A 283994-nucleotide genomic window follows, 5' to 3' on the forward strand; every position below is an offset into this window, starting at 1 on the left:
CAGCTTCCTTTTCCTGAAGATAAGGTAGGATCTTTCCTTGATAACATGTAATTGCAGTACCTGCTTTATTTTTCACATTTTCTGTATCAAAATGCAGCAAAAGGAACCTACCGTGGAATTATTTCCCGGTAATAATATAATGATATTTCTTTCCTGGAAGGTTTAGCATCCAAGAACTGACCAGGCTTCACATTACTTTGTTGTCCAGATTATAGTTCAGAGTACAATGATTTTAAATCTAGCATTCATAATTAAATTCATCCAGTTATATTAGTTACAGTCGTTTTGCTAAATCAGTCATTCCTAGTCAGCTTGCAATTCCTATGTTTCTAACTAGAGAATTGGTTCCAATCCAGGATCCACATGTGTTTTAACATCAGAAAATGGGGCAGTTTATGACAAGGTGCTGCTCCTTGACAAGGAAGCTGCAGAAATTTCCACTTCAAGCTAGTCATCTTTCTCAAAAGGGCATTAAGAGGCATCTGTCTTAGTGCTGCATAACTGTTTCAAAACAAACTATCCAAAGGAAAAAAAAAAATCAGATGCAAACTGATGCCAGATAGTACCCTCAAATGATAACTGATCTAATACTTTATCATGACTGAGCCACAGAAATGAAATTATTTCATGTAGTGAACAGAATAAAAAAATAATGTGCAAAAGACTCCTCAAATTTAGAAAGAGCTCTTCTGCTTGCATATCATTTTATACATCTTTCTCATAACTCCAAGACGCCAGGGGGATTTGTTATAGCCTCATTGGGATTCTAGTTTTATTAAACCATTGAATTAACTAGATTCATCCATGCATGCGGTTTATCCACCTGTGAGAAATTTGAGTAATACTTTTCATAGAATATACAAGACCAGATTTTCAGTCAACCTCCAGCCTGGCCTTTATGTTTGTCCTTGCAAATGCAAAGTTACAGATGTAAATATTAAGACATAACCAATCAATTTATTCCTAAGAAAAACTGTAACTTTAATTATTTATGGATGCAAACATTTACCCACAAAAATGCAGATCTGGCGCTATAAATCTGATACTTTTTATGAACCAACTTAATAACTTTTCCCACCATCATACAGTATCAGAAAGAGTATAGAAGAAGTATATGCAAAACGACAAGCAGAACATCAGCATTTTGCACCATATGGTGCATTTCATTTAATGAAATGAAAGTTCATCAGCAGTACAGTATATTCACCAAGACACCATTTTTGCCACAGTATGCAATAGATAAAATGCCAGTACAAAGCGTGTGTTTCCCTCCATTGGTTTTCTGGCCATCTATAGAGACCCAAACATACACATGATGAAATACTGCTCAAGAAATTTTACACATAGAAGACTAATGTTATGCAATCTGTAGACCTAAACAGATTGTAAAGGCTTCAGGGATGAATTTCTGCCTACACTGGTAGCTAATACTCATTTCTGAGAAAGATAAAGATTACATCATGGGAGTGCACTGAATCAGTGTTTCCCTGAAGTCAGTGGAACCAAAGAGACAGCCTGCTTCCAGAAAGCAGAACAGGATGGTGTTAGTCCTGCATCTGTCAGGCAGGGGTGTCGTGGCTTAACCCCAGCTGGCAGCTAAGCCCCACACAGCTGCTCAATTACTCCTCCTCGAGGTGGAATGAGGGAGAGAATCAGAAGGGTAAAATTGAGAAAACTCGTGGGTTGAGATCAAGACAGTTTAATAAGTAAAGCAAAAGCCACACACACAAGCAAATCAAAAAAAAGAAGTAATTCACCACTTCCCATCAGCAGGCAGGTGCTCAGACATCTCCAGGAAAGCGTAACGGTGACTTGGGAAGATAAATGCCACCACTCCAAACGTCCCCCCCTTCCCTTTTCTTCCCCCAGCTTTATACACTGAGCATGATGCCGTATGGTGTGGGATATCCCTGGGGTCAGCTGTCCTGGCTGTGTCCCCTCCCAACTCCTTCTGCACCTCCAGCCCACTCACAGGTGGGGTGAGGTGAGAGGCAGAAAAGGCCTTTACACACAGTAAGCACTGCTCAGCAATAATGAAAACATCCCTGTATTATCAACATTGTTTTCAGCATAAATCCAACACACAGCCCATACTAGCTGCTATGAAGAAAATATCCCAACCAAAACCAGCACAAGGGGCAACCACATCTCACCCTGGGACATACCTAGGCATCACTCTCCCATCAAAACTTTTGCATGTGGGTTTACAGATGTGCACACTCTAATTACAGTTGCTAAAACACCTGCTGCTTGCACAATGCTGCTGAATGGAGTTGCTGTACACATATTCAAGTGTGCTGTTGTCACTGGAAATATAATTTTTGTACTAGGAGTGAACCATTGTTGAGAAATTGAAGTAATAACAGTGTATTGGAAAAGAGGGTCAGGACTGGGTTTTGGGGATATTGCCTGTTTGTTTTGAGAAAATGAGACTGGGTTTGGATGAGATTTTCTGTTTCTCACATAGTGCAATTTTCACTTGAGTACTTTGTGCAGGTCTTTGTGATGTCTGAAAAACAAATTACTAATAAATTAATTCTGATATTTATACATCTGAACAAGACCTCAAGAATAATGACATCGGTTCAATCCTATATACTGGGCAGTCTTTACAGTTCATGACTGTAACATAGGGTCAAGACACAGTACTCTTCTTCAAAGGGGAGAAATATTAGAGGCATTGATAGGGGTGAAAAGGACTTAAGAAGTCCTACATACGAGTGTAAAAACTTAAATATATATATGCACACACATACTGACACTGAAGCCAAAATCTCCCCAACATGGATGCCTTAGCATTCTGAATAGAAACTGCCTGATTTTCACAAGTACTCCATTTTCACAACTCCTAGAGGTTGGCCCTTACTGGTATTACAGCAAATGTGCAGTGAAGTGGGGCTCTTCTCTGTTTTAATGGAAGAGTAAATGAAAGTCTTTCTACATCATACTGTAATTTGCAAAGCAACATATATCACCATCTATGAAATCAGTGCAATCTCCAATATATAGAAGAGTTACGCAAAGTGCAATAGTCTTCAAACACTAAGTTACAAAAAAGAGAAAAAGTCACATTCTATTATATCGGAACGCTCTAAATATAATTAAAAATCTGGTTTTATGTATCACTAACCTAATCCAAGTGATGGAATTTACAGAACCCACAGGTGCAATCTGAAGACAGGACTCAGAAAGGAGTTTAAGCTTAAATTTTCTCCAGAAGAAATATTGCAGGTTCACAAGCCACATCTAATAGAGAACTGAACTCCAGATCTAGGCTGCAGTGATGGTGCTGGAAGTGCTACGATCACTCTCAATCTAACAGACATGCTTAATTGTTAAGTTTGTAAGTATCTCTATAAATTCAACAAGCTTTGAGAAATCAGATTATTGGCCAACAAACTCTGAGTCTCTAAAATGATCACAGTGAGGCTTTTTAAATTCTGTCAAGTTGTCTTCAGTTCTCTAGTCACATGTGTTCCAAAATACCATTTCTATGACCACTGGTCACTCCGAAAATCATTTTATAACCTTAAAATGAAGTCACCAATTTTACACAATCTGTAATCAGACACTTACAACAATACCATAGTAGTTCTCTATTTTTAGACTGTAATATTAATGAGTGTCAAAAAAAATTGACATGACTATGATTCAGCAGCAATTCAAGATTTATTAATGGTGTGACACGGATCAAAAGGTTGAATTTCAGCAGCACTTAACAACTGACCAATTTAATGATTAACAAGGTGATTTGGTAGAATACACTATAATTAAAACAGCAACTTAATTACAAATTTGAGAATTACAAGATTCACAATAACTTACTAGAAGGTAACCTAAACCAAAGTGTATATTAGTATAAACACAAAACGTACACACACAGAAACAGGCAGAAATATTTGATCCAGTAAAATATGTAGATGCCCACATTCATGAAGGTAAATGTGGACATTCAAACACATAGATAGGCAGAGAAATGGATGGGAGAGACCAGCTTATAGTTATAATTTTCCTCCTCTTGAGTTTAGAGTAAATACAATGCATCGGCATTCCTCAATGGGCAATAATTGAGCCTCAGGAAGTCTGACATTGCCCTGGCCCTTCCACATGCTGTCAGCAGATGGTCTTTAAACCTCAAGGAGTTTATGCCTGGGAGGCATCTCCACCCAGGGGAGATGCTGGTCACAGCCTGCTGTGATCCAGGAGAGCTCAAAGGGTCTCACTTAGGGTTGCTATTTATAGGGTCTGAGATAACTGACTTTCATCAGGCACTTTTCCGTATCAGCCCACCTCAGATGACAAAATATTCTGGTACTTTCCACCAGTTGAGCAGGCCCAGAACTTGCTAGATTTTGAAGTTCTGATATCATCCCCTTTGGGCCACGATCCAGGTACAGATGTACTAGGTTGTCAGGAGGTGATTGATTGTCATTACTGTTCCCAAGTGACAGGGGAGACATGAGCCAGGTGCATTAAGGGGGTGCCTTAACACTCTGGTCTGCTGCCTTTTGCTGGTCTTAGGTTGGTACTGGCCCAGGGAGGGGGAAATCACACCAAGCACCGAGCATCCCAGGAGGTGAGGGGAGTTGCGTCACCACAATCAGATAATAGAGGGGAAAGGTTAACATTGTCCTGTACACAGAATCATAGAATCATTTAGGTTGGAAAAGACCCTTAAGATCATCAAGTCCAACCGTTAACCTAGCACTGCCAAGTCCGCCATTAAACTATGACCCTAAGCGCCATGTCTACCTGTCTTACATATTTTTGTTCTTCCTTAATGCAGAGGTAAATCACAGCTCAAGTCATAACACAAGGGATATTTTCTTTCATTCATTCCCTCTATTTTCAGTAGAATCCAAACCTAGTTCCCTCATTTATTCTACAGAAATTTTAGTATTTTCCAGTTGTTCAACGTATTGCCCAAACAAAAATATTTCTTAGCTATGTTCCAGAAGGTAACATTAGCAGACCTTAAAATTAAAGAAATAATATCTTTACATCAATCTCTTCAAAGCAAAGTTGACAAAAATTAGTATAAAATCCTTACAAACCATTTTGCTGCATACCACTATGGACAGTACCTTAGCACACGTTTTCTATTTAACAAGTCTAAAAGGGGTTATTTACCCACTTGTGATAACACAAACCAATTTACATACAGTCAATTGATAACCCATGAACGTCAAAGGGATTTCTGTGTGATCCCAAGAGAAGAAAAATGTTCATGCATGGTTCATAAAAGTGGTTCACAGGTACTAAATGCTAGATCTAAAGTTAATTATTGTATTGCAGCAGGGTAGATCTGGAAGACAATAATGCCTGTAATATAAAGATCAGTACAAATCTAAAAAAAAAAAAAAAAAAAAAAAAAGGAATAATTCTGCAAGTTCTTCAATTTCTGATTTGGCTCCATAGCATGAACAGATTTTTTTTTTTTTAGAGAGTTTTCTGGTTGGGATATCAGTTGTTTTGAGATTAATGCATTCTCTACTTTCAGAAGTACAACACCACTCCTCCACAAAACTATCTAAAACACATTATGAGATGTACACTCATTCAGGCCCTTCCTCTGCCAGTTTGTGCAAGCCATACTTGAAGCACCCTGATTTTAAGAGGCCTCAATCTAGCTGATGCTTTCACACCTCTCAATGTCTGTTTTCAGTGTTACCTGAACATGTAAATGAAACTATTTCAATCCTTGTATATCTACAGGGAACATGGTTCACTTTGCACCTGCAAATAACTGCAAATGCAAAATTAGTGGCTGACATCTATAATTGTTTGTAACTGACAGTACCAAGAGATCTCTTTCAAAGGCTTGAGCACTCTTGGACTAGGTTCTGTAAACATGTTAAATGAAAAGATGTATGTTGAATGAAGAGATGTATTTGCTTACTGTAACTAAATAAAACACAAGGCAAAATCATTCATACAAGAATCTTGTGATACACAAAATGTCAAAGCACTTCCATTTATCACAATTGAGATACTTCAAAAACCCTCAAAGAAGAGACAATAGGCTAGATTGTTATTCTCTATGACCTTTAAATGCTCAGATTCTTTGAACAGAAATTCTGTATCATTTATCTTTTAGTAGAGATGAGGAAACTGTGACCCAGAGAAGCAAATGGAGTTGCCCAAAACAACCCAAAAAACAACTGGCAAAAGCAGGGAACAAGTTCAACACACTCAAGCTCCACATCATATTGAATATGAATAAAGCATTACACTACAAGAGTATTGAAAACTTAGTAGCTTTCGTTCTAATTACCACTATATATAGCATTAGTATGTATATAACATGTACTATCATTATGCATAACATATAATTATTTACAAAATATTACTTCACACCTCCTCATTTTAGAATGGGAATCAAACCAACACGTGATCTCACAAGCAATGTGCAGGACAAATGGATGTATCCCAAATGGTGTGAAATTATTCCTTGCCTGAGCAGGTAACTGTGACACTTTATTAAGAGTTATGAACACCGAGGTCATAAAGAAGTTAGTTTTTCTATACTGTTTTTTTAATAAGAATTAATAACATATAGTGGATGATAAATTAAATACAGCAATCATGTTTTTAACTATCATGATACCTCATAAATTATTTCCTAAAGCTTAATAGAAGTCATTTTAATGGCAGGAGAATATAATGTATTTAGAGAAATGCACTAATAAATTTGAAACTCAAACACTAAAACAACAGTTTATTATTTACTTTTTGCTAGTTTTACTGACCTTACGGACAGTAAGTCTATTAAACTCTTCTTGCAAAACAGGCCTGCTGAATACATGCCCAGCTTAACGCTGGCACATATGCCAAAAAACAGTAAGCTAAAATATAATACCAATCACATTTCTAAGTTGAGATTTGCTCACCTAATAGAGCTAAAAAGCATTCACAGGAAATGGGATTCGAATAATAAAATGAAATCTTCAGCTTCATAGTGTAGAAACTTACAAGGTTAAATACAGAAATGAAGGTTGGAGTCCACACTGCAGGAGCAGAGGTTACTGAAAAGAAAATGTAGACCAGCAAGAACAAGAGAAAGCATAAGTAACAATTCTGTTCTCGCTACCAGTCAGACACAAATCTTACCTCAGTCCCAAACAGAAGTATATGTGAAAAGCATTGGAATCCAAAGGGAAACAAAGAAAAAAAAATTCCGCTTTTCTCCAGAATTATAATATTTGGGGGAAACCCAACACTGGGAGAGTAAAAAGAGAAAGAATGTAAGTTGCTTCCAGACTAAAAACATACTAGGATCTCAAGGAAAAAGCCAATCTAGATACTACATAAATACCCATAAATTCATACATACAGCATTTAGCATTGTAATCTCTGATTTGGAACCTGCAGGACTTGTGCCTCAAACAAAGGACAAACAGGACACTCTCTGCTTAAGGATTTCACCTGTTTAGGTAAAACACTGCTCACTTATCTGCCAGAAGAGCCTAGGCCTGTCAGCACCACCTCTGCTTTGTTTTTGGCTCCAGCTGTGATTTGGCAGCACTACCCTGGACATCTAGTCCAGATGTTCATGAAGCAGCTGCCTTTCAACACTTTTTGAGAAACCACATCACAGGCCTCCACCAGGCCAAAGCAGAGCAAGCTCAGTGCAGGAAGAACCCCATTACTAAGATCTGTGTGAGGCCAGCAGTTACATTTGCTCTTCACTACTCACCTCCTAAATCATTAAACATAATTCTTATAAGGAGATAGAAAATGAAATGTGTTCAGAAGAGGACATCTTCCCTCCAGGCCTGCTATTGGCATCTGCTGTCACTATGTTCAACAGGGGACTGAACTACTCTCTGAATGGCTACACTGGCTCATTCAGTGCATTTCTTGTTAACATCTCTTACCTCTAATTACTGTTGCTTGGTAGGACGGGACAACTGGCATGTAGAGCACTCCAGTAATTGCATTTATTATACTGCTTTCTTTTGCCATCCTACAGCTTCCTTTCTTCCCTCATGTCAGAGTTTTTTCTATGTCCTCATAAAATATATTTAATACTTTGCTCTAGAGATCTCCCACAGGCAAAAAGTAGGTGGATTGGTACTTATGAATTAGTCTTGGCAGTGCTCTTTTGCCTCCCTAGATCTGGTAGCGAGTCACAACTACTTTTACAATTCTCTCATTGAGTAGGATGTAAGGAACGATGACTAAACTATGTAGATTTAGTGGTGAACAATTTTTTGACAGGTTTCTCATTTACTGACAATATCTAGCATCTGAGTATCTCCCAGACTTTACTGAGGTTAGCCTCATGACACTACTGCAAAGCAGGGAGGCATGCTATTTCCATTTTATTCATGGAGACTGAAGCTTGAAGATGCTGAGACTTACAAAGTCAATTACAAAAAGAGAGATTAATTCTGACACCTCATCCACCGCATTAAGTACCAAGACCTACAGTTCCCTACTCCATCCAAATTACACAAATTTGAAGTTAAATAGTCTTCCATCTGCATGTATTTGCCACCCACTTACTTCAAATATCTTATGCAAGTCTATTTTACATTACACCTCCCAAAACATTGTCTTTGCCTACCATGCTTGGAGTTTCAATGTTGTGATATGTAACTCACACATTTGATTTTGCTGTTTTGGGTTTTTCTCTTTTGCACTTCAGTCTAAGGCTAGAAGGAAACCACAACTACTGTTTTTTTAAGGGATGTTATATATGAGTCAAAGTAATTGGAAGCATCTAAACAGTCTGAGAAATTAAATGACATGCATACAGGGAAGAAAAAAAAAATAAAAAAGATTAAAACAGTAAAGACCTCTTCCAAAAGAAAGAGATAGCTATGGGGCTTTTTTTCCTCCTGCTTGTCTGATTTTCTTTATTGGATGTATTAAAGCTCATATAATAATAATATTATGACTTTACAAATTAGTATATAATATCTCTTAGAGCTTGAAATACCTATAGCTTAGGCATTTAATTTCTTCCATAAATGTCTAGATACTGACACAATTAGGTTTTGATACATAGATATTTCTGCTTACTGGAAATCTGGTAGCAAAAAGACTACATTTTGAATGGGCTCATAAATATATATTGAATTTAATTTTTTAATACACAAAATCCATTTTCTTATTGTTTGGTTGGTTTGGTGGCTGCTTGAGAGAAATATTTTCTATAAATATTTTTGTTTTGTACAACTAATTAGTCCATAAATCAATACATTGTAATATGGCAGAGATTACCCTCAAGCCAGTAGAGAGCAACTGATTGAATGTACTTACCTTCTTCATAATTCATCTGTCTCTAATGTCTCTGCATTTTCTTCTGCTGCTTTCAAACACTGTCGTGCCACTTTTTTCTCTCTTCCCATTCTTCAAATATATACACCAGTTTAACCAATAAGCATACTTTCTATTAAACACCAGATTTTTCCTGTATTTTGAGCAAGTGCAATGGGCTGATGAAGCACATAAATAAACAATAACAAGATAATCATAGATTAATCAGTTTGATTCTGTAGTAGGAAATTTTACGTGCTTTCCTTTTTCACATTATTTATTAGGGCCGTTTACTGATATTAAATAGGTGCCAACTCTCATGCAAAAACATGCCTCTGAAAGAGGGGAGAGGAAAACTACCAATGTAAGGTTCCTGTAACAGATGTCAGACTAAGAAGTCAGTTCAGGATGGTAACCATATTTTAAAAAAAAAAAAAAAAAAAAAAAAAAAAGCATAAGCACATGCAGAACTAGGAGCATGTATGTTAATAATACTGAAGCCCCCTTTTTTCTTCCTAATCTATAGCCTACTTTATTTTCCTCAAATTGCTTCGATGGATAAGAAGAGGTAAAATTGTTCTGAGGCACTATCACTTGTGACTTGCATGCTATTAGTCATCCAAACCTCCACAACTTTAACAAAACCAACTAAAAGAAACCCCAAACACTGGAGCATAGCTTTGTCATTTTTGCTGACTTAAGTTCCTGAGTGGTAATTCTTGTGTGGCAACTAGTTGGCAGTCTTAGTACAGCTGCTAATGGAGATGTGCACACTGATTAACAAAAGCTATCAGTGGTTTTTCCCTACGTGTCAATCTTAGCAAAGGAAGCCAAGCGGAAGTGGAAAGAAGATGAGCTAGCCTTGCGTCTCTCAAAACCAGACCTCAGAGAAAAAAGAAATAGATTGACAAAACAGTATTAGAAAACATAGAATTACATGTATCTGATGCCTCTATTCTGTGGACAATTAAGATTCACCCACCGAGGACTGACCAGTTTGTATTCTTTAATGACCTGCTCCAGAATCCACTAAATGCAAAGGAAAGCCTCACCTTGATTTCAACAAAACAGACTCAGGTTTTACATTCAATTGAAAAATAATTTCAGGAAAGGAAAAAGTAATCCCTTAGGCATTATCTCTCTGATCCTACTATAATCTGAAACATTTGTACAGTTCCATGTACTATTTCTTGTGCATTATTCTATTGCAGCACTTAAATTATTCTCATTTGAATGTTTCCACAGACACAGCAGTTCTGGTGACAAATGTCTTAATTTTAAAAGCTGGTCTGCATGGCAGACACCATTCCTATCCAACAGAGAAAGGAACTCCCTAGCTGAAGCTGTTTTCACCAACAGTTTGTTTGCCAGCAGCATGTTTTCCTGTTTAATCCGTGTTAACATTTTGTTCAGAGTTATCCTAACTGGCATGTATCCTATCTGATAAACATCTCCTCTTTTCCCTCACGGAAACATTATTTATTTATGACATTATTGTTACAGACAACTAAACAGCCAAGAGGGAAACACATTTGCTTTTCTACAAATACCTGCACATGCTGTTAAACCTGCATCATTTTTCTCATAGATACATCTAAAACTTGGTAAAAGGCTTCCTAGCATGTCTTTGGTATCCACTGAGAACAAGGAACAAGGACAGACACATGCAGCAGTACAAAATCAGCAAGGGTTCAGGAAAACAGGAGGAAAATAATGACATTTCAGGTTGTTAGTCATATAAATGAAACTTTCTCCTATCTGGCCCAATTTGTCATGACTCCACGACTAAATGAACTAAACAGACCCGGTATAAAATGACTCAAATTAAGAGCTGCTTTCATTCATGTTCTCTGTATCTTTGCCAGTGTAGGAACTAGCTATGTATGACCAGGAAACCAGTACCCAAACATACATACAGTGAGCTAACATCAAATAATCTGTGTTGGAGCTCACAGTGCCCCCCAGGCTGCTTCATGACTGAGGCTGAATTAAGGAAGAGGAAATAATATAAATCCAAATTACCACAGTGCTTGAGAAGCAAATACCCTCAAAATCCCCATCACTTCACCAGTTACATTCACCTTGGATCCTTGGTGACAGAAACACATATCCATTTACAAAAGGACTAAGACCTACATCAGTTTCATGGATGACACTGAAAGTCATAACGACAATTTACGTCAATTTAAGTCACTACTCTGCACCAGATTGCCAGTGCCAATCTCCCACATCTTTGAAGATCACGTTCCATCCAGGGCCTGTACTTTTGCTAACAAATAAAGATCTTAGTGTGTCTACCTGCAGGTTTCACACCATTCTTTCTGTCTTTGTCTCAAAGTGCAAGCTTCTTTAGCACATACACATCTTCAAAGTATGTGACGCAGCTCAAGACATAGCACATATCCTTAATTATTATGAGCTGATGTATTCTTGAATCTTCTCACACTGGGCTCAAAATTTTTCAGATACAGAAAGGATAGTCTCTGAAAAAAGGCTGAAGTCAAAGGAGCAAAGAGCCAAAACTGGAAGAAATGGACAAAGGCAACTTTTAAAGATGGACTCAACTGTAGGTCTGTTATTTAAGTAATACATACATACATGCATTGGAATTATGTAGGTTGATATACATATCTGTTCATGTGCTTATGGTATTCGCTAAACAAAGATGTTATATGGCCTTCCAAACATTTCAATTCTGTTACATAGGAACGTGTTCGCATATTATGTAAACATACACAAGTAATAACTGTGTTTGAGTATCTACCCACCTGCTCATTTGCAAATTACTTTCTAAGTTAAATCAACCTTACCCTCTGTATTTTTCTTCAGTTAAAGGACGTTTTCTGCCCATTATCTGCTTCTTAGTATAGATTTAGAAACCTTCTGGAGTCCCTTGTCAACAGTATCTGTTTCACTAATACGGTCCTTTGCAGCAAAAAAGCAATGCACCATGGGAGTATTAAATACAAGAGTCACCAAGTACTCTTTTCCATCCAAAATGATAGTTGCAGCATATAAAGGCATGACGGCAGCACGTGTAAGATGAAATTCTGTGCAAAACCTGAGCACATACCCGTGGTCTGTGAGTTTTATGAAATGTCTCTGTCACTCTGAGCCTGTGCCTTGATGTAGTTACTCATGTTAATTAAAACAGAGAAAGAAAGGGGTGCCAATCTGTGCCAATCAAAGCTGCTCTCCTCACGGCCTAAGCTCGTGTAGTGTAGAGGAACCAATACATCACCTCTCAGCCAGGGACTGCAGGGATCACCCCCAGCAGCGTGGGATGAGGGGGAGGGAGGCAGCGAGAGAGAACACACAGAAGAAGGTGGGGAAAGGGTCAGTAATGTGGACAGCAGAAATAACGGTTATTGGCAGGTCAAGGGGGGAAATGGGTATACTTTTCAAAAACATCACAAGCATCATTGACTAATATAGAAATTTTTTAGTTTAGCCCTAATTAAAAGTTTCTGCAGCACAATACTACTCCTGAGAGCAGGTTAGGTTGCTGATTAGCAAGTCCTCCTCTTTAATGTTTCTCTGCTAAATTAGAAGTGCCATGGAGCAGGTCTTACAAAACCAAAAATAACCCAAAGAACTGTCCCCAGCCCACACAATCTTCAAAAACTTATCTTGTTTCTGATACACCTTAGAACTTTCTAAGCTTCTTACAACAATGTTGAGCAAGTGGGGGTGAAGGAGGGAGGGAGTGTTTATAAAGCCTTAGAACCATACGTTGGTTGTATTTTCAGACTCATTATTCACTTCCTCCAGTCCCATCTGAAGTTGCTGGGGCCACTGACTCAGAGAACAACAGGTCAAACTCAAAATCCTTGCATTCAGTACACAGAACTCAGCACTATGCAGGTTTTCCGCCTAGTTGTGACTTAGCACAACACAGGATGGGCTGAGAGTTTTAAATCATTCTAAGGAAAGCAAGTATCAAAGTCTTTGGGCTTTAGAAAGAACTGATTGACTGGCTTCTTTAGATGCCTTAAAAAGCCAAGATTTAATCATTATCTTCACCATTATTTTTATTTATATATATCCACACACGGATATATAAATACATATGCATACATAGAGACGCATGGTACTCTAACTCCCGAGTATTGCTCCTCACTCAGATTAGCCTGACATCTTGTGGCTATAAAGAACATAACACTCGGTTTAACCAAACATCTGAAGACCATTCGGATGCACATAAGCATACTAATGCCTGTGTAGTTTATGCAAACACAAAACAGCTCTTGAGCAACGCAAGACAATTATTTCATTTAATTAGATGTGACGTGGTGTAAACATCGTCTTCCGATAAGACAAGCTGGCACAGAACTGTAAAGGCAAACCACAGTTACAAATAATGCAGACTGGACTACAGCAGATAATATTTTGCTCAAAACTATATACCTATCTAATCTGAAATAAGAATTGCCAGGATATCTGCAGTTGTTCTGATATCGCCATGCTAAATATTACTTTGATTTTTGTCACAAGAACCAAACCAAGAGCCGAACATTAGTGCAACAGACTACATGGGGAAAAGAAATGTCTTCTCAGACAGGAAGATAACTAACAAAGAGTGGTTTTGCCTATACACACAGGCAGAGCATGGGTACATGCGTGGCAGGGGAAAGGGGAAACATCCATCCTATGAAGAGCAGTTGCTTTTTCTTTTCCTAAAAAAGTTGGTCTATTGATTCATTTTCAAGAAAAATAACTTGAATCTCAGAAGAAAAAGATTCTTCCTCCTAGAAGGATTTGCTGCACTGTCTGAAGAGGTTTGACACTCACCTCCTGTTCTCCTTTTTGGCATAGAGGAGAACAATCAAGCAAAACACAGAGAAAATAATTTGTGCAGTTTGATTAGTTTTCACACCAGATGTTCCCACATATATTCACATCTCCCCAACTCTCTTTCTCCAGCCAAGTGTGTGTGCAGCTGGTAATTCTGTAGTCAACACCAAAGCTATTTAACAGCACTATTAGCTGGGGGGGGCTAGATGATGTATCCCACCACTCTTCTCTGGGGGCCTGCTCCTGTTCCCATTAAAGTTAAGGCATCATCACACTTGTTGTCTTCAAAGAGAGACAGGAAACATTGCTGGAAAAAATTTTACTGCTTTGTTACATAACTGCACTTTCATCTCTTCCCAACTATGATTTCCATTTTATTTTCTTGCTGGTAGAGTAAGGCACTGCAGCCATTCACTGACCAGCTCTGGGTTTTCATTCTTTGTGAATTCCAATGGCAAACAATCTTTAAAAAAATGACAACCGGTAAGAACTGTTGCTTGTTTGTTAATTAAGTTTTAATGACCACAGATTTCAAGAAAAGGCAACTACAAAATTGCATCTCATTAATGTACCAGTGACTGAATAAACCCCAAAGACAGACATCAGTGTTCCTTGATGAAAACAAATCATGGGTTCAGGCAAACTCCCCCAGGGCAAGGACTGCCTGGAAAGTCAGGCCCCCCAGCTTTCAAATGGACACTGTACCAGAAACTCTAAATTCCTAAATCATCTCCTGTTCATAAAAAAAAAAAAAAAAACAAAAAAAAACACAAACCGAAAAACAAACCAAAAACCAGTTCTTAATATTGGCAGAAATCCTGCATAACCTTGGAGCTTCGAGGTTTGTTCTAATTGCTCTGGTTGCAAGTGAGAGGTTTACTGTAAGACGTAGAAAGGAAAAATATCTTTATATCTTCATATACCTTCATATCTTATTAGAAGAAAATTATAAAGTTGTGTACATTTGCATTTCTAGGAACTCAGCATCTGTGCAAATTTTGTAGCCAGTCTGTCTTCACAACTTCTGTGTCTTGTTGCAGAAGACACACATGTGGGATTATTCCATAAAGGATTTATGCTTTCTTGATGCAAATTAAAGGTGATCTGAGGTGGAAACATGCTGGTGGAAGAATTGCCGTAACAGCTGGGAAGAAATTATCCTGTATACCCACAGTGCTGTCCATGGGGATTTTTTGCTACTAGGTTCTCAGTGTGTGCATCTGAGGACCAGTCTTTTCCATGTGGATGATCACTTGGAAAATAATGTTAGAGATGACCGAAGGGCTGGATTATCAGCTGAAAGCTGTTATTCTCCAAAAGGGCCATTTTAAACGTTTAGGTATCAGGTTAGCTAGATTACCTAAAAGCATAAGTAAGATACACTGCTTTTAGAAGGCAAGTGATTGCGGGAACTGGTCAGTAAGTGATTTGCGAAGGAGGAATGGTCTGTACCTATCCCTGAAGTCCCTCTAAAGGGACAAGATGTAGTACTGCACTATACCCGCACAGCAGGATTGAGTGAGAGCTGACAACATACTCTTAAAGGACAGCATGGGTTCGGCAGGTACTACTGGGAAGTAGGAAGGTACATAAAAATAGGACACACTGATAAAGTAGTCAGAGGGGTCTGGGATATGCTTCCCTCAAGCAGCATAGGGAGATGCAGAAAGGAAGATTAGCAAACCCAACCCTCTCATCCTGAAAGGGACAAGCCAATAAGCAGAGGATCTCTTCAGAACAAAGGTGGCAGTGGGCATCATACAGGTCTCCTGAAGCCTTAAAGGGAAGTTATAAGTACAATCTGCTCAGATAATTAGATGTAAATGGTCATACTGTTCATTGCTGGTTTGGACTTTAAATGTCACAATGTTTAAACACTCTCCTGTGGTGACTGCTACTACAGTATAGAAGTCTTGTGTAAAACCAGGAAGAAAATGGAAAGGACCCATGAAGTAAAATAATCCGTTGTTTTCCTTCTTGTTGAATGAGGTGAAGGAAGGCAAAGCAGCACAGAATTAAAGGCAAATTGCATGGCTAACAATGTCTGTATACTAATCACTGAAACTAGAATTTAGTGTGTGAAATCCCATTCCCTGACTTTTCTGAGTTCTGCCACTGACTTCAATGCAGCCTCAACTTTGTCCTGAAAATGTATCAAGTCAAATGCTGTGAGAAAATGGAGGCTTGCCAGCATGTTAATACGTGAGGAACACTGCATAACCTCAGTCTTAAAATAAATAAAAGTCTTTGCCATGAGAATTTTTCTCTTCATAGGGAAATAAAATGTATTTGCATCATACCAGCACAGTAGCTTAATTCCCCTCCCTCATACACAGTTGATGAAAACTCCCACTCTTCTTGTTATAATAGATACAACACCTGGGCCTATTTCAGCTGTATTATGGAACCTGATTTTTAAAGTTCCAAAGATGCAGATATGACATGGGATTCCCAAATGCATCTGAATACTCTAAAACGTCGCCCCCAGGTCCACTGGCAATGAAACAAGACACAGAATGTTTTATTATGTTCCAAAACATCCTTGAGAGGTAACAAGTGAAAGAAAACATAACATGAGCATGATAGTAGGGTCTAGCAAAGCAAAGGATATTTTGCACAAGCGGAAACAGTGCAAGAAAATATCATTGGGTCCTTTCCTCCCAGTAATCAGAAAGCTTCGTCATCAAAAATGCTTAGAGACACTGTATGGCAACCAAATGCTCCCCCTTGCATTCTCCTCAGCAAGCTCATTTCAGTTGCAGTTATAAAACATGAACATAAAAAGACTTCAATGAACCCAGGAGAGAGCAGATGTTAATTATAGCAAAATTGTTATCAAAGCCAGACTGAAATTGTTTCAGTTTGGTTTTGCATGATTAGTTCGGCAGCACTCCTAAATAGTGTAAACTCCAGCATGTGCAAACTCTGACCACTTGACAAAGATGTATGTGGACTTGCCCATCCTATGTAACTGAATGTCACCCACGTAGTTATTAGCAATTGCCCTTAAGCTAATGCATCATATGTCTTTTTAACAAGAGTAATGGCTGGGTTCTGACAAAGAATAATTGCCATTTCAATTGAAAATGTTAAAAGATAACCAAAAATCAAACATGGAATTACTAGTGAAAAATGTAGGAGAGATGACAGAAGCATATAACTTCACTGGAATTATCACTAGCTTGACTGACCTTAATTTAGTTCTAATAAGCATTCAATACAGTACCAGCCACAAGCTATACAGTGTACCAAAATGAGGATGGCCATGTCCTCCAGGGCCAGCTGCTGTGCTCCTCCAGCACACCCTTTCTGGGAAGTAACGAAGAGGGCTGAACAGTAAGTGCTGCAACTATCTCCTTCCAAACCTCAGACTTCTGCAGTATGTCGTTGTCTCACTTTCAGTAATTGAAATTAAGCTCTCTAAATATTCCTATCAATTACTTTTTGATTTACTGCCTTCCATGGCATTTTCCTCTTTCATTTATTGGTGTACTTGACTTTTATTTCCTACAGGGACATTGCATGCTAGAATTATATGTCATTCTTTTAAAATGTCTCTTTCCTTCCAGTACAAGTTTAGACTGTACCATGTAGGGTGTCCCTGAACTTATCTCTTCTTTCCCCAGTCCTAGCAGAGATCTCTGCCTCTACAGCTAGCAGTTTTTCCACCACAGCAATGATTAAAATATTGATCAAAAGCTTACCCTGAATCCTGTCTCTATAGGACTGCACTACGCATAACAAGTTAACAGACTTAACATCTTCCAGCATGCATTTAAAACATAGTAGTGTCTGATTTCCTGCATTCAAATGCACTGGTTGTAGTTCTTGTCTCCCTCTGAGGTATAATGGATACAAATGATAAGCAGACTTTGCCCATGTATCTATACCACCGGGCAATCCACACTTTGGGATTGTTTTTTTTTATGCTAGCCACCAATCACTGCCAAACACATCAGAAGATCCTTGTGCCAGCTGTGGGGGGAAATGGATGACAGAAATACCATTAGAGCAGCTCGACACAACCCACTGACTTATGCTTCACTTTGCTGATCAACTGTTACTTGTTTTGCAGTAGCTGGAAACTTAGGTGTTTTTCTAAAGTGAATTCAAAATATCTGTTTGCATTCTACCCAGATTTCAAAATACTCTGCCATTCAAGCCCACTGCTTTGTCATTGTTACTGACATAGATCGGGTTCTCTGCACACACGCAGCCCTCGCCAATATCACACTTTTCTTCAGCAATAGAACTCTCAAATTCTCTAAATCAATCAATTTCCAACATCATTATGAAGAGGGAGACCTTAAAAAAGAAAAAGCCTTTGGGGTACTAATCTCTTCACTACAAGTATCTACTTTTCCCATGTATAAACACTGCAGAATATATCCTTAAGCCTAAGTATGATGTTACTTGTTCGTAAAGTACCAGAAACTAATAAGAAAACCACGCCTACACTGTTTTGATAATTCACAAGGCCAAAGCAAGAGACAGGGTGGGAATTTTCTGAAATTTTAATTAAACCTAAGAGAATCAATAAAACCATTTATTGAGTTCTAGCACCTGTTTTTAGGCAATAATATCATCATGCTACTGCTTGTTTAGTTTTAATAGAAACTACATGATCTGTTCAGCTGCGCAAAGACTATTGATTTGTATGTAGAACCAGGCAAAAGTACTGGCTGATTACAAGGGATTCACAGTTACCATGAATAGTGTCTGTAAACAGTCACCCAACTCCAGTGTAACATACCAGCATGCCTCAGAGAAAGCAAGCTAAACAAACCAACAGTTCATATAGCACATAGGAACCACTAAACCACCTTCCTTGTCAGGTAAGAAACTTTCCAAGTCTGACAATATAAATAACACAAGAGAACACATGCTTTTCAACAGCTCCTAAGAGGAAGATTAGGGAAAGGGAAATAAGAGAAGAAGAAAATAAAAGAAATTCAATAAACATCATCACTTACCATTCAGGCACCTTTCTGCTATATAGTCCTTTCTGTATACCTACTAAGAATTCTTAGCTACAAGCAGAATTCTAAAAATATGAAAACACTTATCTAACCACTAACCAGTGAGCACTCACTGGTTCAAGGCACTTCAGGGAGCAGCACTCAGTAGTCAGCAGTTTTAAGCCACTGGAAGAAAGTAAGTCTGCCCTTGACCATTTCTGCCCATACTAGAGGAAGGAAACATAAGTCTATGCAAGTGGCATCTTCGTCACACCCATTACCTGGAGAGTTTATAACTTTTTTCTATAGGATTTAAACAGATTATCTTAGAATCCTTGTTGACCATTTCTTCAATACCCATAAATTACAAATTCCCAGCAATATCTATCGTGTCTTTAAAAATGAACATCATCTTATCTGAAACTACACTGCGGTATCGTAAGCTTCCATTCAATTCAGCAAATTGCCTGAGCACCTGTAGATTTCTATTGCCATGTTCCATACTTCTGTTCACCTAGTTAGTGCATAACGTTTCTACAAATAGACCTACAGCTCTTTAGTACTGGTAACTGCATGTTTTTCATTAGTATGTTTGAATTGAGATGTAAACTTAATCTGAACCTCCAGAATTTGTTACATGTAGGACAGTTGTTGACCATCTTTTATCATTATGGAAGTAGACAGATAGGAAGGAGGTTGCTTCTTTTTAATTCCTAACACTAACATGTTTAGTAACAATGACATTAGTTTCTCAGTCTCAAGAATTCAAGAACAGACAATAGTCTCTTTTCAGCTAATAGGGCTTTGTTGTCCTTTAGGTAAAGTATAACTGAATCCAACAAAAGTGAAAATACATAGGTTTCTTCTGCATTTACCGTTGCAATCAGAAACCCCAAGCAAGTAATATGGAACAGGAAGGATGCAGTCATAATTAATGCTCCTCAAACTTTCATCAGCACATTCTTCATCCTAAAGAGTTTTGTCAGAAATATCAGGTATCCAAATTCCAAAAAGCTGTTCTCAAAGCATTTCCTTTAAAGGGCGACAGAGCTGGGTAAAAGCAATAGATCTTGATTTTTGGTCTACTTTATTTCTGACACTCTAGGATTACTGTAGCTTTTAGGCTCAGGCTTAGGAATGCTTAGCTCCCACTGCAGTATTTGAAGTTGAGGCCTCTGTGCAACTCTGGGGTTATGGCTTTAACCTCAGCTTTCATACATGTGATACAAGGATGCTGACGTGGTCCTCCCTATGCACTGCAGACCAGTTTGCTTGAGATGCATCTGGAATATCATTTTCTGGGCAGTTATTTTATGTGATTGCCAGAGAACTATGACTTACTCTGTGATGGCCTCGGGCACAATCACTGCTAAAACTCATGCAATTGAATAATTCTCAAGAGCACACATCTTGAATGATCCATACAGCTTCAGTTTGCACCAGCCTGTGTCCTTTTGACAATAAAAGGTCCACCGTTACAACTGAACTTATCAGTTCTGGTCAAGTTTGAGCTGCTTCTGGCATGGTTGGCTATATTCTACATTCCTATGGTGTCTGCTTCAGATATTTTTTTCATCTTAGAAGCTTAAAAGAAAATATAATATGATCCTACTATTATGCTAGAAAGTGTAATAGTGAATTCTGATCTGGAAAGTAACCCACTACATTTAAAGGATATTTCAGTTTAGAGTTTGCCACCCCTCCCTATAACAAGCTATTTTGTTGCACAATCACAACAGATCACTTAAGTAGAAAAACTGTACAAACTATTTTGAAATAAGATCTCTAGAAAGTTCCACTGCTCAACAGAATATTGTTAAAATGAATTTCAGTTCCCTCTTACAACAAACTTCCTCTCAGCCTTACAAGAAGCCAAACCCAGAGTCTCCTATAAACTCTTACATAAGAAAATGCCACCACTGAGTAGGTGATACGGTGATTTTTTGGGGTTCTGTTCTGACCAAAGCATTCAATACAAAATGTTAATATTTTTCCAAATAAATAAATGAAAAATACAACATCTACAAGAAACGCTCACTTTTAAATAAACAGGAAATGTTGATTATACTTGATTAAGTCTGTGTTTTGCCACTAAATTTACTACCTGTATTCCATAGCGTTTTGATATACACACACCATGCTCTGTTACTGGGCTGGAAAGTGTTCTGGGCTGCTTTAATATGTATACTTCAACAAGTTGAAGTTAATGCTCTACTAGGCATTTTTCACACTGACTATATGAAAAAATACATTAAATGCTTCTTGCACTGGTAAGTATAATAAGAAACTACTGCCCAAGGCAAAGTACTCCTTGTGAAAACCTAACTCAGGCTGGCAAAAGGCCTCTCTGGGTATTGCTTCCTAAAACAGGGATGAGGGGTCGACTGAAGTGTTCTTTTGTTCATGTTAGAGGAGCGGGAGAGGAAGAAAGGAAACAAAAAAGCCAAAGAAACCAGGGAAGCAATATACAAGCAGAGAAAAAAGCCACTAATGAGATTAAAAGGGTGGGGATTTTTAACAAAGTATTCACTAGAAATCTCAATCTCTGGAAAGAAAACTGATTCTTGGTCTGGAAAAGAGAAAAAAATTGAAATTATTTTTAAGTATATTGGCTGCACCGATTAAATACATCGTTATTGCCCCCAATTTCTTCTAAAAGCAGCAAGATTCTAAATACTGCCTAATCACACAGACCACAAAGAATATTTTGTATGCACATCTGAATGCATACAGATGCACTGTTATCATATAGATATAGCTGTAACTTCAAGTGTCTAGATAATGTAGTTTTTAGAATTTATTAAAGAATTAATACATCAGTAGAGCAAATCCTGACATTTTGCCAACTCTTTGAAGGCAGAGGAGAGCCACATAAGGAACCATTAATATTGGCTCCAAGGCAAGTAGCCACAAGAAGAGGTTCCAGCACCTCCATGTCAAAGTTCAGGCTGATGTGTAGTGAATCACGCATATGCTCCAAACACTAGTCACATTAACAGGTTCTGGATTTTGAACCCAGTTGCATTTTGTGAGTGGAGACAGGCCAAGCTCCAGTGACACAGGGAAGAATGAACAGTGTCACATCACACACCAATTGTTCTCCAGGCACATTCTGTTATGTCACAGGTTAATTATTGTTACTTCATGCAGCCACACATCACACAGTCTATTAATTATTACTTAATGTCACTACACTACTAAATGGTTTGATGAATTCTATTAGTAATTAGAACTGCTCGTGCAGTGACATTCAAATAAACCTTTTCTCTTCATAGTGCATTCCTGATGAAGATCCAGAAAGAGAAAATACCTAGGTTTATTAGTCTTACTGACTAGATGCATTTTATTTGGACTACAGCTGTTTTCTGTGCTTGTTAATTTATTTCACTGATAACTACAAAATACTCGTGACGATCCAAAAATTGAGACTAAATTTAGCTGTGTGTAAAACAAACCATTGCATCTCTTTATATATGTTTAAAACAGAGAAAAAGGATGTCATGCCAAAAGCTGACACTTATTTGTTATTAATCTAAAAAAAGTCAAACAGAAAAAAAACAGATAGAATAAGTCTTAGCCCTAGTATTGAAACATTTGACATTGAAAAAGATTGCAGTCAAGCTGATAGCTTGTTTGGCACTTTTTTTTTTTTACAGACCTATTTTAATATTACAGTACTTTTGCAAATTCTGCATCAAAACTAAACGAACTGGGTTTGTTTTATAAAAAAAATACTTTCGGATGATTTGAGGGAAGGATGATTGAAGTCATCTCTTTCTCGGATCTTTCATTTTCCATCTGTTTGGAACTGAGTAGAAAGACATGGTACCTGAGCTGCCTTCCTTGTTAACCTTCCCCGAAATCAATGCATATTTAAGAAAAGTTTCGATTTTGACACACTGCATATGTTGCAGCAGTATGTTCTATCAAAAACAAACTTATAAACCGTTATAATGCTGTTTAGCTCATGCTTCCCACTGTGAACCAACTCTTAAAACTGTGGTTTTACACCATTTTTACACTACTCTGAGATAAACAAGAGCCAACTGCATCTCCTGAAGAAACTTTTAATTTGTAAACATTCAAACTGCTTGCATATTCAGCAGCCTGCTAGCTCGATGTTTACCTTACTACCTTTTGTATATCTTTCCCTCTCTACATCCGTGTAACATTTCTATGGGATTTTGGCAAACACCAGCAGTTGATTGAAGCACTGCATAGCTGAAAGACAATTACAGAAAGGCAGTACAGCAGGAGCTCCAAAAGAACATGTGGTATGTAACTTGGGCATCTTTAACTAAACTATCCTTCACATATATTTAGCTAACTGTATCTCAAAAACCTCCAGTGTTGGAGATTCCACAATTTCCCCAGACAATCTTGCATTTGTAATTTGGTTTAAACAACTCCACTTTCTTCATGCCTCTTTGTTAGTCTCTTCAGGAATATTTTCAATGAGACTGTATCTTACACAGAATTTAGTGCCCAAAGCTGGACAAACTACTTCAGCTGAAGCCTTACAATGAATTAAATAACTTCACATTTTATAGATGATGTTCCCATTACTATACACCAAGACATTATTTAGCTTCATCACACTAAAATCCTGTTAATTTCTGTTCTGTCCATGACTTCCTTTTACTTTTCTCCCTCCATCCTTTAATACAGTACTGCTGCTTAGCCAGAAGTTGCCCAGTCTTAACTGGTGTAGACAATTCTTTCCACCTGAAAACTGCTTCACAGATATTCTTATTTAATTGCATCCTCTTTTCTTAATTACCAATTTGTCAGTGTCTGAATGAGTTAAAATCCTGTCCTCCAGCCCACTCGCAGCCCATGCTTGCATGACATCACTGAAAATATTCTGAATATATTTTCTAGACAAGAAAAAGTAGCATTTGTGAAGAATTTATTGGGGAAGGTCACATTTGAAATAGACATCCCTGAGCACAGTATAAAACTGAACTCCCTGAAAACAGACTTGAGACCCTCAGATTTGCAAGTGAAGAAAGTGCAATCAGGGAATCATTGCTTTAGAAGCTTGTTTTTTCCAAAGCCATGAGGCTCTTTGGGGTAGTAGGCAGTATTTTCTGTAGAAATGTTTTGTACACTTATACAAGTGTTTACTAGCATGTCCCAGAAGATACAAAATAAAAAGGTCTTATTGTATAAATCTGGAGTTGTAATCAGACTTTGGTGACAGGAAGACTAAAGCCTGAATTCCCATGTTCTGGAGGACATAGGTTAAAAGGTATGTTTCCCCAAAGCGTGAATAAAAGTTGTCTTTGCAAGTCAGTGACATACTGATTTGAAGAACAATCTGCTTTTTAATCTTCTAACGCCTGACCACCTGATCCCACTGGATATGCTTATATTGCTACACAATTGTGAAAACAATAAATCTCTCTTTTTAAAATAAAATATGAATAGACCACCTTGCATCCTCTACTTGGAATTGTTCTTGGGAATAGAGCAGCTGATATAATAGGTAATGAAGCCTGATCCTGTCCTTCCCTCAACAATAAAAATTAGTATTACCAAAAAAAATATCGGGCATGATTGCTTTTATGATCTGCCTGTATTTCTCTTCTCTCCACATTAATATTCCTGACAATTTACATATTTATGGGATTAAGCACATTGACTTGTAGACTACACCGCAGTTGAATTTCATAAGTCTTTATGATTTTGGGGAGTTAAAAAAAAAAAAAAAAAAGAATGAAAACAAGCCTCTTGTTCAGTGTGTACTGCTTTCAATTGTTCTTTCAATCCAAACACTCAAATTAGATGACACCAAAGAGTCACACCCAAACATTACGGTACACACAGTTCCATGGAATTCAATCTTTCATCCATCACAAAGACAAAACAGTCTAAGTGTAATGAAGTTATATTCAGAGACACATCAAATTGAGAGAATAAAACTGACCTACAAATTCCTCTGAGGTAAGCGTTCCCCTCTCTTACATTAAAACAAAAAGTTTTCTGTATCATCCTTGTAGCCATTCTGAGTCTATCTTAGGCAGTAGGGAAGCAAAGGAGAAAAAGCTCCCAAGCCGCTGTGTTCACACTGTATTTAACTAGCGTTTTGAAGGGGAAAGGAAAACAAACTCAGGATTCAAAAAACAAAATATCTATGACAAGAGGTAGGAAAGGTGTTTTGTACATCACCTGGTAACTTAGTAGGGTGGGGGCCTCCTGGCACATTCCACATTATTAACAGCTTACAAGCTACATGGACACTGACTGTAAAACTACCAGAGAAAAAGGTTCCTTCAATTATACATATTTCGATTAGCCTTACATGAGTAATTATAATCCTAGGAACAATATTGCATCTCCCTGAGGAAGCCTCTTAATTGCTCTGGGAAGAAATACAACTAATTGAAGACAGATTTACAGAATTATCTGGTAAGACTGGGACCAAGTCCAACGGTCCTTGATCCCTCTACCACATTAGCAAAGTTTCCCCATACAGAAGCAGTAGAGAATTTCTGTTTCCAATCCAATGCTATCAATAGACATTTAATATTTCGGGCAATCATTCAGAAAAGTTACCACACACCAGGTTGCTTCTAACACATATGGTATCAAGCTTTTACTTCTTGTTCTCTGATCTTTTCTATTTCTGTTCTTCCTAAAGCCAGATATTATGCTATTAATATGAAAACACAGTTCTGAAAGAAGCAAACCAGCCTCATGACCCTTGGCAAACAGCCACCTCCAAACCTGCCATTTGATGTAACTATGAGTTTACTTAAGGTCATATTGCAACACTTTAAAATGAACTCATATGTTTTGTGAAAAGCACATTACCTGGTAAAAAAGTGTAACCCAGAAAGTCACCATAACGATAATATTTCAGGCAGCTTATTAAATAAAATCTAACTTCACAGTCATGTAAGCAGCAGAGATCCTTATAATGAATGGGCCAGAATACACTGCAGCAGATCAGGAATTATAAAACTAAATTAGAAACTCAAATCTCATTTGCTATAAAAACAAACAGCACTCTGTTCTTGAAAAGGAAATTGCTGAGATAATGCAATGAATCACCCTTCTGCAGTCAGTTTCTGATGCTAAATCCTTTCTATAGTTCTATTAGCTAATTATACATGTATCATACATTTCAGCATTTTGTGAAAAATTAGGTATCATTAACATCTCATCTCACAGCTTTATGAACTTAAATTACTCAAAACTACCCTTCCTCCATATAGCGGACATCTAGGTAAGCGCTAAAATTCCATGGCATGTTTCAAGAAAGGCTAAGGAATGTATTGACTCCTGTATCTTAAATGAACACATTCCAAGATTCAAAGTTGCATGCCAGCGATGACCCTACCTGAATTTGATGAGAACAGCTACAATTGTGGCTTGCTGAAGCACGGTGCATTACATATACACACAGCATCTCTGCTGGTCGTTTTACCTTTATGCCTGCTGTACTGGGTCTGACCAAGATGGCATTAACTTTCTTCATACCAGCTCTTACAGTGCTGTATTTTAGATCTGCAATTGAAACACTGCTGACAACACACTGATGTTTTAGCTATTGCTGAACAGTGTTGCATTGCATCAAGGTCTTCTGTGTTTCTTACTTCTTGCCCTCCCTCCCCAGGGAATAGAATCTGGGAGAAGACACAACCAGGTAGATGACCCAAACTAACAAAAGAGATATTCCATGTCTTATAACATCATGCTCAGCAATAAAATGGAGAGGAGAGTGCTTCCTCTGTCACTCAAATGGAGTAAGCAAGTGCTCTCTGAACAGAAGAACTTAAGTTTCAGATAAAATAGTAATGTAAGGTTCTCAGCAGCTCTGTTCGTAGCAAAGAGAAAAGAGTTCATTTACTGTAGTGTTAATACAGTTGGTGACAGTGCTAATGCATAAATTATATTTGCTGTTGCAGCTCGTTTTCCAAAGTGTTGGCAATATTTATCATGAAATAGAAACAAACATTTTTGCAATGAACATAAAAGTCAACAGAACAAAACCTGGATCTGAGGCTGGGTATTTTGTATAAACAGGCCCCACTTTTTTATAGACAGCACCTCTCTCTCCCGTTTATGAGCTGCTAAAACCTTGAGAATGACCTTTTCTTCTCCTTTGTACAGAATCTAGAGTTTGCCTGTGAGGCAAAGGAGAAAGATATCCTGGTTGGCATAATTTTCGCTGTTCAAGTTAGATTGGTTTTTTTCAAGCTGAGATTTTCAAATAAGCTTCCAAACCTCACAACTGAAAAAATTATGCAGAACACAGTCACAAGTGGTTCTTACACCCTAATTACAGCACACTCGATTTCTCACCCATCAGAAGACACACATCTCTTCTCGCATATAAGGGGAAGGAGAACGTCTGTGACTGAGTGTGATATTGTTAACAAGAAAATTTAATTGAGAAACATTTTTGCATCTTGTGTTAGGTGTGACTCTTAGTTATGTGATATGTTCATGGGTGACAGGAAAATTATGCCTTTTATCTGTAGAGATGTGTAAATGCCTCATTAAGTTTAATAATTATCTATTACAAGGGCAGTTCCACAAGAAGATATCTGCTACTGAAAAACAGAAGGGACACAATGAAACAACACTGCAATTATATCATCACTGACCTTGCTGAATTAATTCAACTGTCCAGAAATATTTTATAAACATATTAATAATGAATGTTATACTGTAAAAAAAATCCATGAATGAGTTACACCATGAAAAGGTTATCAAATAGTCCATGAAATTCAACACAGACTATATTTTCAGATTTGAGCTCAATTAACTGGAATTTGTATGTTAATTCACATATGACAGAGGGAGAAAACAGAAGGTGGAAGAGAAAGGACATTGATATGAAACATGACACATAAAAGGAGACTTTTTAAGAACAACTTTTCCATCAAAAAAACTACAAGTATCATCTTTGACAGACAAAAATCAATAGCATATGACTGATTCCCAAATGTTCTCTATAGCTAAAAAACAAAGCAAAAAACCCCACCACCTTCCTGGATGTGGCAGAAGGCAAATTATCCCAACAGTAAAAAGCTCTCAAGGAAGCTATACTGTCCCACTTATATTGACAGCTCAGTTTTACAGCTAAACAAGGATTATACACTTTTGGTAAACCAAAACAGAACATTATCAGCTTCTGTTCACAGTAAGAAGGTGGTTAAACAAACAAAGTACAACCTTCATACTAGCCAACTAAGCATTTTGACACATACCATTAAACAAAAAATTATCAGTTTATTATATTTAACATATTTACAAAATAGTACAAATTAAAGTACTGTAACTCCATTATTGCATGACAACAAAAACTCCATACAGGCAAAAGCAGCACATGAAAGAGACACTCCAGCATATTTTGGAAGTCTTTGGTACTCAAAATATAGTTTAAGATGCAGCATTAACTCAATCAATACAGGGCGTTCAACACAGACAATGATATGTAGATTTATGCCACCAAAGTAAGTTCAGCTATGGCTTTCATTCTTCTCAAAGGCTGATTACTAGACTCAGGAATTGCTTAAAAGCTTTACAGCAACTTTAGGATGGAGAAACTACTCAAAATTATTCTAAAAGCAAGCTGTTGAAAATGACTGGTATATTTCTCTACTCATATTGAATTAAACTGCCTCTTCTCACAACTATATGACAACAAAGCACTAAACACTTCATAGGCCTAGAGCCTATTCCTCTACCCCTTGAGCAGGCAAAACTGTGAAAGAATCGACTTTGTCTACTTAAGGAATATAGGATCAAGCTCTGAAAAGACAATAAAACTGCATGGCAAAACATGATTAAAGACAGTATAGTCTACACTGCTGTACACGTCATTTACAAAATATGTTTTATGGATAATCTACATACTTACAAATGCTCTCAATTGTTCCATCAAGTAACATACTCAACACAATCACAGTTCACTGATTTTGAGGTAAATCCTTGAAAAGTTAAGAGCATCAGCAGAGATTCATCTGCAAGGCTGAATCTCACAAGTGGAAGAATTTCCAATTAGATAATCCTCTCTTTCACCTGGTCTCAAAGCAGTGTATGCTAGGGGTAAGATGGGTAAGATGGTTGCAGAGACAAAGCAAATTACTGTAAACCCTCTGTGCTGTGCTTGGTTCTTCCTGACGGGCAGAAGGAGGCCAGAGAGAAGCAAAGAACACTGGGGACAGCTAAAAAGAATCCGAAATACATACTAGCAGATTGTATTCTGTGGATAAACAGTGGATATTGTGTTGCTTGTAGAGTGGGAAAAACTGCACTGGTAAATTGTGCAGTGTCTATGCACACTAATTGCAAAATGCCTATGTGAAAAAAGGACAGGGAAAAGCAAAGGAGAGGATGTGGGACAGGATAAATTAACTTTTCTTGATTGGTCAGTATTACTGTAGAAAGAAAATGCATTTAAGAGCTTTATTTTCTCAGTTTTCAAGACAGATTAGCCACTATCTAAATATTCAAAACTGCACATCTGAAGACATCACCCACATTTATTTTCACCTATAACTACAGCACTTCTGACCTTCCATAAATACATTAAAACACTGCCTCACCAAGGGGTGCACACCACTTCACAAGGCCTGATATTTCAAGCTAGATAACCTAGCCACATTTTTCCTTGGAGTTGTTCATAGCACTGCAACAAGACCACTCACTGAACTGCTGTTAGCATCTCAGGGAACAAGAGAGGAAAGGGCATGAAGTCTGCAAGTTCCCTTTGTATTACCTCATAAGATAACAAAAGGTGGTAAAAAGTCCTGTTTAACTAGGAAAGACAGTTTAGAGCTGGAAGCACCAAACTTCATCTAAATCAATCGAGATGTTAAAGTTTTGTTCTTGAAAAGTGACATCATCTTGCATTAGTATACTCTCCTACAGAATAAATCTACAATACTTATTTAATGTTAACCCTGAAAATTTTAAAACTCATCTTGTCCTGACTATCCTCAGTTGCACTTTTATGGTCAGCTGCCTAAATTAAAAAACTTCACACAGAAGGACTTGCAATGAGAAAGAAAGGATCCCACAATTTCACTTTGTGGACTCTTTTTCAAGCAATACCACATCACTAGACCTTTTTTAAATGTTGTCTTTAAACAAATTGTTAGAAGACTTAGGCAGGACCTCAAAGTAGTCAGTTAACTAATTATATACGCATGAATGCTACTCATGTTTACTACATATTTCCTTCAGAAAGTTTTTGTGAGTGTAAAACTGTTTGTAAGGTGATAAGTAGTTTGATGTTTCAAGACAAGTCTACTAACTATACTTTATGCCCACTGGAATGACTGAACTCTCTTTTCTGCATGCCATGATAAGGAATAACAAGCCTTCATTCTCCTTGTACCATCACAGATGTTAGCTAGAAGAAAAGAGACATTAAATATTCAACCATAGCTAGTATTCATGGTGTAGTACAGGGTGAAATGAAAAGGAGCATAAAGAAATTTGTTTTCCAGAGTTCTTCTGGGAAGGTGAAGGTTGGACTTTGTACTGATCCCCAGTGATGGCAAACTGGCAGGTTGTTTCTTGCACAGCTCTGGGCAAGATAATAATCTGTCAGCACAAACTTCTGTATAAATCCCAACATTAAGACTGAAAGGTTCAGAGAGACAAAAATGCTGCTGTTTAAATACTTAAGAAGACCAATAACACTTTGAAGATATTAAATGTTTACAATTCCTGAAATTGCTGGTCAGCAGAGGAAAGGTTTTAATTCATTCGTCCTCTTCAACATAAGTTGATGGAAACCAGCCCACCTAAAAAGGGGAAAAGCAGAACAAAATAATATATGAGATGCACAGGTTTTTTTAAAAGTCTGAACTAGGCAAAACAAGGATGGGTCTGTTCATTAAGTGTAAGATTACAAAAATAAACTTGACTGATCTGCCACAGTTAGGGTAAGTACCCAAAATAAAAGAGTAACTTTCAGATATGACAATTTGGAGACCAAACCCCTCCCCACCCCCTCAAAAAGAAAAGAAAAAAAGCCCCACACAAACAAACAAAAAACCCACAAAACAAAGCAAACTTTTGCCCAAACTGGAAGTCTAAGCATTCAGAAAAAAAGTCTAGAAATGCCAAGAGCAGAAGTAGGTTTACTATTGGCAGGATGCTGCTATTTTATGAATGAGCAGTTAAATATTTAACAGGCTTCAGTCAGGTCCAGGGCATCCTCTTACAAAGGAAATAGTGACCGATTTGATTGCATTATATGGAGTTAAATTCCCCTGCCACCAACAGGAGTTTTAAATAAGACAGAACTGAAAGACAAAGTCCAGTGTTTCACACTTCATAAGTTATAATGCTATCTCCATTCTGAAGTTAATGATGTGTCAAATAAGGATTATATAAGACATACAGGGAAGCAATGCCATATATTTCTTATTATCTGTTCACTTTAGGTTTTTCACTCAGACTTTTTTATATCTAAGTCAATTTAACACTCAAAGACCTCAAAACCAAACCTAAAGCATGATTGGAAGGAGTAACTGCATAAATTTTGTTTTAAACTACCTTGCCAAAATATCTCCAGAAGTGAGTTTATGATCTCAAGTCCAGGCAGGGAAAGCTATCAGAAAGAATGCTAGCATATAACAGGGGCATCCTTCAAGATGTAGCTAGGTGCATTAGAACAAGATGCTCAATTTTCTTCAGATGACCATTTCACTTAAAGATCATAACCAGGCTCATGTACATTAAAAAAAAAAAATTCTCCAAACTGCATAAAGCAGTAGATCTGAACATCTACTTCAATCAGACTTGCAACTTCCATATGCAGCTTCTAGCCAATCTACTTTTTTCCACCTCACATTCCTTGACCCTGCATTTCAGCTCTTTAGACATGGAAACAGCAGCCTCAAATACTTCTGACTAATTTGCATTAAAAAGCAATGTACTAAGACTGAAACAATATAGCTTTTATAGGTCAAAACGGAAATTTACTTCCACGCCAGTCCGAGAGTACTACATTTTTAGAGATCAAAGAACAGCCTCCTATAAAAAAAGGTGGCTGATTCCATTGCATTGTAGGCTGTCAATGTAGAAAGGTGTGGAAATCATTCAGTGTTAAACAGACTTCCACAGCACCAGCAACCTGAGCTTTTGACCCCAAATACATGTGTGCAACATAGTTCAAGGAAGTTCAGCTGTAGCTGTACTATTAATCCTGGTTATTTTCCAACCATATAATCTTGCCCGAATATTCAGCCTGGTAGGTCACATTAAATAACCAATTAATTCAGATGCTGGGAAAGCTGCCTGGCAAGAGTTCTGCCTGGCTCCTATGAAACACAGATGAGAGAGAACATGTTGTAACTTGTGAATTTAAATATACAAAGAAGGTTCATGATGTAGGAACACTTTTTTTATTTCCTTTCACAAAATCACTGTCAGTAAAGGCAGAAATGATACAAAGGAAAAAAAACAAACCAACCTTACCCTTCCATTTACTTCACCTCTCCACCAGCCATTCGCACTCATCTTTGTATAAATTTTTACAACATCCCCTTTCAATAAGGACAGCTCTCTCATGTCTCTTGCACAGAAGTCATACCTGGCTATAGCAATGCCTATCACCTTCGGGCTTAGCACTGAAATGAAACAAGACATTGACAGTATTAAGGTTTGTTAATTCAAGGCTACCACTGTACTGTACTTACAGTACTGTAAAATAGAAAACAATGATTTCACAACAACATACACTGGCATTCATTTTATGCAAATATGAAAGCACCTGCACTATACAGATCAAGAAGGTTTAAACACAGGTGAACGGTGTAAAAGTTGAAAGGATTTTATGTGATTTTTTTTTAAAGTTTTTTATTTTTAGAAAAAAGTCAAACTAGATGAACAGTAAATAAAATATCTCCCACCCCAAAACTGCTAAATAAATTTGAAATTATTGTATTTTTTTGCATCACAGTAAAACTTGCTGCCAGTTACACGCATCAACATATTTTACAGGTCACTAGTTTCTTTCCAAAAGAATTATTAGCATTTACAGTTGATTTAACTTTAAACTTCTAATGAAGCAAAACAAACAGAATAAGGTGCTGTTCTTTCAAAAACAACTCCCAAGTTAAATATTAATGCACTTAAAATTGGAAGCTAACATCAGCATGAGCAAAAAAGTAAAGAGTTTCCACAGGAAATTTGTATGGATCATTTGTTACAATCTTCATGAACATCAGCTGATGTAAATCTACTCTTTTCAGGAGTTTATTCTATAAATCACCAATTAATTTGTTCTATAAAACTTTTCAGGAAGAAAAAAAATCCTTACATATTTTCTCCTAAATTTCAATGAAATTAGTACTTAAAATTTTTAATCTACGTCAATATGTGAGCATTTTGCCAATGTAAAGCCCAGACATTTTAAGCAGTAAAAAGCTGTGAAATATTTTTTAAAAGCAAATGTGAAAAAAAGCCTCATTTTAAAAAGTAATCCCATCCTCCCAAATAAATTTAGAGGAAGTTATGTTTTCAACCCTGATGCAGAATGTCCAAACTTGCAAAAGAAATCCTCGACTCTTCCAATGAAAGAAAAGCAGGCATGGCACCTAAGAGATAAAGGCCTTTGACTTGGGCAGTTTAGAAAAAACATCTACTATTCTACTGCATTTTGTAGTTGGATTAATTTAGCCGAAACATTCTTTTTTTATTTTTTCCACTAGTACCATTTTTTTCCTATGCAAGTCACTGTAGATAGGAGTTCACAAGCACAAGCAAGCTTCCTCCTGAAAAAATTTCAGAAGAATTCATCAAATTATCATAATGGATGACTTGACATAATGTATATATAATCATCTTTTTTCTCAGAACCCTTTCCAATTTTTTAGAAATCATCTTTAGGAAATACCATTAAGATTCTAGTTTTAGCAATACCTGCAATGATGTAATGCTGCAAGTTCATAGCTAGTTGCCTTTAATTTAAATCAGGAACAAAAAACATGACAAATGAGCACGAAAATCTTGACACTTTCAACTCTGCTTGTATTTAAGATTTCTTCTAACCCCACTGGGGACACTTCACAAAAACAGAGGCTTTCGCAAAAGAGTATTAAATATATGAAAATCACTATATATTCAAATATTTATAGCTTACAGAGACAATACAAACAATTTCTTTTAAAATAACAGCAGATACGTTCAAAATATTACATAGATCACAAAAATGGAATGCCTAAACAACTGTTTTGGCAACAGACTATGGCCTCTTATATCATGCCATCAAAGTTAATCCAATGTTTCAGACTGCTTATGTAGAGTATACTTATCAGATACTCGTTACAGGATGTACAGGATACCATATAAAAGAGAATCAGTATCTCAATTTATTGCTTAGATTTACAATATAAATATGTTGTAAAAAAAAAAAAATGGGTGATATATTAAGTATATGAAAGTTCAAACATACTTTTTTCCCCTCTAAGCAAGTCAGATGTAGACGCTACTTGTTTAGATCTTGACATGAATGCTATGTCCTATACCTTATCAGCATTGCAGTAATCAATTTTACAGGGAAAGAGCACATCATGGGCAGCAATTGTTTTGGAGAAAGAAAAAAAAAAAAGAGCAGTTATTGATTGTAAGGTCAGTAACCATTTATAGGTGTGCAGCAATATTACTTGCAGATTTGGGGAAGCATCGGAGGATGAAAGGAGTAATTCTGGGGAGCAGGGTATCATTTCAGACTCTAGAAAGGAGATAAAGGGGCAAGGAAGATTACAGGAGGCAAAGATGAAGAAATTTGGGAAAACATGGAAGAAAAGGACTAAGGAGGGAAGAAATGCATGCAAGAATAATAAAGATGGAAAATACTGAGGAAAAGTAGGATAGAAAAAGAAAGGAAGGCAGATCTGGGGGAAAGGCTGACTTCTAACTCTTTTTCAAGTTGTGGAGCCAAAGAGGAAAAGGAGAAAGCAGCAAGAGAAATCAAAACCATGTATCCCCAAAAGTCTTGAGACAGAAAGTAGAATTTAGATTAATTTAGAATCTAACATCCATATTTTCAAATAAAAGTGATGTTCTACAATAGGAAATAGATAAAAGGAAGCCAGATGAGTGGTGGAATAAAGGAAAACGAGTGCTTATTTTGGAAAAAATATTGACCATATCTCTCTTGTAACATTGTCACAAAAAAAGCTTGAGCAAACACTATCAGCCCTGAATTCCCAATCAGAGCTTGCCCAGAATAAACGAAACTTGAGGGGAGACAGTCAGCATGTGGAAAGGACATCTGTAAAGATGGGAGAGAGGAGAAACACTGAGTGAAGGACAGAGAGAGGATAGCTACAGGGAAAATGAGGAAGGAGGGAGAGAATGGGATTAATAGCAGAGACTGATGAAAAGAAAGTGCCCAGCATGAGAATGTGAATGAGAAATTAAAGAGGGAGGGAAAGGAAAAAGTGAGAAAAAAGAAGCTATTGACAAAGTAGTAATAAATAAACCTTGTGTATTAGGAGGGAGCTACTCAGAGGATTAACAGGAAATAGAGTGAGGAATCTGAGGGAGATTAATAAAAGGTACACATGTGAATGAGAAAAATATGCTTTTGTTTAACCTAGCCCTTCCTTCTGTAAACAGAAGTAAAAGAAAAGACAGGGAACTACAGTCAGCTTTGATTCACGCTAGAGTATGTTGTAAAAGTTTCTCACTGACAGTGAGACAGATGTGCTGCAAATGAATTTTAATATGTTTGGGCCACTTATGAAGGAACTGGGGTGCATACAAAAGAGGTTCTGTGTAATCACAGCACATTGGGTCTAGCTCATGTTTCTGTCTGTGCTTAAATTCCACAAGGGTCAATGTTATCATTATAAAAGCTGTGGTTGTTTCTCTCTCCTTGTGGTATGGCCTTCACATAATCCTGCAGCCATATCCCCGCAGGGCTGCTCTTGTGTATTACTTTCCATGCTCCTTCAAACAATGTACATTTACTTGCACTGTTTAACCAAACCTCAGTTCTATTATACAAGCATGGGCAGCACCTCCAGTAGTGCTCAGTAGTCTGCTTAACCCTTCTCCTGTGTTACGAACTTCCATATCAGCAGAACTAAGCCAGCTCTGAGGATCCTTTAGAAAAATAAATACTTGTAATATTATGAAATAAGTTATTTGTTCATTTAATGTAAGCAAACTCTTTGGCTTTTTTAAAAAAGATGGTTTTACTAAGAACTTACGAAGTAATGTAGCCTATCAGAATATGAAATCCAAAAAAAAGGTAGATAAATTAAGAACTGCTCATCAATATTTTCCTTTAATATTTTGTACTTGTATAAAGAAATACTTTACACATCATATTGTGATATGCAAGGCATTGAATTCTTATTTATTGTTAGAGTTACTTAAGAATTTTCTGATAAAGCAGTTTGTCTAGGGAAAAAAGGAATATAATTATAATTTGTTGAAATCAATATGGGGATATGTGAGAATGTGTGATTGGCTTAAAGTAACCCTGAGTCTTGATTACTGTTCTATCATTGTAGGTCACTTCACAATTTTGTTTTCATGGAACAGATACCAGTTTCAGTAAGAATGGACTTTATGATCAAGTACTGTGTATTTGAATGAAAGAGGTCATCTTCTATCCTTGCCCAAAAGGACAGAGGCTCCCAGTATTTATCTACAATAAAAGGCCAAAACCTAACTCCTTTGTGTTCTCCGATACAAATGAGATGAGTGCTTCAGACATTCCAGCTGAATGGCTATACCAGAATGGCTTTCTATTCAGAAACCTCTATTCAAGGTCCTTTCCAACCTAGATGATTCTGTGAATTTGTGTGATTCTGTTAAACACTCTCAGCACAAGTAAGCACACTATCCATTCTACTACTGAACTGCCATCTACATCCTTTTCCTCTCTAGAAATTATGCAAAGACTTAAGAATCCACCTCAGAGTACTAAGCAATCTGGATGACCTCTGTGGGGCAGCTGTAAAACATACTGCCTACGCAGATCTCCTGGTCAGACCTTGGTTATGGTTATGTCTGTGTTCATGCAGGCTAGGCACCTCCCTTTCCCTAGTGCAAAAGCCAGCCTCAATCCTGATTTGCACAACCTAGGCCAAGTCCTCCACCTCCTGTACACAGAGGTGTGTCAGTGTAAGATGAGTGAACACCATGTTCTCAACAGTAAGGACCATATAGAAATAGCTGCTAAAGTCATTTACCTTCCTAATAGGAAAATTCTTCTTGATTTGTCCCACAGTGCAGTTTATCTCTTTGAAGACTAGGTCTCAGAGACCAGAGCAAGTCATAGCCATAATAATGCACTAATTGAGACTACCACTGCTACTACTACAAGCATTTTATGCAGTCTCTTAGTTTAAAATGTTTGCATCTATTAAAGCCAGAGAAGGTTAAATGAGAATAAAGAAAATAACATTTAGAAAGCAGATGGGTAAAATTAATTAACAATGTTAATGCAGAATTTAAAGAAAGCATTTTCTACAAAAAACCTACTGTATTCTAAGATGCTGCTGCAGTATGGTTTGCTGCAGGGATGGGACGAATATATTATTTATCAACAAGCAGTGAAATTTTCAGGTTTGTACATTCAAATAAATGCATTAGATATACAGATCTCATAAATGTCAACTACATAGCAAATTAATGGTCAAGTCATCGACTGAATCTGCTGTGACTATTGACCTTTGCAACACCTATTCAACTACTTATTATAATATAGTTTTCAAAAATTAAGAGTTTTATTTTTATTATACTCCAAGAATAACATGTCATAACTCAAGTTTTTCCAGTCAGAGAAGAACTGAAGTATTAGATTCGTCCCTTCCCTCACTTGCTGCACACAGAAACAACAGAAGCAAATTTAGAAGAAATATAAAAGCAGTAAAGCAGTACCTGACCAGAAAGGAGTGGAGGAAGGGGGAACAAAGCTGTAGTCTGGAGGAGTTACAAAAGAAAACCCACAGAACAAAGAAGGGGCTTAGAGAAAGAAAGAGAAAAAGAGAAAAGCAAAAAAACATTGAAATATTGGCACAAGATTAAATAATAGTTTTTTAACTATATAATTCATTGATAATAAGGAAACTAAGGTTCCCTACTAAGGATGTCTGGAAGGAAATTGACTATAATAACTAGAAAATTTGAATCTATGATTTAATTTTTAACAATTGCATTTTTCAAAGAGAAAAGTAGAAAGACGACACCCATTCAGGGTTTCACAGAAGCAAATTAAAACTGTAGACTCTTGCAATTTTTTTCAGATTTAACAGAAATTTTGTGTGCCCCACTTCTAACTGTACAAAAGCAGGATGTCATGCATACATAAGACGACTAGTCACACGCCTTAAATTAGGAATATATTCTAAGTACCAGTTGAAATGGGGTCTCATAGTATGCATGGGAAAAAGCATGCGTTTTGCCCTGATAATCATTAACATCAGTAGGAATTCCACAGCTAAACTACATCCTCTAAGGTCCAAACAGTATTGCTCATCTTTGCAGTTTTCCCTAACTTAAGAGAAAACCCTTGAGCGAGAAAAAAAAAGCCTGAACTTGGCCTAGGCAGAACTAGCACATCATCCTAGTCCCTGTAACAGCTTCCTCAGGTAAAAGGTTAGAGGTGCATTTGCTCTACTGCCAACAAACCTAGGGTCAACATATTTTTAAATACAAAATTACATGAAATGAACTAAAATGACTTCAAATGGAACTCATTTGTTGACATGTTCTCACATTTTGTTTCTCTTTTGAAGAGGCAATGAAGATAAACAGTGTACAAAGTCTATTAAAGCCAGGATCTTTGCTCCCAGCTGTAATTTGGAAAGGGGATTCCATCCTTAACTTGATAAATTATAATGTAGCCTCTAAATTATGCATAACAATATCTATAATTACTGACCAAGAAAACGTAGCAGGGTTATATTGATCACATACAGCTGCATCCCTGAAGTTATTTCTTATGACTACACATGAAACAAAATCATTTTGCTTCAAAATGATTATTTGCAGGAATGTCAACTAGAACTATTTTATGCACAGAATGAACAAAGAATCCATGGTGGATGTAGCGATACAGTTTTGTACATCTTACCTGGATAAGGATAGACATATATGTGACAATGAAACTACCAGCATAAATAAAATAAACAAGACCGATACTGTATTTTAATGTTATAAATTATGGGTTATTTGTTAAAAAAAACCACAAACTAACAGCAGTTTAGGTTAGTATCTCAAAGTAATACAAAAAACCCCCATACTCCAGGGCCTCTTGCACACTAGGAAACTCCCTTCTGATCCTTCACAGTGATTATCCTTTCTCGACCTCTAACACTATATCTGAGAATGCATGAGGTTACCTCTGTTACACTGAAGCTAGTAACCATAGATTGCAGCTCTATGTGGAAATACATTACACCAACTAAAAGGGCAACTTGACTGAAGCAGTGTGATCATTCTGAGACACAAATAACTGCCTTTTTTTCTACAGAAGTACAACAATAGTGTGCCAAAGTAGCATGCAGGAATAATGACAGGTTAGGTGCTGTATAGTGAGTGGTTGGTCCTTTCCTGTCCATGCATTATCTTAATTTTTTGATAATTTTTCTGTCCAGTATAACTGGAGGTTTGTTTTTACACATGAAATTCGGGACCACTCAACCTGTGTTGGCAAGGAGATTCCACCAGATTTGCACAGATAACTAGCCTATTTTTAAATGTCACCTATAAGGGTTTTGGTGTTGGCTTTTAAGGAGAAAGGCTAGGTTCTTCTGTTTCCTTAAGGGCTGGGATGACACTTACTTATTTTACTTTATCAACAGATACTTTTACACAGTTAATAATGCATTAAACAGTAGAAGGACATTACCTAATGTACCTACTTCTAGACTACAGGTGATGAAGAACATCATTTGGCTTCATGATTTAGGTTACATTAAAATCTAAATTTAATAAAGACTCAGATTTCTCAATATGATTGTGCTCTTCAACAGATTGGAATAAAGTACAAAAACTATTCTGTAAAGAATGTCAAATTTTCTTCCATTTTTGCCTTTATTTCATTAAATGGTCGATCACCCCTCTAATCTAATGTAAGAATTATTGGGTTTTTGTGTAGCAAACCTAAATTTGATCATAGTATGTCTAGAAAAGACTAGGACTGAAAAATTAAGAAGAAATAATGTACCATTTCCAAAAAAATCTTTCTAATTAACTTGAATTTCTATATTGAAAAAAGTAAATGTCTGGCAGCTTTTACAACCACATTAAAAGTGTACAGTAAATATCAGAACAGAGTGGGTGACTTCTGCAACACCGGAAGACTACAAAGTAAAGTTCCAATTAAAGTGGAAAGGAAGCCAAATTAACTATCTCCATAAAATGAAGATTTTTGTTCTAAACATCTAGCAGAAGCAAGAATCAAATTTCCTGAAAATAGAAGTTATAAGGCAATTTATTATGATTCATATCAGAAATTACATGTAAAATTAAATGCAACTTGATTTTCTTTCCTTCGATGGGTAAATGAACACATGACAATTACCAAAATTAATATAAACCTTTCTCACATTGTTCTAGAAAGTGAAGTTAATTTGGTATTGCCATTCAAATTCACAGCAGCTCTAAGACTTTGGCAGCAGAAAATGATACAACACTGTGAGTCTACCATGGTTCAACTCATGTTTTCTAGAAACACTTTTCCCACTTATCTGTCAATTATATAGGCTAAAGATCAGCTGTTTTGAATAAGAAGCTGATGTCTTTTCAAAAGCTGGCCTCATCAAAAAATCCAGATACCGTCATGTGACCAGTATAGTGCAAAATACTGAGCCGAAACCCAAAATCTCCTGAAAATCAGCTTCAAACTCCCAAAGTCCATTGCATTTGCTAGCTTCAGCCCCGTGCCTGTTAAGATATGGGGAATGTGACACTGAGTAGTTGCACGACTGAAAAAAAAAAAAAAAAAATGGGAAAGTGCCCTTCTCTCTTCAGCTGACTTGTCTGGCTTCCTTTCAACAGCTGTTTTCCTGCACTCAGATTAAGTGGGAAGAGGTCAAACAAACATCTGTGTGGCAGTTCTCAGTAAGGGCTTTGAAGTAAATGTCCAACTGCTGCCCCATGTCTTATTTGCTTCCTCTGCTAAATAAAACTGCAGCCTAACATTTTCCAACTTCTTTCCAAATTCAGCTGAGCAGGGTTCACACAGACTAGATACATAATTATTCTAACATCAACTTGTTAAAAACTAACAGGGTAGCTTTACAACTGAGTGTCATGACTCACAGATGAGTTTTTTGGAAATTTTGCTTAGAACAGAAATTTTGCTTAAAAACAAAACAAAACATTAATTCCACACTCATGGGGACATACTAGCACCTTAAAAGAAAACTGTCAAATCCATTACATGAAAGTGTCATCCAGAGTCAATCTAGGTAAGAATTGTGGAAATCTATTAGACTTTATATGAGGAGTCTGAAAATTGAGAGGGTTTTTGATCAGTTTGGCTTAAGATAAAAACTGCCAGTTGCCACCAGCATAGTTTGTAACATTAAATGGCTAATGTTTACTGTAGCAGAGATGCACTTTCTTATCCCCTTGACTAAAATGATAGCATTCCACAATCATTTCTCTTGCTCTTCCATACACTACCTAAAAGATCTTATTAAAGAGACCATTTCTTTTGTATGTGGACTGAAGGTGATGAGGATGTTCCATAAGTCTTGTATCCTGTAAAGCATGAAAAGATTGAGCTAATGCTCTTACAGACTAATAAACTGGTGGACAGCATAGATACATTCTAACTGGCCTAAGAAAAGAAAACAAATTGATTCTACTCACATTCAGTAATAATAAAAACAAATGCAAAGTGAATTAAGCAGGGCATATCCTCTCAACAATTATAGCCTTAATGCTGTGAGGAGGCAAAGGATGAGAAAAGCACAAGAGATGACAAGAGAAAGAGAGAAGCAAAGGGAGATCACAAGCTGAAGGGAGAAAAAAGGACAGGACAGACAAATTCACCAAGAATGGAGCTGTACTGAGATACAGCATAGCAGAGAGACAACTGACAGAAGGGAAGTGGTGAAAGAAAACAGAAATGGAAGGAATAAAGAGAAATTGGGAGATAGAGACAGAATAAACAAAATGCACAGACACACTGTTTTGTTACAATCATCTGTTTTAAATTACTTTCAGTTTAATTAGGAGAGACAGAAAGTCTCAAAAGTTATAGAAATGTTACGGAATAGTGGCAAGCAAGTAAACAAAAGCTCACAAACAGCAAACGAAAGTAACACAGCCAGCTTCATAATCACAAAGACTAGACTGGACTCTATGGTCTTTCACAGCAGTCTTCATACTGTTAAAATGCCCATTAATTTTTATTTTCCTTTTATTATCTGTTGTAATATAAAAATATAGCCACTGTCTGCAGAACTGCAAATCTAATATTTGCTCTTTGACAGAAACATTATATACTTTCCAGAGGCCAGCCATGTGGTTGTTTTTATCATTAACATTGAACGTGTACGTGTCCTAAAAATCATGCTACCTTTCACTTCAGTTATAATAGGCTAAATAAAGGATACCACATGCATTGCAAATCTCAGTTTATTTCTAAACTTCACAACTTTTTAACTGCTATTTATATTGCACAGTAGTTCATTAATGTTCAGAAGCTCAGAGGCCTGTAATAAACACCTAAGGTTAAAAGGCAGGCATAAAAATAATTATGATACTGTAAATCTAATGGGGTTTTTTGAGAAATATATGTGGTATTACTGAGATGCTACTTCATATGGCTACACTACAAGACTGATTTATTTAAATCCCTTTTTAAGGATTAGAAATTGTCACAGATATTATTAACACTTGTAGCTGCATGTATGCAAATGTCTGAAAAAACTAGGCAGGATACAGTTTAATCTCTCCCCAGCATGCCTAATAGATTTTTGAATATCAGGGAGATTTTAAGTTTGGCAGCAAGACTAACTTGCTAGACGTGTTTATAAACCTCCTGGCAGATCTGAATCTGCTTAGCTTCAAAAAATCCTAGCTAAAAGCATTACCATATTAATTGGTTATATGTCAAAAATGGAAAATGAAGACCTTCAAAGTACTTCATCCTTTTAATATTTATATGACAGAAAATAATATACAAAAATTTATAATACTCACAGTTGCCACCTGTTCTGTTACTCCTTTGTCCTACCGAGTTTTCAGATTCTTTGTATGGAAATTGAAGAGTAGTATCCAAACTTCGAAAACCTTCTTTGAGAGAGTGGTGCTTGTAGTATTCTACGAGTTCCTTTCAGAAAGGAAAAATACTATGTCACTAGAAATTGAAATCACATCCTTTTCAACATTCTGGTTACAGTCAATGACAGTTCTATCATACAAGTAACATTTTATAATACAACATCCCACAGTACATGTTTATTTTTTTAAAAATCAAGTATCTTAAATATTGACTGCTTTTACACTGCCACATAACTGGTTTGGGGGTTTTTTGGTCTTGTTGGGGTTTTTTTTTAAGAAAAACATTATTGTCAGAGTCAACACTTCTGGCTCCTTTAAGCCAGACTAAGCATGTATTTGTTTTTCTGAAGTCAGGCAGAAGGCAAGGTCAGCTGCTTGTTCAGTATATAACAGTAACTGTCTCTGTTTTGTAAAATATCTTTTGCAATGATAAGTGATATTTATCCACAAATGTATTTGTAAGTACACAGGTCTGAAATAAGCAAAGCATAAGGCTTGCATATGCATGTATGTCAACAGTAACTTAATGAGAAGATACACAGATCATGTTAAACTTTCAAGGCCCTGCCATTAAAACTGGGGGGGTGTGGGGGGTGGTGGTGTGTTGGTTGGTTGGGGTTTTTTTCCAGATAGCGCACACTGACTGAAAACTCCAGCATTTCACATTCTTCTTGGGCCCTATCCAAAAATTTGTCTCTGTGTGTATATGTGTGCATATATAAACACACATATGCACACAACATATACACATACAAATTTTTTATATATATATGCACAAATTTTATCTATAGGTATGCACATACACACAGATATATGGAAATTTTTTTAAATGGCTCAAATAGTTTATGTAGCCAAGGAGATAAGTTACTTTGGTTTCTATTCCAAAGAAGGCAACACCCATCAAAATACTGACAGCTCGTGTTATTCCTTTGCAATCTTCAACCACTGCCATTGTCTCTTACATTTGAATTGGCCCTACAACAGCCTACATCAGTGATATATGAATTCCAGCCAAACAAAAGGACCCTCAAATTATTTAGTCCAAATCTAGTGCATAAACCATAAACTCTTGATAATAGTCTGAAGATTATCTTCTGAACTCTGAAGCACTTGAGTCCCCACACAGTGAGCTGTAAAATCTACACCTGCTTTTAACAGTTCATAATCACAGACATGCCAAGCCCTCCAAGTAAGCAGAAAGGCCAGGACACTAAGAACTGTTCAGGCTTTGTTGTCCCATACCAGCACAGCATGCAAGCTACAATGTCAGCAACAACATTTTCTGTCTGTATCACTGCGTACCCAGACATCCAAATTACCAAGGCTGCAGAGAGGATGATTTGCAAGTACAAAGCATTCAAAATAGGATTTCTGGATAAATGGAAAAATAACTAGTATGAAACTTCTGTTACCTTTTTGCACCACTTAAATCCACTAGAATTATGCTGTTTGGTAAAGATAGTAAGAATTTCAATTGTACAGACTTCACTTGTTAGCAAAAATAAGTAAAATGGCTCCAAACTGAGAAAAAAAATTACTTTGGGTCACAAAGTTCCAGTTGCTTTTAAAAGCTTAGTTTTCAATACCATTCTTCCATGAAAACAGTCGACAAACAAGCTTCTAAAACATTCATTGTATAAATCACAGTAGCAAGCTTACAAAGTAAGGTATAAGTAGACCCTGCCAGTGTGGATGGGGGTCCTTAGGAGTCTGACACCATGATTCACATCAGCAGCACAGCTGACCTTTCACTCCACCTTGGCATGCTTAACACACTCAGCACATTTTAATTACTCTTGTAAAAGTTTTTCAAATGTACTATGAAAACTATGTACAAGAGCTGTTCTACTTTTGCCACCTCCAAAGTAGTACAGAACACTGTGTCACTGCAGATCACTACTTTAGGTTGCCATGGCTGCTGCCTTTGTCTCTCTTCTGCTCTCAGTTCTATGCAGACTACTTTTGTTCTTCTCTTCTTCCAGACACTGTTACTTTTTCTCTTGCATCTACCCAGAACAAAGCAGTTGTTCCACAGCATATGCAAAGAGTACTTACACTACCACTTGTCTATTTAACTCTCAAGGGCAGACTTCATAATATCCTAAAACTTGAGTTGTGAAATGAGTTTTTCCTAACTGAACATTAGCAAGGCTGAACAGGTAGCGATGAGGCCTTTACACTAGAAATTTCCTTTGTCCTCTCAATTCTTTGACACAATGCATATGCTTTTTTGTTTCTTTTTCATCCAAGTTTGTGTCCTGTACTTATACCTCTGATCATTCAGCTCTATTTTGAAACCTCCATCAGTGCATTAAACTGCATTACTGTCATATGCAAGTATCTGGCAGGATGCAACTCCAGCTCACGTGCTTTGTCAAGATCCTGAGAGTGCTCACATGTTTTCATCAGTTTCCAGAGAATCATTTGTAGTGTTTGCAGATTAAGTAGAGACCTCCTTCATGTATTTGAGGAATGCCATGATTTCTGTTGCTACCACTGAAAAGATCTCAGGGTCCCCATCCCTAACATTAAACACTTCAACTGTTTTTCAAGCGTCAAATGAAGACTGAGTGCAGAAACAGCTTGGCAGATTCATCAGTAAATGTATGTTCTTCCCATTCCAATGAGCACTTATTTCAAATAGGGTCAGGCAAAGCATAGATTTCTGCTTGATTCTTTTACCACTTGCAGGATGTTCTTGCTTTACAGAGTATCAGTGGATAAATTAAAATAATTTCTAAGACTTCCTGGTTTTAAAGCTTCTCTCCCTACACTTGTTTTGCATTGTCCATTTTTATTTATCATTTTAGAGTACCTGGATATGCATGCAGGAAGGCTGCAGCATAAGTTTTAATCCAACTGATTGCACTCAAGATATTAAATGAGCTTCCTTTCCTTCCTTTATGCTTATCCTTTAAGCATTAAAAAAATGCTTAAGCAGTAAAATTTTACAAATGCACTAAGGTAATTTATTCAGACACCTTGTATTTGTCAGTCTTGTCTGAACAAAATGAGCTATCAAGAAATTCTTTAAAATTAAAGTTAAAAAAAAATTTCTTCCTATCACAAGATGACTCAGACATAACACTGAAAACTCACTTATTTCTGGGAATAAACAATGCCTGTAGTTGGAGTGAAAATTAACGAGACCACCTATGTTTTGTGTGTTACTACTACAGCTTGCTAGAGTGGTTCGCTGACACACTGTAAACTCGAAGTACCCACACAATAGTTTTAATTTAGACTAGTCAACATTGACTCCAGATTACTATTATTCCAACAAGGATTCCTGGTGTACCAGGACGACCAGCCTCTCCCAAGTTTTTCTAGGCTGATACACCTGCACCTTATAATCTTCTCCCTCTGAATTTATACATCAATACACATCATTATGTACAGCACTATAGGTGTACATGAGCTGGGCTGGGAAAGAACCTTCACCTAGCTACTTTTAGGGATTAATACTATACAGAGAAAGATTTCCAAAGACATCAAATTCTCCTTTCAAAATTCAGCCTAACTCTGTAGTGGGCTGATGCATGGGATTCAAATTCATCCCCTCTTCCACATCACTGCAAGGGACACAGTCCATTCATAAATGTAAATATGAAGTTTTAACCTCATAAATGTTAAAAATTACCATATTAGGAGGTATGGACACAATTCAGATCTCTCACTCACAGCCTCCTGTAATTTCACAAATCAAAGTAGCTCTGACTAAAAGTAACAGCTATACAGAAAAATCGCTCATTGTTAAAAACACAATCAATGCTTACCATTAAATTTTTAAATTTTCTGTTTTCTGCAATGTGGAAAAAGCCATCTCTTGTTAAGATCTTGATGTGTTTCACTTCATTATTGTACCTGTGGGCAATGAATAACTTATGAATATAAATGTGTTTCTAATCAGATGCAATCAATAATTACCTGAGGGCATGCCCCAATAACAACATATGAATAAATTCTTAAGACAGAATGTATATCTGTGCCAAACTAAAGTTGACATCTAATTAACCAAACATATTTATGAAAGTACAGCTGAGAAGGTGATCTGTATTTGCAAAAAAAGTCACAACTAACTGCTCACTTTAACTTGGAAATGTATTTCTTCCTTTTATATTCATGTTGATAAACAACATGAAATCAAACAAGACCCTCAAAATAGTTTGCATCCACAAAATTTATGAACCCACATTTGGTGAAATGTCTGAGATGCAAAGGTCTTTGACAAGTTCTCACTGAAGGCAAACATTCTTATTCACTTCAGAGAAGCAGATTACATTATACTGCAAACGCTTGCTTACTAAACCATATACTAGGCCATAGTTTCTGTAGACCTGTTTGCTATAGCAGCACTATAAAAACCATTGCTACCTTCCTACCATAAATCATGGGTATTTTTGTCAGCAACTTCAGTTTCCTACACTGACTCTCTTAAAGGCTGCATGTGATTGTCACGAACTGCTCATAAACAAGAAACTGTTCATACACTCAAACAACTCGAGTGGGACGCCCTGTGGGCGGGAAGCAGAGTGAGCCCTGCGGAGGTGGGGCGGTGGGCTGGTTCTCTCTCCCTCCCTCCTGTTGTTGCCCAGAGACAGAACTTGCCTAACTGCGCAGGGACAAGACAGAGAAAATGAGAACCACCTTCTGGAACAACCTATTGCACATGTGTAAGAAAGATATATAAAGGCAATACCCCATGTGTGTCTTTGTCGACCCACAACCTATGGACCACACTGGCTACTCTGCAACACTGTGGGATCCAAGGGTGGTGATTCTCTTTTTCCTATCCTCTCCTCCTCTCTCTTCTGTTTCCTCTTTTTGCTCTCTTTCTTTTACATATATTCACGTGTATAAGTTTTGTAGGAGTTGAATTGGGATCCGTTGTTCATTGACGGGTTATTAGGAAAATAGTCCTATTGCCAAAGTGTCTTTATTCGTTCTCCTAAGGGTTATCAGTTGATTGTTGCCAAGTTGTCTCCATTCACTTACTAAAGCGGTCAAAGTCACCAGCACAATTGTTCCTCTGAGTCATTGTGGTGACTCGGCCCACCCTGCGGCTCTGCCGAGCAGAGACCAGCTCTTCCACCAGCACACAGGCTCTCGGGAATTCAAGAATCACCCTCCCACTATGTGGGACAAGACATGATTATATAAACCGAAACAGGTTTTTATTTTCCTTATTCATTTCAAGTATTATCTAGACATAAATGGGAACAGGAAAATTTTCTGTAGGAGATATTATTCCACTTACTTAATACTAATTGCATATTCTCCTGACTCTTTGGTCCTGTGCCGCACCAGGTAAGTGCTATTTACTCTGTTAATAAGTTCACTCTCTGCTTGCAGTCTTTCCATTGCTCCTGCAAACCTGTAACAGAGAACAATAAAAATTTCCTATTATTTTTCGCAAAGCTACAAAGAAAGGTCTATCAAATATGCAATGCAGCATCCCAATATTGTGTATATGATGGGGACCTAAAAATACGTCAGTTACAACTGAATACCACTTCCAGATCTTTGAGTGAAGAATAAAGCATGAAGAAATTCCATGCAGAGGCGGGGATGGAAATTCTTGATTAGAAAAGTACTTGTGCACATGTTGAATGCCTATTAGGAAAAGTACTCAAGACTGAGCATTAGCTGAATAACTACTGGCTTGAAGAGCTCATAAAACTACATGTGTTTCTGAATCATGTGTTGCAAGTGAGACAATAAAACAGTGGTCCAGAACCTTTGAACTTCCCTGAGTTCTAGGGGGATTCATCTTAACAGAGTGGAGAAACAGCCACTGGTAGTACATTAGGTCAAAAAAAGACCTATACAAGAAGTTGGTATTTATACAAACACACTATTTTATTCGGTTTTATAATTATTCATAACTTCTAAAGGCTGAAGTGTAATAGGTAGACTAATCATCTTCAAGAAAAAGAAAAACAAAACAAAACAACAAACAGCCTAATATGTCCAGATTTGAAAGATCTGATGCTAAGAGTTGAAAACTAAGGCAAGTCACTGATGCCTGACTGCATAAGCAGATTTGTGCCCTTCTGCGCTGGTTTGGGTGGAATTTCATAGGATGCTGTCAGCAGACATTTATTTGCAAAACAAGAAGTTAAACTGTTAATTGAGGAAAGTGACCTAACTTCCAAGGAAATTGTGCTTATTTTAACATTTTAAAAAGTAGTCTAAAGGCAGTCAACATCAGAGACCACTACTGTGTAAGATTTCATACTAATCACTACCAATTAGAATGGAACTTTAAATAAAAAATAGTTACTTTAAAAAACACACCAGGGGACATACATTTGAAGTTTATCACAGAATACATGACTTTTTACAGCAAGTTTCAGCCTAAAGTAGTTTTGCAGTTAACTATTACAAATCCTTAGAAGATAAAGATATGCTTTCTTCTAACAAAGTTACAGATAAATGTTAGAATTTGATTTAGAATATCAGTTTTAAATAGTAAACATTCTATTTGGCTTGTTACAAAAAATCAGTATTTGTTTGGATCTGATTCTGATTTCACTTTTGGCAACCTAGAGGAAATCAGAACTCACATCTAAATGACAAAGCATAAAACCAGTGAAAGAACAAAAGTGATGGTTATTCTATTCTCTCGAAATCATCATGTCTTTTCAAGAAGTGAGCTGAATTCCAGCAGAGTTCACACGCTTACATAAGCACCAGACCAGCAGTGGTTGTAGTTTTGATACACTGTCTTTTTATATCTCTAGTGTCTTTTTTATTTTTTAAGGAAATGTAGAATTATTCACAAGACAAGATGTATTTAATATTATTCTTTGTCTTTAGTCACTTAACACATAAGATCATGCATGCTTCATGTTACACTCATCTCTTATTATTCTATTTCAGACCTCTAGAATTAAGCTGCACAGCTACAGACTTGTAAACAAAAAGTCAAAATCATTAAGCCACTATATCAGAAATGCTTTTAGATAATGCAGTGTGTTGATTTCCAAAACCGTTACAGCATGCCTTCTTCTGAAGCCTAGAAAGGTTAAACCAATATAAATTAAATTGTAATGAACACAGTTGTCTTTCTATGACTGCTTCTTTCAAAAAGATTCTTGTAAGACTAGACAGAGACTCACCACAGTTGTGCAGAGTAGTCTACTGGTTTAGGAACCTAGGACATGGAAAGATACAAGAGAATGAGGTCAAGATTTTTTACTAATCAACACAAATTAGGTAGCATTGATCTAATTGTCATCCAAATGAAACAAGTTAAAAGAAACAGATGATCTAATTAAGTCTACAAGTCTGTTTTCTTTTGAAGGAAGTTATAATAAAGGATAAATATTCCGTACCATTCTGAAAGTAGTACTGCTTTGGTGCTGTGACATATGTTTTTTACTTAATAGAACTGTGTCCTGGTTCAGCTAGGATAGGGTTAAGTTTCCCCAGCAGAGAGAGAGGGGGAAGGGATCTCCAGCCAGGTTATTCATACCATGCTGATGTCAGGTCCAGGGGCAGGAACTTTTTTCCTTGGTGGCTTTTGGTGGCAGGAAGCACACGGCAGGTTTGTTCCGTGACCATTGCGGTATTTCTTTGTATATCTTTTGTCTTATTCACTGTTATTGCTGTTTATTGTTGTTATCATTGCTACTGTTGTTGTTCAGATTGTTTATCACACTGTTGTATGAAATTTCTTCTTATTTTAACCCGGGGTTTGTGCCTCACTTCCAGCCTGACTGGCTGAGGGTGGGGAGGGGCAACGGCAACGTGGTCTCCAGTCCCGGCAGGGCTTAAACCAGCACAAACTGTTAAAGCTTTTCTGACAGTGCCTACATTCAAATTTCATAAATGAACTAGCCCAATATGACATACTGTTGAAAAACATCAGTACAATTAAAAATGTGCAATAAATTTAAAATGTGGAATAAATTAAAATGTGGAATAAATTTACAGTAATGTATAAAATTAACTTCATGTTTTCAGGATTGTATGACCTTAGAAAGACTGTCTACTAGGAAATACAGTATAAAATCTTCTGAGAGTGTTGAGGATAATCCATAGATTGTGTGGTATGACATCATTCACCCCTTTGTATTTGACTTGGTTAACTCTTGTAATGAATTTTAACAAGTATAGAATTTGATTCTCAAATTCAATTTAAAAAATTAAGGAAGTTACAATCAGTTTGCAAAATTGATGTTATATGTATATATAAACATATGCACAGATAATATTTATACATGCACAAGGTGCACCGTGTAACAATCCCCATGAAAACCAGCATTTCATCTTGACCATCTCCCACTGGCATAGGATACTTCAGTATTATCCTACTTTTCTTAAACAACGTGTGAAACTTGCAAAGTGCTGAAAAATTTTAGTGGAAGCTTAGCATACATCTTTCATACTTTTAAGCTATATCATATATTCTTAGATTACTGAATGATTATTTTTTTCCTTCCAGTAAAACCAAACAATGTTTTACTCTTTTCTGAAATTTAACAGGGAAAAAATTACAGTAAAGTTCTTCTCACATTTTTTTATTCATGATATATGGAATGTCTTCAACAGAGACTTCCAAACACAGATCTGCTCGGGAAGATATTACTATACAGGCCTACAAACAACATCAGTTACGGTTCCCACTAACTTGACATCAAGTATCAAACTCTGACCTCTATCAAGTCTCTAGATCTGATCTTGAAATAAACTCCAGTAATGGGACAAGCCTTGCCTCCCAAAAAAACCAAACAAACAAAAACCACAAGAAAACCAACACAAAGCCCCCACCTCCCTGCATACTTAATCACAGTATTCTGCAGCTAAATTTGCAAGAGTCAAGTAATGCAAAATTTTTGTGTTAACATGTCCAAAATGCTACAGTATATTTCAGCAATATTGCTGAGGTACCAACAGGCAGCTTTTGAATGGAAAAAGCAGAATAGGAATCTATAATGCGATTACTGAACCAGGATATTGTTAACTAAATGCCAGCAGACAGCTGAGTTGAGGGAATGTACAGGGGAATATGATTTTTACAACCACTTGTGTGGGTAACATATCTTGCAACCTCCTCAAAAAAGCATGGTTACCAGAATGTAAAATTACTAAATTATTGAAACAAGTAAGAATTGTTATAATTTCACCATTTTAAGGCTCTTCATGGTAAGAAGCCTCAACACTTGTTATATAGTGCACTTACTCCAAACACCTCACTTAAAACACTGGCTAAGTATATTCTTAGTTAACTTCTTTACTGAAAACGCTTTCAAAAAAACTTAATTAGGAATTAAATTAGTATTTCTCCTAACTTCTCTTTCTCCACAGAAGTAAACAAAACTGCTCAGGTTTTTGTGATAGGATTGGATTTTGGCTAACTTTAAATTTACTTAGAATGTAACTTATGTTTCTGTACTGTTTTTATTTCCATGAACCAAAATTTGCAGAGTTCCCAAAGCTCTGCTTACTGCCTTTGACATAACACTCACTCAAACTAAATACATAACCATTTACTCAAATGCTGCTCAACACAAGATTTTTTATGATAAATTTCTGATTTTTATGGGACAGCTCAAAACCCACATTTTTTCTAAATAACAAAGCAGACACTAGTGTGGAACACATTAAAGTTCTCTGTGATAAAACTAAAGTCACATGTTCTGCTTGCAAAACAGTAAATCTATCCAGATGTTAAAACAGTCATTAAATTAATCTAGTTCTTGAGACAGAAAAAAGGAAACATGCATTACTCCCAAACAGTATTTTTAGTGCCAGTGGTATGCAAACCCCTTTGAAGTGTAGGGGGCCTAACACAGCCAGATACTACCACAGGCAGCAGCAGTGGCTCTTCACATACCTGCAGCTACTGATATTGCTACTTGGGCACCTCTGTTTGTAATGGTGAGACTTGGAAAAAAGTTATCAGATTATGAATATGCTGACAAAGAATTCCTATGAGACAGTTCAAGGCCAGCTAGGCACTTACAGAGTCTTTCCATGTTGTGAGATGTTTCAGTAATACATTTCATATACAGAAGAACTGACCTTTAATGATTTTACTATACTCTATAGGACTAATTCAATAACATGCATTCTAACAGCAGCAGGAAAAGAAAGAATAGTTAAAAAAATAATCTTAATTTGTCAAGTAGTCCTACTATGTCAGAAAGGATATAAAAATTCAGACAGTTTATGTCCATTCTTCAGAATAGTTAAACAATAGATGAGCAGTCCTTTTCATTAATTTTGAATGGACAGATATGTATATAACGAGTGTTGTGCACTGTCATGAAACAGAGTAAAATCAAACGTTATTCCAGAAGCTCCTGGTTCATACTGTGCTATGTATCCAATGCATCAATAGAAATGTGAAAACTAGAGGAAATCTAGGAAGAACCAGATAGTACTCATATGGTGCAGAAAATGTCTACAGACTATACTACTTACTACAAAGAGGAAAAAATTGTTTATAGGTACATCTGTGAGAAGTCTGGAGTAGAGATATTCTGAAGCTCAGCAGTTTTTCATTCAATATTCATTCCTAAACTCTTTTGATGTATGTATTTTATGCTGTTTCTGGGCATTTTTATATCAGCTGGTTGTAAAGACTGTTAGACTTAATAATCACAGTAAAAGTTATACCATGTTTAAAAACTGACAGATGTTTCAGTATATTTAACAACATCATTTATCATAATAAGATGTTTGTATTTCATCCTTCCAAGTTAACAGTGGTGAAGCATCAATTTATCTTTTTGTTCTGATCATGACACCAGTTGGTAACATTTCATGAATAATATTTATTCATTCTGTAACACTGCATTATTTTCAATATTCCTCTAACCAGTATATTTTAAGTTTAGCAGAAAGCTTTATCACTAGAAAGGAATCTTCACAACACCCCAGCAGCATTTTTCCTAATGTTGGATATCCCACTTCCTCTGCTTTAAAGTATAGTGGTCGTTCCTGAACTGCTGCTACAGTTGCTGTCAATGACACTACGCAACGACTGGGTGGCTCCAAGAACCTAACACCAATAGACAACAGGTACTGCCTGTGTCCAGGACAGTGACACTACAGCATGAGAAATCCACAACTCTTAAAACAAATAAGGGGTGGAGGGAAGAAAGCTAAGTTCACGTAACATTTTCATCTTTATTCCAGATCTGTTCTCTCACCCAACCTAAAATACCTTGTGCCTACAAATATAGTGTACTAAGGATGACTCAAGATATCTTAATGTATTTATAGTCTTTATGATCACACATATATTTGTTTTAGAAACTAAGGCACAATATAAGCCTTAAAGGCATACCAAAATGCAGCCACTAACAGCTGATTCCACCTACTTACAAACTATTTAAGTGGCATATCTTGATTGCTGTAGTGAAAGCAATTCTATTAATAAGTCAAACTGTTGTGAATCAAGTTAAAGGTAGTTAAAGCTGTCTTAAATCAAAGTAAGGAATATGATTCATCACTGGTTTTATAGGTTTACATCAATTAATCTCAGAGACATGCAGTGATCCGATGCACAGTGTTACAAAAGGTTGGGAATGAAGGAGCAAGCGTACATTATATTAAGGCATCATCACATCTGTAAACAAAACTCTTGAGTACATATTATAAAATATTTTTTCTTACTGTTGTACTGAACTTTTCTAGACTGAGAACATTCTTGTGTGAAATAAAGGTAGGTAAAAACCTACAGAGAGAAGAAATTTATCAAGTAGCCTGAATGCAAGGTTTTATATTAGCTTTATGCATTTTTAAACTACTTACTGTGTAATCCCTCTCTCTAACTCAAAGTGACTGAAGAACAGATTAGAACCACAGCATTCTCACCTTACTGCTGGTGAAGGAAGGTAGTGCACTTTCCCATAAAACTTGTTTGTTCTATACTCTGGAAACTCTTCAGACAGTTCAATTTATTAATACTCCCAAAGTTAAATCTGCCTCCCAGACATGTTTTCTTGACATGTCCTATTTACAGCTGATAACCAAAAGCATTAGAATGCTATATTTTAAGCAATATTGAACATACCATGAAAACACAAAGGAACTAGAAACAGTATGATTTTCATAAGGTAAGATTAATAAAGCAGTGGTATGAACTAGACAGTTTTCCTGTAATATGACAAACAGAATTAAACAATTGTACTCACACACGGGCTAGGCTTTACTGCATCACTTGGGAAGAATCCAAGCTCTCCTGTTGTTAGATTTCTGCCCTAGAAAAAAAACCCAAAATTTTCCATTTTTGCAACATAATGGGGATTAATAGTAAATAATAATACATACATTGTTCTAAATCTTTGTGCAAGTATATCAAAGAGTCTTTAAAATAAAATGCTGTTCTAAAGTGTTAGTCAACAGTTGTGCGGGTTGTGTTGTTTTGTTGTGGGTTTTTTTCTTTAATTTATACAACTAAGAAATAATTATAGCCAATACACCTGGGAGCTCTGAGAGATGAGATGCAAGAAGGGGGTTGTTCAGAGCCTGGGTTGTGATTCCCAGTTCTGTCAATGTCTGCCAGTGTCTGATATTTTCATTAACGTTAATTATGTCCTTTTAAGTTACTTCCTCCTCAGCTGGCATCACTCTAGTGAGAGCTGACACACTGCAACATTACAGATCCCCAAAATGACTACAGCACCATGCAGCAGCAGCTGCAGCACCTGAGTAATCACTCTAATTCCAGTGGGAACTTAGGGCTAACAATCAGCCAATGTGGACAGAAAGTTCTACAGTCAAGGTTTCCATAAATTATGCAAATTATTTGAAATAGGATGGACACGAGAATACTAACAGAATTACAGATTAACTCTCTATGATATCTTCACATGTTGTAGATGCAACTGGGGGACCCGCTGCAGAAAAGCATCCAGCACATCCTAAACTGAGCCTTTTATGCAACACAACTGCTGCCCCAAAGATGCAGGGCCACCAATTTACTCTGGGTCAGAAGTGACCTGATGATGACAGAGGCATGCTTCAGCAGCTCACAATTCACCACCAGGCTCTCCTGAAGAAACACCTCCTCAGCCAGACAGAACAGCAAAATAAAAACACCTTTCTAGCCCCAGTAAGCTGTGACCATGCCGACCACATTTTCCAGAGCAGAACAGACCACATAGATAAAAATTTCTAAATACAGATACGCAAAATGAAGGCATCAAAATGTATATTTTGGCAAACAAATGTTTTCATTTAACAGAATTTTAAGAGTCCATCAATGTCTAACTTCCATCAAATTTAATACAGACTGTAAGCATAATACACTATCAGCACTTGGCAATGAGAGTAAGCATCAGTACTTCACAAGCATTGTAATCTTGAAAATTACACTTTTTTTTATTTTTGATAGCATACCTGCAACATAAAAAATTCAAAGGGGAAAAAATGCTTCAGAAACAGACATAGAATTTCTTCAGAGATTTAGTTAATTTGGTTTCTGTTATACCAAATGTGTAATTGTACCCTAATACCACCACATAAAACAGAATTCAAGGATTTCAAACAGTCTAGAGCTGAATGTAAACGCGAGAAATAACAAGGGTTTATGAAAAAATGAAAACATTCTTTGATTGTGATATCCCAAGCACAATAAATGAGTGCATCATTTTCCTAAGGTGATCATTATGCAGTTTATCACATACAGATCATAACCCCAGTAACTGCCATCTTTACCAAATATACAGAGAAGTGCAGAGGAGTTAGAGAGAAAAGCCATTAAGCAGTATTTAAACTACAATATGCTGAATAGCGATGGTATTAAAAAAAGAATTATGTGCAAACAAGTAACAATCTTACAAATCTGAACCTGTGTTCAGCACAGCTTCCTTGCTCTCTTTGCCACTATCTGCTTGAATACAGGTTACCCTTTGCATCCATATATTCTATTTATTCCCAAAACATTAATCCCTCTGAAGTACAGACTTCATCTACAAGCAGAGCTCTGACACAGTTTCCCATCTAAGTAATACTTATGATACTCATCTTACCTGAATAACAAGTGGTATCACTCAGAAAGACCAGCCACTGAATAAAATACATTAATGAGAAAAAGCATTTTGAAGGAACATAACTGAACATTAGTTTTGTATGTGCCCACACACCATTGTTATTCACAAGAAATATTTATATGAAGTGAAAGAAGCTGAACAAGATGACACATCATGCAACATACGTCCACAACATCTAGAAAGAAGCCAAGATGAAAATTTGATGAGCTCAGGGACAGACTCCTGTGTTACCTTCTGAAAGTGCAAAAAGGGACATAATTTCAAATGTTCAGTAGCATTTCATAATGTTTATAGTGCTTTCTCCTGCAAGTCAGAAATACAATCTGGATACTTATAGGATTATCTCTTACTCTTCTTCCAGAAATGTATTTTCATGAACCAAAATCCAGAATGAAAGCTAGCTTTGATTTGCAGACATTTAAACAATTCTATCTGCATTGAATTATACCAAACTGAGCTGTTCCATCTCTAATAAAAATTAAAAAAATAAAGCCATATTACAGCCACTGAAGAAACTGTAGCATATACAGAAAGATCAGACCATGAGACAATGTGATGTAGAGCCAACATTACACTACCTGGCTTAGAAACTGCTAGCAGTACACAGTGATATGAATCTCAGCTTAAAAACCCAGCGGAGCAGCAAAGATCATGAGATTAGTTGTGGTCAGTACTAGTTAAATCATTATCACAATGCAGACATTATAATGTATATGCATTGCCAATAAGGAAACTGAACTGCAATCCACAGACTTTCATTTTAATATTCTGTAGGTAAGAAGTCAATGGCACTTGCAGCAAAAAATGAACCATCTGGAGGACACTGAACTTTCATTGAAATGAAGTGGTGAGAAATGTTGTCACCAGTGGACAGACTTAGAAGAGAGGTACAGCATTAAGCAATACTCTTTGCCCAAGCAACAATCCTACAACAATCCCTTAGATGTCATCACTTGCTGGAAGATCCTTTTCGGCACAGATGTGTCGCTTTGCTGGGCTAGGAGAGGCTACAAGACAAGTATGCATGCTATGAACAGTAGACCAAAACCAAAGCAAAAGCAGCAGTAGAGAAGTCACACGGACACACTTTCATCACACAAAATATACCCAAGTACTGTGACCAGTGCAAAACTTTGCATTTTCAGGAATACTATGAATGTAACAAGCACTAAGACAAACCAAGAAAGGCTTTGTCTTCTGAAGACAAGCTTCACATGCGGTAACCGCAGATGGCTTTGTTAGTTAAATAAAAGCAAATCCTTAAACAGAACAGGGTTTGATTTATTATACATTGCTGAAGGGAAACCGTTCACTTTAAAATGCTCTGTCAATAATGAGCTCATATGAATAATTTGATAATGTCCTTAGAAATCCATGTTATCCTATACTTTAGAAATCCTAGCTAAATTCATCAAGGCTTGGTGCCATCCATACAAAAAACCATGACCTGTTGTTAGGTGATTATTTCAAAATTTAAGATCTATCCATCAACTCATTAAAAGCAAAATTATTATGCCACCATACTTCACTTCTACTAATCATTTCTTTCTACCTTATGTTTCCTGCTTGCTAACTGCTTATTGTTTGATGAGCAAGCATTTCCCTTGAACACTGCCCTATAATGCCTTACGGTCATTATAAAAGAAGAAGCTTTTATAATGGACAGAACTAGTTTTAAAATACGTATTATGTATATACTATTACATTGTATTTCTAAATCATTGTATTATATATTAAAATATATATTATATGTATGTGTGTATACATATTCATATATATTTAAGGGCCAATTAAGCCCTTCAGTCCATTTCTTTCAATGACAGTCTCAGCAAGACTAGAAGCTGATTCAGAAATTTGTACCTGTTTTAACAAAGGAGACTTTCTGAAATCACTTGACACATTTGCTCTAAATTTCCAGACTGCTGCCTCCTATTTAGCTATGCAATGCCCATTAACTTCATTGGGCATGCACAGAACTAGAACTCCAGGACAGCTAAAATTTATAAATTATCATGACCTTCATCCATTTTCATTTTGTTTACTGCAAAATGTGGTAAAAAGAGGAAGGAGGCAGATGAAAAATTACAAACCAAATTACGAACCAAAAGGAAAAAAAGGCACTTTTACACTGCTGTCTCTCCAATGTTTCAATTTTATATCATATTTACAATATACTTAATACCTTTTGGCTGTTTACATCAAAACCATTAACTACTGAAGCATAAGAATGAACATCTGTAATGGCTATTACTTGATATGGGTTTAATCTGCATCAAAGAAAATCTGGTTTGGAAAAAGGAAAGAATCAGTCCAGGAAATATCTGTATTCTTCTGGCGTATCTGAGAAACATAATTGCCTGAGGATGGCAGGTAATTGCAATGCAAACCTGTGAAACTAGAATTACATTATATCTTATGGTAGGCATTGCGGCACCCCTGAAAGCCTACCCTCAGGTTAAGCAGGTACCAATTTACTCAAACCAAACTCAGAAGAGGAGAGAAATATTCACATCTATAATAAAAATCTGACTAAATCAAAGCTGCACTACTACTGCTGAAACAACCAGCAGTGCTCTGGTTAAGGTAGCTGACATTTCCATTTAAAAAAACAAGTTTTCTCCTTTCTGCACCCCCAGCCTCTCTTCCTTTTCTTATTTCATTCTGCAAGTGATGTTAGATGAGCACCAGCTAGGCAAGCAGCATGGGTCTTCTAGTCCTGCACCTTGACTGCGGAAAGAATAGTAGGCATGCACAAGGGGATGCATGAGTATCAGCATAAGACTATCCTTCGCTTTATATGCAACCAGGTGGTTACTGGGGAGAGTAAAATAACTTGTGACAGTATCAAACCCCCTATATATTACACATTCTCTTTGATGAAAGCTTAGGTATTGGATGATACCAGTGAAGCAGAAAGCAAATTCACACAATTCAGAAATGCTTATCCCAGCCATCTTACTGTCTTCTGCGATTGCTCAGTTTGCCAACCAGAAAGCATTTGCCATTTCATAAAGAAAAAAACCCATACTTCTGTTTTCCAGACTGCATAACAGGTAGATTCGTATGTGTGTATTGTCTTGAATTACTACAGAACTTACCACAACAATTGCTATACGACCATTCAAATATTAACTTAATAGAATTTTAACATCTATCAAAACACATTTGACTGCACTTAAGCTATGGCTTAAGCATTGCTTAGTGACTTGTAGGGTTTATGTGATGTACCATAAAGAATGAAAAAATTATATTTAAACCACACTCTTCTGTATTATAAGCACTTGAATTTTTTAAACTGAGCAATGGTCAACTTAAAAATCCACATTCTAATATTAGTCTTGTAGGTCAGCTGTAAATTACTCTAAAGCACCTCGAATAAAACTTACAGATTTTAATATGAATTGTATTTGCAGGTTTTTTCCTTAATATGCATTTTAAAATGCAGATGTCATTACAAGACTCACAAAAAATCTGTATTAAGCAGTCTGTGCCAAGACAGCTTGCGAGAAAAAAAAATTTCCTGAATGATGCTAATGGAGATGACAATTTCCATTAAGATTCAAATCTATTACGAAGGCTGGGGAAAAAGCCTCACACACTTCCCAGTTTTTGCTAGTTAAACACAATGAGATTCTATCTAAATTCTTCAGCATGATAGGTATGAATAACATCTAAGACAAATTCCAGTAGATTGAGTTGATGAATATATATGAACATGGCAACAGAATCAGTTCCACCAGATGCCAATAATTCTGGGTTGTACTAATTGTATTAGTCAGATGATTACCTTCCATCCAGTCCCAAATCAAGAGCGTGCTTCAAGCACTTCTCTGGATCAGAACGCAAAACCTTGCAGAACCAAGCCCTACATATAAAGGTATATAGGCCAAAACCTGCCAACCAACGTTTGAATCTATTTTTAGTGATGTGAAATATATATGGTCTGCTAAATAATAGGTTTGGGGAGGACTGGTTTGTTTGTTTGGGTTTGGTTTGGGGAGGTGGTTACGGTTATTTACACATTTTTAAATTGATAAAGCATTTCTATTTTTTATGACTTCCCCAGGTTAAATGTTGTTCATCATGATGCAGTGACATTGGAACAGAGTTCACTGATTGAGTCCTGAAGAGTTTGGAGAAGATTCAATCCTAACTGAAGCCAGAAAATAAAAAAAACCCATATGACCTAAATCATACAACAGGCAAAACAGTTTTTATAATTATAATGATCAACTTATAGCCAAAAAAAAAAAAAAAAAAAAAGGAAAAAAAAATCATTAAGACAAACACAGGAACAACAATTCAAGGCAGTGACGGATGCCTCCCAGTTGTTGTTCTATTAATATCCTGAAAGTTCTTCTATTTAACTCTATTTCCATTTATCCAATAATATCAGCAGTACACAGGATTCTAGTAAGAACAATTAACAATCAAGAAAAATGAGACATCCTTTAATGCATTTATCTTAAAGTGAATGCAAGACAGCATTTTCAATCTGTTTATAGCTCTCAATTTCAGTAACAGTGGTGATGTGAATCACATGATACTGAGTTTTGCCATCAATAGAATATACTTTTTTCATGTACATAAAAAAACTGTGCTTAACTGACTAGAGAGGTCATCAAGAAGTTTAGGAGAGGTTTTGCAGAGGTCTTTCTCTCCCCTATAAATCTAGTATTTGTAACTGGGTTTTGCCAGTATAGCTTTCAGTTCTGCTATGTTAGAGAAGCAGTGACTGAAAATTCACAGGACTTTTTATTAAACTCACTGTTTATGTGCCAGACGCTCTCTTAAGTCTTTACAATTTCACTAGAAGGATTGTTATCAATGCTATGTTCTTGCAGATTTATTCACCAGGACTTTAACGCTGCAAGAATGAAACTTTACGCAACATAGAAACTACTGGCAATTTAAAAGTAAAAACGGTTGTATTAGACATTTATTTTGGGTAAAACACAAAGATATTCTTTTGTTGTTGAAAAAGTAAAAAAGTTACAGAGTAATATATTGATAAGAATTTAGTATCTGGAACTAATGGAATATAGCCATTTGCTAAATGATACAATACCTGCCAAAATAAGCTATGTGCATCTCCTCTAATTAGTTCAATAGTGTCCCCAATCTGGATGTGCAATGGTGGACCATCTTGAGCCGCTGGCTGTGGTATCCCATTGTAGTTTCGAATTACTTGCATTTTTGGTAAACCTGAACAAATAAACAAAATGTAAGTCAGCATATATTTTTAGTTAATGAGAATTTATAAAACCTGAAGACCACAAAAGCAATCAAATAGACACTGTCTTTAATACGCACCTAAGGCACTAAGGCAGTGCCTTAGTATTGTACCATGTACAACCTAATACGAAATAACTATTTTGAAATAACATCTTTGTTCTCCCTTCTTCTTGGGGTAGAGTGGATTTCATGTCTATGGAGGTTCTTTCCTCTACACATGAACTCCTGGTTCTGCATTAAGGTTCAAACATTAATGCTATCTTTGTAGTCCAAGGCAAAAATTGTGATGAACTAGTATTAAAGACTCAATATGGATAATCTCATCGGTTTTCTATCAGTAAAGCCTACTGCTGATGTGAACGTGTCCAAAAGAATAAGGATGACAATGAAGTCTTGCAGGCTTCTTGTAAGACTTTTTCTCCTTTTTTTTCTTTTTTTTTTTTTTTTTTGGTGGGGGGGGGAGAGTGTTTTTAAAATTTTCATGTTTACACAATATTTTTAGATACACATAGCAAAGCCTGGATCAATTTAAGGTTTCATTTTCAAGACAAGAACTCCAGCTGCAAACCAGTCCTTCCATGTCAACACTGGGTGCATCTAAACAGCTGATTTTTAGTATTTTTTTTTAAGGGAGCAATCCACTTTTTCAGATACAGAATATTCCCCCAAAGATTAGTCTGTCTGTACAAAGAATTAAATCACTGTTTATAACTACAGTTCAAGAGCCCTCCATAAGCATGTATCAAATGGAGGGCAGAAAACTGTGGGTACTGTAACTCCATGTTCTTATAACTGTAATGGTATTTTAAAAAACAACAACAACAAAAAAAACCACTTAAAGCATTATGGACAGCGAGTGTATTGCACTAAAAGAGCATGCTGTGATATTACAAGAATATTTGAAATCAAGTGAAATACCACCCACTCTATATACAAACATAGTAAAGACTTAAAAAGTTTTAGAAAAGCATTTTTTCCACTTTTTATACTGCCAAGGAAAGCTTCACTTTAACAGAAGCAATCTTTTTTTATTTACTCTCCCTCTATCTTTAAATAAAAGTTTATATAATAATTTCCCTGGTTTTGACTGCACATGGGATGTTAAAAAAACGCTGCAATTAAGGGGGCATATGCATTTATAAACTTAACCAGAAAGTTTTGGGTTAAGTAAGATTCTGTAAGAATGTATATTAATGAATACGAATAGAAGTGAAAGCATGCAAAGTCAAGGTTGCTGGGCTGCTGTACTTAACCAGTTTCTTGCCGGAGAGTCATAATTAATTCTAACAAGAAAGGATCAGCAACCCTACAAAGGACCTATTTCTATTACAAGATCACTACTGTAATTTAAGTGGCAAGAAATACAAATATCTATGACCTCCTCTAAACTGTATGAAACATGAGATTACCTTCAATAATTACTACTCTCTGTATTTAAGAATCCAAAGTGCTGATGAAACACTGAGCAAAGTAACACCAGCTCTTACGTTACTCAACCCAAATGACACCCTAACTTTTACTATTTCTTCAAGTTATCTGGCATACTTAAAATGAGCACCTAATTATTAGTAAGCCATTATTCCACTTAGGTAAATACTAGACTTTGCTTTATTTCTCAGCTGAAGGCTGTCATGCTTTCAAATACTGATTCAATATCAACAAATGTTGCATCTATGGTGTGGCAAATAGAAGGAATGCTGCATATAGTATCTCCTCAAAGCTGACAACTTTGTCCTAATGCAAAGGAACTCCCTCATCACAACATAAATGATAGTTCTGCATATGTGGTAAACTGTAAGCATACGCTCATCTTGGAGACATACCTGGAAGTCAAAACAAATGCACAAAAAATTATTCATGTTATGAAATCTTGTATCGTGTGATTTAGTTTATCACATTTCTAGTGTGTTGATATAATATACTTAAAACACCACTTTTGTTTTGACTGCATCAGAACATAATCAAGAAATCTCATGCACTTTTCAGTACAAGTCCTGGGTTATTTTAAAGATTCTGTACTGCTGAAAATATTAATTACAAACATGTGTAAAATGACTTCGTATTTATTTTTTACTGGTAATTATGATTATTGGCATCTCTGAAAACCAGGCCAAGAGAATATTGGGGGGGGGGGGGGGGGGGGAAGAAAAAAAAAAAAAAAAATCACACTGTGTCAACTAGCAGAATTATTCAAAAGGTAATACAGAATTTATCATATTAAAACATCATGCCTAGAATACTTGCATATAATTCAGTAAGCTTAATTCTGTAAAATCCTACAGTAATTTTGATTATAAAACTCCCTTGGCAGATACAATGTTGGAAGACTTGATCTAACACCTTGACATCACTAGAAATAATCCTATTCATTTAAATAGCCTTTCAAGTTAGGGTATTAGTCTTAACAGAGTTCATTATTTTGCTTTGGATCACCTCTTAAAATTTCTTTGCCATAATGCCTACAGAAACTGTGACAACTACGGTGTTGATGTGCTACAGCTGTTCTCTACTATAGTGACCAATAAAGCTTATTCTTCTACTCTAATTTTACTACCTATTTTTATCCGATTGTTGTCTTTGGTCTACTTAGGAGTTCTTCATATTCAGTATTGTCTTTGCTATGACTACACACTGCCTACCACAATATATACACACTATCACTAGACCTACATAAACCAGCATCTGGAGGAAGAAGGATACATGGCTAAGATCCTCATACATTGCAATAATACAGAAGATTATTGTGATTTCATTAATTACTGCATTACTTTCTTTCACCCCCTTTAGTAATGATACTGTGTGCTATCTTCAAGGCCACTGATCAAAGATGCAGGTATAAACAAGGGAAATTATTTTCTGGTGCTAATTATTTTAGCACACATTAGATTTTATTCAGATTCTGATAGTACTTTGTACCTCAAAGTACAACAAGTAAGGGTAAATTTATTCTCTAACAACAGGAGTGTCTGAGTCACAGAGAATATATTCATTTCAATATCAGCAATACCAGACAAGTGTAGACAGCCTGTACTGATCAAAGATACAGAAGCAGTGAACATGCAACTAATGTGTTTTCCTTGTTCTATGAAAAGATCATCAAAAGGACCTATCCCTGTTACATGATTTTAAACACTTTTTAAAAATCACTTTTACCAGGAACAAAAGACTAAATAAAATCTCTGGATCAATCAATCAGAAACAAGCACATACTATTCTGGAATAGCTGTTCTTCTATAGATAAATGTTCTTCTCACAGAGCTTTCCTGAAATCACCATTAAGCACGGAGGAAATAAATGAGGTACAGAAAAGTTATTAAAGAGTCAAAAAGCTCCAAACAGAATACTCAACTTGCTTTTCACCATGTAATTACAGATTTGATAATAGTAGCTCAAAAGCAGTTTAGCAGAATAACACACACTGAGATGCTGTACATTTAACTGGACAGATTCTGCTCAGCCCTTCACCTCCTAAATCTATACAAAATACACTGGGGTGTGATGGATAAGTCCCATTCATTATTATCGTAGAAAACAGTTCACACTATCTTTCATCTGTTTAGGAAGCTTATCCTAAAACTAATTTGTTTGTTCCTATTGTTCATTTTAGAACTTCATTCTCTGAGCATTTAGAATCTTCTTTCCAGTGTAAATTAATTCATGGCCAACTTATATCCACCTAGAGGCAACAGTCTGAATAGTTCTTTCCCCTGTCTGCATTTATCTTCATAATATAGTTGTAGAGAGCAATTATATTCCTTTTAACCTTTATTTTGCTATGCTCAACAAGCCAAGTCCTTTTAGCCTCCTCTCATAACAGAGCAATTCCTCTGAGGCAGTATACCAACTGCTTTACTGAACTTCAGACAAGATCTGGAATATTTTCCTTGTCTACCTTCAAATTTCATTCTTAATTGACACATGGATTCATCACAATATACTCATTAAGAATCCTGAGTACTTACTGTAATGTAATAATGCAGACAAGAAAAAGTGGTATGATACAGAAACCTGAAATGTTTTAAGTGTAATTATAGATTATTTCTGAAGAAACAGTAGAGAAACATTATTCATTAATGACTAAAATGTGCAATATGATCAGCATTAGAGACAGTGCCATTGCAATGTACATAGCTGCAGTACTGAGAGTATCTGACAACTGCAGAAAACTTCTGGAAACGTATCTGCCACAAAAATGTTATTCATGAATATGTTTAAAAGCTGATAAAATTCCAACACAAGGGACAAGGCCAGGATTTCAGCCACGCGTTATTATAATTGTCAAAAATCTCATTGGCTTCCATGAGGTTAGATTTCCACATGACTGAAAGCTTTTATCAGGAAGCTTTCTAATTTAAAGATGGAAAACCTGCTTGGCAGTTTCCAACCTTGAAATCAAAAGGCAAACTGATCCAGTTATTCCACTAATAAATAGCTGAAATTCACTTAACTTGAAAACCAGGAAAACCCCCAAATTCCCAGAAAAGTCTTCATAGCCAAGCTCCGGATCACAGACCTAACACAAATTGATGATCTAAGCTTCAACTGTAGCTCATGAGAAAAGCAGAAAGCATGCTAGCATCAGGGTTTACAAAGTACCAATTTGGCTACATTATAGAAAAATAAAACCTTTCATAAACAATACCACACATTTGAGTATTTAATCTCATAGTTATGAGTCAAAGAAGGAGGTCACATTTTAAAATTAACATAGCACATAATGTTAGAATACCCATTATATATATGAAATAAAAACATACAAACTCCTTACAGCAGCTCTGCATTTATGAATGGCGCTGAATGATCCTCAGTTTCATGCAGAAATTCAAAAATGGTATTTTTTGCTAACAACATGCATAATGCATATCCTATGATGACCTCTATCTGTCAGAATTGATTCCAGCATCTCTTATTTCCAAGCAACACAGAATATGGTTTACACTTTGGTCAGGGATCATTTTAACATACAGAATAATGACATCAAGTCTGAACCAGGGTTCAAGAGTGAATCTGTTGATATACTATATACTGTTAGCAAAAAGACCTAAAACAGCTTTGTCTGCATTAAACAGCCATAGCTAGTTAATATGAGTCAGGAAGGAAGACTTTCTTTATCTCCAGGCAAAATATAGCCTAGTCACCAAATATTTCTAACCCAATCCAAAACCCACTAATGTAGTAGAAGAAAGCCTCCTGATGACTTCATTAGGATTTGAATCTGAACAGAATTTTAGACTGACAAGGTCACCTCACAATGTTTCCAGAAACTCAGCCCAATGACATTTGCCTTTCCTATAGGAAAGTATACAAAGTCTCCCTAATTCTGTCTTTTCTTTCACCAAGAGTGTTTTGGGTGTCTGTTTGGACACTCTGAACTTGCTTTAAACCTTTCTGGTTTGTATTTTTGTGGCTACAAAAAAAAAAGGGAATGCAGCTCTGCTGAGGAGCAGACTGGCATTTAGTGACCGATAAGCCTTCCACAGCGAAGACCAGAAGAAATACTCTATCTCAAATCTCAGAGCAAGTGCATCTCCAGTCATCTTCACCCTCCAACCAGGAAATGAGGGCACAGTAACCCACAGCAGTATCTCATTGTCTCATTAAACATTTGAACAGCAACCCAAAGTGTCATCAAACATTTTAACAGAACAATCTAAAGACACACAAGAAAAGGAGATCTTGTATTTAAATAAAAGTGAAGAAATACAAAATTAGTATTTACACCATGGTAAATCAAGTTAAATTGTTAAAGTTTCAGATCAAGGAGCATAACTTCAGATAATAAAGTAACAAGTTGTGATTAAAAAAAAGAAAGAGGAAAACAGATGGGTTGATAAGGACAGCAGTGTGAATTGCAGGTGGACAGTTATACCCACAATCTGAGCATCCATGACACAAAACACATCAGCTTTGCCATCTTTTTTGGCAACATCTTGGTCTGATACTAATATTATTAAAAGCTAGTTAAAGGGAAGCTCTATTCTGAGCATGGACTAACAAAGTCCTTTGGCATTCTCTGTATGTTCTTCAAATCAGCTCTGCTAGCTTCAGCATTTAAAATTCTTGTTCCTAATGATTTCGTTGCAGAATTAACAGTAATCTGGATTCTCCTCTCTTGCATTTATCAAGAGAGCTACTTGTTAATTCCTAATCAGTGTCATCTATTAACACAACCAGTGGAAGTCGGTAGCTTTGTACAGTCACTGCCAAAGGCAAAACATACCTAGAAGTCCTTCTCAGCTGGCAAGGAGACACAAGAAAAGCAACGCTACGTTATCACGTTCAAAAAAACATTCCATTTCTGGGGCTATTAATGATGTGAGAGTAAATAGGTGGGGTTTTTTTACTTTTAGGCCAAGTACTTATGACACAAATTTCAGAACATGGAACATACCAACAATGTGTTTTAAGTGCACTCTTCAGAGTGACAATGATTTAAATAATTACTATTGGACAAAATTAATACAATGAATAAGCACATAGACATACCTCAAAGAAGATATTTTAATTGAACTTTTAATTCTCCCAGTCTTAAGTCATTATTTTTCTAAGTCATCATAATTAAAAGTTCTAATTTTAGGTATTGCTTATAAGCTTTACATTCAGGCAAGATGACCGAAATGCTGACACTGCCTAAGAATCAGCTTCGAGTATTCCACTTGTTTGTCTTCTCCTTAGCTTTTTTGTGTTTGAGTACTGTTCAATAAAGTCCCGAAATTTTTCATATGACTAACCACAACCCCTGAGTTTGCTGCTTCATTCAATTTTAAGTCTAAAAACTTCAGAAGGCTGATTAGTAAAACACTTAACAGTACCATGAGCCTTATTCAACTGTTTAAGCTTCTGCCTATATAGGCATATAACTACAGCAGCACTAGCAGGGCTTTCTTCTATAAACAGAGAACTCGCAAGCACTCGGAGTGGGCAAAAATCTTCACTACCTCATAATTCAGATTACAAATTTGTAATGCACTCCATATCTGATAAACATTCACATTTCTCTTCCACTTCCACAGAAGCAAAATATTTAAGGACCATCATCCTATGACACAAATAAAACTACTGAAGAACTTTTTCTTTCTTTTTACAGTCCTAGCCTTGCTTTCTGTGACTGTCTTCACTCAACTGTTCCTACCATTGTACCTCCTTAAAAACTTTACTGAAGCAGCATACAGGATTCCCTCCAGTCCTTTACCACCTGTCAAATCTTCTATAATTATTCAAAGATTCAATTTTCCACCATTTCTCTTTAATGTTGCATATATATATATATGCTGTATTCTTGGCAGAGACCTCTGCAAAAATGGTCATCCATCAGCTAAAATGAAGATGTGTGGGAGGAAAAATCTGTCTGCTAACAGTCTGATCAACACCTTGTTTTCAGAAACACAAACCCACCACAACTCAGGAAGTCCTTTCGCTTCTTCAGGTTTTGTAGATCTGAAGCAAAAAGCCCCCTGATAATTAGGTGTATCTCCATTTTCCAGTGAAGATCCACAGAAAACTACTACACGGAACTACATTGCAGATCATAGTAGGAGTTCATTACAAGAAAAATGACAAGTCTAGACATGTTACTCAATTTACATGGTTGCATTTTTGAAATTGTGTGACTTCTGAAATATTTCTAGACAGATGTTCATTTTTTTTTTTTTTACATTAGTCTGTTTCTCTTAAAGAATGATGCATAGACAGACATCTTTCTCTGCTCTGAACATCAGTATTTGACTTAGTTCAGATGTTTTTTCAGCAAAGATATTCGAGGATAACTCTCTATGCTTAGTGCAATACAAGCAGCATTAACAAAATCAGCATCATGGGAACATGGACACTCACTGCGTTAAAGTTTTCAGGTCTTCCAAGTCAAAGCCAAACTTAATGCTCAGCTTAGTGCTCCTATAAACGCAGCTAACATTTATTTTGATCAGAAATAAACAATTTAGCTAAGAAAATTGAGACTCCAAACTGAAGTCTCAGAATTTAATTTCTTATTTAGAAAAATAACTCCAACAGAAGGCATTTTCTTACTTACCTCCTAAGCAAGGACATTTGGCACATCGTGACATTCATTTTAAAGAATCTGGAAGCTCGCCTCTATGCAAGAAAAAACAGGCACTGCAGAAATGCTTCTGAACATCCATGTTTTTAAAAATAAGAAGAGAAAGCCATAAGAGCTGTCTTTGGGAAAGGAATGAACCTATCATTATTTAGATGACCAATAACCATTTGTCTCTCATGCCCTTAAGGGTGGTACTCCTCACAACTCGCACAGATTCACTCCTCAGGTTTAAATTTCTTTTTTCTTTCTCAAAACAGAACAGAAGGAAAAGAAACTGAAGATTTTGGGAAGTCAAGGGACAATATGTTACAACAGAGCAAAAGCCATCTGAGAATTAGTTAAGTACACTACAGAAAGAATCTACTGACATACAAATGCCAACTCATTCCTGTTTGCACAGCATTTTCAGAAGCTGTCCTAGGTATCATTCAAACACTCAGTCTTCTCTTAAAATATATACATTAGTCTTTATTGCTGCAGTTACATATGGATGTACAAAGGAACCCACTTTCAGAAAGTCACGTACCAAGTACTAAAAAGATCAAGTACCACTAGCTCCAGCTGCACTTGTCAAATTTTTAAAAAATTTTTTTTATTTAAGCTTGACACAGGAACTTTAGCACATTAATTTAGAAAACCTGGACATGCCCTAGATGGATAACTGTGGATTGCAAGTGCAAGAAAGGATGTTTAAAATAACAGAAATTTAATGTGCAATTCCAAAATTATGTCTTATTATCTATACTCAAACCAACTACTTGGCATTTAAAATGTTGATGTCTGAAGTTTGTCCTCTTCAGAAAAGAGGATCCTCTCCAGGACTGCAGTGAAAGACAGCAGAAGAGAGCTAGGAAGGCCACTGACTTTATAATGTACATAGCTACATACAATTTGTGATAAATTAGAATGAAGGCCTTGGTTTCCCTTCCACAGCATGCCTTCCTCCAAACAAGTGTTAAGGACAAGCTCTCATGTTTTGTACAATTCTAACTTCAAATGCTTATTCAGGCAGCTAGTCCTTCCTTGCAGTGACATAGGCAGCTATTTTTGTGAGAGAAAGGGATTTTGGAATTGTCTAGATTGATAAGAATCTCAGCAACAAACGTTAGAAATAGGTGAGTACTACATGTCTTGTTATGTGAATAAACAATAAAGAATAATCAAGTTTCAAAACCAGTTTTCATTAGTTTTGACAAAGTAACGAAATGTAGTCTAGTGGGTGAATTGGGTATATCAATTTTTAAAATAGTGTTGCCTCAGAACGAAGAATCTTCATTATTTTCTTTAAAATTGAGCAAACTAGTGTTCTGGCATATGAATTAAACAGTGTGATACACAAGGTGCTTTTTATAAAGGCATAAGGTATGAAAATTAACCAGAGATAATTATCACATCTTTTAATGTGGTACCATAGAAAGGCATGGCATTCTAGAATGTGTATTTGTTCAAACAAGTACCTGCCCTGAGGAGCTAACAACTTACATTGGGCAGAAATTATAGATGATCTATGAAGGTGTGTCGAAAACAGTAGTAGATTATGTACAGCAAAAGGCTCTGAAAAACAGGGGCAAAACTTGAAAGATAAAAATCCATTATTCCACAGAAGTAACTACTTTAAGCTATGTTTTTAATACTACACTCAGAGATGATCCTGCAGCAAGCAGTAAGAGAAAAAAGGCTTGAGAATAAGAGCCCCACTTTGGAAACTGAATTTAATTCTGCAAAATGTCATGAATCTTGTGAAGGACCTAGGCATTTTTCTGTTGTTGAGCATTCACAGACTAAATAATCTTGAAAATAACTTGCTCAATTAAGTATAAACAAATATAAACTTTGTCCTTTCTAAAAAATAAATATACTGCAGTCAGAATATGATAGTCGAATCTCACATGTAATATGCCTAAAAGCGTGGCATGACATGAGGCAGTCCTACCTTTCAACAAGTCTATTCAGCAGAAATGGAATTAGCCACCCTGCTGAATACACTGTATGCTTCAGTGTATAGGTACTGGACACTAAAATAACAATCACGTACAGCAAGATAACTGTGCACAATATAACCCACAAAAACATGCACTTATGCCACATAGAATCTTTCACAGGTCTCAAACAAAATTTAAAAACATGCATTGCTGAAAACGTGCTGAGATTTTATTCATTAAGCATCACAAAAATGAATATTAAATTATCTTTCATGCCATGTCTTTTGTGCTCAGTATCGACTAATAGCAGCTGCCTCTAAGATAAAAAACCTTACTCTCCATTTCTGCTACTTACAAGAAATAAATTCTCTGGCAGGGATTCTTAAATTATTACATAATATGAAGGGGAAGAGTCTGATGCCTGGCCAAGCAGGCAGGTTCCAGCAAATGACAGAATAATCTTGCCTGCACGCATCTTCTTCGTAATGCTACATAATCCTTCAGCTTTTCAAGTTAAACACTCCTGTGATCTTCCTCTTTGAGAAATTTTTCTTTTCTGTGGCCTCTACCCTGATTAGGGCAGATATCTCTGTTACTTCTTAAGTAACAGATCTTAACCAACATGCAAAAAATTTCAGGCCATGTAGACCTTCCTTGCACAAAAGCATCTGTAGATAAATGTTGCCAAGAATTACAGCATTATATTAAACAGTGAAAAGACACTCTTGCTTTGGCTGAAGTAAACCTGATTTCAGAAGTGTACCTACTGATTTCTGGTTTGTATAGGTTACAGTGATTAACTTATTTTCTTCTGGAAAAGGGTACAAAACTTGCTTTCATTACAAAATATCTGTGTTATAAAAGTAAAAAAGGATGAGTATATATTTCATTATTACCACAATATAGTTAATATTGTTTATCCCTAAGTAATATATACTGTGATTTAATTTTTATGCTGCATACTTGCACATTTCAAGTATTGGCAATCTATGAAAATAACTTATGGGAAATCCAAAAGAATAGTATTTTGTGATACCTCCATCTTTTCCATGAATTTTGTAGCAATCCTGGTCTCACTCAGTTGACATAGCTATACACAGACTTTCAGACCATGGTTTAAGTATCCACTGAGCATAAAAATGTATTTATCTTACACATTATCTAATCTCACTATCTTCATTTAGAAGTTACCCTTTCATTTAGCAGGATTCTTGTATCAAAAATTATGTACTACTATGATACACTGAAGTTTCTACAAACTCCCTCCTCCCTTTTTATCAAAGAAAAATATTTTCAATTTGTAGTTAAAATTTTAAGAATTGCCTAAAAAATTAAATAGCTTAATTTTCTATGTTTACATATAAATAACTCCTTAACTTGAAGATGGATCACATGATGAATAAATAATAAGCAGTAACAGGGTGCTGTTTTAAAACTAAAAATGAAAACATACAATAATATCATCCATGATCACTTGATCTTTGTTGCAAGCTTATAGGTAAGTTGTCACAGGCAATAAAGATGGGAATCAAGTCCAGTGCCCTGTCAGGATGTCTGCCCTGCAATAATGATCAGGCTCCACTTTAAAATCTTTTTTGTTTCATTTCCTCCCCCCCAACAAAACCCTCATATATTCATCTTGCCAATAGTGAAGGTTCTCCTTCTCTTTTCTGTTTCCAGTCTGAATGTAGATTATATACTCCAGAAAACAGTGGGTAATTTCTTAGGATGTAAACCATAGCTGAAAGCAGTAAAGGATATGGGTGGATGTTCCATCTAACCCAGGATGAGTGTATTCTGTCACACCCCCACTAACTGTGCAGCCTCAGGACTGAGCTGGTACAGCAACTCAATCAGAAAGAAAATTACTTATTTTCCTGCCACCGCCAACACCACCACTGTCTCCCACGACAAGTTTTCCATTATGTCATTGAAGCAACTTTGTCCTGTGACCAGATGATGATTAGATTTAAAAGAAAGGGCAGTGATGGAACATCTGGGTAGGAAAAAACACCATACCTTGTGGCAACAGCCAGTAGTTACACCAAAGAATCACCAGAAATCAAACTGACACCAGTGGAACACCTGGAGTTGGTTCTTTCTCCCAAAAATACTGCCCTGACAAACACCATCATTTATGCGCTTAAATCCCAGCACCAGCTCTTTGAGCTTAGTTGATCATTCAATGTTTCTCAGATGCCTGAGCCACATGCAGAGTGATGTGTAATTACAGGATTTAAATCAATACCACGAGAAACAGACAAATAATAAAACCAGCACACAATGCACAAGAGCAGTCAGAGATCTAAGTCTCCATCATTAAGTCTCATACTCTTTTCCTTTTGAGCTTTTCCTCTTATTTATCCTCTCTTCTCTCCATGGCCAAGCAGAAAAGGGAAAGGGGGAAAACTATAAAGCAATATGTAAGGTCTTACAGAGTGGAAAAAAAACCCCACACTTAAATTGTATTAGATGTAGTGGCATTAAGTGAATTCCACTGTACTACAATGATCACTGCCATTTGCAAGAAGGGTTGCTGCTGTTGCCAGGGGTGAGATGTCATTCTGGAAGTAATGCTGTGATCCATACACACAGCTTTTGTTTTTGTATCATATTTCATGTCATTTGTTGCTATCAAACCCAATTAATGAAAAAATTCAAGAACAGTAAACATGCTGCTTTATCATCTGAACTACAAGACATAGTGCCTCATGCACTCTCCTCTCCCCACATCTCCTATTCCAAATGGACTGGCTAAAGAATAACCTCTAAGGTTAGTAGAAATGAAACACGTTTTCAAGGTATCATAGAAGGGTTTGGGTTGGAAGGGACCTTAAAGATCATGTGTCAAATTATCAGTGTCAAATGCTTTGCACAAGCGCAGGTAGATGATGTCAGCTGCTCTTCCCTTATGAACCAATACTGTAATCGTATCACAGACAGCCACCAAATGAAGTTACTACTTAATTCCCTGTTACACAGGGAATTGCAAGTTATGAAAAGTACAAGACTGAACATATCTTCTATTTATTTGCTGGTCAGCAAGAGCAGCAATGAGGGCTGAACTCAAGTGCTTTCTCTGAATCCTGGATAAACCGCATCAAAGGTTTAAAACAACTGGGCTGAATTAATTGATTCTACTGAAAAATCAATCAGATCAATTTTTATAGTCACTACTTGGAAAAACTAAGCACTAAATAAATTCAAATATGAAAGTGCTGAGTTATTTAATTATGATCTGCAACCTATTTCTTAAAACAGCCTCAGTACCACAGAAATAGGAGGTTAAGTGTGAAAGCAATGTTTTAAAGCAACTCAGTTATAATCAGTAGATGTCCCAACATGGATACCTGACGTATGTACAAGGAAGATTGGTAAAGCCTACTATAAAAACAGAATTTGAAAATATATGGATAAAGACTGAAAATACTTTATAAAGGAAAATTGAGGACATCATTTAGAGTTCTTTGAAGTAGACAATGAATATGAGGATGAAGATTACATATTAATATGGATTAACAAAATAATTTTAACATGACTCACTATGAGGATCTCTTTCAGTTTTCATGATAGGAGAGGCAAAGCTTCCCACAGAAAAATAAACAACAAAAAGAAAGGAAGTAAAAGGTTGAAACAGTAATATTTTTTTTCAAATAGAAGGTGGTTTCCAAAAAGTTCACCCAAAGGAATTCATGCTTGACCTTCCATTGTACACAAAATTAATAAGGAGTCTTGAAACGGGAGTAAAAGTGGATTAAGTCTTGAGAAGGCGCAATTTTTTTTTTTTTAAATAACACTGCTTGCAGACAACTGAAGGATTATTTCATTACCTGAAGTACTTGTACAATAGGATTACAAATCACAGAATAACTTTGGCTGGAAGAACCTTTGAAGTTCATTTGGTCATAACTTCATGTAAGATGTAACTTAACAAATACAAAGTAACATATGGGTTGAATATTCATACATCATGATGGACTCTAAAATTACTACCATCAAATAGACAGCAGAATCTCTGAGTAATTGCTAAGTATTCTTTAAAATCAGTTTTTTACGATTACAATTTTATTCTGCTGTGTGCCAATGCTAAGAAATTTCTCAGAGCAGACGAAAGCAGAAAGATCAACCACTCTTGGACCTAGAAGCATGCAGACAAGCAAAGAGAATGGCCAGACATACAGAAAAGCTTCTTTAACAGGAGAATTAAGCAGATAATGGCTCGATGACAGGAGGGGATATCACAGAGACTATTCATGAGTGGCAGAGACACTGACCAGAGAAAAAGTATTCATTATTTCTTCATTTATTGTTCACTTTCTTGATTCAAAAAAAATAGTAGGCATCATATTAATAGGCAGCAAATTTAAAACAAACAAACAAAATGAAGTACTTTATTCACACAACGAATTATGAAAGTAACAGTTAAAACAGTTGTGAACACCAAGATTTTAGATTGGCTCAAAAAGTGGCAATGAAATTACACAGAAGAAAAACTAAGAGCTAAGAAACAAAACCACAAGGTACTGGGGGGAAGTACCACAACATCTTACCCCATATTCTATCCTTAAGCATCCATTTAATTGGCTACTGTTGAGGAAGGGATCCTGGGCTAGATTGGCCTGCAGCTTAACTGTTCTCTTCTCTGGGAACCTCAAAGAGGTGAGCAGATTAAAAACTCTCCTGAAAAGCAGCATCAGTTTCTCAGGCTCTTGCCTGTGGCCCCTTCTACCAAGCTATAAAACCTTCCTTAGGCAGAAGACAGAGGCAGTTCTGGGAGCTTCTCTTCTGTGATTTTCAGCAGTCTTTTTTTCTCCCATGGGATGGCTGCTTTCAGTTTTACAATGTTTCCCAAATTCTTTGTGTGAGAATTACTTTGAAGTAGTGATCAAATACTGATCTAGTTAAATGAGTGAGCCACAAAAAAAGAAATTGTATGCTTTAGAGTACTGTTAAAATTCAGTAAGTTTTGACTATTTTTAATCATTCATTGCCTTATTACCTTTGTTTTTGCCTTCTGAGAATAACAGTACCCTGAAGATTAAAATCAGATATGAAAATAGATGGGTAAATGCAATAGTCCTCTTGAAGATGAGTAAGAGATTTCTAAGTGCCAATGAACTTTATCAGAATACTAGGCAATTCCCTTCTACTTGCCATGGTAACTAAAAGCAACTTTGGGTTGTATTATTTCTGCACATGCCTTTTTCTTAAAAAAAAAAAAAAATATAGTGCTGTACTATTTTTGTGTGAATATAAAACGCAAAACGGTATTTTTTTTGTTCTACTGATCATACTTGTATGCCCATTTTGTCCACTTTTACCCTGCTCTTTTCCTTTTTTCTGCCTGCCAACTCCCTTGTAGTTATCTTTAAACAGTGACATTTTGCTTAGAACAGTCCATACCGAGAGTGCTTTTATGCAGAACGTACTGTAGGATTTTTAACTCACCTCACCTTAAAAATTATGCTAATACATGCTGAGCATGTATTAATCACCATTATTTCTCCAAGAGAAAAATAAAACGTTAGTTGCTCAAGATACAGAGACAGTCCCAAAAACACATGCAATAAGACAAAAGAGCCTAAATTACTCAACTACAAACTAATCTTGCAATCCAACCAGACAAGGATGAAAGAGTTTGACAAAATAAATGTATTTCACCCTTTGGCATCTGGGTCTTCTGATGTTTAATTAAAAGAAAAGGCTAAAGGCGATGTTCTTCTCTGAATGTTAGCTCATTGCTGAGTTGCCAAAGGGACAGACACCTTTCAAAATACCTCTCCCCAACAGGAATGTAAAAATAATTTTAATTTAAAATATAACAACCCAAATAAAAATCATTAAACTGCATTTGAAATGCTTCATTGGAAGACAAAACTCTGCTTTGCCTTCCAGAAATGCATTAGTGGAAAATTTCTTGGTGCAAAACATTAGACATGTTCTTTCTTGTATCCCAACAAAGATGAATTCATTATTTTGGGAAGCAACAATAGCTCAGCACATGGCATTAGCGCCGTAGTAAAAAAATTTAAAAAGCAAGGATCCTGAATGTAATATGTATTTATTAAAAATATGAGAGATAAATTAATTTGATCTCACAAATTAGGTGTCACAATTCAGCATGTCTCTGAATTCACTGTTGCTGAGGTCCACCTGGAAGAAACTGTCCCATTAACTGCTCCTAAGAACATGGTGACCACAAATAAATTTTCTGACTCTTGTCTCAAACCCCAACCCATCCCAGCCACATGATGTGAAACATGTTAAAACACGTCTATCAACACTGAGAACTGGTCAGGTTACAGCTGCAATCCAAGTCCTTGAAGGACTCCAGAACATTCATAATCATACAACACGTCAGCAAGCAGTATGCTTCTATCCTGCTAAGGAGTCTTCCCTTTGCAGCAAGCACCCTCCTAGCTGCCCTGTTAAACCAGTTCTTACCTGCAATTCACCTGGTTCACACAGATCCCTAGAGATATGCACGTATACTTTATATGCACTTTGAACAAAGTGTTTACATGCCGGGTAGAGAGAAGGAAAAAACATCCATAACCCAATAAAACCCACCCAAAACTTAAGTATATGTGTTATCCGTATGTATAATCAAATCTGATTTTTGGTTCTGTGGCTTAATACATTAACATGTAGAAAAGTCTTTAGCTACTTAGCAAATCTGGTGCTCCACAAACACTACAAGATTATCTCTAGGGCAAACACACAGAACTATATATTTACTTTGTTATGATTGTTAATTATTAGACACACTTTACTTCCAAGAGAAGTAGATATTGGAGTGCTTTCCAGTTTCAAGTTTCCCCCCCCTTTTTTTTTTTTTTAAGCCATATAGGCTGCATTTTTTAAGCCCTGGGCTGCATTTTTATTTGTAACAGGAAATGTAAAAACTAAATCAAAAGGACATAAACAAACAGGTCATTCTGGTTAGTGTGCATGCAGCAAGTCTCCAAGTCTCCTGGTCGCTTACAGGATGCGATGGATGTTTTACTGCTATGAACCTTGTTAGTTTATCCCATACCAGTAAGCAGTGGGAAAGACATCAAACTTGTCAAACAAACTCTTCACTAGAGGAAGTTTTGTGAAACACTTCTCTTTCCTCTAGTATTCTTCAGGCTTTCCCTGATTTAATTTACAGTCGTACGCATTCGTTTTGACCAGCCATTAAAATGCATGGTTATGTTCAATGTAAACAGTATCTAAAGCTGAAAAGAGTGTCTTGCATATACTTCAGTACTTCAGTTGATGCTGTCACATCAACTCCCCCAGAATCTTTTCATAGATATTTAACAGAGAAGGAAATAAGCCTATGGGACTCTGAGCAAGGTCCTGAGGAAAGATGCTGAAAGAAATGCCCTGTAATGGTTTGTTCTACTCAGTCTGAAAAGACAAGAACTATTAAAAGGGGATTGCCATTCACGCCTACATTTTATTGACAGTAAAAATTAAGTAACACTACCGAATGTCTCAGGAAAAAAAAAAAAAAACAACACTATGCGTGTATTTCTTGATTCTATATACAGAAACTCCTTTGCTAAAGGAAAAAATGTTACCTTGATCTAATCGATCTTGATGAAGATAGTCATAACAAGGAGATACTATTAGTGACGCCAGTCAGCTTCTCATTTTTCATGAGAAAAATAAATACTGGGGCCTTGTTTAATACTGGCTTTTTATTTTTGGTAGACCTTTTTCTGTGGCTTAAATCCAAGATAAATTCTTGTTCTCAACAATGATATTGACAGCCAGTTAGTAATGGACCACCAGAGACGCAGCCAGAATCACAGGTAGATGACCCCATTGCTGAAATGGAGAAATAAATTCCTGAATGCCAGTTTTTCAGCACTAGGCTTCATGTTGCAGAAGGTTATCTTTTCTTATCCATGAAATTGGATATTCTCTATATGGGGCTCAATGAGAAAGACAACAGTCCATCAGGACTACCAAGGACTTGCCTGAATAGCTCATAAGACATGAAAGTGAGACATGCTTCAAATTCTCAGTTAAGAAGAGTAGTTTTATCTATAACCACTACATGCTTGGCAAAGAATTATCTGCAGGTTGGGATATCCCAACATTTGAATTTGCGCCAGATTTTGCTTTTGGCTGGGACATATGGTTGGAGTGGCACTGAAATGGAAATTAGAGCTAGACTTGCATATCAGAGAGCACACTCTCTCAGAATTTGTTGAAAGATCTCACAGTAATATACCTCATTCTTATCCGAAAAGGAAAGTTAAACTGCCAATATTACACTATCCCCTCATTTCTATTATAAAGAAAAGATGCAATCATTACCACAAAACACAAACATCTGAATATTGTTTCACTGCTTAGTAATCAAACACAGTAACAACGACAAAACCTAGTTAAAAGATTCCACAATCCAATTTCAACAAAATATAAAGTACAAAGTAGCCCACTATGTCTAATTAAATAAACATATCTCCAATCTAACTAAATAAACATTATCTCCAGTGCTGGACTTGTCCCTGCACTACTATTTTTTTTTTTTAAAACATGTATACTTCAGGCCACAAACCCACTTATTCACTTCAGATCCTTTATAACCTGTATAAAATCAATATTACTGGATTGCTTCACAAAGGTGGACCAGACACCAATGAGAAATACAAATACCTGGTTTTAGAATTACTATTTGAACTTGGAACTCCCAGGCTGAAAAACAGCTTTGCCCAAGCTGTTGCACTGCATACATTACTTGTTAACATTGTGTGGCACCAAAAAGCCCAGTCAATATTTTACTGTCTTTGAAGAGAAAAGACCTGTTGGTTCTGTCCATCAGTTAAGAACTAAGGTTTTCTAAGCTTTAATCCATGCTTATAAAGAAATCAGCTATTTAAGAAGTCAGAACATGCTCAGTGACATTTTTTCACAGATCAGATTTTGAGTTTAATCTGCAATGAATCTTGAATATAAGGCTTCTAGTGTTCCATTTCTACCAAGTTTATCCTTCTGATATGAAATATACTTTCACACTTTTAGAAATTAAAGTTCCAATATTTATATTAGCAGAAGTGCTTAGGGTAAAACTAGTCTTAGAAACACTAAGCTGTGAATCTACTGCATTTAGACTCTTTATACTGTTAAAAAAATAAAAAGATAGCAAACATACACTTATTCCAACAGCTGAGAAAGAGAGAGTAATTTTTACTCTATTAAAATACATACAAAATTCTTTCTATTAAAAACATTGGTTGGATTGCATCATCCTTCTCAAGAAAACATACAAAGCCTTAATTTATGCTTATGAATATACATGAATGGTCCATTTGTCATTTAAGTCAACAGTGCAAATCACATGCTTAAACACATGCATAAAAGTTTTCATGACATTCCTTACACAAGGAAAAAAATGTTATATAATTATCCCTCCATATGCCCATTCTAGGCAAAAAATGACACCAATCTAATCGCTTCTCAAATAAATTTAAGCAGAATCATGTTATTCTACAGTAAAATGCAAAGACTAGACCAGAATTTTCCTGGCTTTATGAGTGCAGTTGCATTTATAGGTTCATTCTCTAATGGCTTTTATTATCTGCTGATTAATCCAAAAAAAGATTACCTAAAACCTGTCTCCCCTAAAACTTAGTAGATGGACCAATTCAGGAAGCTATCTGCAACTGGACCACAGGCTGATGTCATAGTGTACAGCATAAAGAAAAGTCATATTTTCTTTGGATTTCCAATTTGTTCACTTGTACAGTTTTTGCACACATTTCTTTGTGCAGTTTTTGCACATATTTCTTTTCTCGTGATGGTTTAGTTTCCCAGGAATTTCTCTGCCTCATCATCCATTAATCACTTTTTCTTCTATCCTTCCTTCTTATACAGCACAAAGCAAATCTTGACAAGGAAACTGTCGCTGTCAAAAGTTTTAACCAAACTTCAAAGAAAAACAAATTAAACAGCCATGAACCACTTATTGCTTTTAGGGTACTTCAGCTAGATAGGTTACTCCATCAATGAGCTTTATCAGTGGAAGATGAGATATTTTAATCCAGTATCTTCATATTGTTTTGTTTAGACCATCCTTCTACACACAGTACTTCTCATCAAACTTGAATGATTTTCATTCAGGGCTAAAATGTGTCAGTGAAAGTTGAATTTGGCTCTAACAGGCATAAAAAGAGAAGCACAATGCATCAATTTGGTTATGCTACATCTCCCACATTCATTATTCTTTACTAAAATAGCCAAAGACAGACCACAGCAAGAGACAAGACCAAACATGTCAAAAAGTTTGTGCTAAAATACTTGCAGCTCAAAATAATTGTATTTACTGTTGATATCAAACTCCACCAATATTTAGACACCACAGATGCCAGTAACTGATCCACAGCAAATGCCTGATTTCCTCAACTAGTACCCATGCTTTGGCACCATAACATGCAACACAGGTAGCAGCAGAATATTAAACCTTCTAAAGACAAACCAGTCTGAGAAACAAACACTTTTTTTAAAAAAAAAAAAAAAAAAAAAGACAACACACTACAATTTAAATGTTATCTCTGACTTAGACTATCTCTCTCAGCAAAAAGAGCACCATGGTGCTTTCCACAGATTTTTATGCCAGTGTTCTTGAAAAGCTTTTAGGATGAGTGCAGTACTGAGTGCCTGAAATAACTGATCTGTTACAAGTGCTGTTCTCTGGATAGCATGTTCTGTCTCTCAAGGCAACGTGCAATTTGATGAGTAATATTACTTAGAATATATAAAAAAGATGCCAAGAGTTTACCAAAGACATTCACATCTTTAAAAGTTATCCCCACCAAGTTACAGCAAGACTCATACTACATATGCTGACAAAATGCAAATTAAAAAGTTCACTTCATTTGAAAACTGACAAAGTACATGTACAGAGCATGGTAGTATCTCTCTTATTTATTAAAAAAAATGTTAACATTAGAAGCTATTCTGTTAAGACAGTCTTCTGCAACAGTATCTCTAATAAATGCAAGTATTCTGCATTTCTACTGGCTTTCAAAAATACAACAGGGACCAAGAACTTTACTCAACAACACTACCCCAACGACTCAAAGAACTATTTTGTGTAAGTAAATAGATGGGGTGGAGGGGACCTGAACCATATTTTAGGCATTGATTATACACAGCTTTTAAACATCTATTGAATTCAATGACTTTGGTGATTTGAATAGTAGTCAGTCTTCAGTAAAAACAATTTTAAAGTATCCTTGTATATAAAGATCACATAAATACTTCTATCAGACTTGAACAGCAAGTAAAACCACCATTATACTCAAAAGGTTCGCAGAACTAAATTACTTAACCTTTTAGGAGTCTACATGAGACAGCTGTGTTTAAGGATCTGACCTATAAGACTATTCTGCAAGCACACATTACACTTCACTGCAACATATACTATCGAATGGGAACAACTCAAACAGTCCCACGTGAAAGAAGTATTCCTATCTTCTGCATTATTTCATTCATATTCTTGATGTTTCCCCCTCTGTATTAATTTTCAGAGTTACAGGGTGCTCATTTTTTTCTTTTTTCTTTAACAACTTCAGTCAACAACACACAGAACAATTTAGGAATATCATGAAGCAATTTTTTTGCTAGAGGGAACAAAGTGACAGTACATGTTCCAAAACATTGTCAAAAGTAGGTGAGTAAGATAGGTGTGGTCTGCTTCAGCTAGTTACAACATTTAGCCTTTCAGAGCCAAGGCAGCTGCAATGCTACTGGCACAACCAGCATTCCTACTTTTTGAAAAGTACTTTGCTCTGCTAGGCTGTACTGTGGTGTACAGAGTTGCCATCCTGTTTAAGGTCCGACTCCAACTACTCTCAAGTGTCCACAACTAGAAATATTGAATTATCACAGCTTAGTTTTATTCCAAATAATATCTGCATAACAAATCTCCAGTAATTAAACTATACAAGAAATATAAAGGACAAAAAAGTAATTACTGTAAAAAATTACACTGAAAATATCACAGTTACACTGAAAACCATTGAGTATTTTATACAGACACATAATGGGTCTCCAGAGGAAATGTTCACCCACTTGAGTACATAGTGTGTAAGCAAGCATTTAATTTTCTTAAGGGCTGCTGCTGCCATGATTCCACAAAAGTATCTACTATAAACTAACAGAAAGAATAAAATCACTTTGAAATTCTACATAAAACTGCAACTGGTTTATGACTTTTAGAAGAGGAAATCATATTCAATACAGCTGAGCACTGAGCACCACTACAGTTAAGAGAGTTGAGAATACCCACAACTTTGCAAATCAGAACCTAAGCCTTACAAGCAACTGTCTGCTTTTCAACAGTTTTTTACTGTACTGCAGAGTACAGTAGGGTGGGTCATGTTAACCTAGAGCCCAGAGTCTTTTGTTGTTCAGATAGAACTGAAGCACTGCTTCAAGAAACAAGGAAAAAAAAATTAATCAGCTGACCTTATCTTTGAAACCACAAAGAAAGCTATCGCTTTAGACCTTCACAACTTTGGCAATAACGAAAGATCTCAACATTGCATGCATTACAACAGCATTCATAATGCAACGTGGTAAAATGAGTTACAGCTTTCTCACTCTTTTTATTTAATGTTTAACTATTAAAAAGTCATGACACAAACCTGGGTCCATATGTCTAGAGTTTCTTCTAATCCCATTCGTTCGTTTCTGCATGGCAAAAATACAAATCAAGGATATGAATAAACATGTTTTCATGTAGGCACACCGCACTCCTCTCATTCCCACAATCTACTAGGTAAAGCTGGTTTTCACAAGTTATTTCCCCCAACCACCACCACAATTATCTTTATCTTGTAGAAAGATCATACTTTGAAAAACATTCTTACTAACATAGATCTTTTTTTCATATATCCTTTTTTTTCTGCCACTAATCTCAAAAGATTCTTAGTCAGGAAGAAGGTTTGTTCATACATCAATATCTTTTGATATCAAGAACAAATTTATTTTTGAATAATTTATGAACAGGATAGTGGAAGAATATGTAGTTTGGCATTATCTACCCCAGATAATGTCCACAAACATGAAAGTATCAAAGCTGCTTGCATTGCTTTAATATGGTAGAAATTTTCAGTATTCCTACTTTGTACTCAATGTAGCTAGAATTTCCTATGAACTTCTTAATTTTCTTGTTTTCTGGGCAAGTACTAAAATATACTTAGTAAGTCACCTCCTCTTTCTTTTAAAGTTGGGTGAACAAGAGCTGTGTGAAATCAGAAGCTCTCTGACAAGATTGAGACCTTTTTTTTAAAAAAAAAAAAATTAATGTATTTTGTCCTCCAAGACACTTAATATGAATCCCTGAAAATTTCAATGTGAAATAACGCGTATCTGTGAACTACTGATCCGCTTTTGAAAACTTGTTTTAACTGGTAGCTTACATGAAGATTCACGTATTTATTTAATCAAACCAAGCAGAGAAAAGCACATTGCATAACAAAGGGAACAATTAGGTTGCTCCGATTTGCTTGCAGTTGATATAAGCTGATGCAGGACACACACCAAGACAAGCCAGAAAGCAGTAACCTGAGGCACAACCAAATTACTAAGCCCTGTAGCAAGCTGGCAAAATGAAAAGCTTGGTTTAAAAACAGCTTTCAAACTATTGAGTCTTTGGACATACTCTCTCTGTACTCCACAACTGTAATTAAAGAAAGGATGCAAGTTTTATTTCAACTGCAGTGGCAAGAAAAAAAATTGAAAACTGCTGCTACAATGAAGGTAATATTACGGAATAAGAACAGAAGGCTCAATTACATCCTAGTTATTTTTTTAAATGGAGGCTGTATTGCTGATAAGGATTGATGGGATTGATGCAGAGTGGTGAGTAACCACAGATTTGCACAAAAGAAGGGGCAGGAGGGGGAAAAACAGGCATAAAGGTAGAGAAATGTTTAACTAAAATTTAAAAAAAATTACAATATTTCTGTGATAAATCATATACACCAAAGGACTGGATGGAAAACAATTTTAAGGAAATAATTTTTGAGCTGTATGCACCAGTATACTTTATTACACTACTGGTATGAATTCTAAATCCATGTTGTTTTCCAAAACGGCAAGTCCTCATCTATGCTCAAGTTTCCTTCTGCACAGACAGAATTAAAGCAGACACTTATACAAGAGTCTTGGTAAAAATAAAAGGAATCCTGACATTTTGGATGAACTCAATAGTCAATAGCAAATCAATAGCTCCAGAAAGCAAGCCATTTTTTCCTCACAAAAAGATTTGCAAATCAAGCTAGGGGGTTAGAAGTTGAGGAGCAAGAGGGGTTAGATACAAACAGTGTACATGTTTTCTTCATCCAGCCACAGTATGTTCACCACAGCTAGCTTTACCGAGTCTAACAACCTTGTCCACAAGGTCCAGTAGCAATCTGTTTACGGCTCCCCAGCACTGTCTGTCAGCTGCAGTACTGGGAGAGTTAGGCAAACGGACCATGGTGTAGTTTCCGTATTTCAGAGTACCCTTACTTAGCTGGTAAAGCCAGGCAGCACATGGCAAGAGGCACAGCTGAGCGAGCAGCGAGGAGAGAGGGCAGCAGCAGTGCCTCAGGCACAGGCATGGTCTGTGGTAGCGCAGCCCTCTCCTCACCTGGATGCTCCTCCCAGGCCACCTTGCCATTTCCCCTTCCAGGCCCCCAGGCAGCCAGTGCCCACTGCTGGGCCCTGCACCCACCCATGGCCCACAGCCATGGAGCTTGCCAGGGGGTGCCAGGGCTCTGCACACCAGGCCCCCACCACTGTCTGGGGTCACAGCAATGCCACAACAGCTTGAACATCAGAGAGCGCAGATGTGGTCAGCCCTGTGCACAAACCCCCCCTGCATCAGTCCTGTCAGCAGTAACAGCCTTGCAATTCCACTACCCATTTCAGTGATAGCATCAAGCACATACATGCTTACGGAGAGAAGTAACAATACACCCTCGTACACTGTTCATGACCAGAGTGTCATTTACTCAGTTAAATTACCATAAACTTCTAATCTGAAATAGACACTAGAAACTATTATAGTCTACATTTAAAGTGCTGCACCTCTTTTGTCAGAATTAGCAGAGAAAACCCAACTGCCATGCCTTTCTGTACTTCAGTGGCAATCCACCAGGAACTGGCGAGAAAATAATCCAGGGTAGTTTGCAGCCTTCTTGGGCTGACAGCAGTGTACACTACGCGCACCACGGTAGCCCCCACTCTGTACAGGGCCCATTTTACCATTCTCTCCAGATCATGTAAACTCCATAACCACTGGACAGTTTTGCAACTGAAGTCTTTTTACATTTAGAAGCAAACACTGTCCTGCCAATCCTTTATCGCCCCACAGTCTGGCATGGCAGAGACTGGTTCCAAGCAGGACTCACCAGATTTTTAAATAAATAAATAAATAAATAAATTTTTATTCTACTGACAGATTTGGTCTAGGAACAGTAAGGATCTAGACATCAGTTGTGAAACAACGTAGGGTTTTTTTTACCTGCAACTGAAAAAATACATCTCTACCTCTCCAATACTCTCAGCATTAAGCCATACCAACTGAACATGGAATCACACTTAGAATACATTTATATTTAATTATGAATAGCTTATTTCATAGACAATTTCTATTTTCCACCACTCTAAAGAGATCTGTTGTTAAACCCAGAAGAAAAACATACCTGCTCCAACAGCACGCAGCACGTGCACAAAGTAAATAAGGAGCTCTTATGTCACCGACAAAACAAACATCACAAGCAAAGAAAAGTGAATCCTTACCTCATGTTTCAGGTTCCCGTGTTCTGAAACATAAGTAAAAATTGGCATTATTGGCAATTGTAAATTGTACGCTTTTTATATAGCAATCTCAGCCTGTGCTGTGTTGCATTACAGAAAACACTGCTGCCTTCTTTCGCTACCCGATCCCTGCAGCCGCCCCAGCAGCCCGGGGCTGCACCAGGTCCTGTTGTGCAAACCCGGCTGCACCCTCCGCCCCGTCATTGGTCCCGCCAGGCTGCGCCGAGCCGGCGGTGGGGCACGGTCTGTGCTGCCAGGCGTGCTGCGCTGCCAGGCGTGCTGCGCTCCCCGACAGCAGCACCAGCACCTGCTCCACTACGCTTCAGAAACTTTTAGAACATTTCAAAAATACTTTATCAACATCGACTTGTCAGGAATTCAAAAGCTACAGTTCTTTATTGCAAGTCAGCTCCACACTTCTCCTTGCCTCTGTCTTTTCATAGCATGCCAACGTGTATCGAGACAAGACGTATACCTTTAGCTTCAAAATTTTATATATTTAATGTCTTTAAGTTCAATGCAGCATTGCATTAGTATACCACAGACACTGAAGCCACTGGTGGTTTATTTGCCTCTTTTACTATGAATTTTCTTGTACTATTTAAAAATTAGGAAAAAAAAATAAAGTCCTGTGGGTCAGCAGCAGGACTGCATCAAGACAGTAACAGTTTTGCACGCACATACCACCACACATCACAAAAGACACAAACAAGGATGCTTTTTTACATTTTTCTTTGAATTTCTAAACTGATAACAGGTATTTGGGTGTACTCTAGATTTTGGTTCAGTGCCTTATCAAAGCACACAGCTGTATTTCCCTGTGTGCGTTCTCTAGCATGGCACACGCTGTTGAGGAAAAGCACAAACTGCACATGATTGGTCTGCACTTCATCACATTTGAAAACTTTTACTGTAGTATCTTACAAGCAGTAAGCCATATTCACAGTAAATCAACTAAAGAGCTTTAACAGCAAGTACATTGTTCTGCTAAAAAAAATTACATTAAATAGTGAAGTGTGGGAAAAAAAAATCCTTGGCTTTCCAGCATTTTATGCAAAGATGATAAGGCATGCCGAGACCAAGCATGCCATCTGAGGACTCTGGGCCGGGCCAGGGAGGCACAGCCTGTTTACCACTGGCAGCGATCTCTTCTCACGTACGCTTTCAGTTATGGTTCCCTCTCTCATACAACACGCTAAAGACACATCATCTTGTCATCCACAGAAAACACTTTTATGATTATAAACTTTTCAAAAGTATTAATTTGCATCTGTATAGCAAGCAAAGAGAAGAAAAATAAGCCTGCCTAAAGCAGGAGATGTAGGTAGACTACTGAGGTTTTCTAAGGAGCCTGAGGGAATTAGTTGCCTAAGTGCTGCTGAAATTCAATATAGTTTTGGTATTTACTTTTGCAATTTGATACACCTTTCAGAATTTTTGCCAAAATATGAAAAAAATCACCTTTTCTGAATGTGTCATCTCAGCATTATAAATTACTTCAAACAATGGGAAGTCATATAGGCAAATACTTGTGGGGGGCCAAAACTTCAAATCCAGATTTAGGGGTTTTTTTGTTGTTGTTTACTGGGGGTGGTTCTATTGGGTTTGGTTGTTTGGTTTTTTTTTAAATGGCCTCTATTTAGTTGTGCAGATCTCTCATTTAAAAAAATCAAACTGAAATGTCATTCTATCCTCCAATGGGAATAAATTAATCTGATTTTTAATGGCTGCTGTTGAATATTATTTTTACATCTAGGAAATATCCCAAACTCAACTAGAGAATTAGTTCCATTTGGTGACTGCACTTTTCATAATAAATAATTAAGAAACTCATTTTCAATAATCGGATTTAAGAAATCACTACACAGAAAGGTAATTCATACTCCTGATAATTCACATAAAATAAATTTCATGAAAAGGGAGGTGGGAGGATTGTATTTAAAAGGAAGCCCAAAATTTTGCCAACACTGACAGACAAAAATGCCACTGGTGAATTCACTGTTAACACTTCAGGAATAGAAAAATATCCAGTATCTGTATTTCCATATAAAAGCCTATTCAAAAAATAAGACTTATGCCTGTCTTTTTATTTCATTACAGTTTGAATATTACTGTATTTCAGAATATTCAATATTCAGAATATTGAATTATGTGAATTGCTTCTTCATGAGAGATCTTTTTTCCAAATGTCACACAGAAGCAAAAAACCTCATTTCTACTTGTTTCTATTTTTGGAAAAAAATGAATATCTGAGGATATCCACCAGCAGATACTTTACACGTGACAATTTTAATTCAAGTTCCTGCTCATCACCAATGTGCCAATGAAATTATCAAGTGAGCGAGTTCCCAGTTCTGACAGCTAGCTACTTTTACTGCCATAGTTCAGAACAATTTTTAGGGTTTTTGTTTATTCACAGAGGCCATGATACTATTGGGTCACATTTTGATAATTATATTTTACTACAAAAGCATCAGAAGCAGCAGCTGGCCTCAATAACACAGATCAGAAAATGGGAATATCTCCTCATGGATGAAACAGACTAGCTGAGTTACATGCTAACTAAGTAGTAAACTACTCACCTTCCTATTTTAAAAGAAAATTCAAAATATTTAAAATGCAGGAACTATAAAGTAAGCCTCTTTAAAGAAGCTATGGGACTACCTCCTCCTTTTCAGTCATTTAGCTCGTCATTGCAAAGTCAGAACAAAATGAAATTGTGACCTAGAAGTACCACAGTGTAGGACTCTGCACAAAATATCAAGCCCCCCAAGTGACTTTTGTTCAGGTTGAGCAAGGATGGTTAGTTAAACAATACAGCTCAACCTTTGTTGCAGGTAAATAAAAAGTGGCATAACTCCAATGAACATTCTGGGATTTGAGCATTTACTTGTCAATTTTGTTGACATGGTAGGTTTGGAGGAGAGCCAGCAACTTTGCAACTATTGATCAAGCCAGCAAAAAGGTAAACAATGAAAGCTGTTGGTTTCTTTTTAGATGTCAAAAACACATGCTTTTTATGAATAATCTCTAATGTGCTGTAGCAAGCAATTATTACATAAACAGCATGGAGCATATTATTTGGCATACACATTACCATATGAAAGCAACTCTAAACTTAACCCATTCATATGGTAACATTTTCTTTCAAGTTCATTACACAGTTAAACTTCTTTTCCACCTAAGGAAATATACTACTTTTTCCAATTGAATTACTTGAAGGAGAAAGGAATCACGCATAAGTTAACTAAAAAGTACTATAAAAATGCACAGTTCATGTTTTTCAAATCCATTTATGCCCTGATTAGAGAGGTTTCAAACATTCCCTGGGAACAGCAATATAAAGAAGAAAATCTTGTGGGTTTGGCACCATATTTAAAATATTCAAAACATTTTCAGATTCTAGAACCATTATTGGTGGGCCATCTAACTGAAATGTTCAATAGTCTGTGGAACCAGTAAACATTTGCATAAGAATACTTAATATAATTAGATGGAGTTGGAAAAATTCCAGTCTGGCAATAGGAATGAATTGTTAATTCTGCTGGTTTAGACTAGGCAACAGACAGGAGTTTTGCAGTATGTTCTGGACAGAGGTCCTGTTTTATCAGTCTTGAGGACCTCTGCAGAAATTGCAAGGGACACAGAACAACCTGTACAGTGAAAGTGGGAATAACGAGGGACACAGCTTCTCCCTTAGTCTACTAAAAGTATGTCTTACTCACACCCACTTACCAAAGGTCCCACTCTTAATCATTCCCAAATATAAACCCTTCCAACTAGTGGGAGAGCATCACCAGATAAATAAAATTGTCCTTTGCCTTGAAATAAGGCATAAGAATGCAGTTGAGAAGCCAGAAGAGGTAGAACGGGAAGAGGAGACCTCCACATCAGCCACCAAAAAAAAAAGAACACCACATATGTCCTTATAAAGGGCCCTGTCAGAAAAAAGATGTGCATCCATTTTGTAATCCTTGTGTTTAAGGATTTCATAAGGCCTTGCATTTAAGACTGCACAATCAAACTCGAAGGAGTTCATCAGAACATTATCAAAAAAGAGGGGGCACAGAGGATTTCAAGTAAAAAAAATTAAGTGATAGGGCATCAAAATATATGAAAATACAGAGGACTACTTGAGCATGTATAGGGCAGCATTTCAGGGGGAAAAAAAGGGAAATCAATAATGACAGAAACGAGCACAGATTTCAACCAGCATTGCTGTTTTATAGCAACAAGGGCAGGAACAATAAGAAAAAAAACCCAAGGGCTAAATACAGACATTTTGTTCTATTTATTAATTCAACTGATTAACTCTGCATCTTTTATCACTGCAACTTTTACAGTCTGTTGAACTGGACTTCTTTGAAGCAAAACATCTGAAGAGCTGGCATATGTTTGGGTCTAAGGCATAGCATGACAAAACAGCAATTTATCTTCAAATTTTGTCAATGTTTGTCTCATAAGTGTATCATCTAAATTTGATACTTATTAAATTTGTCATTCTAAAGGTTTCATCTGTCTTCGGATGTCTGTCTTTAGAATTTTCACAAACTGTTACTTGGAATGAAATACAAAAGGATTTAATCCATTCAGGGAGGTTCTAAGCATCATTTCAGAAAGACTAGCAAAAACATCTGTTCAGTGGTCCAAAAAGAAAACAAAGTTTTAAACTGTACAAAACCAGAAAATGCTGAGGAAAATTCAAATGCCTTTAAGCTACTTAATGGTATATTCTCACTGAAGGGTTTTGAATTCTAATCACCTCTTTTCAAACAGAAAATAGAAATAGGTCTGCCAAATAGGAATGAAAATTGAGGCATAGAAAAAGTTCCACTTATGAAGAGATAATTAAAAAAATAAAAATCAAGACTATTCAGTTCAGACAGTATACTAATAAGAGGTCATGAGAAGTTATAATTTCCATACAGAAACAGTCAGCCAAGAGTTCCATCAACTCTTCTCACAAAAACCCAAAGACACATGTTAAAGTACAAAGGTGAAAAATCAAACATAACCAGGATAAGATATGCAACCTACAAAAATCCCAAACAACTTTACAGATCTCACTGTTCCAAAACTTCTGAAATGCAGTTAGATAATTCTGTCAACAAAAACAGGGAAGCTATGTAAAAGCATTAACAAGATGTAAAAACTCTTAAAACACCAAAAAGAAAAAGAAAATTTAACAGGATTAAGAAAGTAGCATCATTCCTGAGCATTGTCCACCACAGAGAAGATTTGCACTTTCCTTTGAAGCGTCTGGAATGAACCATTGGCAGAATGACAGAACACCAGATTAAACAGACCACACATATATCACGGGAGATATATATATTCCATATCTGTGGAAGAAACTAATACCAGATGACAGGGGAATAATAATGTCCAGTTTTCTAAAAGGATGATTGTTTCACATCCATTATGCCCTGTGAAAAAGGCTGTAATAGTCCCCTAGAAACAAAAGAAATACGTAGCGATACAATAAATGTTCCAGGCATTTTGCTACTACCGAAGCATTCCGGCTATGCTCCACAATTTCTTATCTAATAGCACTCTCAGGCCACCTTTGCTAATTTCCCACAGGAGCAGCTAATGACACCACTAGAAAAATTAAATTGATCGTAAATTAATTTCTCCAGATTTCAAAAGGAAAAGCTTCAAAATTAAAACTACGTTGGAATTTTGTACATGCAGAGCATACTTCTTCCACAAAATGCAGTGAAAATGTTGAATTTTACATCATATCTTTGTGTCTGCATTTTTTTAATAACATTTCCTAACATGGCAGGCGTGGCAGATAACTTATGGGAGACTTCATTTCTCAGCATAACTCTGGAAAAGTGAAAACATAGCTCTGGAAAATCATTCATACTCAAGTTACACAAACCAGTATTTAAAAGACTCTGAATTGTCCCATCCCCTTCTGGACCATATAGGGAAACAGGAAATGGTAAAGCTCCTCCTTAAACCTTTCCTTACTCTGTGTACAGTATGAATGGGCAGCACTGCTCAATCAACACTTCTTTCTTTAAAAAGCTAAACAAAGAATAAAATGGAAAATAACAGAAAAATCTCAAGATTTCCCTTCCTACTCATTGGCCAAAGTATCTCATCAGGTGGAGAGAGAACATGTTTTCAACAAGGTGGCCCAAACCATTTGTCCTTTCCATAGTCATTCATTCATAGAGCAAGGGGGAGCATGGCAAGAACTCTAATTTAGACTTTGTTTTTGCAGCTACGTAAGGATGCCACAGCCTAGCACCTCCTGTCATTCTGCCTCACGAGCAGATGGAACATACACAACTCTTATGGCTTATACTAGAGCTACAGAAATCTGGGAGCCTTTGCACAGAAGATAGATAGACTAAAAAAGAGAAAGAGAAGTTTGAATAGAGGACAGAGAACACCTGGATGTAAGCTAAGCATATCACAAAACAGTATTTTAACAATCCAGTTGCTGCCAATTTCACTGAAGTAAGCCTCAGGAGAGTATTGTTTTACAAAAATCGGGGCAATAATTTAATGTAAAATCCAAAATAACATTCTTCTCCTTTGAAGTTGTAAAATTAAAATTTATTCCACTCACAAAGCAGCAGAAGTGTGAATTTTTTTTTTTTTCTTTATTTTGTTCCCTCTAGCACATGTACAGCATTAATTATATACGCAGGAAAACTGCAAGAAATCAGACCTTGTGTTATCTAGGCATTTATGGTCATTCTTATTGATACACATTGCACCATATGTGTCCACAGATCTCTACAGAGAAATAGAAAGACAAGCCTCTGCCTCCTGGGGTCCCAGCTATCCAATTAAAATAAAAATACAAAAGCAATTAAAACAGAAGGTGCAAAAGAAAGAAAAAATAGAAGTAGGGGTGGTTTACACCACAGAAAATAGCTCTCCTGAAGAATAGTATCTGTTTGGTTTTCTGCTCTATTAATTTAAATGTAATTGATTTTAAGTATTCAAATTTTGATGTAATTTTAAATATTTATTTTCTTTAGAATATCCATTTAAAGTGCTACAAAAAAAACCTGTGTTCCAAAAAAGTAATTTTCATTGAAATCCATGATTGCCTGTATGGTTTTCAGATCAAAAAAAGATTATTTTTAAAAAGTCCAGACTTGGAAGATAGCATGTAAGATCTCCAATACAAGAAAGTAACAGGAAAAAATAAAGTTCACTGACTTCAGCAGAAGTCAGTACCTGCCATCCTGGTGATTTCACGAAAGAATGAAGCAAACAAATAGCAAAGCGAGCCAAAAGCCAAGTAGTAGTCGGGAAGTAACGCAAATAGGGACAAAGACAGAAAGAAGCTTATACAATTTTGAAATGAACAAAAAGCTAGAGCGAAAATCTTGAAGCAGCAGATGAGTGAAGAGCAGCAGATTAAGTCATAATGTAATTCAAGCAGTGGGAAAGAGATTCTCTTTGCAACAGCATTTTGTAAAGTTTGTAGATAGTAACGTCAAAAAGAAAACCCAGTGGAGAAGGTTGCAGTAGCTTTTATGAGATACACAAGACATAGGACACTTCATAAGCTATTATGAAATAATTCTTGAAAGGAATGCAGAGATTTTAGAGAAGTGAGAAGAACAACTTAATAGAAACTTCCCCAACATATACAACTACACTTTACAGAAATCATCATGTGTTCCAAGGTCTTTTCTCTTTCAAACACATTCAAACAACAGGAGTTCAAACATATTAATTGAGAGAGAAATTCGGGGGTTGGGGGGTGTGTGTTGTGTGTCTGTCAGTTGTCCGTCCCCCCCTATCACCACCAAATCATCTCTAGAAAGAAGAAAGAATAGTTAAAAACTTGGACAGAGGGAAGAATCAAAAATGGCCCTATGGTTATGTGACTAGCTGGCTGGAGTGCAACAAACTCACAGTCAGGGAAGGGAGACAAATGATGAGAGATAGCATTTAGCATTAGAAGTGGAAGATCCAGAAGATGTCAGAGGATTACAAATACATTACTAAGCAGAAAGGGAAGAGGTCATATTTGGAGTCATCTGAGGGACACCAAACGATAACTGAAGTCAGGAGAGTCCCTAAGGTCCCAAAGAGCAGAAGAATAGGGGAAGTGCAAAGTGACAATGGCCAGGGAAGAAACTCACAGAGTATAGCAATCGATTAAAAGAAGAAGAAAGAAAAAAGGTCCTTAAATGTGAGAAGTAAAAGAAGTAGAGAGCCATCAATCACCTTTTTGTGAATATTGTGAGTAGACAGAAACCATGGAAACCAACGACATGAAAGAGGAAGCTGAGGCAACACAAACAGCTTTAGGAGCTGAGATGAAAATATGAAAATTGACATAGACATAAAGGGAGGACCACAGGGATGATAGATGATATGCTGTCCAGCAGGTGTTACATATGAGCAGATTAAAATGAGAGCAATTCCTTGTTGTATGCGACATTGACGAAGAAATTGGGTTTGACCTATAACAGTTCTCTCCTGCTTTCAAACATTTCAATTTAGTAGCAATAAAAATCCCTATGAATTCTAAAGGCAATTCTAATTGTGCTTATAAATGGTAGTTTCACAAGTATGTATGTTACAATAAACACAAATTAGAGGTAAATTAAACCTTAATTATATCTAGCAAGTTTTATGTCCTAATTAAAAATGGTATTCTAACAATAAAAATGACTTACCACCTGAATTAGCTCTGCCACAATTGTCTAATCTTCCTAAACATTCTTTGTGTGCACCAGCTCCACACTTAGAACATAAATAGCCTTGATAAAATGTTCCCCTGTAAAATAAAATTAGATAGCGATACATTAGAGGTGATAAATTCCATGCATAAAGGAAATAAGAGACATGGCAGAGGGTATTAGAAGTCATTTGCTGTTCTGCATAATGATAGTCCTTAAAGACTCAGAAAAAGTGACAACTGACAAGCAGCTCATCTGCTTTTCGTCACTACTAGCCATTTAAAAATCACAACCAGATAGTTCTTCTGGACTACTAGTAGAATAACAATCTCCATTTCAATTTAGCCCAAAACAACTTTGGCACACTGCACCTGAAATTGTACCATTATGTGTCTATCCTACTACAGTTCTACAGTTCGTTTCATTTCTGTATGAATTTGCCTAGCCACCCTGAAGACTATGATCCATTTTAAGAGAGTTGTAAGTTTGAATATATATATATTTAAGCAGGAGGAGTTTATAGGCTATATTGCAAATATTCTTGACTTTAAATTTGTTCATTAAAATTAATATATATAGATATCCCAGTACATTTTAGTTAATATTCAGAGCTGCTAAATAAGGAGTCACTTTCCTTAGTCTAAATGTTCTCCAATTCCCCTTAATGAATTGGAATCTAAACTTGAGTCTGAAGGAACCTATTTGTTTTCAGATTTTGCATGCCTTTTCTCTTAGGTACAATCCACTGAATGGCTAACAGGGAAACAGCTCTTTACGTGTACCACCAAGCAATTATATGGGTTCCATCTATTGATGTAGCTGCTTGCTCTTTACAGTAGACTTGTCTGTCCCCAAGATTATCCTGACCAGTCTGGAGTGATTATGCATCCCAGTCTCACATAACACCTTCAGCTTCAAAGGAAAATCAGGTGTCTCATATGAAATACAGGATTAAACAAGTTAAACCTGAACGAAATGTACAGCAACTGCTATTTACTATAGCAATTTCTAGACTGTTAGTGATGAAATACATTTTTAATTAAATTCAGAAGCTCAGTATTTTTAAGTATCAGAATACACAAACTTAAAGACAAATAAATAGAGAGTATAAAAATATTTTAATACAGTCTTCCATTTTTATTTTTTTCCTTATTGCTACACAGGAATGCAAGATTCTCTATATAAAAGTATAGGATGTAACATTATCCTTCACTACAGATGCTTCTAAGACAAGAATTTTACCTCCACTTACAGATTAGGCACTAAAGTTCAGATTTTTTTTCCAAGTATTTACACGTTAGCTTATGTTTGCAACTTAAAATTACAATCCATTTTAAAAAGCAATTTAGGCACTTTATGAGGCTAAGTCCAGTAGGTTTTCAATACAATTTAAATATCCAGGGACATGTCTATATACCACAAGGTAGCATTTGGGGATACCCAAGCTATCTTTGAGCAATTGGCATGCCTATGCAGAACAATGCAGCATCATGCGGGCTGTGTCCTGGAAGCAAGACGGCCGTTTCTCAGCAACAGCTGCTAGTGCAGTAAGAGACGCAATGACTCAAATATACTGCTTCAAATTCAGAAATTAGCCCTACCATCTCTAAGTTCAGGATGTATGCACCACTCTTCATAGTCCCTTAGACCTTACTGCATTGAGGGGGGGGGGGGGGGGGGGGGAACCTACAAAGAAATAATCTCTGAAAATTCAGGTCAGTCTAACTGTTCAGGAAAAAGGTTGCTAAAGGAAAAAATACGTGACAGGGAGAAACACACCTGAGGTTATTTTATTCCATGCCTGTGCTTAACAAAACCACTACCCGTACTTCAAATGCCCTTTCTAAAATGCTATGGCTACATTTTTGGGAACATAAACAATATGCAATGCAGAATCATATCACAGAATCATAGAATGGTTTGGGTTGGAAGGGATCTTAAAGATCACCTAGTTTCAACCCCCCTGCCATAGGCAGGGACACCTTCCACTAGATTAGGTTACTCAAAGTCCCACTCAACCCACTGCCAGGAAGCAGGGGCATCCACAGCTTCTCTGGACAACCCATTATGAGCACCTGAACTGGCCAAAGTTTACAAAGCTTTTACATCTCCAACTTACACTATGAAATGTAGGTTCAGTATATACCTCTATACCATTGGACATTCCGTATTTACCAAAAAAACAAGGTAGCTCCTAGAAGATAGCTAAAATAATGAATGAGAAACTACAGATGTGCAAGCATGTGTGTGTTTCAGAGGAAAGAGGCAGAAAACATGGAATTAATTAGCTTAAGTCAGCCTTACAAATCCTTGTTCATGAAAGCATTAGTTTTCTGCTAGCATTTCTTAACTAGCTTTGTAATATCTATCTTCAATTTGTCTACATATCCCTGGTTCAGAAATGGCTGTTAATGCCTCACAGTTATTTTCCGTCTCACAAACCAATCTCCCCATATCAAACATTTATGAGCATCATCAGAATCTGATTTTCTGAAAAAAATATTCTATCTGTTCTTGTAACTGGTCGTCTACAGCAACAGGCCCCATGGAACAGCCATGGTAGTCAAAACTGTACAAAACAGTTGTTACTTACTCTTCCACAAGAACTCCTTTATTAAATAATTCTCTAAGAGAATCATGATAAAGCAGCATTCTTATAAATGAGAAGCATCTCGAGCTTTTAACAGCACTCCTGTTAAAATTTGAAATTTTATTATAAAAACTTGCTAATACAACAAGAAATACTATGTAGGATTTCATGGCTTGTCTGTCTTGGACAGGTAACCAGCTAGCCATGTGTTTCCACATGCTCCTTTGACTCAGATATTTCACCTGAGGAAAAAAAAAAAACCAATACTTCAAAAGTTTACCTCAGAAGCATCTGACAGACTTTGCAAGATGTCACACGACTGAAGGTGTGCATTTTGAACTCATGCAAGCTTGTATCCGCATAGTCTGGCCGTATGTTTGACCTTAAAAAAAAAAAAAAAAGTGAAAATCCTCTTTAAACCAATGAAATCTAGAACATAATGCAGCATTCATATCAGAAAATCTGAATCCATGAAAAACTACTTTTATTTACACTTTAATATTCTTCACTGAGGTAAACCAGAAATATAGACTTTACCACATACCTTGAAATGAAATCTAAATTATGATATTATGCAGACCTGGTCCTTTAAAATATACCCAGATGACACAATAACTAGAAAACTATACATCAAAACAAACATCATCTGTTTTTTATTCCTGTTCAAATAACTAAGATCATTTTATGGACCAAAAGAATGCTCACTTTTCCATTCTCAAATATTTTGTTATAGGGATGTACAAGAAAAAGCAGTTTATACTGAGAAGCAACACACGTGAAAACATGAGCAGCACATCTGGGACAGTCAGGTCACAGTTATGCAGCAATATACTGGCTAATGAGTGATTTCAAAAGGAATTAGAAAATACTGGGGTTTAACTAGTCTTTCTTAAATGTGTTGCCCGATGCCTACAGTTGTTGCTACACACACTTAATTTAACAAATAAAACAGAAGATCACTATTCACACTGTGAAGATACCAACACACTATTGACAGACTTATTTCCAAAGACCAAATTTATGCACAAAGCACTCACTGGTCCATTACTGTACATGTGTTTGGTTTATCCTCCCTACTGATCCCTTTCAAAAGTGGAAGTATAATTTTAAAATGACCCACTCATCATTTTGTTGTACTGGTGACTGCAGGTTTATTTAAATTTTATTAAGTAATCCTTTCAATTTTTTCCTTCATCTTCCCCATTTCCAAGACAGGGGAGAACGGGAATTTTCAACTGATTTGGTTTTTGTTTTCTGGTGTTTTTTTATTCAATAACAGCCCCGAAGTAGCTTAACACCATCCATACTAGTAACACTGAATTGCTAGGTATATAATTTAAGCTAGACTGTATCAGAAAAAAAAAAAAGAGTGTGAGAGAGAGTAAGGATTAATGCATTTTTAAATATGATTTATATTAGAATGTTTAGGATTCCATAAATTTCTGGTATTTTTCTAGTAAAAAACATAGGAATGTATGATACACAGAAACTAAAATAGGAAAAAAATCCTGAGGGTGAGAATACAAGAATCTGCAACACTCGAAGGAAAGATCAGAAGCTTTTCCAACACACAAAATTACAAATTCATGCATTAAAGTTGGAGATACTTATTAGATAAGTTTCATTTTTATGTATTATAAATAACTTCTAGACTAAAACATAGACCAGCCACCAATTGCAATGAAACATAAATATAGGTAACCATGCAAGCATCAATCTCTCCAGGACTGAATGAAAAGGCTTATGAAAAAAACATTTAGAGAATCTCTTTAAGTACCTAATGTCAGAAAGGTCAGTCTTCTAATCTGCCTGCTGAAAATGAAACTGTACTCAAAAGCAAATGGGATATTGCTTTTATGCTTGAGAATAACCTTACACTTAGTACTGTTTTAACTAGCACACTAGTGTCTCTCTCTGCTATGATACGCAAGATGTCAATACCACAACCACTGCTAACTAAAACAGTCATGGGTTCTACTCATTCACAGCAGGAAGGTACAGATATCAGGATAGAATTAATCTCCAAAAAAAAAGTAAAAAACTTTTTAAACCAAGAGAACAGCATATCATTTTCGGGCTGTTAACTCTGCAGAGCAAGGACTGTATTTCACAACATGTTTGCCAAGGGGCTGCTAAAACCTCTTAGGCTACACAGTTAACTATGGACAATCCTGAAAACTCCCTAGAACAAGTACTAATGCTCCCAACAAAAGCTGCTTTTTGTTTACCATTTGGTTCAGACCACGACAGCTTGCAAAACCATGTCCAAATTATCAGTCTAACGTGCAGAGACTCATCCGATTTGAAAGCATATCAAATTAGTCCTAACAAGCTGACCATTTTTCAGAAACAAACCAAAGAAAAAAATTCCATTCATTCGATTTGTCCTGGTTCAGCTAGGATAGGGTTAAGTTTCCCCAGCAGAGAAGGGGAAGGAATCTCCAGCCAGGTTATTCACACCATGCTGACTTCAGGTCTGGAGCGGGGAACTTTTTCCTTTGTGGCTTTGGTGACGGGGAGCACACGGCGGGCTGTCTGTAACCATTGCGGTATTCCTCTGTATATCTTTTGTCTTGTTTACTGTTATTACTGTTTATTGTTGTTATCATTGCTACTGTTGTTGTTCAGATTGCTTATTACACTGTTGTATTAAATTTCTTCTTATTTTAACCCAGGGTTTGTGCCCTACTTGTGTCCGAGGGTGGGGGAGGGACAATGGCAACGTGGTCTCCAGTCCCAGCAGGGCTTAAACCAACACAGAATTATAACAGGATCAATCTTCAAAAATAATAAGCATAGTGAATGAAAAGAAAAAAAAAATGACAGGTGATTAACACAAGCATGTGACTATATAACTTCATTTTGTATGTAAAAATTCTCTTCCATTCTTCTCTCAGGTTATCTTCCACAAAGACTGAAATACATGAACTCCTGAAAATATACCTCCTATTAACAGAACAAAGATGACACATGGTGTTCATTCTTCTTTATAGTAAAAGTAATATTTAAGGGGTTTTATATTTTATAAAGCCATTCAAATTCATTTTACAGTCCTTAACAGAAAAAGTTAGACTTGAGAGGAAAAAAAACATTGTGTTAAAATGGCCTCACAGAAGCACTGTCACAATGGCCTCCACCTTCTTTCAACATAATTTTTATTATTGCACCTATGGGCTAAATTATCAGATTATAATGTGCTAAACAAGACAGAAGATTTCTCCAAATAAACAGACTGTATAACTTTGACTATTTACTGTATGCTAAAGTTTGGATACATTTATTCTACTTGCATACGTAGAGGAATACAAGACTGAAAACATATAATACAACACAAACTTTAGAATTTCATGCAAGCTTCAGTTTCTCTTGTCCACTATTACCTACAGGAGGAACTAGTTTGGTTCCAAGTACTACTCAGTTCTAAAGGATCATAAAAATGTATCATAAAGAATGAATCCCTCAGTTTCTTCAAACCCCAGCAGGTTTTAGTTTAGTTATTGTAACATTCTAATGATTATTTCAATAAATTATTTATCTAAAACCCTGTTCTTTCTTCACCACCTACACATCTTTCATACTCCCTATCGCTTCACTACCATTTAACTTCATGGATTTCCTTGTTGGCTAAGGCCAAGCTAGCACAAAGATCTTTTAAAACAGGTTTTTTAAAAGACATGAGCCTGAGTAGCTTATTTAAGGGCACAGCAACTATTAGTAAACCAGAAGGACCTTTTAAATTCTGCTAGCCCTTCTGCCAACCACTCAAAAGATACCATATTTTTTCCCTTTTTTCTCCAAAGCCCCATCACCCAGAAGGAAAAACCTAAAAATCCCTAACCACAAAAGCTTAATGAATCTAAAGGAGACACCATTGAAGTATATCACCCACAGATTAAATTAATCTGGAAGGGACTAGAGCTGCAGCATATTACAGAGGATCCTGTGCAGAAAGTGCAGGAATCAACAAGAGAAGAAACCTAACCAGCTGCTCAGCCTTTCTTTTTGCATAGACTTCAGAATGTACTTCCAAGCAGTCATCTCAAAATGAACAATGCCACTGCATTCACTAAGAGCAACATTCACGTTTTCTTTTGTCCCTTTCAGTTTCTAATCATTCATCCTAATTGTATCAGGTTTGATGTCAAACAAGAATGGAAAAATGTCTTGGTTTATTTCAGTTTACACATCAGCAAATTACATTCTCAAATTTCAGGCCCATCACATTTCAAAAAGATCAGTATTTTACCCATTATCTCATGATTCTCTTCATAAAAAAATAGTCGATTAAAAAAATATTTAGATACATTGTTATCAGTTGATTCATGTTAGACAAGAAGGCATTTCATGACTGCTCAAAAAAGCATTCACATTTATGCACAAGCAAAGTTTCCAGTCATCAATATTCTCATAAAAGCAGAAGAAAAGAACAGTGCTAAATAAGAAATAATATGCTTACTCTGAAGACAAAGTGAAGGAAGCTAATTAAGGATACAGCGAAAATCAGAAAAAAACTATAATGAAAATAAAAAAATAATGTGTATTATCTACTGTAAATGTAGAGGTGGAATAGGGAAAACTTTGTAGAAGAACTTATATTGCAGAGCTGACCATGGACAGGAAAACTCTTGCACATTCTAGTACCTGATTGGTCATGCTGCATTATGGCAAATCCAGTTCTGTAGTCACATTACGCATTACATCAGACAAGTCTGAAATAATTTGAGATAATGCACTGTAGCAGTATATATCAAGAAGCAAGACTTTTAATGTAAAGTTTGGAACTTTATGAATCATCGGGTTTGATATTTTGGTTTTCAATATATTGTTTTTCAACAAATCAAAAATAATGCAAAAATAACCCAACACAATACCACACAAAAGTTTCCAACTATAGATTAAGCACATCTGTGACTGTTCAAGCCCAAATACCACAAGGGCCAGAGGAATTTTTTTTCCACAAAACCTTTCACACTGAATAGTGTATAATAGGGGTTCTCAACCTTTCCTTCACCACAGACCCCCTTTAAATACCTTTTGTGGCCATGGACCACCAAGACTTAATTCAAGATTTAAAGCACTAGACTGCATCAAATATTTCAGTTCTCTCATAAAGGGTCTTCAAATTTGGAGAGAAGTGGAAATAAATTAATCTGTTAATGCACATACTGCTATGATAACTTCATTACAGTGATTCTATATGAATTTAAAATAATAGCATCACACTTCTTGCTCAAATGGCTCATTCTGAATTTGATGTCAATTTTTACATTAAAATTTGATGAAACGGTTTTACAATTCTTTTCACCTCCCCCCTTGTTTGTCTGTGTGCAGTCACCATATATTTTTGTTTACAGGTCCAGGGCCACCACTTGGAGGAACAGACTTTAGCCCTGTTGTGGCCCTAAAGAAGGCTGTTGGGTTAAGAAAATGTCTTTAAGAGAAAAACCGTCTAGTTAAAGTGGGTCCCACCAACCATACTAGCACTGAACGTACTAGTGTGTCAGGGCAGGGGTGTGGGGAGCTCAAGTATGAGAGGAGCATTGAGGGGAGGGGGCTGTGGGAAAAGGAAGCGCAGTGCTTGACACGGGCCAGCCCAAATGTTTCCAGGGGCTGGATGTTCCCCACCCCTGCTTTAAGCCTTCATGGACCCCCTGTGACGACATTGCAGCCCAAGGGTCCACGGCCCACAGGTTGAGAACTACTGGCGTATACTATTTTTTGAGTTTTTAAATACAGTAAATCAAGCTGATAGATTCAACAGAAAAACAACAGTCACAGCACAGCACACAACTTCCCATAGTCATGTCCAACCATAAAGAAGTTCTTTTCATTATAGCATTCAAGCCTTCCACTGATACCCTGCGAACACACAGCAGACCTGCCACAACACAGTAAAGAGGACACATCACCCTTCCCAAATCTTATTTTCCCCTCTCCTTCCCAACCTGTGAGCATGTTCCAAGACATAGAGAAAACCTGAAGATTAGGTCAATATTAATTTTAGTCTTAATACTGAGTATATTTTCTTCTTCAAAATGATTATTTCAGGGAGGGGGGGGGGGGAAGCCCACACACGATTGTCATAAAAATTCAAACATATTGAAGCAATTTCTGTGGCTAGCATTAGGAAAATCTAATTCAGGACTTAAACTGTTTCCTTCCCCATCACAGTGGAACAGTCACCAATCAAGTCCTCTTTCCACAACAACTTCTACTATGGGGTATCCCAGGCTCGCCACAAATGAAAAGTTTTATCAATTTCTGTTGTCAAACAGTCTTGATGAGTGGCCAGAGCAGGAAGTCACCCATATACCAGGAATACTTATTCTGAGGTAAATAACGACAGAGAACATGTTCCTCATTTTATGGTAAAACTCTGTCTCTTATTTTTACAAGCAATGTGGGGAGTCAAAAGTAGTTTCTCTTCCTCTCTTCTACTTTTCCCCAGGCTGTCTCAACTCCTACACTCTAGCAGAGCCAAAAATGTCAGGATACAGAAAGAGAGTGAATCTGTATGAAGATTTTTCCAATTCTCTCCTCAATTCAGCAGCAGAGCTTTCATAAGAGACAACCACGAGTGCCCTCTCCTGCCTAGTGCTGGATCACCATATCCAGATTTACTCCAGTCACTACAGCAACGTCCTTGGGCTGCCTCTGAGCCTTTTGAGTAAAGCTTTCTCTTTCCAAGTTACTTGCAGAATATTAGTCCCACTGGGACCAATTCACTGCTACACCACCAACACAAAGACCTGCAGATGCTTGTCTTGCGAGTCTCCTTCGTCATTTGGACACACAATTCTTGTCTCTGCGTCAGCCATCGGAGCGACCATTCAAGGTGCAGAATAACCATCATCTTCAGTTAATCCTGCATTTCTGAACAGATCTTTTGTCTGTAAAGTTTAGAGAGTTCAGTGTAGAAAAGAATTATCCAGGTATCTCACTCAGTTGCCCTTGATATCATTAGACTTAGAAGCACCCCATTTTTGCTAACCTTGTGCATAAGAAATATTTCCCTTTTAAAAATACTTCTCCATATTTGCAGTGCCATTTCTTTCTATTGACTCTTACTTCTTGTAAAAGTAAATTGATCATAGGCCAACTCTGTCTTCAGCCACCCACATAATGCAACACCTTCATAAATGGTGTCAGAAAGTGTCACATGATCAACAGTCCCTCATAAACTTTTGCTGTTAGAATTCATTCTAGTAATAATCTTCACCTAGATAAATGGCACAGCTGACCACAGAGCAATACTATAGATACCCCAAAATTATCTTGTCAGACAAGACACCTAGGCACCTATTCTTATGCCTACTGAATAAGGAATAAATTCTCTCTACTATCCTACCTCAAAATACCAAAATAACTGTGCATATGAATAAAATGAAACAGTTTAAGCTACAATTTTCTAACACTTCCCTAAAGCAGTCAGGATAATGGTTCAAAAACTTGTGAGTAATTCTTAACACTAAAGACACAAACATGTCACAATCAAAACACTTATACTTAAATCAAAATAAAGCAATGAACCTTGGCAATCTTGACATATCAAACAATGTAAGTTCTATATGTCACCTTACAAACCTGAACTTGGATCATCATCGGTCTAAAGTGTTTCCAAGATGCATACTGCAATGACAAGTGTACATCATCAATATCAAGAAGCTTAGATGGAATTTGTTACTGTCATTTCCTTACTTAACCAAAACCATATTCTGATGAGAAAACATTAAGATTAGAATGTGTCTGAATAGCAATAGCATACAGCAGGCATTTGGCTACCTTATAGCAACAATTGTAATTTTTTATCAGCATTCTTACATTCATGTTTGTTTTCAACAAGAAAAAACAGAGTACCTTTCACAACATGTTGGACTAAACAAATTAATTGTAATTTCTTCAGTGGGCCAGGCACAAATATGCTTTCTCTTACTGTCAGTTTAAATTTACTCTACATAGTTAAGGCTTACAAAATAAAATGCACCAGGAAAACTACTAAACTTTCAGCCCAAAACTCTATCTTATCTCTCTACTAAATATGTAATTACTACAGATAATGTGTCCCAAGAGAATAAATAAAAGGCTAAGAGATAGTTTACTGTAGCTCTTTCCTCCTATTTTCTCATGTGGACAATCAGCACATTAAAATTTCCAGAAAGACCATATTTCTAAAGATATAAACAATGAAAAAACCCTTCTTCCACAAATTTTAACATACTGACTACATCTTCCCTTAGATGTTTTGCCCTTCAGATGTTTAAGTATTAGCCTTACACACTTTAAGAACTACTGTCTCAAGTTTGTTTTGCATGGACATATTACTGAAAGCCTACTGGCTGCCAACAAATCTAACAAAAATATAATAAAGGGAATGAAATAAAGTATTATGTTCATTAGATTAAATTCTTATAGAAAGTGTAAATTTTAAACAGGAAATTAATGAAAAGCAAATCACACTGCCTCTAATGAAAAAAAGCACACAAGAGAGGAGGTGGTATTATATATAAAAATGTAAAGAGTAGAAGCAACTAGCATCTGCAGCCTTTGGCTCCTGGTTATGGGTGTCAATCTCATAGCACAGCACTAGCAACAAGAAGGTATCCTGCAGCAGAGCACCCTGCAAGTCTACCATCTTGTGGTTTCGTATTCTGCAAGGAGTTAAAGGAAGAAGACTTCAGAAGACAGCACAAATTCTCTTCTTTCTTTTATTCTAAATCTATTTACTATCACCTTTAATGCTACCAGTTAGAACCTGTAGTTTAGACAACCTGCCTGCAAAGGTCCACTGCTATCCTCCACTAGCCACCAGTTCTTCTGTCTTTCTGTATTTTGAGGGCCATTTCTTTTAATTGCTTCCTTGGCAGCTTTTCAATACTAGCTTGACTTAAGCAATTAAGACCTGTACAGATTCCCACTCACCCTGAGTCTAGGCCACTGAGAAGGTGTTGCTTATACCCTTTACAAACATCTCAATTAATACTGAAAAATTGCTCCTCTGAAGTACTTAATTAACAACTCCACTTCTCCTTCCCAGACTTCAAGTATTTCTAAACTAAACATGTTTCTTCTTAAACTGGAAGGAAAAAAAGTATTACAGGGTGGGGGGATAAAGAAAAATGTTTGATATTCCTTGGATAGATGCACATCATTTTGTCACCACGAAAAGCACATACATGCTTAATTGCAGGAACTGCAGCACATGTAAGAAAATAAAGAACAAATACATCACAAAGAGTAATGCAAAAGTAACCCTTTGCAAATGGATTAAGAAAGGTCTTTTCAAAAGTGAATTAGACACAAAACAAGACAGGGTATGAACAAAATCAGGTGCTGACCTAGCCCATTGAGTACATCACTTGTTCTGTTAAATACAGAGGAAGCAAAGGCATTGTAAACACTGACTGAATCGAGCCATTTTTCTCAGGGGGCTGATGATAAACCTCACAGGTATCATTTAAACCCAGAGATGCTCCTCCAGATTATTGTAACTCAGTGGGACTGTCAACTTGGATAGAAAAGGAACCTTCTCTTCCCCCAGAGGCAGCTCCACAAACATGTTTTTCTGAGTGACCCAGAACAGCATTAAGTGCCCAGATATGGATGCTCTTGGGTTGGGAAAAGGCTGGCCAGCAGAATCACAGCTTCTGCATAACAGCACAGCAAGACAGCTGCCCTTTCTCTGGGGCAGAGTTTTTCCCCCAAAGGTAAAAACATGAGAGGACATTCTAACGATACTTCTTGGTTTGGGGTTTTGACTCGTTTTTACAGAAATGTTATTTGGGTCAGATTTTGAGGATTTTTTTCCTGTATCAGTCTTTTTAAGAAATGCAATAATGTCACAAGACATTACGTAGGGTTAGATGGGTTAGATCATATGTAGATGTTTACAAAATATCCCATAATTTTTAAAGTGCATAATATTTTAAACTGAATAGCCATTTCACTTGATTAAAACTTGGCTTTAGAGAATAGTTAATATATGTATGCCCACCTGTGAGCCCAGGGGCATAACAAATAAGCAGATGCATAAAGTATCAGATAAGGAGCCTGCAGTGAATTGCAACTGGTTTAAGTATTAAAAGAAGAAATACTACAGGGAGCTCAGATAAAACTCAATACCTTGAACTCTCCTCAACTCTCAACCCCAAGTTAGACCTTTGCATCTGAGACCTGTTATTATTCTGCTCTCCATGTTATGCTTATAATAATTTAAAATGCTCTGTACAGAACTGTTCAGAATTATGGACACCCTGAGCACGAACTGCTGAAGAACATTTTCAAGTGTATGTGACATGAAATCTGATGCTGTACTCTTGCAGTATAGCCTATAAAGAAAATGGCAGAGGTTAATACCAGAGGACACTGAAAATTTTCATTCCACTTCACTTATTGTATTGCTATTTGACATCACTGCAGAAAATGCATCAATAAACCTAGATCTGTCAGAAGTATTTCTAAGTTATTAATTGCTAACAGAAATTATTTATGAAGACACCCTAAGTTAAAATTTCTGTTCTGTGCCAAAGTGACTTCCTTTCAAAATTTTAAGCACCTTTGAAGATAGCAACTGAAGTTAGTACAACTGGTACTAAGCATCTAAGAAAAATATGGAAAATTTAACTAGGCAATAACATATAGCTAACATTTGACACTCATTCAAATTTTTTAAGTAATAACACAGACCGCAGAAGTTAAGAAACAGAAAACCATATATGTTGCTGTCAAGACAAAGCTTTCAGCCAAATCTCATATAAGGAATTTCATGAAAAGTTGGTCCCAAGAGATGTTCAACCTCACTCCCTGCTCTGATATACAACAAACTTCCCTTAGAATCCTGTTCGTCACAAACAGCAGAATTAGCCGTGCATTTACACTATCCTTTCTTTCCACAGGAAACATTTCAGCTCTGTGCAACTATCACCATTACAACTGATCACTTCATACAATATGGTCATAGAATTAGAAGGCATTTGTGTAATAAATTAACAACAATGCAGAAACAAAACCACAAATAAATAATGTTTTTTCAATTTTACAAAGATTTTATTATTCACTGTAAAAGGCAAAAAGAGAAAAAGGCATGCTTAGGCAGTATTCTCATGAAGAGGTGGGCAATGTCATTTCACAAAGGATGATTTTCAGCTTCTTTTCTATCTTCTCAGGAGCAGTGCTGATTAATTACAGCTTAATTCTTTTTGTCTGTTCTAGCTAGGCTGTTCCATTTCAGAACTATCTTTGAAGATGCTATTTACTAAATTAATCAATCAATCAATTCTCCATATGCTAATACTCAAACATTCTGGTTTGTCACATCAAAGAATCTCCATCAAGATGACATGTTATATAATTAAATTAACTATACCAGAAGTAAATTGTGCTTTTGATCAAGAACACAAAACTTCTAAGACTTTGCTAGGAAATTTGCTTATTTGATCATATGATGAGTGGCTTTTTTGAGATCAAGGAAATTATCTTGTTAACTTTTTGGAAATGTACTGCATTGTTTCAAACAAGATAATGGCTTTTCTTCTTATCAGCCTACTTGCCTGAAAAGCATGGGAGATGGCCTGCTTTGAGCTAACCTATTCCTGTATAACATTTTTAAACACTATCTGATAGGAACAAAGCTCTGTCACACATCAGCATTTGTAAATCAAAAGCATCAATGCTTTATATACTTTGATATTCGCTGGCTAAGTCTTATTTGTGAAAGTTCCAAGTCTTACAAATACAAATTTACAAAGTTGCTTGTCTTGGTAAGCTTAAAATATTTTATCATATATTTACACTCAACTGAAGACAAATGTCTATATTTTGGAGTAAAAAATGTAAAAATATAGGATGTATACAGTCATAAACTTGTAAATTACCAAACACCTAAACCTGCTAAGAAAAAGAAGTAGCATTGGTTTACAGGGAGAAGCTAGGATATCTGTTCTTCTAGCCAAAGAAGCAATGAAGCAATTCCATGTTTAAAGACAAAAAAAAACTAGCAGCATGCACAAAAAGCAGTATTTAAAGGTGGTATTTATCTTTATGATGTAGTGTCACTACAAATTTATTTCATTGAGTTTTAAGAAACATTGATTAATTTTCATAGTAATATACCTCACATGTTGTAAGGTAAATTCCAAAAACACAAGGACTGGGAAATCTTTGATTTTTGTGAACCAGAAGACATAATATCAAAGTATATTTATCATCTACAAGTATTTACACACTGTTTTCACAAATTCTGTTTTGCTTTCACATTCTATGTTGTCCTTATACTGTGCCCTTAATCACATACAGAATCTTCACACAGCTCTTGCTGTGTCTGGAATAATCTTAATTACATAACTGTATGTTGTGGATGGTTGCTGATAACCCTGAACAACATCTGATCAGAAACAACTGGAGTCATAGCAAAGAACAGGCAACCATTCTGGTTTCACAGACATGAACTTGACATTCATTTTTGCAGTACTGAAATATTTATACTGATGGAGAAGCCCAGGCAGACATGTTTGTTTATTGCTTTGGTAACCTATGTGAGGTTGGTGTAAGTGAAACACCTTTGCGAGCTATTTGAAAAATGCAGCAGATATCTAAGGCTTTTAAAGTGCTCTGATAAGAAAGCTTTAATTTAATATGTCAGTGTTCAATATGTCAGAGCTCAAATATTCTCTCAGAAGAAGTCTTAATGCATATGCATTATTAATGCACTATCTGAGGGAATAGATCTGTTTGAGCTGAATCTGACCAAAGTCATTAGTCACAGAGTGCAAACCGAATTTGGGAACAGGTATGATAATAGGCAAGAGAACACTTTTCACCTATCTTGTTCCTTGTACTAGTTTTCTTTACAATTTAAAAAACCAATGAGCTCTATCTACAATTTACATAGCTCGCCTAATCTAAAATGTTGCGCGCGCACACCTATCGGGTTTGAGAATGAAAGAATTTCAGGATTATTTCCTTACAAACAGATGATGTGTTCTACATCCCTTGAGTTACAGGGTGTAAATTTATGTCTAACTGAAATAGTAATTTTTAAAAAAACATATTAAGACTGTACCCAAGCGGCTGTAAAAACTCTGTAGTGACCTAAAACTTAAATACAGTGTAATTAAAGCTAAACCATGTCATGTCTGAAATCTCTTTTATTTGGATATTTAAAAAAAAAAAAAATCAGATTCATTAACTCCATGCAATTAATGCATACACTAATCATTATAATGATCATGTGTTTCCCACTGATTTTTCAGGCATTACTAATTAGACGTGACATTAATATTGCAATTGCAGTAACAATGTCAAAGCAGAAACTACAATCATAGGACTTCTGAAGGTGAAATTTTAACTAAGTACATTCTTTAAAAGGCCTGTTCCTCTGCCTGCAAGATGTTTTCATGCACTTCTCAGTTTGTGAAAGAGATGTTGAGTAAAGCCTAATTAAAAGGCATGTTACAACACTGTTGCATGAGACTGTGCAATATTCGTTCTGTGCATCTTGAAATCCAGCAGTACTAAAAACCCAAGCTGACAAGGCCCTCAGCAACCTAAGCCCTGCAGGAGACTGAAGCAGACCATCTCCACACCCCTTCCAACCTAAATTCTTCTGTGATTACATTTTAAATTGCATTTCTATGTAATATGTTCCTATCTAGGAATATACACTGAAGCCAGGTTTGCTGACCACCATTATTAGAGTGGATTACAAAGCACAACTGAGAAACCAGAGAAAGACTTAATTATATTGGCAAACTAGACATCATGATGACAAATTCAGCACAAACCAATAGAAGATATTGCATGCTGTATTACACTAATGGATTCCTATATTATATTAAGTCAGTGGAAAAATATAATATGTGGCCTTTCATGGAAAAGGTGTCTGCCACTGTGAGGAAGACAACACACCAACTCCACGCTCTACTGTGATCAATAAACAAACTACACAGAAATATTTAGTGGATGGAAACAAACATTTAGTGTCAACATGAGACAGCTGTAGTAATAATCAACATATTTTCTTTCAGTGTTTATTCTAGCAGCTTCTTATGAAATAAAAGAGAATTAAATTCATCACAGTAATGACAAGAAAAGCAGTTGCCACATAAGAAATTAAGCCTGATAATTAGCTAAGTAGTTCCAAAACACCATAACTGCAGCATATACATGCATATAACTTCAACTTTCAAGGAGTTTTTTCTTTTAATAACGAATGGCTAGCATAAAATCATTGACATATATTAGTCAGGTATTTTTAAAAATAAGCATGTTGAAAATAAGAAAAGCATCTGTGGGAGAGCTTTCAAGGGGACAAAAGAAAATGCCAACCAGTGCTCCTACCTTCTGACATAAGCTGAATTACATAAAAAGTATCAATTATGTAATTTGTAGGTATATTATAAGACATTACATATTGGTTCTGATTCTTCTGGTTGTTTTTAATATAGGAGAAAAGAGATTAGGTAGGATATGTGACTAAAAAAATCTAATAAAATTGTCTCTTACAATTGCAATCACTTTTTCAGTTTTTGATGGCTTAGTTACAGCAAATAAACTATGCACTTCATCACGTTGCTGACAAACTTTCACTTAATACATGATGTCTCTAATTTGGCTGAGTAATTTGGTGCAGTAATTTGGCTGTACACTTCTATTAATATTATCTTGGAAATGGAATGACTTTGCATTTAAACCAATGCTATTGGGCATGCTAGATTAAATTTAAACATTCCATGTCTAATACAGTAAAGTATTTGTAGTACTATCTTTTAAAAGGTGCTTATTTACCCATACAGTTATAGGCTCATCCATTACTATGAACAGAGTTTCGAGAACAAAATAGCAACTGCCCAAATTAACCACTATCACTGTCAAGTATCACTTCTCTTCCAAGGCAATAAGCAGTTATGCTCCCCCTGTGCATGCAAAACCACCCTTCACATCAGTGAGGGAACAGGCAGAGCAAGAGAGAACTCAGCTATATGATGCCACTCAGACATATGATACCATCCTCCACTGGTCTCTGCCTGATGGCTTTATGAAAACCTCTCGCAGCCATGAAATTTATTAGTCTAAGCAAAGTTCCAGCTTCAGGAGCTTCACTGCAATGTTAACTGTGCTGCCCCAGTGTCCTGCTTCATTTTATTCTCATCTAGAAAATCCTGTGCTCCCAAATAACGAACAATTTTGACGATTGTACATAATAAACTTTTTCTGGTTTTGTTTTTGAAGGTTGTACATAATAAACTTTTTTGGGGGTTGTTTTTAAAAATAAAGGGGGGGGGGGGGTGTGCAGGAGGGAGAGGAGGTGACCCAGCTTCAACTGTGGAGATCACTGTGGATTGGTTATTATTCAGTGCAGCTGTGCCACAGTACCATTGCTGCTGAGGATGTAGTGTATGAACAGGCTTCACGAATAAAACACATGAAATTCTTACGAAAAATAAAAATTGAGGTGTTTTGGTACGATATGTTTTCTAAATAAAGCAACAGTCTCAGGAAAGCAGCAAATACATACTGTAGCAACAGAACTGCCATATGAATAGTAACCCATTGTGCCCAACCTCCCTCACACCAAAACAACTCACCACATACCACAGTAACACCAGAGCTGGCTAAGAGGTAGAATATTTCCACAGCTTTGTCAAACTAGTTTTCTAACAGAAAATCTTACTAGTCTGACAAGTAACACTCTGGAAATAACACCAGGATTTCATCCTTCCTTCCAAGATTTTCCATATCAAGTCTGCCTAATGTATTCCTGCCGTCCAAAGCTAAACCAAGTCCAGCCAGCAAAGCAGTGATCTCCTCTATTTCATACTTCATCAATAACATAAGCTTCCCTATCTGGAGGCAAATTCTCATCTCAATGACACCAGCATGTCAAGTGTAGGTGCCTTTTCAGCAACATAACTATTATCACTGTTGTTCATACACTGGTATAAACAACTAAGCTCCTAAAAAATAAAAATAAAAAATTACAGCCTAGCTAACATAGTTATGCCAGTAAAACTGTTCTAGTGGCAACAAGGTTAATTCTTAGTTTAAAAATAGCAAGAAAGATCCTAATTTGTTCTGTTGTCATGTTCTTAGATTAACACTCACACAGACCTGACTTCAGAGAGAATGCTATCCTAAAGGCAACAAAACTGCATTGAAATTTCTGTCTGGAACTCAGTAAACAACATCATTTCTGATAATCAAAAAAGAATGTAATTCACCCCTTCAACTGTGCTGTTTTTGCAGTCTCAGTACAAATTTTAAGTAATGAGAAGTATTTTGCCCATAGAAGCAGTAATTATAATTGAGTATGATGAATAAGAGCATAATTTCAATCATGACTACTTTACAGAGTAGAATCACACTAGAACAGATAACCTACACAGTAGGCAATGAGACCCATGAAAACAACAAATCAGACCAACCAATTGTTCGTTCAAAACACTTAGCTTAGTTTGTTCCCAAATACAAATTCTTGTGCTTCAGTATGCATTAGATTACAATTATCACTACATACACCAGGATTTTGGGAGAGCTGCTGAGGGGAATATGCTGTGAAGGCAAATCTGTGTAACAGAGTTGGGGGAAAGGTATAAAAACTTCAGAAAGGATAAAAGCTCCATGTTGTTTTCAATCCTAGTGGTTTAAAGGTAGCAAAAGCATTGCCCAAAGCAAATAATGCCACTATATCCTGTTGCACCTCAGCCCTGACCTTCAGCAACCCTGCAGCTCCAGTTCCCATGCCTCTGTGTTACAGCCTTTAACGGGAAGAAGTTATACAGAGGTGTGGGTTTACGAGAAGGACAAACATCCATGCAAGACAAGGCTCACACCACCACTCATTTTCAACAATCATCTCCCTCCGCCCAAGAGGAAAGAATAGCAGATTAACTTGACAACCATTCAGGTCCCGTTTGTTCTGCTCACACAGGGCAACTGGCAGCAGTTTAACCATTGCTCGCAAAGGCGCACTTGTGAACAGCTCATGAGCGCTGGCTGGTGCCTAAACACTGCATAAAGCAGCTTGCACTCACTCACCACACACAGCAGTGGGAGGCGGGATCCTGCACAGAACAATAAAAATGTTTGGGAAGAACCGAGGATATGTTCTGGAGAAAAAACATGGTGCTCTTACTGCCCTCCTTAGCTCCTTGGCTGACTTCTGGTTTGGTTGGTAGGTTTCTTTGTGCACTGGGACATGACAACTGTAGAGTGATCACTAGTTGCAATGCCACAGCTGATAAATCCGAGTTCCTCATGCTTTTCATACATGTTTTATCTATATTTAAGTAAATATCAATAATGACATTACAAGAAGTGCAGCGGGGAGGGCACAGGAACAGAAAGAGGGAAAGTACTCGGCTTTCTGCCCACATACGAAAAAATGTTCCCATTTGTTCCCACTATGCTACCCTGAATTTTTTTCAAAACACATGTCATTTTTGTCTTCAATAAAAACCAGCAAGTTGGGAACCCTAGTAAGCAGGCCTTAAAATATTTGTCAAGCCCAGGCTTTCCTCCCTTATGATTTCATTTAAATCATTAGCACTCATCATACTAAGGTTTTAAAAATATAAATACATATATATAGTTTATGAGCAAGTTTCACTCTTATCAGCTCATAATAGCCTTTCTCCCAAATCTATATCCCTTTACCATCACATTCAAAACAATCTTTATTAATGCAGTCTCTCTATTTTTGCTAGGAGTATCTCACTCCCCCTCACACTTTTTTTTTTTAACCATAAAGCAAGCATCGCCCTGTAATCCAATTCCCTTGTTCATATGTTTTAAATTTAATCAGAATACCTGAGGTGTCAATAATCATGTTTGTCTTTCTGACAAGGATCAGAAATGGAAATAAAGCTCATACTGCACAGGAATAATGTAATCTGCAGTGGTGCATCTGAACAACTTGTCAAGAAATCTAAAGCAACCTCCTCTTTTAGTCAAAAACATATAAAGGAAATCAGTCTTTTGAAACTAAATTTAATAAGCCAAGCAACTTGATCCAAATACTAAACAATAAATTAGTTAAAAGCCACTAGGAAAGATGCCAGGATCCCCTCTCAAATCATCAGCATCAGCTTTCAAAAAATATATTTCAATTAATCAAAACAAAAATGGGAGAGGAAAAATGTCACTGTTATATATTTCTTGCTAAAATAATTAGTATTTCCCCCTGGTTGCTTAAGACAGTATTACTAAGCAGCAAAGTTAGGAAGTAATACATAGCCTAGAGTGCCCTCTTTCTTTTCCAAGAAGAGTTTCAGGGAAATACTCTGTTAATGAAGGTGTCAGTTAGTCAGTTGTTTCCCAGGAAGTCAAATAAAATAGATAACTAGGCTGAACTTAAAAAAATCTGAACATGAAAGCAGTTCAGCATAATTTAAGTGATATCCTTACACTGGTGATGAGCATGATTCTACCTTAATTAAAATGTACTTACAGTGCCATCTGAAATTGTTCAAGCCATTTTTTCTTCAAGTCTTTAGTTTTGCAATAAACTTCTAAACCATTTTGACCTTGGATATGAATGAGGTAGAAGCCATAAGACCACTGCATAAAAAGATCGAAAATACAAAGTCATCAGTTATGAAGAAAGGAAAAGAAGGAAAAAAAAAAAGATAAAAAATATTTATATGGGCCTTATTTCCCCGATTTTGGGAACAGCAAGACCATTTTATTGTGTTCACTTAGGAATGATTTGCTCAAACATTTTAATGACATCAAAATGAACAAAGTTGAAATGCCTTAATATTAATTTCAGCTGACATTTAAAACATAAAACTTTGTAAATAAATTGTATATACGTTCTGAACTCCTACAAAATGTTTCAAATTGCTGCTAAAAATACACATTTTATATGACTTAGCAACAAATATTTACCTTCTTATTTTCTTTATCAGTAGTGGGGTTATTTGTGATTTTATATTTCTGAAGATCTATTATTTCCTTCATTTCATAATTATCACCTCTCCGTTTGCAAACAATTACAGCTAGATCAAACAAGAAGATATGCCTATGAAAATATAAAGATGATTAAAAACACTCCAGAAAGCCAACAACCAAAGTCTTTATTTCACACACTTTTGCTCATGGCACTTAAAATTTTGAAGTTGAACAACTAAACTAATGAATAACAAAACAAAAAAACACTGAAAGTAGTGGTTTGCTAGAGACTTACTACTTATAAGGGACTTAGGTGATCTTAGATGATGTCATAACAGCTAACCTCAAATAAATTACTTTGTAAATTCATATGGCAAATGGTGGACAGGCTCTGGGAATGCACAGTGAAATGCAGAGTACTCCCAAGAATTATTGAGCTGATCTCAAATCTAAAAAGAGAGTTTTACAGGCTTTTTAAGAGCAAACACCAGAAGTTATGCCATCACCTGTCTTGCCTCGCACGTTTGTCTAATGTAGTTATCCTTATTTCCCCATCACCTTGAGGTCTTCCATACTGTAAGAGGGAATGATTCTGCAACAGAAGTAATATGTATGATTCAGTATAGCAAAAATGTCAAGATAACAACACATTCAAATGCTAGACCACTCACACCTTTTACCCCAAAAAAGACTTTTCAGGCCTGATAACACCTTTTCCTCATTATCATCTAAACTAAATAAAGTAACAAGTCAGCCCATTCCATTTTTGTCTTCAAATGGGAAAATATTTCCATTACAGAAAGACCTGAGTCATTGTACAAATACAAACCTTTAACTATGCAAATATAATTTAACTGAACAGACTCCCAAAATAGCAGAGATTTCTGTACATAAATATTCATGTCATTCTAAACCAATCATAGCACACTTAAACATTACCAAGGGTACTATAATTTCATATGAAATAAGGAAAAAAATCCATCTATCAATATATTTGATCAAAAGTGATTAAGAACTGTATTTATGAAAAATATCACATACCAGATTCTCTATTGACAGTTGAAACTGTCTAATTTCACGGAGTGTTTCATTATCTCTCTTTACTTCATTTACATATTGAGCCAAGTCCTAGAGCATCAACAGAAAAAGGGAGGGAAAAAAATCTTTTCCATAACAGATTATTTTAATACATTATTTGGCAAATTTATTTCTAGTTTTGTCTTATCTGCCTATTTCATATTGTTTTTAAAAAAAGTTACCTTTAAATTTCTAGAATTACCAATATGTGCGTCTAACTAAAGAAAGAAAAAAGCCTCTATATATCTTCAATAATATTTACAATTTTCTTCATCATATCTATTGTAATACAATTTTAGTAGCAAGAAAGAAGGAAACACATAATAAATTGTAAAAAAGGGCTGATTTTTTCTGAATTTCATTAATGTCTTGTTTTCAAAATTAAAAATGGAAATGCAATTTATGCAGCACACTGCCAAAAAAGCAGTCAACAACATCCAATATCTGAGAATAAGACAGAAGCTGAATAGAACATATAGTAGAAAATGTATGTAAGGCAGCTTGAAAGCAGCACATAAGGTGTAAACGTATCATAAGCCTGGGTGCTTATTAGGAAAGAAGCAGCTACTGCCCCAGTAGTGGGATCTTGCTCTTACTGTTGCACAGCAAAAAGAATCCATTACACAGCAAATTTTAAAAGGGGCTTTTAATGGGATATACTACCTGAAGTCGGAGGTTGAGATCATTATTGTGCCCTTTACCAGAACATGTGCTGTATACATTTCACTAAAGCCTTTAAAATGATCTGAACATGCTTGAGTAATAGTAACAATTTCTGGAGCTTCTCTGTTTATGGCTAGAGGTGAGGAGTGAGCAGGAGTGGTAATTGGTAAGGTCAGGGATGCTGAAAGCAGTAGTTGGAAAAGGCATTCTGAACTTCACAGCTTGCTTTTACGGTATCCCTTGAACATGGTCACAAATTTGGAGGGTGGAAGAAAGATACATCTTCTTCGTAAGACCTTTTTAATCAGATCTAAAAGTAGCTGCAATCAATACGCTAACTTCCCAACTGAATCTGTGCAGGACACATTCACATCAGTCTTAAAAGAGTTAGTGTAGAAATTAAATAACTTAAATAACCTTTTTTTCTTGCTACTAAAAAATCTGACAGCATAATCCTTCCTAGAATTTTCTTTCTTGAGGGGCAGTACCACTTTGCTGGCAGTTTTTCCAAAGACATGTTATTTTTGATCAGACATGCCAGTGTCTTCAGAAGCAACATACCGATGCTGTAGTTACTTCTACTATACTGGCAGAGACTATTGTAAGAGGATACAGTAAATCATGAAGAAAACAATGCTGCAGTCTTAAGGAGAGATGATCATACCTGGATTTTTTTGGTGGGTTAGAAGGGCAGGGTGTGAGGGGTGGTTTGAGGGAGTTTTTTAATTGGCAGGCTATGTCCTGCCAGCCAGCATGTAACTGCCACAGCCACTCTGGCAAGAGATTTCTTAATTGGTCTTTTACTTTCAGTCCAACAGCCACCAAAAACAATGAAGCCAGCAAATGGGAAAGGAGAAAGTGGGGCTGGAAGGAATAAAAAAACAGGGTTATTTTCCTAGCCAATCTGCAGCAGCCAGGATGCACGGCTTGCCACTAGATGGAAGCAACACTGTGCCATCCCATTTCAGGCATCTCTCCTTAGGAAATTATGGTGGCTCTCTCTGCATTTACTGCACAAAACCAGATGACAAAGAAGGGGAACCAAAAATCTCCTTTGTGAGAGTCTGTATTCCAGGCATTCAAGACAGTCACACAATATGACACAGCTGCATGACCCAAAACTAACTTAGTCTGACTTCAGCATCTTCTGTGAACCATACAGGTTACAACAGAAGGAGATATGACCTATGCAGTGTTGGCTTCTTTCCCACTTTCCCCACAAAGTATAGAAAAAAATTTCACTATTCCAGTGCATGAATGTCACAATCCATGCCATGAAATCAACTGAAGCAGAACTCTCCTTCATTTCTGAAGCTGTGCAGAGGAACACACCATCTATTACCTCATATGTAAGTCAGGAAAGCTATCCTGTAAAGCATTTCTACCACCTGCAGGTGAATATACAGCAAGAGATACTTTACCTCCAGAAAGACACTACTGCTTTCAAAGGTAAAGCCACAGAGATCGTATTACAAGGACAGAAAAAAAGTTTTGTAAAGAAAGGTAACTGTTTACATCTCACTGGGAAACTACTGACCTGGATTAGAATTGACTTACAGGGGTAGAAATATTCCTAAATTTTGGATACGAGACCAACATTACTGAAACACCTGATTTTCATCCCATGACAGCAAAATGATGTAGAAGTAAATTGAAATAAGTTCCATTTCATAAACTCTCCACTTCAGAAAACTACTGAACTTGTTTCCCAGACTTGGGCAAGGCCCTCAACTACATACTTGCCCTGACATACTCACAAAGGTCAGAGTGACCTGTAAAAACATGTTTGATCTGCTGTGAATAACATTATCTCCTCTAGGAAATACAGTTCTGAGCTACCGTTTTAACTGCCAGCAAAGACAGAAATACTTCATTGCCATGAATACTTGCCTTCATTGCATCAAGTGCCAGTTTTAGATTTGCCTTCTCCATGGGCTCAGTAGTGTGCTTTACCAGCTCCTGTGGACAGAGCAGTTAAAAATTTTCACCCACTGTTTTCAGTTTACAAATTGAAGTTGTCATTGCTCATACCCCACTGCACCACCACACCCCACTCCCCCAAAAACAAGGAAGAAAACAAAACTAGAAAACACAACTCAAGAAGTCACATTTTCATCCCCATAGTGAGCACCCTATTACTGAGTGAAGACTACTGCAAATAGATAATTGGCAAGTGTTTAAGAACCACTGCTGTATAGCCTAAACACTGACCTTATCTGACAATCAACCATCATTAGAAGCTAATTTGGTCTGTCTAGCACTTAAAACTTGCCAAATCAGACCATTACTGTATGTGCATGCTGAAAGCACAGATAAACACTTGAGTTCGTATGCACATTACTATACAGTAGACCATCCCATTCCAAAGCATGCACTTGTCTGCAGAGAGGGATGTACACTTGCAATAAAATCTCAGCTAAACTGTGCACTGCTTAAGAGAAGTCACTGTCTCATTATGCCTAAGATAAAGCTGACTCAGAAGGCATATTTAAATCAAATGTAGATGTTTAAAGTTTTTAGCCACTTCCCATATGGAAAATAAAGGGGCTTTTTTTGTTTTTATAAAGTGAAAAATAACCTCTTGGGGAAAGAGGTTATTTCTTCTTTATAATTTGAGAAGAGAATTATACATTTCAGCTAACATAACTACTTGATAAAATCATAGGAAATCAAGGAATAAGTATTTATGCTTCACATTATAATCCTAATAATTTGCTGGATTTTTTTCTTTCAAAGCCTGTAAAATATTTCTTTCTTGTAACTACAGTGTCACACAGAGCATAGTGACATATTGTATATCACCTTTTCATAATATTCAGATTGATTATAAAATCATGAGTCAGATCTCTGAAGTTTTTTTTTAAAAAAGCAGTTGTACCATTCATTTTGGTTCTTTCCAATTTTCCAATGATCAAAACATTGATGACTCATAGAAATATTTCAGAAATTTAACATTATAAAATGTATGTTGCTCTGCTGAGTCAAAATTATGCTTCACATACAAGCAGTACATCTTTTTAAAATGACATTTTACAAGCATCAGCAGGGTTGACAATCTAATATAGTAATATATTTCTTTGCAGCTGAACTAACGAGTCTCCTGGCACAGCTATCAAATTAAATTTATAAGACTCTCCACCCTTATTACAGGACTAACTGCAAAAGCTAATGCTCTGTGGGTTATAACAAGAAGCATTTCGAAATAAATATGGCTTTATTGTAATCTATGACGGCAAAGAAGCATCTTAAAAGTATGCCATAAGTATGGTCCATCTTCCTCTTTTGGGGGGTAATGGTTCCCCTTTCAAAGTACCACGATTATAGTTTGGTATTACTAACCATTTTAAACATACCAAGAACAAAAGGTTCAACAATCTGAGGAAACAATTGTGGTTTACTCTTTTTTTCCCCAGATATGCTTCTGAGGAATGGTCTCTGTAAGAAAACTTGCACTTGACTGGATTTTATTTTGTAACAAATCAGCCTCGTATCTATGGAAAAGTCAATCACCTCTCCTTTGATAAAGACCTTTAGCTCTCATTCTTACAATTCATTGATGATAAACAATGACAGTTTTGCTCTCAGCCCCCTTCAATTTAAAAAATAAAATACCTGGAGCAGTAGGTGATATTTTAGCACTCTCTGCATTGGAACCACTAAAAGATCCCGCAATGTAAATTTCCCATTATTGGCCCTCTTGGAACATTCCTAGTTCAAAGCCGAAAAAAAGAATAAAACAGAGTTAAAAATCAAAATATTCAAGTGATATATATGAAAATTTAGTGATATATGCACCAAGCAACTATATTAAGCTTGAGATAAAGAATATCAACAAAATTAATGATCCATGGGTCATGGTAGACAGCAAGCCTTGTGATGCTGTGGGACCAGGGCTTCAGCCTAGAGGTCCCTCCCAACCTGAGTGATTCTGCAATTTTGTATTCTCGGCTGAGATGTCACAACAAACAGAAGTGTATCACAAATGATCACTTCCTGAAAAAAAAACTTAACCCTACTTATCTCAGTGACAAAACTCCATTCACTTCAGCGTCAGAATGTGTATCGCAACATCTCACATATTCATTTGATCAGAGGCTCCAAAAACAATTAAAAGGAAGAGAAACATATTCACTTACCAGTCCAGATAGTTTTTCATCAAGAAGTTTTTGACTTGGATGAAAGCAGGGCATATTCATAGAAACATGTGGGGGGTTTTATTTATATATATATATATGTATGTATACATGTTAAAAAATACTGATACCTCTAACTTCAATTTAACATCTTCTTTTGTCTTAGAGATGTTGTCTAAGCATGATATCGCTATCTCCACTTGACTGCAGTACTGTCCATAAATAACCAATCTAAATCAAAGCAAGAGATGAAGAATAAAAGGAACATTTGCTTATTTAAGAACAATCCTTGATCATTTCTCACAAATACATTGTCAACAATCCTATTTTCAAAAGGAGCAGTGCCTAAATAAGCAAGGATAGGATTTAGCCACAGACTTCAATAAGCAGCATGAACACGAGGAAGAATATTCAGGAGAACACAGTTTTGATCTACCTTGAAAATGCCATAAAATCACTGCAATTTCCTTAATATTCACATGCATATGTTCTGATAAATACAGGACTCATTAAAAAGCAGCGTAACTGCTGTTTAACAGAGCAACAGTCTGTAGTATTACAACACTCTAGATTTTTAAGGTTGTAATGAATAAATTCTGTAATAAAGGCTTAACAGGATTAATTACAGCTATCCTTTAAAGAACTTATAGGTTACCCATACTGATCCATCTCCAACAGCTTCTACCAGGTTATAACCTGCAAGCTCTCAGATCAAAACAATAGCATATTAAAACTCAAGAAATTTTCAATAGTTGAATAGTTGTCAAGGGCAGCAATGCTTCTTGAAGGAGGCTGATGTTATGATGGGAGTTTCTTGCCCCTGTTTGGAATGCTTCTTTTTGCTAGTCCCATTGCAAGGAGTGCTGTTTCCTTTGACCTTTTCATATATTTCTTGAGGTGACTCCTTCAGTATGCTTCAAATCCCTTTTTTAGGGGTTCCACGAGCTTTATATTGGGATCTCCTAAATTTCTTTTTCTCTTGCCTAATCTCTACAATTTTTAAAAAAAAAAAATCTTGTTTCACAATTAAAGCGATTATACTGTTTTAAGACTTAACACTTCTGATTACTTTTAATCACTACATGGTTAAGCCACTGAGTCTACCTCCATCTGTTTCCTTTTTGTATAATATAAACTTGAGGTTTCTTCTCTGTGTCCTTTGTTGCCCTCTTAGCACAAATTTCAGAACTACTTTTGAAAGATAAGCATTTTCTAGAACAACTTATTGTCCCCTAATTCCCTTCCACAGCAGCAGAAAGTCTAACAGCCTGGGAAATAACTATGTCCTGCTCCAACATAAAAGCTGAGACAGAGAGTCTCTGAAGAAAAAACTGTTTATGGGCAGTCTGGGACACCCTCCTCCCTCAGAAAACAACTCTCCTGTCTAACATTTTCCAGATGGTGCTGTCCAATTTCACACAAGCCTGTTATTACTGCAACAATCCTCCTTCCTCATCACCCTCAAGCAAATCCAATTAGCTCCCACAGGTCTTTCCTGCTCCCATCCCAGAAGGAACTAATTTTTAACCACAACCCAAGGGTTACTTCAAGGCAGGTCAGCACTGTAGCCCACAGTACAAGTGTTTTTCAGCTAAGTATCACAGGCACGTAAGTTCATCTATACAGTCCAACAGCTGTTCAGTGCTGGCAGAAAAAAAAAAAATCCGAAAAGGTAGGTATAAAAATTGGCAATTAGCCTACAGGGCATGGCATGTTGCCACAGCTATGCCGTTATCAGCTTGGCTGTTTTTCACAGTTAGAAGGTAGAGCATGTTTGCTTTATTGTCACACCTTTGATGGCAAGGCAGGGTAAGAACCTAGTCTCTTTGATTTTGCACCTGCTTTCTCTTCTTTCAAGTTATGACCTCTTCCATTTTCATGAATGTGGAATAGCCATAATATGTAAGGGTATTGCCAAAGGTCACTTCCTGAATAAAACCCTAACTCTACTGATGTCAGTGGCAAAACTCCATTCATTTCAGTACCAGGATTTTGCACTTATTTTGCTCCTTCTTCCCTTTTTATAACATTTTATCTGTTAAACAATACAGGTACACACTATAAAATACCTGGGATTAATTTCATTAAAAAAATGCTGTGCAAAATAAGCTATTTAAGTTTTGTTCAAAATACAGATGTTGCCTGTCTATGTAACAATATTGCCAAAACAGGGGGTAAGAAGAGAAAGGCTCATGCAGCAATAGGTTACATTTTGACTTTCAGGCTCAAAACGCCAAATACTAGCTTAGTAAGTAGACTGACATCAAATTCAATCCTGTTTCAGAAATACTCAAGCAAAAACACGGTAAAATACCAAATTAGGCATAGATTATCGCAATTAGTAAAAGTCCATAAATCTTACCTTTCCTTGTAGTTAATAAAAATTTGATATAGGTTCTGATCATTTTTGTTAACAATGGAATCATTGATGTCCTGTGTTAGATTTCGGTGAATTTTCACCAAATCCTTAAAAACAGTAATAGAGGGAAAGGTCTTTAAAAACAGAATGACTCAAAACTATGAATATAAAAATAAATTATTTCATGTTAGATCTATTAATTTCAATAAATTAGAAAACAGATTATTTGAGAGTAGAACCTAATTTCAAGGTTTGCCACATCTTCCATATATTGCAACAAGAAAAACTGAACTACCTATTAGAGGCTAATTTATTCTAGCTTGGAACGTGCACTGTTAATTCATCTTCATTTTATAATGATAATTTTAAAATTAAGCAAGTCAACTAAATGCTTTAGTGACAAGATAAAGTAATGATTCATGTCCCTGAGCTGTGAAAAATTAGTTTTGTACATTACATTGGTCAATTAGTGATGTTCTAGTGCTAAGTTAACTGCAATCATAATGAGTTTCCCAATACAGCAGGCAATGAATGGCTGAAAGGCAAGAATATTGCAGAAAGATTTGCTCCCTGAGTATAGTAGCAACTCACCTTACTTGTTCACTATTATACAAAAACTTGTATAATACTGTAAGGAAATTACAACCGCCTTAATACTAGTGCAGTAAGTTATATACTACAAAAATAATACAAAATATTGAGTTGTGAACTAAGTGAAAACATTTCACTTCACTGTGATGAAAAACAAGAGTACACACAAAGTCGATCACATTTTGAGGGAGCAAAAACTTGAAACAGATCAAATTCAGTTGCTAGCAATTCTAGTGCCATACCCTCAAAATCTTAAGTTGCAGCAGACAAAGACATTATTATAGAAATGCTTCCCAATTAATGTATTAGAGCACATTTTCTCAGGAGTGCACAGGGACTCAACTAAGCAACACCCCTGAAAAACAGCTTCATGCTAAGGGGACAAAGTGTCTTTCTGAGCTGCTATCTCAAATTCCAAGTCAAATTTTAAATTAAGCTGATGTTAATATTGTTAGAAGTTAATGCAAGTTCCAACACTTCAGTATCCATTATATGTACTTCCATCTCTCTCTCCCCCTGCATGTCCATATATACATTGCAATTCAAACGCATGCATAGTGTACATATGAACACATCTATATACGTGTGCACACGTATATAGACAGATAAACATACAAATGCATATATATGTACATATATATGCATAGACACACCCAAATGTAGAGCCATACATTTTATAGGACAGAACTTTGAAATCTGAGCCCTAATGAAAGGCACACTCTTTAGACTGGTAAGTAGTTTGGGACACCTGTTTTTTTGTTTTTCTTTTCTTAAAAATAAAATATATTTTGACATCAGCAGATGATTTTGTCCAGCAAGCATCTTTCAAAGTTTATACAGGGAATATAGCATCACCCTAAAGCACCGATCCCTCACCACAACCCTTTAACAGAGGCAAATCCATTCTGTTCTCCACATCACAGTTTGCTGTAGAGCTCTGTGTGACAGCTATTTTTAGTTTAAAACAAGCTTCCACTGCCCTCCAGCCTTCCTGCTGAGGAACTGCCACAGAGACAAGGTCTGAGCAGACAAAGCGTTTGCATGTATTTTTGGCTTAGGCAAGCCCTATACTCCTTTTAATGTTTTTGGATGACTATGAAATGTTACTGGAGTCAGAAATACACACCACCTTGTAACAGCAGAATACTGAATGCTGATAATGAGAAACCAAGTAAAACAACCTAAATATAACAGTTTACTATGCATTTTCCTATTTTTGAATGAACAGGTTTTGGTTTTTTTACTTCTCTTTTCTGATCTCATTACATATCTTTAATGAGTAGTGAGTAGGCTGACCTCTCAGTTTGTGCTTACAGCGTATAAGCCCTTTTTATACCCCTGTGCAGTATTTCACGCTGGTTGACTTGAGGGTTTTCAATGCACAGAAATCAATATGCCTATGCACATGGAGCCTTAGGAAAGAGGTTTACAGCAACTCAGATAGGACAGACACATCAGGGCCTTCTTTGCAATGAATAAGAAACATTAATGCAGGGCAGAAAATAAATTCTTTTTCAAAAGCAAAAGGGCCTCTACAGGCAGCTGACATACTTCAAGAGAGCAAGTAGGTTACTGAAATCTGTGGCAGTATTTTGGACTAATATTCAAAGAGAAGGAAATTACAGCATTTGAGATTCAGGGTGAAAAATTTAATAACAGTGCAACTATGGCAAGTGGTCAGATATCATCATCAGTGTAGTAACTGTCATAATTGAGCTACTGTCAGGATGGTGCTGGAACAGCAACTAAAACATTCTTATAGACCAGGTTCCCACAGAATAAAAAAATCCTCAATGCCACCTCCTACAGCCCTGAGAGCCTGTGGGACATGCCAGACATGGCCAAAACAGAGGTGATCTTTTACAGGCAAGAAAAATTTGATGTGACCCATGGGCCACACTGGGGACTCTTTCTTTACAGCGTGCCTCATAGAAGAATACTACTTTCATTTGTCTGTGTTGAGAGAGGTGTCAGATTATGTCTGATGTCTTCCTTTAAAGTCAGATAAAGGCATCTGCTGAATACTTACATCAACTAAAGATATATGTAAATTGACATACTATTATGATTAGGCCAGAAATAAATGGAACAAAGTAATAATAATCACAGAAACCTTTAAGATTTCAGTCAGATAAAGAGGTCTCCTAGATATTTCACAGAGGATTTCTTTCATCCTTTACAGTGCCATATTCTGAATCCAAACTATGAGTTATCTTAATTTTAAAATGTCTTCAAAGAGCCAGGGTAGATACAAGGATTTGCAGAGTAGCTATAGAAATCCTCATGAAAGCACCACTCAGCATACAGTGGTAGGCAACCTAATAGTCACAACTTTGTACTGTCATTAAAATACCAGTATATATTAGAAGATAACCCATCTTCTAGAAATTATTAGCTTCTAAGATACTCCACTTTATAACCATTCACTATCTGACATAATAACACTATTTCTCTTATCCTATTCTCTCAAGCAGAAAAAAAGCTTGCACATTCTTTTTTTATCAACTAACCTACCATCTGCATAAATGCATTGTGCACTTTATTTCAAATAAATATTTTGTGCAGTAACATACCACACAAATAGATCACAACCAGCTATGAATCTAGTATCTGTTCATTAAATATGTGATTACTTACAGGAATGTTGATGAAAACTGTCTCAAACTCTGATGGTGATAGAAACCTTTTCAATGGCACCATGAAAAACTACAAGGGAAAAAAAAGTATACATGTATCAACTATGCCATTGCATTTTCTAGACTGTTATAAAAATACATAAGTTAAAATTCTATAAGTAGTATCTTACTTTCTCCATCGATTCCAGAGTTTCAGTGTATTTCTCTTCAGTTTGCTTTATTTCAGCAAGACAACAGCTTCTTATGTCATTTTCAGTATATTTCTGCAATTACAATGGAGTCAAGTTTGAGTCATTAACAGGCACCTAATGGATAACAAATGTATTTGTTTAGAATTAAGCAGTTAGGATAACTGTTTCCTGAAGCTTCCAAAGATGATAGCAATAACCAAGAACATTTCAATGTTCAATTAGCTGATGACTTTAAAGAGTTTTACTAAAATTCAGCATCAAAATATATTATGAAAAATTAATGTTTAGACATAAAACACTGAACTCTCTGCATGTACTTCGTAAGCTGAGATACAAGGTCACATTTAATTTACATCTGGACTGAGAAACCTTACTTAAAATAGTCAGCAGTTAATAATTCCATTAAACTTAATGGGGCTAAATCATGTAAGTACCTTTACATTGCCATAAATACTGGATTTGGTCTAATCCCTGCACTTATTTGCAGTTTTTCCCTTTTAGTTCTCAAGGGGAGCTTTCTCTTCAGACACAATATGAGTATGTCCTCAAATCAGGAAGTGGAGTGACCTCTAAGTTCAGCTTTTGCTTATGTATACGTGTGTCTTCAATGAGACCCTGGGATTTTTCCATGTAAATTCATAGGAAATTGAAGTAATTATCAGCACAGGATTCTATTAAAATAGTTTACAAGCACTCTTACTGAAGATCAGGTTTACAGCATTACAGCTTCAATAACTTGCAAATCTGATTTCAAATAAAAGCATAAGTACCCAGAAGAAGGTATGGAAGCATTCATGTCAAGCAAGACCTAAAACATCTTGGAGACCTGACACAGCAACTGGATAGACTCCTACAACATCCAAAATGTTTTCTCCAAAACCAACAATAAGCAGTGGCTTAATAAGTAATAGTACTATTACATCCTTTCTGAAACCTATTCATCAGTTTGTAACGTACTTACAAGGCATCCTTCAGCATATCTTTGACTGTATCTTACCTTTTTTTCACCCAGTGTATGGAATCCACTTACTGAACATAATGGACCTGATGACTAGATGTTACTCAAATACAGAGTGTCAGGACTAGAAATTTCGTACTACAGTTCTTTCCATTCAGAAAAAAAACCTTTCAGCTTTTGAACAAAGGACTTCTCCTCCAGAAATAGCAAAACTTCTAGACTGAATTTTTAACAATTAGCTCTTAGTACATCCAGGAGCTAAACTCCTTCCACTCCTCCTCCCTGCTATCAGTCTACTTGACACACCTGCTAAGCAAGCCACAGCAAACAGCAAGCCACACTTAAACCACCCATGAGCCATATACAACTCCTGTGATATTGCTTGGCCACCTATGAAGAGTGGAAAATGTATTTCTACCACCTAAACTAGACGCCAAGTGGAAAATCGTACAGGCACATAAAGCTTCATAACTGTTCACACTTCTGTTTTGGCCTATCTCCTTTATCCTTCTCTCTGTCTCCATGTGAATCTATAAGCAGCTCCTGCAACTAAAACACGGCTTCTCACTCTCATCTACAAGGTGCTGCCTTATCTCAGAAATTATTCTTTAAAATCCAGTTGGTGCAGTTATTAATTTTTCCACAACAAACATTAAACTGCCATCCTTATCAGCTACAGACAGAAGTCACCATTTAGCAAAAATAGTCTGTCATTATCAGCAGAAACATACTTTGTGAGCATCATCTGATGATCAGTGTCATTGCAAAATCTATCATTAATTCCCAAATTCTTTGGCAGGGGCAAGCAAGCACTGTCACAGTTAGCCATAGTTAGTAAATCTCAGTAAGTGTTAGATTTTGACATTATTTAGGATTTTAGTTATTTTCCACCTTTACCTTTGTGAGCTCAATACTGTTCAAATTGCTTGCAGTATTTGCACCAATACAGAACTTGTACCCAATGCAAGTTTATATCCATTTGCAAAATGTGGGAGTTTATCGTTCACCAACTCTCTTATGAGCAATGCAAACAAAATCCTGGGATTCCACTTAAAATTATTCACTTCAGTTTTGTACTCACCTAGCCCAAACAGATCATTCACATACATAGGCACTTTTGGCAGAAATTAACATATCAATTTTCTATCTGTAACACAAATTCCTAGAATTTGAGTGCAACAAACAAAAGGAGAAAGAAAATAAGAAGTAATATGCGATTACCAGTGCAAGTGAGAAAAATTGCCTTTGAAGGTCACTACTGCTAGAGAAAACTTAGCAGAACAGTTTACTTCACAAGCTAATGACAATAAATCAAGGATGAGTGGGACACAAAGTATTTTGCTGCTATTGGAGACTCTGAAAAGTATTGGGTTCTTCTAAAAATCTACTTGAAGTTTTTCCTGTGCTAGTGTTTTCATATGCAAGAAATTCTCACATAGGGTTAAAACAAAAAACTTGCACAAAATCGTCATGTTAGAATGCAGGGTATTTATAAACCTGAGAGGAAATTATCATGAACCAGAAATAATTGCCACATTCAAGAAAGCTGTCACAGCAAAACTGTAATCTCCCCGTTCATTACAGGTTGTGGAAAAAATATTTTGCTGTACCATGTTTTCAATTTTCATTTACTTTCTATAAGAAACAAATACAAGTCTATTCAATATGAATTATCTAGGCTAAAACGCAAGTAAAAGTGGAACATGAGAGTTCCAATGGCTATATTAATCATTTGCTAGAAATACTGATATGCAAGAGTGACATTTGCAACAAGGAAAGAAAGAATCAGAGAAAGTTTATACACTACCAACTGCCAGAGATTACCAACTGTTACGGTTGAAAGAAAAAAAAAACCACCACCCACACTTGTGAAACCCAGAACTTAACGCATTTTGAGTTTCTGTATAATATAAAAACTCAAAACAAGATCACAGTAAAGATTTCTTATGATTCAAACACTTTTCTAAAACATCCTGCCTGCAAGTGAATGTGACTTCATTAGATATAGAAGTGGTTTTTTCAACTCATTTGACTTTCATTGAATAACCTAAACTTTAGGAGGTAAACAAAACTAAGCAAAATGTGAAAAACTAATATAACTTTCTGCTTATCTCATCCTTGATTTACATGTATTACCTGGAGGACTTTGTATTAACAGAAAAACAGGCTTGAAAACAATATTGTTATACTCAAACAATAGATTAAACAAGGCAGTAATCTTCCCAAAGACAAGATGGTAGTAACTTTGGGGAATCACTGTAAAAGCAGAGAACACAAAACACATTAGCTATCTCCTATGCTTGTACTGAAAAGATACACGAGGTAAAAAACCCAAAAAAACCCAAAACAAAACAAAAAAACCCCACACCACCACAAAAGATTAAGATCTTCAGAATTTCTCACTTCTTCATGTAGCTATATTACTAAAAAGCAACATGGAAAAGTATAACAAGTTTCCAACTTAAGACAACAGGAAGCGTAACATACCTTCATGCCAATACAGAGGAAGAAAACAACTGTCCTAAAAAACATATCCTGTCACGGCCACAGACTAATATTTTCCAGATCAGAAAGCACATCTCTTGAGGAAGGGCAGACAAGTACATCAGGGATTCTCCCAATTAGCAAGTAAATTTTATTGCCTAAGTTTAGGTGGTTTTTTAAGACTGTTTTGAAAACTGACCATGGTACCTTTATATGATAATGTACATAAGCTACTTATCCCATTCACAGTAAGACAAATCTAATAGACAGTTGATTAAGCAGGAATTTCATTGGTATAAAACAATTATCAGTTGTCCTTGTTAGATTGTCCAAATTATGGCTGAAACAACAGCATTTCAAAATATTATAAAATTAATTTTGGAAGTAGGACACTTGGAGGTAACCTGTTAATATAATTGCTCTTAAAACAGTTGGCAAATCTTACTATTTATAGCTGGCAAACTTAACAAAATAAGTAATTATTGTATTTTAAAATTACCTTTCAAAAAATTACCATAGTTAATGTTCGACCCTTTGCCAAAACAGCATGCAAAGTCTTACAAAGGAGATAATAATATACTGCACATGACAGCTCCAGGTGCAACTGCGCATGAGCGAAGTTTCTGTGAAACTAGCTATAAAGAGACAATTTCACAAATAGTAACTGTTAAAAATATAACTGCTATGGTTTGAAAATAGTTAGGAATTGGAAAACGTACAGGTTGCTGTGTTGCTTCATCTTTCATTAGGTCTTCATAAACCTCTCCACCTTCATCTTCGCCATAGACGCAGTCATATAACTCCTCATCTTCATCAACACCAGTTTCACTAAAAGGAAAAGACAGTAAAAAAAGAGTTGTGCAGCACAGGCAAATTACCATCAGCTCTCCAAGGGACCTCATAGGAAAATATTCCAACAGTAAACAAACAGATAAATTAATACAACTATATAATGAAATAACTCATTAAGGGAAATCAAGTCCACTAATTTTCTTTCCTCAATGTATTTAAAACACAGTGCATGAAATCAACACTGAAGCCTGCATGAGTTTAGAACCACACAGGAACTAAATCAGGCACTGAAAGCAGCTTGTCAGGACAGTTTTGTCACAAGGTACTGTGCAGTTGCTCTCTTCATCTCTTTTCCTACCACATACAGTGAAAAGGAGCTGCCTCTCCTTACTGCCTGCCATCCCACTGCACTGGCGTGTGAGACACTGATAAAGGTTGCCTTCCTACCTAAAGAAAGTATTAGCTGGGGTAAAATACACTAAAAACTGCAGAGCCAGCAGCTGAGAGTCTGTACCTCCACACCATAAGCTAGTATCACCTCATGGCAACCTTCAGCTACCCAAAACCAAAAAGAACAGCCTTTCAAACTGAAAATCAGGCAGTTCAGCAACGCAAGAGTATGCACAAGAAGCATCCTCCTATTACCCAGACTACAAACATACCTAGTCAATGTTCAACCCTACCCTCAGCTAATTCAGCTGCTTTAGAGTCAGTCCTGCTAGGTTTCGCCTACTTTGCACTGGGACTGTGTCAAGCCATAACACCTCTTTCACCCACATTTCTTAGGTTATGTCTACAAAAGAACTCTAAAAGATATTGAAAGCAGTTCAGTCATAATAATACAGAAACTTGATCAGATCTGCTGATAATTTTGAGATTTTTACTGTTAGAAGACAAGACTGAAATACTTCAGAGTAAAAAAACAAATTGACAGTCAGTCCACTAGAACTAGGAAGTACAACCATTTCTGTAAGTGGATCATCGGTACTCAAGAACAGGATATCAGAAGCTCTACTGACAGACAAAAATTTCTAAGAAATCAAAATGAGTAAGAATTGCTACCAACACAGTTGCCACATCGACTACTTGGAATTGCCAAAGTAAAACACTATGTCTATAGTTAGGACTATACCCAGAAATCAAGTGAATTTATTTCTCATTAAATATTTTTATTTGATTTGGGTTTTTTTAAATCAAGGACATCAGAAGGATAAAATCAGCCATCGCTAGAAGCTTTAACAGATGAAACTATTAAAGAAAAAATTGGGGGGATTCAAGAGAAGACAGAAATTGCTCACATCCCTTCTGTGCCAGAACAACCCCCAGCTGCTCTACAGGCTTGGGGAGGAGTGGCTGGAGAGCTGCCAGTCAGAGAGGGACCTGGGGGTGCTGATTGACAGCCGGCTGAACAGGAGCCAGCAGTGTGCCCAGGGGGCCAAGAAGGCCAATGGCATTCTGGCTTGTGTCAGCAATAGCGTGGCCAGCAGGGACAGGGAAGGGATCTGACCCCTGTAGTGGCACTGGTGAGGCCGCACCTCGATTCCTGTGTTCAGTTTTGGGCCCCTCACTACAAAAAGGACACTGAATGACTCGAGCGTGTCCAGAGAAGGGCAACGAAGCTGGTGCAGGCTCTGGAGCACAGGTCGTACAAGGAGCGGCTGAGGGAACTGGGGGTGTTTAGTCTGGAGAAGAGGAGGCTGAGGGGAGACCTCATCGCCCTCTACAGCTACCTGAAAGGAGGTTGCAGAGAGCTGGGGATGAGTCTCTTTAACCAAGTAACAAGCGATAGGACAAGAGGAAATGGCCTCAAGTTGCACCAGGGAAGGTTTAGACTAGATATGAGGAAGCATTTCTTTGCAGAAGAGGTTGTTAGGTGTTGGAATGGGCTGCCCAGGGAGGTGGTGGAGTCCCCATCCCTGGAGGTGTTTAAGAGTCGGGTCGACATAGCGCTGAGGGATATGGTGTAGCTGGGAACTGTCAGTGTTAGGTTAACGGTTGGACTAGGTCATCTTAAAGGTCCTTTCCAACCTAGTTGATTCTGTGATACCATGCCCCAGGACAGCTAGAAAGCTCAGGTGCTCCAGGTTAGTTTGACATTTCAGCTTGCACCAGTGATGGTGATGTGCTAGCATTTAATATTAAACACTAGCAGCTGTGTCAGATGAAGCACAGACACACTCCATTTTACCACCTATGCTCTAGGGAACAAAAGCTAACAAAAAAGGCAGTAAGGATAGAAAAATTGAACTACTACAGCTCTTTCTGACAGAAAGCATTAAATTAATTCTAAATTCTTCAGACACCATTTAAATCAGGGACAACTAAATTCATTTTAGTCAAATACACTTATTAACTAGGAGAAGAAAAAAAAATGTGGGCCATTTGCATCATTCACTGGCACTTGTTTCTTATGAAGAGAGTATGTCTTGAATTGTTTCCGCCACAGAGACAGCATACAACTATCAAATTTCAGTGAATAATATTTGTAAATTGATGCAAAAGAAGAGCTGCAAATCACAATTTATTTGGTATGATTTGGGGTTTTTTAATGAAAAACTGTCTCCCAGTACTGAATTTGTATACCTATTTAAGAACTGATAGAAATATTATTTTCAAGCAGTACTAATGCCACCACATCTAAGAAACGAGGATATCACCTCTAGCTCACTTGCATCTCAGAGTAGTCTGAAACTCCTGCCCTCTGCACATTTAGTTACACAGAGTGAAAAGCAGCTATCTGAGACAGCTGCAGGAGGCAAGGGTCAGCTTTGCAGGGAAGGTGAGAATTGAGCAATGCCAAACATGGTGGGGTTTCCCTTCTTTATGGGCAATAAAGAAACAAACCCACTGTGTGAACAGCAGCTACATCACCACATCACAGCAAGCCCCACACAATATGGCCCGAGCCAAACCAGAGCCAGCTGAGCACTGGTGAGGTAGCATTGGTGAACTTTGAGCTTTGGGACAGTGAGCTCTGATTCTAGCTCTTGTCCAACATGATTCCTAATGGCCCTTGAGAGATCCCAGCCATAGGATACAAGAGTAGTTCTTCCTGACATTTTTTTGTTCCCAGATGTATTTATCTCACCAGTCACCAAAATAAAGCTGCAGGCTACCACTCAGTACTATACAGTATGTTCATGTCTATCTTAATTGTACCTCAAAGCCAACGTGAAAATTGGCAATAATTAATAATCCTGTAAACGCTTACGCAGAGAGACAAATGTACTCAATATGAAAAATTTCATTAACTTTAGGTAAATGACCCATTTAAATTGTGATCCAAACATGCATTTTCTTCCCAAGTTCAAGACAATCTCCTTGGGCCCCTTACAACTGATACTGGAATTCTATGAAACCATTCTCCTAGTACAATCACATAAATTAAGAACACATTTATGATTTACTCTGCTACCAGCACCCTCTATGAAATTTGCTTCCTTACATATAAAATGTATTACAATCATTCAGATAAGCTTTCATAATTAATTCGTTCTGGCCAGCATAATGACTAATGAAGTCTTTTTAAATCAAATAAATATTCCATTCTCGTTAAAACTATGTGTTCTATAATATCATATAAATAATAGCATGCAAACAAATGCCAAAATCTTTAAGTAAAGGTTTACAACATACTCTATTAAATCAGGAAGACCTTTGTAGATATCTTCATCATCAATGCTTTCTTCTGTAGGGAAGGGCCTATAGAAAGAAAAATAGCATGAATTATAGACAGCACTAGCCTAGTCACATAGTGGATTTTCATTTCGTTTCCAAAATTTGCACACAGATTACTGTATGTTAATGTGTTTGTACATTCCCCTCTTTCTCTGATGAGCAGTATTATATGTGTATTCAGACTTCTGTATATGAATCGATACTTCATATGATAAAAAAAGTTACTGGATAGGTTATAAATCACCACTAATACACATCACTGTCAGTTTTTCCACAGAGAATATTAACTACTGTTTTTAGCACAGGACATGGATTACAGGACAGGCTAGGGAATTTTGTTTTAAAAACATCATCCATTCATATACAGTAAGACTGCTGAATCAAACCATTCAAAAAGATGGAGAACACCAAAGTATGACATGCTTCACCTTCTCTAACAGCCCACAGTTATAGTTCATGAGGTTACGTTTGGTTGGGGTTTTTTGGTTTCTTTTTGAGAATGAGAATCTCACAAACCTGGCAGTTCTGCTAATTTGTAGAAGGCAGAAAGAAGAGAAAACCCATTTGTCTTTACATAGATCAACACTGCATCAGTCTGACTTATAATCCATGTGTCACAATTATCACACAAGTTCTGTAATACTAACCATTCCTTTGTTCACCTCGTGTTTCAGCACGAGAAGTAAATATAGTTCAGACACTTCAGTAAGCATACCAGAGGTAGAAGATACCCTTCAGAGCTCCTCAGACGTCCAGAGCCTTAGCTGTCCACTGGACAAGATGGTTTACAACCAAAGAAGTTCTTATGGAGGGACACTGCCTATACTGCCTCTAAAAACTTTTCAAGGAGCATCACACAAGAGACATTATTCCCACCATTCACTAGGGCAGCAACATACCTTATTCCTGTGCCTAATGCGATAGGAGTGCGAGAAAGTTTTGAAAGCGTTTCTATCACCTGGAGAAGAAGGAAACAGAAACCATGATTAGTTGTAGAACAGAAGCAATAAAACATTTCATTCCTATGCTTTAATTATCAGCAACATCATTTCACATCAAATGATATAAACAGACACATAATCTGGCTGTGCCAAACACTGAGTGCACTGAACTTCCATGGATTTCCCATGAGCTGGTCTCCAGTGCTTTTGTACTGGGGTACGTGATAGAAGCACAAAGAAAGGAAAATGGAAATCTCTTATTTACAAGTTTTAGCACAAGTAAAAGCCAATTTAAGTGGATTTAAAAACAGGTCATATATGTCACAAATTAGACGCTCAATTTTCAGTTGGACCTGGAATCAAATTTTATCCTACAGGCTGCTCTGAAGAAATTTTTTTTTTTTTTTTTTTTTTTTGGTAACTCCGGAGAGAAAACCCACTAGTATTAATTTGAGCTTTTCCAAACACTGGCCAGAAGAGGGAGCCAAATGTCAAATGAGCAGAAAGCCGCCTTTTCAGGACTGTCTTGGAAAGGTAAGATAATCTATTAGTCAACTGAAAATTCAATAGCTAGCAAAATGATCTGTCCTGACAGATGGGCGAATATTGATTAGCAAAATCACAGCAAAAGAGGTTTAATGATTATCAAAACAGAGGGGGGCAAATCTGATAAACTAAATATCCCTTTCTTGTTTCAACGTGTTATTTCCCAGCACACAGAAAATCTTCTGCAAACTATTCCACCCACACAAACTCTTTTTCCTTAGAGGAATTCTCACTTAACTAGCATAATCAGACCCAGAAGTATAGACCCAGAAGTTTAGTCTTCACAGCTAATTATGGTTGCTTCATGATAAAATGAAAAAGATCTGCACCAAAAAAAAAAAAAAAAAAAAAAAAAAAAAAATTCATTTTAGGAAGATAACTAGCAAATTTTGTTCCCAAATTTATAATTTATAAATTAAGAACAGAAAAAGTTATTCATAAACTGATGTGAAACCTTCCTTTAAGGCGGGGGGGAGGGAACACGACACATGGGGCGGGACATGACAAAAAAACCAACACACACTGAAGAAGCCAGAAAAATGCAGAGACCATGCAGACACAGAAGGGGAGAGAGAAAGGAACTGTATGACTAGAGACAACAAAAGACTACTAGTAATTTTCATTGAAGTTCTGGCACTGAAGGAAGAGCAAACTAACGTGCTAGTAAGCCAATGGGCAGATTCCTATCAAAAACTGAACATGGGATTCCACTAAGAAGAAAATGGTAATCTTCACAACATCTGTCAGTATCTCATCAGAGATACACTGCATTCTCCAGATGTAAATGATAAAGCGCGGACACACTGGCATCGCAAAAGGGGAAAGGTAATAGGCAGAGATCGCTACTCTTCTATTTCAAAAGAAAACAATTAAGAACTTAAGACAATTGACTACCCCAGTGTGTATTTAAGATTAAAATACATAACTGAAAACAGACATCACTTCCATAAAATAAAAGGTAATGCTTGCCTATTGACTTCTCCTATTAAAGCACGCTTAAAACAGCCACTGTTAAGAAACAGAAACAGTTTCTACTAACAGGTCTTTTTCCTGCTGTTGCAGTTTCCTTAAAGAATTCTAAGAAAATGTCAGGAATACTTACGCAAGTAATCATACATGAAACTACCACTTCTGGTCAACATACTGTTTCAACATCACATACATATATGTTCCAACATGAAATGGGGCAAAGAAAGATTTTCCTTCCACATGAAATTTCAGTTCTTTGGTTCTGAGCCACTACAGTAACTCTTAAAAAGTTCCTGAATTTCTAGGTCCACAAGGAAGGTCACTGTTACGTATGGGCTGAGTTGCCACGAGAACAGTCAGAGTTTCAATAAACATTCATGAAAACAATCAAACTAAACCCTGAAAAATGTCAAACTGACAGACTTGGGAGTTTTTCTGAACAGTGCTCGTTTGATGCCCTATACAGTTGATGTGAGGGAAGCTATAATATAGTGCAATTCTGAACTCCAAAATTACAGTGTACCAAACACATGAAAATCCATAACATTCAATTTGATGCTTTTCATGTGCTTTTTTTACCCTATGCTCTTCCCTTCAGCAGAGCTTTAATCTGGTTTACCCATTTAACCCTAAATGATTGCACAGTTCTCTTCCACAGCAAGGATGCAGGCAGATCATAGAATTGTTTGGGTTGGAAGGACCTTAAAGCTCACCTAGTTCCAACCCCCCTGCCATGGGCAGGGACACCTTCCACTAGCCCAGGTTGCTCAAAGCCCCGTCCAACCCGGCCTTGAACACTGCCAGGGAGGGGGCAGCCACAGCTGCTCTGGGAAACCTGTGCCAGAGCCTCACCACCCGCACAGTAAAGAGCTTCTTCCTTAGATCTAACCTACATCTACCCTCTTTCAGTTTAAAACCGTTACTCCCCATCTTAACCCTACACTCCCTGATCAAGAGCCCCTCCCCAGCTTTCCTGTACCCCCTTTAAGCACTGGAAGGCCGCTATAAGGTCTCTCTGGAGCCTTCTCTTCTCCAGGCTGAACAACCCCAACTCTCTCAGCCTGTCCTCACAGGGGAGGTGCTCCAGCCCCCCAATCATCTTTGTGGCCTCCTCTGGACCCGCTCAAGCGGGTCTATGTCCTTCTTATGTTGGGGGCCCCAGAGCTCAACACAGGACTCCATGTGGGGTCTCACGAGAGTGGAGCAGAGGGGGAGAATCCCCTCCCTCGACCTGCTGGCCACACTTCTCCTGATGCAGCCCAGGATGCAGTTGGCTTTCTGGGCTGTGAGCATACATTGCTCCTGTACCTTTGAATGAGGCTAAATTGGATCTTAGCTTTAAGTGCCAAAGTAACCCTTCATTCTTGTACAAAGCCCAAACCAACAGGGCTTCCACAGCTGGCTCTGCTCTGCAATTAACACACATACAAAGGGCTGCAGGGCCTTTGCACATCAGGAAAACAAGCAGTGAAAACTAGATACCAAGGAAAGATTCATATTTATCTTCTGGCTAGCAACAACACATGAAAAAATAAATGTTTATATTCCAAAGCATCCTGCAATGACTACGTCCCTTCAGATTGGAAAACTCAAAAATTCTGACTCTCCTGCAGCGAACCTGAAATTGGGAGATGTTAGCAACAGCCACACCTGCACTTGTCTCAGTGTAGCTCCTTGGCACTGACTAATGACAGACAGAGGTTAAACAAGTCTTTAGAAGTCACATCAAAGTCACACTCACTTCAAGATGTGAACATCCAAGTTTGTTTTTCAGTATATAGCCAGTCTATGCAAAATGTGACATGAATTCAAATCTACAGCCCTGCAAGAGGAAGCACACATCAGCCCACACCCTGGCAAGTGGCTCTGCTCCTCATTCACTTCTCAGGTGCAGCTGGCAAGAGAAGTGGTCTCACACAACATATTAAATTTTATTTCATTAATTACTCTAACAGCAGATTTTTTTTTGACTTGGTATTTATTACTGTTTCACTTGACTTACTGTTGTAGGTCAGATTCTCCAGTTTATGTAAGCATTTTCATCCCTTGCCAAAATGTTATTTTGCAATTTCCTGCAGCCATACACTTCAGTAAATCTCACCAGATACTCCTATGCATATTTACAGCAGCAGTACACTAGAGGGACTATTTTACTTCTTTCCATAGCAGTAGTGCGAGTTTAAAATGTGCCTTAAGTATTTTGGTGGGTCACTTTTTCATCTTGTTTCTTAAAAAAAGAACTTACAAATCATGTAGTTCAAGAACAGACAAAGTATGCTTGAAAAGTACTTTTCCACTTCCAGAAGAAACAGAAGGAAATCCTTTTGCAACTCACTGTCTCCCCAAACAGGCAAAATTTCCTTGCTATTGACAGCTGCTGTCAGGACTAGTCCCATATTTATATTTCTGCTGTTTTTCTGAACTGAAAACATGAAGTTATCACCAAACGTTGATGACAACAGTTTCATAGTTTATGCCAATAAAACCTAGAAAGACTCACTTGTGGGTTAGATCTTCAAAGCAGTTGTTTGCATGTATGCACTTCAATCAGGATATGTTTTCATAAGACACAGTAAAGGCACAAAGAATTCACAACCATATTAAGTATCAGGTCTTCTTTCAAAATCCAGGCATCTAGCTCAGTATCTGAGTTTGCATTTTGTTGAAAACTTAGTTTTACTCCCTCCCTTTAAGTGAATTTATTTAGCAGATACAGAGAAACAGATTAGCATAACATAAAGCAGTCATTTACCAATGAAAAATATTTCCAAAACCAACCTGCTTTTTGACATGCTACTTTTTGATACAGGCACATGGGTTTCTTCTCAAACAGTTCTCATTTTACTTTGACAAATTTTGAGAAACAAAAAAAACGTTAAATTATAAAGGAAAATTAATCCTTCAGAGAATTGATAAGCTCCTTGGCTATGGTCTGTCTCTATTCCAGTCTCTGGTTTAGAAGAGTAATCTTGAGCACTCTTATTACATTAAAGAAAACTTTAGATCTCTAATTGCATGTCTAATATGTCCCCCTATCAACTGACTTTGAAATAGTTCTGTTTGTTTGGCTGACTTTCAGTTATATAAAAGTACAGCAGTCTAAATAGTATATAAAAAATAATACCTATTTTACATGCAGTTGTAACTACTCTCAAGCTAAGGTCTATGCACAAAGAGCGCCTGATGGCTGCATAAGACTAATTTAGGTACCCATCTTAAAGGAAACCACAGAGCTGCTATTTGCTTTCTCAGAGAAGCAAACACACCTGTATTTTGTTATTCAGAAAGAAGGATTTTTTTCTGTCCATGCTTGACAAAATATTAGCATTCTCACTTGTGTGTGCAATATCATTATAATTAACCACTGCCATTACGAGAATCAATTCCTTCAAAAGCCTGTCTCGAGGAAACTCAAATTTCCATTGACAAAGAAGGCACTGGCTCATTTAATACAGGATACGTTATACAAGAGAAATACTACACTCCGTTCTACATGAGCTTCCATCTGGTTTCCAAGTAAAATTTACCAGGAAGACAATGATGAATATAAAATGGTTACACATACTTTATAGACTACTTATCAAGGCTACATTACATTTTCCGTGTTTCTTCCTCACTTCATAATCTGAAAATTTTGATTTAAAGAAGAGCATATTGGGTTTGATATGACAAATAACAAAGGATTTAATTTAGTTGAAGAAATTCACCCTAAAATCTTTTAGAGTCTCAAGTAAAGAGTATTGAAATGTAGAGAAACTTGAGATACATATGTGCACATATTAATTATCTGGATATATACATACACTGCCCAGAGCTCTGGACAGATGATGAAAAACAAAAAGCTAGAGGCCAATTCCAAACATCTCATATCCAGGATACTTCAAAGTCAGAACTGCTACTCACGCCCACATGCTGAGCAAGATTTCATTAAACTGTTTTCACTCATACATGGGATTGGAGAGGGGGAAAAGAGAAAAGAGCAAACGAGAAATCGTCATTTTGTGTGTCTGTCACTCAGCTAAAATGAAATTGCTATACATAAATATATTCTCAAATGACTTACATTAAGAAAGGTTTATCATTTGTTACTCTGCAGTTTACCAGGCCCCAGACAACCCTTGATCAATACTTCACCTGGCACAGAAAAGGCAAGGGGTGGAGGAGGGAACAACATATCTTAATATTTTACAGTAATCCATCATTAAATTTTGAAGCAAGAGACCCCTGAGAACTGTTACATTTATATTTGCATTTAACTTGGCTGACAGATCTGAAAAAGGACATGTAGCCAGACAACTCCAGGGTGATTACATAGCTGCTGATCTAATGAGCATATTATTCCAAGTAAAGGGTGTTCATAAGTTAAATTGAACATTTTCTCTCCATCTGCCTTGTTCTGGTATTGTGTTAGTACTCTGTCTTGGTGCACGTTAGTTTTAATCAAACCACAAGCCTCTAGGGAAAGAGAATGGATGAGGACTTTTCAAAAAAGTCAAAATGAATGAAAACTCATTTAAAAAAAAAAAAACAAACCAAACAAACAAAAAAAAAAAAAAGGGGGGGGGGGGGGAAGATGGAAAAGAAAGAGATGGCCTAAAAGCAAATCCTTATTTTCACATAATGGAACCTCTAACAGGCCCTTAAAAACAAAAGGCAAATTTCAAATAACAGCTATGCAAGTATGCCTCTATTAAATACTGCTATGGCATACATTGAAGTGTCAAAGTCATAGACACACAAACACGTGGAGTTTACAGCCTTGGTGCCCACACCAACATTTCCTTAGGACTGTGACAGTCTGCAGACCTCCAGCAAGTAGAACTCCAAGAGCCTGGGTTTGATTACACAAAGCCTTCCATATAGCTGAATACTGATTTCCATCTCATTCAAATACTAAAATCCAAGCTTTAGGTGTGGAGCACCAATAGCTGCAATCCAAAAGAAAGTAATAAATTTACTTTCCACAGGAGTAATCACCAGCTGCTGAATGTTGCCTGTTTTCTCACTGACATCACCTTCAGCTACCCAGATTCTGGCACCTCTCATCGTCCACGTCCATTCTTCAATTTCCACTGAACTGCATCCTCAGGAAATACACCTGAGGACTACTCCGTCCTTCTTTCCCATCAAGGCTTAGCGCTGGCATAGTAGCAGTAAGGAAAATCGCCCAGTTGTCCCAGGGAACCATGGCAGTGAAATTCACAAGGGTTTTTTGTGACTGACAGGAGCCTGCCAGCAACTCTGAAAAACAGTTTGAAACCGGGTGCCAAATGCTTTTATTCAGAGGCAGCAAGGGGAACGCGACTGCTGTAAAAGCTGGCTTTGGCAGTCATGCACGTTTCCTCTGAAGAGAGCCTCCGCTCCAGCTGCCAGAGAAGAGAGCTCAGAAGTGCTGCCCTGCTGCTGGGGGGAAACCTGGCTGGCTCCAGGCATGCAAACCTCCACACCATGCATGCATTGCCCTAGGGAAGTCTCATCTTGCATCCATTTTCTTCAGTGTCTCCACAGTGTCTTCACAGATAAAGTGGCAGGAAAGTCCTCCAGACTAAAGAAAAATCGCCAAGACAAAAACCTCCTGGGTGTTGCCTCTTTCTGTTTGTAGATAGGCTAACTACTGAGATGCAAACTGCTGGTACTTCAAACGCTGAGAATCAACAATTACAAAAGATGTAACATTTTCTCCAAAGCCTTCTAAGAAGGAGAGGTGCGGTGGAGAGGGGGGCAGTTTGGCACCAAAAGGCAGACAGGGCCAGAGAGACAGAAGAATGTAATTTTAAAATAACACTCTCGAAGATCTAAGAGAATAGATGACCTAATGTCCAAAAGGACAGGTTAAGGCTGGGCATTATTTTCCCCTTTTAGTAAAAATAAAGCATCTGACACTGTTAAAAATATCCAAAACTGAAGAGTTCTGTTGTTGACTCTAAATTATACCAATAAACACTTGATGTCATAAGTTTACATTACAGATGTAAAGTATCTAACATTTTTCTCTAGAACAGCAGTTAAAATAAAAGCATAAATGTTGTTTCCAACAATAGCAAAGGGCAGGTTGGACCCCTCACTAACCAAACTCCTCCTCCACCCCTTTCACACACTGAATATTTTAAACATTTTATCCCTTTTATAGGGAATGATATCTCTGATCACGCAAACTCCTGAACTGGAATAGTGGGACTGGCAGACATAGCTACATAGGAATGCACACATGACTCCTAAACAGTACTTAAAAATAAAAAAAAAAAAAAGAGAAAGAAGGAGAGAAGCAAAACTGAATGCTCCCCAGGAATTTGTAAAATTGAATGCCATATTATTAGGATTGTAATGATCAAGTCTAATCAGTATCCAACTGTGGACACAAATGTATGCGCATTAAACAAAAACTGTGCTTAAAACCCCATTTTCTCAAACTTTAGGTCAGCGACGAGGCTACAGTTACTAGTCCAAGAGCATGAAAGGTTCCCTAGACAGTTCTACTCTTACAGGGAACTGAAAAAGTCCAAACTGCACAAGCAGCACAGCGCTGTTAATCTCTTGGTTTGTTTTGTCCAAAAGGCCAAGACACTCACCAAAGCTTACATGAGAGGAAGGAGTTTTAGCAGCCGCTTCCTGTCTGCAGCTCGTGGTTTTGGTTCTATGAATACCTTCCAGCCCTCACCATGCCTTCAGGGAGGTTAGATCTGGATTGGGTTTGGGGTGGTTTTTTAAGATGTTGCTTGATGAGTGACAATCTTCCTTAAAGCACTGCTGTGAGATAAGCAGAGAATTTGAACACTGAAGCGAATAGAAGGACTGCAGACTGCCTTCAAGCATACTATTCTTGTAAAAGACTGAGAATGAAAAAGGATTTTGTCCTTTCTGGTGCATTTATTACATTTCAGGTTTTGCGTGGAGTGCAAAGGAATATAAGAGGATATGCCTACAACAGTACTGTACAACCTAGCTGCTATTAAATCATTTCAGTTCCCATCATAATAAACTTTATAAGGATAAGCTGTACTTGGAAACAGCATCTTCAAACTGCTAAAGTACTTGCTTTCAATGCTTTGTAAAAACTTATTGATGATACCACAATTTTTTACTATATTTTATATGGGTCATAACACTAATAAAGGAAAAAAAACTTTTCCCCATGTTTTAAACAGCACATTTTAATATAATCTTATTTTTTTCCTAAATGTAAGCATCCCTTTTAAAGTCCTTATTGACAAAGGTTTGAGTTTGAACAGAACCTTTTTCTTTTTTTCAATATAGGAAGGGACATAAGGCAAAGCTGTGTGTTTTTCAGAGTTACACTTCTTTTGCCACTGTCCTTTAACAGACCTCAAAAAACTACTCTTACATGTTTGAAAAGAACAAGCAAATTCTTTTAACAGCAACCACCAGTCTGGGTGTTCTTGACCTTGGATGTTTAAAATTAGCATACAAATGTTTTAAAAGGAAACAAGTGCTTTCGTATTCATTATTGATTGTACCTCAAATACTGTTTTAGGCATACATCCTGGAGTTTAAGTGATGTGTGGTTTCTTCACTCCCACTGTGTTATTCCACTTAAATATTTAAACTGATTCCTTGTCTATTTTGCTATTATCAAGAAGGATACCTAGAGGAGGCTGCGCAATGGAGCTTTTCTTCCTCTCTTTGGCTAAAAGCAGAGGAAGATCTTTCTCTTCCTGTCTTGAGTGAACCAGTCACTGCACACTTCTCCCTTCTCTGAATTTACTTAAACATTTGCCTGTATAGATTCAACTAGAGCATGGCTTTGCTGAATGGTACCAAGTCACACTTGAACCATGAACTGAATTTACTCCAGTACATAATCACTGAAGATAAGGTTATTTATTAGGGGTAAACACACACTGTATGTCCCCTTATTCTCTGTGAGAAAAAAAATTCCCTGCTACAGTGGGTAGTGCAAAGGGAACTGAGCTGTTCTCTTCGATGCAATTACCCTCTAACTCTCGCCCTGAGTGGCTTACAAAAGCCCAAGGCTACCTTTTAAGCCTCACTTCTAGAGATCTGTTCCATACCGCAAAAGACAAGGGATTGGATCAGTCCATCTGAAAAGCATTGTGCTTACCTTCAACACTACAAAAAGATACACAGGACACAGGATGGCATAACTCGCATTCACTGTCCTTATTTTTAAAATCATTATCTTTGATACAGGATTTAAAAAATATATAGTTAAGAAGACATCCTACGATGGGAATGGCAATACTATCAACTTCTGTTACAGAAACCTGACAAGAGCAGTGGTTTGGTTTTTTCCCTAATCGTCTGTTCATTTAGATTTAAAAATATATATATATATATAACTACACTTACTGTAGTGAAAGCAAATACAAAGTGAGATTTAGGTTTTCATTGTGTTTGTACCTAATTCTCCATGAGTTGGATCCTTATACTGAAAACTACGAAATGAATGAAACTTAGTTGCTAATTTTATTTTATACTGCTTAATTTTTTTCTTGCTTTGGTCCCTTGAACATGCAGTGGCTTGCAGGTTGTATCATCTATGCATAGATTTTTCCCCTCAGAATGAGTACTGCATTTCCAAAATGTCACTGCAGAAATGCACAATCAAGGGAAAGTGGGATTCCTTTCTTTTTCTTTGTATTTGTACTTAACAGTGATAACCTACCTGTGCTAGTCAGTGTCTGACATCATATCCTCCTTTGCACTCACACTGCTTTTGTCCTTATGTTGCCTATGACAAAATTAAGCCAGCCAGACCTCAGAGAGCTTACCATCTAAAAGATGAGTTAGAAGACAGAAAAGACAGACAAACAAAGCACTTAAGGGTAGTTCATTTAAAATTACTTCTTTTTTTGAATTTTCATTTTTATCAAAAACACACATCTATTTAGGTCAATGTTTCTTCCCAAGCCAGCCACCTATTAACATTGTAAAACAATGCACAGAAGTATCTGAATACAAGCAAAACAAAAGTATTTGAACACAAGAATAATTTCAGATGATCAAAAACTCACCTCCATACCAGGAATAACATCGTATTAGGTGTTATGCCCATAGTATTAAACAACAAAGTGTCAAAACCAGATCTCATAACAACTCTACATCCCTGGTCCCTCCCATCTCAAATCCAAACTCTACGGTCTATGACATGATGCTATCCCTAGTTAAGGAAAACAATATTTGCTTTAACTCTTCCTGTCACAGGGGCGCAGGAAGGGGCATATTCAGGAATGCCTTAATAGAACTGTGCGGTTTCAGGCACTCCAGTACTCTTACAGGAGAAAAAAGTTTGAAGTACTATTTTGAAGAATGCTTTATTCTTCTGTTATATCAATATCTGAAGATGCATGGCAGCCAAATGTCTGATACTAATCTAAGAACAGCCACACCTGAACTAAACTGCAGAGAGAAATCAAATTTCTGGATAATATATCTAACAATGTTAAGTGACTCATGAGACGACTTTCAGATAGGGACTCGTTCTTCAATTTTCACTTGTTTGGAGATTTAAAAGAAGATTTTTTGTTCTTCAAGTATGTGATAGGGATCATGCTATGTATTTTAGATGCACATACTGTGATAAATAAGAGCAAACCACAGATACCTATCACTAGCCATTTAGTTATATTTAATATTAAGATGTCTCTTGGGATTTCACCAGCGCTATGAACTTCAAAAGTTTATGTTCTCTGCCTTGTGCTCTTCATCCGCTTGTTTCTGCCCTGCACTTCAGGTTGCTACTGTGCTAACCCAACTGTTAGAATGGTCATGTCACAAATTACATCAGAGAACCGACAGGCAGAGAGGGAGGGACTGATTTCCTAAAGTGTTATTCTGAAGGGCAGATGAGCTCCTCTACTTATTTCCCAGCTCAGCCACACCAACACATACACTGGCATGACAAAGGGAGCAGAGCAAAGGAGAGACAGTAACTTCTGACATTAATATTGCCTCCTAGAGTACATAGGACTATACTTCACTTTTCTTCTATAGTGTTTATAGGCATTTCCAAATATTTTATGTGGAATTGTGCTTATAATAAATGCATTTGTGAAAGGGCACAGGACTGAACACATCCCAGATCGATAAAGTTTTATGAACTGTTAACCAAAGTCCAACTTCAGTCCTAATTATTCATGACAAAAACACCAGTAGCATATAAGAGTTCAATCAAACTCTTCACATTGAGTTGGACATTTCAGTCCAACACAGTGTGTCCAAACCAAACACAATATCCAGAGTGTTATTTAGATCCACTGCAGTCAATCTCAGCAGATACCTAACAGTGAACAAACATAAGATCAAGCGCAGATGAGCAGGCACACCTAGAAAACACACCACAAGTAATGCTGAAAACTACTGTTTGTCCTAGACAAGAATAAGCTACCAGAGGAAGCCATGCTTTATGAACATCTGGCTCCCACATCTTTTGCAGTCAATGCACAAAGTCATTTTGATAAGATAAAACTAGAAAAAAAATATATTGCGATCAACCAATCTTGTATAAGCACTCTGCTTTTATCTAACATACAAACCTTATGTGATGCTAGTATTTTCCTCATAGTTTGTCATAGGTATTATGGTCTCATTGAAAGTCAGTGTTTGTGGTAAAAAGAGTTAAATTTTCATAAGTCGACTGCCCTGGGGAAAAAAAAAGAATTCCAAATATCTAAACCTTTCTTCAGGTCAGCAACAAAATTCACAAGCTTTATGATAAGCACAAGTTGGGAGGAAATGTTTGGAAATTGTAGTCCATGTCCAGCAGCAACCTGAGTTATACTTCTACCTTCTCCATTTTTTATATAAAACTTCAAATCTGAATCAGAGACCAGTTAAAATGTACACAAGTTGACTAACACTAAATAAATTGACTGAAACAGCCTCAATGCCAAAATTTCAAAGACTCTGTTAAGCATCAGTAGTTTTATCCCACGCTAACAGTAATGTTTCTTAAAATTGTGTCCCTCAATATGACTCCCTTTTCACTTGCCAAGAATTAATTTTACTGCTTGCAGATATTTCCAACACCGCAGAAATTCTCTTGATGCACTCATACCAAAAATAGTTGCTTCAGGGATAAGATAGCATCAAAAACAGTGAAATAAAGCAATGCTTAAGTGAAGCAGATGCATAAAATGTCATCTCAAAACAACAGCGAAGTCGGACCGTTTGGAGAAAGGGAAGTTTTGGGAAAGATGAGAGATGTCAACAGGAGAAAGATGTGAGAAAGAAAATTGAAGGAGAGAGGATGAGGCAACGGAGGAAGAGGAGAAATCTCATTTTAGGAAAGTAATGTTGTCAGCTTCTGAAGGGGTGTGAGATGACAAAAATGTCATCTCAAAAACTAGGAAACAAGATAAGAAAACGGAAACCAAACCTGAAAAGCAAATTAAATATAAAATTAGAACAAAGTCACAGTTCCCTCAATGGTAATTTGCTTCCAAAAACAGATGATGCATGTCTTCCACAAAAAGGAACAAAAATAAACACATGCATCACCGTTGTTAGCTCTATTAATGCTGTTAGTTTGTTGCTGTAGCTGAGGTACCTACAGCAGGCATAGCTAACACAACATAGATTTGTGAGGTGAGTGGATCAGCTCAGTACAAGGTACAGCATTTGTTCTTAAGTTAGATTTAACTTTTGAAATGTTTTAATTACTTCTGTTCAAGAATAACAAAACTATTAAAACCACTCTTATACAATACTTTTTAGTATCACTCGCAGACAATGGAGAAAAGCTTTTAAGACCTGCATTACAACAAATGGAAATTATTTTATATTAAGATGAAGGTCTACTCAGTCAAAATTTAGTAACATATGTAACAAAAGGCCAGGCTACTTCAGTAGTTTAATTTTTCAATGGATTTTTGATTATTGATGCACTTAACATTTTCCACTGTCTGTGACACACTGCACATGCACCACATGGCCTCCACCTTCAGAAGCCTACTACAACTTATTAACATTCAACAGAGAAGTCGAGGAAAAACAGCTTCTTACAGGGTTCATTGCCTGGCTTGCTCAAGGCTCCCCTGTCTATGAGAACCTCCGTAGCAAGAGTATTTTTCCCTTCAGAATTTAGTCTGCCAAGTAAAACAACATGGATCAATTTAAAGCCATCATAAGGTCTGAGGCACTCTGTCAGATGGATTCTGTTTTACCAGCCAAGCAGCTTTGATACAGTGGTACCAAGCCAAACACTTTTTTGAGAAGGCTGACCTGGCTTTTAACATTTTACCTAACATTATGAAACAAATTTATGGCCAATTCCCTTGCATACCCAGAACTCTGCACTTGCAAACTTGCGAGAAAACGCAAGTTACTTTGATACCATACCTACATGAGTGACCAGTTTCACTGTATCTGAGCAAGTTGTTTTCAATATGCTCACAAATAGCAGAACAAGATCTAATACTATTAAGTTGAGTAGCTTCATCTACTAGCTACTATCTATTAATGAGTAAATTTTTCATTATATTAGGGGACTGGAAAAGTTTTAAAAATAATCTCATGATTTAGCATAGACAGCAGCTCAACTTCTATGTGAGTTTATGTTACTTTTACTTGGCAAGAGCAATACGTTCTCAAATGCTCATGGAAACAGCCGCCTCTAAATCATCATCTTGATTCATCTTCACTTTCCATTTCTGGGAAAACACTAGGAAAACACCTTCACATTTTGGATTTTTCTTTCTCAACAGGGTAATGCTATAAAGCATCTTTCATGCCTCCCAGAAAAATATATCTAAGGAGAAAAAAGCTTATGCTCACTAACTCATGTTCACTCTCCTAAATAAAACACATCTCTTAACTTAGCCATAACCAGGAACATCCAGACTACATTCCCAGTTGGCTTACTTTCACATACTCCATCTACTTCAACAGTAGGTGCTGAAGACCTGTCTTTTAGCATCAAATTATGCCTGTTGTTAGGCACTGGTGCCCCAGTTGAACAAACCAATGCATCAGTATCCAGATTAGCTTCTACACGAACAAGCAAATTCATTATGTTAAGCATTCTATTTGTCCCCTCTGAACTAGGCAGAGATTTGAAACCATACTAGGCCTGAACAGTAACACACACGAACTTGATGAGACCCTCCTGTAATTCTCCTGCCTCCCAGCACTGGAGAGACACTTGCTAGTGGACAGGACAGCAATAAGAGCAGCACAGAGAACGGCAGCCCTTGCTGGAAGAAGTTGCCACAACAGAACACACAACAGCAACACAAGTGAAAAAAGTCAGGGTCTTCTTTCCGTCATAACTTGAAGGTGTGAAGAGGCTAGCATGCAAAGGGAGAATGTAAGTAACTCAAGTCACCACAATGGCCTTGCAGCCTGTGTTCACACTGAAGTTTTATACTCACAAAAGTTGGTACCACCATTAAAAATGTCTCAGATTCTGCCCCCCCCACCTTTAGATGCCTTTTTTCCTTTATAACTCTTTTTTTCCTTTATATGCCTCAGACAGTTTAGACAGACAGCACTGCATGGAGTCTCTGCTTCCATAAACACACACAAGCAGAAATGCACCATAAAAGTATGAACATAGTGCAAAACATGCTACACTTCCCTGCCTTGCACTGCACTCTCCATTCAGCCTAGAGCCGTGCATTGGCAGAAGACTCTTGCTATTTCTACGTAGCATTTTTCTCTGAAAAGATCTTGATCAGCTTCTGGAGTTCATAATCCAAGCACCTAAGAAGTGTCATCACTCAAGTACTTTTTATTGCTTTGTTTTCTATGACACAAGCCTTGTTTTCTGTATTTAAACACCAATAGTAGTTTTCAGTCACAATTGTGAGTACTGATTTGATTAGAAATAGAAAACTAAATCCTCCTCTCAGATTCAGTGTTCACTAATTTAGTTTTAATTGAGGAGTCAGTTACTGCATCTTGGAATTTGACAAACTCTGAGAAATTCGGGAAAAGTGAATCTGGTATAAACCCAAATTTCTGACCTCTTGAGACATCACAGTAGTTCATATATGCATGCACTGATCAATACCTGTTGTAGACATGAATGATCTTTGCTAAACACCCTTCTACTGCATACCAAACTGACTATTTTTTAATGTCAACTTTTTTAAAAATTAAGAGAGGGAAACATGGTGGTAAAAAAAAAAAAAAAAATCTATAGCTCAGAGTTAAAACATCCTTTTAAGTCATTCCAAATAAATGAAAACATTTTTTATGGCTTACAAATTTTAAAATTTTTTAATCATTATATTGAACAATTTTGTGTCAAAATTGTGAATTCCTTCTTTGCGGCTTCATTTCAAGATGTTGGGGGGGGGGGGGGGTGTTCAGTTTAGACAGAGAAAATAAAACTTTATCAGAACATCAATGCTAAAAATTCTTTTTCCTTTCCAGAGATTTGCTGGTGCCAGACAACACCAAAGACTGTTCTCACTTTGCTATTCAACACACAAAAATATGCTCTGAATCAAATGCAAGAGGAAGCAAATGAAACCACACTTGAAAATTTCTTCTTTACATGACCAAAATGAAGGAAGATACCCACATATTCAAGTTATAACAAATGTATAAGAAGAAAAGAAGGTGAATTGCAGGATTTCCAGTAGGCCTATAGTTCTCCTCTTGCAAGTAGCAAGTACTTATTTGGTAGGCAGCAAAATTTGAAAATATATTTAAATAAGCACAGGAATAACAGGGCCAGTCTCCTGATAAAAAACAAGAGACAAAATGAAACTGCAGAAACAAACCTGAAATGCAGAAATGGAAAATGCCCAAGAAGCACTGTGGGGAGAGGGACATACACTGGACTGCAAGGCAAAGTGAAGACAGAGGCAAAGCATGAAGACAGCAGAGAACACAAGGCAGCGATGAAGAGCAAACAGTAAGTAACCAGGGAAAATTACTTTAAACATTATGTAGTGAGACCATAATTAAGGAGAAATGGTCACACAGATTATGTTCCTTAGGCGTAATGCTAGAGGCAAGGGAGAACAGAGACCAGCACCAAAAGTCAAGTGGAAAGGAAACGCAGCTGTGGGCCCCCGAGCCGGAGGTGAGTGGTCAGAGCAGTCTGCTATCTCTGCTCTCCCACTTCACCACCTTCCTGTATGTATCTCATCCCTTATATCTCTTCCTTCTCACTTTAATATGCACAGATAAAGTGTTGTCTATATTACTTCAAAACCAACTAATTTTAAGAAATCCCAGCAAAACTATAAATAGAACAGCATAAAAATATTTTATCCAATAAATGCCACATACTTATGAACTTGCACCATGGGGGAGACATGCACTGCTACTTGGTATGATTATTGCTTTGTTAACATGAAGTTTGTAAGTAGCACCTTTTCCTAGTGTTTAGGAAACTGTTCAAGGTACAGCTGGACTACTCACTTCCACAAGGGAAACAGAAGGAAATATCTGAAAGCTCTACAATTTGAATAGAAATGTTCTCATGCTCTCCCATTTTAGCTCTGCATCCAGCATCAGCATGCTTAGTGCTGCTGAACCGATGGTTAATCTAATTAATAATACATACAAAGGCAAGATTTAAAACCAGTCTGGTTGTGGCTCCTACAGATTCCAAATTTATGCCACCCATCTGTGGGTGGCAAATCTCCATCAAAAAAATAAAACATAAATGTGAATTACTCTGTAAAAGTTCAAAATCAAAGTGCATGTTATGCCTAAATTCCTAGTCTTTCAGCTATTTCACTAAGTTTTGGATATTATCTAATGCTTTCTAGACACAGGAAAAATACTTTATCTTTCCTATGTTCTGGAAAAAAATGAATTCACATTCCATTTTGTTTAATTTTGTAAGGAAAATGTCTGTAGAAAGTGAGACAATATTGGTATTTTTATTTATTTAAAATCAGATGCCTGGTCTAGAACCCACTTTTTCAATCACAAACCATATGCTAAAGTATGTTAATAATATTAACATAAACAAAAAATATTTATCCTGACTTGAAGCAACCTTGTACTAGTTTGGCCAGGAAAAACCTGTTTGTTTTCTAATTAAGGTACAATCATGCTTTAAACAAACTTTTTTTGCCACAAAATATGCAACTGAGAAAAAACATCTTCTATCCAGTCTACATCCAAGTTAGCATATACAAAAATGTAGACCTCACCACTTTGAAAATGGTTTGACAACATTTCTAATCAGGTGGTGTAAGAACTTTCATTAACTTCACTGAGCTAATACTTCAAGAGTCATAACTAAACTAGTTTCCAACACCCAGATCGTTTCCCACAGATCACACAGACTGCCTGTGTCCATCCACTATGCAGGGTACTCGGGTTGTCTAACCTTTCTTTCTAGTCAGATGAAAAACTCTAAGGGAGGTCCTCCACCTCCCCAGATCAAAACACACTAAAACTCAGTCTCAAAAGAAACTCAGAACTATGTCAGCAATATTTAGTATACCAGAATAAGTTGTAAGAGAGACAGCCATATACACGAGTGCTTAAATCTCAAAAGATGTATACGTTGTACTTTTCAAATAAACCAGGTGACCAAGAGATAAGATAAAATCATAAGAAATCACAACAGCCAAGTAAATATCTTAAATGTAAAAGAAAGAGATCTGAAGGCAAACATGCACAGCTACTCCTGGCTAGCCATTTGTTTCAAACAGCTATGAAATTTCCTATTCCATTACCTATCCAAATGAGAAAAGCATTTAAAAGAGAACTTGACTTTTTTTAAGGGGAAAAAAAAAAAATTGGTCTCACCCTTTGTTCCACTGCTTTGAAAGAGAAAGCTTCTGAAGGCAAGAAAACATTGTATGGGATCATTACACCACATGCAAAGTACAACCTCTTATCAGGACTTTGATAGTGATAATATTTAGACAACAAGTAAAGCCAACTGTTTGGACAGTGGCTGTCACAAGCTTGACATTGTTTTCTTTCCTAATGCCACGTTTTAATTTGCAAGTCTTCTGTGAGGTGATTGGTGATGTCACCTCCTAGTCATCTCCCCAAGCCCAGAAGCAGCTCTTAAGGTATATTCAGGTACATCAGTCAGACAGCATACAGCTACTGCTATGCCTTATACCACTCAGGAAGATTACAAGAGAATTACCTAGCACTGGGGGAGGAAAAAGCTATGTAAAGTACTGCTGAATCACTGTGAAATGAACAGCATCTCTGCTTGGCACTTTGGACTGCACTGTGAGTTATGGACAACAGCTCACCCCAGTGAAGGCTGAATAGGAAATTGTGGAAAACTCCCCACCCCACCAGTGACCTACATTCAATTTTTTGCTCTACTTTCCTGCAAGAGCACAGGCAGTAAATCCTCCCTCAAGTCATTTACGTATTTTGGTTTTTAAAAAAAAGGATTATACAGTGCACTGACTTACTCAGCTAGTATCAATTAGCCACTTCAGGAAACATATCACGTGCTTGCACAATGTCGCTGAGGTATTTTTGCTCAAAGCAGTTCTACTTTAGAAACACTTTAAACCCTTCAGCATCTTAAAGTTGATTTTTGGGGAATGAAGTATCTTTTATGTGAACTAACACTCAATTGGTTTTCTTGAGTAATTCTGCCAAGTGTCCCTTACATGTTCACAGAACAAAATGGTTTTCAGTTGAAGATATATTCAGACCCATATTTAACTCTAATTTGGGAATTTTATTTTATTAAGGATAATATCTACATATAAAATATGCCAAGAATAGAACCTTCCAAACATTCAAATAATACACTTATGTCAGCTTCTTCAGCATCACCCTGCATTGTGCAGTGTACCTAGGCTGCTACTTCATCTTTACAGGCAGGTCTTGAGACCTATGCCTGGCATATTACAATTTTAAACTACAATTGGGTGAAATTTATTAATTTATTTACTTGTAGAGGTTAGCAGCAGCTGAATTGTGTCATTCATTTCACTTTCATTAATTTATTTTTTTTTTACAATACTTTGAATCTCTTCTATAATATTACTTTCTACTTAGCAACTGTCATCAGTTACAACTGTTTTTAAACAGGTTCTCAAGTTTATCATCTAATACATTTATCATAAAATTTTCCACTGAATGATTTAATTATTGAATGGTTCTTTTGGAAATTAAATCCTCAGTTTTCAACCACCAATGTTCACCTTCAAAATCTCATTAAGAAAGCCATGAAGGTGCAAAGTGTTTAATAGAACTTGTCCAAATAAATCTCATCTCATGCTTCAGTTAAAAACATTTAAGACCCAAAACCCAAGCTTGGGTTTTTGGATGGAGCATTTCTGCTGTAACATGTTTTGACCAAAAGAAAAAGCCGCACAGTGTTTGCGCAGAAAGATACATTAATTTTCCCAGCAAGATAGTCAAACTCAACCACTTACAAACAATTTTTTTTTTTCAGATTTATAGATAATTATGTTGAAATACACTCTTCTGACTTACTTTTTCATTACCAAACTATTTTAATTATCCAAGCTTTTCAAAGTCACACAGTACCTGTGCATCTAACATTTATTCATAACACAACTACTGTGTCAGAATTAAAAACATCAGGACACAATTCGTTGTTAGCAAACACCTCTCTAGCCCTGTCACCAACATATTAAGTAAAAGCCCTCTAACACATTTTGTAAACATTTCTCATTAATTTGTACCTATTTTCTTTTTATGAAATACTCAAACATTGTTTCCTGCTGCAAACCTTCACTGCAGGTTTCACTTTCTACTGAAATTGAACAGAAAAAGCAGTGAATGAAAATACAACCAAACTACCAGAGCATTCTTCAGGCTAAACAAACCCTCAACTTTTAATACTTACAAAGAAACAAGCAGCAACTACTGTCTTTGAAAATACGTTATTATTTGGGACTTTTCATTCGAATACACTTCTGCTTTACATAGGAGAACTACCAACTGTAAACAGCTGGCAGGTGGTTTCCCCCTTGCCTGCATGAAGAGGGGGCCTCTACAGACAGAGCAGAAAAATCACAGGCGGCTTTCCACCAGCATACTAACATCTCCTGGGTTTGGCCCCACTGACTCCACGATGTCATTAGCAGCTAGTCTTGGAGAATGCTTACACTCCAGAGGAAATCTCAACACTGCCTAAGAGATGGTTTAAGCCAACATCTCCCTAGCTTGCAATCTGTGTTCCTTGAGTACAGCTCAAGAGTGGCCCAAATCTCTCTGGTGGACGTTTAGCACAGGCACCCTTCAATAATGTTTTGAACTCATTTATATATATATATATATATATATATAGTCTTTTTATATAGATATAGGGTAGGAGACATCTTTCAGTAGAGGAGAAGTTTAGCTATTTCAAATCATTCCAAGGAAATAGGAGGAAAAAAACAAACTTAGTAATTAGACTTTCTCCAACTTTTTTATATTGGAATGGTGCAAAGTCAGTCAACAAATTTACTAATTTAAAACTATGCATAGTTACCGTATCAAGTCAACTGAATTGCTGTTGTCATCATTAGTACATACAACAAAAAGACATTTGGCAAGCAACTTAGGGACAAATAACTATTTCAAGTTGCTCACTTCTTAATATCCTTTTTGTTTGTTTCTGCTTCTTTGCCTCCTGATGTTTGATTTTTATCAAGATGCAGTCAGCTAAGATTCAAAGTGAGCTGCAGGAAACAGCAAGAAGTGCAGACAATAGTGCAAAAATGCATTCCAGGTAATTCATAGTGTTGCTTGTGTCAGTCTCTTGCCCAGGCACAGAGAAATGACACTGAATATTAGAAAGAACAGTTTACCAGTACCACAGCAGTCAAGCTAAGTCTGTTGTAATCAAAACTCTTCAAGGATAAACCAGTAAGAAACTGAATGCTTTCTTATGTAGATCCTACACAAAATGATTTCCCATTTTAAACTGGGGTCCCCAGTTTAGTATTACTTTTAAATAAGCATCCTACTGCATCTTGAACAAAACATCATATGGCTTATTTCAAGACAGACTTTTTTTAAAAGTCAAAGATCTTCTCAGATTCTCTTCTATAGCCTGTGTTAAAATCTCAGACAAGAAGAACTGGAATATGACAAATGGGTTGATTCAGATAGATCCAAAACTAAAAAATACAAAGCAGAAGAAAAAGAGGTAGAGACAAGGAAAACCAGGAAGAAGCATAAAGGCCCAACAAAATAAGCAATAAACTACTTATTAAAGAGCTGAATGAGTAATTTTACAGTAAACAGAGCATCAACAAACAAATCATAAAGATACATTCCTTTGATCCAAAGGAAACGTGGAGATATTGTACTATTTCAATACAGCAGACAAGCACACGGACTGTCCTTGGTCTGCTTATATTTAAATACAATGACCAAAGCTGCTCTGTCACTTTGTCACTTACCATCATTTAATAGTAATAGTGGCTTACTTCTTCAGATACAAGAGTAGCCAAGCGTTCAAACCCCACCCAACCCTGTAAAAATATACTTGAGTCCACATGGCTTAATGAAACATTAGATTTGAATATGACTGTTACAAGCAGACAGAAAGTGTAGTCCAAACCACTCATTAAATTCTCCCCCTAGAAATAGTAATATAAATTCTAAACGAAAAGGATACAAAGCAAAGCCTGAACATGAACAGAGCCAAGCAAGTCTTTTCTCATGGTCTAAAAAAGGATGTGTAGTCAACCCTGTCAGAATGTACTGTTACAGAAAATTAGTATATAAATGAAGAACTCAGATTTAAATCTGAAACTGAAAGCACCTTAAAAACATACACTCTCATAAAACAAGCCCTGAACTCAATGCAAAGTCCAGTCTGAGACTGCCATGACGTAAAGTTAACTAAAATAGGAAAACTTCCAGGTAGTTTGGGTAGCAATAAATATTAATGGTAAAATATTGTTGCAAAAGATGTTAAATTAAACTTTGCTATAAGCTTTAAAGCTCACAGCTCTATGAATGAGAGCAAGTCTTCCCTACCTAGGCTGTGGGAAATTAGTTAGGAAGCTAGACTGGGTTTACCCAATTCTTGGCCAGGTAAATAAAAGGTTGATGTAGAATGGATGGTCTTCTCCAGAGCTGAAACAATGCAGTGACACCAAGTTCTCTTTCTTTCCCTCAAAGCTCCCAAAATATAATAAAATAAAATTAGAGGAATCAAACGGGGGAAAAAAAAACCAAAGGGGATGGAGGGGAGACTCAGGAAATCTCCTTCATTACACAGTGGTGGTATTTTTTACTCAGAATCTAATACCTACAAGCAGACACATGGAACATCAACAGAAAGCAAATGTCCCCCAACTCAAAAGAGGCAGAGTATCATCAAGTAAAAATTGTAAATCCTTTAGCTCTACAATTGCTCCCTACTTCAGTGTCTGACCTGAATATTTAATTTTGCATCATTGATGACAAAAATAGAAGTATATTGGTCCAAACATCAAGGACCAAGACTTTGTAAGTTCACTGCAAAAACCGATCGCATTTTAACAACATGTGAAATTCAAACACAATTTGCAACAGGCTTTTTAGGCTGATGTCAAGCCCACTTCATGTGGTAACTAGAAATATCACAATGACCAACAGGCCCAAGTAACAGCAAAAGCCATATGCTATTTGTTTCTAGAGACATTATAATTTTATGCCTATGTCATTTGAATCTCAAAACCCCAGAGCAAACAGAGAACAAGTAGAGAACCCAGGCAGCAAGCAGGAGAATCTAGGTCAAAGTGGGAAGAGGGATTCTCTTAGAAACTAACTATACTGCAAGCTTCAGAGAGCATGAAACAGCTTAGACAAATAGTACTTCAATGTCGTCTCTTCCTCCCCCTTCCATCTACCAGGCACAAACAGACAACTGTCATGCTTTTTGTCTTTAGAAGCCACCAGGCTTTGCAAAAGAGGGAGAAAAAACAAACAAAAAACCCACATTTCCTACCCTTTTTAGAGGGTGAAGAATTTCACTACTGCAGAAGAAAAGATACACACAAAACTCTTCAAAGTTCATATGGACTTCATCTGCAAGTCACTTATTTATTGCCTCTGGTTTTATTTATAGTTTATATTTGTGTTACTTTGACCAATATTTATAAATTCAGGAAGTTTAGTTGTCAGTTCCACCATCAACTCTTGTTTACTGAAATGTTTATATTGCAAGTACTACAGGGAATTAATCCCTGGTTTAAAAACATTTCTATAAACAAATGTGTGAGAAGACATAAGTCTTAAACCCTATTAATCCTACTCATGCTCCAACTGTCTTCTTCCCCCAAAACTTTTTCCACTTCAAAGAGAAATGAATGCTACCAGAATTCAATGCTGTGAGTCCAGTGCCTCCAGGCAGGATACATGAATCAGATACAGTTACTATTTGGACAAGATCATCTTAACAGAGAAACCTGCTCAGAAACTCAGTTTTACTTTCTCATATTAGCAGTTTCTCATTAACCTTGACTTTCCAAACTTGGTCACATTCGCTGAAAAACTGAACAGAAGCCTACATTATATGAAAACTCAAAGTCTTCTCATACTTTCAAAACAGCCCAAGCACTCCCTGGATGTGAATTTTTCATTAATGATCAAATACTTGCCGTGTGTTCAACACTTTGTGATGTGGTCAAAAACAGATTATCATTACCATTTCCAACAACTGGCAGAAAACTTTAAAAGGTATGACAAACCTTTAAGAAATTCAGACAGATTCACTTAGAAAAAACAGTGATGTGATAATCCACTAATATTCTGTCACAAGAACATTCAAGACCATAATCCTGTAATATTCAGGTCTCTATATATAAACTCATGTAGAAGCTATAAACTCATGCTAATGGTTTTACATTTATTGAAGTTACATGCCTAGCAATTTTTACAGACTCTCTGGTGATGATCACTGCAAGTACATTAAATTTAGCTAGTGTTTGTAATTGTTTCCACTGTCACACCATGACAATCTATTTCTATAAATTTTCAAGGACTTTTCAAAAAGGTGGTTGATGAGCTATACCATTATTCATCCCACTCATTCACCTACCTCATCACTTTGCCCAAAACTATGATTTATGTTCTTTGGGCTGGAAGTAATATTTTGTTATGATTTAAGGGATGCTTTTAGGGAGACTACTGAGCACTTGACCTTTATATAACTCTATACAAACAGAAATAATACCTAAAAAATACAGGCCAAGCATTTCAGCACTTTTGCAACAGGCTAGCATTTTCTTGCTCATTTTATCCAAAGCATTTGTACAGAGAAGGAAGCTGAAACCTGTCTGTATCTTCTGTTCTTTCATTCTCCCACATTCACAAATACACCTTTAAGGAATTCAAGTGTCATTCATCCCAAACCAGTCCATCTCACTTAAGCACCTGAAAACATTAAAATGCTACTCCTAAAAGCAACTGTACAGCTAGTTTCTTGAGTAAACCACTAAGCTTTTTTTTTTTTTTAATACCACCAATAAAAGGCAGAGAATGAAGATACAGAGCTCTGTCTTTAATGAGAGTCTTGTTTTTACCAATTCATTTCTCTTTCCCTATTTTAATATCTTTACAAAAATATGCCATGTCTTGGCATGTCCCCCAATGTTCTGCAGTTTTAATATGACTTTATTAGTGAATTTTTTATATTTTGCTCTATTACCTCACTCATTAAATTCACCAAATAATATGTGAAACAACTGAGATTCATCTCAGCTGCTTCAGTTTTATTAAAGATTTCCTAAACATTTTTTCCTCTTCTCTCTTCCTGGAAAGGTATATTACTTTTTATAACAACTGTTATTCTTTGTTGTGTTGATTTTGGTGTGTCTATCTCATGCACATCTGCCTGATCTTCCTGGAATCTATTAAACCTGAGGGAATACTAACACACCAGGATCCTCAACTTCAAGCATGACTTTCTGCTGCATCATAGCCCGGATTTCCTTTGCACTAAGAGAATGACTAAAATGATTGCAGACTCCATGACCTTAGTATATGCATTCAATATTTTCACAGCAGTTGCTTGCTTTTACATAAACTAGCCTTTTGAGTGTCACTAGAGAGTTAGCTACGCTAGACGTAATGTTATATGCTTTTAAACAATTAGATACTTGTTTGACTGGTAGCAGCTGATGTTTGATTCCCTTGTTTATTTTTTTTTAAATCATAACTGAATATTGTATGTTATTTCTAGACATTTATTACAGAAACCCTACTAGGGGGTCTATTGCTATGTTCATATTATATCAGTTATATTACAAAAACTACTCTATGCTCAGTTATACATCGCTTAGAATATTTAAAAGCAGCATACATAAAGTTCTTTTTCTGACAATATCTGGACACCATTTTCCTCCACAGGTCCTCTAAACACAGCTCTCTGAGGCCAGGGAGCATCTACTGACATCAATGTGTGCTGGAACTAATCCTCAGATTACCGTTTCTGCAACGCATTAGTTGTAGGCTTCCTTCAGAGAATAGGGATAGCAACAATTTGTTGCGGCGTACCAAACAGTAAAGGCTGCTGTTCAAGGAGCGTGCAGGCCTCAGAGCTGAAAGAAGAATCAACATTATTTGTTGATTCTGGCACACAGGTAGAAAGGAAGAACCTGACAACCCTGCGGTAGTGAGAAAATGACTCTCCAGCATGGAATTTGTAATGAAAACACTGTCTGGCACCCCGTGTGCGTGGGAGGGCATTTCATGCTCCATCAGGAACTTAATGCAGCAACAATGAAATTTACTGATAGAAAGGTGAGTGGGAATGGGTGAATACTGTTGAACTTAAGGAAAAACAAGTTTTATGTAGTTTTAGAAAGCATGATTTAAGAACCTTCCTATTTCTGTGTAATGTAGCCCCTCTTTTTTCAAGCACAGTCAAAAAATAAGAAAATCTGTGCTATTATACTTGAAACAGAAGAAAACCCTCATCTTCTAACAGCTGATATCAATATTCATACAAAATGTACACATTAAAAACATATTCATGGGGTTACCTGCTTCCCTGTTTCTTTACCTATTCTCTTAACTATTTACATGTTGCTGCTTCAGCTCCGATTCCCATCCACACCACATACACCCTTCTTTTTCTCTAATCTCTGAGAGATCAAAGTCTCTGCAAAATAGAGCACAAAGTTCAAGTCAAATTTTCATACCTTATGTCAAAGCATCTGAAAACAGCTCATTTAACCCTAGCTATTAAATGCAAGTTTCACCATTACATCAAACATTTTATAACCGGTATTTCATAAGGTTGTTAAAAGTCTTATGACTATATAGGCAGTGTACAGCTGCTACTTCTACCACACACAAGGTTTTCCTGCCATTTTCTTTAAAGAGCTGAAAAACATCAGAATATTTCAAAAAAATTACAGTTTCCATCACCAGGTGTCTCATATGGTTTCTCCCTTCAGTCTTATTTCCTTAACGGCACATTGTTCATTTACAGTTGACACGTTTCTCTTGTTCCCTCCACTAGCATGCTTAAATAGTCATTGAAATCCATCATAAAATGATAAAATTCAATAATCATTTCTTTATCAATGCAACTGAAGCATTTAGAAGTACTGGATATATAATGCTTATGGAGTCACCTCAGCTCTCACCACTATTAAGTACTTGCCAACTTCTGACATCTCAAGACAGCTTCCAATACATTTACATGTCTTAGACATTGTAGATACTGCACACACCTATTCCATCACCTATTTGGTCAACAGTTTGGAAAACAGAGTGTTTCTAAACCATATTATCCTTTCTGCTTGTGCTTGTAATCATTTTAAGATTATTTATATCCTGTACACATTTAGGGAGAGCAGTTCAAATAATTTTTTTTAGAAATGGCCCTATGACTTGGCTGCAGTAGCAGGAAAATTCTGCAGCACTTTTTTTGGCCTTTTGCATATATACAAATTCAAATCAAGAAGGCTGGAGATTTAAGACAATATTGGAGTTGCTATTCATCAGAAAAAATAATAAAGGGGAAAGTTGAGAAGCAAAGAACAACTTGAAAAAGTTAAGCTTTCTTATACTCGCCACTGCTACTAGCAATTAGAATTTCCATAGCAGTAAGTACATTATCAGATACGCAACTGAAAATCCCATGCCACTTTACAGATAGTCACAGCTAACTGTACAAACAATATCCTTAAAACCACAGAAATATGGCTAGCTATGTATTTTTAAATAGTTGTAATTTCCCCCTCTTAATGGCCTCAAATTCACCAACTGCTTCAGGAAACTGACTACATACTCATTTGCAGAGGCTAGTAAAACATACAGATCAGCCTATCTAAATGCAGCATACTGCAACCTCCACTTGTGTGTGGCAAGCTTCCACACAAGCACGCAATGGAAACAGCTGAACAGCAGAGCCATTATACACCTAAAAGCATGCCCAACACAGCTACTGCAAGGATTGCACAGGCTTGTTCAATTCAGCACCTCCACCTCTGAACAAGCAGCTGTTACTGCACACAGTTAGCCTCATTAAAGAATCCCACACACCAGTATCTTTCAAATTTGTCACTGCATTTTTACCTGGTAGCTTTCCAAGAAAGGCGACAAAAGCCACTAAAGAGGCCAAGACTAGAGAAACAATTGCTTGTAAACACTATCATCATCGCTAAAACTGAAATACCAGTACCAGGAATAATTTGTCTATTTGTGCTATACTGTGGCAACAAAACAGTAAAAAGATCCATGTCTCTGCATCCAATTTTACTTTGGGACAACAAATAAGAAGTATTTTTTTAACCAATTATTCTAATTACATAAAATCATATTTTAAAATAAATTCTGTTAAAGAGTGCCAGAAACATATATGTTGGGTTAAATTCAGCCTTAACTCAGAACTTGTTTACTGCATATTCAATGATGCAGCAATAATAATCTGCACTGCAAAATACCTCTTCAAAACTAGACTGTATTAAAAAAAACAAGCTGGTTGTGTTTATGTGGCACAAAATGTGAAACTCTCAGCAATTAATTAGAACATACAATATTTTAAAATTTCTGTGCATTAGGCATAGGTATCAAAGATTTGAAGCAAGCACTGCAATATCTGACTTAATAAATACCTTAAGACATTGCTAGTGCACACAAAAAAATATTAATTAAAAAATTAGATATTTTGGTTAACAGTAATCATGGAACATTTCAAACAGCCATACTGCAGCCCTGATTCACACTTACACTCTTAGATCATAGCAGCTCATAAAAATTAGGTAGAAAAATTATGATCTCTTTTAAAAAAGGAATAATGCTTGAAACATACTAAATTTGAATAAATATTTTTGGTGCTACTTGAGGTAATTTTTAGACCTTTTCCTGTGAAATTAGGGTAACGATAACCTATGACTCAAAAGCAGAAACTGTAGTTGAACTGAACATATGCTGGCAATGACAGATTGCACATATGTAGGAGGCTGTGAACAACAGACTGGAAAAAGCTTTTACATATAGGATAACTCATCGCAGGCTTACAGAATATACTTAAGGCTGTGTAGATCAGCATAGTCACATTAATCCACCAGAGCTGTGTCTGAGCTTTACAGCAGGTTAGAAAAAAAGAACCGATTTTAAAACCTAATTGTAAGAAAAAAAAATATATATATATATTTGCAAGGGCAGATACGTGGGTGAATTTCAAGCACTTGAGACTAAAGAAACATGCTCTGTGCCATGTGGTCTTACAAGGTATAGGCCCAGGGTTTCTAATTCCACACTATTAATGTCAAAAGTGATTTCAACCAGACAGCACTTGCCCACAGTTTACCATCTTCACACATTTCATTTAGCTCTAACCCAGCATCTTTCAATCAGTTTTTCTTATCTATGCTTTTCACACCTTCAGAACTTTCCTACCAGGGATTTTTTTCTCCACCCTTTATTAGCCCTCCAGTGTAAATCTAATTCTTCTTTTTTCTTAATTCTCTCCCACTGTTTTTTACTAATGAATGCTCATCCACTAGTCACAACTTCTACACCACAGCTACCAAGAAAGTCTTCTATACTCAAACAACAAAACACAGGTGTTACTCAGGATATAATTAAAAGGATCCTTACCTTTCCAAAATCTCTCACATCAAATAAATCGAATGCTTCAAAAAGCTCACTTTTCTTCATCCCAAATATTTCACAACATGCCGAAAGAAAAGTCCTTATATTCTTCAAGCAAAGAAACTAGAGGAAAGAAAACAAAAATACTAAGCATTGAGTTAATTAGCAACTTGTGCACTCACTTTGGTCACAAATAAATTACAAAATTCACCAATGCAATTATTTGTAAGTCAGCACTTCCACTATGCTGTGATCTTCCACTGGCTCTCATCCAGCCATAGAGGTTCTGTTCAGACTCAAAAGCACTAACCAAATTCTGAGTAGACCCTTTGTGAACAGAAACTATTTTCTCTCTTTTTACGTAAACAAAAAGAAATGACAATATGGTACTAGATACAAGTTAGTCTAAGTATAGACTTACTTTTCAGTTCTCTATGGACAGCGTAGAACAAAACAAAGTTACCTTTATAAAATCTCATATAAATATGAGAAAGTTATTCTTTGTGTATACATCAAGCATCTTCAGCTGTTAAAAGTCTAGTTTGAATGTTTAATGAACACACATAACACTTTTAACATACTAAAGACATTATGAGTACATATTCTCTATCTGGAACACAGAAGTGGATGAAATCTGCAGTTGAGAAGTAATTTACAATTTATTTAGCTGAGATTTAAGATCTTCAAACCACCTTGATTTCTGTACTGAATCAAAGTCTATTTCCCTTGAAGTTATCCACATGCATCAATGATCATCTGAGTCTGGAAAAGACTAAAGCTTCAGCAACAATGCTCTCCTTATAAGGCTTATAATGCATTTTCCTGTAAACCCTTTTTTTGAAAGACCGTAGCAGTAAAGAAGACAGTAACTACCAATAGCATTGCAGTAACTGAAGAGGGATAGCTAAAAAGTTCAATAGATATTCTTGATAACAATTAGCACCATAAGGTACTAGAGCCTTATGAAGACATTAGCTCCATGAAGATGCTGTTGTAGTCTTACGATGCACTACTCAGTACAGTTCAAATGCAAATGAATATTTATATGCAACAGTATTTCAAATGACTCAGCACTGTGCTTTGAATATGCATTTTTAAAGTATTGATACAGCAACTCATTATTAAAACTGTGTTCCTAGAGTTCTCCATGAATGGAGACCCATATAGTGGATTCATAAGGATAAGGATCATTTACATTAGGACAGATTATAGAATTGCTCTCTGTTCCAACCTTACGGGTGTTTATAAAAGCAGTAGTTTTTATATTAATACTGTCACAGCCAGACCTTTCCTGGGTGCAAAGTAATAAATACACAAACTGTTCACTCAGACAAAATATGTCACTGCTTTACCTTCACCATGACACAATAAAACACCAATTCAACAGGGAGCCCTACCTCATGCATAGAACTAAAAAGCCACACACAGAAAAAGCAGAGCACCTGATAGATCACATTTACAGCATGGCTACACATGCAAAAGCACCAATTCAACAGCAGAAGCTTCAAAAGTAGACAACTCTAGTAGATGGTTGTTGACATCAAGACAACAGCTGACAAACTCATTGCAAAGCATCACAAAAGCACTCCCTGCACAAGCCGAAGCTCCCTGGGAGGCATCTGTGACTGGCAACTGCCACATCAAGTGTAAGGGGTCACAGATGTACCAGGCGGAGCTGCAGCCATCACCCTTCCCTCCGCTCCCAAAGAGCCCCATCTGCACATGCTCCCAGCTCGCATAGGGCAGCCCATGCTGGGCTACATACTAGGCTGCTCGAGGACAACACTGCATTTACACCAGACTGCTTTTATTTCTAGTGGAATTAGAAAAATGAGTCTAGCTTCCTTAGTCAATATCACAAGCTTCTCTGGTTTTGCAAAGATTACAATTTTCAAATCAAAATTACAAGGTTAGAAAGCTAAGAGATGTAAAAAACCATGCTTCTTCCACCACGACACTGGCAGACAAAAGCAGAAGATGAGCTGGTTTGGGAGTCCACAGCTTTAAAAACAAGATGTCATATACAAAGCAGTTATTGTTCTATGATATTTTTTCCTCCCAGTTTTTTTATTATTTTTCTTAAAAGCCATCAAGGGCCATTAGGTTTCTCCAATGCAGAATACTGATTCAACTTGAATATCAATTTACTTTCTTACATCGAAATTCTCACAACTACTAATTTTTTCATCACTAGAAAATTCAGCTGCCTTTTTAAAGCCTAAGTTTTGAGTTTAGATTAGTTAATGCTGAAGTCTGCAAGCGCTGACTGTAACTGCATTAAGTTGTTTAAAGAGAGCAAGAAGTTAAAAGAGAGACAGGAGTTGTCATGGACCTAAAATCTGGCCTACATTTGCTAGAGAGTGTGTCATTTAGCTTCTTAATATAGCTAAAAAGAACCATTTAATGTATCAACAGTTAATCACAACAAATGTCCTTTGCATTCTGCAAAATTTCTCCAATTATTCTTAACAGAGGTCTCCTACAATAAAAGATAAAGATGGCAGCATTTTTTCAATAAGATTTATCAGTTACCTCAAATCTGGAGATAATTTTGTGACATCAGCCTTTTGTGTTTAAACTATCATTACTATGAATTATATGCAAATAGGTGGGACAAAAATTACAAGAAATTAAGTTTCCCTTAGCCCACATGTTTTAAAGGAAATGTTAAAGTACCTACACTGTAATAATAAATTAAATTCTTTGGAATATTCTAACAGAGAACAAAGAAGACTAATCTCCCATTTCCTCCCCTCCATTTTTTTAGATACTCACTAATTCATTAAATGGTGAAGTGCACTTAACATGTGTCATATGTTAAACAGACTTGACATAATTATAATCTAATATTCAGCAGCCATATGACAACACAGCAGCTATAGTACATTTCTGTGGGCTTTAGAAATCACAGACTAAGCATCTGTCAAAGCTACGTGCACTTGAGATGGGAGCACATCATCAATGGGTGCGTGCCAAATGGTACCTTTAGCAGAACAGGCCTCCCAACAAAAGTCTAACCTCCCTGCTAGTTCAAAGACTGCTTATTGAGTTTAGTTGGGCATCTAATGGGTTAATATCCAGAAATTTTCTCTTGTAAAATGAAAAGGAAAGGCTTATTACTAAACTATGAAGCTAACCACAGTAGCTACAAGGATAAAACTGTGAGACCAAAAATGTGTTCATATTTATATGTACTCATTTTGCAATAAAATACATGAGAAAAAAAAATCCTTTAAAATAACTTGTTATATGCTACTCATGTTTTGGAAAAGTTATTTCACTATATTGCCCAGAAAACTTCCAGAAATATTTCCAAAACTTTATATTATAATCATCTAAACAACTTTATATTGTAATTATCTAAAGAAACAATTTTCCTCAATGAAAACAAAGATTTTTATTGCTGTGGCTACCGTATGAAGAAGTACAAATTAGCAAAAGAAACCTCTAAGTTAAAAAAGAGCATACACCTAAAATCTAGGAAGTTCTATAAAAGACAACCCTCCTCACTGGCAATAAGAAAAAGGCACCATCAGTCTGCAGTCTCTCATTACTAAGTACAGTCCTCAGGATATTTGGAAACCTACTACATTATTGTGTTTCTTTTTCAAAGAAAAAGATTATACTTCAGCATACCACAATGGAGATCATTAAAGGCATAAAGAGCAGCTGGGTACCCACTTCTCTCAGAGATGCAAGGACAGCTAGATATCTCTCACTTGGTCTAACCTCCAGAAGTCTCCTCCACAGAAAACATTGTCTTTCAGTACAGGAACTGATTTATCTTCGTTAAAAGATAACTTAACATAAAAACATTCTCTTAAAAAAGTTAATGCTGCCTCTTTTTTTTTTTTAATTATGTGGGTATTATTAGGAGATGGCAGTCCAGAATTCCTAATATGTGGATCAGTAAAAATACTGCAATAGGATAGTATAAGCCATGAGTCCAGAAAAGTTTACACTAGTCAAAAATACAGCTTCTATCTGGCTCATCTCCAGGTATACCAGGAAGGCACACCCACCCAGAGACAGATCAACAAAATCACAACCCATTGGGGTTCAGGACCCCGAGAACTGTTTTCAATATTAACATCTGTAAATTATCAAGATATTTCTACAGCACCCTAACGTTTCACCATCATAAGTAGTTAAACTACTACAAACCGATAATGTCTGTTGAAATGATACAACTCTTGTGATAAACCACTGTGTTTTTACGGAACAGATTAGAGTTTTAGTAGCCTCTGGTCCATTGTGCACTGAATTTAATTTTGTAACAGACATTAACACAATTATTGAAATGAAAAACAAGTTAGAAAAAAAAAAGTCTACATTTTAAAAAGCAGGTATGGTTTATATAATTGGAACTGTATTTGTCTGAACTTCAAGTGGAAGATACTGAGCAAACCAAACTATATCAAGTTCCACAGAAAAAGCATGCTGTTTTCTACCATAATATTTCCTGCTTTACACAAAAAAAACCCACATTTATTTGAGGCTTTTTGAACACAGTACATGGTTATGCATGCTGACAAAAATGTATAGAAAAATTTTACAAAGAATACTGAATAGAAATTACTAATCAGACACAAAAAGCACAGGCAGTACTATAGCTGCCCACAGGGAAGAGGGATTTCTCTGAGCAGGCCTCTAATGAAGTGAAAGATGAAATGCCAAAGAAAAGACAGCCAAAAAAAAATTCATATATCCTCTATTCATATAATCTTAGAGGTATTTCTCGGAAAATATATTTCAGCACTGAATTACTTCAATGGAATAAAGGCCTGCTTGGTACAGACCATAATATTCAGTATCTAGATGTGTCTTTTGTACTAAAAGCACTTCTAAGGGTGTTCAGGGATCAACACAAAGAGCTCTGAAGATCAAATTCTGCTGTGAGATATTTATGAAATTCCAACACAGCAATGCCAGTCAGGCAAGAGAAAACTGAAAGGCCAAGAAATGACAAGTATTTAGGAAAGACAGTTCTAATCAAGTTCAACTTCCTCTTTTTAAAAAATTACCAGTAGTGAAAAAAACAGCTATTTGTATTTATTTCAACTTCCACCTCCTTTTTGTTATGGCAATTTAGTCACAAGCAAGGAAGAAAGCTTGGGAGGCTGGCAGCTTCCTTATAATTTGTACCTGGATCAACAGACATGCATACTGCATTTAGGACAAACTGGAGATAGACTGAAGCCTGAGGATCTGAGACAGTCTAAATAGATGCCAAGCTATAAAGAGGTATTAAAAATAAAATGGATCACTGCCATGCTATGTCAGGGAAGGTGTTTTCTTTTCAGTGTGATTCAGTTTTGCTGACATCTCTTTGCCACCACACTTCCCAGGCTTTTTGCATGTTGCGTTCACTACCCTGTGCAGACTTCAGGAGGTTCCCAATACCCGCATGAGAATGGAGGCCAGTCACTCCTAGCCACCATCACATAGAAGCTATGGCAAAAGAGTAAAAACAGAAAAAGATTGACTCTGCTTAGTCAATTGTCCACTAAATCCGCTTTGCCTCCTGTGGGAGAAAAAAAGGCATGTCCATCAGGGAAAGTCCAGAAATCTTCCCCTCCTATTCCTCCTCTAAATGGCATCCCTTTAGAGCCTACACTGCAGTTATTCACCTTTGCCTAGTCTTTAAACAGCCTTAAAGGCATAAACAAAGCATGGTGGGATTTTATGTAACAGCAAGCATTTTATGACAAAAATAGCTGAGGAAAGCAAGACATTCAGAACAAGTATATAAAAGGGAAGTAATCAGATGAGCAAATTTGGCTTCCAATTCATGCATCTCAAAGCACAAGCACTTTCTTTTTCTTAATTTGTGAAATACTGATGTTACATGCAAGGAGGGACATACAGGCTTGTGAAGATGGGAGATTTTTCTATTAGTCATTTATGGTCTTAGAAAAGCAGAATTACAGAAGAATAGAAGGCAGGGGAATAGAAGAGCAACAGATCATTGCCATAACACTTATTCCATAACTTTTTCTTCCTACACCTCAGCATTTACTGCAAAACATGGGCTCCTGACCTTTCCTGTCTATTTCTGGGATGCTGACAAGAACAGATTAGCTAGGAATATCTCATTTTGATTTCCACTCTGTTCCTGAGAATATACTCAAAAAGAAAACTAATGCAGTTATACCTCTTGAGCACAAGGAGAAATGTAAAAATTGACATAATGGATTTCACAGGAAGAATTGCTTTTCTACATTCCATCACCAAGACTGATATGTGCAAGTTGTTTCAGTAAAAGAAAGCACTGAAACAGAAGAACTTGTCTCCTCAAAGTTTCCTTCAAAGAAGTTGGTTAATGATGCCCTGAGGGTTGCAGATTTTTCTCTTTTCACTTGTTTCAGTGTTTGCTGCAACAACTGTGTTGACAGAAGTAACATAGATTCCATACTAATGCTATTTGAATCCTGCTAAGTCCAAATCTAAAAGACAGATCCAGGATCTCCCTACTGTGACCAACAGCACCATCACCTCTTCTAGCCAGGAAGTGAAGATACTCTGGCCATAGCAAACCTACGCAGCAGCAAGACCAAAATTATACCTTGAACCTATATACATTAAAAAACAATAGTAAGTAGAGATATAGACCCAAGGGTTTCATCAGCTCCAACATAATATGTGTGCACAGGAAATGTCTAGCTTCCTTTAAATTCTTTCAGCTACATCCAATAAAGGAAGAAAATTAGGTGCTTACAGATACAGTTGCTCATCTATCAAGGGCTCCTTTCCATGAGCCGCGCTGGACGGTTCCCTGGCACATGCCACCTTTGACAGACCAATCCCAAAATCAGGGTTACCAAAATAGGAGGAGGTTATACCTCTATTAGATGACACTTTTTTTCTTTACCATCTGTACCTTCATTAACACCAGATTACTAGGTACTCAGACAAAGAAGGGGCCCACTGTGGTACTGACAGGATTGTACATTCAGGGTTAACAATTCAACACAGAATCATTCCTGGCTCCTTCACAGATTTCAGCAGCCAAAGCAGATTAGATTAGTTCTGCTCTGCCAACAGGAGTAATTATCACTATATGAAGTAAAAAATAGCTGTAAGGATTTTTAAGTGAATGAAGTACGAACCCACTGATGAAGTCTTAATTCAACATCTATTAATGCCTTTTTCCTAAACCAGCAAGAGAGAAAAGAGAAATACCAGAGTCAATAACGGAAGTTTTAATATTTCTGTTGTTCCTACGAGCGCCTCTTTTCTTGTAAAGATCTTTAAATCCAGAGTCTTACTGAAGGTAGGCAATGCAAAAGGATCATAAGGAATTTAAAGACCAAGTCAGTGCGAGAGGGTAAGTGCTCCTATTTTCAGTAAGCAAATGACAGCTACAAGGCTGTCTCCAGAGATTTTTTGGTTTTAAGTGTCACAACACCACAAGTAAGCATTATTCTTTTTCTCACCCTTAGTTTATTTTTTAAATGTAATTTGCAAGTTAATATGTTTTATCTAACGGACACAGGAAGAACACATCACTCACAGCAAAGGAATTCAGTTTTAGGTTCTGCATTTGGCTTCTTGTTCTGCAATCATCTCCATCATTCAGATGATCAATATTTTTAAAGCTCTAAGCAGGAGGAACAATCAAATATCAAATGTCTCCTAACTTTGCTCTCCAAAAGGTTACAAAGCAGATACACTAAAAGAGGGGATGGCACACTGAGTTCTGTAAGAGGCAGCTCATTATCAGTATCTCAGCAGTTTACAGCCTATACCTGAGCTCTTCGTATAGTTGCTTAAGAACCATTTTTGGGTAGCAAAACATGCAAGACTGGTACCATTACATAACTGTGAAGAATTCTGCTAAGAAATGTGCTATGCAAAGAACAACAACAGACATTCCTTAATTCAGAGAATTAAGAAATAACTAGAGAGATCTGTAGTGTTACTAGCTTACTTATGTGGGCATTCTTCAAAGGTTTACACAACGCATAGGATGCTGTATGAACTATAAAACATATTAAATTCCTTTGAACCACTGCTAACAGTATGAATATTAATAGCATGTTCTTTATTTGCTCAGTTAATGTAGTAATTAAATATTCACAGAAGAGCTCTTCTAAAAATTCCTGACTACTATTCAATTGTGTCTATTGCATTTTGGCTTGAATATGAAGTTTTGTTTTGTTTATGTACATTTGCTCTTTTCTGTGCTTCAAAGAAAGAAAATGGAAATTGAAACTTGAAAAAAGCTGAGGAAGCACAAAGGATGCTCAGCTTTTTTTAGTACTGATATGGAGTGAACAGAGGGCAGGGGAAAAAAATAAAGGTCAGGACTTGTTATGCATTCCTGACTCTCTCCTTGTCTGTGCTGGCACTATAGCGCTGGTAGGGCGAAGCAGCATTTAAACTCTCTATGTCCCTTAAGTCAAGTACTCCCGCAAGCTGTGAAACTGGTAACTTCTAGTCAACAGTCACTGAAACACATTCAGCAAACACCTTCCCTGTCCTACCATGTGCATCTGAACAGGAGTCACTAGGCTGCCTCAAGAAGCCAGAAACCTTTTGTCCTTTACCTGTTGCAATATGAAAAATAAAGAGAGTTTCAGAAAAGCACACGATCACTACACAGATAGGAATTTCCAGACCACAGAGCCCCAACTACAGGAATTCCCCAAGTGTAATTGGCAACAGGCATGGGAGGGAGCTCAGGACAGCATCCTGTTGCAAAGAGCAATTTTTTGAGTAGCCCTTTGTTCCCTGTTAGGAAGACTTAGCAAATCTATTCTGCAGTATCTTGTCAAAAAGAACAGCAATTGGAACATAGTATTAAGTATACAAAGCTCACAGAGATTAGCTAGGGGGTTCTTGTGCTTAGCTACCTTTTCATATGACTAGCCCTATCTGTCTTACATCCCGAAATTGCATCAGTAGAACACCTTTCACTAAGGATCATGGCGTCTTACAAACAAATGCAAAAAGAAGGAAGACAAAGAGAACACAGAAAACGGTCCTGAGGAGAACAAAAATAGTAGGAAGACACCCACAAAGAAATTAAAAGAGGACCATAGGAAAAGGAACAGGAAAGGGACAGACACACAGTGAAACAAAAGTTTTGAAAAGAAAATCAAAATAGAATAACAGAGAGAAAGACCACTGAAGTAAAAAAGGACTTGACTTACTAATCATTGAATTGTGGGAAAACATGAAATAAAAGCCAAACACAAGAAAATTATGTGTTAAAATGCTTCAGGCAAAACTATTTATGAAACAGTCATTTAAAGTGGGACAGTAGTCACTGTGCTGTAAATTGTATTTACAGTTGTGACATGGAAAACTGCTTCTGAAAGAGGCAGAACTGTAAAGGACACGGATTTTCTACTCAGATGTATTGTCATTGGCCCTAACATAGGGTTTCTAATCACTCACATTTCAACTTAGTTGATTAAATATTAGCAGTTGTACAAAACTGTTTTATAGACACGAGAAACCTCAAAACCTACACCCACCTAATGTATTTAAACTTACTGAGAGGGAGAATAAAGCCTACAGCCTGGATCATACAGTTAAACAGAAAAATGAGTGGAAAACCTCAAATTAGTACTCCATGTTTTCATGATCAGAGGGAAAAAAAACCCAAAAATCTTATCCAGACTCAAATCATGGAAAGCCTCACAGCTACAGTATGAAATACAGATCTTCAACGGGTGCTAAAGAGAATACCCACCTGCTTCATGTTGTTAGCTTGGCACACTAAGATGCTGCTTGCATTGTATCTTAGTATCTTTTATTCATGACTTTGCTTGATTTTTACAAGCCTCTAATGTTAGTGTAATAACATGAGAAGACACGTTACTTCGCCTATACCTGTGCAGGGGGAATTAATTTTGGGGGTTTAAGGAGCCCTATGAAGGTGTGGCAAAAGACCTTCATATAGGCTATAGGCACAGAATTCACCTGAAAGATCCATACTTGACTTCAGTTCCATTACAGAAACACAATCCCTTTCACTATTTCTACCCCACCCCTAAAAATAAGCACCACTGAGTTCATCATTTGAACTGGAACTCCTTTGTGAATAAATAGAGGCCCTAGTACCCTGGACACGGGCCCTACAAGGCCAGACCTGGTTCTCAACTATGTAATTGCTCTAAAGACCTACACTGTGGATTTTTTTAAGTTAGTATGTACTGGCTTGTTCCCTTCTAAGCATTTTAAAGAGTCTCAAAAGCTGTCAACACTGAATTCTGCTTGGAAATTCAACAGGGGGGGATGCAGAATCTTCACAGGGTTAGTCAGTGTCTATTTAAGGCGAACCTAACCCAAATAACTCCCATGTTCTTCTGTTTCTTACCAGCAGATCACACAGACCATGTACTAAGTCTATGATTTCCAACAGAAAGGAACAATAGTCTTATTAACATCCTTTAATGTTAATATACATGATTTATTAAATACTTTAAATATTTTCTTGAATTGCATATGAGCAGTCTTTTCCAAGCTCTTATGATCATGGCATAAATTCCTAGCAAGACCTTAAGAATATAAGTACTGCTTTCTACAAATTACTGAATACAACTGTCCTCTAATTACCTATTTTAAAAATCCACTGTTCTATTTTTGCTGGTGTGTCACATCTGGTTCGCAGTTTATTGGACCATGCTCTCTGTGGCTAGGACAGGGGTTTCTGATATATTCAGATAATACTTCTCAAGGATTGCAAGCCAAGTAAGTAGAACAGCTAAGTCCAGAAACCCAAACCACAAACCAGTGGGAATGACCATGAATGAAATACAAACTCCAACAATAAATCTGCAGGATTAGAAGTGAAAACTCAGTGGTCACAGAGTCTACTGACTTCATTTTTTACACCTTGTGATATTCTCTGGAGTTTTAACATATTGACCTGACACCAAATGTCCTCTTTCATGCACTGAGTGCCATACAGTTCAGATATCAAAGTTGAGGAAGGAAGTTAAACTCTTTAACTGCTGAAACTGATCATACACTTGCAGAGAGCTCCATCTTACTTATCAGGCTGAGAAAGCTAGATGCTTCTGCAGTCTTTACTACTACATGTATTGCATTTGAGCATTTCCCAGTAACACTAAATAATCTATTAAAAGCAAGTTCAGACTTTGATTTACTGGTCCCATATTCTCACACCATTTTAAGTAGAGCAATGGGTAACAGATATGTCATCTTTGTCTTCTCAGTAGTAAAATAAAATGACCCAGACCAGGGTGCGGCAAAAAGTTTGCCTTCATTCACGGAGACATCACCAGGTGTTCCACCTGAATTTGTGTCCTCAGTGAAGCCAAGGCTCAGACAAAGTGCTGAGCAGTTCTACCAGCCAAATAATCAAACCATGGCAGAAAGTAAAACAGCTCAACCCTTTTAATTATTAACAAGTTTTTTGTCCCACTCCATAGGAAGGGTTTTCTGCCCCACTGCCTAGTACTAAAGAAAGTGAAGAAGAGGGTGACCCTAAAATCTCTATTGCTCTCAGTCATGACAGTGAGGAAAAAGAAGTCATACAAGTCTATAATACAAATATTTGTAACTACATAAACTACGGTAAATGGACAGAAAAAGCAGCAGCTACCCTCACATGCCATTCTATTGTTAACAGAAAAATTAAAGGGTTTTTTAATATATGTATTCAGGTGGTTTCATCTCTAAAATGTCTTAAAATAGAAGCCTTCAGCACATATGTAAAGACTAAAGCCATAGAAATTATAATTATTTAAAATAGGGAATAATGATTGCACTACATTATAAATAAATTGTTATTACTGTATAAGTTATCTAATTACATTACTTACATAGTAATAAAAATTTATTTATAAACCTGCGGAAAAACAACTCCTCTTCCCAAACATCCTAAACCTGGGCAGGGTGGGGTGGGAAAAGGGCCTCCATCTTTTTCAGTCATTAGGCCACTACACTCATGTGGAGAGAGGTGGGACACGGTCAGCACACTGACCACCACAGCCTGCCAACTTTCCCAACAACTTCCCAGAGGCGCTGCTGGGCTAAGGAGGGCCGAGGACAGCCCCAGGACAGCCAGTTGACCAGAGGGAGGGAGGGAGGCCTCCGCCATGGCTACTCACCTCCACCTGCCACTGGAGGCCTTCAGCCACACACCACCCTTCCCCACAGCCACCCACACTGCCAAACCTCTCCAACAACTTCCCTGCAAGCCTGCCAGGACCGATACAACACATACAGGCTGAACACTAGCCAGAATAAAGATAAAAGACCGCACTGGATGGAAAATCCTCCAGTGCCCCAGCAGGCCTCACACTTCAGAGATTTATGAAACAACTTCTAAGCAGCTGATAAAATTTGCCAGGACAAGGCAGGCCATCCCAAACATCCACAAACCATAATCTTCTAAAAGACCTGGTTCAGTGAGAAGAACCACAGGGCCATTCATCCCAAGAGGGGGATCATCACAAGAGGCCTCAGCCCAGACATTCATGGAAATTGAGGAGACCTTGCTGCCAGGGTCACCCACACCTTAGGAGACTCTCAATCACACCAGAACAGGAAGCCTAAGGCAATAAAACTCCACAAATGTTTAATGTTTTCAGATAACACAGATCAGGTAAAGCAATATTAAAAGCAGGTGGGTACTATACTACAATTCATTTTGTCAACAAGATTTAAATACACAACTCCACACAGACCATGTTTTTAACCAGCACATGCCTCGCCTCCAAGAACTTGTTCTCAAAGAGATGGTGTCACCCCAGAACCTGCAGGACCTGCACTATGTATAGAAACAGGTATTTCAAGTAAAATACATATATTTATTTCAACCTACAGTGAGGGAAAATGTTTAATACCATTTATTCCCTAAATAATTACAATGTTCTAAAACTCTGATGCTTTACCTTATACACTGCAGCAAATCCTTCAGAGAAGAGATGTATTGGAATGATTTCTAAGACTGATTTTTATTTGGTCCAATGATTTGTAGTACTGCATTACCTCAAGTGAGAGTTTAAAACACTTCCAGTGTTAATGACAGTTTTTTTGGAAATACTCAAAAGCTACTACACAGACCACACACAATTTTAAGTTTTGGGGTTTTTTTTAAAAAAAAAAAAAAAAAACAACCAACCTAGCAGAACACACTTTTTAAGTCAGTTTGGTGAAGAAGTATCCCCTCTAGCTTCCAGTGCAGAAGCAAGCAAAGGACAGCAAATAATTTTTTCTTTCCTCAGCCTCTCATATTCTCCCCCTATGTTGCCTCTTCAAAGCCGAGAAGTCCTTCTTTTCCTATTGAGCTGTTCCTTCTTGTTTCATACCTTTGGAAACCTCTATTGCCATTCTCTGCACCTTTCTCATTTTATTACATCCTTTTAAAAACAAGAGACCACAACTACATAATAAAGGAGCACTGTGGCTTATGCAGTAGACTGAAATGGCACAATGAGCCATAAGGCATAATGCATGTTTGGGACACAAAACAAGCCTCTGCAAATGCACTTTACAAAAACCCTTGGGTGCTACAGCCTCCACAGATGTCTACCAGAACAGATTACTGTTCTAAAGAATCTGGTCCAGGTGATGATGAGATACTGAAGTAGACGAAACAGCAGTTTGACCCACAACTACAATTCCTGTGAGAAACAGGACACAAAAATATTACTAGTTCTCAACTTCGAAAAATTCTCTTGAGAGGAAAGTCAGTCAAAATACAACTCTAAAATGTAGAGATTAATGTCTTTGTACCCACAATTGTTTTCCACACAGAGTCATTCTGAAATCCAGGCAGTGTTAGGCAAGACAAACTGCACTTCATTTCTTCAGTGACACATAACCTTCCTAATTAAGGAATCCAAAGTGAAATATTGATATAATGCAATAAATAAGTTTTAGCACAAATCAGCAACATGAATTTACAACCTCAACTTGAAATCAGATGACTCCTTATGAAGCTGCAGTAGGTTTCCTTCCTTAAGAAGGTTGACAAACAATGAAACATAAACCTGACATAAAACGTTTCAGCTGCACATCATCATAGGTCCTTACTGTCTAAAAGGCTGCATTCACTCACCCCAGCTGTCTGCCAAAATGAAACACATCATTGAAGGCAGCCCAAATTTGCATGGGAGATGTATCAAAATCACATAAACACCTACTTCCACTAGTATGAATTAACAGCTGTGATCATCTCAGCAGAGGCAAATGAGTGAATACTCATGGAAATTCAACTGTCACCTCTATATGGGCCCATTTGATGTCACAGCTGAATCATATTGATACCCTCCCTGCCTCACAGTAACATTTGAAGTACACCAATGAACAGTCCAAAACTTTATTTCAAAGGATGTCAAGTTGGCATCTCACAAAGTAAAACATAACCATGAGAGTGATCTCATGAGAAAGATATTAATGAAAAAAAAAAAAAAAAAAATCCTAGATTGTAAGTCAGTATTTATTAGATACCCTACAACAATCAAATGGCAAATAAACCAAATACTCTGAAAGCTCTGCAACTGAGTATAATTTAGAATTATCTGGACTCTCAGTCTGCTGAGCAATTTGCTACAGTACAATCAAGGTTTTAAATGGAATACGTAGGCGCCAGTGAGAAGCCTGCATTACTGAACCATAATACATGCTGAGTCTTAAGATACCAATATCACATTTTTCTCCAATTTAATTAAGAAAATTATTCTTAAGTTACCATACTACATAGATGGCTGTTTCAAACAGCTCATTATAACCGACATGAAGGCAAGTTCAGTAAAGAACCCAACACAATTGTTAAAAGATCTGGCCCTCAGTCTTCAGCAGGTGAAGTCCATGGGAGACCATACAAGACCACACATGAAAGCTGCCTCTTCAACAAGAGAGCAGCATGGAGCCCCAGATGCAGAACAAGCTTTAAGGCCTCCGTGCATCCTCCAGTGTTCTATCTCAGATCCCATAATAGTTAAATCCTTCAGCAGTGCAAAAGGTAACCAGCATACTGGCAAAAAACCTTTATTGTTATTGTATATTGGCAGTTCCTGCAGCACAGATTACAAAATTGAAGGGTGCTGATGAAGCCCAGGAGCAGCTGTTCAGAGCAGAGAGCAGAACAAGATGTTGCACACCAGAGAGCTCCACTTAAATAAATACCCGTGGGACTCCAATACTTTGTGTCATGTACAACTACCTTGCCACCAAGTATTTTCACTCTCTTGATACACTATCACCTTGGAAAAAGAACTACAGAATATTCTACCAAAATAATTCTGATTATAAAATTACAGTGTGCTTTGAGTTCTGCCACATTATTCCAAGTGTCTGTAGAAGATTAAAATGATCCCTAACAGAGTTTAATTAGTTTAAAGAACTCATCCCAGTCCTTAAGCTACTGACTTCCAGCTTAATGACTTCAGAACAACACTGCCTATGTATCAGTGACCTCATGAAAAGCCTATTTCTTGAAACATTGTTAAATATACCTGTAAAAGGTATTCCCCATCTGCATAAATGGTTACCAGTAGTTTCATGCTCATAGTTTCATCTCTCTTAAATTTACAAATAACATACACTGTTCTACCATAGAGGGGTCCTGAAAGCCACTAACGGATGAAGTCCTCATGCAGTGTTCTGCTGGTCTTCCAAACTTAGTGAAGAGGGTTGGATCCTGCCTATTCTATTCATAAAATTAATCCTATTCAATTCATAAGGTGCTCATACAGCTAGAACAAATTATTACAATATTTGCTATTTCAGCAACAGTGTGTACCAGCAGAATTCTGAATTTAACTTGTTTTTATAAATACATCCCTACCATCTTAAATTTAATACCATCAACAAAATCAAGTTAGATGCACACCAAAATCATAGCAAGATACAAACTATTTGCACAAATCTATATAAAAATCAACAGTCACTCTTGTCATGGCTAAAAAAATTTCTGCATGAGCAGTAACCTATTACTGGTTTTGGCACTGATGCATACAGAAAGGAAAACACAGCAACACAATGTAGGGACAGTGAAAGCATCTGCCTGCCTGCAAGCTGTAGGCAAATATTTTTTAAAACCTATTATGCAAAAGAACGCATATAAAAGCAGTACAAACAGCTGCTATAACATACTTCCAGACCTCTGAACAGGCATCAGCTTACTAAATTGCCTAACAGAACATCACTTCAACACAAACGATTCCTTAGGTGTTTTTTTTAAATAACATATTGAATGCAAACGTTGGAACTAATCTGTAAGAATGCCTGATTCTGTTTAGTATTATTTTGTTCTACAGAAGACTATTCAGCTAAATACAATGAAAACTAGATAAAATACAATATGATCCTGGAAGAGTTACTATGTTTAAAAGGCATAACAGCTTGGTGAGAGAACAAAGGAGGCAGAGATTAGAATGAGTAGCAAAATATATATGTAGTTTGTAACTGGGAATTTATCAGAATGAGAGCTTCATCTGCCTCTCTATAGAGATGGTTCTCAGCACAGGAGAAGTAATAACAGTGATTTCCAGACAAGTGGACACAATAATACCACAAGGCTGATTCTTGCCTTTGAGTCAGAGAAGCAGAATAGAAGCATAGAGTCCCCATAGCAAAAGACAAACTTGCCCAATTTGCTGAAAGAAGGTAATAAAGTGTGAAAAACTAGACAGAAAAAATTATTCAGCAACATCCTTTTGAATGGATCAGAATAAATGACATTATGTGAAACAAGAACAGGGGAGTAAATAGGCAAAACAATTAGAATCGACTCTTGCAACTACTTTTGAGGCTATATTATTCAGGAAATATTTGTATTAAGATCCTGTTTACCTTTTCAGAAACTAGCATTTCTCCATTTGTGACAATAATATGCTACTTCTCAATATATGTTGTACAAAAACAAAAAAAGACCATAGTAAACATACAGTGGGGATCTGAAGTATACAGCCTAATTACTTAACTTTTGTAGTGCTCCTTCATTTCTAAATGAAGCCACAAGAGAAGCTAATGCGTGTTTTCTATACCAAGGACTGGAAACTCACAAGTTTGTGACTCATTGTTCCCCAGCTGAGAGTGGCTGTGCCACACACAACTGTCAGAGTTGACTGATCCTCTGAACATGACTCACAGGTCTACCAAAACCTGTGTTGAGATCCACTGCGAGCCAGAGGGCACCCCATCAAAAGACAAGATCTTCATATGTATTCTTTGCAAAATCTCCCCCAACTCCTCTGCTCAAGCCTTCCCACCCGCTTCAGAAGTCTCCTCAAGGCAGAAAGGGGCAGCAGTCTAATTTGTGGAGACACACATCTGCTAAAGCCTATTAATTGTATACACTGCACTAAAGTTCGTAGAAGCTTGTTCTCTGAAATTCACAGAGAAAAATCACTTGTAAGAATGGCAGGGGGGCTAATAAGCTGTCCACCTTCTACATTATTTTTTACTATGTCCACCCTGTCCACTTATGACAGCAACACCACAGTTGAGATGCAACTTCTCTACACAGAATTTATTTTAAGTAAAAATCAAGCAAAAACATCAGTTGATACCAGGGGTAGTATTTATCAGTCTATGTAAGCAATAAATGTTAAATGTAACAATAGATGATCTTACTTAATTTTTGTAAATCAGTAGATCTAACCAGCAGAAATAGTTTCAACCTCAACAGACTGTAGACTTTTAAAACCTCTGAGATATGTTCAAAGCACATTTTGGGGGTAGATCAATTAGCATGATTGCTACTGAAAATAACAGATTTGAGGTCAGTCCTGTAATGTCATCAGAGAGCTAGAATAGAAATTATGTCTTAGATCCTCTGGTTCAAATAAAATTCCCTTTTTAACACCAATACACCTTGCTACTGGAGGGTATTTCTGGTTTTGGGTTTGGGGGTTTTTTTGCACAGAACTAGTAGAAAACAACTGTCCTATCTCCACTTCTGTCAAAGCAAGACAAGTTACTGCTCAGTCTGCTAAATGTGGTAATTTCTTGAATCCAATAGAGGACATTGAAGAACATGCATAGGAAATCCAAGGACCTCCTAACACAATAACAAGGAAATCACTTCTTTTTGTCAGCTGCTACTGTTTTGAAAACTTGAAATTTGATGATTAAAAAAATCATACCCATTTCAAAGCCAGTTGGGAAAAAAAAAAGGAAACATCTGCCATACATTTATTTGTTCCTTCTAATTCTTGGAAGACTTCTACCTCCAAAGAAGGTTTTAATCATCCTAAGGCAACCAACAGCATGCTATCATTAATACTAAAGGAGTAGACATAAATAAAATAATTTTTCTAATGTTGACAGAAAAACCCACGAAGTATTTGGTCATCATACATCCTGCCAGTGAATCTGTAATCACTCAAGATCTCTAGCTTACTCTCTCCTCTTGGGACATCAACAAACTTTCAATCAGTAATATACCAACAAAAAAAAAATCTCAGGCGCAGACTACAGTAGAGTATTCATTCCCAAATTGCATAAATACCTTAATAAAGTTATAGCCCACACCTAACCTGTTTGTTTACAGGAAAAGGGAATCCTACTGAAAATGAGAAAACTCCAGACACAAGCATCAGGAATTCAGTGAAACAGGTCAAAGGTGCAGCATCCCCATAAGAGAAGAAAAATAGCACAGTCACTCCTGTCCTGAACAGACTGAGACTTAAAAGACTAAGCACACCAATAAGTGAATACAGAGCAATGATAATGGTTGGGAAAGAATATGAGTAAATTAAAGAGAACAACAATTTTTTTAAGGAATTTCCCTAGTTAAAAATCACTCTCACAACTACTAAAAATGAATAAATTTGAAGGAAGCATATATAAGAGTGGGCCAGTACAGTGGGAAACTTCGATAATGGAAAAGATCGATGCAACTAGAAAACAAAGCAAAAGCCACCTTCTTCTCTTCAGTTCTGAAGGGTTATGTGAGGAAAATTATTCTGATCCGCTACAAGAAGAAAAAAAACACTGACCTTGATTAAGTTTTCATCAGTATGTCATCATGAAACAAAGATGCTCTTGTACTTCAAATTATATAAAACCATAAAATCAACCAGCACAGTAGGATGAATATCACAATAATTATTCTTCAAATCCATGTTCTCCATTAAACCAGGAACTGCATGACAAAATTTTCATTTAGTCCCACGAGAACCTTTAAAAAAATAACTCAAATGGTAATACTGAACTGCTTCACCTTCAGGAGGGTAGAAATTATGTGAACAAATGAAGACAAAAGGTGCTTGTTTACAAGACAGTTACTGGCTATTTATGCCTTGACCCTACTGAGCTTTCAACTACAGCACATCCACAGACTTTGGTGGAGTAACCAACTGGTCATCGCTGCTTCTCTGCCTGCAACGTCTATGAATTATATCAGGCCTATAAAGACTGTGTCCATCCACAGAAAGCAAGCAAGCAAAACTCCAGAAACCTGAAGAAAAAAATCTTGTCTGAATAAAATAAAAAATAATCGCTGATAAAGTTATTGTCAAATTTCCATCTAATGTGATTTATACTTGCCATCAAGGTAATCCCTCAAGGGGACTGTCTTGCAAATGCTTTTATGTTACAGTACAGATACTTAGCTGCAGTGGCTGTTTCACCTTGTGTATAAATAGTCCTCTCACCTCCAGCCTAGGAAGCAGAAATAAAATTATCATGTCTATCAGCCCCTGAAGACTGAGTGGATCTCACTGGAAAAATAGAGAAGGAAACCATGGAGACTGATGCCCAACACGAGGGACACACGGGATGTGCATGTTGGCTAGCAGAGCCGGCTATTTCTGCCTTGCAAGCAACATAGATAATCAATCTGAAAAGTGGTTAAAAATAACTACCATTCCCATCCCCACCTGCTCCCTCAGGACACAACCCCAGAAATCTCAAGCACTGCTGCAGTGACACAAACCTCCAGAGGTTGGTGGGAGGGGCAAGAATCAAGAGATGCTGCCTTTGAAAAGAACAAGTTTCCAGCATCAATAGCTGATTCACCCTGCAGACTCACACCCCACTAGAGCGGTCTACCCCATCACCTGTAGCAAGCTGCAAAACAATTTCGAAGACAAGCTCACATATATTGGAAACCTCCAACAGGAAAGAGGCAGAAATTGTTAAAATAATGGTTAAAAGCAAAACAATCACCATTTACAAAAAGTAGTCACTGAAAAGCAGCTTAAAACAGCCCAACATGCAATTACTGTTCAAGCGCTGTCTGGTCCCCTGAAACTCTTGTGTTCCCTGGTCCTAAAAATGTAACTTCCGCTCGAGCCTTCCTGCCCAGCGCTCTCACCTACGCAGGCAGCAGTATCCGGAGGAGGCATGCTCTCATCCATGTAGGAAACAGATTTCAGAGGATCTGCAGAGGGACGAGGCCAACAGGAACAGTGAAGACAACAGGGCAGGGAAAACAGCTGAAAGGAGGAAAGAGCATCAGGAAAGAAGTGAAAGAGGAAACAGATGCACTGGAGGGAAAAGAAAATATGAGGGGGAGGGGAAAGGCAAATGGAGAAGGTGAAAGTCATACAGACCAGATTGAGAGGAGAGAGCATGAGCACAGAACAAGCTGCAGAACTGAGATGAGTCAAAATGAGGGAGAAGTAGAGACAAAGAAAGGAAAAACAAAATTTTAAAATGCCCAGACCTGTCAGAGCAATACCTCTTACTAATCACAGAGCAGTCTGGGTTTCTGCTAGATAAGATTGAGGCACCTGAGTCAAGGCAGAAAAATGTGAGAAACAAGGAAAACTGAAAAGAGGTTGTCACTAGCAGAGCTGACAGGAAAATGAAATATCCTACAGAAATCCTAACATTTCCAAATCTGCTGCTCTTTCAAATCAAGATGAAAGGCATTTTAAGTTCATTCAACTTTAACATGACTTTACTGAAACACTGGATTTTAAGATCAAACTCTAATGATATTCAGCACAAAACAGGAAAAGCTAAATGCTACTGCACTTTTCCAAATAGTTTAAAGAACATCTCCCAAAACTAGCATTCCTAAAAAAAATCTTTTGAGGACTAATTTTCCCGTAGAACTGATCCACCACAAATTTTAAAAACAAGATTACATAAAACCACTGTTCCTCACGGAAATGAAAAAGATACATCATTTAGGAGTCTTATTTCCAAACATCAACAGTTTAGCAAAATATATTTGTCGTCCTGCATGTTGAGCCACAAATTTTGAAAACAGTTTTTAAGACTTAGAGAGCCATTCCCCACGCCTTACAATTTCTTAAAAAAAAAAAAAAACAAAAACAAAAAAACCACCAAACCTCCAGGAATACTTGTCATCATAACTGGGAATCCCACACACAATTCCAAGATATTATTTTTTATTTAATAATAGGTATTTTAATACTAGAAAATAATTCACATTACATTTATTATTGCTAGAGCTTTGTGCTCTTGAAATAACATGCTGCACTATGGGGCTTACAAGCTACAAGAACCTAAATTCTCAGAAAAGAGAATGTAGATAGTTTAAATTAAGCAGATTCCCCAGAGGTCCATGAATCTGAGCAATTATAGTTGGAAAGACACACAAATTTGAAATATGCTCCAGTCTGCTTCTCAGGAGCTTCTCATGAAGAACAGCCCCCGTTTCCAGTATGGCTCAGCCATTCCTACATCCATACCCTCTCCCATCACTATGTCTGCATTCGCATGCAAATCGCACAGGTCATACCTCTTTCAACTCAGTTAATCAATTTACCAGGGTCTTCTGCGGGAAGTAAAATCTATAGGACTCTGATACAACTATGGAGGCATTCCAGTAGGATTACTGGAGTCATTTCCATAAAGCTTCGTAAAACCTGCAACAGCACAGAGACAGTAGCTGCAAGCATTTTCTAAGGCACAGTCCTTCTAACCAACAACACTGCTTAAAGGCATTGCTGAGAACAACAAATGTGGAATTAAACCTCAGCTTTTACAAAGACTGCCATCTGTTCAGAATACCTTACAGTGAAATCAGTGGCTTTCGCACTCCACAGAGAAGACTCATCACCATATTCAGTGCTGTCAGCCACAACTGCAAACTGAATGAACACAGACCCTGAAAAACTTTCTCATGACTCCTTGTAGTGATTCACATCAATGCAGAGCGGTGGGTAAGCTCACACTGCTCTCTTTGTGATGGATAAAAAGAAGATCGGGACATAACTGGGACCAGCAGAACTCAAAATAAAAAAAAAAAAAAAAAAAAAACAAAATGGCTTGGATGAACACTATTTAGGACTCACATAAAACCACAGTAGATTTACACACCTGTTAAAGACTACTTAAGGTTTTAACATATTCCCCACTTTTTAAAATGTCTAGGAATTCCCCAGAACCAAACAGCCCTAAAAAGACACACTCAGATCCCAAACAAGCCCTCTGGTTAAGACCCAAAAACTATTACTTCATATCAAGCATAAAAGCGAGATCCAAAAAAAAACAACAACAACAACAAACACACACTAAAAAAACCGAGGGTCAGAAATCAAAGCTCGGCAGGAATTTTCAACAGTATTTAAAAATCAGCAATTGTCAATTCAGAGATATGATACAACCTGAAATCCTGCATCACTTTATGCACACACATGAAGAGTAAACCACTAAGAGAAAGTGAAACTTAAATGTTTCCTCACCCAGCTTGGTGCAATTTAGCAAAACTGGTACTGTTCTGAAATGCAAAACTTTAGCCACAAAGTAGCATGAAGAAGCTTTCAAAATATCTGCCTAAATACAAGTTACATTTTTAAATCTTGGCAGAAATCCCTTTTCAATCAACCAGACATCAACTGACCATGAGCCCAAAGGCAGCAGCCAGCAAAAACACTTCAGGGAATCTCAGTCTTTCTATTTTGACAATAAAAGCTACAGGCAATAACAATAGTTCGAACATTCTCTCTGGTGTTTCCCACTTTCTACTTATTCTCCAGGAGAAATTCAAAGCTTGATCTAAATCCTACAGAGACAAGTAGGATTAATGAGCCTTTACCAAGTTACAGTTCACATGGTAGGACTATATCATCACCATACATCCATCCAGAGACACCTAAAATCTGATGGGTACATCACTGCAGTGAAGGCGTGGTCCTCCATCTACCTTTAACCATCTCTGGACTGGAATTGGACATATTTACTCATAGATCTGAAGAATTCAGAAGGGAAAATAACATTGCCCTCATGGCCCTTTATCAGCTGATGTAAGGCATCACTGCTACATGGAGTAGTAGTTGCTGGGAATTTGAAGTCAATCACGGGAGCACATAAGCATAATTTAAATCTTGATTGTCAACATGCAACCAAAACACAAGGAATTACACAGACTATGATGGCGTCATTATCACAGTATTAATTTAAGAGTGCAGGCAGACAAAATAATGCATTAGTTTTTTTGAGCATCGTTTCCTACACAACAGTGAAGTGAGGCTGCTATTCAAGGTCAAAATTTTCAAGGTCCAAGCTCTAATCATTGTTCTTTAGTTGACTATAAGGCTTCTTTCCAGGTAGAAATGATGTGGGCATAGGAACAAGCAATGGTACACAGTATCTTAAGTACAGATTATACAGTATACACCCTTATAACTCGGAAACACACAGGTAAATTTGATGGTATCAAGGATTAGAGGGCCTATCTAAGGATTTTGGAAATAGAAATAGTCTTGTTCTGCTAAGCTTTACCATTTAAAAATATACTTTTAAAAGAGCTTTATGTTTTTTTTCAGAAAACACTTGATTATAGCAACAACATCAAATATACATTTTGTTTCCTTCTGCAAGGCAATCATACAATATTCTCTATAACATTTAAAATAACCTTCAAGTGATTTTTAAAGGGATAAAGCTAGGAAAAAATAGGTAATGACAGATTAACTGAATCCCTACTAACCAATTATAAAATAAAATTCTGATTGAAAGTAAAGGCAATTTACAGGCCCAAAATATTTTGGATTTTAATACAAGAAAGCTGAACTTAATTTTCCAAGCAACATTAGTTCATACCTGTAGGTCTGCAAAAGCATTTTAAAAAATACATGAGGGGCTTTTATACAAATTGCTATGATACCACTACATCATGCAATTCATGACTAAGGCTTAATCTCCTGAATATACAAAGAATCAAATAGCCTATTAATAGTCCTTCAGTGTTTCATGTTACCAAGACATTCACTATCATCATTTAATACAGGATGAAAGAAAGGGTCATTGACAGATATTTTTCTAAAAGATATGTTCTTACTTGACAGTATGTTGAACTGGAGCCAACAGCATTCACCAAGCTTTGAGGGAACATCTTTCTCCCAAATATAAAAATTCAAAACCTTACTATAAAGATGTCAGTTCAGATTGTGTTTTACATATTGCCAGTCTTAGCAAACAGCTGGTATTTCACAATGCCTGAAGTCTTAAACTTGGCTTGTCAAAGCAAAATAAGAGGAAAGAAAAGGTAGCTCCATATGATGCCAAGTAAAGTGGAAAGTGCAGGGGGAAAAAAAAAAAAAAAAAACAGCTAATTTGACGAAGTACACACCCATTTGTACTTCTGTGTGAAACAATTTTTTAAACACTGAAATAATATAGTGTAAGGTAGTACAAAACATTGCTATGGAGTATTATGGAATAACATGAAAGTACTGCAATGCTGTTTTGGAGCAACAGAAACAAGACTAAAAAAGCTTTTTGATGGGGGGTTTTGTTTGGTTCAGTTTTTAAAGAACTAGAGATACAATTTTAGTATTGGGGAGACGAGTTCAAAAAACGACACCTCTATATGAAGTAAAACTTAAAGAAACTGTCAGTGACCTAATAAAATGATACATCTTCCTCCGTACTCAGAGATACCCACGCAACACAGGGCAGAAATCAGGACTTCCCCGCTTGAGACAGGCAGTGACGCACTCAGGTCTGGATGCGAGCTCCCCGCTCCCCTGGCACACAGCAGGTGCCAGAGGGAACACACTCCAGCAAGTCCCCTCTGCTCCTACAGGCACTTGTCCTGTCCCCATCTGGGTCAGCTGCTGGTCAGGGCGCCAACATCACATCAGCAGAAAGCCGTCTCTTTGACTGCCTGTCTGCCTCTCCTTTACCAATATCAAACTGTGTTCTGTAAGTCCTTCCTGACCACGGTTCCCACCAGCCTGCTAGCTGCTGCTCCCAGTTAACCCTCCTCCCCAGCACCCACACCAGTCAAGCTCAGGCTCCGCTACACCAGGGCCAGGAGCTGCCAGGTCCCCGCTGGCATGGCCCCAACTGATGCCCCACCACGCTCCCTGCAGGGTCCTCCCCCTCACCCCCTGCCCACCAGCAGCTGCCTTGTCTCTCGCCATGCAGCCCTTTCCCTCCTTACCTTCTATGATTTAATCTTTACACCTACAATTTAATCAGATCTTTTGACCTTCAAAGGAGAGGGGGAAAGGGATGTGGGCGAGAAATGCCAGATCCTCTCACTTTACTGGTGCACAAATTGTACCAACATATTGTACTAACCCATCCTGACGTGCAGTGCTGCAGCCTGGTAAATAACCTTCCGGACCTCACAGTCCTAAGGCAGTACATTATAACAGAGACTGGCATGCCACCATTAAATGGTAATGCCATTACCATTACAGAATAACAGTATATCCAAGACTGGTTTTCTGTACTTATCTCAGGATAAATCTTAAACAATTTTTCCTGTCCTCTCAAAATCCCCAAATGTCTTGCTTGCCGACACCCTTCAATCCAGTTTCCCAAATTTTCCTGACCGTTCTCTCTAGTTCAGTATTTGTTTCTTTTGATTGTTTCCTCCTATTTCTTGTATATCCTTTTGAATTATTTGTTTCTTTTCATAAGCAGTTCTTCAATTTGCCACTATCACAGGTCTTCCACCATTGTCAGACAAGGCTCAGAAAATAACTTGGCTTCTTCCACATGACACAGCAGCATACATGCCGTACACAGACATGAATTTAAATTATTCACTGCTGACACACACTATAGCCTCTGTGAGAAATCAGTGTGAATATTTTTCCTGTTAATGCATTAGACAGCTACCAGCACAATAAAATTTTGTGCAGGAGGGAACATTTGAGACAATTCTTGGCAAGATGCACATGCTGCATTTAATAACTGCATGATAAATACAGCGTGTAAAATAAGCTTTACAATACAGTACAACTGCAGTTTTCCCTTCCCCACAACCAAAAAGAATCAAAGTGAATCAATTAAGAAAAAAAAAATCCATCGGTTTTCGAACACTATTTTCTCCATCTTCTTAAGGTAAGAAGAATTACCTCAAAAAACTGGGTCACTACTTTTATGTCAGTTGCTTTTCTTAGCATAAACCATAGAGATCATATTAAGGTTTTGCTTTGAACAAATATTTATTCAAAATATTTTACCAAGTCCAACATGTATAAGATACGCATACATACACATAACATGCATATAGATAAATATGGTAAATACATCTTTGGATATATCTTATGGTCAATACAGTTTTCATTTAGATGAATCATGGAGCCAGCAAGTAAGCAAAGAGATCGAAAAAATATCTGAAAAGTTCAGAAAAAAAAATTAAATAATTACATTGAATACACACAGTCAGTTTTAAATAATTCCAAAAGATTGGGGTTTTTTGAATACATGTTTTCTTGCTACACACTTACAAAAATTGAACCAATTCCCAAACTCTTGTTCAAGACCAAAAAGTTTTGCAGTTTCTGAAAAACTGTACTGATACAAACATATCTTTGTGGTAATCAATAATTTAGCACCTAACATAAGAAGCAAACACAGAATAAGAGTTATGCTGCATGACAGTTATCTCAAAAATCTCTCTGCCCAAGGAAAAGAGTTTACTGATATCTCATGACTCTTCGGAAGGGCCACAAGCACCACTCCGAATCCCTTTTATTTTCTCATTTAGCTCATTTGGTCCCTCTTAAGTTCCCAGACCTAAATCACATCCTCATGCCCAGAGGTCACGGCACCCACTCACATCCCACCCTTGTAGATAACATGCAGAGTCAAGAGACTATTCCCATTACCTCCTTTGCGGAGCCACCTGGCACACCAAGTTTGATACCCTGACATTTGGCACACTCTCCTAGGCTAAAATTTGGAAGGAAAATCAAAAAAATCTAGCGGCATGGCTGCAGGGAGACACACATGGGGGAAAGCACAGGGAGGCACACCCACCTGCGGGAAGCTTGCAGAGGTGGGATACAGGCTCACTGAGTTAGGGGCAGGAGATCAGGGTTATCACTTATGGGGGATGGGGAAGCTCCAAGCCAAAGGCAGGATCAGAAGAAACAGAGGTATGTCTTCCGACACACCCACATCCTGCGGCTACCTGATACCACTGTAACCAAGAACAATAAACTCCTGCTCAAAAGCTCAGTTGCCACACCAAAATATAACATGGATGACAAAGATAATGAACTTCCTCTGGACTACATGGTCACACCAAAAAAAGTAACTCCTTAAAATTAGAAAACATTTGAACTTTTAATACAAAGTAAGAGTGGGGTTTTTATTAGAATAATAGGAAATAGTTATTTTTAATATTTAATCTATGTCAGCATCCCCTTTAGTAAACTCTCATGCCAGTATTGCATTAAGTGCAGTTTTCCTGTTTAGCAATCTCAAGTTAACTAAACGCCTTGCAAAACCATTTCAAAACTAGTTCGCAAAGTATTAAAGATAAGCATTAAACAGATGGCACTTTCTGCAAATCCATCATAATCCCTTGGTTTAGGTTTTATATTTCTGATGATAAATTATTTAAATTCTTGTATGATTATGATTAAACATTGGGATTAGTACTCTCTGTTATGGATCACTCCCATTTTTATTATTTTCACCAGCCTACATTAGCCAAGAGGCAGCATAGCATCTGAGGAAAGTGAATTGCTACAGTGAACAGCTCCCATGGAAGATGCAGATGCTGAGCTGCAGTGCTCCATCCTCCATCTCGCTGTCACCAGGCACCAGTGCCACAATTCAGGGGAAACCCTACAAGGCACTAGCATGCCAGTCACATCTCTGCATTTCATTTAGCACATTCCCGCTTCCAGCTCCATACCCAGTAGCTGCAAAGTTTAGTGATTCTTCACATGGTGCCTGCAATAAGCCTGCTTTCACAACACCAACTCTTAAGTCTGAATCAGACTCCCCTACAGTTAAGGCCAAAAGACATTATTTGAGACATCTTCCAAATTTCCTTTTCTGATGGCACATACACCAGTTGAAAACAACAACTAATGTTGCTAGCTTGTGGGAGTTCAAACAGCGAAATATTTTGGGGCCTTGACACAAGAGCTTCCTTGAACAGGAGAGCGCCAACACTCTCCTGTTCTCTTCAGTCACAAAGGAGAAAAAAAAACCCTGAACGTGAATGTCCCTGAACTCGAGAGTTGCTAAACTCATATGAAACCCATGTGTAACTTTTCACAGGGGACCTAGCACTGAGACATGCCAGCTTCTCAGACAGGAGCTAGGCAGCATTCAGCTGCCAACCCGGAGGTGGAAGATTCACTGGCAAAGAAACAACACTGCTTCTCCTTTATATATGCGAGGTTTATACTTTCACATCTGAGGCTTACTTTCTGGAAAGCTAACTGACTGAATCAGCTTCTGTTCTTCAAAGGACAACTTCCACTAACCAGATATAAATATTTTCATAAGCATACAGAAATGCAGACAAAAACATCCAGCATTCAAATAGCTTCTAAACCCAATGTTTTGCAACCTAAAACCACTGAGACATTTCTCTTACACAGGCACAGATATCTCCAAAAAGATGGTGGTGGGGGATGAATCCATGAATTTCAAATGCATAAAACAGCCCACCCACAAGAACAGCTGTGACACAAGGTGTGTGGCTGGTGGTGGGACAAAGGCATGCGGATCCCCATGATAGCCAGCCCATAAAAGACAACATACCCGCACGTGTTTGTGTTGCAATGCTGAGCATCACCAGCCTCAGTTTCTATTCCTGCCCCAAGAGGCGACAGCAGTCGGGTGCTTACAAAGCAAAGCAACAGTGCTGTTCTTTGACTGAACGAGACTCCAACAAAAAGCGGAACCTGACGCAGCTGCCTCAGTCACAATCCCTCTACACTTCTGATGTAGCTTTTAAGGGGTTACCAAGGTCTACTGAGCAAAGCTGATGAGCATCACTGACGTCTGTTCTGCCACGTTCATTCTGAAAAAATAAATATGTAATGAAATGGAAGAGACTTGACTCTCTTATGTCAGAGGCCTGACATCTACTCCCAGGTCTGCCTGAGGCACCATCTCTCACTTTCCTGTTCTTTGGTGCTGCTGCATTTATAACTAGCCCCCAAGACATGAAAACTTGATCTGTAGAGAAAGGCCTGACAAATGCCAACGGCAGTAAGAGACAAGGCTAAAATTACACAGTCTTCCTTCCATGAGGCCCATTTGTGAAGCCTTCATCCACCCTTCACGTTCTCCGTTTTTATTGCTCAAAAAACTGTGCGGTAAGAAATCCCTTGAGCCACTCTGATTTTGTGGCAGAAAACAACATCAGATCAGAGAGTATGGGAGATGCTGCTCAATTCTAGAAGATGACAGGTAAGGGCCACACGAGGTTCAAGCAGTTCAGCTGAGCAGTACAGACACAGCAGCATGTTTGGACTGACTGCACAGTCAGCAGCCAAGTCAACTTCCATCCTTAATGCCAACTCTGCTGTCACCCCATGCCTCCAATGTCTATAAATCACCACCCCATAAAGAAAAGGAGAGTTAGCTAGTGCTTCTACAAGACCCCAAGATCGTATGATGCAGCAAATGTCTTCATGTACTGACAAGTATTATTCTGAAAAAACTAAGAATTTAAGGCTCAACTCCAAGTAGATCGCACCAAATTAATAACCTTCAAGCCTCTGAGACTCCAGCATAAGTTACTGCTAAGTCCCCTTTACAGCATTAGCAACTACAAGCAACTTGCAGAATTTCAACCTACTACATTTTTAATAATTTCTGAAACTTTCACCGAGTGATCCTTTCCAGCAGAAAGTTATCTCCTCCAAGAGGCTTTTCATTAAACCCCACAGAACCTCACTAAGATGGCCAAACCTTGATCCCGCAAGAAAGCAAAGGTAACATTCCCAGTAAATTTAACGATGAGTTATCGAATATAGATTTTGATCCGGCAACAGTTTCTCTTATTTCAAAGGTGAAATCAGTATAAGGCAGACAGGCACCACCGGAGAGAGGGACAGGGGAGTGCAGGTTCCTCAGGTGTACAGCAGGCACACAGACAAGAAGGCAATTGTCACAGCTGTGAAACAATTCCAGTAGCTACATTATACAAAGTTCAGGTTCAAAATATGCCAAAATAACCCAAGATCTAAAATTATAATCCATAGTTCAAATGCATTTAGAGAAATAAATACTAATCTTGACTCCAAAACCTGCTCTACAAAAGAAGACAGCAGAGCATCTTGATACTTATTTTTAGTAGACTGAAGGAGACCACCATGGTTTTAATTCATCAAAAATAAATCTAAGTAATATTGGTCCAGACAAGCAGCATTAATCTCAAACAGAAGTTGATTCAACAAGTTAGCCATCCAGAAAATACTGTGTAATATCATGAGGACACCTTTCCAGTTCATTAAAAAAAGGGGAATCTGTTTCCATACTTTTTATCCATTTTAAGCAGGGCAAGAAACCATTTCCAACAATCGATATGCAACGTATTTATAGGTCTGCAAGCTAAACTGAAAAAGGGTCAGTTTGGAAGCAGTCAATCTAACTACAATGAAAATATAAACCGGGGCTCTGGTAGTTTAGCAAGTCCTGAAGTTCTCACAGAGTTTGAACAGTGCAGAGAGAGAACTTATCTGGATTTCTTCCACTCCGAGGAGCCCACCCTCTGCATCTCTCCACCACACAGATAAAGTATTGACTCCGCATACGAAATTCAAGCAGGCACTTGAGCTCTCAAGCACACGGGGATGGCTTTATACCATCCACATCTAATACAAGGGTTTGGGAGTTTTCATTCTCACTAGCTGAAACATACCTGATACTTTTTTCCCTTTTTTGCACTGCGGGCTTACAGAAAACGTCCCTTTGGTAGTATAATATAGCTGCTAAAAAGTAAATTTAAAGAGACAGACGACAACTGGCTTTGTGGACAAAGAACGTCCCTCCAAAAGTGCAATTCACTACTAATGCTTTTTGCCAGTGTTGTAAACATGAATGGCAATTTTTATTCCTGTAAATCTAACACAGAATCGGAACACTGAAACGTTACAAGGTCGTCATTTCTCAAAATTTTAAAACACACGAAAGGCTCAGAAGTTTAGCTTCCTTTCAGACATCTGCTTGGCTGCCACCGTCTGTGCGGAGGCATAGGTGTACGCGAAGCAGCGACAGGAAGTCATGTACATAGAGAGCCTCTGCTCACTGAATTATTAATATAATCTTATCTCGATATCTGACAGCAGCTTTATGAGGCACAGTAACAAAACATCAGTCCCAACTAAAAAAATGCACTTAAAAGGGGATGAATTTAAAATATCACTTCATTATCATTTAACCAAAATATCCATTTAAAAGGCTAATTATAAAAGGGTCTGCAGAAAAAAGGGCACTAAAACACAGGCCAGCAGCTATCAAGAATACGACTTCTCCTTACTAATCACTCTTTACCATTCAACTTCGCGGGGCGCGGAGAGAGGCGAGGGCCAGCTGGCAAGCCTTCCCACCGCTTCTCTCGGCCGCCACCCCCCGGGCTCCCCGCGGCCCCCGGCCCCTGCCCGCGCCCCGGGAGGCCGAGGCCGGCCCCGCTCCCCCCGCCTCGCGTGTCCAGGTAAGCCTCGGGAAACGCGCAGCAAGAGGCCAGTGTGCACCACAAACCGCTCCTACGAGGCGCTAAGGGCCACAGCAACGTTAAACTGCCGGCTCCGGCCCCGCTGCGGGGAACTCCGCCTCAGCACGGCCGCCCCGATGGGACGGGCCCGCCTGGCTCCCGGCGGGGGCTATGGCAGGCTCCCGCCCCGCCGCGGGCAGCGAGAGCCCACCCGGGGCTCTGAGAGCCGCCAGCCCGCAGCTCCGGCCGCACCCGCTCCCGCCGCCCGCGACGCGCTGAGCCCGCGGGACGCGCAGGGCAGGAGCCCGGCGGGGCGGGGGCCGCCCCGGGTCAGACCGGCCGCGGCTCACGCTCGCCGCTGCCACGGAGGTGGCCTGCGCCGGGCACGGAGGCTCCGGGCAACAACCGGCCGCCGCCGCCCCCAAGCGCCCGCACCCCGCGGCTCTCCCTCCGCGCCCGCGGGGCCGCTCCGCGCCGCCAGAAGCCGCAGACAAAGCGCGCGGAGACCCCGCGCGCAACGCGGCGCGGAGAGGCGCGGGCGGCTCCGCGGTCGCACCTGGGACATCTGCGGACGCAGGTTGATCTCCTTGAGGTTGATGGAGTGGCTGCGCAGGTTGTTGAGGAGCTGGCAGAGCAGGACACCGTCGCGCAGCGTCTGCGCCAGGTCGAAGACCTGGGCCGTGTCCCAGGTCACCCGGTGGTTGGGCGGCAGCACCTTGCAGCTGATCAGCCACTGCCCGCACTGCTTCCACGGCTCCATCCCTGCCACCGCGCCGCGATGCTGCGGCCGCGGCGGCCCCTGCTGCACCCTCCCGCCGCCGCCGCGGCCGGCCCGGCCCGCCCCGCCCCTGGGCCCGGCCCGGCCCACCCCTGGGCCCGCCCGCGGAGGCGGGGCCGCCCGCCCCCCGCCCGGCACGGCACCGCACCGGTCCCGCCTGCGGAGCGAGCGCGGGGGCAGCCCCGCCGCTCTCCCCTGGCGGGCCGGTCCCCGCCGGCGCTCCGCCCTTCTGCCCGCGCCGCGCACCCGGGCCGGGCTAAGCAGAGCTCCCGGGGACCGGCGCCTGGGCGGAACGGCCCGGCCTGGGCTGTGTTGGGGCTTCTACCCCTATTCTAAGGGAACAGCCGACCGCCCCGAGGTCAGAGCAGCAAACTGACGGGCATCATCAGAGAGCCCTCTCAACTCTTTCTGGAAATGATGGAGAAAGGATCGTGGCACAGCGTAGTTTCCCCTCCGTTCTCCCCTAAAATGCTAAACTAACCGACTTGAAACTTATTTGCACTTTAAGTCTGGAGAAAAAAAAAAGAAAAAAAAAAAAAAAGACAGAATGGCTTCCAACAGGCTTTCAGGCAACTTCACATAAAAAAATATTCAAGTGCTTTTAAGTTACTAAAAGTGATAGACTCCAAAAATAGACAGTACAAAGACCAGAGTTCACAATATCATCTGCATCTCAAAAGCGCTTTCCTTTGGATTCCTGAAGCAGTGCTGAAAACAGTTTCTCAAAAAAAAAAAAAAAAAAAAAGTCACTTAGAGAAAACAGGTTTTGTCGCCTTTTATTAAACTGTTCATTAAAAAAAAAAAAACAAACCCACAAACAGAAAGCACTTTTAAAGTACTACTAAAGGCTAATTTATGGGGGGAAAAAAAAACACAATCCAGGGTGAGGAAGCCTTCTAACAGAAAAAAACTAACATGACCATTCGAGAAGGACCACAACTATCCCTGGTTTTCACATCTGATAAAAACCTGACACTTACTGCTTTCTAAACTCAGAATAATCCCACAAATGCTTTTAATAATTTCTGAAAGAATGAATACAGAAGTTCTGGGAATTAGTTGCAGAAACTGAAGCCTAGCAAGTAATTTGCATATTTCTGTAAGCTTAAAATGCTGCTTCACTTTTTTATCTTTTTAAACAGGTGACATCTACTATTTCAAGCATTTTCCTGAGTAGACTGTCTTATTAACTTTGGATCACAAGCGCAGGGCTGCAGAACATGCCACGGGACAGCTCACCGCTTCACATTGCTGTCAGAAAAAAATAAGGATCCAGCTCCACCATCCATAATACCTGTGCCATCACCCAGCAGATGATGGGATGAGGTAGGTGTGCCTTACCACCTAACTAGAGGCACAAATGTTGCTCAAGGACATCTAGAAACAGCATTTGGTTCCATTCCTAAAGATGCACAGTCGCAAGCAGCCAGCTTGTTTTTCAAACCCCTGCTTGCATTAGCTCAGCTCACAAACTAAAGAGGCTTCCAGCTTTGCCCAAGCACAGAGGGAGCCCACAAAGGTGCTCTGTACAGGTCAGGCCTCTCAGAACAGGGACACATTTTAACAGAATATAAACTCCAATTAGCATCAAGTGATTTTGCATAAATAAAAAGATTCAAAGGGTGGGTGGTAGTGCAGCTGAGCTTGAACTCTTCAGAATAACTCTTACACAGGAGAGCATGAACACTGCTTCCCTCCCCACTCTCAGCAGGTCCCTCCTGCTCAGTGGGCAGCCCGTGTGGCCCCCATTTATCAGGAGAGATGTGAATTCTCTGTTTAACCACCTCAGCCCAAACACTTTGTTACCTGTAACAGGTGGCTCTGCCCAATCAGGGCAACACTTCGATTTTTTTTTTTATGACTGAGCAGCTGGAGGAGAGGGAACATAAACATGTCATCAAAGTATCAGACTGCCTACAACCAGGCAGAATTAGAGATAATTTAACTCCTAATTTAAATCAAAAGGGACTGATATTAACAGCATGCACTGTGATCATTTGGATATCGTCATCCATCAAAAATTAACATCAGAACAATTTGATCAAGAATACAGTAAAACACAGTCTCATAGTAACATTTTTTCTCTGTAACAAGTTAAACATGAAGTGATAAATGAATAAGAATTTGGTTGCACCCACAAGCTATCCACTCTCAGACTAGCAACAGCTCTAACACTGAAGCAAATGCAAAAGGCAGAAAAAAATAGATAAAAGAAACAGAAGAGCATCTGCACTACATTATCCACATCCCCACTTCAGCTGCCTCCAGCTAGGATCAGTGGTACAGCACCCTGAAAGCAACGTAAACTGTTGGGATGCCTTTGCAGAGATACAGAATAATTAGCACTGTTCTGATTCATAAACAGCAAAAACGGCACTTCAGGCTAGATGCTCAAACGGATCTAATCTTTTTACATGGTTTAATAGGAGCAATCCAACACCCCTTAATCCAAATTTTACATCCAAAGAATATGTATGCTTTAAAGGTAGCGGTTGGAATTCTAAATATCTGACAAACCTACACTGCAGTTTTAAATTATTTATTAGTCATAGGCTGTTATATTGCAATATAAGAACTAAATTTCATTCAAAACACATGGGTTTGTTCCTCTACTTATCTCATGTAATCAACCAAGCAACATTCCTCCAAATGGAGAAGAATCCATATATCCACATACATTCCAGAAAAAGAGCTCTCTACAAAGTGTTACATAGTGGAGAGAAGGGAAGGGGTGAATGGATTCATAGCCAAAAGTCATGGTCAGCACAGCCCTGCTAGAGCAGAAAGCTGACTGCTACTGAGGTTCAGGAATATCTGCACATTCACTTTCTTCCTCGCTTGCAGTACTCTTCACAACCTTCTTCAGCTTCCTACATTGTCCACAGTCATTTACTGGAAGGGGTTCAATTTTTCCCTCAATCCTAAATTTGTTTGTGTTCAAGAGCTACTTTTACATTGACTTATTTTTTGCAGTTAACAGATAGAATACCCAGAAAATCCTATAGCTCAAATATCAAGTGCGTTAAATGAACCAGCTGCTGAAGGCATACCACCCCTGTTGTTCTCCCATACTCCAAAAATTGCTTATAGATCTGCCTGGTTGGAGGACCTCTGGATTGAAAGAGGAGCTGATTTAAAAGTCACCTCAGTCCATCTCCTGCAGATTCACTAACATCGATTAACATTCATGAACCTGACAGCTAGATCTCAGTTTAGATTGCTCAAAAGATTCAATGTACGCACACATTTTTTTTTTTTAATGCATCATTAAGCCATCTGCTGAAACAGTTTTATCTTCAGACTTTTTATAAAGAAACCAGTAAAATTTTGGACATACATTGCCACTTTCAAAATACTGCAAAGCAGCAACATAAATTTAAAAAAAAAAAAAAAAAATCTATTAGGAGAACAGCAAGTCTGAATAATTGTTCACCAAAAGGCACCAAAATACAGCTTTTGCATGGTTTTTCTCTCCTTCCAGGAGACAACTGTCTCCTTACTGGAGACATCATCATAAATTTGTTTTCTTTACTCTTACACTGTGCTGCATCCTATGAAGGTGGCAATTTTCCAACTCTTTTCTTATTGCTTTATTTCAAAAAAGAAACTCAATTTGTTTTATAAGGGCACATTTGCAAGCTGAAATAATTATTTCCCACTGTCACACTTGCTGTGTTTAAATTACTTACATTGCTCAGGTTGGGAAAAATAAATAACATTTAAAAAATAATAAACCCACAGATGTAGACGCATTCTCTCTTTTTCAATTGCTCTTGCAGATATAATAATAGCGCCCATGAGCCCTAGGCTCGTGTGAGGTGCCAAAGATAACAAAATGGTAGATCTTGTCCCAAAGAGCACTGATGGCTCCACTTCCTTTTCCTGTTTATTCCCTTATTCACCAATGGGTTCATCAGTTCTGGCACTTAAAATTTGCCTGCCTTCTGACAATTGCACTCGATTTTTGAATGCTACAGGGAGAAAGCAGTGCAAGCCCAAGTGAAGAACTGCCCTCATTCGTAGGTACTAAAGGCCCGTGTCTTGGCTGAACCAGCCCTGAGCTTATGCTCAGTGTGTCTCAATTAGACCTACTTAATTATACCAGTAAGAACATTCAGTTACATTTGGTCTGCAAGTGAGCGGGAATATGCAGTGTTGTGTCTCAGCCATTTGTATCTTCCTCCGTTTGGAAATGCATTGGGCTACCATGGCTCCTGGCCAGAAGCCTCCCTTGAGCCACTCTCTTTTCAGCTGGATGGGAATAACAGGGAGGTGGCCGGAGTCCAGCATTTCTTAAGTAGTCTGCTTATCTTGTAGTAAAAGTAGATGAGGGTAAGATCACTGACCAGAATTCTTCAGTATTTTCTGTCTGCCACTGAAAATGAGTATCAGCGTGGATCAAGATCTCCCAGATCATCTGACTGTATCCTATAGCTATAGGCTCCAGTTTCAGAATTACTTCAGGAACTTTGTGGCAGAAAGTGAAAAAGCAATGCTACTTTTAATCGATTGCTTATTAATTATTTGTTAGTGTTACTGTGAAAAGTCTTATACTACAAATCAAACAGACTTTTAAAAATAAACATTCTAAAATAACAATCTTATCTGAATTTCAGCAAAGCATTACATTTTACTTTAAAAAACTATTTCAAGTTTGCATGGAAGAAGCCATAGACAAGTGACCTGAAATTTAAATGAAGCACTGAAACCAAAAGAAGAATGATAAAAAGTAAAAGAATAAGCTGGGAGGATGTAGGGAACTGAGTGGAACAGGACTTTGTATTAAATTTACTTTTCAATAGAGACCTGAAAGATGCAGACAGACAACATGATATATAAATGTATAGATAATTCTAAACTGAGAGGAACTCTAAATGCTAACACAACAAATTAACACCAAGATACTGTTTTCAGTACAAAATTGCCTGAATACATAAAATGCATGTGAAGGTTTGAAAAGCCTGTTCAGTGATGCTGCAAGGGAAGATCCATCTAGACCAGTCAATGTCAAAATAAGAAAATAAAGCAGTTGAGCGGTCTGCCTAGCTCTAACAAGTACCTACCAAATAATCATCTTAAGAGTTAACTTACTTCCCCTGCCAGAAATCTTCTTTTCACTGAAATCAACAGAAACTTGTCCCATTTCACTGGGTCCAGAATCCTATGTTGAATTCCTAAAATAGGATATCTGCTTGACAGAAAAGCTTCAGCTTTCTAAAAACCATTCATACGAAAGGAGTAAGCTGATGATGTGCCACCTGTTTGTGCTGAACAAAAAGGGAAGCAAGACTCAGCCAGCCAGTCAGCCTCTCGCCTCCTGCCAGCAGACAGCCATAGCATTTATGATAAGGAAAACATTTAAGGTCAGAAAAAGAAAGGAAATTTTCATGCACTGCTTTACACATTTTAACCAAAATATCAAAAAGATTGGTTTCTTGAAAATCCAAGCAACCTCAAAGAGTAAATAAAATCATAACCTTCATCATGTCTTAGGAGGTCCTCTTCAGTTTTCTCTAAGCAATATACCTGTTTCTTTCTCCTTTCCCCCAGTTCATCTCTATTTCTCATCTTCCATAGGTTGTTCTCAACAGTCTGATGATGATTTTAATGCAAAACCAGATCAGATGATAGAGTTACAGGATAGCAAAAACTCTCATCTTCACTCACACAAGACTGAAGGAAAGGAGGTGCTGACAAAAATAATTGTGGTCCCAGTTGACAAGAAAGCAATGTTTTTGTGAAAAGTCAAGGTATTCAAGTGCATGTAGATGCAAAGCTAGAAATTGGCACAAGTAAGGCCTAAAGCAGGAAAATCTGCTTTTCATAGTCTGTTTGGGACCCAGAAGCAAGAATCTAGAAAGATTTTCCTGCATTGTTGAAAGAGGGGATCAGTCGCTGAAAGTGTGACACTTGCAGAAAACAGTGTGCACTGGATGAGGTCTGAATATATGGAAAACCAGGAAAAAAGCTTCACATTAAAATAAAAAATCTTCACTCTACCTAAAGTTTAGAAAACTGAAAAGTACCATGTATGAAATATCTACTCAAACAGTGAAAGAATATCTGGAATAATGTTTATAACTCTATTACTAATAGAATATTTATTTCAAAATTAATAGTATTTTTCATATCCTAAAGGCAAAATTTACTACCAGTCTCTAGTCTCATGATGTATTAACTATTATCATAAATAGGGCAGTCACATATAACCTCTGAGACACTGTTCCAGTTTTCCACTTAGAATGTTAGATCTGTATTTACATACTTTTCTAAGTCTGGTAAATGAAAGCTTCCTTTTATGCTTACAAGTAAAAAATATTAATGATTTTTAACAACAAAACTTTCAAATTTTATTTTAGAGAACTCAGCAGGCAAAATATTTCAGCTTAAGAGAACTCAGCAGGCAGTGCAGCTTAATCTCTAATGTTACCCATACTTTTCTCTCCTTAAGAATAAAGAATATTAATATTTCAGAACATTCTGATACTTACTTTTTTTAAATTTTTCATAAGTGAGTGTACTTGAGTATTGCTTGTCTAACGAAGGTGGGCCAACACTAGACTGTGCATCAACAGAGGCTGAAGAGTGAGGGGGCTCTTTATTCAGTCCATTGGGATTTAATTTGCAGCAGCAGGGACAACACCACTAGATTAGGGCCTGAAAGTAATAGGGGCCATGAACCCTAGTCTTCAGTTCAGGAAAATAAGCCATCACAAGCACAGGACACAAATTTTCAGAACTGTCCTCGGAATATCGTGCACTTCCATTTCTGCAGGTTCAGTTTTAAACTTAGTGTGAGATCCCCCTCCCCTGGGTGCCAAGAACATTTCTTTTTTTCTGAAAGAAACTAGATCTCACCCCAAACCTTTCATTTTAATGCCTAGGACCCCCACTTCAGCTGAAGTCATTGGTATCTGTGGCTGCCAGTGACCTGGGTTATAAAGCTGTGTATCCAAATTAAAGACCCTGTTAAAATAATGACTAGTAGGGTCTCAAATCATACCACAGATCATTGACAGGCAAGACAATGACAGACAGAAATTATCTTCTAACTCAAAATGTCAAGTCCCACCGACTATGCTGATATCAAAACTTCCCAAATCCTGGTTGAGAAATATTATTGTTGAGATAAAACTATCTGAGGAAAACGATAATTTAGAAACTAAAATATTTATATTCAGATCTACCATATAGATTGTCAGAAATAAAATATGCTGCTCTCACTGTATCAGAAATAGTGGTAGGCATCTGCCAATTTAAGGCATTTGAGATTCACCCATACCATGAAAATAGGAAATGCCACACACGAGCGGTGCAACCTTCATTAGCTGTCCCCCTGCTTGCAGCAGTAGAAAGCTGACTTCGTAACATCTGAATAAAGACAAGAAGTTTCTCAGTGGTTCATTTAAAGGTATGTTACACCTTAAAAGGCAATAAACCTGCTAAGGTAACATTTATGGAGAAGACAGAAGTTGCTTTAATAGCAAGGTGCATTTACAGCTTAGTTTGATGTTCAGCTGAGATCAGAGTGGTCCATATGGCAAACCCAAGTTGTAACACTTTTTCACCCTCCCATCTTTTTTCTTACAAGACTATATTAGGACTAAAATGGAAGTGAATGTCCATTACTGGCTGCATAAATTCCAACAGCTACCTCTGGCTTATCTATAAACTTGTATTGTGCTCTGTGGGCCACCATCTCACCTATAGGAGAGTGAGGGATTCCCAGAGAACAGCTCACTAAAGAAATCAAAACAGCAGAGAAGAAATACTCTCCAACAGGATGCAGGTTATGTTGAAGGCACAAGGATAACATAAACACAACTTGCCTTAAAGAGCTTGCCAAGATAATATGAACTTCAGCCCAGTAAGGTTACTGTAAGCCAAAGATACGACCACCCAAAGACAGAAGTATAACAGATTTGTCTACTAAAAAGCTCATTTAGTACACAAAACTGAGAAAAAATGCATTGTCCAAGTACCACTTAACCTTCCTCCCATTTTTATTCTTCCATGTTTCCAGCAATCAGACATTCTTACATCACTACAACTTGTATACAAGGTTCAACCAGAGAAAACAAAGCTGAACATAAAACACTGCGTACCATACTAGAGCACTTCCCTTACTCTTTGTAGAAGGCTGCTTTACAAAACAGCCTTAGACACGATTTTAACAGCAACAAATACTTACATGATACCAAAAGGTTACATATCCAAATTAGATATACTGATGCAAATTATAAAGCAGTAAAAACATAACAGTAAGTAACAGAAATAGACAAGTATGATCAGCACAAATTGGTCCCCAGCAATGCCAGTCTGTCAGCATGAACTGCAGCAGAATCTGACCCTGCAATCACAAACAAGGTATTTTCCCTTGATCCAAGGGAGAGTTGTTCCTACTAATTCCTTTCTCAAATGACTGCAGCTATATTGCCTCATTTATTGGATTTACAAGTAGGATGTACAAATAAAGGCAGGCTAAATTACAGGGTTTGATTTGTTGGCTTTTACTTCCCTTTTTCTGAAGGAGGTACCAAAGGGCAGATGAAGCATGGGCAAGGGCCAGGCAAAGGTCTGGCAGCAGAGAAGCTGTGCTGGGATCCAGGACCTGGCACAGGAACCCAGTCTGAACAGGCAGGAGCACCAAGCACCAGGCTGACCACCAAGGAGCCCCCCAAGGGCATGCAGCAGCATCCTGCCATGACACAAGCCAGCCCCAAAAGCCAGTCTTTAGTCTCCTGGGATACTACTGGTGGCCAGGTGGCCCAGCCGGAGTTTAACCATTCAGGACGCCCTAACACCAAACCTCCTCAAACAGGAGTTATGGGGGCTCATGGAGGTGCCCGAGTGAACACAAATTAGGCTAAACTTGTCTGAAGGCTATTCTTCAATTTTTTCGAACTGCATAAAACTTTAAAATACCGTAAACAAAAGCAAGGCGTGTATATATAGAGAGGGGAAGACTTCACTGATCTCACACAAAGCTAGTAGTTGCACTAATCAAGGTGATGGGCAAGTCTTTACAAATTTGTCTGCCCTGCTAGTTTGTCAACATCATCTTCATATAGAAAGGAAGTTTGATTTTTTTTCTTCAAATAATTTTTGTGTTAGAAATGCAATTATGCAAGGATTTGTACTGATCCAGTACTATTAAGAATGAATACTGGTACTACACTGATAATCGATGCCTTGAACTTTTCCAGCTGTGACATTCCCGGCAGCAGGAGACAGCAGAAGTAAGGACAGCAATCACTTGGAGCTGTTGATTGCATGTGGTGCATATGCAAACAGCCTGCTATGAATCCTGAAAGACAGAAGCATGTTTCAACCACCTGGGTGGTGAAATGTGCTGTGTTTTAGAACAGCTGATAAGGTGCTACTCAGCTGCTGTTAAACTGGCTAAACACTGCCTTGCCTGGCAATTTCTGATGATGAGATCCCAACCTGTAGTTTAGAAACGCAGCCAGGTATGCAAGGGTGTGAGAAAGAACGTAGAATTTCACTGATCTGAGAGGAAAGGATATAAAATAAATGGACATGTACAATGGTAAGCTTACAGTGACATTTTCCACTGCAATTAAAAATTAAATAAATACTTTCAATAGTATGACCAGTCTAACACCATTTTCTCCAAAATTGGAGTGGAAAACATTGAGTTGTATAGATCTAAGTGAACAAGCTCACTTTCTGGATAGGAAAAACATCAGAAATGTCTGGCATGGCCTCTTTAAAACACCCCATTCGCCACTCCCAGGTGGAAGCTCTATGGCATGGCCGTGGCCACCGGCCCACATACCTGCAGCAGACTGGAGCCACCGCCACACAGGGACATGGCTCCTTGCTGCCAGCTCCGCCAGCTCCAGGTCACCAGTCAACCAGCACAAACCTTTAGGGAGAGAGTTTAGCAGATGTCAGCCTCCAGCTGCCCAGGATTGTATTCTGAAGACAGTCATGTCCGTGTCTTGGCTGCACGCTGCAGGATGGTATTTGGAGGGATGAAGGATTAGCTGACTGCAGAGCCAGAGTGGCCTTTTCGATGTCGCATTTCTCAACAGTGAACACTCAAAAAATTTAGGACTGAAGAGGCTGGTAGTCCTCTGCTGCAACAGTCACTGTACAAAAGGACCGAATTTCTGTTTAATTTAGTAGACTTCTAAAATACTTATTGCAAATAAGAAGTGTCTGTTTAAATTCATGTTGGAATTCCAGTGCACATGAAAGCAAATGTTTGAATTTTCTTCCCATTTTCAGGATAAGCTGCCCCTGGAGTTTAGCCATAAATCTCAGTTCACCCCCAGCAACCTCACCCAGCACGTGTGGTTTTTGTAAAGCTTGAGGTTGGGGTTTTTTTCATAGGATGGGGTGGGAAGCCTGGGGGTGAACACCCAGAAAAATTCATTCAAGTGACACCTTCAAAGCCAGGCAGTTAGGTGGCTGGCTGCTCGGCCATGTAATTGTGTTGTGTTCAGGGCCCACTGCTAATAATCCCTCTGTATGCGTTAAGGGCACTTCTAGATACTGAGAAAAATTAATCCCTGGTGAAAAGTGCTAATTTCAATAGGGTTATACTAGGCATGAATTTGAGTCACTATGTCCATTTAAAATGAGCCTATTGGGATTAGTTACAGGAATGCAGTTAAGCTCAGATATAACAGTTGGCAAGATCAAGGCCACTGCTGGATCACAGTTACAACTGAGAAAAATAAATGTACTAACCAGCTGTCAATCAAACATATGAAACTGAATAGCAATTATAAGTATTAGCTATTTGTAACAGCATGCTCATACTTGGACCTTAGATACCTTAAACAATCTGGAAGCTCAGCATAATGATTACTCTAAAAGGGGAAAAAACAAACATGTTGATAATAGTTGTTATGAGACAATAACGTTTTAAGCAGATGGTAAAAAGTGTCAGTTTGAGGCAAAATACAGATCTCCCTTCCTTTGAATAATTAATGAAAAACTCCTTCCCCATTATAGCCATTGTAACTCTGTGACTGTTTGAATAGTCTCCATTTAATAAGGCCTTGTGTATATAAACTCGTCACCTCTTACAATCAGACTTTTTTTCCAGGGCTGATTTCTGTTGTGCTCTCTCCCTCTCTTGATTCCTTTCCACAGGACAAATTCTGTTGTGCCTAATCAAGCAGAGCTTCCAGTGAAAGCAATCAAGGCAGTTTGATTTAGCAGTGCAGCCTTTATTAGCGAAATCCTGACTCCACTGAAGTTGGTTGGAGCACTGACATTGACTTCAGCGATGCAGACATGCCATATCCTGAGTTGTCCCTTTTAATTGGATCATATCCTCCTGCTGGTTTACACCAAGACAAATGGGAGTTTTCTCAGAAATAATTTTATTTTCAGGTATTGTAATACATTAATTGGAAATGTTCAAATACACCTGAACTAAAAAAAAAAATCATGCAACCATTTAAGGGATATTATTCTCACATTTATGTTTCCTTATCATACCAACTGCCATGAACTACTGCCTCTACGTTCTTGCATGCATTTCCTAACAGAGTGAGGATCTGGGCGCCTAAGAAGACAGAAAAAAAAGAAAGTGAGATAAAAAAGGACTTTCCGAAAAATGAGAGGAACAGAAGGAGATCAGAGATAAACACAACTTATGCTCTAACTTATCACAATATAACTGCTCTAATTTATCACAGGCTGAAAGACACCAATCTGGACAAATTATGGGGCAGGTCATGAAGGGGCATTGGAATGCCTGGCAGCAGTGCAGGCAGCAAGCAGAGCCTAATTAGCAGGGGGCAATCAGAAAGGATTACCTCCAGGGGAAAGCATTACCTCCAAGGGAAAAGCTGCTACTTCATACTTTCTCTTAACACGTGCATTTAGCTATGGTATTTGTCACAAAGTATTGAGTTTTGTCCAACCCCAGTACCAGTAGAAACTCAGAGCAGTTGTTAAATTCTCTGTGTGCTCAGATATTCATGACTCAAAAGTCACCTCTGTCTCCACAGGCAGGGAAGGCAAACCCACAGAGCTATGCTTGCAGAGCCTCTCTGATACCTTTTGGTCTGATACCTCTCAGTCTCCATCGCTGCCAAGGCTTGCATTTCTGTCAGCTACAGCCCTCAGGATCTCGGGCAATCTAGCTGGTTTTTGGTAAAAGATAATATTCATGATGGGTGAGGACTGCTCACGTTTCTTTACCACAGGTGAGCTGGTTTTGATGCAGTTACTGTTTTTTTTAAAACAGGGTACTATTGCTTTTCATCACCAGTGAGTGATGGCTGTGGTAGCATCATTTACAGTGTCAGATCAATGCAAAAATGGAAAAGAAGGTGACAGCCATTATCATTCACTTCTTGTGACTTTGCAGGACTACGTGCAGTCCTGCACAATTTAGCAGTGTAGCCCAGGATACTACATTAAGCTCATGCTCTTGCTGCATTAAAGGTTTGTAATCAAAGAAACAGAGGTTAAATTCACTCATGTTCATGCAGGGTGAGCAGATAGAAACTGGACCTCTCTCTCTGCTGCCTCAGCTCTTCAGCAAAACCCCTAAGTCCTGGGGCACTACAGGCACAGGAGAGCAGCCACTTCACTGGAGCTCACCAGCAGAACCGCACAGATCACTGGATCATAGCAATAAACATTCATTCACCTTAGCTTCTGCAACTAATGACAAAGCGTGGTTTCACATCAGTGGGCATCTCATTCAGTCCATGCACACAAATGCCTTTCACTAATGCAAAAATGTAACATGGAAATGTAAGCGTTAAACATACTAAATTTCTTTCTATTAGCTCATGCAAACCAGATCCTGCCTGAAATTAAATCTTATATCTTCTCTTGGAGACTGCATGCTAGCAGATTTCTTTACATAATATTCACAGCTTGCCTTCAAACGTGTGCTGCATAAATAGCTCAGGGAAGGGAAACAAACTCAAAGCCACACTTGTAAATTATTTGATCATGCTATTCAGTGTTTGCCAAACTCCCTCATCTTCTACAGAAAAAAATGAGGTTTCCTGATGCCCTACAATCACAGAGAATTCTTTCCAGAGAAATCCCAAAGCTGACAATCCGCATTCCCTTGCAAGGCCCAACCAGGCGAACAAAAGACATCTAATACAGGTGACTCTGAACAATGCAAAATCACATAGCTGTGTCAGTCTCAGGGAAGTACCAGGGTATTTCTTATAGGCTGACTGCCTCCAACTTTCTAAGCAGAAAAAGCATCTGATGTAATGTTGCCACAACTTTATAGAAGTAAGACATGTTATTTAAAGCCTGTGTTTTTAAATGTAAGGTTTTCCTTGGCAGGATGTCTGCTGCACATTGCCTGGAGGCTCCCACACCATTCCTGGGATAGGCATGGCCAGCCAGACCCTACATGCCAGGGATAAACAAATTTGCTAGATACTAAGTCAAGACAAGTGTTCCTCAAGACCAAGCTGCAGAGGCAAAAATTGCACCAGGAACTAACCTGGTCCCTATGTACCGCACTTCAGGTGTGAGTTTGCAATAACCCTGGCTTTCATCCCACAAGCTCACAGCAAGGCTTCTTCAGCATTACAGGATTGTCACAGGAAACAGTTTCACTTATGAAAAAAAGTTCATATTGAAAATAATAAGATTATTTGAATCCTTGCAGTGATCCCATTTTATGTTGAAGAGTATATAAGTACAAGGTGCTACCTAACTCTCAGTGAAATGTGTGTTGTCATGAAGTCAATGCTCAGTGATCAACGATCTTACTTTGGTACTATTGACACAGCAGATGACAACCACCAGGTATTTATTTAAAAATAAAAGAGTGAAGACAAATCCAGGACTTTTCAAAAATCAAAAGGCACAGAAACCTCTGGAAATGGCTGTGGAGGAGGAAGCCTTTCAAGTGCCATGCAAGTGTAACTCCATTCAAGTAGAATTCCATTTGGATAGTCATAAACTAAAATAATTTAATAAGAAGTAAATAAATGAAAATTGAAAATATTTAAATGCAGTGCCAGGCAATGAGCTAAGAGATAAGGGTTTGTCCATTATCTGTTAGGGCACAGGCAGTTTTTACTTGTGTATGACAGCATGCTTCCTCAGCTGAATTTGCAGTGAAGCCAGGAATGTTTTTGTCCTTTTGCACGTGAGCTGACTGCATCTTTGATGGGAGCTGACTGCATCTTTGATGCATTATCTGCCTGAAGCATGAGTGACGACCTATTTCCAACCCTTGCTCATTGTGTGTATTTGGTACCTTCCGGGCATTATTCAGCCCTGCCAAGTATAATGTTGGGTATTAAACACATATCACTTCCCTTTTCTTGGTGCTATCTTCAGCTTTAAAAATCCATTGATTCAACAGGAACAACAATAACAAACTCAGGTAATAACCTGCAACCAAATGTTGCAGACAACAACAAACTTCACATGAAATTTTCAGCTACAGTGCTTGGGGTTGCTCAGGGAGACTACAGCTAAAATCTGCCCTTTCTCCCTGTTGACCACACAGAGTTTTAAAGTGCTGTTCAAAAAGACAAGTGGGTTTTTTTAATCTACTCTTATTTGCCAAAGATAGTTAATGTTTCAAAGAAAGAGCTAGAAATTCTCAGGATAATTTAATTCCTGTGCCTTCTGACCCCAGAAGCTCACCCCTCTGGGTACCACTGGACACCTCACAGGCTGTCGATGCAGAATGGGTGTACACAGCCTCAGCATGAGCAGACAGCTACACAGAACGCACATCGGCAGAGAATCAGCTTCTCTAACAGAGAAGTGCTTGAAACATTAGAAATCAAAGGTTCTTGTTTTCAATTTAGGGAGATAATTATTTTTACTGTCATTGTGAGTTTTTTATGATATTTAAATTAATCTATTGATGAAGATAAAAGAAGTGCTTCTTGGGAGATACCAGCTCTTACTTTATGTTAATTATCATCAGAAACTGTAAGAATAAGGGATGGCAGGTATGACTACAAAGGAAATGAGTGTTACATTTGTATATTTTCCACAGAGAAATAACCTAGGAGTCTGCAGCAGATGAAGAGAGGCACAATGCTATTTCATCAGATATTGTAATTATTTTTCTAGCTAAAATTCTTCCCAGTCCAGTATATTATGGTAGATGAGTGTAAAAATAATCAGTTTACCATTTTATACTGCACTGTTTTCCTTTTACTGACTCACACCTTATCATATTTACAAACAGACATTATACTTTGAATCTCTTGGGGTGGATGTAAAGGATGAAGAAGTGACAACTTGGGAATGTGTTTATTAACCAGTGTGAAACATCTGCTTCTCTCTTTCAACACATGCTTTACCTATTCACAGGAGAGACAGATTTATATTTTTATATTTACTTCATATTTAGACCCACCAAACTATTACAATTATTAATGCAATTATGACATAAACTGTAGTGCAAGGATGGAGCAGTTTCCTTAACCACCAAGGTATCTGGTGTCTCTTAAACCCTGTATGTTTGATGTCTCCAGAGCATGTTTGCATGCCTCGCTATCTCAGCCAGCAGATACCTGGATAGCAATTTTCTTTCTACCTCAAAGAAATTCTAGTTATTAAAAAGTTGTTAGTCCTATGTGTGGAAATCCTGACTATTTATCAAATGCTATAAAGACTGTGGTGCTTTCCACAAATTGGTACTGTCCCTGTACAAACATGCTGGCAAACACAAACAGCGTATGTGAGTGCTTAACTTCAAGGGCAGCAGCAACCCTGCTCTGTACCGTGACTTTAGCAAAACTCTCTTAAACATTATTAGACTTTGAGCTCTGAGGGCTCCTTTTACTCATCTGCCCAGTGACTGTACATAGATGCTTAACCTTTTTTGGCTGAGCCAGCTTACAGAGATTTGCTTTTATCACTGACAAGAATGGAAGCTTAATATTATTAATATCAGTTCAAGACAACACAGTGCATGGAAGGAAGGAGAACTAGAACTTGTTACTTGAATTATTTTCATTGATCATCACATAACTTTCCACAGCAATGATATAATGTCATGATGCTATAACACAGCAACAAGTCTGTTTTCAATACCTTCTTTGATTCCCAACCTTCAGATTCATTATGGATGACAGTACAGAAATTCCTTCAGTCCTGGTATTAGACATAATAAAAATTTCGACCATAGAAATGCCACTCACACATCTTTCACCAATGAAAAAAGCCATCACGTGAGCCTCAGACTGGTGCAGCTCCTGCCTTCACCCAGGGCATGAGGCTGGCACACAGCGCTGGTCCGTGCAGCTCACCATAAGACAAGGGGACAACGCAGCTCTGCTGCTGAACAGTTTGGCGTGGCTATGCCATTTCTCATGCAGGCAGCACGGATCTCCTGGCAGGATCAATAGCAAGAGCAGCACTGCACGTCTGCATAAGCTCATAATAGGCATTTGAATTGTTGTCCTGCTCCTAACAAGCGGTTACATAGCAATACCTGCCTGTGGTCTAGCTGTACTGCTCACTTTGGTGAACAAAAATAAACACAAAACTCCCACATTTTTTCTTATACTAACTCTGAGAAATAGATAGCTAGGGTTAAAGGGTCTCTAGAGTTTGACAGTAGGTAAACAAAAACAACCAAACAAAAGGTAGCATGTGTAAAACTAATAAAAAAGACAAGCTAAAAGCACATTCACTAATAATTTCTTACAGTAAAGAAACCCTTTCTTTTCATTCATGAAATAACATGAATTTAAATTTGAGGAAGCGACCATCTTCTAATAGACAGATTGCATATTTAGGACTTAAAACAGTTTGATAGTTAAAATCATGCTAAAATTGTTGGGGAATGTAAATCCTTGTTTAATTGACACTGCGTGAGCTGCCAGGAATAATTAATAAGGCTAAATTTAAACTTCTCTGGCAGTATTTCCCTTTCAGATGCAGATCATTTTGGCCAAAGCCCAGGCAATCTAAGCAGGTCCATTTTTCCAGTGCTGCTAGGGAGGACCAGAGCTGGGGGAGAGGTGAGCTGGGTTTTTTTCTTCAGAAGAACTGCAACCATTTTGTGTACAAGGGTGCTGAAAAGTAACTCCTCTGCTATAAGGTGCTGTTTCAGGCTGAAAACTTTTCAGCCCAGCTGCAAACCGGTGAAACCAGATGAAACCGAACAGGCAGGTTTACTGTTCTCTGTTGTGCTTTGGTGTGTGAGCTCTTGTTGAACTCGTGCGTTCAGTTCAGGAAGGAAAGAAAACCCAGACACCACACAGGCGAGAGATGGAGGGTAAGCGGTGTTACCCTGCTTTGGGTGCAAGGGAACTTGGTTTTGTGAGATGCAAAGAGGCGAGTGACCTTTCTAGCCCCAGCCCAAAGGTCTGTCTCGCTCAGTTTCCTGTCTCTTACAGCCACACAGGGGAAAGAGCAGAAGAAACGAGTACAAACTTGTTATCCCTAACTTCATTTTAACACCCTCCTCCCAATGCTTTTCCTGTGAGAAGTTCAGGTATCCAGAATAATACTGTTGTATTAAGAAATGAGAAACAAACTGTTGAAAAGGCACTAGGATCCAGGCAATCTAACCTGATGCCTTATGCTGATAAATATAGCTGCCCCTACCAAAATCTCTCTGAGATGCTGGCTTCAGCTGCTGAAGTGCGATTAGTGCATTCCTAAATCTGAAGGCAAATCAGGCTGCCAGTGGGACATGAACATGGCAATCCAGATAGCTCAGCAGCAGCTTCAAGCACAGCAGCATCTCAGAAAAAACAGTGCTAGTAGCAACTCAGAGAAAACCAGCCTGCCAGTCATGGCAGTAGGACCTAACCTGGGTCTTAGATTGTCAACTTGGTTTGTGTTCTACAACAGGAAAAGATGACTCCAAAGCTCATCCTTGTTAGTTGGCAACCACCAGCCCTGTCCCATGCACAACCTCAGCTTCTTCTTTCCCTACCATGTAATTCAAAAGAAAGAAAAAGAGCACAAGAATGACCCATAAAAGCCAGTGGAGTGGCAGCTGATGAATAATTGTATTCACATTAATTACCATGGTGTTTGCCTGCAGGAGAAAGAGTCAGGATGTTTCATTATTGTTGTTTTACCACCAGAAATAGTGCAAAGCTCATATCTGGATGATGCATGCAACTGTTCTTCAAGGTACAATGAAGAAAAAAAGTACTTGTAGCAAAGACTGTCTTGGTGAGAAATTTTGTATTATGACCCATAGCAGGAGAAGAAAAGACTGCAGCCTTAAAGCTAGTTCTCTAAACATCTAGGGAGCAACCATGACACAGCAAGAGTTTTAAATTATTTTAGCACTGCATTTAAGAAATGTTTTAAACTCAGAGAGAAAATTTGTTTTTGTGGTTAAGATGAAACTGGAAATTTGAGACACATGTTAATTCCTAGTCTGCATGACATGGGAGTAATTTGATTTGCTGTGTCCCATTTCCTCACCTGTAAAATAAAGCTGAAAATATTAGCTTTTTTTTAAAGACACTGCCTTTTCAATTACCAGTCCAGAGAGCAGGCATTACATCTTACTTTGTATTAGGTACAGCATTCAGAATAAAGAAGCTATAATCTGAGATGGGCAAACCTATAGTAAAAACTTAAATTTATATGGTAAGATTTTAATTTTAACCTAATTCCATGTCTTGTCATGTCTTACTTGGGAAGTACTGACTTAAAGGAAAGACAGTAATATCATCATACCTATGTTTCACACAATTGTAATAACCCTTGGAAGAAAGACTTGCCAAAAATACTAGCTGTGAAAGTGAAAGAGAACAAGAGCTGAAATATGAGTGTATGATTGCACTGACACCAGCAACAGCTTCGGCTCAACCGTACAAGCTGTAATTGGCAGAGCTGAGCCTTTAAGCTGTTCCATCAGCGACCGCCACCGCCATTCTATCGCCTCACTCAGCATCCTGCTGTCATGTTCTCACCTGCGTCTCACCCCTGACATCTCCACTACCTTTCATAGCCAACATGCTGTAACGCCACCGAGACAGCCAAAAGCCGAAGGGTAATGCAGGGGAAATGAAGCCGGTGTCTAGGCGGGAAGGGGAGCAGCCCTGCACCCCCCCAGCAGAAGCACTGCTTTGCTGCCTGCCTCTCCTCAGGAGCGCGGGCTCTCACAGGGACTCACTCTGCTCCACTCCACACCGTCCTGCCAGTGGGGACGTAGCTCCTGTGAGGAGGATGTGCGACCCCTTTGAACTGCTGCTCTAAACCCGATAGCCTACAACACCTCAGTCCTCCGTGCCTGGGAACTCAGCTGGCAGCCTGAAAACCCCAAGGTTCCACGCACTCGCTCATCATTCTGCATGTTTCAAGCCCAGATCCCGCCAGGCCAGCCCGACCTCTCCAGGCCCTGCTGCTCGGCTGGCAGCAGCCACCCGCAGCTCCAGGGCGGCTCCGTGGGCCCACCTGAGCGCTCAGCGTCCCCCTGGCCCCAGCACAGCCCCCGGCCCCGACGGCTGGGCCGGCAGGGACCGCGGCCTGCCAACCGCCCTGCCCTGCGCGAACCCGCTGGGCCGGCCACCCCCTGGGCCGCTTCCCCCCGGGGCCCGCTCAGCTGCACCCCACACGTTCTTCAGGCACGCTTCTATTCTTCAGGCAAATGTAGGCAAAACCTGTGCCCACCACAGGCCTTTACCTCTTCCCATCACGCCAGGCTGGCTTTTGGTCCCTCTCTCCTCAGCGGGAATACCCAGCTCCTCTCCAGCAGGTTTTGCTGGCTAACATTGGCTTTAATGGGGTCACACACCATTTAACGGCCAGGGCCTCTGCCTCCCTCCAAAACAGTCACTCCTTGTGGGCTGAATTTGAGAGGGCTGCTTGAAGCACATGCAATGGTCCCCATTCCCACCCAGACGAACAGAGAGACTGCAAGTGTTTCCACACTGGATGCAATAGCTGACTACCAAACTAGCCTGGCATCTCAAGCTGCTAAATTCCTCATCAGCAATTCTAGGGACAGTGCTGCTTCTACCTTCAAATTAATTTGTCTGTTCAGAGCCCCAAACTGGATCTCAAATCCAGATTTCATACGTATGCAAAATAGGCTAATCAGTTAATTTATAAGAGGAATCATAGAGGGCTGGATGGCTGGCAGTACACACTAAATAATAATTCAGACAAACACTGCCTGCCTATGATGATAAAGGACAATTGCACAGCACAAGCAAATATATCCCAAATAGACTGCAGTGCAATCTGTCTCCATACAGCCCCATGAGTCATGCTGAGTTGGAAAATACTTTATAAATGCTAGTAATGGCAGGCAATCATTTTAATTAGATATGGCCTAATTAAAAAAGAATAGCGGCTTTTATAGTTCATGCCTCCCCAGTGTGCACTAGGGATCCCCACTGTTTGGCAAACAGGAAAAATGTTTGTATTATTTAATAAGCATAATGTTATCAGCAAGCTTTAATGCAGGATTTAATGCATATGCTCTGGCTCACCAAACTGAATGTTGACTGGTCAGTGTGCAGCCTAGATGGAGGAAGGTTGCAGGCATTTCACATCTCTAAATGAAATCTTAAAATGTCTCGAAACAATAAAGTATGCACAAGGAATTGGCTAAACCTCTTGGGTGTTTATTAAGCTGTATGTGGGTGTTGGGTAGATTCATTCAGATACAGTAAAAATGGGCCTAAAGCTGCAAAGCAACACCTCAGGTTGATCAGCTTCTCCGCAGACATCAAGTAATGAGGAGAGAGAAGTGATGCCAGTGCCCTCCTGCCCGTGCCATGCCTGCCCATCGCCCACTCTCCCACTCCCCTGCCACCCCCCCCAGAGAGGACCAGACATTCCCAGCTGCTGAGAGCTGGCGAGCACCACCACACCAGCACTCATCCCTCGCCCTGCTGGAAACGGCCATGGAAAGCAGAAATCCAACACTCCTATGACCTGGCCCACTGGTAACGTGGGTCCCTCTCTCATTTTCACATGCTGTTGTGTAATGCTTCCACTCTGCTGGGGGAGGAAGCAAAAATACCACAAGAAAAAGCACTTCCTGCAGTATTTCTGAGCTAGGCAAACCCAGGAAATAATGGAAATTACAGTGATGCATGGACTATCAAGTTTCTTGAGTTTATTTTGCATTTCTGTTATTTGCTGTGCTTTTTTCAGGAATATTGAAAGTCATAAAGAAGTTAAGACTGCATATATGATCACAATAGCATTAAAATAGTAAAAGCTTCTCTTCTCCCTGTGCATATTTAACATAACAGAGAGCAATAACCTTTAGTGAGCAATGGCTGTGTATTGTGCTTGATGCACCGCCCAAGCCAGACTGCTCAGCCTGCAATCCCCTGGATCCCGGCGATGCTACAGACTAATCAAAGACCATTATTCCTGCTCAGGGGGTCCCAGCAAGCCCACCTCACAAAACAGCCCAGTGAGTTGAAGATCTGCAGCGTCTCCCTGAGATCTTGCTGCTTTGGTACAACCAAAGGACCTCCATAGGTTCAAATCACCTTCCATGTTACCTACTTGCATGTGAGGGTGCTGGAGGCCAGTGGCTCCCTGGGACCAGGATGAACAGCCAGGGTCGGGTGCAGGCAGGGCTGCCACAGGGCTGGGGTTGGCTGGGGCTGCCTGACTCTGGCGTCAGTATTTCTGCTGAGAGTGAGTGCTGCTTTCAGCAGTCCCGTATTGATTTGCCTCACCCGAGGTCACCTTAGAAGATGATTTACATTAAGAAAATCAATTTTTTTAAAAGTCATTTCTGGGAGCAATGCTTGATTTCTAAATCCAGAGCACAACCAGGCACGTGTCTGAGTTCAAAGAGTTACTCAATTCTTATTAAAGGCAGCAGGAAATCTGCCTGCTCCACAGATTTACACTGGAAACATGCACAATAAAATTTCTGTCACTATCATAACTCCAAAAGACTGCTTGCTTATCATTTTGGCTTTTTCCAACACCACTTGAAGTTGTTAGCAGTGAGTCCTTTGCCTTGAAACGGAAAAAGGGGTTTTGAAATGGAGTTCTTTCCAAGTACGTCGCTCCAATTTCATCATTTCCTTCCCCAGTGAAACACACACATTCACCTACATTTTAATAACAGAGAATCAGATGATACTTAGTCATCTGTTGCTCAAGGCTCTGCACAAATGTCATACAATGTGCATGGTAACTCATCAGTGTAATGTTGGGAATATTTCCCTGCCATCAAAGTTCATTCATGTTTTTTTCCTAACAGAGATAGCTAAATGCTGTACACACACAAATGTTTGGCATCACTCCGTACAGTGGTCCCAAAAATCTTTTACGATGCTCTTGTCAGCTCTGTGAGTCACTCTTTGCAATCTCTGTGAGGACCCCATTGAATGCCAGAGTCCTGGACATGAATCCTCATGCCACCCATGGCGGGGAGCTGAACCAAAACACAAATGTTGCAGAAAGAGGCAAAACTGGAAGAGAGGTCAGTGGGGCAGAGGCCTGCGGCTGCGTTAGACAACTAGGGCAAGCTTCCAAGGAGGGTGTAGATGGTGGGATGATGGTTAAGGCATCTTGACGTGGGATTTTCTTCTCCTCGAATAATAAAGCAATGTGGAGAACAGCTGAAGGACCAGCTGAGAGTTGAGCCATGAACAGAAGAGCAGAGGCAGGAGCTGATGTCTCTGTAAACCCAACGTTCAGTGTTCTAAAGCTCCTGAATGAACTGATTTATACACAGAGATTTTTCTCAAACTCTTGTTTTGGAAATCTGTCCTCTCAGCCACAGCCTGTCAGCCAGAGCCGTATTCATACTAGCTTTCTGTGTGTTTGCCTCCCCTCGGAACCAGACAAGGTGCTTTGCACCACCAGGGTCACCACCTGGTCAGGCTTCTGTGCCTCGCGGGTGGCTGCAGGACACACTGTGCTGGGGACCTACAGCCTCCACCTGTAATTTCACTACAGGAGTACCCAAGCAGCACGGCATTTGTGCAAATGCAGCCTGGTTCTCACAGCAAAGGTTCTACATACCCTGTCTCTGCATCCACATGTAAGCCGGATAAGGCTAAGCTTGCCATGTTATTCCTAACATCACCCTTCAAGACTTTGTCTGCCATCAGTTTGTCTCCTTACACAGCCGTGAATCACCAGCCCCTTCCCTCCTCAACTCTCTCACCTCACGTCACCTCTCCAGGGAGTCATATAACTCCTGGCCATGTCCAGGGTCTCTTTCTGATCCAGTCTGCCAAACTGCCCCTCCATTTGTGGCAGAGGACACCATGCTGGTCTCCTGTTACAAAGAGGATAGCAGTTGCAAGAGCAGTAACTTGCCAGTCAGCCTGCACAGCTCCTCTGCCCGACCATGGGTACCTTTAAAGTCTGAACTATCATCCTAAAAAATACTGTATTCTTAAAATAGTTTAAAATTTATTTACACCTCAAAAAGTTGTTTAAATAATACATTAGTCTGCGATAGATGGTGATTTTTTGAAGTCTTCACTAATGTACATATTTATGCACATAAAAATGTAATTATATGCTTTTTATAGTCATTTATCCTCTTTTCAGTCCACTATGACTATCTGTCAGGATGCTTTCAGCACTCTGAAGTGCTGACTGCACACGATGCCTGCTAGCTGCACACTTACAAAACGCACGCCTCAAGTGCTGCACATTTCCTGGTGTCAGCACCATTTGCTCAACACATGACAGGCAAACGGATGGATTTGGGCTTTCCATTTTGGGCTGATTGTTTTTTCCAGAGAATGGAGGAGTCATCTGTTCCTGAATCTATTACATGAAATACAGATAAAGTGTTAAGATTACTGATAGAAACCAAAGATGTTATTGCAAACCTACAGTACGTTACTTTTGGAATTACACAAGGATAATAAACAGTCCTCCGAGTCTACAGGAATTGGGAAGTGTCACGGAGATGCTGCTAACAACACAGCTGGGCCCGGGGCAAACACTTATTAAAGCTCCTTAATCTGGGCTATTTAGCCATCCTTAACTAGGCTGAGTATTACTGTGCATTACATCCAGAGAGATGAGCTATATACACACCAGCTGAAGGAAAGATGGCAGATTATGAATCCCAACACTTGTGAGAATAATCAGACAAATATATCCCCACCTTCATTTGGTATCACAGTAAGTTTGGCAACTACTTGCCAGGGCTATTCAGTGTATGAGGAGCTTCCTCATCACAGAAGTCTCCTTTGGCTCAGAAGGACCTTCAGCTTTCAACTTTGTATTAACCAGTCCTGACTAGCCAAAGATGTGTTACAGTCGTTTTCTGGAGCCATTAGCATCCAGGCATTTTTCATCTTATATTTTCAGCCATCTCTGAGGAGATGCAGCAGTAATGCAGCAGTACCATCAGGCTCTTCTGCATCCATGACTGGATTATGTGAATTCAATACTAGGCTCCAGACAATTCTTTCTTAAGTATTTGCTTTACATCCCCATCCTGTGCATTTTCCATCCTTATCTGTAGGGCAATGCTCTATGCTAACTTCATGTTTTGCTTTTTCCTCCACACATTTAATTGCTTCATCTTAAAAATCTCTGCAGACACCAGGCCCAATTTGCCTCAAACTGCAAATCAGAATGCTGAAGCTTACGAACAATCCAATTTTAAAATAAGTAATATGGGAGGAGAAATAGGTAATTAAGCTGGGGGGATGGTGGGGATGAATGAGATACATCCATGTATTAAAATTAAAATTAGGATAGTGTTTCCTACCCTGTTTTAACTTTGATAAAGTTAGCCTTTATTTTCTTGTCACACATCAGTATTCTACAGAAGTCTATTGTATTTTAGGTTCAGCTGGATTATTTAATATAAACATGTTTTTATTCACCCTGCTGCTATGAGAAGAGAAACGGATCCCGACACAAAATTCAGAACTGAATTTATGAGTGCTGCCATTCAAAAGCAAGGACCAAGCAGGGATGGAAGGATATAATGTTCTGAAAACATCAGAACAGCTCAGATAAAACCGTATGCAGCTCTAGGAAAGGAGAACAGCACCTCTCTACAAACACTGAAAGAAGGTCTTCAGCCCCTTCTGCCTCTTGTAGTGGAATTTCAGCCTCTTCTGCCTCTTGTCATAAATCCTTTCCATCAGAAGGATTTCTTCCTTCCATTACTTGAAATGCTGGAGATATGTGAACAGAAAGGAGAAATTTAACCAATATTTAGCAGAACCAGTTGGGACAAAGAGTGAATTTTCCCAGTCCTGTAGGTTTCACAGATATTAATGTGGCTAAGATTTTTGCTTTCTAAAACATCCAAAACCAAAATTCCTCCAGGAAGAGCCCTGCTATCCCTGTGAAAATAGATCCCCATATGGCAGGGGTACAGACTCACCAAATCCTCCCCAAATGGCCAGCTCCAGCTCGTGGATGCTGAACCACTCCTGCATTGTGTGTGTGGCTGCCAGACATAGCTCAATAACCCTTTGAGTACAGTTATGTCAAATTTGTCATAATTCTACTAAAAATTAGGTGGAAAAAAGTGATTGAGTTAATAAATATTTAAGGTCTCCAGAAAACACTCTATTGAAAGAGGTCTATGCCTTTCATAACAGGGCCAAAGAGACTACCTCCAAAAAATAAATCGGCCAGTTCCTCTGTGATAAAAATCTGTTTGCCTGAAGTAAATGGACAAGAAATCCTACTGATATAAAGGGAAAATAGGTCAGTTACTGTAGCTATTTTATGCAGCTACTTTCTATAATAAAGATTTCTGGTGAAGCAATCTCAGTTCCTGTATGGTACATTATATATTCCTACTCATTCATTTACTTTCTAAGATGAAAGACCTAAGTGACTGCACTCAATCTGATATGATATTAATTGATGCATAACACTCCCATGTTGAATTTAGCAATGATCTAACCACATGATATTCATAACTGCTAAATGACTATGCCTACACATGCAAGCAAGAATGTTCTTCCTAGAGAAGTCCAAGAAAGCATGGCATCAAAGTTTTAGATGTATGAGCCCACAGGACAAATTAAGAGAAAGGGGAAAATATTTCAAAATATTTTTTAGAAACTGAGAAACATCAAAACTGTATTTTTTCCTACTATTTAGAAGACCTATATGTAACGGCTGGTGAGGAGATGGAAGAGCTGCAGACAGCAAATACTTTATCCACAGTGAATACAGTTTCCCTTCCTTCTTAGCAGCTGGCTGGGAGGAACTAAACTTAGCAGGCCTGAGGCGTAGGAAACCAGATAGCACGCTGTATGGATGGATAGGAAATACAGGGCTCAATGTGTTTGAGGTTAAGATTAAGCCCTGACTTCCTTTGGGTCTATTTTAAACAGTGGCAGATGATGGCATGCTTTCTTACAACAAAATGACAGATGATCAAAGGCTGAACATGATCTGTATGTCAAGCATTTGTACAAGGACCTTTCTTTGAGGGACTGGGCAGGAAGCATTTTAACGTGGTGTCTCATACTTCCCCTCATCTGTTTGTTCAAAACATACCAGTAACTGGGGAAAGCAGGATGACTGGCTGCAGATAATCGGCCAAATAGCGTGTGTCTGCAAGAGGAGAGCAGTTGGGTTTGGACAGTGTGAAAGAAAGATTACCACAGCCCCCACCATTGCTTATGTGAGGAAAACAGTAAGGCAGCACTCACCATGCTCACACTTTCAGGTGTTACAGCCTGGGAGACAAACACAAAACATGTCGAGGGCATCTTCACACATTCCCCTTTCCAGAGGTAGTCAGGGATCAAAGCAGAGCAAGTGAAATAACATTTTGGAAACTGAACTTTCCCATTGCCATTTTAAATACAGTTTTGCAACACCTGCCAATGGCAAATAGGATGCAAAACTCACCGTGTCATGATGACTACAGATTGCACACTTGCTAAAATTACTATTAGTGTGTATTACCCATGACCGGTGCCAAGGCAGCCCAAGGAGGACTTTACCTTCATGCGAGATTGAAAAACATACAAGACGATGACAATCTTTGTCCCAGAAAATGAGGGGATATCTGAACACCGCAGCCATGCCATCTATCATAAGGCTCACTGCCCTCCTACCCTCCTTCTCATACCTAGAAATCTGCAGGACAAAAGCCTGTGTTTGAAAACTGCTTTTAATCAGATTTTTCATCTTGTCTCAAACACTGCTGCAACAGTCCACAGCTCTTCAGCTTGCTCTCTGATCTGGAGCCCCCAGGCAGCTCTATAGCTGCCCCTGCCAAATATTTGTCCTAATTCACTAAGGCAAAGGATCAGTTTGCTAAGGATGATAACTGGGATCACTTTGCTCCTCTGAAAATCCACAAAACCCCAATTTATTAGTTATAACAAGTGTTTTATTAAGCTGAAAAGAAAGTGAACTGTTCAGCGCAGAATTTCTAAGGATTCTGCTGACAGCATCTACTGTCATGAAAAATTATGTCAATTTTAAGTGCAGCTGTGTGGTCTCTTAAAAAGCAGTATAAAGCCTGCTTCCATTGCGATCCAGTATGGCTAGTTGAGAATGGTCAGTGTTAGGTTAATGGCTGGACTAGATGATCTTCAAGGTCTTTTCCAACCTAGATGATTCTGTGATTCTGATTCTGTGGCTTAACAGAGCAGGGAGAATTTTAAAGTACAGAATACTAAATATGTATTTGAATCATAAAAGCATTTTCTCAAGTTAGGTGGGTGAGAAATCAGGAGAAGGTTTTGTAAAAAGCCACTGGCAGCACAGGCTGTTTCACTTGCTATCAGGATGCCAGTGGGACTCACGGGAACGGTGATCTGAAGCGCAATTTTAAAATGCACACTACAGTCTAAACAGTGAGAGGAGAATATCCTCTTAAACTCTTCTGGGTTGCAAAGAGGTATACAGGTACCATTTCCACATGACCTTTCTAGGCTTTGCCAGCTTTCTGGGTGTTTCTCTGAGCAGTATCAGACTATAGCCAGCTCTGAGTGTGAGTGAACCCCATGGAGGAGACGGTGGGTATGTCATCTTACAGAGGAAGTTAAATGTGCTGTATGTCCGCATCCTCCCACAGACAGCAGGAGGGAACCATGTAGCTCTTCTCCTGCTCACTCGGCTCTTGGCAGGTATCTCCAAGCTGCTACAACATAAGCAGGGGAATGAGCCTAAACTCACTTGCCAACCACCATATAAAAACTATTCAGCACAAGCAATAGATAGGTGTTTTGCTGCTCTGAGCAAAAAAGCTCATCAGCAAGACAACCATCAGAAGAAAAAGTTAGGAATAATCCCACCTAGATGCACACGATATATGAACTTAGAACTGGACTAAGAGGAAAGATGTACAAACCATAGTTCTTGGCTAGTGGCTGAACTACCAGAAAGTTGGGACCAGTGCAAAGATCCAAAGCATTCTCATTCGATGCAAAGTATGCTTACTGTCAGAAAAGCAGAAAAAAAAATCCAAAATGCTATTTTGAGTTAAAGCAAATATGTTGTTCAACAAGTTTTAAGTTTTGCATTTTGAAAAAAACACCTTATATGGGGAGTTTTCCTACAGGAAAGTAGTCACTTTCAAAATAAAAACATGATTTTCCTCAATAACGTTTGAGGGTTGAATTTTCAGTGTTTCTGAAATTTTATGTTTTGTTTAAAAAACATTTTCCAAGTGCCCTAACTCTGCCTTGTGTCTCTGGCTGAAAGCTTTTGCTAAATTTGAGATATAATCACTTACGCTTCTAGTCTCTATAAAGTATTTTCTGGCAGATCACCCTGCTTTAATGGGCAATTAACAAGTGCAAAATAGGGACAGTATCTCAACAAAATGTTGAGCTCACTTCTGGCCCATTCCTCTCTCAGATGTCAAAACGACAAGCAGGAGCAATTCAGATACAGGCAGGTGGTGGTGACAAGGACAAGCTGAAAGGAGGACATGAGAATCCTCTACCTGGCACCTCCTTGTCCCACAGCTTGCTGTCTTCCTACATCATGGCAGCTATTAACATTTCAGCACATACACTACAGCCCAATACAAACAGTGAGGCCACTGGGAATAAAAGACACAAATATCTCTGCCTTCAGGTTTAAAAGCTTAGTAGAATTGAGGTATTAATTCTCTTACCTGTGAAGGAGCCCCGAAGATGTGTCTCAGAGTAGACAGAAAGAAAAGATCAACTGCTGTCACAGTGACAGGTACGAAGGTCGACAGGGCCACACTTCCTCGTTTATTGTACCCGTTTTAGACTGACTGCCAGCAAAGGGGATCACTCTCCAGCATTACCCCAGTCAGAAAGCTGCCACCATCAAGCCTTTACCACCTCCTAGACATACAGCATAGGGAACACAGAAAAGGACATCTCTGGGTAGGAAGGGCTACAACTGAACCATGCAAGCTCTTTGCAGCTGCTAGAGTGGATCCTGGAAGACATCCTCATGCTCCACCTGACACTGTGTGGCCAAGGCTATTGCCAAGGCACTGGTGGCACTCCATTTGATGCTTACTGTAACCCCACTTCTGTGAAAAGGATGGAAGGGGTTCTTCGAGCAGATGAGGCTGACAAGGTGGAAGCTGAGCTGAAAACTACACATCTGTTAAAAACAGCACCTTAATGTTCACTAACATAAATATTTTTTCATATTTAGACCACATTTTTTGTTTGCAGGCTTTGTCAATGTGAAAACTTACCCAGAGCTTTCATGAGTCTTTCAAGGTGTGAGCTCCTTGCAGAACACAGAAGCTTTGAGAAAACTGTAAGGCCTTGATTAAAGGAAAACGCTGCTTAAAATCATTTACAGCATTTTAAAATATTCACTATATTTAGGCATATCTGACAGAATTCCCACAGTTTCACAAATGTTCCTTGAAGACTGTGAGTGTGAGGGACAGAATTGTCTCCACAGCAAGACTTACCATTTTCAGGTGCTCCAGCTTTGATTCAGTATTGAGTGAAATAGCAGTACAAATAATTAATATTGTTCCGTAAAAGCAATGGTCAGGTATTAAATGTATTTTAATCAAGCCTGGTGAGAAGGCTCAGGATTTTTCTTCTGAACAGTCCTATTCTAAATACTTCCCCAAGGCCTGGGGGAAGTACGAGGGAGTTGTAGCCTCCCTCCTGGTATTGCCCACATGTTTTGTGTGATGGGACATGGATAGGTTTGCACCACTGGGCAGCAGCCATCCGTCGGCAGGATAGTTACAACCACCAGTGTGACATAAACTTTGTATCTGAAAATGTACTAAAGTAATCAGAAAGGCTACACAGGATAATTGCGAAGGCTTTAATTCACACTAAGCCAGTAGGGCTGGAAGGATAAGCACAAGCACTAAAGCACAGGCATCCTCTTGCCAGCTCTGCCACTAAGCCCATGCAAATCACTTAATCTTCCTATTTGGTTCCCCCTTTGCTGAAAGGGGAATGTTAATATTTATTTTCCTTCCAACTCACAGGCATGTTCTGAGGATTAATTAGTTAATAACTGTTAAGTGCTTTGAAGATACAAGTGACTGTGCAAAATACTAAGTATTATTAACTAACATTAGGCTAATGATGCAGATAGGAGTGGCAATTTTAATTAGCCGTATCAAAGTAGAGCCCAGGATTCAGCCCTGACATGAATGGTAGCTAGTGAAAAATTAACAAGGTTATGAGAAAGATTAAAAGAATAAAGTAAATTTATTTCCACTGGTCCACTGGAACACAAGAAAAAACAGCTGTGCCATTCCTGACCTAGCAAAACCACAGCTCTAATAATAACTCAAGACCACATTTTCTGAAAGCTGTTGCTTTGCACCTTTATTAGTCATTTCCACCCATGTGCAAAGTGTTACAGGTTCGATTTGGTGGCAATTTCCACTCCTACAACTTGCTCTGCACCTGTGAGAATGATGGCATGCAGTCTAAGGCAAGCAAGAATCAAGCACAGCCTGCAAACGTTACGCGCTGCGGTTTTGCAGCGCACTTGCTTGGCGTTCTTTAACTTCGGTGAGAAATCCGGACAGTGACAGTACATCTTTACAAGAAGGCTGTTTCTGCATTTCGATAGCTCTCCTGATACAAAGGGAGGTACCATACAGGTGGCCAGCCGGAGGTTTGTGAGGACCAGCTGCACAGGAACAGCACGCACCTTTGCCTTACACGACTACTATAAATCTAGCAAAGATAGATGGCAAAGACGCAGCCTGGAAAGTTGAGACAGCAACTAAAATAACTTCGGAAGATGCTTCCTTGGAGCAGCTGTCCACGCTGCTCTGCTGAGGAAGCCAGGTGCAGCCCCTAGGAGCCATCAGCAACTTACACCTGTGCACCTAAATCACTTGGTGCTTATATGAAAAGACCAGGAATCACCCAATTTCAAGCGCAATCAAGTTTTGTGTTGATACTTGCAAATAATTTGTAATTCATGTATTTAACAATACGTATCTCTATTTTAATATCTGGATGATTGTCCGTACTGTAACTCCAGGTGCACAAGGCAACGTTTTCTCAACTATTTTTTCACTTCTCTGCCTGAGCTGGCAAGCTTAGTTTTGTTCTTTCTTTTTTAAATTACTTTAGGGGAGGCAGAGGTACGTAAATACACAATGATTTTAGAAGGGAGGGAAAGAAGATAACACTTTATAGGCCTCTATTTTAGTAACTCTTCATATAACTTTTCTGATCCTGGCCAAATTTTTAAATTCTACCCTCTCATGACATCACTGTACAAAATAAAGATTAAAATAAGCCTAATGGGACAGAAAAACACAGAAGAGGAAAAAGCTGAAGAGAGAGAGAAGATTCCAGTTACCTCCAAAAGTCTGCAAAACTCTTTTTTTTCTTTTGAGTGATAAATACCTTAAGCCCTGATGCTCTGAATGTTTGTTGGCAGACATAGGACCTACTATGAGGCAAAGAGGACCTAAGATACCCCACAGACTCCTTTAGACTGAAGATGCTGGCTCTCAGGCAGATGGACGATCAGGAAGCAACACAGCCAGACTCTGCTGCACTCATCTGACCCAGCTGCAAGGAAGGAGGCAATTCCTCTACTCTCACTTCCCAATTACAAAACTCAGAGGCACGGGTTTGTCACCAGCACAAGTGTCATTTTTCTCTGTATTACAATGTACTAAGCCCTTTGGGGATCCCTAGCCTGTGCTCAGAGTCTCCCAGATATTCTCCTGGGGAGGGGGGGGAGAAACTCCTTTGTGAAGCCATCTCCTCAACAATACTTTTGACAGGAGAGAGGCAGCTGCTGCCATTAAAATAGGTTGGGGAAAGAATTCCTGCTGAGCCCGGGGAAAGCTCCTTAAGCCTGATGTTCAGTTACAAGACCTCAGATGCTGTTGCAGCAGAGTGGCAAAATGCAATTAACAATTATGTACATGAAGTTATTGCTGTAAAATTTAAATACAGTAAATACCTTCAACAACTGCATCTCTACACAGGAAACATAAGAGGTTGAACTTCACACTTCAGTGTAAGGCTCAGAGTAGTGGCTACTGTTAAGGACGCTTGACGTCTTAACAGTCTTCTGATTATCAAGCTCTGTTTTCAGATATTTATGACTAATGATTTGAAATTAAGTTTTATTTAACTGAACACTGACTTTAGACTGAGCTATTTCTCTCAACGTGTCTAATTTTTTTCTTCTAAAATCTCACACACAAAATCTATTTTTCATGTTAAAAATATACCCATTGTGATATATATCTTCTTGCATCTTATTTAATAAGCTCTAACATTAGCTCAAGATTTCTGTTTGACTGCAAATACCAATGCACATTACAAATATATCTACAATCCGCTTATAACACTGGAAAGGTTAAAAACATTTAAGCAAGGACAAAGGCCAACTACTTACTCAAATTATCTTGCCCCCTGGACATATTATTGCTTAATCATTTTTCATATGGGCTTTACTTTTGCTGCTGAAATTATTGGCTATAATTTGACACATAGTATTGAACTACAAATACTATAAATCTGAAATGCTAATGTAATTTCCACTGTGTGTGATTCCTACCAATCGAATACATCATCCACAGTTACTTTTATCTCAAGCCAAGACTAGCAAGGGCAAAACACAGTCTTTTATTGACTTTAGAGCTTAGTCCATTAAAGTTCCTGCTTTTTCAACCTCCAAAGCCTATCACAGGCTGATGGCACCATCCTGAATTTTATTTTGAGATATTATGAGCCCAGCTCCCATACACAAGGAGCATCACAGGTGCTGGGAATCTTCTCTGAGGCGAGGAGACACATTACTTGCCGGCTGCCTGACAAGACGGGTAAATGCTTTTTATTTTTTAAACATATGGTGAAGGGCAGGCTTAGTCAGTGCAGAAGCTTCCACAGAGCCTCCGGGGAACAAGAGCAAAAACACTTCATGCTCTTTGCCAAGACATTTTAGATGCAAAGTGGGGCATCAGCAAACCTGAAACAAGAGACTAAAGCCCTCACAAACCAGCTACGCAAACAAGGGAAACAACCCTTCAGGAACGGATTTTTTTAAACAACCCACAGAAAAGCAAGCGAATACACATAGTTACAAATAGTAACGCTTCTTATCATACATGAAGCAGAGATGCCATTTAAAGGATGAAAAAACATAGGAGAACGCAATATCCAGTGCTTCAAAACCTGCTAAATTCCCAACACATCTAGATTTTGCAGGAAAGGCACACACTCAAGCTTCATCTGTTGTTCACACGGTGCAAATGAGCAAATCCAGCACACTTTAAATTATTTCGAGCAGACCTGACACAACTTTTTGCAGTTCAAATGAAGCTGCCACAGCATCTGTAGAAGGTCTGTAATAATTCACTCCATGGTGTACTGGGCAGAGACACTGTGGACACGGTACAAAGTCAACGCAAGCATCTCATAACTCTTGTTGACATTATAACAGCTCCCAAGGCCAAAAGACAAACACCATGATTCCTATTCGTGTTGCTCATAGTCTAAAGAAAGATAGTCTCACTCTGAGAGCAAAGACATTTTTCAAATTTCTTGCATAATTGATTTTACATATAAAAGTTAACATTAAACAGCTGACTAGAACTTATCAGAAAACACCATCTTTTCTCAGGAGAAAAACAGAGTTATAAAGCATCCACCATAACTACAATCCAAAGTAATGTCAAAGCACTGTTGTATCCAGGGCAGCAGAAAAAGATCCAGCAGAATTAAAGACACCAGACAAAGAATTTCCACTGCAGACTGCCAGCTCTCCTGCCTACCAATTCCCACACAGAAAGTTTGTTGTATGGTGCATAAACCCCACACGAGCCCTCGTCTCCAGAACTCTGAAGAATGGAGAAGGCAGCAAGGGATGTGGGTGCTGATACACCTCATGAATTATAGGCTAAGAATTGTAATGCTACTGCCATTGTCCCATAAACAGTGGCCTACCTTGAAACTAATTACTGTGCTGCATTAAGTATATGTGCTATTGTGAAGAATGCAGGATTAAAAACTGCTACAGAGACAATATTAGAAGTTTGGTCAGGAAATCCTCACCCAAGTTCATTTTCTCTCAGATTCCTTGAGACACTGCACTTCGACTACATGCAGCTTTCTTAACATTTTATGAGTTTCACTAACTCTCTATTGACACAGAATACAGTCTGGGGTTCATTAGAAATCAGTTTAATCATGTAGCAGCTAAGCACTTGGGAAATGAGATAGAAGTGGATCTGCAATGCTACAGTGATAGCTGTTTACAGCAGGGTCACTAGATAAATACAAACATTGTTATAACAGCTGTATTCAATTTTGTGGATACAGAGATCACTAATAAGTAAGATGAACCCTGTTAATAAACCTTGACAACAAATTAACTGGTTGATTTTTTTATTACTGAGTCCACATATTTCTCATTTGTTCTGGCTGGCAGCACTGCAACCTAAAGAATGGCTTGTTTGCTTTGTTAGAGCCGTTGTCCAGATGTGCAAATATACATATCATTATATAAATTATGGTTAATATCAAAGTGTTTATTAATGGCATAGTATAAATTAATAGAATATAGGGATTTTTTTTAGCTAGACTTCAGATAAAATGTTATGTAAATAAGACAGACATTGAAACATTGAAAATCCACATCAACGTGCTGAGTTTATTACAGAACAGCTCGCTGGAAATTAACTGGGTACTAATCTTTTAATACTGCAGCTGATCCTTGGTCAACCTGTTACAAGAGTAAATTGCCATTCCCAGCTGTGCCACACTGCAAGAGGATAAACATCAGAGTGGCCCTTAGGAACAACCTATTTCAAGACTATCCCCTCAATCTTTTACAGCTAATCAGAGCAATGTTAACAGAAGAAAAGCCCCCACAAGTGAACATATGCAAATATGAATCCAATTTGATGCTGCAGTAAGGCACAGATCTTTTTTATGTAGTAAGACATTGAAAACTCAGTATTAAAAAGGCTGAAGAACTGAGAGAATCGTGAAATTAATTGAGACGAAGGATTCATTTCAGTAAGACTCAGGGATCTAACACTCAAAAAATCTGGGCCTCGTAGTAGTTAGAAGAGTCTCTTTGCTCTCATTGCGATAAAGCCACGGTGGAGCTCGGGGGACAGTTAGGTACCTAAGTGCTCAGGTTGTTTCCAAGAAGACTCCTTCGACTCCCACATCAGAAGTTGCCATGCCAACCAGAGCATGATGTACATTTGGGAACCCAAATATCTCTGGTTCTTACCAGCTAAATTCCCACTTTAATAAGTTGTGCTCAGCACTTTTTCACACTCATCAGCTTTTTATTCCACAAATGTATTTTCTCTTTCAGTTTCTTCCACTTTCATTTTCATTTACACTTACTCTGCCTTTTGCTTCCTTCACAATTTTGACTACTCACAGAAGTCACAGCTGAGCAAAAACACTCTCTGCACTCACAGAGAGTCTTGTCTAAGAAGCTTTTTAAGGCAGAAATAGTTATTTACTGTTTGCACAACACATAAAGCTAGGGGAATGCCAGCCTAGTTAAGGCCTTTGGTCACTATTGCAATATTTATGTTACATAGTGATTTTAAATTTACGGGTTTTGCCTTTTCTTGCCATGCCAAGAAAAGCATGTTCATGTTAACTGACAGATGACTAAAAGCCACTTCTTTTTATCATCCCTATCTTATTCCAAGATGATAATATAGAATAACTACAGAATCACACTGTTTATTTAATATACCTCAAGACGGCAAATAACCTCCTTCACCTCCCAAAACATTTCTGTGTAAACAATAACTTCTGGAGAAAGCTGTTTTACTATTGTCTTTCCACTACTTACAGAAATATGGACTAGGCAATTTTTAATATTGATGACACCTATCATATGGCTGTGATCTGGCTCTGCGGAAGCCACCCTGACGCTTCTGCAATCTAACCCCCAGTTCTGGAGAAAATTACCAGAGGAAAGAAAAGCTGTTTCTCCACACACCACCCCCCAAGGCAGCACTCATTCCATGTTGTGGGGCAGGAGGGGCTGTGTTCCCTGCCTTTTCCCTTCCCATCCCTAATAGTTCAGCTGTGTCCACCAGTATTACACAGGCAGCTGATTCTCTCGAACTACTGCTGTTAAATTTTAGTTGCTATTTCTCCAGTCTTGTTTACATGGTGTTATTACTTACACTGTCAGTTGCTGCTGGAATTACTATCAGTGCAGACCGAAAGAGACAAGATGGCTTGAAGATGACTACTGAAAACTGGGAAGTGGCTGTTAACCATGGAAAAAACAAGCGTATTTGAGAATCGCTAATAAAACTGATAGCAGAACAGTATGATATTTTCCATGACATGCTAGAGCTAGACTTAAAAGCTGGGACTAAAGAGTATTTCTTCTTACCAGTCTTATAAGCTCTTTCTTTGCCCATGTGCTCTGCTCAAGAGTGCCTGGTACAACACAGACCAAAGGGTTTCACACCTCAGGATGGACAGGCATTGTATGGAATTAGTTTTTTTCTCTACAGTCACCAGCCCCTTCAACAGTTACCCTCTCTGAAAATGGTAGATTCATCTTTGGCCTTCTTCCTTCCTCCTGCATGGGGAATATTTGGCCAACCCTTGGAAAAGGAGTCCAGTTTGAGAGCAGCCAAAGTTGCAAAATTACAGCAAGAGGCATACAGCCAGCCCTCCACGTAAAACTCTTGTGTCCTGCTGATTAAGTCAGAAGTACCGGAACAGCCTCTCCAAAACCACAGAAAGTACGATACTTCCCTTTCGTGCCGATGCTTCTCTGTGCAGGAGGAAGGATGGTCTTGTGGCTCATACAGACTTGGCCGTCAGCATGTGTGGCTTCTATTCCCATGTGGTCACCGACATCTCTTGTGACCACGGGAAAGTTACCTAACTTCTCCATCCACCAAAATGTCCGTCTGCTATACAACATAACGACATAATTAAATTTTGCCCTTTAATGTAAATACCATTGGAAAAATCAATGGCTTGAGATAGATGGGAAGCGGTGTAAGAGTTCAAAATGTTATTAATTTCATGGTGTTGTTATTTAGTGGCGTTTTAGCTCTCCTCACCAAGCAAAATTTTCATCAGATCTGTAGTGCCTTTATCTCTGAATATCATCTACAGTGTCAAGACACAGAGAGATAACTATTTAAATATACCAATTTTCCATCGCCTGAGGGAGAGATGTGGTAAAGGAAGCATGTCTCAAACTCACTCCTGTTTCACCTTCACAGTGAAGGTAATTTTCAAGAAGAAATAGCAATGTCATTCATACGTGTTTCTCGTAAATCCCTCTCCAGGCAACTTCTACCTGATAAATATTCCACATCAAACAACTACAGAAAGTTTTCAATGTCTGACTCATCTAATTGTAACAGACGTATCTCAAGATACCACCAGTATTGTGCAGTGTAACAGGCGTCCGGCTAAGTGACGTGAGTTACATGGCTCAAATGAAGGGGCAGCTATGTTGGTCCACAGACCTTGACTCCTGATTCCTAGTGATAACACTGACTGTAACAGAAAGCCAGCAGATGTGCAGAACCTCTACAAAGCTGGCTGGAAAGACAATGCACAAGGAGGTGGCACACTGGCCACATTTTAAAATATTTTCTGCAGGTCAGAAACAATCGGTTTTAGAAAAGTTTGAATTTCATAGATTGACAGTGGCATCAGGGAGACTTCCGCTGATAGTCTTCAAACCCCATGTAAATATTTGATAAAAAGCTGAAGGCAGCTGCTACGTGAACCAGGAATAAATAAATTTCTTCAGTCTTGACATTAAAGAAAAAAAAAATACTTTAAGTAAATAACCAGGCAACCTTGAACTGTAAGTTGCAATTAAATTCAGATCTCCTGTTCACACTCTAACTCAACAGAACAAACTTCAGGAGACTCACCTTCACCTAGAGAGAGAAATAAACTCAGTCTGAAACACAGATGTTTTTAAAAAATGTAAAATGTTAGAGATATAATTCCTTTTCCTTACATCATGCCTTTTCTCTTGAAGTCTGGTACTGCCTAGCTTAAGGGCTGCTATAACAATGCAAGAAGTGATGTCATTCTGGTGAAATGCAGAGATTTTTTTTTTCCATAAAAAGTACTCTATTGATCACCATTATCTATGACTTGCCATCCAGTTTCAAAAATAGTTCATATTAAATTCAGCTATTGAGCCCTGAATTACAGATTTCACATTTTAATTTCTCAGATAGAAGCAAGATGGAACTGCCGTCTAAAACATTCTGCTGCTTTTTTCATTATTCAGAACTTTCCACTGAAATGATTCCAGATCTGTTGCAGAAATAGTAGTCTGGTTTTGTTCATGGAGCTGCTGTGCAAAGCTTTTGCTCCTGCAAACCCACTACACACAGAAGTACCTGGAATGTGGACTGCTAGCAGGAGTATGCTGGGTGTGCAGAAGCTTAACAGGTTTTGAGATCCATACCACTATCACTAAATATCAGTGCAATTAAGGTACATCTCCAAATATGAACAAGCTACTCAGGTCTGCTTCCCTGAAATTGTAACACAATTAGAACATTATATTGGTATTTAGTATTTCATAAATAATAGCAGGCGTGTACAGGGTTTTGTATCATACCAAGATAGGAAAGTCAAACTGAGACTGAAAATACAGACTATGTAAAAATTAAGTTCTTTCTTACCCAAACTGGTACTAACAGCATTGCCTTCAAGCCAGTCGCTCCCTCCAGTGAAAACTGTTTTATTCAACATTTGACCATTTTCCTGCAGAATCTATGTCAAAAGAGTCAGTTCTGTGCAGAAAAATTATGGAAGCTGATAATGGGATCAGTCTGTTGATTTCCACTGTCTGAGCTCCCAGAAGCTCCAAGAGCAAATATGGAGCTAGAAAAGAAAATTAACTTTCAGAAATCATTTCAGTGCAATAATGTGAGCTTGTTACTAATGAAGAAGATTTGTTTTCATTACATGATATGAGATGTTACGGTGGCCCTCCTTTTGTGGAGGTCAACCTGAAAGTCAGAAGCTGAAGCAATTAATCTATTTTCCCCCACATGCATTAAATTCCTATTCATTGACACTTGTTTTTCTCAGATCCTCATTACAGAACATCACATATTCTATGTAGAGCATGAACACACAAAGCTGCTGTGTGTATCTTTATCCCACCCAATCTGTAGGCTCATTACTACTGTCCTGAGGGAAACACTTTGTTCTAACTCTTCATTCTCTGTTTTTATCATTTGAGAAACTTCCCAGTAAATGCCATAGTCTCCTGCTGTTTACCAATTAAATGAATTATCAATGGAAGTATTTAAAGTGTGATCAAATAGGGGTTGTTCAAGCTCTTCTCCTTTACCTCACCACTACAGCTAGTAAAACCCTACAAATTAGAAACCCAGTTACGGTGAACGGAAATGGACACAAAAATTTGCCTACTTTACATCCAGCTAAGCAAAACTAAAAAGCAAAAAGTTCCCCCTATTACAAAGGTACAGTACAGTTGTGGGCATATAGAAGGAAGGAGAAAGGGTTTTCAGACAGATGCTTGTAAGGACTGTGACTGAATAATTAGATGTAAGGAGTATATTTGAATACTGTCTGAGAACCTTCTGATTTTTTGCTTGAAGTTCTCAATAACTAAGAATTGCATTAATTAACACCTGAGGGAATATTCATGCATTTTTCATACACAAAAACAATCTGCATGCAGAAGCCATCCAGACTCTCCTAAAATGACTCAATCTGAGTAGAGCTAGTCTGTAAGGAAAGGACTTTTCAGCCCATGGTCTTGTCCCTTGAGAGCACACCATAGGCACTAGGGAGAAGGAATTTTAGTTGGCTTAGGTTAAGTTGCTTTATAAGGCCAATGCCTACTGGAGCACAAATTAGGTGCTGAACACGTTCCACTTTAGTGCTTGAAATCTTTTTCAAAGCTCTGTAAAGTTTTAGAACACAGTAAATGAAAATTGCTTTTTTCACTAGAAAGGGAAAACATCTGACATGTTCTTAGGAAATGAGCTATTAGAAATTAACAGAAGCAGTCTAAAGACAAACATTGAAATTTCTGTATTTACACAGACACAAGAGAAAGGCTGCTTCAGTCTCTCAGCTTTGATACCTGCTGGCAAATGTTCATTTTCTATCTCTTAAAATGAGCACTTTTTAAAGGAGATTGCCTAGAGAACCATATAGGTAATAAGCAAAAGATCTTATTCAAAACACCCCAAATTTTTAGACCTATTTTTTATGCCTCTGTTGCAGGTTTTAAGTTTTTCCACTAGGAGTTTAAGAACTTGAACTTTATTATTTATATTTGGGTATTAATACACAACTGCAAACTGAGGTTCAACAACATGAACTACAAGTTTAATCCTGAACACTGTATGTTTCCTCGCTTTGCAGTTTAAGAGAATTTAATGAAATATTTATTACTGATTTAAACTCTTGAAACCTCTTTGAAGCTGAACTATGCTTATGTCCTAATGCTGTAATCAGATGGTGATGCATCTGTATGCAATCCCTAAAAATGGAAAAGAATCCACTCTCTGCAGATCAATAGCTTTAAAAGTGTAACTGACAAAAAGTAAAATCCCCTTACAAATGGTTGCTCTTATTTTGTACTGGATTGATCACCGTATATATAACGTGCACCGACCCCTGCTGTTAAGTACCAAATACAAGCAGAACACTTCAGTCCCATGCTCACGTATGGCTCAAGAAACAGGGAGAGTGGGCAGCTGCCTAATGTAGCAGCCTGCAACGGGGGATTAACCTGTATTCTCAAAGCAGTTTATAACCCCTACTCCCATGCTGGATACTCACGCTGTAACTCTTCCTGAACCCTCTAAGCAGGTTCTCAAACTTCAGCCTGCAGACAACAGTGCTAACTGTGAGGCAGAGGCTCAGGCTCTAGCCCTATTGCCACCCCGGTGTCCTGCCGAGGCTCTGGGACAGCACTCGGGATAGCTTGGAGCGTGGAGGAATGCTTTTCAGGAGACACCCTCTCCCTAAGGAAGCACTTGAACTCCAGCCCTAGTATCTTTACATGGAGCAAACCACAAGAAAGTCAACTTCTAGCATCTCAGAAACTTCCAGAACTTTTCGAATCTTAGATGCCATTGGCTTATTTCTTACAGCACAATGGGAAAATAAAGGAGATGAACACATGGAATTACTAAAAAATAATTTACACAGTTTGTTTTTTTGTTTTTTTTTTTTTAAATATTAACACCTAATTAACAAGAAGGAAATATCAGATTATTCAGTGAAACCTTCTCATGAGAAATTACAGCAGTCGGGCACGAACATCAGATTTCAGCCTGGAATGCTAATTTGAGCCTTTGCGTCTGCTACACAGCTCATTTAGGCTTGGGCACGGGTACAGCTCAGCACCCCAGTGCTCAAACTCCAGCAGAAAACTGAAATGGGATCGAGATCCTGGCGATGAAATACGCTGTCCTGCTGACTGCTAAAGGACAATCAAAAATCTTCTGTCTTTGTGGTTGATGCAGTCCTAAGTGCCCACAGCAGTACAGGACTGGCTGTGATACATGCTGCACTAGGTTTGATTTGCTCTAAAGTGTCTCGAGCACTAGGAATCCCCCGGGGACCCTTCCGCGCTGTCCGGAAAAAAAATTTCTGACCTTCAGCCTCCGGTTTCGTTTGCTCGCTGCGGTCCCCCGCTCCCCTCACCCACCGCTCCCCGACCACCGACCGCCGGCCCCGCCCCGCCCCGCGGCCTGAGGGACCCGCTGGCGGGGGCGGGAGGCGGCGCGGCCCCCCCGCCGCGAGCCCCGCCCCGCGCTCCCGAGGGCGGCGGGGGCGCCCCCTGCCGGGCCGCGCCGTCCCGCGCCTGCCGGCCCCGCGCGCACCTCCCCGCACCGCCCCGGGGAGAACAAAAATAAGCGAAAAAACGAGGGGGAAGGAAAAAAAAAAAAGGCCAAGGAGCGGCTGCTGGCGGCCCGGCCACCCCGCCGCAGCGCTGGGAGGCTCCCGCCCGGAGAGCCCCCCCTAAAACCGGAGTATTGTAACTTGTAATTCGCAGAGTGCAACAGGACCTCCCGGCCCAGGCGCGTTCGCCCAGGGCAGGGGGCACTTCTGGCGAGGGAAGACAGAAGTTCAAGCAACCGGGTATTTTCAGTAATTAGGCTCTATAGTTCTGTGCTTCCCTTTTCCTTTAAAAAAAGAATTTACTGCTGCAGCTCAGTGGGTTCTCCGAGGGAGAGCCATGTACAAACTCTGAACTTCCAGTGCTATAGAGATTGATATAGGAGGCAAGAAACACTGCTGCCAATTGAACCAGGAGAAATGGCTAAAAACGATAATCAAGCAGGAAGCCAAATTTCTTCTCAGAGATGAAAGACTATCTTTAAGATTAACATGAATTTGTCCCAGCAGGCAATTTAGGCAATCGACTTTTTTTTAGAATATGATGGCTTCCCTGCTTCCCACAGGTTTCTTTTCACATTGTAGCATTACCTTAAGCGCTGAACTAACAGAAAATCTCCACAGGGAAAGTTTGCATTACTTTAAATAGCACTGTTGTAGGGCAAGGTCTTACTTTTTAATCAGAATACTGTTTGTATCATAGCACAACCCTAGGGTACACACTGAACCCTCACAGCACGATTAGAGTCCCAGAAAGCTTAACACCTACCAGACAAGAAAATACAAGGCCCAGAGATGCTGAGAAAGGATGTACATAAGATCAGTAGCAGAACCAAGATTAAAATCTCCATCTGTCAGAGTCTCCTATCTATAGGTTTACACTGTTTCCTATCAAAATATCATACTGTGGAAATGATGAGTGCCATTATATTACAGCCCAGCAAATGCCTCACAGCAAGGTATGGACATTAAGTAAAGTCTGTGGGAACAAGTAGGATACTGAATAAATGTTCTCCTTTATCCCTTTTTTTTTTTTTTCTAGGATAGAGAAAGCACAAAAGACCAGAGAAGCAAACTCAAACCAGATACTCCTTGAGGGACTAATGAGCAGTATTTGATGTCTAAGCCAGAATAACTTTGAGGGGATGGCAGTGTCATGTCCGATTCAGAAGTGCTCCTACTCCAGCTCCAATTCCCTGCGGAGAAATGCAACACCACACTAGCATCTTTCTCTCTGCTGCACAGAAACCAATCTTCTGCCAAACTCTGGCTGACTGGTAAAAGCAAAATTAAACATTTATGTGTCAGATGGATCAGATGTGTGCACTGTCACTCATTCATTAGTACAGACACTTTAATGAGGATGGGTTACACTCAGAGGGCCCATTACTGCTGCCATCCTAAAGGCAGAAGGCATTGTGTGAGCAAGTCAAGGAGTTTTGGGGAGCCCCGGAGTTTTCGACCCACACAGCACAACCTTTTCCTAACCCATAAAGAGTGACATCATCTTGTTCATAACGCAAGTAGCGAAAACTGTGGTAACGGATGAGTCAGAGTTTTATATCCTTCCTCATTACCGTCAAAATTTGCAATTGTATCTCATTCTTTCTTCCCTGCAGAAATCTTTGCAAAATCTGTCCTGCTAGGGAGAAATAAAAAGCTACACACTTGGGAAAGGAATTCTAAAATGCAGCTCTTCCCTATATACTGCAGGCAACCTTTGAGCTGACAGTAGCAACCTATACATCTGAGATCCATTCAAAATATGAATTGCTAACTTTAGTAACTATGCAACAAAGGTGACACTTTTTATATGCATCTATTTTCAGAAGGATGGCTTCCCAGGATTGAGACAGTAATCTGTACCAAGATTAAGAAATCCTGTTTGCAAACCAAGTCCTATTAAACCATCCCTGCAGTAACTCGGCCTTTGCACTTGTCCTCCTTTAGTCAATTATTTCCAGGCTCATATTATTTGAAAGGTTTGCTTTGCATTTTTACACCGGAAGAAGCATGACAAAGATGGACACACACTGCAGTAACCCGGCGAAGCTATTTGGCCTGCAATTATCTGAGGAGTTCATAAAAGATGAGCTACAAGGGCTGATGTTAAAATCCATGAAGGTAAATGCTCTGTTAACCTAGTAAGTGCCCACCTAGAGCCATGCAAACATACACAAATCTGCAGTACAAGAAGTAGCAACACAATGAATGGAACAGCTGGACGAGGCAGAGACTGTTGTATCTACACAGCAAGCCAGTTAAAGTTAAGGAATTTGTTTAAGTAGGAAAAGCAAAATGGCCCCATTACCAGCCTGTATCACACCCGGTATTGAAGCATGGGGAAGGCTGCAGGAATGAGGTAACAGCAATTGAGTAGTTCCCATAGCAAAGTATCATTTAAATCCTGCTCAAGCTTATCTCTACTTTCCCAAAATAACTGAAGATACTGAAAAGACCAAAGAAATAATCCAAGGATTGAACATGGAAGTCAAGGGCCTAAACACAGATGTGTACAAACTTGAGCTGTTGAGAGAAAGCTGAGCCGGGGCCTGTGCAAACTGGCCAGCTGCCATTGTTGGTACATGCAAAACACTTCTTCCACAGAGTACCATGAAGATGAAAAACCTACTGGACTTCCAGATCTCCCAAGGCACCTGAGAAGGCTCACTCTGATCTCGAATTTGGCCTCGAGGACACAGCCTGTTCCAGGGGGAGGTGGAACTCATGATCATTAACTTGTCCATATCCTCCAATATACTTGAAGGAGATGTATTTAGTTCCATAGCAGGAAAGGCACAAACCTAATTCCTACAGCAAAATAGATTTACAATATTAGATTGAGTTGGGAGTGAAGGATGAGGAGCCTGGAGGTTTATCACACACACAGTTAGGTTGCAGGGTAAGCAGAAAGGGATTTGTTAAGGAGTCGAAAGGTGGAAACAAATTGCGGGGGGGGGCGGGGGGCAAGCAGTGCTGGAGCTGGCTGGACTATGTGCAGACTGCCTTAGCTTAGAAGTGCATGGCAACTGTGTCCACGAAACAAATCAGTGACTGAACCATGATGTAGTGGGGAAATCGGTAACATTTAGTGAGCAACCATGAGAAACATTCTTCCTGCACTGGGTTACATGGTGTTTTAATGTTGTGAAATGAAAACATGGCACTCTCAAGGTGTGGATCTTGATACCAGCATAATTAGAAAATATTGAAATACAGAATAGCATTTTTATTCCTCAGAAGTAATCAGGTCAGTTTCATACCAATCTTTTTTTAGCAATATGCCAGTAAGGATGGTTAAAGAACTTTTATCCTCCATGCTAGTGTATCTTACTGAGAAACTAAAGGATGTTGACACACAACAATCATTTTATGAAAGCTAAAAGAAAATTACATTATAGAGACTCTATCTTCTATTTCAAATGTTTTTCATTAAAAGTAAAAATAGCCATGCCAATTGATATGCAGTATAGATTCTTTCAATACCTTACCCAAAGCAGAGATGCCGATTCTTGCTTTTTTTTAACTCACACCTGAGTGCATTGCTCCCATACATTGTGTTAGGTCACGCTGCCACAATCACCACTAAAAACATGGCTCAGATGAGTTTATGCTGCGCTGCTGTAAACTGGTTTTCCTTTGCTGCAGAGATAACCCCAAGGGATGAACTCAAATGCTCAAAGCTGTTCCTCATTACAAATCAGTATTACAACATGACAGTAGATGGCACTGCTCGAAATCAATCTGTATCGGCACATTTCCTCCAAACACAGCCAGAACAGAGGAGCTGTTAAGGCTCGCCAGGGAGACACTGGTTCATGCACAACACAAGCTAGTAACTATTAAAAACCACATGGCATTTGCTTTCGAGAGAGAGTGAGAGCAAGGGCTAAACTACAGGTCAAGTATGTTAGCAAAAGGCTTAGTTTAAGATGGCAGGAGTACCCATTCATCTACCATAGTCACACCTTTCAACTTTGCCACCACAGCTGCAGGCATATCCTACCAGGAAGCCCACCACAGGCAAGAGGGGAAGACACACACTGGCTGCCCTATTTTAAATTCCAAGCCATTTCTGGGGTGTTTTCTAGCATTACTGCTACTTAAGAGCAGTTGCACCCCACATACATCTTGAACGGAAAACAAATAAAGCTTTTCCTTTATCTTCTGGGCCCATTATGTATAGGCCTATGCATAGAAAGAAACAGCCCAGATAAAGCTAAGAATTGTTTGGGATCAGTCTGGATGTGGATGCACAATTCCTGAACCTCTTATCAGCTTACCAATGACTCTACATGATTTACATCCTCTTCATGCCTTGGTTTCTTTAACTAAAGAGACAGTAGCAAGTTGTATGGCAATATTTTTTATATGATCTACAGGCCCCACCTTTGCATACATTTTGAAAAATACCAAACACCTAGCAAAAGATAAGATACAGAGGAAATGTAAAAGATTTTTCTGGACTGTAGAATTAAGCAAGTTTCAGACTAAACTTGTCAAGACAAAGGGCAAAAGTAATCAGCAACCTACAAATCTGTCACCACTAATTTAAGAAGTCAGAATGCATTACGGAAACACACTATTTCAACAGATTATGAAACATTTTGGTGGAATACACTAAAAACTAAAGCAACAAGCTTGAAGAAACAGTTGAGATACTTGTTAGTATTCTATTTCTCTTGGCCAACACAAAACAAACTTCAAAATTGTAGTAAAAATACTTTTGTAAGGGAGAGAAGTATTCTGTCCTAAACAGACTGCCTGTCCGTGTGTTTCTGCTGCCTCAGTGTTATTTTAACACAAGCTGCACGCAGTTGCAAACAATTAGAAACACTGGTACTACGTGCATTGAAGATCTGAGCCGTTTCAAAAGCCAAACATCATGCATGCTCTGTGTAATAACTCCCATACATCAAAAAAGCATCTTATCAGGACCAGTCTTTGATAAAGAGACTGCAGATTTTAGTTTCCCAACAGAATAACTTGAAAGCTATTTTAAATACCTGTGCTACATTTTGTAGTTTAGATTTTCTTTTTGGAAGGGAGAAGGGGATCATCTAACTCAGACATCTTCAAGTTATGATTATCATGAGAGACATCATTCACAGCCCAGCCTTTCCAATTGCAGAGAATTTCCAGTTAAAAGCATCCTTGCCTCAAGTAGAATTGTCAGATTTTTCATTTTGTCAGGAATCACACACAGAGCATCTACCTCTCTGTTATTTAAAAGGAAACTTCTAAATCTTATGTTACAAGAACTGTATTTGCAGGAATCAGAGACAAGAAAAGCCTCCCTAATTTGTTTACAATTATCTTCAACATCTGAAGGATTGGTGTGAAAAATTCCTAAATTCTCAAAGCTGGCTACTGAGCATGCCTTTAGTAGGACAGCTATGCTATACATGCAGAGTAAATTAAATCAATACAAAAGATTTTGTATTGGTCCATTGACTAACAAGGAAGATTAACATCAAAGCAAGATAAACATTAAGAGTTCTGTCATGCAGCATACACAGAAGCAAATCATGGTGTAATACTGTTCAATGAGCAAACAAAAACACTAAACATTATGTGATCTTCCATTAAGTGATAAGACATCTACAGTTTTAAACAGGATGACAATCGAATAATCTCTAACTAGGTTTTCAAATATCAATGTAAGAGCAAATCAAACTTATTTTTAGATAAATTACCTTTGTTTTTGACATTGAGTATAATGCATATAGTGCAATAAAAAAGTGTCATCTGTCTATCAGGCCATAAAAAGAAAAATATCAGGACACTCCAGCCAGATAAGGAAACAAACATTTATTAGAAACTGGTAGTTTTATACAGCTAAAAAGGTAAACATATGTTTAAGAGACAAAGAATACACAATTGAACACAGTCATCATAAAGGCACATAATGAAAAATGAAATTTGAAAGATCCCGTCTTTTCAATATCTGAAAACATCATTATCATAATATTCAGCACTCATAATGGCACTTTCACACTATGAACAAAATGGAGCAAGTCTAGAAGATAGACACTGATGAAGTCATCTTTGCACCACACGCACACACATTTGCTTATTGGTCACAGTCAAACAAAATGATTGGGAACCGATTTCACAAATCCCACAAAGATACAAGAATATTGGCAAAGCCAAGAAACATTCAGATCAGAAAGGCATTGTACATATGGATGATTTGGATAGAATGACTTTATGTTTTTTAAAAAAAGTGCAGAGTCCAAGGTTTCCCTAAAGGGAAGGCCAAAAGACACAGCTAAAGCTGCTGTTTTCTGAAATCTGTAAAACAGCATTTTATAATACAAATTTTATGGACTTGTTATATATCAGTTTATGGAGAATAAACACCAGCCATGGAAGCACTGAACACAGATTTACATCTGAATGTTGTTTGAATATGGCCCAAATAGCATGTGGAACAAGGGATGTTCAGGCTGTTATTTATGTTTGCTTGCTTACTTGTTTGTTTAAAAAAAAAAAAAAGAAAGAAAGAAAGAGAGACCTTATACAAACAAAGTTCTTCTTTCAGTAATCCAATTTCAGGAAGTGGTCGAAGAGCAGTTTCTTTTAGAAGGTCAGAGTAAGTATAATCTCAAATGCACCAAGATTAAGACCCCACACCTTGCAGGAACCAGAAAAAGCCCAACAAATGAGCTTGGCAATAACTGTCACTCTATTTCAGTGTCCAGGCCTGAAGGCAACTGAAATGTGGCACCACCTCTGTGCCCCCCATTGCCCACCAAGGAAGTCACTTTGGAAGTACTTGTACATGGAAATACCTAACTTTTTGTATTGCAGAAGCGCTGCTTTGTTTTTTGAGGAGAAGCTGTTTCGCAAGCACTATCAAGTTCTGTGTACCTGCTTTGCTTGCTTCATTAACATCAATCTGATGGGCACCTGAGATCAGCAGTCCCATTTGGTCACTTGGACAAAACGCTTCAGTATTTTACTATCTGAATTTCACACACACAGCCAGCGTGCACAGAATACTGTGAGGGAAAGAGAATTTATCTCACAGACAAACCTGTAAAACTTCACATAATAATGCAACCCTCTATTGGCTAAAAACTCAGAGGGAGAAGCATTTCTCTCTAAGGCAGCTATGATGAGCTCCGCTACTGGCTGTATTATAATCAGCTTAATACTGGATCCTCCACCTCATTTTTAAAAGCAACTTGCACTTGTATGGAATGAATCTAGCAGCCAAGCTTTTTCTGTTCCTAAAACATGCAGCTGTAACCCAAAGCTTGTCACGGTTAATTGTGCAATGAAAAGCAGATTCAGTGAAGCAAGTTATAAAAATCACTGATTGCATTACAAAGTACGGTATAAATCCATTTGAGGTATTCTGATACCACGGAACAGCAGTTTCTCAGGCTCTTATTCTTTAAATAAAAATAAAATTTAAAAAAAGGTCAGCCTGAAGGTAAAGGTGATGGGCTACATTTTAATGTGTTACTCCACCCTTGTCTGTATCTAAGATCCTATTTCTTACAAACTTAACATTAAATCTTCAAAAATATTAACAGTAAGTGAACTTTTAGGTGTGCAAAATGTTGCCTGTGAATTGCATGAGTATAGGCAGCATGACAAAACAAAAAGTCCCTTTCATATATTCAGTATCAAGGCAGTACAAACTTCTCCTACCTTTGGTTTGCTCCAGGCCAAATACACATTTAGAGAAGACAAATACAAAAAAAAAAAAGAGCCAATGAGTAAAATATGCATGATTTCCTGAAAACATAAACATATTGCTGATTTAGTTTCTTGGGTTTTTGTTTTTTTTTTTTTTAAACTCAGTGACATTTTAAAGTGCAATATAGGTATCTCTTTAGAAATGGTGAACTAGTATTTAAGAAAGTTTCTTCCCACTTCAGGGCAAAAGTAGAAGTTGCAGCATCTCTCCACAAAGATCAGTCTCTGACTGTGAAAGCAGATTACTTCAGAAATCATTTTTGCTCTAGTGTTTCCAACAACATTTGAAGCATCTCACCTTTTTCCTTCATTTCATGCTATTCCCAAATTCTGCTTCATTTTTTCATATACAACATAGCTGATGCTGACAGCCGGAAGCACTTTCATAAAATTAGGGGCTATGCCCCTGTAAAGTCCCTGGATTCCCTCTGCAGCAATAATTCTTTGAAAGAGACCAACCATGTTTAGCTGTGAAGCTCCTTCCACTGAGGCTAGAACAAAAAAGACAATGTGTTACAACAGTTGTGGTTGTTATTAAAATTCTTAAGCAAGTCTTAAACACCTGGGTGGTGAGCCTACTGTCACCTCTTGGGCCACTGATTAAAACTTGAGTCCTCACAGAGAGATCTCTTTAATCCCAGACATTTGAGAGATATCCATGTGTCTAAATCCCACTGAAAAGCATTATCCACCTACATTCCTTTGGAAATCTAGGCTCTTACTCTTAAGTCTGTGCACAAACTTATCAAGCAGAGATCTCAGCTATGAAATTGTCTTTATGAAACGTCCTCCAGAGCAAACAATGATGTCCACCTTCACAGGATGATGCAAGTCCTTTTCATTTTGCCTCTAAAATTTAGAAAACATTCTAAATTTTAGAAGAGTGCTTGCAGACTATAACAGGAGTTCTTGGCCTCGTAGCTTTATATGGAATGTGGCTCTCAGAGCACAGAACATTGGTGTCTGAAATGTTACACTTGATTCGAGTATGATGAAGAACAATGTTGGGGCTAATAGGGAAAAGGGACCAATGTTAAGAAGCATTTTCCAGGTAAGTCCTCGGTTTTCCAAGTTGTTTTTTTTTTATTCCCATGTCTCTGCTATAGCTATCCCAAATGACACAATTTTGATGTGACCACACAGAACAACAAGACTCACCTTGAGCCTGCATGCGTGTTCTGATGAGAGCAAGAGGGTAACTGGCTAACTGCCCACACGTGCTGGAAACTGTACCACATCCCAATAAGACAAAAACACCTGGGTTAGCGGAACTTGATGCATAGTGTTCTAGCCATGTACTCTTTAACAGCTGCCAAGATATAAAATTAAGTAATCAGACAAGGGATCTGCATTCAAGAAAGTAAATAAATACATCTTTATTAATAATTAATCTTATAGGCTCAATCCTGAAAAGCACCGATCTCACTAGACAGTCCTACATTCTTACTTTTAAAGTGCACAGGCAAACACCTTAGCACACAGGTAAGGACTTGAACCAGACTACAGTAGCTAGGGCCTAGGAGACAAATCCTTCAAAGATCCAGCAGCAGGAACAGTGCCCACGTTCTAGACCTGTGAATACTTCAGGGGGAGGAGGAGGCAAACACAACTCAGCACCCCACAGGATGCAATAAAAGGTCACACAGCTGTGCACGTCTGTGTGCAAGGAGCTGTTTGCAAGGATGCAAACTGTAGAAAAGAACTTCCATACTGACTTGAAAATGTTTGTTCAAGCAATTCTGATTACTGCTGCAGTCTTACGAAAAATTTGTCTAGACTAGAAAAAAATTAGCCTATGCCTCTGAGTTACTTAACACACTTTGAAGCAACACCTAGCATCTAAGGTAGATACAACATTTTAAATGTTGTTGATGGGTTTAAAAGGTGCCAGTTCCTCTTGAAAAGAAAGCGAGCTGTGTTTCAAACTCCTCACAACTGGATGTCAGCCACAAAGAATTCTGGCAACATGCGCAAACACATGGAATTCAGGTCACTATAATCCAATTATAAATCAGAGAAAATGGAAAAAAAAAATGCATTGAGTATCATAAATGCGGGATATATAACATAAAGGAATATCATATCAGGTTTTTAAGGCCCGTATTTGCTACAGAAGGGGTATGTTCCAATCCAACGGGGTTAGTTAAGTATGTAAGCACGTTGTATTGCCAAGGTCTATATAATCCTGCCTTATGAGTAGATTTCTTGTTTGGTAGTTGCATGTAAGGGCCCATCAGCACAGGCATTCCTCCAGGAGGGGCAGCCAAAGAAAAATACTTAAGTCTAGTAAGATTAGTGGAAATTCTCATTTGTCTGTTTTAAACTGAAGGCAACTGCAATACTACAAACATACTACAAATCTAATAATACAGGTATTTTAAAGAATGTTTAACCTTTTCGTAAATTAACTAATGAAAGCTACATGCATTCAGTGATCTAAACTTACCTCATAAACAGCAAGGTCAATACCAGCATAAGGAATTATACCCAGAATATTAGGAATATAACCTTTGTAGAAGGCCTTTACACCTTCTCTTTTTAAGATTTTCTTAGCACAGTCAAACATCCCAGCATATTGCCCTGTTTTACCCACAGCCAATCTGGTTTTTAAAACCTAAAGGGGAAAAAAAAGTAGCCTTAATTACATACCTATTAATTAATTTATTTTATAAAGACAGGAAAACACAGCATCTCTCTGCTTATTCAATTGTCTGGAACTGCTTTACCTTTTTGTACTTCAGATCGCCTTTGTGATGACTATGGTTAAGGCTTTGTTAGCAGTAGGCTTCTTCAGGTTTATCATTAGTGCAGAGTAGCGCACATACTACCACACACTAGCTTACAAATTATTAGCCTTTTAAGATTGCATTTTAGCTTTCTTTTTTTGATTACAAGAGGCAGATTTTTGATCAACTTGAAGGCAACAGCGCGGGCAATGTTTAATAGAAACATTAGCTAAAGAACAAGTGAGAGAATTAACATACTAGCAGATCACATTTCTGATCTGAGAATAGCAAAGTATATCAAGAAAATAATCTTTCTAAAATCACGACACTCTGAGAGATAGTTAAGGGATGTAAAGATTACGTCTCGCTACTGAAACCCAGCGTCTGATTAATAATGCAGACAAATCTATAAAGCATCTTAGGACAAAGAAATTAATAACAGTATCCAAAAGAAACCACGGAGGGAATTTCCTGAGCAAGAATTTGGCCTACTTTAAAGCCTTATAAGACTGCAGCTTCCTCAGGAGTTTCCTGACACTTTGCTTTTCTCTTTTATTTAGAAATACCCTAAAAAACACTTCTAGGACAGTATTATATCTTTGTTAGGAAGATCAGAGCATCTTATTGTAGAATAGTTCATCTGTCTCCATTGATCAGTATAATCCAGATGATCTACATAACATTTCAGTTATTGTATAACTTAACCCATCTCTGTACTCAGGCTAGCTGTGATTCAGCAGCTCTAACAGCAAGGATGCTATGTAAAGCGAGATCATTATCACTGTCAGCAATAAAACCAAGTAAGTTCTATTTCTACTGACACCTGTCCCTGTGAAAAAGGTATTTAGGTTACATTTTCCATTACTTCCAAATCATAACACTGGCGTTGGTTTAATCCCAGACCCAACATCTATTCCAGGTATTTGTGTGAGATAAACTTTCTGGGGAACCAGCAGTAAAGGAAGTACATCCTACTTCTATTTTTAAAAAGCAGGATGTGAAATAGCGACCCTAGAGTAGTTAATATATTAACTCTAGTTAAATTGCAACATGTATAGTACCACATATGAATATGTCCTACAAAGGAAGTAACAGTTAAACCACCCAACTCAATTGTAGCTGTTATATCCTCCCTCCATACTGATCTCCTAATCAGACCCAGCTCTCAACCATAATGCAACAGAACTTCATCAATTCTGCTACAGACAAGACCATTCCTTGCTTAGATACAGTGGGAAAAAGACTTATGCTGAATTTAGAAAATACCTGAACATGTACTTAATTTTAAATGTGTTCTTAGATTATTTTTTCCCTGAACTAGGTTTTATTCAAAGATTGCTTTAGACAATATTATACACCCAAATATATAGAAAAATTACAAGTATCTATTAGGACATAGTATATTCTAAAATGCCTAGTACTGAAATTCTGAAAGGAAATTCAAAGTAAAAATAATTAGGATATAAGAATATAAAGGAATTCCTACACTACTTTCAAGAGCAAAATGGATTTTACTTTGGAAATGAACCAGACATTTGGCAGTCTCCAATAGAAGCAGATTGTCTGTCACTTACCTCCATGGGATAAATAGAAGTTTGTGCTGTTGCTCCAGCCAAAGAACCAGATACAAATCTTTCAATAGTGCCTAACTTCCCATCATCCTTAGTGAGAATCTTCTTATACTGTATAGTCAAAACACATAAAATAAACATCACACACTTTTTAGGAAAGGCAAGTGTTACTACAAGAGGCAGGAATACAGCACAAGATGGTTTTTCAAGCTGTACTTACTTTTTCATTAATTAAAGCTACATTTACTAAACCAACAAATTTAGCACTATACTCACTGCAACTCTGTGGACAAAGATTCTCAAGAATACAATACATACTCCAGCCTGCAAGAATCCTTTAAACACCTCAGCCACCACAGTACTGTCAGGTATTGTACAAACAACCAAAGCAAGGGTACCCACACGATGGCCCCCAGATAACAGAGGAACCCGACTCCTTTGCAGATCCAATTCTCCAGTCAAAGAATCAAAGATCAGCTACCTTGTTCAGAGACTCTTAGAGAGCTCTACATACTGTTTCATTCAAGACAGAGACACCGTCATGCAAGAATGCGCCATCAGCTCCGAGAAGGCAGAGCAAGAGTAAGAAATAATGTGCTCAAGGTTACTCTGTGGCATCAAAATCTGCCGTTCAGTTCTGCGATATCCCAAAGTTTGCTTGACTTTTTCTTGCCTTTATTTGATAGGTGTGCAGAGATGTGCAATGTGTTCATTTAGTCTTACTCAAGGCACTAGCAAGTCCCACAGAGGAAAAATAAAGATCATTTAACTACACAAGAACAGGAGTTCATTTTCCAAAGGAGGATTAGGCCTTAACATGATGCTTAAAGCTGATTCAGAGGTAAATATAACTCTGAAATCCAGGATGAGGGCATCTTACATAGCACAATGATATCTGACTTAAAAAGAATCCTGTATAAGTTCAGCTAACATAATGTGCTAAGTTTTTGGTGGTTGTCACTCTGAAGCAACAGACTAGATATTAATACAGTACTCCATATGAAGCTATGCAGACTGGAGGACAGCTTAAGATGTATGACAGATTTAGTTTATTTACACTGCTTATAATACAATGGCAAGATCTGTCTAACATCAAGTACATCTATTAACAGAATACCATTATAAGAATTCCTATATAATATAACAGTGCAAATAATAAACAGTGAGAGTGATGCAGTATTTTATTTACCATTATTTTCCTTCCTGATTTATCATCCTACCTGTTCATAAGCCCAGAACTTAATAGCTGTTTCAGGAGCTATTTTCACAACATTTACACCATTTCCCCTCCAGAGGGATCGAACACCACCTTCTTTCAACATTTGCTTAAAACCACTGGCTATATTCATTTTGTTTGATTTTGAACCATGAACCTAAAAAAAACCCAAAGTCACAGTAAGGAACATTGCTCTGATTAGACTGTAAAACTCATCACCTAAGTATTAAATTGCTTAAACGTATCAAGTAGCAAAATCACATCTACCATTGAGAAAAAAAATAATCTTATTTTAGTGGCACAAGTACTATAATATTTTGTTTACTTTTCAGTCAATATGGAAAAGACAGTTTTCATGAATACAAATATGGAAATTTTCAAAACATAACTAGTCCTCCATCATCTACATATTGTGTTTGGCCATCAGTTTTCTGTAACAGCTCTCTAAAAAGTGAAGCAATACACTGGAAACTAAAACGTTCTTGAACATTACCTGCATCATCACTTTAAGGCGATCTAATGGTGCTGTACCCGTTCGAGAGACAGCACCAGCCACTCCTCCTGCCAACAGCTGTTTCCACCACTGTCCAGTCTTTTTCTCTTCCTCTGTGAACTCATCTGGAACAGTCAAACTATCTCCTATATCCAACACCTATTAGAATCCAAAGCAAAGATGTGAAAAATAACTATCTCATTCCATCATCTCTACTTCATCAGCAGTTCCAATTCCAAGTTAACCTACCACCGAGAATATGTAAATAAAATGCTAGTTAAAAATAAAAATTACCTCTAGTTTACATTCTATAATTAACTTGCTATGGATTGCTATTGCTATTCAATGAATTTCACTTCTTCGGTTAATAGCAATGCAATAGCACTTCTACACAGGTAATGAGCAATAACACCCCAGACCCACCATTTCAAACACTGCACCATCATCATTAAAAATTATGACAAATTTCCGCCTTGAGTATGGCCCAAACAAAGGCATTCTGTCACGATCAGTAGACCTTTACAGTCAGCACTAAAGCTCAAATGCTCATATTGCAGCCAACCTTTCAGCAGACAACCTTCTGGGATTAGTCTGATAATCTCCTAAGGATGCTAACAAGAGATTTCTCTCACACACGGTAATTTATTCACACATATGTGGGATTTCTCCCCTCCCCAACATTTTAAAGCAGCATTTTTATAGCCGATATATCAGAATTTTCTATTTCTGGTAACTGCTGTGTATTATCTTACAAAACAACAAGTTTGACTAATGCTTTATACATTTTCTTATAATCAGTTACACTGAAAGACACATTAATGACTTTTTCAGCTGTGAAAGTTTGAAATTTCATTAAAAGGTGCATGTTTGTTTTACCATTCATATTGATCAAAGAAGAACATTACTATAGGCTTTAGCAATAAACCTGTCCAAGACCTAAGACTATGGAATCTCACATATCACTTAAATATAGTCTCTGCTCTTCACATAATTTATAACCATCATATATGAGAAAAAATACACCATAGATAACGCAATGCCAGTATTATGCATAAATTAAACCTATAAAGAAGCAGAATGTTTTAATAACTGGTAAGTACTGACCAGAAAGTATGTTAACTGACAAACTTTTTTCAGCTACTACTGATTTTAATTCTAGACACCATGTCCATAATTTATGCTGTGTTCCCTATCTGTTAAATAGACAGAAAGCTGTCTTGGTCATCTGGAACACAAGAATGGTGATATGCAGATTATAGATACAGCCACCAGACAAACAGGATAAGCACCAACTATTATGGATATTGAACACAGAACAGATTAATAGGAAAATCCCTTCATCTTTCTGACATTCATCATTTCCAAGTAAGGTGTCATCAATTGCTCAACTACATGGAACCATCAAAAGATCAACCAGAACTCTCAAAATATAAATTCAATGTTCTTAGAGATAGTACGTATCGTATATCTACCAGGGTTTAAACCTTGTGTCTCCTGAGCCCTAAACACAACTAAGAAAAAAAGCTAATTTGAGGGTGTTTATAACAGAAAGACCACAGCTACCAACTCATTAAAATTCTATGCCAATGCAGCTATTGGCTTGGAAGAGTCTGACAGCAATTAAAATTTTACAATAAAAACAGAATTGGAAGAGCTGTCAATGCCAGCCAGGCACGTGAGGTCTCACATCTACTCTTATCTGAAACACCAGCTGTGTTGCCATATAGCTGGATTTTGCTTGCTGTGATAACAGGGTCATCAGCTGACTGCAACACTGGAAGATCACAAGAGACTACTAAAATTGTTTCTTGGGGTAACTAACGACATTCCATAACAATATTTTTTTAAAAAAATTCTTATGTTTAATAACAGTAATACAAAGAATTTTATTACAGTAAAGGGTTTTTTTCCACTAAGTAAACTAGGACCAGGACTATTTGATCTCATAGCAGTGCTTCAAGTGTTTTCGTCAGCAAACAGGGAGCTAACTCCCTTTTGGCAAGTATTTCTGAATTGAGGTTGTACAGTGTGAAACAATCAAAGCTTTCAGATCTCATAAACTATTTTTTTATTATAAAAATGCTGACTAATCCCTGAAGATATAAATGGTCTCACTATATTCAAAGAAACCTGTCTTCACCTAACTTTATGGATTATTCCAATAATCTACAGGAAGGATACTTAGTAAACAGGATTACTATTGGTTTACTTATTATTTGTTCTTTCAAGTCAGTCACTGTGGTAAGTCACAGGTGGCAAGAGCTCCATTCAATAGTAATTTAAAAAAATTACCTGCACAGTATATAGCCTACTGCTGTATATTGTCATTCCTAAATGAAATTCTATAGCACAAAAGTGTGAGAACATGTGCATAGAAGATCACTAATGACACCAGTGATTTTATGAGAATGTTACTATATAAAGGCAAATACTGAACTAATTTCAACATAAGAAACTGTTAAAATGTTTCGGTAATTTGTTTCAACACAGCAAAAGCACTGAACATAAGAATGTACTGTATTGTGAAAACGAAATAATTTAATATTGCGGTTATTATCTTTCTGTGGAATATTTCCAAAGGAAGAAAAGGATTCCTTCCTAAGAACTACTGATAATTAATTGCCAAAGTTTACATTAAGTTCTCTGTTCAGAAGAAACTCACGTGACACTATCCTTCCTGTAAATGGTACAGCACAAAGTGAAAAGGAAAACCAAACAATCTTAAATACAGGTACGCTTTAAATAGAACTACTGTGAAGCTGTATTGCAAATATTCAATATTGCAAATCAACACAGCAGAGATGAACTTAAGAGCTGCACTAAGTTAAAAGAAAAGTTGAACTTACAGTGGAATGTTTCCAATATCGAATTATTTCCTCAATGTCTGTAGCTGGGTTAAACATAAAATGATCTCTCCACTCATTCCAGTCTACTGACATTGTCCCATCAGCATCAATACTGAAAAGAAATTGAGCAAAACCACATAAGGAAATAGTAGCAGGGATGGGGTTTTGTCCTGTTTTGTTGCCTTTTTTTTTTTTTTAATATTGGCCATCACATCAGTAACAACTGACTGTAAATTCAATATAGAGACTTTGAGGCTGAATCTGCCATGGCCTTTCAATACTATGCTTTTCTTATGCAAGTGTATCTGACATATTCCATTTAAAAACATAATATAATGCTTCATTCTATCAACAACATTTACAGGGAAATGAGATAACATTCTCCTCCCAGAACCAGAAGTTCAAACAGCGACTAGACTTACTATCACCCAAGAACACATGGAATATGTGAGAATTCCTATAAAGACACCACTGAAGGTACCAACAGCTTTCGAGGTTATAATCCCATTTATCCTACTCTCTGAATTACAAAAATATGATAATTAACAATACGAAGAAGCTTAGAATTAGAATACTTCAAGAAATAATAATTTCTGACCTTTGCAGGATCTTTTCTGCCTGTTTTTCTGAAATGCTTATACCCAATATCTTGAGGGACTGGACAACTTCTGATGGTTCAATTTTTCCTTGAAACAATCAAAAAAAAAGCTACATGTTAAGAACATGGAGCCTAATACACGTTACACGTTGGAACTCACTAAGTTACACTGTAACACTTAAATAATAGCAAAGATGATTTAAAATTAAATTAAACACAGATGGTGCACTTTGTCTACTACAAGGACGGAGCAAAGGTAAGTACATTAAAATCATGCAACCAAATTAGATGCAAACATTCAGTGAGTTAAAAATTATTTTATCTTTAATAGATACTTAGAAACTTCCTTATAGTTTCTCCATCTGGGGAACAAAAAGCCCCAGATCAATGGACCTGGAAGATAATAAAAAAGAAAAGAGACTATAATAATTTATTATTTCAATCTATAGTAAACTATAATTATGATCCTATTAAGGAGAAGTAGTAAGGGTTCCATACTGACAACTTTTTGTCTCCAGCTTAGGCAAAGAATATAAATGAAGATAACTTTTAATGCACAGTGTCTGCAAACAATGTTTGAACAAAGAAAATAAATCAAGGCATACCATCATTGTTTTTGTCCAGGCTCTTAAATGCCAGTTTCATCTTTTTCTCATGATCTTTAAGATACTGCATAAATTCTTCAAAATCTAGCTGTCCATCCTGGTTAGTATCTCCAGCTTTAAAAATTTTCTGTTGAGAGAAAATTCAACATTTGACTTTTCCAAATTACAGATCACAAATCTACAGCAGCACGGCACAGCCCCAGCTTTAAGAAAAGCATCATACTAGTCACTTTGGGAGTAAAATCAGGAAAACACCCAAGCATACACTTCAGAACTGTATTTTGTTTTCAGAATTTAACGCACATTCAGTACTTTCATAAAGAAAAAAAAAACAGCAGCAAAGACAGACTTAAGAAAGCATTATTTATTATTTACATCATTTTCCTATTCAAAGATTTTAAGGTTTCTTACCAGCATTGGCAAACTACACCTACAGGTATGAAATAACTGGGAGGGCAGGGAGGGCGTTGGAGGTGGGCACACAGGGTCAGGACAAAATCAGGAAAGAAAACAACTTTAAGCCTGTGACTTTCCTGGTTATACATGAAATTTGTAAGTATGTCAGTAAAATTGAACAAATACAGTCTTAACTAGCCTCTTTAATCCAGTGGTCTATTAATTAGGAATTATGAAGATAAAAATACAAATACCAATTAACTGTTTAACTGTTGACCAACAAAAGTACAAAGGTCTTGCCTGACCAGCACTTCCACCCCTCAGGGTTTGAGAAGGCAGGGCTTTCTGCTTCAGACTGAAGCCCTGACAAAAATTTAAAACAGACAACAGACTTCTAACAAGGAGAAGCACAGTTATCTTCCATTTTTTCATGTTTCCTAGTAACTGTCCTGCAGATAAGAAACTTTTACATGTACAATAGTATACAATTACCATCACTGCAGGAAACAAGTCTGAAATACAGCCTAAGCATACACTTCTCCATCAACAAAGGGCCAGAATACTTTACCATCTTTTTGTGTGAAAACATAAAACATTTTTAAAACAGGAAAATTACAGCAGTCCCCCAAGCAAAATTCTGTAACTGCTGAGGCTTGTCTGCAAAGACAAAACCCAAAGACCGAAGCCCAGACTAACAAACTCTGCAGGATTTATTAGCTTGGGCTTTATGCCACAGCAAGGGTTGCTCCACGCATGGAGGGCTGCAGAGAGAACAGCAGGGCCGAGGAGAGGCAAGGCCCAGAGCAAACCCCACCGGCACTTTCCATCCACTCTCACACTTCCATCTCCTCTGGCAAGATGCACAGGAAGAGGGCAGGGAAATCCACCCCAAACCCCTGCTCTAGAACACAAGATTTAAGGGGAAATTATGCCTAGTTTCTTTGTTTGGGCATTAGTCCCTGTGGTTTCCCTGTGTAAAATCCTACAGGGGCAGCACTCTGTACCAGACAGACAGGAGACCAACCTGGCAGCACAATCTCTTCACTAATTTGCAGTAAGTTTCAGAGCACTTCAGGGTACATGAAAAGCATGTGCCAAACTATTTTGCAGACTGCCTCACACAACTGTAGTTTCTGAATAAAGTAACTCTCAACAAGATTTGCACCACTGTTCTAATCTGCAAAATCTGGTTTTAATCATTTTGTTTACTCCACTGTAATTAGTAGAAGTCCTCAGAAGACCTAAGTCCAACAAGTTCTAGCCTACAAAAACTAAAGAAAGTTAAAAACTGGTGGATTTATTGCAGGTGTCTGAAAAAAATTGAAGACATCTGAACACATTTATGTTACCTCCTTTATCTGTCCTATCCCTCTACTAAAAGAAATATATTTAAATGTATAATCTCAAAAAAACAAAATTCCTAAGATTATCATAGATTTCTCAATGGAAGGGAGGAAAATGATATGGTACTTCACAGTGAAATAAGCAGCAAATTGTTTGCCTCCCATAATACAGCAAGTTATGCACAATAAAATCAACCTAAATTACCGCATACTTAGATAAAGGTGTTTGGTATCAGCTTAGAAAAATGGTGTTCTTAGTATACTCTTAAGTCTGGCTTCATTGTAATTTCTATTTAAAACCTGTCAACAAAAATATACTCCATCAATTCAGTTTCATACCCTTGCTAATATGGTTAGGGCTGTTCAGAATTTCCCATTACAAAAAAAAAGAGTCCATATTTACTGAAGTTTATGGATGCATTCCTGGCCACAACCTTCTAACAAGAAATTAAGGCTCACAGTGTAATTATTCAACAAAACCTAAACAAACATAAAAAAAACCCAAACCAAAAAACACCATTAAAAATTACTTTAGCCAGGAAGGAGTTCACCCCTCAAAGACACTGCAATCTCAATCCATCTTGTACTCCCCGCATGGCACCTCATACTGCAAGATCCAGGTGTCCTGCTAGACTCCCACAAGCTACTGAGAAGAGGTAATTAATTTATGTGGCAGTCATACACACACTTTGAGTGAATTCACAGAATCAACTAGGTTGGAAAGGACCTTAAAGATCATCCAGTCCAACTATTAACCTAGCACTGACAGTTCCCAGCTACACCATATCCCTCAGCACTATGTCGGCCCTACTCTTGAACACCTCCAGGGATGGGGACTCCACCACCCTGGTGCACCCTGGGCAGCCCATTCCAACCTAACAACACGTTCTGTAAAGAAATGCTTCCTGACATCTAGTCTAAACCTTCCCTGGCACAACTTAAGGCCATTACTTCTTGTCCTGAAATTCTAATCAACACAAATTGTTACTACTCCCTACTGCTATCTGAACTACACAAACAAAAACACAGAACAAGGAAGGTAGTGTTCTGGCTCACAGGTATGACAAAACTTTAACTAAATTCTAATTACAAAACCTCCACTGCTGAGGATGATGTGAGCCAAAGAAAACGGAAATTCCTAGGAGGTTTAGAGAGCTAGCAATTAGCATGTGTGAAGGGGGGCACCTTTCATCTGTCAAATGAGCGGATTTCATATTGCAACAACTAGAAAAGAATAGGCACAAACATACTCTACATTCCCTACTCCTGTTTTTAGTTATTTTCCAGACTTCACAGCAGTCTCAGCCACTCTCAGTGCAGCAAAACATAAGTGTCAGGGAACAAAAACGTACTTTTCCTCAGCAGGCACATGCATTTTTCTTGCATTACAAATCTAAAAGTTCATAAACAAAAGCCTCTTGCTGTTTATCAAAAGTACTAATTATGTGGGTGTTAAACTTTCAGATTAAAACCAGTAATTTGCAAGTTTGTGGAACAAACAGTAACACTGAAAGGAGCTTGCTTTCCTCTTGGAGAGCAGAAACTCCCTCATGGAGGGTTATAGACCCTGTGGGCATAGCCAGCAGGAAGATGTGTACCTGATTTCTGTGGGGAGCCTGGCACACTAACTCCCAGGTACAAACTGCTCATCCACAGCATCAAATAATTCAGGTTGGAAGGGACCTCTGGAGGCCATCGAGCAGAGCCCTGGCTCAAAGCCTGTCTAATTACATCTAATTAGATGGGGTCATGCAGGACCACATCCAATTGAGTACTGAACATCTCCAAGGATGGAGATACCCCAGCCTCCCCAGGCAACCTGTTCCAATATTCAATCACCCTCACTTCAGTTCAACAAGGAATCCAACTCTGCTGTTCTGCATTTCATATACTACCAGAGTTTGCACAGTTACAACTTGTCACCGTGTCACTTCCTGGTTCACCAACTTCTCTGATGGAGAAGAAATAGATGCATTTTAAAATAGGCACACAACAATAGAGAAGGAACCAAACTAGATGCCAGTCCTCACTTGGAAGTCCTGGGAAACAATGTTCAGTGTGCCTGCCACGTAAAACCTGCCCTTTCTTGTTTACAGACTTACTGTGGGATCACCTCACCTTTATGTAGGCCCAGCCCCAAGATGAAAATGTTTGTTTTTCAAAGCATGTAATTTATTTTCTCATTGTTTAAAAACTTTAACCCCAAGCTATAAACATAATTCACTAGATAAAATTAAATGGTAACCACATAAAGAATTGCTAATTACTGATAGATACAGGAAGATGGATAGATGATCTTTCCTTTTAATACTACAGGCCTTCACATATACTGACTACAATGCTCCTGTGCTGACCTATTTGGTCATGACATTGCTCCCTCCTTCTTTTCTCTTCTTATTCCCTTTCTTTTTTTTTTTTTTATAATTCTGCTACTTTTGTTCTTTTTCTGTCGTATATTTTGTTAATACAGCTGCTGTCGAAGTCACGCACAGCAAGGCAACACCAAAGTGAAAGGCCACAAGCAGTCTGAAATACTGAAGAATTTTATTTTCAAGTCTCTCAATTATATAAAACATGTTGCAGTGTTGAATTCCTACGCCTCCAGAAGACCTCTGTATTTGGTGTGGAAACATAAACCAGCAGGTCTGTTGAAAAAAAAAAAAATCAGAAGTTACAGGCAGGCTTTATATACCCTCAAAATCCTGATGCTCTGTAAGCAGCCTGATGAATTATTAGATTACTTTGTGACAAAGTTATTAACTTTAACACTTTTATAGCTACAACGTAAAGACAGAGAATGCAGGACACTAGAAATTTTAATGCTTTTATGTATACTTTTAAATTCACAGTTTAATTTTTATATCACTTAGTATCATTGAGTATTGTGCTAAGCCTTCACATTCTGGTTACAAAACTGAATTGTGTGTGGAAGGTAGGGCTGCTCAGTACAAATCACCTATTCATTAGCTTGTTATTTCAGCTAATTAAGATAATGTAAAGAATATTTAAAAGGAAGTGATCCATCAAGAAGTTACTGGGTGTTTCTGGCTTCCTATCATGCCATCTATAATACATGAGTTAAAAAACAACACTTAAAGATATATAATTGGTGCAATTAGCAAGTCATTGTTCTGCAATCTATGACTAGAGTTCCAAAGGGCACAGTTACAAATACTGCACAGAAAAAACACCAGCACCACAGTAAGAACAGCATCATGTCTTTGGACACTCACAAATTTCATATTTTCTTTTAAAACCAAAGGTACTACATATAAAACCAATCACAATATTCATTTCCCCTCTTCTCCCCTTCTCCTGTTCTTTCCCTCTTCACCTCCAAAATAATTAGTGCCAGTCATTCACATAGCTCTGCATTCTACAATTTTAAGTTATTATACTGTAATCGTATTGGAAGCCAAATTCAGTCACGGCTCAAGTGTACATACCTCTTCTCTCTTTACTGGATACGTACCCTACAATACTAAAAACAAATGTTGTCCTTTTCCTATTTATATCCGTCAAGACTGCACAAATTTGTGACACACAATGATAACCCAAAAATCAGTAGTAAAGATTATTAAAGTCAGTCTTGTCAAACTGCACCAGTTGGGAGATAAATCCAGCATGCAGGGAAAGGGCCGGAGGATGTGTCCACACAGCATTATACCCTAACCAGTGAGTCTACATAACACACTAACAAACTAGACTGTCACTTAACCTCCAGAAATCCAATACAGCGCTGCATTTTGAGCAAAACAGTAATTTGCACTGCCTCTAAAGACCTCACAACTAGTTGAAGGGCTGCATTCATATTTATTCACTTCCCTCACAAAGGATACTACCAACACATAAACACTACCCAAGCAGGTTCTTTAAACCTGCCACAGACATGAACAGAGTCCCCCATGGCAGTACAGCAGACTCGCACCCTTGACAGTGGCAGAGATGTTGCTATCTGCTGCAGAGCTTCCCCTTCCCTGCAACAGGAAAGCACTAGCAGTGGTCTTCTCAGTGGTCCATGGCAGGTAACAGAATCTCTACAAAAGGAGCCTAACAAGGAAGAGATGGAAGTTGTGAGTATGTTCTCCAATGTGCGTTGCAGAAGCTGCTCCCTCAGGACCTGGATAAACTCTCTCAACTCATAGCTGTGAATTAGATTTGAAGAATCTAAAACGGCATAAATGGGAGATGAAAACTATCCCTTGTACCTTCATTCATCATTCCTTGCAAGTTACACTTGTATTTTTGACTTTGTAGACTGACTTTTTCCATTAAATAAGACTGTTCTGCTACAGAGGCATCCCCACCTTATAGTCACCTTAAAAGGTTAACCAGTTTACCTTGCTTGTTTACCTGGGACACACTGTTGTCTCAAGACAGGGACTTAGCAAAGCATTTCAACACGCAGTTAAGAGATCTTCCAGAGGTGGGGGTTCCCATATTTGGTGCCTGGCATTCTTGCACTTTGCAGCAACAAGAGGAAGAATTAATCATTCACTGTACCCTGTCACTGTTCAGGAAAAACCTATCAAGTTAGTATTAAAAAAATTAATTTTATCTCCTTGGATGTTTAAAGCGTTGTGAAAACAAACATATTCATCTTGCTCTTTCATATGGAGACTTGGAAACTACAGCACAGTGTCATTTAAAAAGATTCCCAAATTGTACACATTGAAATCAAATAATGACTTACATGTCATGTCTGCTTACAGCAGAAGTCAGATACATTACTGAAGCTGTTTGTGGTATTTTACAATTCCATTACAATAATCAGACATAATTGTAACACCTACTATGACCTGAAAAGCAAAATTTAAAGGAACCAAGTGGTTCTAGTTTTCTACAATCACATGACATGACATCTGTTTTGGTAAAAAGTTGAAGATGCCTATCTAAATCTACAGTACTGTTTTTTGGCATACTATTAAGGTCAGAGAAAGCTTCATTTCACATAAAGAATGACACACAGACATGAAAGTGCTGAAGTTTATAAGACTGAATCTGCGTATCATGTCTGATAATAATTTCTAAGAGTAGATATTGCGTGATCAAATATGCCCAGAAGTTCCCAAAGTAATGAGTGCTTTTTGTACGTTTCTAGCCAAGCTACAACATAATGAAGAGGCTTCCATTAACTTGGTCTACTAGTCTTCTAATTTTGCCATGTAAGGGAAGTTACCAAAATTAACAAAAGTGCCAAAACCTTAATAAAACAGTGGAGAAATGTTCAAGGGCATATTTAGCTCAGTCACTAAACAAGACTGTGCTTTCTGGACTAAGAACAGCTACAATAAGTTCAAGCTCTGAAGCACTACCTAGCTGTAGTTTTTAGAAGCCAGAGAAAAGCACAGGAGGAAACAATGCACACCTGGCCCTGTTCTCACCCGTCCTCTCCCACCAAGATGCAGCACTGTAACACAGCAGGGGGGCCTGCCTCACTTGACAGAATTCTCAATTTTCTTTGGTTTAAATGCATCAACACACTTCAAGTGTTCTGAGTATTTTTAGACTTTGTTGGACTAAAATTTTCATAAACACAGTCGATGACTCTAAACAGACCATATTCTGATTGCCGAGAATTTAGTCTCATTGGGCCCTGTTTCCACCACACAGAGGTGCCTCATCACTCTCTCTCTTCATTTAAGGAGCCTTAACGTAGCCGAAGACTTATGTCAAAACCCGACGGGGAGTCAGTCCAAATAAGACCATTATATTGTTTCCAGTATGTGGTTATTCATTTCAATAACATCTTTCTACTCCTAGCTCCAGGACTCAATGTATAAATAGTACCTGAATTTGAATGCTTGGCTGTTCCCACCACAAACTGAAGCTTGAAATACGGGGTTTGCCTCCTACAGGTTTACTGTAAGGATTGATTGCAACAGAAGGAAAGTGTGAACAAAAATAGTACTTCATATAACCACTCGCACCATTTATGGTACTCCCGCCTAAGAGACTCACGGCATTCTGAAGACACAGGATGAGATCATTTGAGATCTGATCCCAGCATCTATTTTGTATCTCTACTGGACAAGTCCATTAATCAAAGTGACCATAAAATAGCTGTTAATGTTGCTTGTAGAGCACTGTTTGATACTGTCACCACACTGAATTCTTTCTTCATAGGTGTTGATGTATTATGTCAGGAATCTTTTGTAAAGCTTTGCAAAGTTACCCATTCCTAGTGGGTAACATACTACTATATAAAACTGGAGTCATCCTGGCAGCCTCTGAGCAGCACACATTTTGGATTTTCCACTGGTTTACTTTTGTCTGTCAGATACTGACAGGAGACAGGTCAAGTAGAACACAAAGTTAGGGGTTTCTGTCACGTTGTGCTATGATGCCTTGCTATGAGGAAAAAATGATTCTTCCTTACAGGGATATGCAACGTATCTCCAAAGCTTACCACATGGTTTCACATCAATTCTCTTACCTACAGTGTTACTTCACCTAAAAGAATGTCTCATCATACATTAAACATTAATAAAACTGCCAAGAGAACTGATGAAAAGTGAAATAAAAAGAGCATACCAGCAGTCTATTACTTAAATGGACAGCAACTTTGTATCTTTTAAAGATGTGCACATACCTTCTAGAAAGGAATTACATTTCAAGAGGAAATACTAGTAGCACAAACACTAATTTATACCCTGAAAATAATGACTTGGGATGAGCCAACTGACTTTGCAGTGAAACATAGTAACACTCACATGGTCCCTTACCAGGAGTTAGCCAGGAAGCAGCTATGCCCCCCAGAAGTAGTGACCAACGCTCTGTGTACGTGGATTTCATCCCATTCAATGGAAGCCAGTCCTGCAAGCATATTTTTCAAAACCTAACCCACACCTGCATCTAGAACACAACAGTGCAAGGCCTGAGACCCCAACCCAGCTGTGATGCACCAAAGCCTGCTCTGCTTTAGGATACCCCAAGGTCTGCTCACCCCGTAGTGCCACTATGTTGGCAGGGCTGAGCAGTTCAGTAGCTGCCACATTGTGTAACGTTTCCACATCTCATTTCCTTACTCATTAGTTATTAGTAATTATAAGACTACTTCCGCCTCTCCAAACACAAAATACAATGACTCAATATCTGACTTCATGAATAAAACACCTTTTTACCAAGTAGTAAAAAGACATTTTACTCAATTCAACATCACTTTAGAGCTTGAAGCAAATGAGAAAAGGCAGCTTTGAGCTGCAATAAAGTACAGGGAGCAGATTAGCTACGTAAAGACAGGAAAAAGCTGGACACAAATCTTACTGAGGCTCTCTTATCACAAGTTTAGTTATTAACATATATAGTCTATATATAACTATAGACTATATATATACTATAAAATATATACTATATAAACTCTAGACTATATATAAAATCTAGTTTCTAGTTCAAACTGTGCCACCATTAAGTTTAAAATAGTGGGTATATAGAAGTTCCAGTGCACTCCAACAATTCTTCCACCTCTCAAACGTGCAACATGACTCATGGTTTATTTTGTTTACTCTGTGTTTCTTAAGCAACTAAAAGAAGCCAGTTCCTGCTCTCCATTACATACAGGTAAGTCTAGCTTACCTCTATTGATTTCATGGCTTTCACTTCCAGTTTATCCTGTAGCAACTGAGAAGTCTGACAGATACTCAGATGTACAGTATTAATGAAAGGCATTACACACCAATCTTGAGAAAGAACTTGGAATTTCAATTCGAAGTTGCTCAAAACTTCAGAAGCACGCCACTTGGGTCTCAGGGTTTTCAGTGAATTGTGTGGGAAGACCACCCTTGCTAAACACCAGAAAACTAACTGGTCATCTGTTCCCCTGTTGTTCAATGGAACTAAAACCCAAAATTGTTACAGTCAAACTGGTACAACAGGTTTTCAACAATCTGTATATAATGTGTGACTGAAGTTTGAAACTAGCATGCTCTTAATACAGATAACTCTCATGGATAAGCAAACAGGCCAAACCATCCCTCCCTTAAATACCTAAAACTGAGAACACAAAATGTACTTATTTTAAAGATTATTTTGATCAGAAGCAATATTAAAGTGAAGGAATGCTTTCATTTATACTCTCAGATAAGCATCATTCAACTCAAGAGGCCTGCTTGATACTTCTCCATTAAGTATATGAGACAGAGAATTAAATATACCAAAAAGAGGTAAAACAGAGACCAAATAACGAGACCATGGGAAAGAACTGGCAGTGTCCCACAATTAGTATAAGGTCACTGAAATTTAATTATTGACGCAACATATGTCATAACACTGCAGTCAAAATTTAGGTTCACTTTCCTGAACCTCTTTCAGAAAGTATGCAACAGCTAGTACAGGCAGTAGAATGCCATCTAACCATTCTTTATACTGAAACAAAGAACAGGACTGTTACGGTAATAGCTCTGGCACAGATCTCAGCCGTAGCTGTTCAGCCTAACTAAACCTACGTGTGCCTTTTCAGCACAGACTTGCATTACCACAGAAATACTCAGGCCTACAGATTTGCGCATTAAGCGATTTTATATTTTGATCCCTGAGGATTACTGAGAACAACTAAGAAAGAGAAGTTTCTTTTCCAGGTACAGGTCAGATTTACTAGAGCAACTCAGCATTGCACTGGAATGCTTGATGTTTCAACTTTTATTGATTTGTGAGGTCACAACACTGGTAACTGAGGACAAAGAAATCTGTCAGTCCAACCCAATCACTGCAGAATCCACAGCACAGAGCACATGCCGTTTTGGAGTTTGATGGCCACTGTTGCAAGTGTGCATTTTTAAATAGAAGGGCCTTGGCACTGGGCACAGCCCATGCCAAGAAGAATAATTTCCATGTCCGCGTGTTCATAGAGACTGAGCTTCAATAACTAGTTCTGGATATTGCAACCTACTGTTACGCTGATTTACTTACCTGCTGCCCGAAGCAAAGTTTATTTTGTTCGGACCTAGATTATGCAAAGGTGGAGTGACAGACAAAAAGTGTAAATTGCCATCCAGTATGATAAAGGAAGTAAAAAGTCGACACATGATGAATAAACTCGGCCGTGCCCACTTGGCAACGGAACGGCCGACAGCCGTACTGTTCACAGCGTTCGCACTCGGGAACCTTCATTTACAGCCCTGGGCAGACACGGCGTCACCGGGGAGGAGGAAGGCAGGCTCGGCGCCGGCCAGGAGCGGCCCAAAGCCCCCGGATGCGGCTCCCGGGTCTGGAGCAGCCCTCGACGCGCCGCCTCGGCTCCGGGGCCGTCCCGGCGAGCGCCAGCCGGGCAGCGCCCCGTCCCTCACGGGCTGGGGCGGCCAGGCCGCGCCGCGCCTTCCGCACGGCCGGGGGTTGCCGGAGAGAGACCGCTCGCAGGCGGCTGCTCCTCCGGGAGGCAGCGCCAGGGCGAAGCGGCCCACGATCAGGGAAAGGCCGCAGCGGCTGAGGACAGGGGGAGGGCCGCCGCGCCCCCGGCCCGCTCTCACCTCCTCCGCCTCTTTTCCCAGGGGGATGCCCATGGCCCGGAGGCCCGTCTGGAGCTCGGCGATATCCACCCTCCCATCTTCGTTGAGGTCCAGCTTCTTGAAGAGGTTAGCGTACCGGGAGTCGCCATCCCTGCTCCCGTCGCAGGCGGCCGCCGGCAAGACGAAGCCTCGCAGGAGCTGGAACATGGCGGGGGCGTGCGGTGCGGGCAGCGGGACGCTCGCCCCTCGGCTCCCGCGGGCTGAGGCACCGCCTGTGCCGCTGCCAACGCCCGCAGCTGCCAGAGGAGGAGCCGGCCCGGCCCGGCCCCGCCTCAGCGGCGAGGCGGAGGAGGGAGGACGGCAGGGCCCTTGGGGCGATCCCCACCCTCCCTCCTCCGCTCGGGCGGGCGAGCAGGAGGCGGGAAACGAGGCGCTGAGGGGAGGGGGCGGGCGGCAGCCGCAGCCCCTCAGGCTCGCCTCAGCTCTTCCTCCCGCACTGAACAGCTAAACATTTCCCGTGCAAGCACGGAAACGCCAACAACGCTGCAAAAGACCTAATTTGGATGCTTTGTCTCATTCTAGTCACCAGCCGTTGAGGTCTGGGGTTGAAGCTGTATGAAGAGCCCCCAAGTCTAGAGACTGTCTATGAAAGAGCTTGGCTTGCTTGGCCTAACAGAACAAAGACTAGAAGAGGAAGCCTCTAGATTTTTGCTTCATAAATAAATCAGTGGAGTAAATGCAAAAAGACACAGCTGGTATAAGAACAGATGGATAGAAAATGTCAGCAAGTAGGCTCTCCCTGAGAGCGCTGCAGTGAAAACAAGAGGCACTGAATTGAGTTTTGCTTTCCTGGTGCATATACAGTCAATACACAACCATGAAAAGAAGTGCGTTTCAGCCTTATAGCAGCAACTTAAGTAGCCTTGCTCAAAGAGTAATTATTAAAGCTAATGTGCTACATTGTCTGACCATAGACTAATTGATGTTTGAAAAAGGGCTAGATGCTACTATGACTTGCATATGTAAAGACTACCTGATTGTGTTAGAGATTCATTGGATTACAGAGTAAGTGGGGTGGAAAGGGACCTCAGCGAGTCTGTACTCCAACCTCCTGCTCTAAGCAAGTTCAGCCACGAACTCAGACCCGATTACTCAGGTCTTTAGTCCGTCTTGAAGACCTCCAAGGATGGAGACTGGACCACCTCCCCAGGCAGCCTGCTCTACAGCCTAACTGTCCTCACAGGGAAGAAGCTTTTCTCTTTTGATCTACTGTGAGCTCAGTTTGTTTCAATTTGTGCCTGGTGTCTCTCATTCTCCCACCATGCCCCACTACAAGAAGCCTGACCCTATCTTCTTTATAATCTCTCTATAGGCACCAGAAAGGTGGATGCCTCCTTTTAGGTCCTCAGAAAGCCTTCTTTGCTTCCAGTTGATCAGGCTCAGTTTCCTCAGCCTCTCCTGAGGCTGGAGCAAGTGCTCCAGGCCCCAGACATCTTGGTGGCCCTCTGCTGAACTCTCCACTTTATCCGTGTCTTTTAGGTGTTGGGGAGCCCAGAACTGGAACAGTGTCTAAATATAGTCTAGCTTGTGCAGAGTAGAAGGGGATAATCACTTCTCTCCATCTGCTGGCCATGGTCTTGTTAATACAGCCCAGGTTGCTGCTAGCATTGTTTACTGCCAGGACACAGTGCTGGCACCTGCTCCATTTGCTCTCTGCCAGTACTCCCAGGTCCTTCTCAGCAGAGCTGCTCTCTGGCCTGTATCACTGCAAGGGGCTATTCCTTCCTACATGCTGTACTTCCTGTTTGTCTTTGCTGAATTTCACAAGGTCCCTGTCATCCCATTCCTCCAGCCGCTTCTGAATGGCAGCCCTACCCCCAAGCACTCCAGGTAGCCCCTCACCGTTTGGGATCATCTGGAAACTTGATAAGACTCCACTGCCTCCACCTAACTGATGAGTATGTTAAACAAGACAGGTCCAAATGTAAACATGTTACTTTGTTAGTACAGCTAATGTTGTGTGTTGGAATAGGCAGAGTCTGAACATCCTTTACTCCTTTCTGGAATAAGGAAAGTGAGTGTTGCTGAGGTCACTGCATCCCAGCGATGCAATACTGCTTAGTATGGCCTTTGATTCTGTTTTTCTACTGATGCCATCATTCTTACATCTCAAAGTACAGCAAGTGCAACATTCTCTTTTATCACTAATCTGAACATGCAGGTAATAACTCTCTGTACTAGTTATTGAATACAATACCTAGAAAAATGACATAAGTGGGAATGAAACAGCACTACCCTAAGCTCTTACTGCATATCACTAGGTTTCTAACATCCAGCACTGTCAGTCTGAGGTCTTGATGAGTACAGTTATTTTCTTATATGATCATGCTAAATACTGTACTTGTATATTAACAACATGTATGAACTAGAACCACTCAAAAATTAACAGCAAATACCTGAAGCATACATTTACATTGACCTCAGACAGTTTTACCCTATACTGTGTGCTAATGTCATTTAGCACAGATCAGCTAATCATTTCCACATGATCAATAAAGCCATATGCAAGCACTCACTGGAACCTGCAGGCATTGAGTGCTAATATGTTTCCTAGCAGCATAATGACAGACACCACATTTTGGTAATGTCTTCGGAGTGAATAAATTAACTTAAAATATTTTTTTTATCCATTAAATATAACTCTTACTTTATGGCAATACATATAAATTTGTGGACTGATATAATATTCTTGCAGAGTAGATTGAAAGTAGTGTCTGATGAGGGATGGTTGACTAAAGTAAGAAGTGGCATAAATAAAAGATCAAGACAAGAAGAGAACCTCAATGGAATACTGACATTTTTTCTAAAAGATCCGTAATTGTCATTAACAAGTGTGAAAAGTTAGTGTCAGTAGTCTGAAATTCAAGGTGAAAGAGGAAGAGATGCTCTTGTTCTTCCTGAAGCAGGAAGGTAGAAAAGCTAGTTTTGGCAAGTTTGGCTTTTATAAGTGCGCCTTGTGTAGTTATAATTTATATAGCATGTGTCATACTGTTAGGGGTTGCGTAGGAAAAGTAGGCCACAGAAAACAGGCAGAAATAGAGCTTGGTGGTTAGGGAATTCACATTTGCAAATACTCTGCTTTGACTCGCATGCATGGCAGAAGGTTACAAGTACAGGTTGTATTTCCTTGTTCCAGCTGTTTATCCACGATGTGACACGACAGTAAAACTCAGTTTGCATTGAGTGATTCCAGATTTACACGGATCTCTCTGAAAATGGAGTGAGTAGCATACAGACGCACAAAAGGTTTAAATGCTTTGACTTTAGCATGACTGGCTGATACCAATAAGAAAGGTAGATAAGAGTCTCAGATATTTTGCCTATGTTGATAAACTATTAGTTACACATCTGAGGAAGCCATTGCCCTTGTTGAGAGCCACAGACACTATTTAGGCCTAATTAACCTACTGCAGTGACAGCTAAGACAGTGACCACAAATGAAGTTCCAGAGCTCTGCCTCATTTACATCTCTAACAAGAAAATAAGTCTTTTCCTATTATTTGGAACCTAGCACTACCAAGGTTTTTGGGCTGTATTGTTTATAGACTCCTTGTTTGTTAAAAAGGAGTTTTGATTAGTCCATTATCTTGCACTCCAATTTTTACCTTGCTTGAAGGAACTGCATAGCCGCAAAGGACAGCCAAGTCAAAAAACATCTTTGCCCAAGATATGCATCTAAAATAAGATTTTTCTTTTAAAAAAAACTCTGTAACACATTATTTACATTGAGTATTATAAGGCTTTCTGATATCAACACTGATTAATATCAGAACATCAAAACCATCAGAAAAATATATGCATTTAACTTACTAAAACAAAAGCTTTTAATTAGTATATGTATCAATACATGTACAATAAATGTTTAAATCACATCAATACTATCCACTTAGAGCAAGTGCTATAAATACCACAAAACCTTAGAGGCTAGAAGCAGACTTGATGTATTTTATTAATAGACTTAAAGATAATTCTGCTGAATTGCATGATTCAGTGTCTGGTCTAGATACCATAGCTCTTTTTCTGAGAAAGGAAACACTTCACAATAATCTTAAAATTATGAAAATAGTCTACTGCATGAGCCAAGAGTCATTTAACTCCAGGGACTGCAATGAAGTTGAGTAATTTTTAAATGTTGAGACCAAATCCAGTTCTGCTACATCCAGAAATTTTATGTCACCTGAAGGAGCAATCTTCAGGACACACCCAGAAGAATATAATTAAATGACACAAAGGCAATCAATATTTAAAAGGCAACAAAGTTTAGTGGTTTTTTTCTTGTTTTAGGGTAAAATGAATACTTGTTCCATTATATACATGTAATTAGCTCAGCTCTAAATTATCATTATAAGATAATTCTTCAAAACAAACACATTTTTGAATCTTACAATCATATAATAACAAGCTCTACAGTAGATTCAGGTTTGGTTTTTTTTTTTTTTTCTCCTTGCTGGTATTAATTTCTTCTAGCACTGGACTGGTTTAGCATTAAGAAGGTATTATGCCTTAATTCAGACAGATTACTACTCTAATACAGATAAATATAGTTTACAAATTAAGAAATCATGATTTAATATTGTCCAGTGGAGGTCGAGCTGGGTATGCTTCCGCTGTGTCCTGACTTTTCCTGTGATGCATCAGCGTTTTGGAGGGCACAGAACACCTCATTGGATTGGGGCTGTTACCTGAGCTTTATTTACAACGCGGCTTTAAATAGCCATGCCACATGAAGGCAGTGATCATTCAGAGGGTAATCAGAGAGACTGCTCATGTGGGTTTATACTCGGCATGTACAAACACATTTGGAGGACTAAGACTTCACCACTTAAAGCAGCGTGAGAAGTGTTATGATTACAGTGTTTACTTACCTACATTGCATTTAGCACTACTGAGCTCACTTGTTAGTTTAACTTAGTTTCAGACATCCAAATGAATCTCCTTCATGATCACAACAGAGTGCTTACAATTGTCTGCTACTGGAAGCACTGATCTGGGCACAGGCTGTAGCCCAAACCTTATATCAGATCAGATCCATCTAAATCCAAACCTAGGAAATGTTTCAATGTTTTTCTGCTGCCACTACTTTCAGGAAAAAGAGCTACAGGTCAGAAATACAAGTGCCCAGCAGGGAAATGGTGCTGCAGAAAACAAGTAGGCCAAGTAGATGAACACAGGTACACCAGTACTGCCTCCAACAAAGATACATACACTGGTGTTTGGGAGGATGTAAAAATCCCAGAGACCTGGGCTTCACCTGTCCATGCAGAAAGTTCCCTATTAACTCCCGCAACTTTGTGACTGAAATCTTATATTCTTTGGGAGAGCAAACAGCTTTTGAATTATTTGTTTTATCCTCATGTAACTGTGGTATTTTAAAAACCACTGATTTTTCTTGAATCTTTGAGCTTTTGTACCTACTTGAGTAACATCCAACTTCTTTAAAAAATTATGAATTTTTCCTAAAATAAAACTCCAGTACTTTAAGCTTGCAGAAGCTCTACATCAATGACAACACAGGATTGTTATATTACCCACAGTGTTTTTCCTTCTTTGAAGAACTCCTCTGCTATTTTGAGAATCTTTTGATTTAAGATTCTAAATATATTTAGAAATCTGACACTTTTGACTTTGACTCTTTCTGATCAAGGTTATATTCAGTACAGAAGACTCTTTCAAGTCACCCAGTTCCACAATATAAACATAGCCCCTAAACAGAGTTGAGCTTTTTAAGATAAGGATTGCATTTGAATCAAGCCTCCTGAAGACATGGGGCAAGCATCCTTTTCCCTGTTTTGGCAGTTATCTCAGGATAGCAGGGCACAGCAAGGCCCAGCTCCCTCCCCAAGCGCAGGAACCACAACAGCAGGACAGGGGTCTCACCAGCCAGGGACCCCCACAGTACCTGAGCAAGGAGTGCAAGCACCCACTGCAGCAAGGCAGGGCTGAGGTCAGGCTGGGAGCACAGCACAAGGACCAGGCCAGCAACAGCAACCACAGTCAGGCACATCTACAGTGAAAAGACAAGTGTGAGACCAAGCTAGGAAGTCAGCCTCCAGGTCAGGGTGCAGACAGAGCATAGCAACAAACCAGCAGATCTGTAAAGCTTAAATGTGGAGTGAGGGCTCAGAGCTGAGTTTAAATGGGTCCCCTGGGCAGGGTGTGGGGGAGGACCCAGGTGAGGCTGGTCAGGGCTGTCACCGCCTGTTGGTGAGTTCAGTATACAACCCATAATTTCCTGAGAAGTTCAGTTACACAGAGAACTTGCTTGTGTGGAATACTAGGTAAAAACATACACTAATCTATGGGTTTTAGTAACTTGTGAAGGCTGGTGATCTATTTCTTCTCTGATTAAGTGTAAATTAGTTCAGATTTTCTTTAAGGTATTGTATAGTGCCTGATTAGTTGCATTTATCAAGGTTTCAACAGATAACTTATCTGGCATACAACCCTATTTTTCTTCCTGTATCTTAATACACAAGGCCTTTCCAGTCAAATATGGTAACCTCTTCCATCAACCAGAAATATCTGGTTTTAACAAAACTTTAGAATTGGTTCTTTAGCCTTAAAAGAAAGGAGCATCTTGATATAACTTGATACCAACTACATGATAACTCCTTCTAGATGCTGAGAACTTTTCAGCTTCCTTTTCTTTTAACAGAGAGCTAATGAATACATTACCTGGAGAATTGCCTTGTATGATATGTTGTAGGCTGTTAAAGTCTGTTAGAAGACTTTCAGAATTGGTTTTGAGCAGACTGAAGAAGTGTTCTCAAGGGGAGAATTCCTAGGTCTAGGCTAAACACCTAGACCTCCTCTCAAAGATGTCTTCATATTAACTTTAATCTAGTTAAGCAGCTTCTTTCGGAGCCAGTGATTACTTGACACTTGGGAGTTTTGGAGGGAAGCTTTTGTTAAGAACATGAAGCTGATAATGGAGTTAGAACTACCCTTGTAGTTCTTTTTGCTGGAGAGCTGTCTATAAATACTTTTTCCACCATGGAAGTTGTAGGACAGAAAAAGCAAGAGCATTTCTCTTTCAGGCACTCAATTTTTATGCTTTTTACTCTTTACTACTTTTGGGGGTTTTTTTTTTGTTTTTTTCCTGGGATCATGCTACAGGCCAGTGTTTGATATTTTGGTATAGTTAGCCACACAAATCACTTATGATGTCTGTATTCATCAGGTATGTGTTCCATGCAAAATACTTTTAAAATGTTGTTATCCTGACTGAGGGTCAGCAGTTACTTTCACAAGCAGCTACAAGATTTCGGGGGCTGAGTGAAGAAACGCTCGCTTGTGGGAAGACAGACTGTGTCATAGAGTTCTCTTACGCAACACTCTGTAAAGAGGAAACTGATCTGCAGATGGAGGTTGCTCAGAGCTTACTTTATGTTTCAGTCTCCTAGAATGGGTTTTTGAGACAGCTGCTCCCTGGAGAGAACATGCGGGTGTCAAATTATACATTATACAAAAGAGTGGGGTGCTGTGATCAGCTGTGCCACAGGACTGTTCTTAAATGTAAACACGGATGTGTACATTCCTCCTTGTCCACAAGACTATGAGCCTCTGTTGCTTTTATCAGAAGTGCAGGCCGTTGCAAATTACAGGCTGAACGGCTCTAAGACAGCCCGGTAAGGTCTGAACTACGTTTTGGCTTACAGCCTACAGCAGGAACCTAATTCGGAGCTGAAATTTCGACGTCTGAACGCCGTTTGGTTCTGTTCGTGTTCTTCAAAGTAACACACGTATCAGCCGCCGTGTTGGGGAACCGGGGGGACCCCGCCGGCGGGGTGTGCCCGGCCGCCCCAGCGGGTCTCGGGGGGGCGGGAGAGCTGCCGGGGCCAGGTCGCACGCTCCGCTCTGCCGGGGCCGCGGCCGCCTCCCCGCTCCGGCCGCCCTCCGCGGCGCGGGACAGCGGCACGCCGGGTCCCGGTGACCCAACCACCTTGCGACAGCACCGGGCAGCTCCTCCGGGACGCGCCGCGCCGGCGCTCGGGGCTCTCGCAGCAGCGGCCGGGGCTCGGCAGCGCCGGCGAGTGGCTCCCGCCGGCCGCGCCCCGGCGGCGGCCGTTGCCGGCGGCGGGCGGAGCGGAGGCGGGCGGGTTTGAAAGGGAGGCGCCGCGGCCGCCGGGGGCTGAGCTGGGAGCGGCCGGTGCTCCGGCCCGGCCCGGCGGTGCCGCCCTCGCCCCGGGCATGGGAGCGGCGCGGGGCGGTGGGCGCGGAGGGGAGCTGCCGCGCGGCGCCGAGCGGGCCTGGGGGCGGCCCCCGGGGAGCCCCCGGCCCATGGCCTTCATCATGATGAAGAAGAAGAAGTTCAAGTTCCGCGTGGAGCTGGAGCTGGACGAGCTCTCCTCCGTGCCCTTCGTCAACGGCATCCTCTTCTGCAAGGTGCGGCTGCTGGACGGCGGCAGCTTCACCGGGGAGTCCTCCCGGTAGGTGCCTCCGTGAGCCCAGCGGCTGTCGGGTCGCCTCTCCCGCACCCCCCCGCCCCCCGGCGGGGCCGCGGCCGCCCCTTGCCGGCGGGCTCCGCTCGAGCCCGCGCCTCCGCCGAGCCGCCGGCCGGCTCTGCTGCCCCTCCGCCCGCTTCTGGGGTCCCGGCGGCGGCGAGGCGGGCTCAGCTGCTCCCGCGGCGCAGCGGGCCGGGCCGGGGCCCGGGGTCGGGAGCGGCCGCGGGCCGGGCGGGTGAGCGAGGGTTGGGGGCCCGGCGCCGGGAGCAGACGCGCCGCAGCTCCCGCTGCTGGCGGCTGCCCCGGGGCTTCTGGCCACTTCGGTCCCCGCCGGCGGCTGCGGGCGTGCTGCTCGCCTGTCCCCTCGGGGAGGGCGGCGGGCACGGCCGCTCAGAGCTCCCGTGGCACGGCGTGCCCTCGGGCAGGCTGGCTGTCTTCTCACCACCCCCCCGCGCCACCGGCAACAGAGGAGAGGTGCCAGCACTCGGGGATTCCTCGTTCGCCGCTTGAAGCCGTAACGCTTCCAAATAAATATTGAGGCTCTTAAACACTGAAGAACGGGGGGCATGAATCCATGAGCGGATGAGGGTTGTCCTAGAGAAGCCGGCCGCTTGTGCCGTAACGCCTCGAGCGGTGGCGCCTGCTGCTGGGGCGGTAACGGGAGGGGGAGAAATTTCCTGCCACCAAGTCTGAAATCAGAGCTGTTCCCGTGAACGTGAGTTGTGCGACCTTAATGTTTCATTCTGCTGGACACTGGCTCACTGTGTTTCGTTCTGTGGGTTCTGACATGGAGAGTTAACATAAACAGTTTCATGGAAAAGTCCTCTCATTTCCAGTGCGTATTCAGGTCATACGCGTTACTGACTTCGTTCTCGCTTAATTCTGCAGTGCGAGTGCAGCAGCAGACAGGTGTCTTCTTTTTTTTTTTTTTTTTTTTCCCCCCCTCCTTCTTCTGTGCCTCATCAATAGAACCGCCATCTGCTGTGACAGTGCCTTCACGATCCACTAGTAGCGATGGGTAAACAGAGTGCAAGTGGGTTCATTTTTTCCAGGTACCAGGCAGAGGCAGAACCTTGTCAATGGGAAGGGTGTGCTCTAGCTTTGGGTCTGGGGAGGAGGTGGCTGCTCTCCCATTACACTTGTTCATGTGGTATGGTTTATTATATTACTGTAATGTTATTACGAAATGGATTTACTAAAAAATGTCTCCTAGAATTCTGGGAGCAGATAGAAATTGGTAACAAATCTATGAATATTTGGTTATTGTCCTATTAAAATACTACTGTTACAGAGTTTGCTATATTATCTGCTTTTGATTCTGTAAATAGAATTAATTAAGGATAATAAAGAGCATAAAAATGGAACTTTGGCCTAAAACCTCCTTATTTAATCATTCCGTTATACTAGCATGTGTAATTAAAGATTAATTTTTCTTCTCTACAGTTGGAGGATCTTCAGCTCATCAGTGTTCAGTTCTCATTTCTTGTCTCTTTTTTTTTCTTCAACACTTTTCTTGTGAGCGACTTCTTCATGAGTAATAGATGATAATGATAATTGTGATTTTAGGCACTAATGTGCCATTACTGTCCTAATGCAGCCCTTGCTGCCTTGAAGTCATTTTCACAGGCTGACATACATCTTCTGGACAGTATTTTAAAGGAGTTCATTTCAGCGGAGGTGATGTTTTTGATACATTGTTGTGATCTTAGCATTTTTTTGCCTTGCCTGTTCATGATGCTAAAACTAAAAGCTTGAAAGCATACATTCATATCTTTATGAATGGGAACAGTGTATTAGACTAAGATATACATGATAGGAGGTAGCATGTGGAGGTAGGAAGTGTCAGTGGAAGTGTGATGATGTGAAAAATTGTGTTGAAATATTGTGTTGGAGTCAAAGAAGCTTTGAAATTCTTTCATTTTCTTTTTCTGGGGGTATGGCTTAAAAATAAGAACAGCAGTGAAACATGCTGGTATATCAAAGTCCCTGTGAGTGTAACTGGTCCATTCCTGTTGGACTGAGAAGTGTTGAGGTATGCTGGTAGGAAGGTAAAGAATTCTTCTGCAGTCATCCTTCAGTGCCAATTTAGGGAGTGCCTTTGCTCTTGGCTTAAGAATTAACAGATGGATTTTCACAGTGGTGATTCAGCAAAGGTCAGAATAAATAAGGAAGAAATTAAGTTAACATCAGCGTGGCAGCATTTCAAAACTTGTCAGTTGCAAACTTTTTAAAATGGCCATCATCTTCTAGTTGCATGCCTTTTATTAGTTTCATTGTGATCTGGCAGTCGTAGCCTTAAAGCAGTGATCTTTATAGTGTTATAGAAGTAGTTTGAAGAACTCCATTGTGTTTCTGAAAGTAATATACAAACTCATTTCAAATATTGTGTAATATGTGGGAAAACTGACCTTCTTAATAGTTTTTACTTTTGTTACTGACTGAGGTCTAGTAAGCTTTGGAGAAGTTATTGAGAATTAAGTTCTCAAGCTGGTACTGACACAAACCAATACCCTGCTGCCTCTTGTCTTAAGTGAGCAAACAAACAACAACAAGAAGGAAAAAAAAAAACCAACACAAAAAACAAACCCAATGGGCAATCATATCAACAGGCTACTATAACCCAGCCTAGCATTAACAGTATTTTCTTTCCGAAACTTAGTCATTGAGAAAGAAATGTGGGAAAAACATGGGCTGGCAGATTGGAATAAAGGCCTATATGTAGCGAGTTGCAATGAAAACAGATTCAAGCAGTCGGTCTCTTTTCAGCCCTATGTGGATCATGCTGTATGAATCATTAAAGCCCTGATCCCACGAGCAATGCGATACCTACATCATCCCCCTGAACGTTGAAGTGGGATGAAAAGAAGACAGGTGAATGTTCAAGCTACTGAAAATATTTTTTTCACCCCTCAGATCTTTACTGAGATAGGTATCTAAGAAACATGTTAGGAAGACATGGTCCATGTTATTGGAGACTTGTCAGAGACCAACTACTCTTCTGGCTGACACAGATGTGTGCCTCAAGCATATAGAAATTCTGTGAGCAGATAACACCAGCCTCTATAGTGCAGTACACAGTGACCTGGTTCGTGTATAAACAGCAACCATATTAATTGTTTACACATCACTGGTTTTTTTTGTGTTTGTACGTTGGGTGTTTTTTAGTACTCTAATTTGAAAACTCTTATTTATAAGACCCTTCCCCACGCGTATTTGTGAATATTTACAGTGGGAAATGTTATAATGCTAAGTGCTTAATTACTGGACAAAATATTCAACTTTAAAAAGTAATCTGGTACTGGCAAATAATACTTTGATCAAAGGACATTGATCAGCCATGTAGTAGCAGTGTTTAAACAGGGGGAATGTTTGAGTGTGTGTGCAAGTACAGAACCCTGGAATTCTAGTGAGAATGAATGGGTTATGTGCTTTGAC

At 38.3% G+C, this 283994-nt stretch overlaps 3 protein-coding genes and 1 long non-coding RNA gene across 15 annotated transcripts in view; 1 reads left to right on the plus strand and 3 right to left on the minus strand.

Annotated features, from left to right (window-relative positions):
- Window positions 1–27965: 27965 nt before the first annotated feature.
- On the minus strand, window positions 27966–200958 carry VAV3 (vav guanine nucleotide exchange factor 3). 6 transcript variants are annotated; one of them, XM_074906704.1, is made up of 28 exons: window positions 200708–200958; window positions 168381–168497; window positions 138885–138943; window positions 137944–138009; window positions 134235–134343; window positions 130053–130145; window positions 129884–129952; window positions 126659–126762; window positions 124428–124527; window positions 123776–123871; window positions 122054–122122; window positions 119465–119551; window positions 118930–119015; window positions 118421–118553; window positions 117981–118090; window positions 99819–99920; window positions 96946–97046; window positions 88265–88287; window positions 85120–85165; window positions 62328–62464; window positions 55400–55465; window positions 50372–50406; window positions 48508–48624; window positions 47027–47114; window positions 43170–43299; window positions 37890–37973; window positions 32466–32617; window positions 27966–30784 (listed from the first exon to the last, which is right to left on the minus strand). In XM_074906704.1, the coding sequence occupies exons 1-28, from the start codon at window positions 200909–200911 to the stop codon at window positions 30743–30745; spliced, it is 2625 nt and encodes an 874-aa protein (XP_074762805.1). In that variant the 5' UTR covers window positions 200912–200958; the 3' UTR covers window positions 27966–30742. The 6 variants fall into 6 exon arrangements, with proteins under 6 accessions (XP_074762805.1, XP_074762804.1, XP_074762808.1 ...); XM_074906703.1 differs by having other exon boundaries at window positions 32461–32617; XM_074906707.1 differs by lacking the exon at window positions 200708–200958 and adding an exon at window positions 168838–168930 and having other exon boundaries at window positions 32461–32617.
- Window positions 200959–248904: 47946 nt separating this feature from the next.
- On the minus strand, window positions 248905–272953 carry SLC25A24 (solute carrier family 25 member 24). Of its 2 annotated transcripts, XM_074906710.1 has the most exons (11): window positions 272077–272953; window positions 260874–261000; window positions 260269–260356; window positions 259671–259782; window positions 256825–256983; window positions 256336–256488; window positions 255119–255226; window positions 253265–253432; window positions 251977–252127; window positions 251117–251309; window positions 248905–250770 (listed from the first exon to the last, which is right to left on the minus strand). In XM_074906710.1, the coding sequence occupies exons 1-10, from the start codon at window positions 272260–272262 to the stop codon at window positions 251131–251133; spliced, it is 1431 nt and encodes a 476-aa protein (XP_074762811.1). In that variant the 5' UTR covers window positions 272263–272953; the 3' UTR covers window positions 248905–250770; window positions 251117–251130. The 2 variants fall into 2 exon arrangements, with proteins under 2 accessions (XP_074762811.1, XP_074762810.1); XM_074906709.1 differs by having other exon boundaries at window positions 248905–251309.
- LOC141960735 (uncharacterized) lies at window positions 265140–266954 on the minus strand. The gene is made up of 2 exons (XR_012633688.1): window positions 266541–266954; window positions 265140–265257 (listed from the first exon to the last, which is right to left on the minus strand). It is a non-coding gene; the product is annotated as an uncharacterized LOC141960735 (long non-coding RNA).
- Window positions 272954–280239: 7286 nt separating the features above from the next.
- Window positions 280240–283994, plus strand: part of EEIG2 (EEIG family member 2) — a 34839-nt gene continuing 31084 nt past the window's right edge. For all 6 annotated transcript variants that reach the window (XM_074906711.1, XM_074906713.1, XM_074906714.1 and 3 more), the window contains exon 1: window positions 280240–280544. In XM_074906711.1, the coding sequence (XP_074762812.1) occupies window positions 280306–280544 (239 nt within the window). In that variant the 5' untranslated portion in view covers window positions 280240–280305. The remainder of the gene's footprint in view (window positions 280545–283994) is intronic.

This window comes from Athene noctua, chromosome 5 (assembly GCF_965140245.1).
Source record: "Athene noctua chromosome 5, bAthNoc1.hap1.1, whole genome shotgun sequence".
In the NCBI taxonomy this organism is placed as follows: domain Eukaryota; kingdom Metazoa; phylum Chordata; class Aves; order Strigiformes; family Strigidae; genus Athene; species Athene noctua.

Coding starts and splice junctions, on each gene's coding strand:
- VAV3 (XM_074906703.1), bottom strand. CDS start 200,911: ATGGAGCCGTGGAAGCAGTGCGGGCAGTGGCTGATCAGCTGCAAGGTG. Junction 130,146..134,234: donor ATGAAGCAACACAGCAACCT/GTACGTTTTCCA, acceptor TTGTAATTGCAG/AAATATACTGAAAATGACAT. Junction 37,974..43,169: donor TAACAGAACAGGTGGCAACT/GTGAGTATTATA, acceptor TCTTTCTCTAAG/CCCCTTCTTTGTTCTGTGGG.
- SLC25A24 (XM_074906710.1), bottom strand. CDS start 272,262: ATGTTCCAGCTCCTGCGAGGCTTCGTCTTGCCGGCGGCCGCCTGCGAC. Junction 256,984..259,670: donor GATATTGGAAACATTCCACT/GTAAGTTCAACT, acceptor GGATTCTAATAG/GTGTTGGATATAGGAGATAG. Junction 253,433..255,118: donor CTTCTATTTATCCCATGGAG/GTAAGTGACAGA, acceptor TTTCCCCTTTAG/GTTTTAAAAACCAGATTGGC.